General features: G+C 41.7%; 1 protein-coding gene across 1 annotated transcript; it reads left to right on the top strand.

The window, feature by feature from the left end:
• The first annotated feature begins 7,168 nt into the window (after window positions 1-7,168).
• On the top strand, window positions 7,169-157,725 carry FAT4 (FAT atypical cadherin 4). The gene is given in 19 exon segments (XM_030020759.1): window positions 7,169-7,344; window positions 7,555-9,154; window positions 9,156-12,992; window positions 85,392-85,523; window positions 89,605-89,866; window positions 92,429-92,779; window positions 97,059-97,981; window positions 98,735-98,909; window positions 116,058-116,238; window positions 120,560-120,810; window positions 123,664-128,013; window positions 134,965-135,069; window positions 136,815-137,122; window positions 140,912-140,997; window positions 142,432-142,611; window positions 143,491-143,615; window positions 144,751-144,968; window positions 149,715-149,976; window positions 154,270-157,725. Coding segments are annotated over 19 exon segments (15,405 nt in total). The 3' UTR covers window positions 156,153-157,725.
• The last annotated feature ends 91,720 nt before the right edge of the window (window positions 157,726-249,445 follow it).

Below are 249,445 nucleotides of genomic sequence, written 5' to 3'. Positions count from 1 at the left end.
CCTTAGTAGGAGGCAAGGGCACAGCTACAGCAAGGGAAGGAAGAAATAGCTGATTTCTGCCAGCTGTTTCTGTAACCAGTGAAAAGTGGGCGTGCATGTTGAAAATAAGAACGCTGCCCGTGTCTGCAGATAGGATTTCCCATATCGTATCCATTTCCAGAAAGACTTTCTGCATTGAGGTCACAGCTCTGAGCCCCATGACAGTGTTTATCAAAAGGTCCTGGGCAGAGCTGATTATGATGATGCGAGTCCCAGGGAGCCAACTCTCCCTCTCTTTTTCAGAAATAGTAGCAATCGTGTAACTTCACATTTGCAGATTTTTAAAAGACGTCTTTCAGCTGATGACACGTGGACCTCGGGGTATCTATGAGCGACTCCTGAAAGTCCCTGTGAAAGGCAATTGTGGAAAAGCAACCGTCTTGTCAGGAGGCTTAAATTATCTGCAGTTATACCACTGCCTTGCTTCCTTGGCTACAGGCCGGCTTGAATTATTTCTAACTCGCCTGTCACTGTACAGTTGGCCACCTGTACTCAGACCTCTGTTTTTATGCAGAATTATAATGAAAAGGTTGGGTTGAATACCTATTGATTTAAATTGACATTCTTCTGCCTCGATGACTGCTAAACTGCATCCTGAGAAAAATATTAAAATAATATTTCATTCCTATAACATTGAAAGAGAAAGCAATGGAGCAAAGGTGTTTTCCACTGTATCAGCCCCTAACTGAAATACAAAGTAGTGTTACAAATTTGCATGCAGTTAGTAAAAGAAACCAATGGAGAAAAAGCTTGGTAAAAGAACCAGAGAGGATTAAATTTACCCATTCATCAAACAGGCGCTGCACCCTCTTAAGAAAGAAATGTCTCGGATGAGGCAGAGGAGTAAGACAGGTAAATCCATTTTCAGGTAAAAAGCTAGGAAAATATTCTAGGAAATAAAGAAACTGAATGAGAAGCTGGTAAGAAAAGTGAGAAATCCTTATCTTTGCAACTGTATATTTAACAGAATACAATTAAAACCCACCTTTGCCATCAAGTTTTGTAGGGGGAAAGTCACAATTTTATTATAAGACCTAGAATTGCTGATTACTGTGCTAGTCTAGGGCCTGAAATAACACTTCTGGGGGGAAAGCAGATTCCAAAATGTGCCTGTGATAAACCAGCCTGAAGCCTGATCTCTTGGGCTGCTTTGAGGATGTTCACAATTCTCAAGCAATTTGGTTATCGTAGCACCGCCAATAAAGTTTGGCCAGAACATAGAGTTGTCACCTCTGAGGGGTTGTATAGGATAATAAACCAAGCTGGCTTGGACTGGCATCGAGATCTGGAATATAGGCTTTAACAACAAATAAAGAATTATGAAATGTTGCTGTATGCCAGTAATGAAAAGACTGGTCCTGTGGTAAAAGCTCCTGGAAAAAAATCACACTAGACCACTGATGAGGAAAACATTTGTTTTCTTCAAACACACAAAAAGAGAGAAATAGAACAAAAAGCGATATTTACTGTACAAGTCAAGAACTGTAGCTCTCGTCTTGGCTGCTGTAAAATGATACAGCTTTACAAAACACGTGAAACCCCAGTGAGCTACATAATGGGAAACCTACCCCGTTCTGCCTGAAATCATTCACTCCCCAAAACTGACAACTAAAACCAAAGTTAATTCCCCTAAATAAAAGGAGCATAGACAATTGACCTCAAGCATGGACTCTACAAATGCAACCTAAATCCTAACCTCAGTATCAAGTGCTCATTTAGACACCTATATCGTATTTTGAGATCATAAAATTAGGCTTGTTGACTTTCTACTTTAAGACTATAAGGCAGCACGGCTTGAAGAAATGACTGATATATGTTGATATAAGTATGTGCTTTAGATTTTGACTGAGGTATAACTCTGCCAGGAAAACAAATATTTTCGTTAACTGCTTTCCATGGTCTGAAAGATCTCCTCCATTCTTGGCAGCTGCTGTGGACTTACTGTATAATTTGTCTCTTTTCCTGGTATGTGATGGCTGGGTACAATAATGTCAGCAAAGCAGCTATTCTGGATTCTGTGCATTTAAAAAAAAAAAAAAAAAAAAAGGGGGGGGGGGGGGGAGAGAAAAACATTAGAATAATTCTTGGCTTCCAGGACCTGGAATGCTCATTTTAAACAAATCCTTGAATATATCTATGAAATACTAAAAGACAGTCAAATATTAATACTATACATTTACACAGGCTGGAGAGGACAAACTGGTTAGTCTGTTGTCTATTATACAATCGCATAAGGCTCCTGTGGTGTGCAAGCACAGAATTAAAGCAATGAATGCCAAGCTGGTTTGTAACATATTTAAAAACAGGATTTATCTTGGAAACAAACAAACAAAAATCTAACAGAATCAAGTTTGATACCGGTTTTGTAAGTAGTGATACTAGGGTTCTTTCAAGTATTTAACTTAATCCCATACGAATCCTGATAAAATATCCCTGCTCAGAGAGCAGTCTGTGTTCAATACACTAACATAGGGGACTGATAGACCTAAAAAAATGCGTTAATGAGTTATCCTCATTCTGTTACGGTGTTTTTAATGGCTCTGCCAGGAACCACATGGTCTTGGTCAAATACCATTCCAGATCTTTATCAATGGTCTAGAAGGAAATCAAATGAATTCTGATATAAACGTCAGCCGACAGCAAAATGTGTGGTGTAGCAAAATGATAAAGTCAGTTATTCAGAGCAACTTGGAATGAAAACATAAAAATGAGTGGTAATGTCCCCAGACAAGCTGCATTATTGGTTATCTTTACCTACCGGGAAGCTGAGCTCAGACCAAAATGCATTTTAATACAGCATAAAGTTGAACAAGGAGCGTATCTCACACCGAGAGGGTAGCTGTTGGTATATCGCTGGGACACACTACGATTTTAAAAAGGTATCTGCCTAATTTCCTGACTACAAAGCTCCCCAGCCCAGTGCTGATGAGAAATAAATGGATTCGATTGCTCCATGTAGGAGTACAGGAATATCTTCCCGGAGCCGTGTGGTGACATTTCCTTTATATATCCTTTCACCCTAGTGAAACTAGAAACTACTTCCTAGGAAGACCTAGGCGGTCTTCTGAACGGCTTCCCGCTCCACCACGTGCCCTTGCAGCAATGCCATTAGGCAGGTGAAATGATCAAGTCCATCCTAAAAGGACTCTGACGTCTCCTACCATAAATGAAGCCGGGGTCTGTAGGTGATCGTAGAATCGTAGAACCATTTAGGTTGGAAAAAACCTTTAAGATCCTCGAGTCCAACCGTAGACCGAAATGATGTAAGTGTGGGCAAGTTTCCAGCTGCCTGCAAGGAATAATGAAAATGCCCGATGCCAAGTCCCGCATTACTCGGGAGTGTGGTGCATCAAACAGGGCTTTTGTGGTCCTGCCTTCAGCTCATCAAATACAAAACACAGAAACTTACCCGCCAGATCTGCTGAACTTGTAACCGGTTCCTATTCTGGCTGCAGAATAAAATTCTCTGCCTGTCTTAATATCTGATTATAAGCCTGAGACCTCTGAGGACTGTGTGAGATAACAGGTACGCATCCAATTTTCATTTAGCTTACACAGGAGGAAAATGTATTTAAAAACTAACTTTCTTCCCTATAATGCTTTTCATTTCATTCAACAGCCTTCCCCTTGCTTCTCTGCTTTCCGTGCCTTCCAGCACAACATTTCAGCAGCGTCATTGGCCACTTTAGGCAAAACAGCGATGGAAACACGTTACACATGACAGCCAAATGTGTCGATCTGTTGACACTGGACGCTATGAGGTCGCTATTAAGACTTTGCAGTGGAGTATGAGCTGGACGGTGTTGGGATTAGATTGCTTTTTCTGTATCTGGAGGTGAAAGCCTGATGAAGTGTTGGGCTGCGTTATCAACAGAGCTGTAGGCAAGACGAAAAGTGCAAAATGACCTTTTCTTCGCTTTATTTCCATTCTTATGAGTGACGGAACACTTCCTAGCGCAGCCTTAACTGTGTCTAAATTTATGTGTGTTAATCTAAAAGGGGTCAAAACTCTACCCACGCTTATGCTGATGTACCACCAGAGCAATTCCACTGACACAAGCAGAGCTACTCCGGATTTCGGCTAACGCGATGTGAAATGGAAGTTGGCTTAGGATGTCTCTCTGTCATGGTTTACCCACAGGCTCTAAGAATTGCAGAGAGGAAACGGATCCACATGTAAAGTTCCCAGTGGGCTTCAGGGAAGAACTTGGGGAGTTTCCCTGAGTTTTAAGACCTCTCTCTTCCCCCCCCCCCCCCTTCTCTCTCTTCCTTACCCTTATGCTAGGCAAAAAAGCTTTCTTAAAGTACCCAGAACTTTAGCTTTTTTGAAGCAACTCGGGTAGCACTTCCACTGGTGGTGGTCATGGTTTCCACAAGCTTTAGTTCTTTAGCAGCTTTCCTATGCCAACAAAATAGGTTTGTTTTAGTTTCAGTCTGAATTCAGAGAGACAAACTCTGCTGGGGGGGATGAATGATTTCGCTCCTGCTTCCGAACCCAGCAAGTTCCTCGTGACTACTCTTTCCCAAGGGAAGACGGGGAGTCCTCGCAGCCGGCACTGTTCTCATCTGAGCTGCTCAGCAAGACCTGGACTCAGGGGAGCCGCTGGCCGTGATCCTGTGGCTGGCAAACAAGCTTTCCTTATTACCTTTTGGTTTTTTTTTTTTTTTTCTTCTGTCCCAGCCTGTCTTTTTACCACTGATAGGTAGAAATAACGCAGGGTGTGTGACAGTCACATCCAAATCAGAGTACAAAAGGCTTAAGCAAATTCGGTCTCTGAAACAACCTGCTGATATTTACAGTCATGGCATTAGATCAGCGACATAATTCCAAATATTAAATTACAAGGCCTGTGAACCAACACATAGATATTGTTTGATTTATTGTCATACGTGTGTTGAAAATTTTACAATGTATCATTTGTGTTGATATAACGCAAGGGGCACGTATCATAATTCTGGTATCTGATACTGACAGGCATTATTTACGAGTGTCTGTTGTCTAGATATTCTCCTGTTTTCTAGATATTCTCTTTTCCAGAATTTTATGCAATTTGCTTACCTCAGATGTACAGCATTTATACGAAAATTCAACATTGGCCTTTTATTTGAATTTGCGCACTTTTGTAGCAGCATTTTTAGTTTTGACGTTTGAGAGAAGAGCCCAGAGGAAAGTGCAAACTGTGGGCACAGAAAAGCTCGAACAACTTTAGAACAAGATTGTGTCCGTTCCACACATAAAATACTTGGTTAACGATTCATTCTGACCTATTCATTAGTGAATGCCCCAAAGTCCGTCTGGGGGTGTCAGAATGCCCACCGTGTTTTGCAGTGCTGCATTTTTTACTTGGAGCTCAAATTTAGCTGACAGATATGAAAAATCCCATGTAGCGAGAAAAAACTCTAGTGATTATGCCACGGTGAATGCTTGAAGAGTTATTCCAGCTAAGGCTGATGTTAGCTTATGTTGGCAATCCTCCCCCCCTACCCTGTATAATCTTTTTTCTCTGCGAATACAGTATTACTGTTGTTTTCTGCTGATTCTAAGCACCTCATCTGAACCGGGGGCTTTTTCATAACACGAATAAAGAAGCCGCCTAGATACGCAGGGCTGCCTTTCGAGAAGACCCGGTGAATTGCTCACTGCAGGCAAGGGTCGCTGCACGCCTGTAGATGGAGTTAAATATCAAAGAACTGGTGCAGACCTTAACAGCGTTATGCGATGCAGGCAGACGGGACCGATGATCCCTCCTTTGCTCTCGCGTCGGTTTACTGTCCAGCTCCTCGCAAGAGGGAAAGCGGTGTTTCCACTAAGAATAGTTTGTAGATAAACTGGCTATCGTCTCCAACTGAATCAACTAGTGCAGTTAGAAAAAGCCGAGCACTCCCAGGCACAAAAGTCCTTCCCCAAGTCGGTAGAAGATACCAAAAAGCGCAAAACTAAATACAGGCTGAGGACGGCCGCGTCCGAGAGGAAAGGTCCCCCGCAAATAACAGCGCTGGCACGGGGTGGCCGTGCGGGGAGAAGCGCTGGGCGCCGGCATTCCCAACCGCGCCGGCCCTCCCGGCTGGCCGCGGTGCCCACGGGCTCGGGGCTGGCCGTGGGCCTGAGGCTCCGTCGCCTAAAGGGAACAGGGATTTGCAGGAGTTAATGCCCTGAAGTATCTCTTTGGGATGGACCACAAACCATCCAGGGATGGGAACTGCCGCTTCTTCCTTACTAACCGCTTCCAGTCAAGGCTCCTGCTAGAGTTTATTTTTTTTTCTCCCTTTTTTCAGCATATCCAGGGATTTTTTTTCTCCCTTTTTTTCATCATATCCAGGGATTTTTTTTCTCCCTTTTTTCATCACATCCAGGGGAACAGGGGGGAACAAACCGCCTTTGACACCTCACCCTCCCGGTTCTTCCGACTCCATGGTACTCACACACTCCCCTCGTTTCTTTTCACCTCGCTTCTCTCTTTTCCTACTTTTCCCCGTTGGAAAACCCGCTGCCAGGTTCATTGAGGATAAATCAACTCCGTATTTGCGGATTGGTTTACACGGCCACTCCGGATTTACCTCGTCAGCTTAATTGCTGCCTACAGCTCCCTCGACCGCCCCGTTTACAGCCCTGCTCGCATTTAAAGGTTAACAAACTCAAAAGGAACACTTTTGCCACCCACTCCACCAGCGGCTTCGGGGGGGCGGGTATGTGGACCGAGAATCCCCGTCCCCCCCCAGCCCCGGCTGCCGGGGCAGCAGAGGGCGCTGCCGGCCCACGCGTGGAGAACGGCGGCGTGGGGCCGGAGGCGGGGGGGGCGGGGGGGGAACCGGACCCCCGGGGCTGCCCACCACCGCGCTCGCCGCCTGACGTTACACGCCGCTTGGAAGTTTTTGGCCGGGCAGCGAGGGGAGCAGCCCTCTCGTTCGCGAGAGCCGACGTCTTTCGGCGGGGAGCCACGCCGATATCTCCCCCCCCCCCCCCCAACCCGTCACCCCACGCCGCGCAGGGGCCGGTGCGGCCCCCCCCCCCCCCCCCCCCAGGTGCGCGGAGCGGTGGGCGGGGCGGTGGGCGGGGCGGCGGTGGGCGGGGCGGCCAATGGGAGGCCGTGGGGGGAGCCGGCCCCGGGCGTCAAGAGGGAAGGGATCAATGAGCGCCGGGCAAAGTTGGGGCCGGGCGGCGGCGGCGGCGGCGGCGGCAGCGGCAGCGAGCGCCGCGGTCGGTGGATTACAAACCCGGCGGCGCCCCGTCATCGCCGGTGAGCGGCCGGGCATGGTGGCGGGGCGGCGGCCGCTGAGGAGCGGCGGAGCGCGGGAGCCCCAACGGTAACGACGGCGGCTGTTGAGGGGCGATGCGGCGCGGCGGCCCCGGCCGCCCCCCAGCCCCGGAGCGGCGGCGGAGGCGGCGGCGGGAGGAGCGGCGGAGGCGGCAGCGGCAGAGCGTCCCGTGAGCGCGGCGCGCCGGCGGGTCCGCTCCCGTCCGTGGCGGGGCAGGGCGAGCGGGGAGCCTCCGAGGGGGAGGAGAGAGGGAGGCTAAGCGGGAGCGGTCGGGGCGGCTGCGGGGGGTGGTGGACCCCCGGGGGGAGCCGCTGAGAGCGGCGGCGGCGCCGGGCTCCCGCCTCGGGGCGCTGCCCCCCCCCCCCCCCGGTCCCCTTCCCCTTTTTTCCCCGGGCCGCCATGGGCCGCCCCCCCCGCCGTCCGCGGGGCCCCGCCGCCGCCGCCGCTGCTGCTGCTGCTGCTGCTGCCCGTGCTGCTGCCGCTGGGCGCCGCCGCGGAGCCCCGGCAGGTCTTCCAGGTGCTGGAGGAGCAGCCGGCCGGCACCTGGGTGGGCACGATCGCCACCCGGCCCGGCTTCAGCTACCGCCTGAGCGAGCAGCACGCCCTCTTCTCCATCAACGCAAGCTCGGGCGCCCTGCACACCCGGGCCACCATCGACCGCGAGAGCCTGGCCAGCGACGTGGTGGACCTGGTGGTGCTCTCCAGCCAGCCCACCTACCCCAGCGAGGTGCGGGTCCTGGTGCTGGACCTCAACGACAACGCGCCCGTCTTCCCCGACCCCTCCATCGTGGTGACTTTCAAGGAGGACACGGGCAGCGGGCGCCAGCTCATCCTGGACACGGCCACCGACGCCGACAGCGGCACGAACGGCGTCGACCACGGCTCCTATCGCATCGTGGCCGGCAACGAGGAGGGGCGCTTCCGCCTCAACATCACCCTCAACCCCAGCGGCGAAGGAGCTTTCTTGCACCTGGTTTCCCGGGGCGGGCTGGACCGGGAGGCCACCCCCGCCTACCGGCTCTTGGTGCAAGTGGAGGACAAGGGCGAGCCCCGTCGGCGGGGGTACCTTCAGGTCAATGTCACCGTCCAGGACATCAACGACAACCCGCCCGTCTTCAGCCAGACTCTTTACCAGGCGCGAGTGCCGGAGGACGCGCCCGTCGGGGCCAGCGTTCTCCAGGTGGCTGCGGCTGACGCCGACGAAGGCACCAACGCTGACATCCGCTACCGCCTGGAAGGAGGCGACGGTGGCGGCGGCGGCGGGGACGGGGCCGGCAGCCTCCCGTTCGAGGTGGACCCCGAGAGCGGGGTGATCCGCATCCGGGAGCGCTTGGACTACGAGACGCGACAGCAGTACTCGCTGACGGTGCAGGCCGTGGACCGAGGGGTGCCGGCGCTGAGCGGCCGGGCCGAGGCCCTCATCCGCCTGCTCGACGTCAACGACAACGAGCCCCGGGTGAAGTTCCGCTATTTCCCGGCCACCTCCCGCTTCGCCTCCGTGGACGAGAACGCGGCCCCCGGCACGGTGGTGGCCCTGCTGACGGTGAGCGATGCCGACTCCCCCGCGGCCAACGGGAACATCTCTGTGTCGATCCTGGCGGGAAACGAGCAGCGGCACTTTGAGGTGCACAGCAGCAAGGTACCCAACCTCAGCCTTATAAAGGTGGCGGCCGCCTTGGACCGGGAGCGCATCCCGGCCTATAACCTTACGGTGGCGGTGGCCGATAACTACGGGGCCCCGCCGCCGCCCCCGGGCTCCCCCACTTCTGCTCTTTCCCCCGATGGGGCGGTGGCGGCTCCTGTCAGCCGCTCCTCGGTAGCTAGCCTGGTGATCTTCGTGAACGACATTAACGACCACCCCCCCCGTCTTCGGGCAGTCGGTCTACAGGGTGAACATCAGCGAGGAGGTGCCCCTGGGCAGCTACGTGCGGGGCCTGAGTGCCACGGACCGTGACTCGGGCCTCAACGCCAACCTCAAATACAGCATCGTCTCGGGCAACGAGCTCGGCTGGTTTCGCATCAGCGAGCACAGCGGGCTGGTCACCACGGCCGGCCCCGAGGGCGGCACCGCCGGCCCCGCCGCGGGCACGTCCGTCTCCAGCGGGCTGGACCGGGAGACCGCTTCTCAGGTGGTGCTCAACATCAGTGCCCGTGACCAAGGGGTGCAGCCCAAGTTCTCCTACGCGCAGCTGGTGGTGACCATCCTGGATGTCAACGACAACAGACCTCGCTTCAGTCAACCCGAGGGCTACCAGGTGTCCCTGGCGGAGAACTCCCCGTCAGGAACTGAGCTGCTGGTCCTGAGCGCCACGGATGGGGACCTGGGGGACAACGGGACTGTCCGCTTCTCCCTGCAGGAAGCCGAGCCGGCGCTGGCAGCGGTTGGCCCCTCCTCGGTGACCCCTCGCCGGATCTTTCGCTTGGATCCCGTGTCGGGCAAGCTCAGCACCGTCTCGCAGCTGGACCGGGAGGAGCAGGCTCACTTCTCCCTGCAGGTCCTGGCCACTGATTTAGGCTCTCCTCCCCTCTCTTCGATAGCCCGAGTTAACGTCAGTCTCCTGGATGTGAATGACAATAGCCCCGTGTTTTACCCTGTTCAGTATTTCGCCCATATCCAAGAGAATGAGCCAGCCGGAACCTATGTGACCACGGTGTCTGCCACGGACCCTGATCTGGGACCCAACGGGACGGTCAAGTACAGCATCTCGGCTGGAGACACCTCCAGGTTTCAGGTCCACGGCCAGACGGGGGTCATCACAACAAAGATAGCCCTCGACAGGGAGGAGAAAACTGCTTACCAGTTGCAGATCGTGGCCACCGACGGTGGCCACCTTCAGTCGCAGAACCAAGCCATTGTCACCATCACCGTCTTGGACACCCAGGACAATCCACCTGTTTTCAGCCAGGGCACGTACAGTTTTGTTGTCTTTGAAAACGTTGCCCTGGGTTACCACGTAGGCACTGTTTTTGCTTCCACCATGGACCTCAACACCAACATCAGTTACCTTATTACGACAGGTGACCAAAGGGGCGTGTTTGCCATCAACAGAGTGACGGGGCAGATCACCACAGCCAGTGTTATTGACAGGGAGGAGCAAGCGTTTTACCAGCTGAAGGTGGTTGCTAGCGGTGGGGCGATAACTGGAGATGCTATGGTCAATATAACTGTCAAAGATTTAAATGACAATTCCCCACACTTTATTCACGCGGTGGAAAGTGTAAATGTGGTTGAAAACTGGAAAGCTGGGCATACCATATTCCAGGCCAAAGCTCTTGATCCCGACGAAGGTGTTAACGGCGTGGTCCTTTACAGCCTTAAGCAAAACCCAAAGGGCCTGTTTTCAATCGGTGAGCAAACAGGTGCCATAAGCTTAATAGGGCCACTTGACATAAATGCTGGGTCTTATCAGGTTGAAATCCTGGCCTCGGATATGGGGGTGCCGCAGCTGTCCTCTAACTTTATCCTCACCGTCTCCGTCCACGACGTAAACGATAACCCGCCTGTGTTCGACCAGCTTTCCTATGAAATTACTATTTTGGAGTCAGAGCCTGTGAATTCCAGGTTCTTTAAGGTGCAGGCTTCCGACAAAGACTCGGGAGTGAACGGTGAAATAGCTTATAGCATAATTGAAGGAAATACTGGGGATGCCTTTGGCATATTCCCAGATGGCCAGCTCTATATCAAAAGCGAACTGGACCGTGAACTTCAGGAAAGATATGTTTTACTGGTTGTTGCCTCTGATAGAGCAGTAGAACCGCTCAACGCTACCGTGAACGTTACTGTAATTCTGGAGGATGTAAATGATAATAGGCCCCTGTTCAACAGTACCAACTATGTATTTTATTTTGAAGAGGAGCAGAGGGGTGGATCGTATGTGGGTAAAATAAATGCCGTAGATAAAGACTTTGGGCCAAATGGTGAAGTCAGGTATTCATTTGAGCATATGCAGCCAGATTTTGAGCTGAACACGGTAACGGGGGAAATAAGAAGCACTCATCAGTTTGACAGAGAAGCTCTTATGAGACAAAGGGGAGCTGCGGTATTTAGTCTCACGGTCATAGCAACAGATCAGGGGTTGCCAAAGCCTCTAAAGGATCAGGCAACTGTACAAATCTACATGAAAGACATCAATGATAATGCCCCCAAATTTTTGAAAGATCTCTACCAAGCTACTATATCGGAACTGGCAGCGAATCTGACGCAGGTTCTGAGGGTTTCCGCCTCAGATGTTGACGAAGGGGTTAATGGGTTGATTCACTACTCTGTAATCAAGGGAAATGAAGAAAAACAGTTTGCAATAGATAGTAGCACAGGCCAAGTAACCTTAGTAGGCAAACTAGATCACGAAGCTACTGCGTCGTATTCGCTCGTCATCCAAGCGGTAGACGCTGGAGCGGTTTCCCTAAGCTCAACTTGCATGTTGAGCATTGATGTATTGGATGAAAACGACAACAGTCCTTCCTTCCCTAAATCGACCTTGTTAGTGGATGTCTTGGAGAACATGAGAGTCGGTGAACTTGTGTCATCTGTCACTGCCACCGATTCCGATTCAGGTGACAATGCTGACCTCCACTATAGCATTACGGGGACAAACAATCACGGGACCTTTAGCATCAGTCCCAACACCGGCAGTATTTTTCTTGCAAAGAAACTGGACTTTGAGACGCAATCTCTGTATAAGCTAAACATAACAGCAAAAGACCAAGGAAGGCCACCACGGTCATCGACGATGTCAGTGGTCATACATGTTAGGGATTTCAATGACAACCCTCCTAATTTTCCTCCGGGGGACATCTTTAAATCTATTGTTGAGAACGTTCCTGTTGGTAGCCCTGTCATTTCTGTGACCGCTCATGATCCGGATGCGGATATTAATGGGCAGCTAACGTACGCAATCATTCAACAGATGCCAAGGGGTAATCATTTCCGTATAGATGAAGTGAGAGGGACGATATTTACCAATGCTGAAATAGATCGCGAGTTTGCTAACCTCTTTGAGTTAACAGTCAAAGCCACCGATCAGGCTGTTCCTGTGGAGTCCAGGCGATTTGCTTTGAAGAATGTGACCATTTTGGTGACGGATCAAAATGACAATGTTCCCGTGTTCATATCGCAAAATGCTCTCGCGGCCGACCCCTCGGTTGTGATCGGTTCGATCCTCACGACAATTATTGCTGCAGATCCTGACGAGGGCGCCAACGGAGAAGTGGAATATGAAATAGTCAACGGAGATACCGAAACCTTTATTGTGGATCGCTATAGCGGAGATTTAAGGGTAGCGTCAGCTTTGGTGCCTTCTCAGCTCATATACAATCTCATAGTTTCTGCCACGGATCTTGGCCCTGAAAGGAGAAAATCCACCACCGAGATGACTATAATTCTGCAAGGGCTTGACGGGCCTGTTTTCACTCAGCCGAAATACATAACCATCTTAAAAGAAGGCGAGCCTATTGGGACAAATGTGATATCTATCGAAGCGGCGAGTCCGCGGGGCTCCGAAGCTCAGGTGGAATATTACATCGTGTCCGTCCGGTGCGAAGATAAGAGTCTCGGGCGCCTCTTCACCATCGGGCGCCATACTGGTGTCATCCAGACCGCTGCCATTTTGGACAGGGAGCAAGGAGCGCGTCTCTACTTGGTGGATGTTTATGCCATTGAAAAGTCGTCTGTTTTGCCCCGCACGCAACGAGCAGAGGTAAAGCTTTTATTCAGTAATTATTTACCTGTTTGCTTTCTGAATGAGCCGTTTTGTGTATTTGTTGTTAGCTGTTTTACAGATGGTAGTGCACAGCAGAAGACCCGAAAGCTACGTCTGCTAATCGATTCGTTAGCGAAAGACAACCTTTCCATTAGTATACCTCAACCTGTTTTCCTCAAAGCAGCCTCCCTAGAAATTTGAGAGGGGCTCGGGCATAGCGCTTGAATTTGGCTACTGTAGGCACAATGTTGGTCAAATAAACTTTAGGTACTAAATGCTTTAGGTGCTAGAAGCTTTAATCGCGGGCATTTTGGAGTTTCGCGTGCCTTCTCATTTTAGCAATTGTTAATTATTTTAAGTCTTTCTATTCCTATGTGAATTACAGCTGAACTTCTCTCGCTACAGTCATCACGTCAGTATTTGGCTGAGAAGTGGCCAGCAGAGGATTGCTCCCTGAACAGCTCATCTAGTGTCTCAAGTCCTGGATGTGCTTGGCATCCCTGCCTGGTTAAGTCCCTCAGATAGGTCTCCTCATGCATCTCCAATTTAGGTTACTTCTTTACCCTCACTGATGAGTATGCCAATGGTCTTGTTTCTGTTCTGGGATGTGGCAGACGGTAAAAGTGGAACGTTTTAGCTGGCAACTCTCCTTATCGCAAAGCTGTTTGGCTTGACTGAAGGGTCTTTAAACGTTCTCTGCGTGACTAGCTTGAGGACCGAAGGGTGGAAAGCAGGTTTGAGACATCACCTGTACAGATGTTTTCTTTGCTCTGTCTGGAGCTGCCTTCTGCACTTCGCTATCGGCCAGTTAACTTGCAGTCCCTGGCAGTTTGGGGAGTGGGTCAACCAGCAGAGGATGCTGGCTGGTAGCGTGTAGCGGTTCAACCATTTCCCTCGCCAGCTGAACATGTTACCTCAATATCGCACAGCCCTATGCATCCAGGCGTTGCCCCCAGCTATACTTCCTCCCGGGAGTTATGTCTTAGTTTTGAGCCACCAAGGATACTGTGGTGGTTTGGGTTTTTTCTTTTTGGTTTCAGCAGATGTGGTATTTCTAGTTCTTACTCGGCAGCTGTAGCTGTTTCTCTTCATGGCTGCTTTTTTGTTTTTTTTTTTTTTACTGTAGTTTAAGTCTGATCTGTATAGGTGTATAACCTCGCTCTCCTGTACTGGCAGTGACTGATGCTTTACAAAGTAATTGTTAGGCAGGGAGTTTGAGCACTGTTCAAACTCAGAGATTTCTTAGCACGGACGAGAGAGCTCATCTTAGTGTGTGTGCTAGGTGCTGTTGATTATCATGTTTTGAAGAGCAGTAGTGTATTGCAAAAATGACCTGTTCTAGTAGTGCTGCTGGTTCAAATAATTCATGCTATTTTTATGAGAAGATTCCTGTTATACAGGTCTTTGTACCCCTGCTAGTAATTTGTAAAAGCCTAAACCTTTATCCTTTTTTTTCTTTTATTATTATTACATCATATTTTGTCTTGACAGACAGTTGTTTTGAGGGTTAAGCCTTTGTCAGTGGGTATTTGGATCACAAGCCTTCAACTTTGACTCTGCCTGCGTGACCAAAGAGTTTCTTGACTGGAGAAGGACTCATGAGAGACCCTATGGCTGCAATAGACTCACATGTTGTGAAAGTATTTAATAAGAATATTTGGTGAGCAGGGAAGAGAACAACCATTGAAACTTTAAACAAATTTTACATTGTTGAATACAAACCACTCCTGAAATCAGAAACAAATGTTTTATTCTGTAAAGAGCATTGAAAGCAATAGTTGGGAGCTAGGATTTCATATTACTGGTTGTATCTTTATAGCTTCTAAAATGCTTCTTCTCCCAAACGTAATTAGCTTACTGTGCTTCTCTAGAAATATATTCAAAATTATAATCAGCTATCAACTTTAAAAAACATAACCATATGCAGTCTTTCTCCTGACTGATTGAATTTCTCTGGAATGGCTTTTGCTGTCCCAGGCTTGAACAAGAACCACTACAGTGACATTCTTTGTGCAAGCTGACTGTCAGTGGGTGCTGAATAAGCAGCGCAGCTTTTTTCCATGTTGCTTTTGGATGGCAACTTTTGGGGGTTTTGGTCTGATGTATTCAGTGCACATATTTTGGTCTTAGAGTTTGCTGCCTATCTTCTCTCATAAAAAAACAGCCAATACCCAAGTGCGTGAACATTACGTCTTACCTTTGGAAACTCACCTTAAAGCGCACTCATGCTAAAGTCTTTGTGCATCACAGGTGTAATTTGGAAGGTTTAATGTTTATTCCAGTCCCGGTTTTTAAGATGATGGCTTGAGTGGTGGTATAACCAGGACACTGATCAGGGATGATGAATGTGCGTGAACCTGTGGAATATCTAAAGCCACAAAACTTAAGTGTTCTTTTGCCCATGATGTCTTCAACTTTTTTTGGTATATACATGTCAAGATGAAGACTGACTGATTTTAGATTCCCCCTTGAGAATTAAGTTGTAAAGCATTGATGCAGGCATGCAGACAGAGCCTAACAGGTCTGGTACCACTACACCTGACAGCTTTCTGAACAGATATACGTTTTGTTTGGGTTTGTGGTTAGGTTTGAGGTTTTTTTGTTGTTTGGGGTTTTTTTTTGTGTGTGAGGAAAAAGCTTGAGTATTGTGTATTTTCTTTCTTCCTTCTCTTCTGAAGAGTATGTTGGGTTTTGTTTCTGAATATGGTTAAAGAAAAGGGTAAAACAGTAATAGGATATGCTTAACAACTTCTGCATTCTTCACTGCCTGCTATGCCTTCTGCCCTGATGCCAGACATCATCTTAATTGCGCTGTGGCATTCGAGTGAACCGCTGAGCGCTCAGAGCCACTCAGTGTTAAACTTGCTGGCTGAGATTGATGAAGAGAGCAGCAGTAGCAAGAAAGTTAATAGATCTTTTGCCTAATGTAGACTTTAGGAATGGTTTTGGGTGACAGATACCTGGTGTGAAATAGAGATATTTACGGCTTCGAAACAGTGACTAGGCTTTGTCTAGCCAGCAGGCAGTATAAAAGAAAAGCAGGCTTGCGTGAAACCACTTACTCTAGAAGTGAATCAATCCTTGTCCTTGAGAAATGGTGTGATACTTTTTTTTTCCTCAATTCTGTCACTACACTTTTTTTTTTTTTTTTTTTTTTTTAAATAATATAAATTCTATTGAAAAGATCTACCTGGTGCTCCAACTGAAAAAGACTCTTTCCAGTCTTTCTCATTCATCCCTGGGGTTTGCCCTATAGGATCAGACTATAGATCCACTGATTGTGTAGGTACTGGAGTTGTATGCTAGCCCTTTCTGACGAGAGGGTCCGAGGGAAGAGCTCTGCAACGGCAGGACTGTGGTGAATCCCCTTCTGAACCCAAAGCAGCTGACGTGCCTTCAAACTGAAGGGTTACGTTATCTTTTTGGTAAAGCAACAGCAAAGAGTTTAGAAAACAAAGAACGGTTTATTTACAGTTTGTGAATTATTTGGGTTTTAGCACTAGGTTTCATATTTGTGTATGTTTCTGTGCTTGTTATTGATACATGAAGAGAAAAAGGAGGGAGGGGGGTTAGAAAAAGTGCAAGCTGTGAGGTTAAAGCTTTATGCTCAAAGTACCAAATACCTTGAGATTTGCAAAGAAAACCCAAGTGCTTGTTCCATTATATTTTACAGCTAAGGGGTGTAATTTTGGATAGTTATTACTGAATTTCAAAGGTTTTTTTATTATTTTGGACTTTTAGCCTATTTCTGTGTAATCTACGGTGACAAACCAGATGATCTGACATTGTGTGAACGTGTTCTGTGATCAGTCTTAGTTTTTCCCCTCTTGTATTAATCATTAGGTGTTGCACTGTTCTTCTCAGATAAGAAAAAAATAATGTAGGTGTCCTGAAGGGAGCCCTTCTGTTTGCCATTTTATGCCTTTTTATGTGTTTCTGCTGAAGGAAAAAAAACTCGGCAATTGCTTAGCTCCTTTCTCTTGGCTCTCCAGCATAAATTCTCTTTTAACCTCTTCAGGCAGGGCTGGGGGTTTCACCATCATTATTTTATATTTAATATAGAATGACTAATGCATATTGGCATGACTTGAAAACCATGTGACTTTATTGAATCCTGCCTCCCAAAGCAATGATCGTCTGCTCTGGGATATTTTGGGTGGTCATATGTTGTACCTCGTTTCTCGGCTGGCAGTAATAATAGGAACCCAGGGACAATACCTCATCTTCTGTGCTGTGTTACTAGGGATTAAACGGAATTAGACAGGATCGCTAGTTTGCATGTTTAACCCTTCAGTGGACGGCTTCCTTGAAAGGAGTAGTGGGTTTGCTAGGGACTAGTGGTGCTAACGTATATATCATGTATGACAAATGAGAGGGTAACAGTTTGGGAGGTGAACTACTTGTTCAGTTAAACATCTTTCATGTACTTTAAATAGTTTCCAAGGAAGGGAGACAAGGGTACAAATAAGGGAAGTGTATAAACTTCAAATGAGAGATTTAGCAATAGTACTGAGTTGAAAATGGAAATACTTGGAGAGGCAGAGCAATGATCCTAGTAGCACTTTTTACCTGTGAATGTTAACATGCTCTCAAAAGAGGAGTGATTGTCTTCATTTTCAGCCAGGGAAACATCAGGCACTGACTTTTTCTTTTGCATTTGTACATTCGTAGCTGCTTCTTGTGCTACGTTTCATGACTGGTACTGTTGGGAAGCTTGGACTTCCAAGCTGAGGAAGGCTTTTATCTCCCAAATCCATAGCCTAGGAAAAAAGCATTCTTTCTTTAATCAGGCAAGATATGGGGATTTTAGACACTGCTTACTGCTGGCATCGTAAAGATCTGGAAATTAATGAAGACAGGCGGAATGAATGGCGCTCTCCTCCTGGAAAGAAAATCACAGTACATTTCACCATGACTCAGTGTGAACTGCAGCCATGGCCGTAAAACCGCGCTCGCATGATGTAACTAGTTTATGTGGAGCTTTTTGACTCAGCCCAGCCTAGGTCCTGTGGCTTAGCTACCTCTGTGTCACTCCTGCACCCCGCGGGTCCTCGCTGGACCTAGTTTTGAGACGGAGGTACTCAAAAACCGTCGTCTCCGTTGCGCGTATCTGGCGCAGAGCTCCAGAAACCCGGACTAAGAAAGGGAAGATGCCGCTAAGCAGGAATGACAGAATACGTTGCAGGAAAGGCTGCCCGAGGCATAGGAGCACGATGCGTCCCGTGTGTTGTTTGGGCTGGGTACCGCTTCGGGGATGTGGGGCGAGACCGAACATCCCTTTGAGAGAGGGAAAGGGGTGGATTGGTGGGGCAGAACGTTGAAGGTGTTACTTTTCTAACCAAGCTGGCTAGCGGTGGAGGGCTTTAAATTTAGTAAGAGAATTTGAAACCTGCTTCAGAGAAGTCTTATCTGACGTGTCTTTTATTTACTAGTACAAACAAGAACAATGGGGTAGTCCTTGTATTCATACTATTTATAAGTCATTTTATTCTTTAATGATACATGGCACGTTAATTGTAGCTTGACAAAGGAAACTACTTATGAAACGTTTGAGTAAACAATGAAAATCTGCTGCCTTGTCCCAGCTCCAAAGCCAGGTTTTTTTCTTCCTAGTGCTGATATTGCTGATTCTGAGAAACATGTAATTATTTAAGTTATTGCTGTCATTTGCACTGATCTGAAAAGGGATCTCTAAGCTCTCCTTGAACTAGAGTGGGAGACAAATGTGCCTTATGTTGAAAACTGTTCCAAACCAATTTCTGGGTTTCAGTTCAAAGTTGTCCCTTTTTTCATCCTCTCTAATTTCTCTAATGATTCGGCCTTGCTACATTTTCTTAATATCTAGAATTTCTCATTTCTTTGCTATGTTAGCAGCCTCTGGGCATTTTTGCATGTGAGGTCACTTCATAATTTTTATGTTAAAAATCACTAGACTTTAAAAACAACATTCTTTATTATGGAAAATATTATTTTTCATGCGTCTCTAATGCAAACACTAGAAATAATAGCCAAAAACCAGAGCAAAATTTTCATGTGCTTATTTTTGCTAAGTGTTAAATTCTTCATACAAATCTCTAAATGATTCTTGGGTTCTATTGATGTTAATAAGCGAGTCCTTTTCCATGTAAAATGATACCCCCCTAGAGCTGCTGGAGTGCAGGTTTCTTTCCGTGTGTTAGTGTTAGGTGAAGCAATTGGTGGCTGTTCAATCAGGAGAACTGCAGAAGTTGCTCACCGAAGCCTGCCTGCCCTCTTGGTGTCTCCAGCTCTCACCACTAGCTTTACTGGGGTAAGACTACGTTGTCGTTGGGTCCTGAAATCTTTGCTACCGCCTTTTCCCGTTTCCTGTGCATATCTTGAACCTTGAGACTGCATCTCGTCAGAGGATGTTCATACCCTTTTGACTGACAGAAGGAGGCTCCAGACGTTTCCGTGGTCTCTTCAGAGGCTGGATTTTGTTGAACCACTGCTCCAAGGGCCACTTCCCACCCCTCCAGTAACAAGGTGCCCGTTTAATTTATATCAAAGCAACCCCTTAGCATGACATAGTTCTACTGGTATAGTTTGTTTTAAGTGTGTCTAGACTAGGGAGGAGCGTTACCGTTAAGTCAGTTTGGTTTCTTACCCGTGTGATTGTGTCTGTGCAAAACCTCTCTGTAGACAAGCCCTAATACTCTTGGGCTCTAATTAGGAAAGAAATTTATGGTGACTAAAATTGAAGTAAAATAAAGAGTTTTCCTAACATAGTCTCGTAGTCAGGAAAAGTGATGCCAGATCAGTATGGTACATCAGTACCATACTGATTTGTTTCAGTAAATTTATAGCCTTACTTCGCTTTGCCAAGAATAATACCAGATATGTTAGAGAAACTGTGTCTTTGTCTTACTGTGATGTTTCTCTCTATTCTAATAAATCTTTTTTTTAATTAGACCCTTAGTCTAGACTGCCACCCAGGTTTGCGTTTGTAGTGATCTATTTTTGTTTACTTCCTCAGAGCAATAACATACCAAAAGGACAGTAGAACAGATGGAAACCGATAGCTATGATTGCACTGTAAAAATACACGTAGTCACATTAGTTAATGCAAAAGAATTTCAAAGAGCCTATTATGAAATGGTAATTTATGTGCCAACAGCTATGCAAAAAGTAATGAAAACAAGTGCTTGCCTTAGCATTTTGTATTCTGCAGTCTTCGCGCATACGCACTGTTAATAGGCTGTTGCTTTTATTGACATAGTGATCTTCAAATAGCGTGTAAGGGTTCTACTATATTGAACACAACCATCCAGACATCCAGCTCGACGGACAGAAAGGCTTGCTCCTGGTGAAAACATTGAGCAGCCTCTGAGGCTCAGACAGATGGAAGGAGCTCTGGGGGCTCCTTCTTTTGGAGAAGAGCATCTCCTCGCAGTGCATCACCTTCTCCCTCTCTCTACCCTGTGGCCTGGAGGTGGCATCCCCTGGGCAAGTTTGGGTTCCCTGCGGTGGCCATGTGAGGGAAGCTAACTCCTAAGAGCCCCATGAAGTTGATCTGGATCCTCTAATAGAGCTGAAACGCAAAGAAAGGATTTTTCTCGCAGATCTTTAAGTGAAACAAAGGGGAATAGCTTTGAGATCTGCCATATGACCAGTGAAGTATCATCCGCATTAACACAAAACCGTAACTTTCTTGATTTCACATATCCGCTTTTTCCAGCCTCGTGGCTAGCTATGCTCTTCTAAATACGTGTGTACGTGCACGTGTCAAAGTAATTCTCTCGTCAGCCACTCAGTTGGATGCGCTTGGAAAACAACCAAACTGGGTCAAGCAATGCCGTAGTTTTCTCTGTAGGATCTGCCTGTACCGTTTTCAGTTCTCATCGGGTACCTATCCGGACTGCTTCCAAGCAGGAGGCAAGCCCCAACTTGCCATGTCAAGCAAAGAAGCGTGTAAAAGGCGAGGGAAGCGTGGCAGCGTGACCTTTGAGTCAGTTTTTAGGAGATTCAGAAGGGAAATGAGAAGGACGCACTCGTTTCTTCCATCGTACCTGTGGTACAAGACGGGTGATGAAGGTTCAGAGCGAAGTCGTCGTGCGTTGTGTTTGGTGTGGCACGTGCGTGCCTGCGTCTCGCTGCAGTGTATCCCCTGTAACCTGAACTCTGACTTTTTTTTTTTTTTTTTAATAAATATAAGGGCGTAAGAGAACGCTAAACCTGCTGTTTCAAGGATTGACGTTGGTAGGTGTCTTCTGGGCCTCTGCGGCGGCACGGCAAGAGGTCAAGTGCTCATCCCTCCCCTCGGAGCTGGGATTTTGTACCGGAGCCGTACCGCAGTGCCCAGCCTGCCGTGCCCGCCGTCTGCGTGGAGGGCCCGTCACCTACTACTTATTTAATTCTGTATGAATGGCACTGATAGAACTGATGAGCTGGAGACTCTGTGTCTTACAAGTTCCTTTTGACTCGTTTCCAGGCCCTTAGTTGGGTATATCTTTTATGGGACAGCTTATTGGTACAGAGCATAACGGTCACGGTTGCTGGTGGGAGCAAAGAGCGGATTTACGAGCTGTGCTACGAGACTGACCGCTTTTGGAGGTCTCCATCGTAGCTTCGCGATTCATTCCTGCCCTCTCCGCTGGAGAGCGGAGCTGGACCAGCGCTGTGGTACCCGTGTGCGGGTCCTGCCTTTGGGATCAGGGTCTGCGATCCTGCCCGTGCCTTTCTGCCAGGCGTCAGATGCGGAGCTGCTCTGGGCTTGATTCATAGCTCTGCTCTGCTATTGCTGCGAGTTTAACACCTACTATGAAGTGAAGAATGAACAAAAGACAACTTTCCACCCAGTGAGTTAGGCTAGTGAGCGTTAGTTTTGATTATAAAATAATTTAAGTGTTTTTCTTAAGGATTCCTTCGGCGGTACATTCAATTTTAATGCTTTTGAAGCCTTTTCAAGATGTGTTTTTGTCTAGAATATGGATGAGTAAAATATTAACTTACAATTTTAAGCAAGCGCTTCGTATCTAGTCCCCTTTGGGTTTTTAGGCAAAAGTTTCGGTTTTGGTAGCTGCAGCGTTTCTTGAAATATGATCCAGCAAAAGACTATTATTTCTAAGAATGCGATGTTTCACCTACCCAAATCTGTAGTCTTCTTTTTAAGCTATGTTCAGAATTTATATCCTGCTTGGACCAAACTGATGTAAATAGCATCCAACACCAGATAATGCTGAAATAAATTCAGCAAAAGCGATTGGCTATCAAAACAAGATTTTGATGTGTAGCATCCTGAAGCAGCTGGGGAAAGGAAAAAAAAAACAAGTTCACATCATGGGGCATATTTGTATATTAAGATAGAAAAAGCACTACTTAAGACTTTAAGCTAGAGGTGTGGGTTTGCCACAGGCTCTGTGTATGGGGAAATATGTGATTATGTTTCCCTTGCAGTGTACTAGGAGATAAATTGTTCCTTGGAGAGCTGGAGAGAAAACTGAGTTGAGGGCTTTTCATGTCAACTCCTTTTTGGATCATTTTTGATAAATTAAGAGAATTCTGCTGAAATACTTCAGAGGAATAAATAAGATGCCTGAGCTATGGTACACATCTGTAGTATATGTGCTTAAAGCTTGTATTTTCCATAGGGGTTTTCTTCTATCATATTACACTTCAGGTTTCCTGGTGCTTTTCCCCATTCCACATTCTTTATTCTTTTCAATACAGCAAATCTTTTTAATCCATCAAAATGTCATGCTGTCTAAAATATGAAGACATGTTGCAATTACAAGGCTGTTTAGAAACAGAAGGCGAACTCAGTAGTTTATTGCACTCTTATTCTTTCGAGACCTGCGTTTTTGTTTGTGTGTATTTAAATGACTTTTTTTCTGAGCACGATTCTATTCCCTTTGAAAGTTGCCTAATAAAGTTTTTATGCCTGTGTGCTTTGAGAAAAGAACTTGGGCCTTTATGATTTCAGTGAACAAATTAATGAAAATCCAGCTTTTAACCCCAGTAGGGACATGTCAGATTGTCTGGAAACTAATTTATGGCGGTGGTGATCTTGCATGAGGTAGAGGTTTTCTTTCCACTGTTTTCTCTCTCTAACAGCGCTCTGAACTCCTGCGCTTCTAACTTTCAAGGCGTCGGCTTGTTTTATTTTATTTTTACGTATGAATTTCTTAACTCGAAATAATTCCTATGCTCAGCACTGAAAGCTGCATGGGTTTTTATGATCTGTTTATTTCTCCGTGCCACCTTATCAAGTGGGGTTGCAGTTACTCAGAATAAGGTGAAGTGATCGTGTCGAGAGCGTAATTAATGAAACGTAAGCACTGATACCTTATTAGTTCAAGTCCTGCAGTCGACAGACTGGGAACGCCGCTTGACCCGCACGCTGGTGGAAAGGGGAGGAAGTGGGAGTGGACTTTTTCTTGCAGGGCAGGATGATATTGGGTAGAAGCAAGCGGTGTACATGCCTGCCAAAATACTTGGATCAGACTAAAGGAACACAGATGGCTGAGGCTGATAAAGGTGTCTCTTATTGTTTTGTTTTGTTTTGTATTTTTTTCTGCTCAGTACTGTTTTGAGTTTGTGTGTGAGAGAGGGGTAAGAGGGGAGGAAGACAACTACATGAATATGTTTATTTTAATACATTTTACAGTGTAGGAAAGGAGTTGTGTAAATTCAATACTCCTGCTCGGTAGGACGCCAAAGGCTGGAGCGAAGCCCCCCTTTTAGGTTTCTGTAACAAATGAACAATAATGTGTCCTCAGGGATTTATGTCATGCTGCCCGACCTTCGGTTCTTATCTGCTAATAGAAAAATCCCGATGCATTGCTGGAAGTAGCTCCTAAAAATTGGACGGAGAAGCCTTAAAAGCACGTGGCCACCTCTGCTCATAACCGACCTCAACGCGAGCTCTCCTCTTACACGGCCCCTTCGTGTCTCCTTGTTCCTCAGGTCGTTCATTACCATGCTTATCTGTTTATTACCATGCTTTATGTGATGTGTGTGTATATAAATATGTATATATGTGTGTATACACACATATGTATAAATAAAGTAATGTTTTGTCCTCTGAGGAGGTAGTGCCTAAGTCTGTCTGCGGTTTGTTTGGCAGAAGAGGAAGCCAAGCCACCGCAGGACAGGGATGTGTAAGGGAAGATCAAGTCCCACAGACTCTTAATCTGAGCAAAGTCCAGGTCTTAGCATTTGTTATTTATTGTTGTAGAAATTAACTGGTCGCCGCTATCTAAAAATGGTATGTCTGAACTTTAACGTTGCTTGCAGAAATAAATCGTCATCACCAGACCTAGCGGTTGTTCCAAGTCTGTCGGATCTGTTACACCCATGAGCAACGCCATCCATCAGGGCAGGGCCGAGGAGAAGGGAGTAGAAGCAAGACCTTTTTTTTCCTCCATCTATTTAAAGCAAAGTCTTAAGCAGGCAATTTAATTAGAAGGCCTTAAGAAAGATTCTTGTTTTGTAAATGATGGCAGTAATGTTCTCCTGCTCGTGACAGCTGGAAATCCGCAGGATGTTCTTGCTGGTGAGCATGAAAGAAAAACGGTACTTGAGACTTCATGCTAGGGCAGATAAATTTCGTTTTGAATATCTTTTTCAATTTGCAGTCATTAAATTGAGATATTGCAGTTATTTTTCACAAAAATGAATATATTAAAAATCTGGTTGCAAAGCTGTATTCCTAATGGTATACTGTATATAACTAAGACCAAACTTCATCCAACAGTGCTATTTTGGTCTATTGTCTTCTAAATGCTCTCGCTCTCCTTCCTTGATCACCCCATATGTATATGTTTTTAAAACAGACACCAAAATACTTTTTTTTTTTTTTTTTTTTTTTTTGGTGCAGCAAAGCTGCACGAAACTGATGGAGGGAGACTGTTTCATTCTGAGATGCGGTGCTATAAAAATGAATGTGTGCTTTTGATGCCTGGAGGTCTTCCATGTGCAAACAGTCTTTTCTATAAATACACCATAATATTATGATTATTAATTGTGGCTACTACTATACAAATAGAAAAATAAATGCAGCCCAGCTACGTTCCCTCTGAAAAAAAAAAAAAAAAAAAAAAAAAAGCCCTTTGTGTGAGCAGGAAAATGCTACTTTTTTTTCCATGAAAATGTATCATTGTTATTACAGCTTTGGCTCTTTAAAGGACATACGAGCAGGAGAATCTGGAATTTATAAAAGAAATTATTACTAACAGTGGACTGGCTTTTCTTTGAGTTATGCTAATTTTCCATCACTGTAACTATATTCTATTTAATTAAATTACTTTTCATTTACATTGGTATAACCAAGCAGAAAATGAGGCCCCGAGTAAATAAGAAAGACCTTCTATTTGTGTAAATTAAAATCTATATTGAAAGTGACACAGGGTAAACACTGAACATCTAACAAAAAACTTGCCTTTGTCAAGGAAATAAGGAAATCAAGACATTCTGCAGTCTATAATTAGGCACTTTACATGGATGTAGCTCCGTAAAAAGGAATATAAGACAATGGTATTAGCACAGTACTCCAACGAAAAGAACTAGGGATAAATTACAGTGCAAAGTGGGCTACAGGACAACTTAATGAAGAACAGTTTTGTAGGAGCCTCCATTGAGAAGTCAATTAAACTCTAGAAATTCATGTGTAAACATAAGCACTGCTCACTGTTCCTATAATTTAAAAATAAAGGGGAGCTTTATCTGGTATTAGAGTGCTTTCTGTTGTGGCGTAGTTTTAAAAAGACAAAAATTAGCTGCTTTATCCGACCTAAGTCAAGGGGTAGGTACTTTATGTTTACATAGGCTGGTAAAAAGAACGGAGAAGCCATCTAAAGTAGTTCGGTCGGGGCATGTAAACAGCCTAAATGTTGTACACATACCACATCTATTCCAGCTACTAATAGCTGCTGCATTTAGGAAAAGCAAAGAACAGGAGTTAAAAAAAAAAAGAAAAAAAAAAAAAAAAGGCAGTGCTAAGAAGGGTTGTGTTGACATGCCAACCTACATAATCTTACAGGTTTTATCTTAATGAAAATATTATTTGAAGTCCTATTTCTTGGGAATAAGAATGGTTCTTTATGGGGGGAAGACGCAGGCTTAGGAAATGCAGTTGTTGAGAAATTGAGTGTGTGCGCGCATAAAAATCCTGTTGTCTTCACTCCTCTGGTTAGTTCCTTGGAGACCAGAAGGACTACCAGTGTAAGGCTAACAGAATTTGACCTTCTGATAGCACCGAGACTTCTTGTAGGCCATGTCCCAACTTACAGGAAAATAAAATATTTCCTATGTGAAATAAAATGGGCTGCTCACGAAAATGGGAAATCCTCGAGGAACGTTTAAGTGTGTGCTGTGGGGAAGGACTTCACCAAAGGCAGTTTGAATGGAGCTATTTTCCTCTTTTACTGCTGTCCGGACCAGCAGTCCTTTCAGTTGAAGCGGTGGTGAGTTTTGGAGTCACCTGCAAGCTCGCATCCCCTGCAAGTTTTCTCTCTCATTATTTGCTTAACGTGGGGACTATAACGTTATGCTGGAGGTATTTCTTCATTTGGCTCTCCAGATGCATCTAGTGCTTACGGTTGAATTCAGAGCATGTAGCTTTAGCTTTGTAAGACTAATAAGCCACTTATTGAGGCTTCCAGTATCTCCTCAGGGAAAGACAATAGATCCTCCAGAGACTGTCCTTCAGAGGCAATCAAGAAGGGGAACATGCCCATGTATCGTGGGGCGGGAGACTCGCCCTCCCAAAGTGTCCACACCGGGACCTGCATGCCTTGCTTAAAGTTAGCCACCGTATTTGAGATTTGGCTAAATTTGGGTAGTGAATCCCACAGGAGATGCAGGTTTCTGTGTATATCAGGAATAGCGACCAGCAAATGCTTATAGCGTGCTTGAGAGCAGGTTGATGCTAACAGGTCTGCCTTCCTGCGGCCCCCAAGTTCACCTGCAGATGGAAGGGTATGCAATAGACTGCGTGTTCATTTGTTCATAAACGTTTAACCAAGTTTACGTGGCAATCTTCTCTTTAGAAAAAATTCGGTTTGTTAGGCTTTTAAATTTTCAGTCAAGAAAGTTGTATTGAAAAGAGAGACTTGCTTTTAGTAAGCTGAAAGGTACTATCTTTCACCACCACTCCAAAATATATTAAAATATGATTAGAACAGATACCTAGCTGCCTGTGTATTTCTTCATTAACAAACCCAGAAGTCTGGTGTTTAGATTAAAAGATTCTCAAACAGAAACTGTGCATTAGATTTCCTTTGCGACTCCCACAGACATTGATTAATTGGGACAGTCAGCATGGCTTGCTTTTAGAAAGAAAAAGCTTAATGATTAACTACGTTCTTTTTCTGTCCCCCCCACCGAGCATATAAAATGCTTATAAAAGAATGTAGAAATGAGACAGTTGGAGTTGTTGTTGTGCACAATAGAAACACAGCCAAATATTTCTCAATATACTATATATAGCCAGAAACATTAATTTCCATGTGATAGCTGTCAAGATCTGAATATAATAATGTATGCCCCAAGTCCTTCGGTGTTTTTTGGCGAGAAAAGCTGTCATTTCCCCTGGGTTGTAGATAAAGTAACACCTATATTGAATGATTTACCAACACTTGTATTTATTTGCGTTGCAACACTGGAATTGAAAACCGGGGGTTTGGTAAGTTGTTACCAGTTCTAAGCCAAATGACATTGCTCTGGCTTGACGTTTCCAAATGCCTAGTGCAAAGTAGCGAGACTGGAGATGTGCCCTCTGTGAACGTGTGAATTTTTTCATTGGTGTCATCTAGGGAAGTGAGAAATTTGTTCTAGAAATAAGGGAATGGTAAGGCACCCTGTCTAATGCAGTTGGCAATGGCTGTCATGCTCTACTTTTAATTCCATGTTGTTGGTGACTGCCAGCAATGCTTGCAGCATGCTAAAACATGTAATTAAGCATCTCTTGAATGAAGCCTACATAACATTCAATATTTCTTTTACCTGGCTCAAATTCAACTCTGTTGAAATTATGTTTTCATACTAGAGTAACGTATAAAATTCGGGCATATGCTTTTTTGCAAAACATGTTCTTGAGATTTGTTCTATCGAACTATTTATCTTCTTATTTCTCTCTCTAAACCGGGATTTTAGTTTTATCTAAAGGGATAGTGGGATGACAGCTGAGCTTCTGTTGTGCTTTAGGAAATTATTTGCTTTTACATTATACAAATCTTCCAAATTATTTAAGAATGCTTTCTCTGCATATGGGAGCCTGCAAAGTAGAGGTGCACTCAGGAGGGAACAGGACAGTAAGAGGGTCGATCGATCTTGTATGAATTGGATTCAACAGGAACAGCCCAATGTATGTAGTAAATGCAAAGCTTTTGGAGATACCGTGATTTGTGGGGCACCACAGTTTTTGCTCCTGTTCAGTGCCATTAGTTGCATTTCTCTGTTCTTAACGTCTCTCAAGACTCTTGGTTTACTTTCTGGAAACTTTGATCTTTTGGGGAAGAGTTTTCCTTGTATTAGCTGATAGCGCTTTGTAAATTGCTGTGATCCCCCCACCCCATGTAAAGAAGAATAGTAGGATATAGCTATACAATTCACCACAACTTTTAAAATACAAAAGTTTATGCAACGTTTTGGTGCTCTTGAATCCATTTAACAGATGTTATGTATAGACTGATGTGAAAGTTACGGCAGGGTAGTTTCAATGTGGTGACTTTAATTTATATGTTTTGAAAGAGACACCCTTTGTAAAACTACTTTATAAATATGGCATTGTGGGTTTACACAGTCAATGCCTGACAGTAGCTTCTAGCTCAGTGTTCTCATCTGAGTCCCCTAAAAGTTGTTTTCCCTCTAAGTTATTAAACTCAACTGATGCTAGTTTCGTATGTGCCAGCTTGCGTGCACCTAAGCATTTGAAATTTAGTTTTATCTTGACAGATGCTGGAATTAGGTCTCTTACAGCACGTGAAGAGTGTTGTCAGAAAAATTTACAACTTCAAGCCCAAGCCTAATGTATACTTTTGAGGGAGTGTTTGTGTTACAGGCTGATAGGTTTTGTCTGGCTCCCCTGGCTTTCTAAAACACTGATGGGATGACGGCACGGTGGTGTGATGGTCTGGTGGTCTCTCATCTCCAGGATTTACTTTCTTTTGAGGAACGTAAATTCTGCTCCAGCCTGGTTTGTATTAATTTGGATTGTGACAGTGGCTTTATTTTCTGAAAGTGGCCTGCATTGGACATTAGTATCAAAGCTCTCAATACGTTTGGAGCATCCGGGCATCTTCCAGGACTTGGTTCCTTTCTTGTGTGCCTGTTTTGGGTGAGAAGGGGTACCTCTGTAAGGTTGGACTTTGCTCTCAATGGGAAAGGCCACCATACTGTATCCTTGCCATAGCTGGAGCCACAGAATAACCCCATTTTCTTTGGAATCTTCTCTGTACTGAGCCTTCATCTATTTTTTTTTAGTTTTCTATAAAATTCTGTTATCATGTTTAAAACCGTAACTTTTGTGTTTAATAGCTATTATTTTGAAGCCAGAAATGTTGTAGTAGTCAGGTTGTAACTACCTGCAACGAGTCTGCCAAAAAATGAGAAAGTTATCTAAGGATTTAGTTAGCAGCGCAACCGCTCCCTCATTTCAAATGCAGACCTGCCTGGGTGGATAACGGGATCCAGGAATGAGTGGAACGAAGGAATGCAGCTGGGTCCCAGGGCTCCAGGAGAAGTCAAGGTCGTCCACAGCCAGGGCGTCAGCGGTCACCGAGGATGAGCACTTGGCCGATCGCAAAGTGATTTTTCCCCAGGCGCAGAGGGCTCCTGGCGATTGAGTGCCCTGGCCGGGGAGGTGGATAAAAACCCATGTCCCTCTTGTAGAGTACAGAGAGCCTCTGCGTGCGTGCGCGATGATGCTACGGAGTGAAGGAGCCTTGCCCCGAGGGCTCCCACCATTGCCTGCCTCTCGCTCTCCATTTTGTGAAGTACTTACTAGGGCGGTGGCCGAAAGTGAAATTATTGCAAGGTAATTCCTGATGTAAGAACTCAGGCCTTGACGAGAGAGGATCACTTAAAACCAGTAAGGTAATGTACCTTTACTTTAGAAGGCAGGTGCTGTTTTTTCCTTGCTATTGGACTCTGATTGTCATTGACGGCACCTGTGGGTACTTTACTCTTCTGTTAATTTCCAAATGTTAATTATATATGTGTGTGTGTGTTTATTTTAGTGTGTAGTCATTCACATGTGTTGATGATATTTAACACTTCTTCCTGCTCTGTTACTGGCAGCAGTATTTGATTTGTTTCTGTGATTAATTCTTATCCCTTTGAAATCCACGGAGCCTTTAAAAAAGAAGAAAGAAATCTTAACAATAATAGTAGCATTCAAGCTCCTTTATCTTCATTTTGTTCCAGTGCAGTGGTGGATATTCCAAATTCTCCATGGTAATAGAGAAGTATTTCAGAAGCAAATATCTTGCCAGATCTTTGCATTTTCATTACAATTATTGCTAAGGAGAAAGAGTACTTTATCAGCCATAGGCTTTGTAGCACTAGAACATGGATGTTTAAAGCTGATGCAAATGAGCGTTCTCTTTTCATTGTGAGTTTACTGCTGAAGTAGTGCGATTTTTTTTTTTTTAAGAACCAAAGATCTTTTCTTAGAAAAACTTCACTGGCATCTCCTTGGTAAGCAAGCGGTGCAATGCATCCCTGTGGTTTCTTACAGGCAGAACAGAAAGATCTCCTTTACTCGGCCTATTTTGTTACTCGCGGATTATACGCATTAGCTGTTATCCCATTATATGGTACATTCATAACTGTTCTGTTCAAGGTCTTAAGTAACCAGGTTGGGACTGTGTATAGTCCCACTGACATGAAAAGAGCACAGACAAAAAAGACCTGAGTATTTGGCTACTGCGAAGACAAGTAATTAAGCAAAGATTTTTATTTATTTGAATCAGTTCAACATTTCTTTCTTGTGTGTTTACCTGCCCGACTGCTAGTCTCGGGCAGACATCTCCCCTCTTTGGTTTCACGTATCACATCTGGCCTCAGCCGCAAACGGGGAAATAATTTGTTGCTCTTGAGGGTTCTGCCTGATCTTACAGTGGTGCAAATGAGGGTTTGTTCCTACGCTGTAAATCTTACAAAAACAGGGGTTGGAAGCCGCGGAGCTTCTCTGTGTTAATCAAAGACACGGTCAAGTTGCAGTAACAAGTACGTTTCTTTTCCTACAATAACATTGTATTTTTATTTTGTTTCATTCTCCTCATGTAATCCCAAAGCTGAGGTCCTACTTTGGACTGAATGTAGAATTAGCACTTGCAGCATTAAACCGTTTTAATATCCGTTTATTCTCCTTTGAGAATTTATGGGACAAACACTCTACACTTTGAAAAGAAATAATTGTGGATTTTTTAATCTAAGCTTTCTTAGATGAAAAATAGTTCTTACTGAGTAAAGGGTAGGAATGAATGCAGCACTGTCCTTGACCGGACTAATTACCGAATACTTCAAATTAAGGATATTCATCACATAAACCCACAAAAGAAGTGATCTAATAAAAAATAGTATTTAAAGAGCTTTCATCTCCAGTGAGATTACTTGCATGAGTCAGTTGAAAAACATTCACCTTTGTTCACTGACATTTAAGAAATTAAGTAGCTTGGAGCTACTCGTTATGTTGTAGTTACTTAATACTTAACTACCGATTGATGCATCTATAGTACGGAGGATTAATTCTGGAGAAATTACGTATGATAGCTAATTTGATATTTAAGACTTCCTTAATTGCTAAGCAAAATGATTATTAACAGTGAAACTTAAAAAAATTAGTTATTATAATAATAATAATTAGCACAGTAAAACCATCTCCATTCCCTTTGTGAGTATGGTATAATATCTTATTAAAAATTTATGCTTCTACCAAGTTTTGCCTGCAAGGCAATGGAGGTTTGTGAGACTTGAGCAGACATTGGGTCCAGCCACTCAGTTATGGGTGGGACAAGTATAATAAAGCAAGGCACAGCGCATGGAATTGTCTGCATTTGGATTAATTTAAGTGCTATTTTTTTATTAGACTGCTGTCTTCCCCAGGGTTTGATGTGCATTCGTAGCAGCATAAGAATATGCATGTTGGTGGGAAGAAGAAAATAATAAACTATTTCATGCAATTGTGAGAGTTGAGCCTAGATGAGAACACTGCAGTCAGGTCTGTCATGTATGTGTGCCCCTATATCGGCTAAATAAATGGAATAATACGTAAGTAAAGGAAAAGGAATTGTTTCTCTCCTTACAGGCTTCATGCTGATGGATTATTTTTTGAGATATCCTTTTTATGTAGATAAAGATTTCAATCCAAGTGGTAGTATCAACTGCGGAAGATCTTAGGCGTAGCAGCACGTATTCTGTAGAGGACAGCCAAGAAATGGATGTAATCATCCTATCATCACCTCTGAGAGATCTGTATGGCTCTGCTGCTGGAGCTTACGTCGCTACTGCGCTCCTGAAGAGGATGACATACCTTCTTATGGGTAACAGACCGGTAACTCTTGAAGGTATCGCTCTCTATTCGTTATAAAAGTTATCCTGATAGCTTTCTGTCATAGCCCAGGAAAATGAACAAAGAAGCAGAAAAAGGCTACGGTAGGGAAGGATAAACTTCTGGTTAAGGTCTGAGATACTGGGCATCAGTCCCAACCCGGACGCTAAGGAGATTACTCAGTCTGTGCCACGACAGCTCACCCGAGACGTGTCGGAAATATTAGTCACCTGTTAGTTTAGATTAATGAACTTTACCAATTCGTATTTGGCAGGTTTGGATAGGCGTCACTGATTTTTTTTCCCTGTAGTTTGAGAGGTAAGTCACACAGCAGCACACCCCATGGGGCAGGTATCTATACCAGTACTTGAAATCTCTGCATCTGCCCTGTTAGCTGGGGCCTGGTCACTAAAGGTGAGGGAGCCCCAGTGTTGCCCATGGTCGTGTCTAAAGGCAGTTTTGTCCCCCTCTGACCCTTAAATTGCTTTTCCCTGGTCATCCTTAATGCTTGAGCATATCCCTCTTATTTTCACAAATCCTGCCTTGCAGGTTCCCCACATCCCTTTATTCACAGGTTCTCTTGGCAGTAGAAAAATTAACAGTTCTCATTAATTTCAATTTTTAATTTTGATTGATTCCAATTTTAACTGAGGGGCGTATTGGTACTAAAGGATCCCTACAGATCAGAGTTCTATCAGTTATATATTGTGCTACATTGCTGCTTGGTATAGTTAAAGAGCTCACATCACTAGAATATAATCTCATTACTGAAAAGGAAAGCATTGGTGTGGTCAATCTGTTTGTGCCACGCTACTTTTGAAGCATAATGAAGACCTCCGAATGAACAAACTAAATTGTTACTACCTTCTAGATCTTCTTATTCAGTCCTGAAAGCTTCCTGCTTGGCACTAATGCATATTGTTAACTTTTAAAACTGTTAAATCCTTATTATAGGATACTGTGCTATTATTAAAGAGTGTTTATAACAAGTAGTTCCTACAGCCAAAAGATTATAAACTGGTATAAAAGACACAACAAACAAAAGCAAAAGTCAGTAACATGGATCAATGAGAAGATGTAATGCCAGGGCTCTGTAACGCCTGGAGCTTAGGCACCTTTTGAGAAGAAATCTTTGAGAAAGATGTAGTCCTATGGTAGTGTTCACAGATTTTTTTTTTTTTTGGTAGATTTTTCCAGCAGGAGCGAGGATTTCTTTAGCCAAAAGCAAAATGGTATCTGTCAGATGATTTTTCTGAAGGGGGATGTTTAGTTAGAGCAGGACACGCTATTTGTGGGTCCACAGCAGATAGGCTTAAGTCCTGAGTTAAGACTGGGTAGAATTAAGTCCGAAATGGTGTGAAACAACAGAGAAAAGTATGAAAGTATATGTAGGTATATTCCTGCAATGCTGAATGCAACTAGATAGGTAACAGTGAAGTTAGTTCTTACGGTGAAGGCACGTAACTGCATCAGCTTCTGCATAGCGAGAGCATCAGTCTGGTGGGATCTTAGCATGTGCTTATCAACAGGAGCTGCCCATCTTCTCTTGTTTTCTGCACTACCTGAATTCAAGTGTGCAAACAGCTATCTCCTCTAGCGATACACCATTATTTTGTTATGCAGAGTTTTTTTCCTAAGGTAGAAAAGTTTGTTTGCTTCAGTAAAAAAACCCAACAAAACCCAAACCGCCAAAAAACCAGCCGAGAACCAATGGTAAAAATATTTCACTAGAAACATTTAGAAAGACTTGACTAAACAAAAGGGAAGGAAGATGCAGTAGTTAAGATTCAAAAGGATGGTGCCCTTGAGAAGAATCCTTGCTATATGAACTGAGAGAACTGACCAGAGCTGCAGGGTGTTGTATTGGGAGGAACACCCGAGTTTTAGGCATGGAGCATCTGGTATAACTCTGGAGACAAAATTGAACTGGAGATGATGCCTGCCTGATAGGAGTGGTGGTGCCTCAGGGGAATGAATATATTCAATGAGCTGTGATTCGGATAACCTTGGGATTAAGGACAAAAGTTGTCATGTGGATGTAACTTATTTTCAGTGATTGTCAATGTGTACCTGTGCCCCGGAACTGCTGAGACGGATAAACAGCATTTCTTAATGAAACTTGTTAGATTTTTGTCCTCATCCCCATGTTTCATTACTTGTGGGGGTTAACTTCCAATTGATATTTCATATATTTCATTTCAAGTTCATCATAAACTGTCACAAATAAAAGCAAGTGCTTGGTTGTCCTCACAGTATAATGTTTTAGTGGTTTGGAGGTTTTTGTCTTACATGAGCCGTATCTTCCTGTTTTCAGAGACATAGTTCAGCTGTGTTCTTGTGAGCTGCATGGGATTGCTCATTTCTGAGAGACAATCAAGTTTTTCTTATTTAACTTGCTGTTGACAAGTGGGGTTTTTAAGTAATGCTCTTAGAAGGTCATTTGACTTTTGAGGGTTATTCACTTTGTTAGCCCAAACACTAAAACCTTGTGTCCTTGGGTTCTGATTAGTGACACTTTAATAAAGTCATTTGAAGTTCAGTAGACTGAATTTTCCACCTTTTCTAATGTTTCTATGGTCACAGGGAAGCGACCTGTATTCAATCTTTTAAATGCAAATCTTTTAAAAGTTACTGTGCAATTTTGTGTACCAGGCTTCTTCATGGGTTACAAAAAGTGCCTTTTTTTAAACAGCTACAGCAGTGTCTTTTCTCTTTCTTTTCTGTTTTCCTCCTCTCTTTCTTTCTAGTGATGTGACAGCAATTGACTAAACTTGGGTCTTTTGGGATAACAAAGGATTGAGAATAATCTTAGAGGTTTTTATTGCTGCACTTTTTTTTTTTTTTTTTGGCTGGGCCAGGGCATACAAAGGCCTTTCCACTTGATTAGATAATAAGGCTAACGTGGGCTTTGAGTGAAAAATATCTTTGCATTCTGCTCTTCTTTTTCCTCCAACCACAAAAAAAAAAAAAAAAGAGGGGGGTGGGGAAAGAGAAAACTATGCCTAATCAGCCACAATTAAATCTTTCATGGTGAACTCACTTTGGAGGAATTAATGCATTTTGTATTGCCTAACAACTCAAGTGAACATTAACAACACGTGAGAACTGAGGGGAAGAAAAATTATGGCCGTCTTTTTTTTTTTTTTTTTTTTTTTTGGTTCTCAAGGAACAGGGAAGGGCAGGTCATTGACTTGATTTTCATGGGAAGATTGACTCTGGAGCGCTCGCATCTCTAGGAGCGGAGTGAGGGGGTATTGACAGCTGGGGTTTGGGGAGGGGAGCGTGCGGGAGCAGTGATTGCGCTATGGCTTGTTGGGGAAAAACAAGGGAAGATGGAAAACAAAGCCCAGAGAGGGAACAGTAGCTGCAGTGTCCCAGGGCTGAGGGGCTGTTTCCCCTCGGTGGTGGGTACGGGCTGCGCTTGGACTCGAGCGGTTGCGGTAGAGAAATATTAGTATAATGAAAGGGGCTGCCCTTAAGTGAGAAATAGTTTGCTCTTAATGAAGCTGAAGAAGTTGTACCGTGCTCCTCCGTGCGTTCTGTGAAAGGGTACAGAAGATGCTCATTCAGTCCTTTCATCCTCTTTGCTGCTGAAGAACAGCTCGTGCAAAAAAAAAATTTGGGAATCCAGGTGTGTTTTCCCAAGATTTCCTAATAAGTACTACAGGCTAAGAACAATAACTAAAGGTGGTTTTAATTATTATTTTAAAGATTTCTTTCTTCTGACACCTGTTTTGTCTGAACTCTGTGATGAAAAATAGTCTGGACACTGAGGTGTGCTCTTCACCCCTTCACCTCCATGGGTCCTGGACTTTGGCTGACATGGGCATCCAGACAGACCCTTACGCACGCCTGGGAACGCAGATATTCATAGTCTTCTCCCCGCTTCTCCAAGGAAAACGGGCACGTCCCAGACCTTTGCCTCCTTCCCCCTCCACTCATGCGTGCTCATTCCCAAAACGGTCACAGCCCTATTCACTCGCCCGCAAGACCTCAAATCATCATTTGTCTCCTTTTACCCGATTAATCTCTTGTCTTTCTCATCCCTCCCTCTGCCATCGTTGCCCACTCTCACTGGATGCCAGCAGCTCTACCCCCGGCCAAGTTTCCTTCTAATGCGGTGATTTTTCCAACTTCTTCCCCAGGAGGGTTTTGGTCCGTTTTGAGCATCACATGCAGGATACGAGATTGTTATTCAAAGTAAATAAATTTTTCCTTTAAGAAGCCCACACTTAAAATGAAGTTGCAGTATGTGAAAGCCTAATCTCGTGAGCTATCAAAATAACTTAAACCAAAGAAAAATGCAAATTGTATGTGGTTTTGTGGGTAAAGGAAACATGGCAAGAGACAAACCAAACGTGTTTGGCCCTTAAATGCTGCCTGGGTAGGCTCTTGCCAGTCTTTAAGGCTTTTACTTTGGCGTCCAGGCTCTCATTTGGGCTCCGAAAGATGGATACCCCCCATCACAGCCAAGCAAACCCCTCTCCTTGCTCAGGGTCCCGCGCCTGGTTGTGTAGCCCAGTCCTGAAGGTTTCACCACTGCGTATGAAAAAATCACCGCCCAAAAGCTCAGAACCCTTTTTTTCTTTTTTTTTTTTTTTTTTTGAGTTCTTAACCAGGTTTTGGCAACAAAAGCCTTGTCTGCTACATCAGAAGTTTCTTCAGTTCATTCAACTAATTCAGGTCGTTTAGAACTGGGAAACTGATTGGAAGCTGGACAAAATCAAGAAAGCATACTTTCCTTATCCAAAAATAATGACGAAACTGTGAGAGAATGAGATCTACTAATTGTGGGCTTCTGGAGGGCAGGTTGACAAGAAATGATGGCTGGGTTTTTCCTTCCAGTCTCTGAGGCCGGAGGAAAGGTAACGAGGTAGCTAGCTCACTGTGGTCTGTTATAAGCTTTTGCCTGACTAGCAAACAAGTAACTGGATTTTTTTTTATATTTCTCTGTATTTATCAGACCCTTTCTTAGCGTGCATTGCAGGATTACCACAGTTTTCAGTGGCTGTGACTTCACAGGTGACAAAACAGTTAAGTACATCGTAGTAGTCTCGTAGCCAAATTTTCATTAATTCTTTTGAATTGCCCATAGTGGGCTTGTGAATATATATCAAGATATGCAAACATTGAAAGCTATTTGTTTTATTTAGGTGTATATGTGATGTTCCTCTGGGATGTGCTACCTCATTTTTCTCTCATTGCAATACTTATTACTATTTTGGGGTTTTTAATTGGTTTTTTTTCATGAGTTGCTTAGCTGGTCTTGTGCAAGTACTTTTTTTTTTTTTTTTCCCCAAATTTTTTTAAAACTCTTCTGAAATTCATCAGCTGAATTTTCCTTTTTAGAAAGCCAGAGTTATTGTTCACGCATGTAGCTCTTAAACAATTTACACAGTTGCTCTGAATTTGAACTGGTCTCTGCAATGGCATATAAAAGCTATCCAAAGCAAAGGCCGCAGTTTTTGATGCTGACTGAAAGCAAAGCGACCCACGCTCCCCAGCATCCAAAAAAACCCTGGGGTTAGTGCTGCACAAAGATCACTATAGGAAGTGGCTGAGTTGTTTTTTTGTTGTTTTTTTTTTTTTTTTTTACTGCTGGCTTTTATCTGAATCCCCGCTTTGCTCGAGCTTTAGAAGTCAAATGAGCAGAAGAAATGCAGTAGATGATTTGAGATGTGTGTGGGAAGAATGGAAGCTGAAAGATTGGCTTTCTGAAGGCTTCGCTCAGTTCCTGCCTTCCCAAAGAGACCGCGGGGAGGTTATTCTTCCTGACTGCATCTCTGCAGCAAAATAATTGCCTTGAGGATGGCGCTGTGGAAAAACACTTCTTTCAGATTATCTTTGTTTTAATGGAGGTTTAAAAAAAAAAAAAAGTAGAGGTGGGGAATTGTTTTGGATAAATTGAAGTGCTTTATGGATAATTTAATAATCGTGAATGGCATCATTAAAATGAAACAAAAATGTGGATTCCTAAATACGATGGCTTTAACTACCCCGCTGTATTTCACAAAGCGAGAGTTGTGAGTGCTGGAACATAGCTGTGCTTTGCGAGCTCCTCAGTCCAGATGGAAATGGAAGTCTCTTTATGTTTTTTTTTATGTGTGTGTGGGTGAAATGGTGCAAATGCTGGAGGAAGATCAGGTATTAGGAGGTCTCGGTGCACTGGAAGCTCAAGGCAACCTTGTGGGCACCACAGAAATGGGACTCGAACACGGACTCTAGCAGCAAGTGACTTCTGCCTGCCTGAGATACCTCTTACTGGGTATCTTCCAGTGGTCTGCTTGAAGACCTGGGAGCAAGCCCAGGTTCCGCAGAGGCATCTTGCGCTCTCCCTAGCACCCACCAGACCAAATGCTGTCCTCAGTTTAGACCTACGGTGCCTTAGTCGATTAGTCCTGGGAAGCACTTCCAACTGTAATTGGTCTGATCTGTAATCTTATCACCTCGCCCGGCAGATTATCCATTTTTAGCTGATTTGTGGGCCAGCAACCTGCACGACCCAGCAAGCCGATGCTGTCAGGTCACTCCTTCTGCTTGCAGGATTTCTATAGCTGCTGCTTTCCTTTCCGGCAGCTCAGTGCCCCTCTAAACGAGGGAAAAGAATTGACTGAAAAAGGAACATCAGGTCAGGAGAAGAAGTCATTTGAGTGTTCAGAGAAAGCTACGTGTTGTTGCTACTCATTCAAGCAAAAAAAAAAAAAAAAAAAGAATCCACTTTCATTGAATTTGGAGCTAGTGTATTGAGATGTCAAATCACGGTGCTACATGTTGTAGATAAACAAATGCAATGTAGCAACATTGCATTAAATACAGCAATATCTGTAAAGAACTGAAGGCACAAAAGAAGAAAAATTCATTCTTGCTCATTAGTATTTCTCCAGGCAACTGCCATTTTAATTCCGAAGCTGTTTCATAGCATTATGGCTGTTGTCTAATGTATTTCTTAAGTTGTAGCCCTTTTGTCTGAAGTTAAATGAAAAATTTCAGATCCGACCCATTGTGCATATTTAATGAAATTATTTCAACAGGAGAGAAGGGTGGAAAGTCATTCCTAGACATGTGTCTTTATTTGTCAGGACATCCATGACTTCCAATTACTTGCCACACCTTCATTTCTGCCCCAGTACAAAAAGGGAGAGCAAAAGCATTTTCCTTGCCAGCCCCCAGGCTGTAGAGCTTAATCCTGGCCTTTCTGCACCCCACGCTTTCTGACTCTTTGGAAAGCCTGGGGTTTTTGTATTTGTACCCCTTTCTAACCTCTCGAGCACTGAAAGGGTGGGATCTCTTGATTTATCACTTCCATTGTTTGTATTAATCTAAGCCTCGAGTAGATCTATTCTTCGTCTTCAGCTTTTATTACTGATAGTTTTCCCAAGTTGCTTGGCACTTTTTTTAGTGGTTATGTGGTTGGATATTGCAGAAATGTAACATGGTGTATTTCTAATTTTTCTGAAGTTAGTAAAAATCCCATTGCTGTCGGTTGCAGTAGGATTTTGTGATCTCAAAGAGCAAGCTGATTCTCCATGTAGTTTCTCAACTTTTTCTCTGTGCATCATTAGAATAAAGGCACATATTTCTACTTGCACTTTGGGATAGACAATTTAGATGATGTAGTTCTTCTAAGTTAGACAGCTTTTATTTAAAATGCACGTAACTGATTAAGTGGCTTGGCAGCCAGTCAGAATGATTGCTTAAGTACCGCAACTTCACAGTAACTTTAAAATGGAAAACCAGCCAGTAATTTAGTGATATCATTGAGAAACATAACATTCTTTCAAAGCAAGCAAAGACTTTATACACAAGGGATAGACATCATCCCTGCTTTTGGCCATTGCTGTCTCATACATTCCTATACACTGCTTTGCTTCACGTTAAGCAAAAATGAATGTTGAGTATTTTCTTTAATCTAGTGCAAACTTTCCATTTGCAAAAGCCGTACAAGACATTAGAGCGCATCCACCCTAGAATTAAAAACTCTTGCTTTTGCTGTGTTAATTGGATTAAGTTCTTACTGTTATCTCTTCAAGAAGAAGAGACAAGCTCTCTCTGGCAATGCTAGCATGGGACGGCTTGTTTATATGGAGCGGCTGTGCTTTGTTGTAATCATTAGAAAGCTAACTAGCAATGCTGGCATGCCGGTGGTGATATATCTTTCCACCTACAGAAAACGGTGCCGATTATGATCCAGAAATCCCCACCATTCACAAGACAAGACAAGCAGTAGCATGGGAAGATACAGGCACAGAGAAGTGAGCCTCCTGAGTCTCACTCCAATGCTGTATCGCTTGCCATTTCTGCTAACTTTTTTACTGAAGGCGCTGTGCAGACCGGTGGAGCGTGGTCCGGTAGGGACCGGAGAATTTCTGTTCTAGTTGCAAAAGCCACCTCGTAGTTCTGCAGTGTTGCTCTAATTGCCTACTGTTCATCTTCAGGACTAAAATGAATCACTGTCAGGCTTGCACATAATTCCATGTTTGGTCCTAACGCAGTGGTTGCAGAGCTTGCCTATAAACCACACGCACATTTATATCATGGGAAATGTATTTTCTTAAAAACGGAGAAGGGGAAGCTAACAAACCACGGCTTGCTCCAATTTTCTTCGCAGAAAGGCTGAGTTAGTTGTGTAAATCATCTCTTGGAAGCTACTGTCTGGAGGCACCCGTCAGCCTACAACAGTCAGAAGCGTCGTATGCTTTGGAGGGGACGGCTGCTGTGCCACAGCGCTTGGGGTGGCTGGCCTGGTTGTGCTTTGGGAACGACAGCCTGCTGCGGCTTTCCTTACGAATCAAAGCGGCTTTTAGGCACAGTTCTCGGGTCTCGTTATTCCCGCGAAGGTAAACCCGTCTAAAATTGGCCCGGGCGAGCAGGCAGGAGTCAGGCTGCTTTGTCAAAGGGCTGCCTGCGTCGCAGCTGCATCCTGTGATTGACGCGGTCGCATCCGGAGAGGAGCAGTCCTGCTGTTCGGATCATCTTCTGTTTTCTGTCTGCGGCGTGTCTCATGCGCTCTCCTCGGCGGGTGCCGCCGAGCCCGAGTTGATAAAAGGCCTCCGTGTCACCGTGTCCGTCTTTGAATTATTCGGGAGACGGGGCGGCAGCTGCGGCGGTGCGCCGGTGGTCGTCTTTCTGTGCCGTCTCCTCGCCCGTACAGCGGTACGCGTCCCTAACTCGCGTCTCCACCGGCCGCTTTGTCTAGCAATGACTGGAAATACCAATTATTGGATAATTCGCCTTCGCTTGACAGGCGAGACTTGTGGTGTTGCGTATAGCAATGCCACAGCTTTAGGGAAGGGAATGCCAATAGGTAGATAATCCATTTTAATGTGATTTCATATCACACTTGCTTTCGGATCAGGGCTTGCTTTCTCTGCGTGGCTTACAGCTCCGTCCTTGCGCAGGGCAAGGGCTTTTTGGGGAGCCCGGAGGCAGGGGATGGTGGCTATAGCGGCGGGGAGGCTTGCTGCATCCCCCGGAGCGGTACCCACCCCAGGAGGACCACTGTGCCCACGCTGAGGGCGGAGAGGAGCAACCGGTTTGGAGGAGCAAGGGGTTTGGAAAATCCCACCCAGGAGTTCCAGTAAGTCAAGCAGCTCTTCGTGGTCCCGTGGGCAGGAGCCAGCCTGAAGGCATGAGCGAGCCTGGTGTTAAACAAGCTGCCCAGAGTGTAATCCAACCCTCAAGCTTTACCGAATGCCACTCGGTGTGGTTGTGGTCTGTGTGATGTGATGTGCGCTTCCTTAAATTACATGTAGCAAGGGTATTAAGATAACATTATTTTTTTTTCCCCGTAAATGAAGGTGTTTCCTGAGACAGTGCCAAAAAAATTCCCGTTTGTTTGATAGGAAATGTTTGTGGTGTTAAGAGAAATTACAGCTTTAAGCATTCAATGCTTGTTGAGAACAGTTTGCTTTTGAGAAGATTTCTTAGCAGTATAAACTGTTAAGACACGCGAACGCTCTCAGTAATGACAAATTAAGAAAAATGCCCAAACCGCGTAACTAGAAGACAATTTAGGCAGGAATCTGTTTCTTAAGCCCAGCTCTTCCAGCTAATGATTTGCCTGTAGTTCAGGGATATCAGGCAACCGCTACCAGGTGGCAACATCCTGAGAGCTAAAAAGCTCTAAGGAAGGCTTTTTCCATAGCATGGCAGATTGTATCTGCAGACCGCATTGCTAATGTATCAGTGTTGAACTGAGCCATGGGGTAATTTGTCCAGAAGAAAAATCTACCGTGTAACTGAGACAGAAATGGGGAAAAAAGCTAGTTTAACAAATGACTTTTCATCCTCCATCTCACAGGTCAAAAGTACTAACAGAATAATTGACTAAGTATGGACCAAAAAGATCTTTTATAGTCACTTATATTGCAGAAAAAACCATGTGATCATACAGTCTTTTTATTAAGTTGCTTTTTTAATATATAAAAAAACAACCAAACTTCCTTTCAGTTCTGAGCAGCACTGCAGCACTACTGTCATTCTTTCCATTAGCAAAATGAAATCTTTAGACCCTTCCCCCAGCTAATGTTATTCCTCACATGGCGACATTCAAAAACCCATTGACAAGCTGCAAATGATGTGTGAAGCAAACTCCAGGATTAAGTTTATAACCTTTCCCCAGGGGGAAAGAATTTGGAGGCAGGAATGAACTCGGGATAGTAAAACAAAAGGGCACAACTGAGATGGATCAGGAAAACTCATATTCATATTTAGCTAAATGAAAAATACCAGCCAGTCCGAGTTTATGTGGTATCCCAGGGGTTTTCCGCACAGGTATGTAGGACATTATTTTATAGCTCCCTCTCACAGGTTTTACTGCTCTCGCTAATGAGAAACTACTTCTCTCTCTCTCTTCAGCTTTGCAGCTGGGATTTGAAAGCGCGATAAATAAAATATAAACGGTAGAAGACGGAGGGCTTATGTCCCGTGGATATGTTTGCATCTTGGGTTTCGAAAGGCATGTACCTTCCTCCTGGGGGGTTGTCATTTACTACTGGGTTTGTTGTTGGATGGGTGTGAATAGGCTTTGGGGGCCTTTAGACACCGTTAAATAGCAGACGTTAATGAAGTGATGGAGCTAGGGACCTCCTTCCCCGCAGTAATCAAAGAAACAGCTAGTTCCTTCACATATCTATAAGATTATTTCCTTTCATCTGCCAGTATTAGTTTCTTTTGAAGTCATTTAATCTTTGCTCCATATAAATTGAGAAAAGTTATTTTAAGCAGCTCAATGGGCAAAAGGGAGTCTTGTGACCGAGTGCTCACAAAAAGAGGGCTGACCACAGGAATTAACCCCTGTCACCCTGGCATCTGGCGCTCACCGAGGATGCCTCTAGTTAGTTGGCTCCTGCTGTCAGCTGGATGCCAGGGTGAGCTGTGCCCAGACAGAAATGTGGCTTTACTGGAAACAGATAACTGAGGAGAACCACAACATAAAGTAGTTTAAGGCTTTCTAATTCTGCTACTTCTTAAAAAGAAAAAAAAAAAAACCCAAACCCCAAAAAACCCAAACCAACAAAAACCCCAACTTGGGTTATAAATTCAATAACAGGTATAAATTTGGCCTTGGGTAATTCCTAGGAAAGCTGATAGATACTCTGAAGTAAAATGAGCCTGGTGGGGTTAAAATGGAGTTCAGCCATGCCCATAAAATGAGCAGGGCACTTCAGGGCCTTTAAAGGTCATCTAGTCCAAACCCCTGCAATGAGCAGGGACATCTTCATCTACATCAGGTTGCTCAAAGCCCCGTCCAACCTGACGTTGAATGTTTCCAGGGACGGGGCATCTTCCACCTCTCTGGGCAACCTGCGCCAGTGTTTCACCACCCTTGTAAAAAAATTTCTTCCTTATAGCTAGTCTAATTCTACTTTCCTTTAGTCAAAAACCATCACCCCTTATCCCATCGCAACAGGTCCTGCTGAAAAGTCTGTCCCCTTCTTTCTCACAAGCCCCCTTTAAGTACTGAAAGGCTGCAATAAGGCACGGCGATCTGACCAGAGCTGGCTTCCCAGCGCTCTTCTGTGCACATACGTTACTCAACAAAGTTTGACACTCGGTGCTTTTGGCTTGTTTTTGTTTCCTGACAGCATACTTATGAAAATGAAAAATCACGACGACTTGCTAACGGTTGCCAAAAATGCAGAGAACTCCTATATAAAGCTGAGCTCCATCAGCAGGACAATACAACAGGACAAATTCTTCTTGCCAAATTAAGATGTATGCTTGGAATGAGAGGTCAGGGCCCTGCGTCGTTACTCCGTCTAATGCTGCATTATAACCAATACGATAAATTATTGTCCCTTCATGGTTAGCTGTGGAGCGGCAGTGCTCTCCCTTCTAGATTTCAGAGCCATGGATTGTGTTTTGTGTGTCTTCATTTTCAAGGAAAATACCACTTTTTTTTTCTCTTTGGGCCACTGCATGCTTTTGGCACTTCTGCACCTTCTGCATGGGGCACTTTTTTTAAGGAGGGACCATAGTTTGCAAAGACCAGAAACATGCCGTTTCAGGAATTCAAGGCAGAAAATATTTGGCAAGGTTTTTTGTTAGCTATCCTTTGGAAATATGCGAGTTCAAAAGTAAATATTAACAAATAAATTCAGGATGAGGGGAAAAAATGTTTTAGTAATAACCAGTCTTTTGCATATAAGAACGAAGCAGGTTTGCTGTGGGCTGTGCAAGGTGGAGCGTGTGGGTCCTGCCTGCCCCTTGCCTCCGGAGGGTCCTGCTCTCCCTTCTGGCCTGCCACCTCAGAGAAACGTGGGGCCGAGTGTTTCTGTGACTCACAGAGGTGTTACGGTGTGAAGGCTTGGCATGACGTCTTACAATCTTTCCCTTAACTAGGCTTGTGTAAACAGTTTTACTTGCTGCGTTTCAGAGAAAGGAGCTTATATTTGAGTATCTGCTCTCATGAGTGTTACATCCTGAAAAGAAACTGAGTTATTGCAGAGCCTGATGGGGTCTTCCTCCCCAAAGAATTGAAGTATCACCAGTTTTGATTCCTGAAGTGCTCCTTAAAAAAGTTGAGACGTACATGTGCAATCTTTGGACACTTTATTATATATGAAAATATGCTTATCGTAGAATGGTTTGGGTTGGAAGGGACCTTAAAGACCACCTAGTTCCAACCCCTCTGCCGTGGGCAGGGACCCCTTCCACTAGACCAGGTTGCTCAAAGCCCCGTCCAACCTGGGCTTGAACGCTTCCAGGAAGGGGGCATCCACAACCTCTCTGTTTGTTTTTTTTTTTATTCCTTTTAAAAAAAAAACCCCTGTGGGTCACCATGCTTTGTAAGCACTCTTCACGGCTGAGATTTATTTTGTTAAATATTAAAACATCTTCAGCAGTTGTAGGTAATTCAGCATCTGTCTTTCTCGGTTCTTGACCCCAGTGTGCCGTGGCCGACCCCTGGCCCTGGGCATCAGAGGGCGGTGGTCTCCAGTGACCCGATGCCTGGCTGGTATCTCCAAGTGATAACCTGAAGGTGAAAGGCTGTGGGCTCCTCCCCAGCTGCCTGCTCTGTCTGGTCCTCTGGCAGGGAAGCTTCTGTGGGGAAAAAGTGGTGGCAACAGGTGACATTTTCCAGAGCTAAAATAAAACTGGGGGGAGGGAAATTACCCCGAAGTGGGAATACAGCTGAAGACTGTGGTTTTGTTTAGCAGTCTGGAGCAGCCCAGTCCTACACCCCAAATATTTTTCCTGTAGTCAGTATCAAGCCCTGAATGCGATGTTTTGACCGTGTTTACCAAACACTACGGTCAAAAGGTCTTGCTCCCGTTGCATAACATAATTTTTGTTTGTACATATTGTGTTGGAAGGTTGCGTGTCATCCTGTGGCTTTGAGCTGTGATATCCATCGAGTGCTTCCCTATTATTACTTAAACCCTTACACCAGAAAACATGCACGTTCCTTGGGACGTTTCGTTCAGGTTTCGGTGTTGTCACACCTGTTGCTATTGTCTAAGCCAGAAGATGGAGATGATGGTAAAAGCAGATGGAAGCCGTGGCCATCCGGAGACGTGGCAGCGGCCAGCTGTGAGATTCCCTCAAGCTTGGCCGAGAAGCTCATGCTGGATGTCTGGCCTTCTTGTTTTCAAACAGGCTTTGTTTTTCCTTGCTGTTTTTTTGTAGTGCTGTTTTATAGTAGAAATAAAAGAGCAGATTCCTGTTCTCCGTCAGGAGAAAGGAAGGGAAGAGGAGACCCCTGTGCAGATCTTCTTTGGAGGTTATCTCAGATGGTTTTCAGATGATCGTAGAAGGGGAGCGTGCCAAAAAGTTGAATCATTGCTACAGTGTCATACCAGAGGCCTGAGTTTTCCAGAATACTTTTGTGTTGCACATAATGCCCACATCTTGAATGCTGAGCTCTGAAATGTTTCCTCGGTGATCCTGTGGTGCTTTGATGAGAAAAAGTCTTTTTGAATTACAGGGATTGGTTAGCTGTCTTTTAGAAAAATAAATTCCAAGTGGTCTTTGTTAACCACTGAATGATAGGTTATTGTGGCATAAAATAGAAGTTCACTTAGACTGCACATTTTTTGTTCTGAAATCGGCAGGAGGAGGAAATGCTGATATGGGTGTATACATGGGAGGAAGATTTATCAAAGAAGCATACATTCACACACCCTCTCTTTTTTAAAGTTATGGTCAGTAAATGATAGGCTTCCTTCCCTTGTTTTTGAATGCCAAATAGATTTCTAACAAAATTATTTATATACACATTCCTTTTAAAAATATAAAGCATCACCAGGTCAGTGCAAGGCCTCAGCGTCCAGTTTAAAGTGGGAGATAGGAAACTTCAGGCACAACCTCCAGCCGTTCCTGTCAGCACAATTTCTCTCCAGGAAGGGAAGGTGGATAATGTGAATTTAACATTTTATTACCGATAGGTTGCGTATCAGTCTCTTGCTGCTTATTTTAATGTGTATCGATTGCAACAGACGCTCCTTGCGACTGGCCGCCTTAAATCTTACTGCAGTAACTTTGAGCGTCTTTATGGCTTTTTCGCTGCTTCTCTGTTGAATAAGGCTCATGGTGTTAATGGCAGTGGAGTTGGGTGTGTATGAGCGCGGCGGCGAGGTCGGTGCTGGCGGGGGTACCCGCTGCCTCGCAGCATCAACGCGTCTTCTCCTGCCTTCTCCATCATCACAGCACCTTAGAGTTACTTTTTTAAAAACATACAAGCAAACACAGAAAAAGGAAAATTATCTAACCTGCAGTCCTAAAACACTAGATACCGAGGGAAGTATTTTCCCCAGGCCAAGCAAAAATATACGAATGGAAGGTTTGTTCTTCATTGCTAGACCTACTAGACGTCGTCTATTTATATTGCTGAACTGGCTGAGACAGTCAGGATGTAAGTTTCAAAGCAAATGAATGTGAATGTGTGCTTGCATAGCCTTCCTTCTTCAGGGACATTCTTCCTGTTTCCTTTTCAGTGTTTCTCCTAAAATTAGTTTCTTTCTGACAATAAACACAATTGGGTACTCTTATATAAAATATCATGAGTAAAGGGGAAGAATGTTACTGGTTTTAATAGTCTCGCTGTGGGTCTGAGTGGTGCTGGTAGCGATTAATTAGTACCACTTGTTGTTTCACTTGGTGGTGTTCAAGCCGTAGAAACCAAGGGCATGCTTAACCATAAATGACCAAACCATCTCCTGAAAGGCTTTGTTTGTAACTGGGTTGAATGATCCGTAATTCTGCAAAAATGTTTCTTTCTTTAGACTTTGTTACCAATCTTTACATTTCAATGGACAACTGTAATTGCTTTTATGGTTACCATTCGTCCAAAGATTTAAAACCTCTTCTTCCCTCCCTTCTGCCCCTAACATGCGCTGGCCCTGCAGGGAAGGCATCCTCGCCAAAGGCAGAAAGCCGGGCTCCCCGTGACCGCCGTGTTAGAAACGTACGCGCCCGCAGCAGCCGGCGGAGGACGAGCAGTGGGTGTTTGCAAGTGCCGGTCCCTCGTACGTCCTCCGACCGGCTCTGCCTTCTCGCTCGCAGGGGACGCCTCAAGCCCTGGGGCATGTCACCCACGCGGCTGGGCCAGAAGGACTTTGGGGTCCCGGGGTGGCTTAGACTCCCACTTGGATCTGTCGTTTTAGAAATCACTTCATTTAAAATCCTTCACGCTTGCAGACTTCACTACTCTGTTTTAAATTCTCTTCCTTTTTAAAAAAGAAAAGGGCAGAAAAATGAGTGAACTAGAACAAAGCAATTGGCAGAAAACCCAGTGATCTTGAGGATCGATCAAGCTGTATTTTGCTGTACTGCAGCAGGAGCAGCAGAGGGAGCACAAGTTAACACATAATTCCTTTACTAAGAGCTGTACTGTCATTGCGGATGATATTTTGCTCCATGGGTGAAGATCAAGAATGAAAAAAAAAACAACAAACCAGCCTAGTGAGTTTGCCATAGGACAGGAGGATAATGTCCTCTGTATTAAACGTGGAGGGGTAGCAGATGAAAATGTATCCTATTACGGCTTCTGTTTTAAATTTTAGGTTGTGGTCTCCATGCAGCTCCAGGTTGCATGATGTCAGTACGATTTCATGCCAGGGTGCAACCGAGGGAAGATTGATGCTGTGCGGTTTTGGGGGGCTGTGGTGCCGTCCTGCCTCACGGTGTTCTCCTAATAGACCTGAAGCAGCAGATTAATAATTGTAGGTATCGAAAGGGAAAATGATGACAGCAAACTGGCCAAGTTATCTTTGGTGGGTGAGGTCAGAGCCCTGAGCTGGTCAGGCTCTTACAGCACACAGCAGCCTGACCTGACCTCCAGGCAGTATTTAAAGCAGAGCTTCGTTTTCCTTGAGTTTACAATCACGTACAAAAAAAAAATCTTTTCCTTGAAGTCCATTGTGTCCTTTCAGACCTGGGCAGCGTGCGCTCTCTTCATCCAGCAGCCCTTGCTGCCCACCCCACCAGGGCAGGTACGTGGGCTTTCGGCGCGGATTGCCATCACTAGATCTTGTTTGTCACTGTTGTCTTAACCCTTAGGCCTGCAATTTTGTCAGCTGTTTTTCCCATAACCAAAACTTTGGACAGGACTGAATTTCCTCCTGCCAGTCCCCGAAGCAAAGTCCTGAATAGGGTCAAAGAGGAGAGATACGCTGGGGTTTTTTTCCCCCCTCTGGGAGTTTTGATAAACAAAATGCAAGCTTTAAGCTTTTCCTTCGGGTTAGAGATTTTCAATAGCAAATCTTTGCTTTGTTGAATTATTCAGCAGAAGTAAAGGTTATTGAAACGTGCACAGATAGATGGCTGGAGACCTAGAGCGATAACTTTAAAAAGCCCTGGCAGCACTGGGGGCAGGAACCGTTTTTGGTCTCAGACAATAGAAAGAGTAGAAATTTCTTTGTGCAGAAAAAAATAAACTGCTGGTGTACTTTCACAAATTCACCCTTTCCACCTTGCTGTTTTATTCAGCGGTCTACTTTGTTTCCGAGGCCACCGCTGACTGTACACCAGAGATAGGCATGGACGGCTAAGAAATGAAAGGTTATCTGAGCAGGTCAGGCAGCGAGTTCATTGTTTTCCAGGAACACTTGTTCAACACGCAATTGTGTAATGCTCAGAGCTACCGCACAGAAGTTGGATGCGCAGATGGTAGCCTTTATTATTCATTACTTATGAAATTAATTACCAACTCCATAGATTTTTAATGTAATTTGCTTGATAGCTACTTTTAAATACCTTCTGGAAGTGGCTATTTATTCTCCTAAGTATTGATTTTCATGTTTTGGAGAAGCTTCCCTGGTGTATCTCATTCATAGTTCTCCCTTGAATCTCCAAAAGGATCAGCTGGACTCCGAGCACGTAAGCAGCGCTTCCCAGACTTCTGTAGGGTTTTCTCTGTGTCAGAGCACTGGTGTGCTGCCGCCCAGGAGCCCGTCTCCCATGGCCGTGAAGAGGGGATTAGTTGATGAATAGCTTCAGGCTTCAAGACCAAAGAGACCACCGTGACGCCCAGCCTGATCCCTGGCTTTCACAGGCCACAGAGCTCCTCCGCTTATTAAAACGCGTCTCAAAGATATCTAATCTTTCTCTAACCTTTAAAAAGGTGATGCAACTCCAGCACAAGTAGGAAAAACTTGCCTGTTTTTACTCATTCTAGTGGTGGTTGGTTTTCTTACGGGCAGTCTCATAATAGATTAGAACAAGGTGAGATGCAGTTACTGGCTCATTTGCATGAAGAATCTGCTTATAAAAACGTTTAAGGTCTAATGCAAGACCTCGGGCATTATGTATCTGATACAAAACACGGTTGCCTGTTGTAGTCTATCTTTTTAAATGGCTCCCTTTCCTTTTCCAGAAGTAGGGAACTAGAGATCAGAAGCCACAAGCAGGTGTCACCATGGCCGTCCCTGTTACCAATGATGGATAGAAAGGTGACTTTATCCAGTGTTGGTACTTTACCCATCTAATACTCTTAAATGCAATAGCTTTAAGGAAAACCTCCAGATGCTGATATTGGAGAGGTAGATTTTTTTTTTTTCTCCTTTATAATGGTGTTGGCTATATTTCTGCCACGAATATGAGTATCATTTATCACATGCCTTGATTTAGCTTCAGCCAGCTGTTTTTTATTGAAGAGCTGATCTTGTTTCACCAGCAGGAGAGCTCAGAAGCGATAGAAGTAGCACCCAAAGTGCAAAATACAGAGTCTAGTATCATCTGTAAACTTCCAGCACTGGCTGTTTTCGCTTCTAGCCTTTCCTGTTTGTTTAATATAAATGTTGGAGATTGAGCTGTGGCATTTTTGTGCGAGTGAGCTGTGAAGGTAGTTCTCTTCATGTGTGCCTCTGTCTTACCAATATCCTGTGTGGGGAGAGAAAAATGTACATTTGCAACGGAAAACCAAAATCATTGTAATTTGTGACTAAGTTATTTTTTGAGGTAGACAGCGCAAAAAGCAATATATGAGCATATCCGCCTGTGCAGATGTAAAAAAATTCAGAGCTTTGGGACTGGATTTACACAGCCGCTTTTGCAATTGAAAGCCCTCTCTGCAAATAATGAGGCAAAGGCAATCGGGTTTGTCACTTCTCATTTCTTTCCATTCTTCTTCTTCTCCCCTGAGGAGCAGGGTTTGGCCTCCAGAGCTCTGCTTATGGGCAGTGTTTAGTGATGTCCCTCCGGTGCTGCTTCACTGGTGTTAAGTGTTGGTAGGTTTGTCTCTCTCAAGCCCCTGGATGCAGGTAGTTAGCTATTGCAAGAAAGAGCAAAGAACTGAACAGTCGCACACCTGGTAGATCCATTTTTTCATTTTCTTAGAACCAGAGAGTAGTTTGCTTTATCCTAATCCAGTATTCAGTTAGCAAATTCTGTCGAGGCATTGATCCTGTTTCCGAAATCATATTGCTGGCTCTTGAGGGACAGGCCATCAAGATGAGTGTAGGACTACTTGGTCTGTCAGAGCGGTACTTGAAACAGCACATACCCTGTCGGTTTAAAGAGAAAAGTGATATAAGGAGCTAGCAACTTGTTTCGTCTCCAGAAGAGATGGAAGGAGGTGGTTTGCTACACAACTGATGGCGCTGCACAGTAGAGCTCCCCGCCAAAAAAGCATTGTGTGTGCTAAAAGTCAACATGGGTTCAAGGGGATATTGGACAATATATAGAAACCACATCCTGCTCGAGAAGTCCTTGAACAGAGAAAATGGCTGGAAGCTGGGGAAGTGTGGGGGGAATTATTCTTACATGCGTCCCTGAGCTTTTTTTATCTCCGTGGTTTTAGACTTGCCTTTTCAGCCCCAAATCACGGGGGGAAAAAAGCAAACAAACCCAAAACCCAGCAATAAAATACATTATACTTAAGAATATTTTCTATACATGCTTTTCATAAATCACATCTTTCACAAATAATAACTGTATGAAATTGAAGTTGGGGTCTTGCTTACAGCGGTGTTGAAGGCCTGAGCAGGTGAACCTTTGGTTGGACCCAATATGATCATTCTCATGCCGTTACATAGCAGTACAGGCAATTAAAAGATAAGGCTGAAGGAGAGGTACAACCTGACAAGACCTTTAAATCAACCACATTACTTTGAGAGCATCTAGAGACTAAACAAAAGGCCAGAGAGCTTCTGATCATCATAGCTATTTAAGATAAGAACGATGTCAGTGCTCTGCAAAGAGGATGTTCAAATAATTGGTTTTGGACTGTTTATGTTCAAACAGAAATTATTTGCACGCCTGTTAGTGGAGAAAGATCGTTTCTGTGCCCATCATCTAAACGACAGCAGACAAGAGAAGGGAAGACTGAGAGGAGATGTGCCAGCCCTCAGAAACACGGGTGGTTCCTGCAGCTCCATCTCTTTATTGGACAACAAAAAAAGCTATTTTTGGCTTGCTGCATCGAGGGAGGGATTGCTTAGTCACTTGGACAACTTTTTAATAGCAAAGTTAGTAATGCCTTGTAAGGGCACGTCCAGGGAGTTTGTAAAATAGTTTTTAGTATATATTTCTTAGAGTGGTTACAGAAGTGCCTGTCTGGGATACCACAGGTACAGTTGATCCTCTCTTTGGGCATGGGGATGAACCAACTAGTTGCTTTCCAGATTTTTCCAGCCTTATTTTTTTGTTTTTGTAATGCAGGACAGAAGAACTTGGCATTGTTTTTAGGACTGCTAATCCTAGCAGGGTTGAATAACTCAGACGTACCCAAATTTTAGGCCAAGCCGAAATATAGTACAATTAATAAATAGCAATTCAAGCTGCATGCCCCAAAACAAACAAATGTATTCTGAGCTGGAAAATGAATTAAGGCACTTATGAATAAATTGCTGTCAATGCTAGAAATTTTTTGTACGCTGGCTTACCTTTCTACTAAAAATCGTTAGTCCTATAAACGTTCTAGGTTGGTTTAAACAAAAAACGGTTACAATATTTTTTATTTTTTTCCCTTTTCCTCTTCTCTAGTTGATTTGACAAGAAGCAATGGCTCGCTTCCAGCCATTTATCTTTCTCTAGCAAATACCTACCTGAGATGTTGTGGTGGTCTGTTAAGGCACATGCTTTCTCTGCAGCCCGGGGCATTGCATTGTTCTGGCGAGAACAAGGACTGCCAAAACCAATACTGAGCTGAGATTTCAGATTCATTTTTTATCCACTGTTGCCTTCTTGATGTGCATCCCTTTTTCAGTTAAGAGGATGTGTTTCACAGTGTCAGGAAGGGCAGTGTTTTTCCGGCCCCTGTGTTCATTTCTGAATCTTTTTTGGTCATAATTTCTGTTAATAATGAAAGCTTCACGCAAATATGTATTTTGGTTTTACTTTACAATTCTTCGGCTGCTGCGTAGTGCGTATGGAAAAAGCGTTTTGCCATTTGCAGCATTGTGTGGGGGTACAACAGAAATGCATCATTTCAAAAACATGGGCAGAAGCCAGATAACTGGCTGCCTTTATCAGGGCATCTTTGTAAATGTAAAAAAACACCAAGGGTTGCTAAAATATTCATGTACCAATGTAACTCTACGGAGGAGGAGACGTCACCCGAATAGGTCAAAGTGGGGATAAATAAATAAATAATGCACATTCAGAAGCTGTTGCCGTTAAGTAAAGGTTGAGTGAGCCACAGGTTTTATTCAGCTAATGTGAAGTTTCTTATAAAATCTGTGAAGTCTAAGGTGGGAGATCTTTGATCTTTTGCTCTCCCAGTTTGGTCAATATCGTATAAGGGCATTATACCAATGTGTGGATTACAACTTTAACTCCATAGTGTCAATATTTGCTTTTAAAGCACATAGGTTTTGAAAATAAATGTAGGTATGTATACAGACTTTATGTAAAGACAGCAAATAGATTTAAACCCCACAAAGAAACAAAAAGCAAAAAACCTGAGATGGTATTTATTTATTCTTTTTTAATTGTATTTTAGTCTCTGTTTCTTTGATTAGAAGTGGAAGAGGCTATCTTCTACCATGTACTCTGTCACCTAAAACAGTGTTAATAGGTCCAATCTTGAGTAAAGTATTAATTTGGAAGATTTGTATTTTTGTGACTGTTTTGTCATGGATGTAACTGAAGCTTGAAATCCTAAAGTCCTTTACAGGTCGTATGCCAAAATAGATGAATACTGTTCTCTGAACTTTACAGATGATAATCTGTCTACCAGGGACAGATTTCATTAGGAAAGTGATGAGGGTAATTAGAATGAAGGACAGACTTACAGAAATGGGAGACTTTTTTTACTAAGAGCCCTATAAAAAAAATTTCCTTCTGTAAACACAGCTGCCACATGAAATGTTATTTTAAAATATATTGTAAGTGTCATATAAATGTCTAATTGACAGCTGAGATATTGCAGAATGTAATCTGTGTGTGTAGGTCAGGAATAGAAAGTGATAATTCAGTGACAAGATTGTTTTTGACACAGTAGTCGCAAATTCAAACTTGATGTATGCTTCTCGTGTACAGATTTAGATAATATGTGCCTTATCTTATGGTACTTAAATCTCCCAGGACAGTCATCCTCCCTGTAACACTGTTTTCAGCTTCATCAAGAGCCTGTTCAAAAGAGTTGATTAGTTGTTTGTGGAGGGGAGCGGAGCAGTGTTATTTCCCTGCATTTTCATGGCCAGGACTGGCACAGAAGCCTTCAGTTGGCCATGTATAGATGGCAGCATTTACCTACTGTACTTTCTTCTTAAATGACTTCAGGTGATGGGGATGATTAGTTCTCAGTGCTGGAATAAATAATCTTTCAAAAAACCCAATAAGGATCAAAGCTAATTTTGTCCCAACAACTGAAATAAATGGGGTAGGTGAGCGGGTGAAAGAACGTGTATGCACTGCTGACACTGTCTTTCTGGCAAACATAAAGATGCCAATCCTGCTATGGGGGTGGTAGTTTCTCTACAAGGAAAAACTTAAAAGCATTGTCTGCCTTTGAGGGTTTGGCTATTGGGGCTAAAAAAGGGCAGCACTGGGTCTTGGTGGGTCCTGATGAGAAGTGCTGCCTTGGGACCTTGTCTCTTGGCCATCGTGCCCGCAGCAGTGGCTTGCCTTTCCCAGAAACAGCATTGCTGTTGGTTTGGGTCTCATCTGTGTGTCTGTTGGTTTTCACTGTGAAAAATCTATATGAATGCTTTCCAAACTGTTTTCACCTATTTGAGGTTTGACTCTTTTAATAAATGGCTTACTTCTTGTTTTTCAAGTTTAACTTGAGTAACAAATGTGAGTAATACAGAAATTCTTAGAGATCTCTCTGTAGGATTTTTCTTATTTATTTAAAAACATTTTAAGTAATTGCATACAGAAGGATTAGACACCCCCCCCCAAAAAAAAAAAAAAAAAAATCTTGCCATGAAGTCCAGCTTTTGGACAAGTAAGATACAGTTTTTGGCAAGTAAACACCGTATAGCACAGAATTTGAATGGCCGGCAAGCACCGCACAAGGCAGCCCTCTTCATTGTGCAGCACGGGGAAGACATTTGAAGAAAAATTTTCAAACCACGTTGCTATTTGCTTTTGACCTAGTTTATCGCTCAACTCTGTAACGCGCTTAGGATCTGTTAAACTACTATTATTATTCCTCCCGTTACCTTGCACTAAGCAATCCATTGCAGGCAGCTCACGAGCAGGAGCTCATGTGCTTCCTTCTGAGCAGGTGACTGGCTGGTAGGTGTGTGATGCTGTGAGAAACACTTAGGTCAAATGATGAAGCAACATTCAGTGTGTGCTAGCGAGGACCACAATTCAGTATTCTACCTTGTTCCGTAACCTCAGATTATGAACGTACAGTCCAGACTGCCTCTGCCCCAAGGAGTTTGCAGTATAAATAAAATCATTAGAGCAGAGTGCACTGGGGAAGGCGAAAAGGAAATACCTAAGATTGAAAAAAAAAAATCTTCAAATTATTATTGTTGACTCATATTTCTGGCTATTATATTAAATATAAAATGAGATGAGAACAAAAACAATACCTGGAAACCCCATGGTGTCCAAAAGTAGGAGGAATCTCACTGTACGGGGTTTTAGTATTATAAGATTTTTATAAGAGTCCATGACTTTGCAAGTTCTGTTGCCATAAGGATTGGCAGTGAAGCATAGTAAAGTAATAAAAGGGCAAGGCGTGGAGCCAAATACTTCTGTTTGTAATTGTGGTGGTGATGTGCAGAGCAGCAGGAAGAGCAAATCAAATGCAGATGGTTTTTGTATGAAGTCTTGACTTTTATTGGTGATAGTGCTCAAGGTGGTGTTGACACTGAAATATCTCTGAATAAAGGCAGTGTTTAAAAGGAATGCAGGCAAGTATCCTGCATGTCACAGATGTTGCCATGCTGCAGTCTGAAGCTTCATTTTGGTTGCCCTCTCAGTTTTCTCGCTGAGGTCTCTACCACATTGGTCTTGCCAACTGCTCGTAGTAAATGCACAACCAAACTGTTTCCTGAACTGTTACGGCATCACAGGAGAGAGGGTTGGGAGGAACCTATGTGTTTTCCAGCACAGAGGTGGGACCCGGTGTGCTTTCGTTATTCCTGGCTTCTCCTGCTCCTTCCCTGACTCTCCTCCCTTCCAGCACTGCAGCATTTCCTCCTGTTGCTGACCTAAGTTGCTTTTATTACTGTTTAAGTCCTCTGGTTTTCAGACATGCAGAACAATTTATTCTCTTGCTCTTCATGCATTAAGGCTATTTCCATATAATTTCTCCCAGTCTTCTTTTTCTAGACTGAATCTCAGCTCTTTCAATATCATTCAGTTAGTGGGTCATGTTTAATGACTATGGTCATCGTTGCTCCTCTTTTCTGAGCTCTTTCCTTTGGATCCACACTATTGCTGGGCTTCTCTACTGCAATTTGATCCAAGTGCTATAGCTAAGGTGAGCCTGTCAGTAGCAGAACAGAAGGATTATTTCTCATGCCATAAGCATGGCACTCCTGGTTTTATGCCCTAGCATGTTGTTTGCCTTTCCTGCAGCTGGGGCACATTATTGGCTTGTGTTCACATGGGAAGACCCCCGTAGAAGTGTGCGATATCTGTGGGTTTTCCCCTATACGCACAGTCTGTTGCTCCACCGCTGCAGGAAATTAGGTCTGTTTTACACAGTTAGCTTTCTGCTGGTTTTTATCTCCTTGTTGTCTTCTACGTGCCTATGAACCCTTTCTTTGGTTGTCTAGGTGGCATCTCTCTCCTTTTGCGTTTCTCTAGAAAAAAATCTATGTAAAATCTCCTGCCAATGGCTTGGGAATGAGCAGGTAATCTTTCCTCCTTCCCTCCCTCACTTCTCTTTCAGGAGTGATCCATCATGACAAGGAAACAATGCTGGGACATAACTACTCTCCAGAAGGGACATAATAAACAGCTCATACCTCCCATGTCAGAGGCGTGTGTTGGAAGGTCACTTGTAAAACATCAGAATATATTGACTACACATAGCTGTCATGCTGCGTTGCCCACAGCATTGCCTGCTTGCTCAGGAAGGATATTGAAGCATGCACAGAAGAGCAATAAAAATTATGAGAAGATTGCAGGTAGAGAATAAGGCCAATGAAGAAAGCCTAAGGGAGCTAGTTAATTTTTCAATGGTTCGAAGACAGATGCCTTGGCCAGTATTTAATCTGCCTACTTAGATACAGAGAGAGACGTATATATTAACGGTAGTGGAATAAAAGTAGCGAGGTTAGGAAGGGACAGTGACCTGAGACAACAGAAGGAAATAGGTAGATTTTTGGAAGACTGTACCTTCTGTGGCACCACCACTGCCCCTAGTAGCTAGAAGAGGAGGGGATGAATTGTGGGTGAAGTTGGGAGTGATAACTCGGGTGATCTTTTCTTCTCCTTTCCCTAAGGAAGCAGCAGACGCTGCAAATCCCACATTCCCGTGTGCAAGTAGGTGAATACTCTGCCAAGGAAAGCAGTATTAGACTCTTCCCACATAAGTCAGATTTAATTAATACTGTTACATTAATACACCCATAGTCATGTTAACTCAGCCCATTTATAACTGTGCAGCTGCATTTTAAGCGAGCTACAAACAATGGAAGACTTCTCACAGCATTTTCCAAAAAATGGGGTATATTAGCAAGTCTAAGTTGCGCCACAAAGGTGCGTACCACCACTGCTTCAGCAGGACGAGAACACAGACAGTACAAATTGCACGTCTAGCAAAATATTTGGACCTCCTCCACTTGGTTCACATGTGCTTGGCAGAGCCGACACTAAAACTGAGATAAAAGCTCTTGTTTGCCAGCCCTGAAATAATCTCAGTAGTGGGCACCCAGTGGGAAAGCAGCCATTCCCGCAGGATACTGCTCTGTGTGGAGCCGGCAACAGGGAATAAACAGGCGGTCTCTATTAAATACTGAATATATTTTACCTTCTGTTTGAAATCATCTTTCTGAGACTTTATGTAGGCTTTGAGGATATTCAGTAGCTTTTGGCTTTGAGGTATGCTACACTTCAAACTCCCACTGAAATTACTCTGTTATCCATCCCTCCTACTGAGATCCCCCTGCAGCTGGTCAAGCTTTGCTCTGAACTAAGTCTTAATTTGATACCTTCAGAAACCTTCTTCTTAAAATATCAGGGAGGGTTAATGCTGACAGTTCTTTTTGGTTTCAGATGTGGTACTTTGCTTTTCCTGACCATAAACTTTTTGTTTTGAGGAGACTTTTTACTAAAGTGTATTTAACAGGACATTTTTATTAAATTCTTTGTTTGTAAAACACCACTGCTAGCCAATGAATACTTATGATGAAGCTCTCCAGTGGAGATTTTTCTTTTGCTAATACATTCCTGGAAGGTGGCTCTTCCAGTTTCACACAAACCTTTTTGTACTTGAAAACATAAAGCCCAGTCCTACTACACACACCTTTTTTAAACTGAACTTTTGTCAGGTGGGTCGTTAGCTTAGTCCCATCAGCGGGTTCATATCCACTATGTGAACTTAATGTATTTCTTTTGCTTGGCTTGAAGACATTGTGAGATGATCTCTGGTCATGTTGGTAAGGTTATTACTGACAGTGCTGAGCAGGTGCATGCAAGCACATGTGAAACCTTAAGAGCAGATGCCATAATTACAGAATTCCAGATGTACTAATTTATTCTTGTTTTTAAGATGTGCATTGATAAATCATTAGGAATTAAATTTACCTCTTTTAGTTTGTTTTTAAACTGTACCCTATAAGTGCAGGTGTATTTTCCAATAGGGTCTGCTGAGAGGATGGCTCACTCTACAGCACTGCCCTGAATCCATTGGACTTTAAGGCTCTATCTGGTAGCAAATGCAGTAACAACCTGCTTTTTTCTCTCATGCATCCGCTCTGTAAAAGTTATCTAGGTTACTGGAGCATTTGGCCCTTGGCGAGCGTTACCTGGCCTTATGCCAAATGAGGCACACAACTTCTGTTGCTGTGGTGCATAAGTTGTACAAATACGAAGAGTTTTATGCTTACAGGAAAAAACATGTCAATTGAAATTCTTAGTCACCTTTTCTTAGTCACATTTTGGAGAAACAAGATGGTATCGCAGCCATTGTACAGAGTTACACAATTCGAAGAGGCATGTGGTAAGAGTAAAATAAATCTTTTTAGTTGGCCTTATTTTGTTACATGGTTGCTGTTTTCTGTTTTGTAGCAGATGACTAACATAATGGACCACTTTCTGGCATAGTTATTGAAGTCAATAGGATTTACACCAGCAGGAATTTTGATGTAATTTAATTATGATTTCAATACCAGGAAATAAGCTCAAGTTTGGAAGAAAAAAAATTAAAGTGCTGCTCTGTTTCTGTGTAGTCTGATGATATTATTTGTCAAACTGATTATCGGATTTGTGGTGTTAATAGAATTACTCTTAATAAGATGTACACATAAATGTACCAAAAAATCAGAGGAGCTGAGCTGTCTTTGTACATAAATTAGCAAATCTGATAAGCTACTATGATATAAAGTAAGCGTGGTACAGAAAGCTTATTAGGAAGTACCAGTGTGGTCAATGACTACAGTATAAAAATTAGTGTAGAATTTGATATGCTTTCTGTGATGATTTTATTAGTTCGGCAACATATTTGTAATGTTGTAGCTGTGTGTTAAGTTAAAGAGCTATGTGTATTGGAAATCGGTTTGCAGCACACTTCCTAAATCTGCCAAGTATGAAGTTATTAGAACAACACTATATACTAAGCCCAAGAACTAAAAGTTTAAAGTTCATCAAGCTCTTACTGAAATACAGTGGATAAATATGACTTTGAAGCTACTTGCATATTCTTAATGACCTTTTATGCAAAGCGAGTGATGATAATATGCTTCATAAGCTGGTTTCTAATGCTGTTCTGACATCCGCAGTGTTTTACCAGGGACTGCTAGAGACTTTTGTCTAACATTAATAGATAGATACAGGATGTCTTCATATGTGTCAAACTACCTTAGGTAATTATCTGTCAGTAGAAAATCGATTTAGCATTCCTATTTGCATTTCTGCTGTTCATTAAGTACGTGTTCATCAGCCTGAAAAACAAGAAGTGAGAAGGAGTTGTGGCAGCAGATACAGATTTACCAGAGGTGCCAACAGGGCTTTCACGCCCTAGGCGTGTAGCTCCTGTCTCCTGCGTGTGGGGACGTCCAGGCTGCCCGAGACCCCGAAACGCTGCCCGAAGGGATGTCGGAGCAGGTGGGCTCCTCCGGCGAGTTCGATGGTCACCTCTGCTTGGTTGCACCCCACCGTGTGCCCCGGCGTGCCATGGCTGTGGGTTTGCAAAGTCCCACTGGGAAGCTTATTCTGCTTTGTAAGGTTTTTCTTTGTGAGGTTTTTTTCCATTGGCTTGTTTTTTTCTAACGGCTAAGATGGGAAAAGTTTTAAAACCGACACAGGGTATAATTATCATAGGCCTCAATTGTGGCTCTGCCGCTACTCTACATGAAAGGTATTGCTGTCTGAAGCCTGCAGATGGTGGGGGAAATGAAAGGAGTTTGCTTTGCCTGGTTCCCTCCAGCTCTGGGTCAGACTTATTTTGCAGCTGAGCCTCTGTGGGCAGGATGGAGTTGGGAGGGGAGAAGCAGCCCTGGGGCTCAGCCACCGGCACGAGGAGGCGGTTTGGAGCTGCTCTCACATCCAAGCGTGATGTCGGTGTCAAGCCCAGAGAAATACAAGGATTCCCTGCGCTTTTGTGGCCCCTGACACCAGGGTGACAGAGCAGGATCAGAAACGCAATGTCTTGTGCCATACGCTGGTCAGAGCACTCACAGAGGTGGGGTGGCATCACCTCAGTACATACAGAAAAGCTTTTTTGGAAACCTCCTGCCTGCTGTGATCTGAAATTATTGCACAAAATCAGCAAGACTAATACCACCCTTAGTTACAAAGAAGGGCAGGTGGAATAACATTGGCTAAAAGTAACTGGACAAAATTAATACTGAAAAAATCTTAACCTGCTTCTCACCCATCTTTAACAATGTTCAAAGAAACGATTTTAGACAGGAAGAAAGTTAATTTCACTAGGTATTCAACTACTAAGCATAAATACAGACAGTCATCGTTTGTTCTGAATTCATACAAACTATTGTAATCATTAGTAATCTTAATGCTTGGCAAAGCATGTACTCCCCCTTAATTTTACAATGCCTACTGAAACAAGTGAGTAGACAGTAAGTTGCTTAAAGTATAACCTATTAAAGAAAAGCACATTACAAGTATTTGTTGGTTTTAATTCAATGCGTGAAAGCAAACTGTTTATAAACATTTTTTCTTGTTTGCCTTTATATGTCATCCTCCATATAGCTCTAGTAGTTTAAGTTGCTGTATACTTTTTGTTGCCCGTAAGTGTGACCATTTTGGTGATGACTAGCTAGCAAAGTAGATTTTCTCGGCCTCTTTTCCACATTTATCCAGCAGTAATTTAACAGACTTTGAGACTGACTATGAATTAGTAAATCAGTTTTATTTTTTGTTTAGTTGCATTTATATGTTGTTTGCACAAAATCCGGTTCTTTGGGTATTTGTTGTTTGGGGGGGGAGGTTCCCAGTTGCATCACTAGGCATCTGTTGATTCTCCAGGATTTGGTCTTCATTAGAGAGATGCAAGGCAAATTTTCCTTGAAATGGAGAGAGTGGAAGAGGCAGTGTTTAGCCATACTCTGCATAGTGTTTATGACCTCATTTAACTGACTATGACCAGATGTGTTTCTACATGACTTCGTCTCCAGGTCCTGCATTTATTTTTCTTTCGAAGTTAGCTACAGCAGCTAAATTCTCTCTAATAACGTTAGGTGCAAGTATGCCAGTTAGAGGGGTATTACGCAGCTTTTCATTTGTAAGAATATTTGGTTCTCAGGGAACAAATTGGAGGAGAAAGTTAGTTTCCTTCCCTGGGGGAAAAAAATGCAGAAAGATCTGTATTTCTCAACTTGTGAAGCATACAAGATTGTCTATTTAGTAAATATCTCTCAAGGATTAAGGTGTTCTCTAAGGTTCTGGTCTGGATTGAACTTCTTGCAGTCTAACGCCTGTTTTCTTCTGAAGGTCATCTTTTTTAATAGGCAGGAAAGCACTCCTCCAAGGCTAAAAAGAGTTTTCTCACATGAAAGACCTTGACTAAACTTACAGCTTCCCCTCTGGCGTTTGGTGTTTTACTGTTCTGATTCCAGCCCTGAATCTCTAGGGTGCTATGGGCTCTGGAAAGGCAGCTGTTAAATATGGGAGCTGAGCAAGGCAGGCCGCTGAGGAGCACGGACTCAAACGAGAAAGCTTGGCTACATTCACCACAGGGTGTGGGAAGCTGGCACATCCTATTAAATATCAACTTATCCTGCATGTTGAAAATGAGGAGATAGCCGTCATTGGAGATGGGAGAGGTGGTAAAACATTTCCATTTTGCTGGTAATGTAAAAAGAAGGATAATTAGAATCATAGAATCACAGGATGGTTTGGGTTGGAAGGCACCTTAAAGACCATCTAGTTCCAACCCCCCCTGCAACGAGCAGGGACACCTTCCACTAGACCAGGTTGCTCAAAGCCCCGTCCAGCCTGGCCTTAAACACTTCCAGGGATGGGGCATCCACAACCTCTCTGGGCAACAAATTAATTAATTAATAGGCAAGATTTAATTCCCAGGGAATTCAAACTCCCACTGGCTGAAGGAGATGCTGCATTATGTCAGTGGTCTAAGTGTAAAGTAGATAAATGTTGGTACGTGTCATGGTAGCTGGTTCTTCTTGGTTCCATTCACTTTGTCATTTTCACTGTATAAAATGGGTTAGAAAGTGTACTGCACTGACCATTTGTGCTATTGCAGCTGGATTGGTGCCCCAGAATATTAGCAAGTTGCACCTCCTTTTTAGTAGTGGAGGAGACTGGCAGAGCAGTAACTTGTCATGAAAACTTTCTGTTCGTGCTGAAGTATGTCTGTTTGTCAGTCTTGCTTTCAAAAATAAATGCCAGAGAAGAGTATCAAACGATTTCAACAGAATGTAAATGAATAAGTTCAAATATGGCATGACCAGGCTGTTTTTCTGGTTCTGAAATTTCTAGATCATCAATATAAGTAGTGGCACAGAAAATTAAGGCAAAGCAACATCAGAGTCGAGCCTTCGTTTTTGACCAGTGTGTTGTGTAGGCAGCAGCACGTCTCAAGTTTTATCTGAGGATGCTTGCCGATGCTTCAGTAGACTAAAGATGCAGGGATTCAGGGGGGTACATTGCTGCGAGCCAAGTGCTGGAAAAATGAATTGTTAATGTCCCAGCTGTCTCCTGCCTACTTCATACCTCCTGAGCTTCACGTCAGCCTTTCCCAGCAGAGAGACACGATGGGAGGGAAGGGGATTGTTCCAGTTGCAGTCAACTCAGGCGAACTTGTGAGTTGTGTAGGCTAATGGATACTTTGTATTTGCTCGGAGGTTCAAAGTTAAATTGACCTCCAGAGGCATTCCCAATTTCTGCAAGCCACGTGGTGGAGACCTTGGGACTGATGGACAAAAGGGCTGTAACAGAGCTGAGCTTTATAGGAAACAAGGCTGTGTGACTTAACTGTAACTTTTCAAATTAGCAGAATCTTTCCTTACTATGAGAACTTTTTTTCCATGGATTCATTGTTTTGAAATGAATAGCCATGACTGTTTTCTAGCAAATACAAAGTTTTGGCTGAATGAAGTTATCCAGCTTCTCAGCCTTGTCTTGACTCTCTGCTGAATGTGAGCACCGAGTTGTGCGCTTGCTTGCCTGGTAGCAGCTTGGACCCCGATTTGGATGTTCAGTAGTTTTCTGTGCATGTTTCTGTAGGCTGTTATTAACAAGTTCGGAGTTTTTCTGTGGCCTTAAGAACATGGGTTAGCAAAGAAGATTAAAATGGTGGTGGATTCCATTGCTCAATGAAGTCCCCTCTATTGCATTAAAGGGGTAACGGACTGTAAAATATAAATACCACAGCTAGAAGAAAGGAATAGATTTCCTATAGCATTTATTAACGTGTGGCAGACTGTAGGTTCTGGCGGTCTAGACGGGAGAACTGTAATGTTTCTTCTGGCCTTTCTCATTAATTTTGACAGATTTGAGGGGTTTGCATTTCTGCACAAAGAGGTTTCGATTAACCCTTTTAGCTTTCCTGTATCATAGGCTCATTTTAATTTGTTCAGCAGTGTTTACCAAGTACATTAGTCTGTGCAACACGTGGAAAGAAAGGCATTAACCTTGCTGGGGTCTTTCAGGATTTTTGGGGGGGGGTAACTGAAAACAGAATGGGAATGCAGTCATCAATTAGCATTGCTATAAATATTTCCCCTTCATTTCTTTTTACTGTTGTAATTTTAACGTGAATTACTGTAATCATAACCTGTAACGTTCTCCCTGAAGCATAGTGCAAATACTTACGGCATTTACATACCACCTCATGTTGGAGAATTACCATGGCCTGGTTGGAGTGCATATGTGAATTACTGGGCTTCAAGAAGTAAGAAAGCTGTTGTGTGTTGTTTGGCGATGCCTATGTAAGAAATATGTTTGAAAAAATGCACAGGCAATAGTTATCAGGAAGGTGTTTTGAATATACCAGCAATCTATAATTCATCATTTTAAGAAATACGTTCTTTTGAGACAAAATATAACATGTCAGCAAATGGCACACAGCTGGGTGTGTGTCACTGATTCATAAAGCATAAAGGAAAGGTAAAGATGCCTTTAAAAAGACATTTAAATACTGTCTTGAAAACTATGTGAATAAGCAGATGGAAACCACAAAGCAAGGTAATGTATCTGAAGTTATGAGGAATTTATATTATCCTTAATATTTGTAAGTCACAATGGTAACATAAATCCATTTTTAATGTTAAATGCGCACACTCAGCAGATACTTGAAAACAACCTTCAATATTTGTTTCTGTTGCAGAAAATAGTTTCCTGACCATTTTTAATTTCTGCATCATTAAGTCTCATTTTAATGAGTTTCTGGTCATTTGCACAGTTAGCCCATCCCATAGCTAATAATGAGAGGGCTGAGGACCAGGCTACATATGAAATATTTACTGTATTTATTCCAGTTTCAAAGCTTTCCATTCTCTGTCTGTTTCATGATCAACTCACATTTATTGCTTGCTACCAAATGTAACAGATGAGTATATTTCTGCAGTACTATAGAAAGAGAGCAGCACTTCTTAACTTCATTGTCAGTAGCTATCAGAAATCCCCTGGCGAAAGTTATTTTAAATTAAGTTGACCTGGAAGATGAAGACATTATGGGTTATGAATAAAACTGTAATGCAAGGTATAGTGTAGATGAGGGACAGGTTTTTACCAGCTTGTCAGGTGCTTAACTTTTGCCACACTGTATTTGCCAGAGGCATTTACAACTTAGGACTTCCGTTGTGTCCATTAGGTGTGAGCAAACTCACCTACCTCTCCTGAGCATCAAAACTGACCCTATCTCAAAGAGAAATGTTGGTGACTCAATCAAACAGGAAAATGTCTGGTTTCTGAGGTACAGCAAACAAAATTCCTTTGAAAGCTTGGCGAGTGGTGGTGAGTTAATGAGAGTGGTCGTACTTGCAAAACTCTCCTTGAGTATCTAAAATGAGATGCAGCTTGGTTTTAAAAAGCCAAACTGAAAGAAACTGCTGTTAAGTTTAATTTGCCTTGTTCTGCACTAACTTCAACCAAATACCAACCACCCGTCCATCTAAAATTGCTCACAAGACTTGCAGTCTGAAAATGCACAGGTGCTCATAAAAGTGTAGTTTGTTAAAAGCTGATGCCAGTTTTCCCTGATCATCAGTTTTGTTCTTCATCACACTTACACACATAAGTCTTGTAACAATTTGCTATCCATTTATTCAGCTATTAAAGAAAAATGAGACTTTTATAGTATGTGGTATTAGCACATTATAAAATAATTGCTAGTTACATCTGAATTTATTATGCCATAATTTGACATAAAAATGAAACGCATTTTAATTCAATGTCAAGTTGAACATGCTATTGTCCTTTAGGCTTTGAATTTGATTGAAATTTATCTGTGAAGGAGGCAAATCCAACACTGGCTATGTAACTCTTAGCATTTCATATGGCATCTTGCTAGGCAGGAGCAGTCCTTTTACTTCTATTCTGCTGTATTCAAGGCTCTTAGTATTATTGATTTCTCTGTAATTCAGGATTTATGGTTTTAAATGCCAGTTAAATATCCAAGAATAAATGAAAGGCAACAGATGCGCTACTTTTTCTTTACTCTTTGAGGAGCTTAATAATTTCATACAAATGTTTCAGGCTTTAATTCATCTGGTTTTGGCACCTTGGCTTGCAATATAGAGCATATAGAGCAGTGGTGGTAAGTCACGAAATGGTGAATTCACAAGGAATTTTCAGAAATGCTAACGATCTCCCCCACTTCTTTTTTGTTCCATAACACAGTGGTAACAGGTAGCAGTAATGGTATCTATGTTTAATCATTGCTACAAAGCAGAATGATTCAGATCTGTTCAGATCCAGATGGAGGTACAGGTTTAAATTGTTGTGTGTTATTTGGTTTGTGGTGATATCAGTTAAGATGCTGGATATTGTTCAGGAAAGCACAAGTAAGTTTGCTAGTGGATTAACTGAGCCAGTTCTCAGTGAGTTTTTACTTTGACTTGCCTCTTCAAAGGGCACTTGTCCACATAAGAACTGAGTAAATTGTGGAAAAACACTGCAAAACATTTAATATATTCTAAACTTGTGCATGCCTGTATGATATGTATTTACTTTAAAAAGGGCATAAAAGTGTAATAGTATACACAAACTGGGATTTTTTTGTTCTATGAATAGAAAAGCTTGACAAACTTCTATCCGCTCAGTTTTATATATATTTGGGGAATGGGGGGAACTGTAGCTAGATTATTTCACTGGTATGGTCATCACTGTAGCAATAAACTTTGACCCCGTGGTAGCACATTGCCATGGTAGTTTTATAAATCTAAAGTTACTGTATGATTAATTTCTCATCTTTCTGCTGCTTGCAAACTGTGGATTTTCAAATTGCGGTATGTCATTTTTAGACCACGTACCTTAAGATTCCAAAATGAGGATACTGTTTATCTTACTGTCATGGTTTCAGCCCAGCCGGTAACAAAGCACCACGCAGCTGCTTGCTTGCTCCCCCCCACACCACTCCGGCCACGGTGGGATGAGGAGAAAGTATAAAGAAAAGCTCCTGGGTCGAGATAAGGACAGGGAGGGATCACTCCCCACTTACGGTCACGGGCAAAAGGCAGGCTCAACTTGGGGAAGAAACAAAATCAATTGAATTTCCTACCAATCAAATCAAAACAAGGATATTAGGAAGCTAAGCCAAACCTGAGAACAGCTTCCCCCCGGCCCTCCCTCCATCCCGCCTCAGCCCCGCTCCCTCCTCGCCCCGGCGGCACAGGGGACGGGGCTGGGGTCGGTTCCTCACACCTTGTCTCTGCCGCTCCGTCCTCCTCAGGGGGAGGGCTCCTCCCTCGGCCCCTGCTCCGCCGTGGGGTCCCTCCCACGGGAGACAGCCCTTCACGAACTTCTCCAACGGGGGTCCTTTCCGTAGGCTTCAGCTCTTCCCGAACTTCCCTGGCGTGAGTCCTTTCCGCGGGCCGATCTTCAGTCACAGACCGCTCCAGCGCGGGCTTTGCCACGGAGTCGCCGCCATCTTGGGGGGCCTCCGCTCCCCCGCTCCCCTCCACGGGCTGCAGGGGCATCCACCTCCTCCCCTGCCTCCCTCACTGACCTCGGTGCCTGCAGAGGGGTTCCTCTCACGTTCCAATCCCCTCTCCACGGCAGGTTTCGCTTCTTAAATCTGTTCTCCCAGGGGCACTACCACCATCGCTGACGGGCTCGGCCTTGGCCAGCGGCGGGTCCGACTTGGAGCCAGGGAAGCTTCTGGCAGCTTCTCACAGGAGACACCCCTGCAGCCTCCTGCCCCGCTACTAAAAAAAAACGTGTCACGCAAACCCGTAACACTTACCATCCCATGAAGTATTTTTTGTATTAATAGCGGCTTCTGCTTTTCTGTGGTATCAGAGATTTCTTGCGAGAGGTTTCCTTCCTCCCTTTGTCGTTACTGTCCGTACAGCTTTTGGATAATGTCACATTCTGACTGTGAAAATGAGGAATGGTGAGGGCTCAGGCTGGCAGCCAGATCTGCCATAAACTGCGCTATACCGATCATATCACCTTATTTCCCTGTCCCTTATTTTTTTCTCCAAATACTACAGTACTGTGTATTTCCCCAAATACACAAATACAGCAATCGTGTTGCTACTACAAAGATGCCTTTCTTTAATCATGTTTGAGAAGTCTGCTGGAAGTTTGTAGTAGGCAGCTATTGATAAATGCAAAAGCCGATGTTATTAATTTCTCACAAATGCTAATAGTGCTTTTCAAACTGTATGTTTCTAGATAGGTATTTACATTTTCGGTTGTAGAATATTTTTAAACAGAGCATCCACGCCTCTACATCCTACGCAATTACTTGTAGTATGAGAAACAAATCCCTGTGAAGCACGCTATGAAGTCTTTGAGGCATAACGTTTTCCCAGTTGCCCCTATCACCAACTGTTCATTATGAAATTACCTTGGTAATTATGTTGTTGTCACCATTAACACTATGAGCTAGCGGAGACTTCTGAGTCGTTGCCACTGTTTTAATTATTCAGAACTCTTTGGCTGCCTTGTTTTCCTTCTTTCCACTGCTTGATGACTTTCTCAGAAAGCTTTCAGGATTATTACATTCTTACCTAGAAAATAATTTCTTACATAGAAGCTTTGCTCTGGCATTCTCTGCATTATGCCGAGGAAAAAAAATAAGTTGTGTCATACTCTGTGGAAGGATCAAACCGGGCTGAGATTTAGGAGTTTTAGGTGGTGGTGGGGGAAACAGTACAAAAAGGGGGGAAAAATGCAGCATTATTTTCTAGACCTCTCCATGATGCCCAGCTTTGTGGCTGTAATTTTCTTACTAAGAGTCAATATATTATTTTATTTGGTTTAATGTATTAATTTTTGCTTACCCTCTGTTTCTGTTCTCCTACCTGTTAATATAATGTAATCATTTCACTGTAAATCATTCCAATTTGTCCTCAAAGTACTTTTTTCTTGATTGTAAAACTATTGAAATGCTTTGATTGTGAACATACAATCAATGATCACCCTCTAATCCGTTCCACGTGGATAGTGGGCCAGTTTGTACATCCAGTACATAGAACTTCTTGATTCAGTTAAAACCAACAAGACTGATGCTGTTGCAGTTTAACCTACAAGATCACTTAGAAAAACTGTACATTTCTTAAAAATTGCATGCCACAGCATAAACACCCTATTGAAGACGTGACGTATATTATCACCTATGAGGAATGGAGAAACAAAACAAAGGATAAACGCAAAGACATTGAGCTTAGGTTCAATCTTCCAAAGAAAGAATTACAACTTTTAGTCGTGTATTTAAGGGTGCTTAAACTCTGTGAAGAATTTCTGAATCTTATGGTTACATTTGAACATTCATTCTGATTTTTTTTTTTTCTTATGTTTCTCAGAAGGAAACTGGTGATTCTCAGCACTGCTAAAATTCTTCCCATACGTTTTTAAGAATACAGAGGCTTGTAGTAATGACCAGTGGTGGTGAACGTTCAAAGGATCAAAGATTTGGCATGATCACGATAATAACTGAAAAACCCAAGAGCTATAATGCAAAGGATAGCTGAGTCGCTTTAGTCAGGACATCAGACAGGGACCTGAGCAAGAAAAGTCTCTTTGGTTTCACTGGTGCTGGAAATACCATGAGAACCATTCTCTTGTGGTATTTCTGCTTCCTGCCACACTAAAATTAAAATATGCAGGAATGCCAGTATATTTCTTTCTTCTTTTTTTTTCCCCCCTTTAAAGTTTACTAAGATTATCAAAATTCAAAGTTAGTTTTGACTTGATTGAAGGGAGGCTTTGCTTTGGTCATTCTTTGTCTGGACTAGTCCAACTCGCCTTCCTGACAGCTGTGTTTGTACTATAATTGTCAACTGCTGACTTGGTAATCACGGCTTGCTTAGGACTATCCACAATAAAACCACATTCTTCCAATGTCCTTTGGGAGCAGGTGGCTGTGAAGTGTCCCCAGGTCAGTCATGGAGTGACCCATAGGAGGGCTGCAGGACAGCGCGTATCATCAGGTGTTAACCTCTGTCCTCTCCTCCCAGGCAGCCTAGAAATGTACTACACTAAAGCTAGAAAAAAAGAAAAGCGTATCTGTCAACGCTTTGAGGGAGGACTTAAACACAGAAACTGTTAAGTAAGTTCACTCTGCTCATGTGGTGTATATACATATGTCTACAGTCTCTCTTTGCTCTTCCCTTAAGGTGTCATATTTGAACACGTTGAAGTCGATGAGAGATTGGCTGCAGTACATAGTCATTGGTGTTGGGGGAGAGAGCTGTAATATAGCACTTGGATATTGATATACGATTTGGACTATTAAAAGTTCTCGTTATTGACTGTAGTGGCCAGAGTGTGTAACTTCATAGGTTGATGTAGGTCCTGCATATAAGGAAAGATGTAGGAGATCTTTAGGAACCAATAAAAGTCAAATCTCTGAATTTATGCTCAAATAAAACACTTCATATTCTTTATTAAGGAGGATGACTGTAAGAATCCCACATAAGCACACTGCTCCTGCTATTCCTGTGAATGCCTGTCTTCTTTCACTTTATTTTTCTTCAGTGCACAAGGTCATATATATATTTACAGAAGTGCTGAAACGATAAATTTGAAAGGTACCTTTTAATTAGTCTTTAATGCTTGTTTTTCTAAATTCTTCTATGTCAAATCCAAAGTCCAACGGCTGAGTAAGAAAATTCAAAAGATAAGTGTGGGAAACTAAAATTGTTGTTGGCTGACATGAAAAATTTTATAAACTGAGTCTCAGCCACCTTCAACATTCCCAGGCCAAAAAAATGTGTTATTCAGCTATTCAGAACATTTCTGGAGATCAAAGTCTGTAGTTACATGTAAATTTGAATCTCAGTTAGGTAAAGGTCCGATGTAGTTGTCTTTATTCAGCTTGAGGAAGGGTCTTACTGCAAAACCTCATTGCTAGAAACAGCAATTTTTTAAGGAGAGATAATGTAGACCAGTTGAGTGTTGTTGGGCAGAAAAATGAAGTTTGGAGGCATGTGGGACTTTCTTTTTTGTCCAAGTATATGAGTGGGTCTAATATGCACTGCAGCAGTCTGCTGTTAGCAAGAACTTTCTCGATAATTGTAGTAGAGGTGGTATAGTTATGATTGACCAAAAAGGTAACTGGGGTTAGATTTGCATGAATATACAGCTGCCTAAACAAAGATTCTGATATATGGGAGAAAAGTGGGTAAAGGAGGGCCGGTGTGCCCAGAAAATTGAAGTTCTTGGCTGTTTTGCTCAATTTTGGTGAGGTCAGCAGGTAAAGCAGCATAGCCGTATATTTTGAAGATGCAGATTTGGAAAAAAAAGGGAAACAGAAGGATCTGCTTCTCCAAAGATAGGTTCCCCAGCCCTGCAGGGTTAACCTTTTTCATCATCTGCAAGACCCTTGATGAGCCTGGAAGGCCTTTGTGGTGGGAGCCAAGGAATGGCAGTGGAGTCCAAGGGCTTACCTTCGCGAGTGCTCATCCCACTGATGTGCATTTTCTTGTCCTTTTCCCAAGCTGACAGTACTCATGGAGCTGTTGTTTCCTCCAGGAAGAGGAGAGGGGCCTTTCCAGCCAGTTCTCAGCTGGCTGACCCCTCGGTGGAGCAATGCTCCTGCTGCCTTTGGTGACTCGGGGGACATAGCTCAATCATGCTGCGCCACTGGACCCCAGTTGAATGCACGTGTTCCCATTTCGGAAGAGCCGAACAGCTCTGGTTGACTTGCTGTCATAGCCATTGTAAAGCTCCCCATCGTGGACACTTGGGGGTTGTTGTCTGGGTCCCACAGATAAAATCCCCCGCATGTTTCTAAATGTCCCCTAATCTGATTAGGCTGAAGCCTCATCTCTCTCCTTGGCAAATTTCCTTGAGACCAAGGATGAAGCTGGATGAATCTAAGTTGAATCTGTTTTAGCCTTCCCAGGACTAGTGTTTGCCCCCAAATTGTTCCAGAGAACGTACAATATTTTGTAAGTCCCATGTGACCTATGTTTGTTTGAGCAGACCTGCAGCGGCTTTTGCAGCCATGCAGAAGAGAGGAAAGGCAGGGTGTACGAATCTGCAGCGTATAGCCAGGCGGTGCAGATTCGCTGGCATTAAGCAAACTCACCTTAACAAACCTCTTCGTGATCCTCTGAGTACCCAGAAACTTGCCCTGCTGGCAGAGGAGACCACCACCATAGCCTTGATGGTCAGCTGGGTCTGCTGAGGGCAGCCACAATGAGAAGGTCCATCTGTGCCCACATAAAAAAGCCTTTCTGGCCGCAAGTGGCCCGTGGCCACGGGGAGGGAACCCCCCCGCTACGCTGCAGGAGCAGATGCGAAGCTGCTGTAGAAGGCTGCAGTCTGCAAACGAGGAATAAGGTGAGGAGGGCATTTCCCTGGAATTTGTGGGAGGATATGAAAATATTTGGAGTTTCTAGCCCCACAGTTCCTTGCTAGCAGCCTGTTGATGCTGTGGGGGAAAAGCTTTCAGGCATTTCTAGAAAATGACCCTGTTCTTCTAAATGTGAAACTAGAAAGTAACACTTTGGCCTTGTGTGTTTTATTTGCTAAAATCTGTTTAGACTCATACAGGATTTCTTCTCAGAGAGGTGCCACTATAAAACCCTTCTAACACTGCAAAACATCAGCCGGCATTCAGTCCTATATTTTTATTTCCCTTCCACTCACAGAAAAAACCCTGTGGTTTCTTAAGCGAGTACAGCAATGCTTTTTCTACCACAGCTCTGGGTGAAGAGCTTTTCTTCTGCTGTTTGGGCAGCCTTCAGTGATGGAGTCGATTTATCCTTTTGTCCTGATGATTGAACATGTCTTAAATGTCACACCTGTAAGTTTAATTAGGTGATTTATTTAATTTAGAGGTGTGACATTCCCATCCTTGAACTACTAATGCTTACTTTTTCTGTCTTTATCCTTTTTTTTTCTGGCAGGGACAGAAATGTTCTTACCAATTCAATCTATTTCTTATTACATGGCAGTAGACCTCATTTAATTAAATGCAAAGTTATAAACTAAATGGTTCCCAAATGTATAATGTTTTCAGTATTTAACAAAAAAAAAACCAAAAAACAACCCCGAACCAAAAAGAAAAACCTCACTAGCAAGTGTTTGCCAAGTGTTTGTATTGCTTTGGCAGGTATTTGGAATAGGCTTTGTAACTAGAGGTACTGCTAGATACAGAAGAATTAATGTCTTTATGAGAAAATCACCTCTTTTATCTGGGGAAATGACATAGGACCACGTGTGTGTGCATGTCCCAGCGTCCATGGGTAGGCAGTGAAAAGATGGGTGGAGGATTTTTTCTGGTGCCCACAGTGGGCAAGCAGTGCTGCTGACTCAGCGCTCGAGGGACGGATGGAGCCGCTCTGCTCTCCCTGCCCTCCTCGCCATGCACAGTGCCCTGACGGCAGCTCAAGAAGCAATTGCACCTCTTAACATGTGATGTAGTAAACTGGTCTTTCTGGTACATGTAGCGGTCTCTGAGGTGCGTACCCCCATGGTGGTCCCCAGGTCCCCAGTGCATTTTCACATTGAGATTACAAGTTGGGCCATGTACGTACTCAAGGTCTCCTGGACTAACTGAATGCAGTAGTGCCTGGGCTATAACTTGTGCTGCAAACCTCTCCAAGATGTTGTTCCAGCACAGACTGAAAAACTGATGCTCTCCAGTTGTGGGAAGGAGTAACGATTCATGTCAGCTTCTCCAGGGAAGGCATGCTCGTGCTCGGCTGTGCTGTTGGGACTGGCTCGGCGGGCGAGGAGACATGCAACAGCTCTGTCATGTCCCTCGCCTTGTGCCTGCTCCGAGCAGGTAGGCTGGCATGGCAACCTGGCCTTTGTTATATATGTGTGTATACATACACACGTGCATTTAGAACTGCTTATGGTCCTTAGTGCCAGCCCAGCTATGTGTTGGTTCCACTGGGTTGCCATTTCTGGGCAGACCTGGGAGAGGTCCTAGTGTGTTAGTTGGTCCTATTGAAATGGAGCTCAAAATAACTTATTTGAACAATCAATCTCTTTTTAAAACTGTATGAATATTGACTGAGCTACACATGTTACTCATTTACCAGTACTGACAAAATAACCTGTATTTCATTATGGTTTTGGTGGTGATGGGGGGAAAAAACATGACTGCTTGTGGCATTTCTTATCATTTTTATTCCTTCTACCACTTTGATGTTTCTCTCTCATTTATTGTGAAGTTGGACTATTTCGGGTTTCCATGTATATGACTATGTATGTTTTGATGTGTGTTTTAAAATCAGCGTGCTGTTGCTTTCTTAAATTAGCCAAGGTTTGAGTAGTGCATTCCTTAACCCAGTCTTAATTCCCCCTGTTGCATGTGAGACCGTGCCTGTTTTTAGAGAGCAGTAAATGATGTAGCACTTAAACAATTACTTAAAAATACTGTTTTCAGGAAAAGTGGGAATGGCAACGTGGCTTGCTTTGCCTTTAGAAAAACATTTTTTTTCTGTTCTGGCTTTTCAAACAACAGAGCCAGCCCCCAATGCCCCGCTCATCGTTATTGCACCCCATCTTCAGTGAGCCTTTGCAAGTGTTTCGGGGCCGGGAGCGGAGGTACCGACGTCCTGTCCTGGCTAGTGGCCTTCTGCTAGGTCGGCAGAAGCAGCCACCTTTGCCGTCAGTCGTGGTTGCGTGCATGTAACTCACCCGAGCAATAAGTAATTGGTAATTGAAGCATAGCCTGAATCGTTTGCTTTACTTGCATTTGAATATCCGACCCTTCTTTTCCCCGTGCCGTGGGGTGCGTAACACAACATCGTGACAAATCTTTGCCTGGAGTGACCTGCCAGCGTATCGGAACATGGGAATGGCCTGGCTGAAGTGGAGGGAGTCAGTCTGGGCAGCCCAGAGAGCATCTTTGCTTCTGACTTTGGACCAGGGAGCCGCTGAGGTGGGGGGGTGAGGGGCAAGCGCCCGGGTCCAGCGCTTATTTCATTAATGGCTGTGTCAGGATACCGCTTGTGTCCCCTTCTGTGATGTATGGTATGCATGCGAAGAGTTAAGTGCTGCAAATAACAGTTTCTGAAGTTAATTTCTGTGCGCTGCTCTGGTGTTTATTCATCTGTTTCTATGAGCATGTAGAGGGACGCCATTTATCAGCCACATGTGTTTACTCAGAGGCTCATGATGCCGTTTCCCGTGTTGCTGGTTTTAATGAATATTCTGCCCAGGTACTGATGAACCCCTAGCACGAATGCATAAATCATACTGCAAGTCTGCTAAAAGTGGTATTTGCAGCTCTCTCACAAGAACGAGCCGTTTCTTTTCAGTGGCGGTATCATCTGGACTTTGCCGGAAAGTTAGATGTAACCACAGTAGGTAACGCGTTTCCAGACAATGCCTTATTGTCTGCACAGGCGAGCACAGGCTGGACGCAGAGACCTTGCATACCTACTTAGAATCAAGATTAAATTACCAACCTTTTTGGCATTTTTATGTAAAATGTTCTTTATTATGGTCTTCTCATAGCTAAAGCATGAGTCACTTGCAAGCCATAATAGATTTTGGCTAGGCTGCATGATGAAGTGTTCTGGATGCAGTGAAACATTTAATCAAGACTCCAGGCAGTGCAACTCCCAGTGGTCACCTTAACAAAAAAAAAAAAAAAAAACAGGAAAAAAAAAAAAAAGGGAGAGAAAGAAGAAACAAATTATGGCACCTTTTCTTTGCAGCGCTAAGATAAGTATTTGTTAGAGACAACACAATAAAGTGACATCTTTTTAATTTTAAATAACAATGAAAGCAGATTTACACCTGATTTAGACTTGATATAAGGAAAAAAATTTTACCATGAGGGTGATGAAACACTGGCACAGGTTGCCCAGAGAGGTGGTAGATGCCCCATCCCTGGCAGTGTTCAAGGTCAGGTTGGACGGGGCTCTGAGCAACCTGATCTAGTCGAAAATGTCCCTGCTCATTCCAGGAGAGGTTGGACTAGATGACCTTTAAAGGTCCCTTCCAACCCAAACTATTCTATGGTTCTATGATTTTTCTGATAGTGTCAGTTAAATCACTGAGTTTTTGAAAGCACTCTGATCTCTCAGCATTTTTTAGAAAATATCGATGCTTTATAAAAGTGACTTGGTTGCAAAACATCAAATAACCTTACTAAACAGTCCTTTACAGTATGATTTTAATTCCAGGAAAGTTACGCAGGGTTAAAATACTGGAATTAGAGCCCACGGATCAAAATTACCTGGGAAATTCCAGCATTACATATAATTCTTATTAATCATGTTTCCACGCATGTTTGTTTAATGGGGAAACCAAAACATGTTGACAAAATGCATTGAGCCCTAAGTTTCCAAACAATTTCAAGGCTGGTAATCAGTAGTAACTCCTGATTTTGTGAGGGAAGAGGAAATATTGCTATAATCCCTATTCTCGATGAGCTCAAACTGTTGGCTTTTGCTGGGTTGATATTTGATCTGCGTTGGAGTGAATGGAGTGGGCAGTTGCGTAGCCCAGGACAGCTTTCACATTCTGTCTTTCATTGAGGTACTCTTGAGCTCAGACATCGAAATTAAGTCTTGTGCCCTGGTCTCCTTCTGCGGAGAGATCCTAAGTGTTTAAGGTCTAATTGTATGGCTGACACATCCATTTATTACCTAAACGCTTGTCACCGTCACCTAAAATTAAGGACTTTGCTTGAAATGTGCTAGAGGGAGTTTGGATTATATTCACTGCACTGACTTTTTTCAAAGATGTTACCCCAAAACTCAAAGATCAAGTGACTACTGCTGCCCCTAGACATTCAAACTTGTCTTTTTTTTTCCAAACACTGCTTTTTTAGAGGGGTTTTTGTTTCACATTTTCTCCCCAGCTGCAATCTTCCCACTGTTAATAGTGGGATTCTTAACAACTTTGTATTTCTATTTAACAGGTTTGCTGGCCTGCAGCACAATAGACTAATACGATTTTTATTGTACTAGCATGCACTGGGATTGTTTGCCTCCTGGAAAATGGGATATTCAGATGCCTCATTCAGCCTCTGTCTAAGCAAAAACTGTGGCCTTGTCCCAAGACATTTTCTTTATAAATGGTCTTTCCATCTTGTTATGGAAATTGTAAATATGCATGGCCTGTAGTTCAGGTTTTCCACCTTCCTGAGCTCTGCTATTATTGGTTATTCAAGTAATTTTAAAACCTAAGTGTTTATTTTTCACCCCCACACTTACTGTTTCCCCGTATTTTAGTTAGAGCAAGGTGGGAAACTGGTTCAGGATGGCCTATGGGTTTTTATCACTATGAGAAACATTATTTTAGAGATTTTCTAGGAATATCAAGATTTTTTAATTTTTTTTTTTTAAAAAGGATTTTTCTTCTTTTCTTTCTGGAAATGCATTTTTGCTTGCTTGTACTCTGATACTTAATCTTTCTGTTCCCTTGCCTTCACAGTTCAGAGGAAGCACGCACACACCAGTCCTGCAAACACTTAGTATAACCAATAACTTCACTGATGTGAGTAGCCAATATGATTACTCACATCAATAAAAAAGGAAACTACACATACGTGTGTGTTTCTCAGGATGAGTGAAGCATTGTTTGCTGGATGAACAAAAAGGCCAAATTGATGGAGGCAGGAGTAAAATGGCTAGTGTTGGCCAGGTTCTTCAGTAAGTTACATGGATGTGATAAATTAATAGTTGACTCTTTCTCTTCTATCATCATGAATGATATTATTTAGAATATTTACCAAGGGATGGGGAATAGAATCCTTTCACTTTTATTCTGTTAAAATTGATAACATACTGCCACGGTCTCCAGCAAAGAAGAATAAGCTCCTTTATTTTTTTAATACGAAGGATCATATAATGGCTTAAGCATAAACAAAAGTCTTCAGGGCGATGTGTGCCAATGGTGCCTGTAGATTATTAGATGGTATCTCTTGAGAGAGCAGTGAACATCACGGCAGCAAGCAAAGGGAAGAAGAATGACTCAACAATGTATAAATTGAAAGAAAAGCTGTTGCCTTTCCAACTCTGTTTGATCTTTAATCAAATAGCTGTAGCGTTTGAAGAAGTATCGAACGCGTGAGACATCTGGGAGTTCCTTTCTTCTTAGATCGTGTTCTATCTATAGATCTCTGTTCGAGCGTGTAACATGGATAGGGTGGCTGCAGGCAAGAATTACTGCACGCGTTTTGGGACTCCTGGTGAAACTTGCTGTTGCCACAAGAGCTCATTCATGTGGCATCTTTTTTTCTCCCAATTTTCATTCAATAGATGGAAGAACTTTAGAAAAGTTTTCTGTCTATGAACCCTCATCACCTTGAAATAAAAGAAAAATAAATGTTAATAAGTGTAGTAAAACAGAGGCATAGGTTCTGGCCAAATGAGCCCACTGGTTTATAGAAGGTGTTACGATCGGATAGAATTTGGCACGTTGCCTTCCAGTTACCTTTACATACCTTTGTAGCTCATAAACCCAGTAAGTTTGGTCACTAAAATAATTTCTTGTTCCAGAATAAAACTCTCATGTTAAGCTTTTTATGTTGAGCATGGAATTCGTCTAGCCTGTTCGGCAATAATTGTCTGGGGTACTAGTATTTTTGAAGTGCATTCAGTCTTTTGCTCTAAGAAATGAAACTTCGTCTTTTAGCGACTGTTTCTTAATTCAACAAATTATTTTGAATAAGTATAAGAATAGATTATTCAAATGCAAACTCATATTCATTTTGGTTAACCAAAAAACCAATCTTTTTTTTTCCTTGGTTTCCATCACAAATGAGTTTCTCCTTGCCCTCCTCCCCCTGCCCCCGAATAAATTGTTTTCAGAACCGTGTACAAAGTATGAAGCTATTGAAGACTTCGCACTGCAGCATCACTCTTTGTAAAAAGTTTCTTTCACATAGACGCCTCATAAATGCCATCAGTTAATTCAAAGAGGGTATGTTCTACTTCCTTCGAAGTAAAGACAACATTTTGAAACAACAGTGAGTTTCCCAGTGACTTCTTGTGTTCAGGTTCATGCCCTAAATGCTTAAATAGATACTGTATGCTTTACAAAGTGAGGTCCTGGTATGATTCCTTATATCTGTTAAGACGTGAGGTTTGTCTGAATGGAGAAAAGAATTCTTATTTTTCTTAGATCTACTTTTAAAGTAAATTGAGGCAAAACGGTTCGAGGTGAGTGCTGCCCTGACTCAATCTGTTCTGAATTTGTTTGTGGAGAAAAAACACAACAGACTAATTTGAGCGGCAAATAATAATCTTAACAAGATCAAGGTAATTAATACTTCCTCTGCTTTGAAAATGTCCGTGACAGCAGGCTGCAGCAATCAAATTGTCACAGATGAGGATGAGTTGACCATCTGTAATAATGGCAGGGGCATGGCATTATTGTGAGAATGTTACTAAGCCTGCAGAATGAGAAATTTGATTCAGACATGGGGAAATTTGTGGTATTGTTTGACTCACTACTTTTGCTAATTCTGTGGTTTGTTGTATCTTTGTATTTTTGCATCTTCGTTTCATGTAGGTTGAATGGAACATAAAAAAAAAAAACCACAAACAAACAAATAAAAAAACCCAACCAAAAAAACCACCCAAAGATCGTTTGCATCGAAATTGTTATGTAAAATTATTGTGTTTATTTTACAAGGCATAGAAAATAAGCAACACGTATTTTTCTGCAGAATAAACTGTGAGGGAAAGCTTCAATTTTCAGTCTTTTTTCTAGATGCATTAAATGTGTGCGGGAAAAACATTATACTGGAATTTGAACAAAAGTAGAGTAATTTTGTAGAGATTTACACACACATTCACATGGATAGAACAAAGCTTTCTGATTTTTTCATTTCCCCTTGAATAAATAAAGCAAGGCAATATTTTGAATATATTTATCAGTTTTCCATCACAGTCTTAACAGATTTAGAAGTGTCTGTGACTATTTATGTTCCCATGGCTTCTGCAGAAATTCAAAGCTGTTCAGAAGAGCAAGCCCACATCAGTGCCTGGACAACCGGAGAGAGCAATTTAGAGAATTAAAAGGCGCAAACGTGTGGGCAAACACACTTCACTACCTTTGCTGCTGCTGTATTTTATTATATTTGAGTCCTGTGAGTGACGGTAAGAAGTTTTGGGTCCTATATTAAAGGTACAGTTGATACAAATGGGAGTCGAGGATTTGTCAGATGGAAAGTTGCGAAAGTTTTGGGTTGGAGACTGGCCATAGTGCAGTACTTTGAGCGGTCCAAGGAGTGCTCTCAGGTGACTGGTTCGTGTCTCTGGCTTGCATCCTAGAGTCACGTTGGCTGACGGGTTCGACGTCAGGCAAGAATATTCCCAATGTTGGATAGATTTGGAGAAGGGGGTGGTGGTTATCACTTTCCATGTAGCCTGGGCATGTTGCTTCCCACAGTCCTACAGATGTTGTCACCTAATGGTTCCTTCCTGTTCCACGGACCAAGGTTCAGACAAATCCCTTGCACTCCCTTTTTTAATTGCTGTGGCATATTTCAGGTTTTGAGGCCTTTGGTTTCCTGGATATTTATTCTTGTACTCGCTGTTGTCGCTGGTGGGTGTTTTGCCATTGGTGCAAGCTGAGAGCACGGCAAGCCTTCTGTAGACCCTTTTGAACATGATGCCCATGGTACCGACGGCCGGTAATACTGCCATGACCACCTTGTCTTGCCTTCATTAAGTCTGAGGCAAAACTGCACATAATTATTAATTGGTAGCATATGATATTAAACAAACTCTGTATTTCAAGAATCCGAGTGACACACATTGATATCCTTATGCAAATATAATGTGGGATTAGAAAGATATAGGCAGTTGGGTGGGAAGAGATTTAGTTCAGATGTTTGATTAAAGCTTTGTGGATTTTTTTCTTTTTCCTCCCCAGTAAAGCTGTGATAAGACATGCTGAAATCTTCCAGTGCCCTGGGGCAATGAAAGACTTTGTGGTTGTGGCTGTCCTATGAGCTTCTGCTTGGGGTCGGAACTTCTGAAATAATTTCAAAGTAAAATTAATTTCTGAACTCCTGAATAGAAGACTGGACGTGCAATTTACACCTGAACTCGTTCAGGATGTATACTTTCTTAAATGAGGCCTTTGGCATAAAACTTCACAGGCTCTCTTGTTTTGGGGCAAATGTGCAGATTTTTCTCAAGTCTTTCTCAGAGATGTATTACTTGAGTGAAATTTCTGCAAATGCGCACAGATCCCAGGATCTTATTCCTTAGGTTTGCAGTACTGTGTGTACGCTGAAGTAATAAATAAATTATAGCAGAAGTAAAAAAATAGCTCGACACAGGGATGCTAATTAGACTTAGCCAACAGTGAATTATGAAGCAATATGCATTATCTAAGCCCTGTGGATAAATAGTAAATCATGTGTAAATGATCTTTAAAAATATTATGGTATCTTTCTAAAAATTTCTCTTTCTTATTGGAGAATTTCTTATTTTTCCACCACCTAAAGCATGTCTTCAGTATAAAAAACAGTGTCTTTGTTTACTTGTGAGCTGATTTTTCAAGATAAAATTACTTCATCTATTATTCTTCTCATTTTTTTCCAGTTCTCCGGAATCTGACTTTATAATTAATTTATTTTTCTCACAAACCTTAGCCATCTGTATTCTTGGATTCTGACTATTTTACATTATGCAAGCTGTAGGCAATGCACAGGTCCTAACCCAAAACCCCACAAGTTGTCATATATTTTTCATACGATTTTTACAAAGGGCAATCTCTCATCACGAAAAAGGGTTCTGGTGGTGAAATGTCACCTGCAGGTGAAACATTAGCTGTGCGTGACATATATGGTATGAATAAATAAATTGCAGAGCTGTGCAGCTGCTTTACCTTGAAACCATATCTGGGGAAATGCTATACTTTGAGCAGAAGAGCGTAAGTTTGCTGTGCTGGTGCAGGGGGCTGGACCTGCTTGGCAGGGATAGCTGGCAAAATCCTTTGTCTGTCATTTCTACTGCATCTCTCCCATTTCTGTGATTAATTGTCGCCCAGATGCAGCAGTCACCCTGAAAACCAACATGGGCTGTTTTATTCTCTGAAAGTTTGTGCCTGGTTGGTTAGTTGTCGAATCATTGCTTGTGATGCTCTGGTCAGCGCTTCTTGTGCTTCTGTTGTCAGGGATTTAAATTTCATGATAAAACCTCCTGGTTTAATCTGTCTCAGGCTATGAAGTGTTTTATGTACCATTTGTGAATGGTCAAAGGAATTAAATATGGTATAAATAAATAATGGCCTTCTCTAAAAGGCCATGTAGGGCCTATAGGACCAGTGTTTTGTCTGCACTTCCAGCACATATATCTATAATATTAATGTGGTATTTCCTGGTTTTAAAGACACTTCAGTTCTCTCTGATGCTGCAGAAAAGTTCTGGCAGGCTGACAGTAACAGTAAGCTACTGTGGGCATAAATACCAAACACAAACTGGGGGGAAAAAAAAAAAAAAAATTAAAAGAAAAAAGCTGACTTACTTGAGGTGAGTGAGGATGGCTTAGATCCCCAGGTGGAAGGGGTCTCCCTGTATGGCATATATACTGACCAAAGACCAATGTAGCCATAATGCTCACAATGGTCTAGATCTCCCCACCTTCTGAAGAAATCCTGTTGAAGGAAAAATGCTTATCAGGGAAGCAGCTGAGCTCCTTGCAGCCTTCTCTGCATTAGAAATGTCCTCTGCGGCAGAAGAGACGGTGTGTTGGGATCTAATATACTCTCAGACTATTTACATGTCTACAGCAATTTATATTTTCAGGGTCTTTGATGAAGGACAGTAGCACAACACACCAAATCTGTTCCATCATGAAGTCTAGCACTGGTGGAAATGTTAGGTTTTCTGAAACAGTTGCCTTTGGGAGGACAGAAGGATGGAGCATCCTTCAGGATGTGGTCTCAGGAAGCCCACAGAGGACCGATGACCCTAGGGTACAGCCACTGAGAGCTCGGGGAAAGATGCAGCAAGCGAGCCCCGGTGACTCAGTTGTTCTGCGGGGACTGCCAAGCCTCTGTCACTAAAGTGCTTAGCTTTGGGATCGTCCTGGTGATCAAGGCAGAATGGCTTGGCAATTGGTGGTCTGTATGAAAACAGAATGAAAAAAGAAAATATTATGGCAGATGACTAGAAACAGTAGAAATCATAGACTTGAGATCACTAGAAATGTCTGCGTTGGTTATATCCAGAGCAGCCTAACCCATGTATTTTCAACTAAGTGCGGGGAGATCCCTTGTGGATAGTGGCATGGCAGGTACTGTAGTATAAATAATATTTTGTCTGTCAATCTAGGTATCTTCCTTAAGTCATCCATACCTTTGCCTCCCTTCCTGTGCAACAACCCTATCTACCTTTCTCTATTTCTTGAGCAATAAAGACAGACTTCCTTCAGCTACTCAGTTTTCTCGTTAGTGAGTCTTCAGAGTTTGGTGGCCGTTTAATATTTTGGGTTCAAAACAAGCCTTTTTTTCCATTATAAATGTAAAACAGCTGTGTTTTCTCTTTCTTTCTTTCTTTTTTGGAATATTACACGCCGTACCCGGCAACAAGGGAAAACGGAGCTCTGCAGCTTTTTGAATTAACATCAGCAGGGCAGCAATCTTGCTTATGAAAAACTAGGAATAAAGAACACACAACCTTTCAGGAACTATCATTACTACTTGGAAGAGCATACAAATACCGCATGTGAAAAGAACATTTGTTTAGGTGTGCATAGGCAAGGAGAGTAGATGCTAGTGGGTGCTTCTAAAGTAACATTTATGTTTGCAATTAGAGGAGAGCTTTGAGACAGAGAAAAACAGATTTATTTTTTTTTAAATATAAAGTGCAAGGGTGTTTTTTCCTCCCTCAGAACGGAGAGTTGCCAATATATAAACATTTCAGAGAGAATTTTACACCACCTCATCTTTATGTCAGGCAGCATTTAATGGTTGAATGATCTCCTGCCCCGGGACTTGGCAGCTATCCTCCAGGGGCCGACTTTGAGGATTACAGTGACAGTCTATCAGTGGATCTTTTCCAATATAAACTGGGCTAGGACCATTTAAAATCAGTTGCTATCAACAAGTCAAATTAACTTTATTTATGTTAGAGGCTTTCCTATGAGTATTTTATAACAATGTGGAATTTTAATATCCGGAGGGGCTTTTCCTGCTGTTGGTGTGATTTGGGAATGTTCTAATTCATGTGATTAAGAACAATTTACCTGATTTCTCTCAAAATTATGTGATTTGTAACATTCAGGTCCAATCAGCGTCTAACTCACAGTGCTCACACCACTTTTCCTTATTGCTGCTTTTTACAGGTGGAAATAACACTTCAGGATATCAATGACAACCCACCAATATTCCCCACAGATATGCTTGATCTGACTGTAGAAGAGAATATAGGAGATGGATCGAAAATATTACAGCTGACAGCCATGGATGCTGATGAGGTAGGGGCATGGTTTCGTATTTGAATATCTGTACTGAAAATGCTGTTCTGGAAATACGTGTTTTTATCTGTTCCCTTCATAAGACCTTGGCCTTGGGAGTCATTGCGGTCATGCTTTAAACTGCATTTGGCCCATTCACAAAACTGTGTTCAGTATCATGGAGTCACAAAGAGGCAAACATACGAGCAAGTGAGGCAAATACTCTATTACTTGAAGGCTGCTCACTGGATTGTATATAATGAGTTAATGTTTTCCTGACGTCTCTTAATGAGCGGTTCCACTAATGGCAAAATAAGCCCCACATTTTGGTTTTAGAGGGTCTTGTTATTATCAGTCTTATCATACACCATACCTGATGACTTGGTGAAGGTGCTGGACTGCCCAGCTTGTGATAAAGATTTATTGACATTCAGTTTAAGACCACAGCTTGAGATTTAAACTAACTTTGAAGCAGAGATGTTGTAGTTGAGCCCAATTTCAAGGTGTGCAGTAAAATTAATATGAGACAAGCCTTGGAGAACAAGAAAACTTTTGATAATGCCTGCTTGCCCTTTGACTAGAACTACTTAATATCAGTATTATCCTTTCCGAAAGATGGTTTTATTTCACCAAAAAGAGGGGAAAAGAAATAATGCTAAAATATGTGTTCTGTATGTGAACCTGTTTGCAAAACGGTTTTGCCTGCTTAGATTCATTACTGTGAGGATGCTGCAACTAGGGAGCTGTTAAGAAACTAGCAAAAGCCTTTGAGCAACTGATGTTAAGCAGTTGGCGAGTCGGCTTAGTGAGGGGTATTGCAGTCTTATTGTATGTGTCAGGCAAATATATCCACATATAATTTGACTTATTCATTTCTTTTGGAAGTAAGTTGTGAGAATGTTAACCATATTGTTTCATTCACCTGAACTGATTCTTTCCACTGGGGAAAGGCCTAAAAAGTCAATATGAGCGTGCAAAGAAGTTTGTGTTGTCATTAAAATATAGGGTTACACTTGACAACAACGAGCAATTCTTGCATTCAAATAATAAGGTAACTCAACCTCCTCAAGAGAATTTTCTTTCTGGCCTTTTTTGTGTTGGCTTGGTTAGTCATCCTGTGATTGTTAATTGATGTACTTAATCTTACTACTGCGGAGGGAACGACTGGAACACCCCCAGGAATGGTACGAATGTGATTATGAACTTTTTGTTCTTCCTTTTATTTTCTGGTAGCAGCCTGACATACAGACAAAAAATAGGATTTTGGAAAGGTGCATATCTGTAATAAAAATTCCAGCTGTTTCCTTCAGATTAGGAAGAAGTAAATATTGAACTACCACTCTCTGCAGTGATATGGCAAAGAGGTATCTAAGATTTTAGCTATACATTGTGCTCCAGCCTCTTTTTGACCATTCCTAAACTACACCCAGTATGTTATCCATTCTGAAGCACTCCATCCAGTGGGAATTGATTTGTTACCTCAGACAGAAATCAGTCAATCTTTTTATAAAAGGGGATGATTTCAGTTTCCCTACCAGAACATTTGTAACTCAAACCCTTTACAAAGAGTCCAAGGTTTTTTTAGCAATGTGCCGTTTCAGGTCGAGATACTTACCTTCTCCCCCACCCACCCACTCCCTTTGAAGGTGAGGGCACAGTGAATGCTCCTTGTTTTTTATATAATATTCCTGCAACATTACACTTTTCTGGCTTCTTTCTTTGCACATGCAACCCATATAGGCAGCTCAGTAAAATGGCATGCTGCCTTTGCTACCTGCACAGATGCTTTCAGAATCAAAGTTTTAGCTTCAAAAGGGTAAGGGACAGAACCCTTAAAACCCATGTCTGAGTGGTGTACAAGAACGCCTCTTACAAATATTTTAAAATGGTAGTAGGAAGGCAGCAAATTTCAAACCCTTGTCTGTTATAATGAGGACATTGTAGACATCTGAGAGAAGATGTGAAGACATTCTCTAGGTGCTAAGTGGTGCAAAAGAAAAGGCTTTGACAATTACAACAGCTTCTAGCACTTTGCAACTTTTTAAATTCAGTTGTCGATGGGAAATTTCTGTAGAGGTTTTTAAGAGGTTTTACATATCTGTATTTTGGTTTCCTTCTCACCTAACTCACATAAAGTTTGATTAAATCAGTATCACACATACCTGCAGTTTTAGCTGTGCTCGGTTAGGAGGAGGCTGGCTAGTCAAACAAGCGGTGAAGAATGTGGTCACCTCTGAAATCGTAAACTCTCATCAGATGTTTTTGCAAAGCCGCACAATTGGAGGAAGGCATGTGACGTTCCCCAGGTACACCTGAGCACACAGATGCTATGTACGCTGAAGCACTGCATGCAGCTCTTCAGGGCTGGGCACATGTAAAATCTTGTTTTCTTTCTAAATTTCATTTTATCAGTTAGCTCAGTCTGACTCTTTGAAACAACACCCCAGAGAAAAAGTTTGGCATGAGGCACTCGTAAGGTCAGGTAACAAACGCTTGTCTCTCATCTCACAAATACGAGTGGATGTTTATTTCTGTTAATTTGCTTTTTTAGGCAAGAGTGTTTGAAACAGCTGTAGAATTTCTTTCTCCCTGATCTCTTTGATCTGTTGTTCACCGCAGAAGTGCCAGTCGCGTGCCAGTGGCAGGTTTCAGCTGTGAAAGCTAAGCTCTGGCTTGGCACCAGGGGAGGGCATGGTAAATATCTGCTTGCCCAGCAAAACGCATTGCCAGGCATAGTCAGCACGTGGGGTATAGGTACAGGTATCTGATGCTGGAGGTTACCAAACCTTCAGTGCCCTTAAACCTGTCTTGGAAAAAGAAGGACGTGACCGCAGGATCTTAGATCTCTTTCTGTTTTCCCTTAAAGACAAATGTCAGTCTGCTAAGAAGCAAAATTTAGAGCTGAGTACTGGCTTTTGGGGAAAATGTCACCCAAGGTGGTGCTGAATGCTCTAGCCAGCCGCTTATATCCCCTGGACCACCCTCTGGCTGCAGCATCACACGGCACAACCCATCCCCAGGAGGTCGATGAAAAAAGAGCTCAGGTAGCATCCCTTTTTCTGGGAAACCTCAGTACTCCTCAGAGCTAGGACCTATAAGGCGGATCAATTTTCTTGTTAATAATCAATGATACAGATGGGATGCAAGTGACTTTTCTTAGTGTTTGTGACAGGGCAGGGCTGAGGCAAAATGCACTGTGTCAATATCTTGTGAATGGAAGTTTCCATTTTTTTTCCCTAAGTTTTAATTTCAACCTTTAAGGGGAAGAAAAAAAAAAAAAGAAGCAATAATTTTTTTCTATGTAACATTACTTTTCCTTAGTTTTCCTTTTAACCAAAATGCTTAAAGACCATATGAATAATTTTTTTCCAAGGACGAATGAGTTTGTTTGACCCAAAAGCAAATGCGTTTGATTTCCAGCACAACCCAAGAGATCAGAACTGTGATTTTAATGACACATGATTTGTCACTTCAGGGCTGTTTATTTACAGGGGTAAATGTATTTCCATGCTGAAACTGGCCTTTGAGAGGCAAGCACGGTTCCCTTGAGTTTCCCCTGACTGGGAGCTGCAGCTCTTGCCGTGCGTGCTGGCTGGTGGAGCGGCCGCGTGGCTGCCCCTGGTCGTCCCTCCTTGCATCCTTCCCTCTCCTCCTCCCTCCATCCCACCTCCAGAGAGCGAGAAAGGCAGAGATGATCCCACTGGCAGGAATTTAATTTAACCTTTGAACATAAAACGAGAAGAATAAACACTGATCCCTGTTAAGAGGGAAGATGTTAACACTGCTCAGTGATGCTGGCTTGAAATTAAAACCGGTATCAGAGCTTTATGGTATTGACTGGATGTGATCCTTTTATGAACAGCGGAGCAAAAAGTATCTGGGTAATCTCGTCATTTCACGACTCATAAATAAAAACTGTGTGCGTATGCATCTTTACTGGGGGACTGAAGCAGGGACTGGGCAGGAAGGCTGTTTATTAAAGGAAACTGGTCTGAAAAATATTCGCCAAGTGCAGTTACTGGAACAATTCTTGTCTTACTGAAAATTATGATGTGGTTTTCCTGGCAAATAACTTGATTTGACCACTTCTGTTTTTACTTAGGGAGCCAATGCCCTCGTCACATACACTATTATCAGCGGTGCAGATGATAGCTTCCACATTGACCCTGAGTCAGGAGACCTGATAGCCACCAAGCGCCTGGACCGGGAGCGCCGCTCCAAGTATTCCTTGCTGGTTCGTGCTGATGACGGCCTGCAGTCCTCAGACATGAGAATAAACATCACGGTTAGCGATGTTAATGACCATATCCCCAAATTCTCCAAGCCAGTGTATTCCTTCGACGTCCCAGAAGATGCCACTCCAGGTAAATGGGAAATGGCCCTAAAATTGACTGATTTTTTTTTCTTTTTGTCAATCCACAGGGACTTGAGGGGCGGGGGGGTGGATAGCAGACCTGTCTGACTTGGTCAGGAGACAGAAGATGCTGAAGGCGTCTATCAGATGGGGTGGAGAAATAGAGGCAATCACATCATGCTGAAAGTCTGCTTGCTAGGAAACCTGTATCACTAGTGAGGTCAAATTTCTTTTCAATGGGAAGTAGAGAAATGGTTGCCACTTAGATAAATCCTAGATGCAGAACAGGAATTATGCCTGTATCCCAATGAAAGGCTCTGAGTGCGACTACTTAAAAAACAGCAAACAAAACAGTAGTAGGAGGAACAACTTACAGGATACAAACAGTATAACCTATCATGAAGATGTAATGGTGATGCTAGTATTGATTTAGTGAGCCGTCTTCAGTGAATGTGACTTACAGTACTCAATTCATCAAGTGTAGAAGCACAAAATGGGTGACAATTGAGCAGCCAGTAATACAACAATTCCTTAATAATATTCCCTGCATGCACTCAGTTACTAACCCTAACATCATATTTCCTTGATCTTGTCTTTGACTTCTGTTTTTGACAAGGTTTTTGTAGAAAATCTAACCTTTAGATAGTTAATTCTTGTTCCTAAATATGATCACCAACCTCTTAAGTTGTTGTTTTCTTCTTTTAAAGCTTGTTTCATATGCAAGAGTGTTTTGACATTTAAAAGTCATGTCATAAGCTAAAGAATATTTAGACCAAAAAAAAGTTTTCAAAAACTGTGCTATATTATGTGTCTCCAGATGAGAAATGAATATTACTTGCAATAAAAAGTTTCCTGTATTTTATACAGACTGCTAGTATAAAAGCAGTATCTGCCAGTATTAGTAACTTAAGCATCTTAGAAGCTTGTTCTAAAACATGAATAAACAAAAGAGATGCAAATGACATGGTGATAGCTTTCAAGCTTTTATTAGGGCTTTGACTTATAAACATGGGAGGCTCAGGTTGGCACAACCAAGATTACCCCCATGCCTCCAACGTTTGCACTCTGTCCCACAGTCAGAGTCCCAAAATTCAGTGGTGATTTGAATTAAAGGATTATAGTGCAATCGGCTGTGCCTCAGGAATCTGATCTGGAAGTAACTGAGGAATCTATGTAGCATGGGGCGGTTTGGTTGCCAATCCCCAGCTATGCTCTTATCTCTTGTCACTCAGAGTCCTGAGGCTCAGTCTGTTTTAGCAGGAATAACCCTGGAAATAGGGAGCGTAATTCCCTCCACATTAAAATGAGGCTTCTCTCTTCAATCATTGATGGGGTGTACATTTGTGCCCTATACCCAGCTCAGCAGTGATGGATCCCAAAGGAAGAAACAGGCTGATTTTGTACTTGAAATGCTGCAGCTTCTCCTATTCTGCTCTCCAGCAGTCCCGGAGCAGCTGGCAGGCTCATCCAGGGGTGAAGCACTGCGAGGTTTCCCCTTCGGGGCTCTGCTTTCTATCCCAGAGAGTAATCCCCATTCCCCTTGCAGTCTGGCAGCTGAGATTGGGAATTGTACCTTCCCTGGGCCTCAGCGAGGCTCTCTGCTGAGCTTCCCTGAGCCTCCCGTGCCGCAAACTTGCCGGAGGGCTGATAATCCCCTCCAGCTTCGGGACAGCCCTCTTCACCAATTAACGCACCATCAGAAACTTTAAAGCCTGAGGTAATCAAATGGATGTAAATGATACCAGCATATTCAGCTGGATTAAGGGAAGTTGTAGCTTCCTATTCTTCATTCTGATGATAAGCAGTTTTCATTGTCACGTTGCTCGAAAATAGTTAACTGTGCTGCAACGCATGGAATTCATCTGGCTCCATGGAAAAGAAATTAGGTGATTTATTTTCTTGGAAATGAGCTGATCTTAATTATAATTAGTGTTCGAAATACTAAAATGTGACACTTAATTTCCAAACTTTAGTAAGATAGGTCAGTCGTGCGAACACAGCTATGCAGAAATGAAAACAATGGCACAAATTCACAAGGAGTTGAATTTCAGAAAACAGTGAAGAGTGGACCCCTATAAGGTTTCTAGTTTTCTAACCGCAGTTACCCTGCGAAGGCACTTTTTCAAAAAGTAGAGCTGGGATATCTGGTACGTACTGACATTTCAGTTTTGGCATTTAGATAGAAATATCTAGAAGGTTGCAGAACTCGTACTTGTCTGCGGAGAGGAGAGAGTCCTTTGAGTCATAGAAAGAAAATACCTAACAGGAGAAAAGGTATTTTTGCCCCAGTTGATATCTAATCTGGACATGTTCCCGTTTAAAGATAAAACCAAATATTCCTGGCCATTTCTTGGGGTTTTTTAGTAGCCCTTTAAAATAAACATACTGAATACTGTTCCTTTTAGCTTTGAAAAGCCTTTCCTAGTAGTTAGTCATATAATATTGAGGCTTGAATTTCTACCGGAGGATACCTTTTATTCTACAGAGCTGCTTGATGATGAGCTGGCTCTGACCACACCAGTGAGCTGCCTTTTGCAAGTGACTGATTTTGCTGTCCTGTCGTGCTGTGCAGGTTCCTTAGTGGCAGCCATTCTAGCCACTGATGACGACTCCGGTATCAACGGGGAAATCACATACACCGTAAGTGAAGATGATGAAGAGGGTATCTTCTTCCTGAACCCCGTTACGGGAGTCTTCAACCTGACACGCGCGCTGGACTACGAAGCCCAGCAGTATTACATTCTTACCGTCCGCGCGGAAGATGGCGGAGGCCAATTTACCACCATCAGAGTGTACTTCAATATATTGGACATCAACGATAACCCGCCAGTGTTCAGCACGACCTCATACAGCACGTCTTTGATGGAGAACCTGTCTCCAGGATCCGCTATTCTCAACTTCAGCGTCACTGATGCGGATGATGGTAGGCATTTCCTCCTATCCTGTACCTCTGCCGATAAGTACGTATTTCGCCTTAGCAATATATTAGAAGACCTAGCAGAAAGGGCAAATTAGGGCTATCTCTAGGATGCCATCATATGCTTAAATTCACTGCATGCTGTGTAAATAGAAGTTATTTTTCACATATTTCACATTAGGTTTAAGTGAGTGGTTTCTTCCTTATTTTTATTTGTGATAAATTAAAAATACAGTCAAATACTGCTTTTAACTGCTGTTGCAGAAATGAGTTGCAGAGCTGTATTTTACCTAGAGCACGTTACAGCAGTTGAACACTATGATTTCTCCCCTGGTGCTTAGGTTGCACATTTAAATTAGACCTAAGTGTTCTTTCAGATTGTTTTTTTCATAAAGTTTATAATGTATTCTAAATAAGGTTCTGGCAATATGAGACATCATCTGCAATCAAATGTACTGTAACTTCTAAGTGGATCCTGAAGAGAATTGTGATCTATAGGGTATTGATAGTGGAGGTTAAAAAACTGATTAAAAGAGATCATGGGAAAATTTCTCATTAAAATAAGCTTTAATCTTGGGATTATTTATGGCATCTAGAAGGTGTTAATATATTGGAGTGTAAAAGATGCAATCTTTATAGCTTGCTTAACCATTTTGCCATACAGTTTATGTCCAAGCAAGAATAATTGTAGAATATGGCCATAAAATACATAAAAATCATTGCATAGCATATTGCATTTTCTTAAGTGTCCACAGACATTTGTCAGTGTGACTTGATACAAAATGATTCCTAACACTCATAGTGACTTTACAGGTGAGGGTTATTTTTGTGACATGTTAAGCAACCTTGTCTCCTCTCAACTTGGCACTGGCTCAGCAAAGCCTGTAGAAATGTCTTACGCTGAAATGTGTGCTTCAAGCGCAAAGCACCTACATGCTTCGAGGAATCCCAGTTTATGCATGTAAAATGACTGAGCTGATGAAGATTATTCAGTAAAACAGTTTTTCCTCAGGAAATGCTGAGCTGTTGAACTCAAACATTTTTGTGGGAACATAAATTTTGTGTTGATGGATAGAACTTTCCATGGTACAAATTGTGCAACTGGTTTTGAGATCAAACTGAGAAAGTGAGCGAGAAGAGATTCCATAAGATAAGCCAACAAGTCAGAAATTATAACTTGATGATATTGGCTATTCTTGCATGAATATCTCTTTCACCGCTCTTGTTAAAGCTTTTATTTTATGTAAACTAACCATAAGTTGGAGGATGAACTTGTGCTTGCATCATGCATATCCAGGGAAGGGGTTATTCCCTCAGACCGGTAGATAAATGGGTTTCTGTCTAATCTATCTCCTCTTATTTTCCTGTTAGGAGTACAATGCTTGGTTTCAAATCTTTTTGGAAGTTAATTTCACTTAACCATTATGGGTCTGTTTTCCTTTTCTCTCGCACCTCATTCGTTAATTTCCATCTGCGCGCAGTGGACATGAACTATGTCATAGCACTGATGTATCATTTTGCATTCATCATGCACTCAATTATGAAGGAAGCAACTGAGTATTTGAGGAGCAATGCAATGAGAAGTCAGATATCTTGCCTTTTATATTTTCTGGCACACTTACTTTTCTAACAGGCTGGATTTAAAATTAATAGGGCAGAAATTTCATTCCAAGAGCATGCCAGGTTGAGTTCTCCCATAGGACTGTAACTTCAGCAAATTTTATGATATATTGGTGTTTCTGTTTCAAGCCCAAACTTGTTATCCTGTGTCATCTTATATTTATCTAGAGTACAGAAATAGCTAGTACTATACTTCTCTGCATGTGGCTCACAGATAACGCACTCAATGCACAGAAATGTAATTTCGTTGATTATGTATGTTATATGATCCCATAGTTTGAAGGAGCTCTGAAAAGACATTGTTTTATAATGAGGTATGCCTGTTCTTTTAGGATAAACACTGATAAAAGGCAAAACCATGGTGATAGTGAGACTGCTCCCATTTTCATTTTCTTGTTCCACACACTCCTTGGGAAACAGTAGCTGTTTATCTCAGCTTGGACAGTTTCTTATACAGATGCATAGTAAATATCAGCTACTGCTCTTAGTTAGAGCAATAAAGAACTCAGTTTTCTTAAACACATTCATTCTGAGATTCAGATTTTAATTTTTTCCACATCAAATTAACAGGAAAAATCTCAGGGCAAAGCACACACTTGTCTATTTGTTAAAAAGCATAGCAAGATATTCCTCCAGGCAAAAAACCGGTGGGATTTCCCAGTTAGACCCTGCAGGTATTTACAGAATGGTGGGAGGGGAGTAGGATTTTTTTTTTTTTACCTCATTAGTAAATAAATAAAAATAGAAACAAGACCCTTAAAAGAGCATCATCCCGAAATTGGTGGCTCCATGTCTGAGCTCTCACTCAGAGTTTTATCAGATTAACCCTCAGATTAAATAAACCCAAAGCTCAGCAAAGAGGATGCCCCTACATTCTCTCCAAAAAGTCCAGCTCCAAACCTGGGGAGAGGGGATGGACGAGGCGCACAATGCCAGCCTGGCATGCTGTGTTTAAAAAGGAATAGCTCATTAAGTGGCAGTCCTGGCTCCACTGGTATTTAGGCAACTCTCTGCTTCACACTTTAATCTATTAGCAGCATTGACACCTATGAGAATACAGGACAAGGAATGAAAAGGTACATGGAGGTGAGATAAAGAAGAATAAGCAGTAAATTTTATAGGAACAAACACCACCATATAAAACACTGGGGGAGGGGGGGGAATTAAAGAATTTTCTTCTGTAAGATCTAATTCCTACCCATCTCCAAAGTCAATTGACAAAAATCTTGAATTGCCAGAAAGTACTTTACTGAAATCAGAAGACTTTCATCCATATAATTAGTCATTTGAAAATGCAACTGAACAAAAAACAGACTAGCATTAAACTTTCACGGTGCTTCACTGTGATCAAAGTAATGTAAAAACACTAATATCTGGCATATAAATGTATTAATTTCTTTAATTGCATTAAAATATTTTGTCTTTCATGTTTGATTCTATTTATTTTATAATTCAGTTCCTACAAGAGAAGAGGAGAGAGGGAAAGATGCCAATTAGAGTAGCCACTGGGGGAAAGACAAGTAAGACTAGACTTGCCAAGTCTGAGTGTAATCAACAGCAGAGATTAATAAATCTAATGCAGGAATAATTTTATTATCAAAGCAATTCAGTCAGAGGGAAAAGAGCTTCTGAGTAAAAATGACAAAACGCACAGTGAAGTAATCAGCTACTTAAGCAGACAGCTTGGTTTCTTTGCATGAAAAAGCAAGTTTGAGGGGTAAATTAGTAGCAAAAGGTCTGTTAATCTACTAATCCTAAATCACAGTCTTTATGACCCAAAACAAGAAAAGAGGATTTTCGAAATTAATTAAAGTAGGAGTAAGATATATATAGAGAGAGATACTTATAGATATGTATATAAGAGAAGATTCATTTCAATTAGGTGTCCTCAAAAATTAGTTGCTTAGAGTGAACTCTAGAGTTGAAGCAGTAACATAAATTTGTTTCCTGTATGGCGTATTTAAGGTCATTTCACAGCCTTGTCAAGATTCAGAATGCATTTCCCTTACCAGAATTATAAATCTCTCCCTTGACCATAATTGCTAGTTATGTTTCGATCATAAGATGACGGCTGTTCATCTGATATTTTGGAATACAATGCCGTATATGGGAAGCATACCTCTCCCCAGTATTCACTCTTGGCTCGCTCCAGCTAGGCTTGGGAGTTTCTGGTTGTGGCTTTTTTTAATTGGGGGGAAGGATTCATCAAATAATTACATTAGTAATAATGTTGCTTAGTTGAACTGGGGAGAATGGAGGGAAACAGCTGTTCAGTTAGCAGCAGAACTATTGAGTCTTGGTTTCTGGAGGAAAAGCCTTCGAAACCTTTATCCCTAACCATTGTAGATGGGGAAAAATTACCCATGTTGCCGCTGTGCAGCTCCTGCTGAATGAAATGCAGAGATGAGCTCTGCCAGCCGTTCCCTCTGCGGCTGCTCCAATTAACATCCTTCCTTCTCTCTCTTCAACTCTTGTCAGAAAATAATTATTTCAAAGGCTTCTGTTCCACTGTGAAGCTTGGCTGAAATTAGCTGATGGATTCAAAAATGGTGATGAGGAGGGTAAACAGGCAGCATGATCATACAGAAATGAGGCCAGAAACATTTATATCTAGGTCAGTGGGATGAAGTCACGTTCTCTACCTTTCTTCTCCCCACCCCACCAGGCTCCAACTCGCAGCTCTCCTTCAGCATCGCATCTGGGGACAGCGCGGGGCACTTTGGCATCGACAACAGCGGGGTGCTGAGCATCAGGCAGCCTTTGGACCGGGAAAGCCAATCTTTCTACAGCCTCGTCGTGCAAGTCCACGACATGGCCCCTCTCCCAGCCTCCAGGTATACAAGCACAGCCCAAGTTTCAATTATTCTGCTGGATGTGAACGACAGTCCTCCAAGTTTTATCTCCCCGAAGCTGACCTACGTCCCAGAAAACACACCGATAGATACGATTGTGTTCAAAGCGCAGGCGACCGATCCCGACAGTGGTCCCAACAGCTACATCGAATACAGTCTGCTCCGGCCTCTGGGAAACAAATTCAGCATTGGCACTATTGATGGTGAAGTGAGGCTCACCGGGGAGCTCGACAGAGAAGCCATGTCCAACTACACCTTGACTGTGGTAGCCACGGACAAGGGCCAGCCGTCCCTTTCTTCATCTACGGATGTGGTGGTTATAGTCCTGGACATTAATGACAATAACCCGCTTTTTGCCCAAAAGCTTTATAAAGTAGAGGTGGGGGAAAATACTTTGACAGGGACGGATTTAATCCAGGTGTTTGCTACGGATGGAGATGAAGGTACAAACGGGCAGGTCCGCTATGCCATCGTGAGCGGAGATGCCAATAATGAGTTTCGGATCGATTCTGTGACGGGGGTGATAACAGTTGCCAAGCCTTTGGACAGAGAGAAAAAGCCCTCCTATACACTGACTGTTCAGTCGGCCGACCGCGGGAGCAGCCCAAGGACCGATACCACAACAGTCAGTATTATTCTGAAGGATGTCAATGATTATATTCCCACATTTGAACTTTCTCCATACTCTGTGAATGTCCCTGAGAACTTAGAGACGCTCCCAAAAGTTGTTCTTCAGGTGAGTACATTCAGCAAATAAATACGTATCTCCTACAATTATTAGCATGCCTCAATATATGGTATTAATGTATAGTGTCTTTTCTCCAAAATTAAAAAGATGCAAGACAATTGAAAAATTGCCCCTTGGCTTTAATCTAACATGCAGTGGTTGTTGGCTTGTTTTCCTTTTTGTTTGTTTGGGTGGGAGGATTTTTTGCTTGTTTTTTACCAAAAGTTTACATTCTGCTTTGGAGTTTTGTTTGTGTTTTCCCTATCTATCTTCCTGCCTACACTGGGACTTTAACAGTTTGCTCTATCTCTCATCTCAATCTCAACTTTCATATCACAAATCTCTCAATCTTATCATTACCTACATGGGATGAGGCTCTGTGCCTAACACTGAAAGAGCACTAAATGGATTCAGCCAGCAGGACATGCAATGCCTGCTTTGATACAGAGCTCAGCCTATACGAGATCATCTGTGGTTTTCACTGAGCCCCAGCATAGTCTTCACTGTATTTATGCTTGAGAAAAATAAGTAATCAACTATTTAATATTTTCAAATTATGCTTTTAAAACCATCACCACTGTGTTAAGTCATTTTTACAAATACAGCTAATTTACAGTAGCCCTTAAAGCATTTGGATTAATTCATTCTGTAAATTTAGATTATTGTCATAGAGAATATTTCCTCCACCCCAAAACAATTTTATAGACCCTGTACGCATCAGTTCTTGATATATCTTCCCACTTGTTTGCATTGCTTTTTTAGGTTGTAGCAAGGGACGATGATCAAGGCCTAAACAGCAAGCTTACTTATGTGCTGGTGGCTGGAAATGAAGAAGGAGCCTTTACTCTCTCGGCCAGTGGAGAGCTGCGCTTGGTGCAGAGCCTGGACCGGGAGGCAAAGGAGCAGTACGTACTACTGATCACAGCTGCTGATTCAGGTAAAGCAAACGGGCAGTCTCTTCTGGTGAAATCTCATTATCTCTTGAAAACATTGCATTCTGGATAGAAAAGAAATATTTTCATGATGGTCTGAAACTTTAGTGGGTGGAGATTGGTACCCAAGGTTCAGTTTAGATCTCTGTGCGTGGACCTGGGCTTACCTGTTGTCGAAGGGAGTTCAGTTTCTGGAAGTCAGGATTTTTTTTGTCCTCATGTCTAGTTGTCTGATATTAGTAGGACTCACTACAGATTTAGGTAGGTTGATTTTTGCCCTGCAGTAGTGAGTGGTCCTACCTAGATCATAAGAGCCTCATGCATGGCAATAAAAAACCAATATAAATGGTAATAAAACCCAATATAATGTTGTCATCAGAAATGTGCAGCCAGGTCAAATCAATGGCCAGAAATCAGCTATGGACTGCTCAATTAATCCTACTGAAATCTTACCCCTGAAAAGTAAAGAAAATTTACATTTCAACATTTTAATTTTCTGCTTTGCTCAGCATCCAGTCATATGTATGCTCCAGAATCCCAAATGTATTCCAAGTTCCCTCAGTTTAAAGCAGGATGTGAATTCTTGTTATGAAGATTAATTACACTTTCACTTCAGGTGTCTGAGCACAAAAGTATGGTTTCAGATTTTGGTATGAATATTAGTAACAAAGACATCCTGCATCGTATTCTGGACTGATCTGCGGTCCCCCCCGGTCTGATGGATTTAATTTACTGCAGAACTTGTTCTTACTTTCTAATAATAAAAATAGAAGCAAACCCAACTTGTTGACATGTGGGTATGATTTTGTTTTCTGCCATATTGTGTTCAGTATCTTGTGTCAGTGACAATATCTATGGCTTATATTTTCCTATTGCAGCAGTGCTCAGGTATTTCACAGTCTGAGCACAGCTGAGGCTGAGAAACACAATTTTAGGACTTGACGTATTATTTGTCTTGTACTTTGGCTAGAGATACCGTATGCTTTGTATTTTTCCCACTGGCTTTCCGTTACTCTGTAGCCGCAAAGCGCTCACTTGTGAGTTGAACTTGCTTGGGCTCGAACGTCCTTATGTTCCTTCAGAAGCTGAGGCTGGATATGTGAGGGAAAGCAGATCCTTGATGTCTGTTTACTCTCCCAGTCCAAGTTGGCAGGAGTCAATTAGGCCTGTACAAAACTTACTAGGTCTACATACAAAATACCCAAAGGCTGAACTGATAAGGGGTGTCACACAGCCAACAATTATTGTCCTTCTTGGAAAAAGGAGAGGAGCAAGAAGTCAGCTGTACCCCACGCCTAGCACCATGTGTCAGCCAAAAGTCTGACAAGAGCACAATCTTCTCCTAGACTTGGGTTCCTAAAAAATATGAAATCCAGGAGATTTACCCAACCATACCAAATGAAAATATTTATTTGTGTTGGGAGATGTTAGAGTTTCAGATAATCCGGGGGAGACTTTAATACATGAAGTTTGTATGGGGCCTTTGCTGTAAGTGGCTGACAAGAACAGCAGTATGTTTTATTAGTTACTGTGTTTAAACATGTAGGTATTATGCTGATTAAACACTGTTTGAAGCTGTTTCGTTTTTTAATTTGCTATGTTCTTGTAAAGCTAACTCACAAGTTATTATTCTCTTCTATCAGTGTTAAAAGGTACTAACAAAAGTGTTCAGAAGCAGATGTTCAGTAGTAACTTTAAGCTAAATTTATCTGTTCTGCTGTGTTTAAGTTTACAATCTGACTAATCCACGGTTAGTGTGATTTGGTATAGTTTTCAACCAGCCTGGTGAATAATGTTAGATAACATCTTCTGATTAGACTGAAGACTTGCTCTAAATTAATGTCGTCAAAGAATACATTTAAAACTATGTTAGTCATGATTTATCCAAACTAAAACATCATAGGAAAGTATCCAGCTTCAGCAGAAGTCAATGCCAGAACTTCCCTTGATTTCATGGAAGCGAGATGTGGACCGTAGTCATAATTGATACTTTAAGTACTTTAAATATATTACATACTTAAGAAATTCTAGGGGATCCCTGTTATGCTTGAATTAGTCATAGTAAGTTCAAGCAGTCTAGATGGTAAAGAACACTCTGGCATATAATTCATTGGAGACATCTTAAAAAGCCATGTTTGTCATAATAATGTGGAACAAATGGACCAAGTTACGGACTCTGGCATTTCTGTCGAGCTGCATCTCAAATTTTATATTGCTATAAATTACATTATCTTACATAGAATGCACATGTACTTCTGTAGACATTTGGCAGATAAGTTAGAATAATATGTGAGCAAGCCTTTCTAAAAGAGTTGCAATTTACCAGAAGAAGAATGTATTTTTAAATAACAAAACATTTTTTAAAATATACAAAACGTTACAAAAGCTATCAGTAAGGGTGTGTGATGGATATCCAGGTGGTAACACGCTGACCTTTGCTAGTAAGTGCCCGCTTCATTAAATTGGGTAGTTCTGGCTGTACTAGCAGAAAGATGGCAATGACACAATCTTGAAATGGGTAATAAAAGTGTTTTGAATATTATGTTCTTGGGGAGCTGCTAAATGTTTATAAAAGAAACTCTCACAGGCATGTCCAGCTCTTTGCCTAATGTAACTATTTCTTTAGAGTGTCTTTGTTTGTATTTGTTTGATAATGCTTAGAAAGAATGATTTCGCATACAGACAATTCAACCAGAAACACACATGCAAAACAGGTAGTGCTCGTCTGTAGGAAAGCAGTGCCTGCCAAAATGTTGAAGAAAGCAGACTTGCCTGAAATTATCCACATCCGTATTATCTTTGAAAATAAATCAGGGGGAAGGTATTATACTTTGCACTTTGAATTTGGCTTTTATTAGCTGCAATAAACAGTCTTTTGGATTGTCTTTAGCAGCCCAAGCAACAGTCTTGCCATATATGGTGCATCTATTTAGGGTTTTTTTACAGATAAAAATCATGGTAGACATCCAGATGCCGTTAACGCTGGAAATGTCTGGGTAGCACATCAAGGGCAAAATTCTGTCTGTCCAGCCCACTCCCCATTTTTCTTAGGATCTGCATCTCAATTTCTATAGGCTACACTGACTGGTTTAAAACATTAAAAGACGATATCCTGCTCCTATAGAAGTCTATGCCAACTCTTCCCTTTCTTTCAAGGGAGCAGACACAACACATGCTTAGAAGCACCTTTAGACATGAGAACTGATGGATTCCCAGCTTGGTTTTGGTTGTCTTCCTGATCTCCCTATACATAATCGAGGATTTCTTACTTTTCTTATGTTTATCATCACTTCATCAACTGGTGACGGTGGTTCTTACAGTGTTACCCTAGCCTGTGTATGAGGAAGTTGATGGAAGAAGAAGGATTTTTAATTTTTCATTAGTTTTATCTAAAGGTGTCAGTCCAATGTACTTGAAAACAATCCGTGGCCTCAGAAGGTGCAGCCGCTTTGGTGATGGCTGTTGTTTCATCCTCAGCACCTTACGGGTTTTATAGCACGTATTGCCAGCACGTACACTGAGTCTGTTTGCAGCAGGTGAAGGATTAGGATGTTGCAAAGCAGCAGCCCGCATACGTGAAGCCTTGAGGCGGTAGGGCTGCATGGGGTGCTGGCTCAGAAATCTCTGTGCTTCGTCACGCCGTGCAGGCATGCTCTTCCAGACCCCAGATTTCAGTCCTTGGCACATGAGAAGAGTTGTTGAGTTATTAAGAGTTGAGCTGCTCATAAGCATGCTGGGCAGGTCAGACGGGGACCGCTGGTGGGACCACATGCACCAGTGACGGAAATTCGGGCAGTTGTTGAAAAAATGCTTTCCCAAGCAAGAGCTCCCCTCAGGCCCAGAGAAGTCAGTCATGATATATGCATCGTCCTGGCTCTGGCCCAACTATTCCTTGGCCTTGCCTGCTAATCCTCCTCAGGGTAGATCTTGGGTCAGCAGAGAGTCTTCCCTCCGCTCTGGGGTAGGGAAAAGACTGATAAAACGTTTTCTGGCACTTGGCTCAGTGATTTCTGGCCATGCAGCCTGCTTCATGCCCAGTTTCCACAAGACAGTCTGCACAAAGGTTCTTGATTACAACTTTGTTTTATCATCACTCTTCCCTCACTTCTGCACTTCCACCCTGCTCTAACTACTGCTGGGTCTCAGATACTAGACTGCTGCTCTAGGCAGTGGGGATTTACGAAGACATGCAAAGCGTCCGTCACGAGGAACATGCAGCATCTTCCAGGGCTGTACACCTGTGGCTTTGGTCGAGAAATAAAACGTAATTCAACCCCAAAGTTCAGCCATCTCAATTTAGAGCCCCTCTTGCAGCGCAAGCTGTAAGACCAGAGTGCATGAATTATAAATATAATGACAGGCAAAATGATGGACTGTGGAATAACATGATAGCGTTTAGATTGCAGATGCTCCCCAAAAATGTCTGCTAGCATAAACGCCAAGAAACCTACATGCAACTATTTGAATGTGACTTTATGGGTCTATTTCTACCACGTAAATCATTTGTTTTGCTTCACCATACCCTTCTTCATGGCAAAATGGTTGGGAAAAGACACTTTCTGAATTTTTTTTTCACCTCATCTGGTGGGGACGCAGCGTTGGGTAAACATTCACTTCTGGCACCGTGACAAGAACTGGTGCAGCGGCTTTTATCATCCCTGTCTTTAACTCTTTGAGCAATTTTCTGGAGCAAATGTTAGCATTCCAACAGTCCTCCTCCTTTTATTTATTGGTTGCAGGGATGTCAAATAGCACATCTGGAAACCTGCTAGCTGCCCAGGACTACTGTTTAAATAAACTGCACCCCCCATCTCTTGATTTGGTTGGTCAGAATGGCATATTGCCACACTAAAACCAAAATCAAAATGTGATGTTTCTAATTAGAAGCTGTGTTTGTGTGGGGTTTTTTAATTTTTTTTTTTAAATAATCTATTTACTGATTTAGATAAATAGTTTTGAAAGAAATGAATCAGTGGACTGATTATTATATTTAGTTAGCTGTTCTTTGTATACATCCCTGGCCTGTATGAAAAACGGCCATATGTTTTTTCTTTAGAAGATGTTGGCCCCCGACTTATGCGTTCTTTCCTTCAAGAATGCAGGAGGGCAACCAAGCAGAGAGGTTATATCCTCCTCAGGAATTCTCTTTCGAGACAGGCTTTTGGTTCCCTTCAATCCTAAAATCAAATGAAATCTGACAGTGTAGTTGTATTGGTTTTTAACACATTTTAACATATTTCCCGGTTTGCGGTGACAAGTAAAGGATGGCTGTATTTTCTAGTAACGGCAAGAAAGAGTCTTGAGGGTTAACACTGTGTGAGATTTGTTTGACTGGGCTTAGACATTTATACCTATGCTGTTTTCTTAGCATACACTGTATTTCTACTTAACAGGCAGTCTACAGTGTGAAAAGATGTTGCCTGAAGAGAATGAGTTGTATTTTTAAAACAAATTCAGCTATTTTAAATCTTGTTGCTGTCAAAACAAACGAGCAACTCACAAGTTTCAGTTAGAAATGTCCCATTTTCCATGCTTTCTGTGCTATGTCTAAATATACACATCGCTTCAGGCTTCGGTGAGCTAAATGAAGCTGACGTATGCTTACCTTGGTGCTTAGCAGTTTACATAATGATTGCTCTCTTCTATGGTCTTCTTTTATGCCACAGCTGTTTCAAAATGAATATTGGTTTCTACCCCAGCTCCATTTATTTCCTTGCCCTTATGGAAGCTCTTCCTCATGTCAATGCTGTCTACTTAAGTCTAGTTTTACTGATTTACTATTTTACTAGTTTTATTATCTTTGCTCTTTTAATACTGGTACTAGAACTATCATTTTAGTAGTTTTGCATGATTTTTAAATTTGTTTCTAAATTACACAGTGGAGAACTGAAATGGCGACAGACTCATCAGTGAGTTCATAGTGTTCATTTTGTCCTACCGTCATCTAAAATCAGGAGAGAAGAGAATTGAGAGTGGCTTTTTGTAGTTGTGGGAAGCTAATAGCAGGATCTTACCCTTCCACAGAGCCTAGAAACTGTTAGCACTTTTTAATTTTTCCCTAGAAGATGAAAGCTCAAAAAGCTATTTAGGAAGCAGGTTTACGGCAAAGTCAATCCGATGTCCCCTAGAGAGTAATTGTCAAGGAAGAGAGCGTATTGATGTCTATACAATGTGACACGTTTACACCCCAAAGGAGATGAGGGCTTTAGCCCATCCCTTCAGAGGACCGCCCCGCAAGATGCACAATCCAGCCCCAGAATACTATTTGAGGGATTTAGTCTTCTATTTGGAGTTAAACCTTCATTATTAGATCACTATTTTCAAAATAGTTCAGCGAGAGCCTCTGGGCTAAATCCAAGCGTCTGTGTTCTCTGGGGTGCAGTTACGGGAGAGACGTATATTCAGGTTGGCAAAGGGCTCAGGCTGGCCAGTGCAAGCTGAAATATCTGTGGAAAAAATGAAAGTTTTTCATTCAGGTTAAAATCATGGACAGAACTTCAGTTTTGAAAGCAGCTCAGTGGTGATGGTGGATTTTATTTGCACAAGGCAAGGGGTTAGAAATCCATGTTAAAGATGTTTGTTCTCTATAGTTCAGACGTACTTGTGGACTTTTAGAAAAGTCCTCAATTTAAGTGCATACCTCTCCATTCAAACATTTCTTGTGTGTGTAATTCCCTCTCTGCTCTCTGTTGGGATCATGGAGAATCCAGCGAGTAATTGACAGACTTATTTAGGATGGGATAAACTGCTTCTAGCTGAATTTTGTTGGGTGAGCTGTTCTCCATTTCACTGCATTCAACAAAAGAAAAAGAAGGGAAATCATTCTAAATAATGTAAGATCTTCTAATTTGCTCTTATTAATATATATATAAAATCGACCAATTACTAAACTATAGCCTTTATAAGTATTATTCCTTAGAAACAGGTCTTCAGGGATTTTGCATTGACAGAGACAGAGGCAAGAAGGTTCAGAAATCGGGGCGTTGGAAGAGAGCCAGGTATGGCAGAACTGACGTGGGAGGGGGCATCAAGCACGGTGTGTGCATGTTTGTGCTTTGCAATATAAAAACCTGCAGTCTATCTGCACAAAAATATAGTAATGTTACTCAGGTCCAAGTGGAGTTGAGGAGAACTCCATAGTTTCTACCTCAGGAGGATGCAAATCCCATGATTGTTTTGTTGTTTGGGTGGGTTTTTTTTCAAATAGACAAAGAGAATCCTGATGAGAATAATGTACTTCTCGTCTAGAGTCTAGGAAAGCATAAGATAAGATGTAGTAACACAGCCAAAAGTATCTCTCTACAGACATTCTTGGAATCATAGTTGAAAATATCGAGTTTTATTAGATAACTAAATCTTTTTCCTCTTTGCATCCCTCATAAGTAAAAGAAATCCAGACTGTTGGTAGAAACATCATTATTTATTAAGAATTTTTGGTTAGTTATAAATGTTGATGCGAATTGTTGTTCTTTCTTTCAAGGAACATAATTTTATGCCACCTAAAAAGACTGAGTGTAGATGATGGCCTTTCTTACTCTATCAGGTTACCTTATCACTAATGAGGTAAACAGGAATATCCAGTAATTCAGTGTTGTTTCTCATCATCCAGAGTTTCTTACAACAACCTTGTAAAAATAACAAAGGAAAAAAAGAGAAATAAAGAGCTACAACTACCAGCTTTGCCAGGGGTGCGTGTGCCATGAACTGTCAAAGCAGACTTCTGCTCTTTCTTAAAGGGTTAATCTAATAAAAAGCAATTAGCGCCATCTTCAATGCAGGATTACAGATTCATCTGATTAAAATTTGAAATATTCTCAGTCATAAATGCTAAAAGTGTTGATCTATGGTAAGCTGAGATCAACTGTACTATGTACTGTACTGTATGGAAGGCATAGTTCAAAGAAGTTCTTACCACTCTTTCAAGTAGCTTATCTGCTTGGTAGGGATATTTTTTTCTCCTTTATTTCCATCCACGTTGGGATGGAAATTTCCAGCGCATAGTTGGGGAAAAGTACTTTCTTGCTTTGGTTGAAATGCCATTGTTTTCTCAAGTCGTGTGATTATATCTTGCGTTAATTTCTTGAATGTCACCCCCATGTTCACAAAAGACTCATGGGCACTTACAGTAATACGTAGCAAATATGAATGGGATGCAGTCACTTTAGGGGCCTGCTCAAATTAGTGTGAAGTTCATTAAATGAGCCAGTTATTGTCCTGATCCTCAGTCTCATCTCACATGCATGGTCTTAAGATCTACTGCTCCTCTCAGCCCTACCACTGCTGAAGTACAGCTTTATTGAATGTATATTGGCCAGTCAGTTAGGCACTGGTACCTGTAAAGAGTTTACTGAGAAAATATAGAGAAGGAGTGATGAAAAAGTGAGAACTGAACATATGAAATATGCCAGAGCAATTCAATTTTCATTGAATTTTGCCATGGTACAGAAAAACATTGTGCAGTATTGATCCAAGTGAATGCAAACGTGACTGTCAGATCTTTAAGCTGTCTTCACTGTTGTCCTGGCTGCTTTTTTTTTTTTTTTTTTTTTTTTGCTTTACTATTATTTCTTAACTTCTTGGTGCCAGTTTGAGGTGAAAAAAAGTGTGTATATCACTTTGAAAAAGTTTCAGGTAGATTTATTTAAACTGGAAAACAAGCTAGAATATAATGCTTAATATGTGGAATTTAGTAGATGATTGAAAATTTCAGGAAAGAAAGAATTGTCAGTTTGTAACTTTTCAGGCTGTTACACTTTCTCTCTTATCTCTTCATTCATCCATCTTGCTATGATTAGTTTGGAAGTTTTAAATGAAAATTAATTTAAAATTATTGTCCTTCTGCTTACATCACTTTTAAATGAAATTCTACTTCAAATATGTTAATAAGTTTGCTGAATGTAATCTGTTTTGCAGAAGAATAAGATAACTAGAGTAGTTATTATGGTATGCAATTTCTCAGCCTTTGAGAAATAACTTAAGATTTTTCTAGTCATGGTGATCTTAAACCATTTTTTAAATTAAACGTTACACCTTATAAATTGAAAGCCTGCTAGCTCATTCTTCAAATACAAAGCTACAATTTCAGGAAGTCTTAATTGCAAGGATAAAACAAGTAAGACAATGCACATATGGCCTGAACACTTATCCTGCTGGTTAATCTTCACTATTTATACAGGGTGTTTTTAAAGCATAATTCAAAATCATGCATTACAGGAATTTCGCTGTGGGATATTCAGGAGTCACAAGCAGTCAAAAATTGCCTTAGTCAGCAGTCCCTGCAGGAGCCAGCTTCTCTATTTTTTCTGTTTACAGCAATAACTTATAACAAGGAGAAGTAATTTGGTGGTTTTAAGAAAATATTTTTTTAAATGTCTCTGCCTTTCTTTTAAGCTGCAGTTCCACTTTCTTTAAATCTTTTCTTTGGTCACCGGAGGCCTTGGCGGTGCACATGGTCATGCCTACCCTCCTAGAACCACCTGCGGTGCAGGCACAGGGAGATGCACCCTTTCAACCAGTCATTTGCCAGGTTTTGTTATGAGCATTATATTCAGCTGTGAAAAATCGTCCTTAAAGATTCATTTTTTGAAACGTATTTGGAAGAAGGCAACTTCTTGCTCTGGAAATAAATGCAGTTCTGGCTAAGAACCTGCAATATCTGCATGTGCCTCTTCTGAGCACCATCTCCAATGACCTGTACCTTTGATGTTAATAGCTTACAAGTGTATATCAAGGGGTTTATGGCACATGGGATTAATGCTTGTGCCTTTCGGGCAAGGAGAACGAAACCTGACAGCCACGAGTCGCTAACTGGTGTCTGCTTATGTCAGCAACCCTGTATCAGCTTACGCTGTGGGCGGTGGAGCAGGACGCTTTCAGCCTTTCCTTCGTACGTTTTGAAATTTGCTGAACAAAAGCAGCAATGGGGAAACTGGAGGAATGTATTATCTACCATTTTTTCAGATGTGTAAGCGATAAGTTTATCATGTGCGTGTGTATGTGTAGAATGAGATTGTTACCTGGAACACCTTGAAGTTGTGCTAAATAAATACTATACTTTTGCTTTATTGCATGTGGTTTTTTCTCGGTCTGTATCTGTGTTCCAGTAGGTCCAGCTCTGTAATAGTGCAACAGCTTTTTTTTCCTCTCAGAGTAAACAGCTGCAGGTAACTTGTTCTGATGAGCAGATCAGAGGAAAAGAACAGTGATAAGGAAATGTATATACACCAGAGGGCTTAAAACAGTCTCTGTATGTGCATACAAGTCCCACCCTTTCAACAGGATATTAAATTATTGCAATGCAATGTTGCCCTTGTTGTGAAACTGCAGAGATTAGTGAATTCAAAGGATGCAGTCAGTCAGGAATTTTGATGGGAAACTATTCAAATTTAAAAATCATGTGGATAAAACCAGATGAGAGATCCTGTCTTGCATTACTATTTGGGACAAGGATTTCTTTCGCATTGTCAAAACACGTGTGAGTATGTGTGTTCATGCACGTGCATCAGCCTAAGTGTGGCTGGGCGTGTCATTGCTTGAACAAGGTTGGACTTTTGTCTAGTGAATTTTTTTTACTTTCCATGGCTTATGTTCCCAAATTTAGGTCTGTTTGCTCCCAGCTTCTTTAGGCTGGTAGATGAGGGAGGATATTGAGGTTTCTATTATCTGATGCAGTACAGAAAAATCTTCTTTTTTCTTGTCAGATAATCCTTGCACAAGTACAGATCTATCCCAACAGTTCCCTTGTTTTCTGAAGTACAAGTTCTGTTAAATCAGCTTTGGGAACAACTACTACTTCCTACCTAACTATGAGAAAAACTCAAGATTTGACACACTCAGAAGTTTGTAAAATCTGGGTTCCTGTATGGTCTCATTCACCAGTCACCCGCTGAGCTTAATGAGAGCAGGGCTAGCTTCTAAGCTTTTTATTAATTCTGTGTATTAACTACTTATTTCAGCTTTTGTCTCAAAATATACTAAGTTCACCAGTTTTTTAAGACTTAGTATGGAAGCCTGTAGTGAAAAATTGAGTAAGAGGAAAACAAAACACAATCAACATATCCAACCAGGATGAATATTTTTGATGCAGTCTTGTAAAAAGAACTACTTATTTTTCTCATTTTGCATACACACTTTCTTTTGTGTTCCTGGTAAATAACTTAATTTAAGGTCATCCACGTTTCAAGTCAAGCTTCGCGTGCACTAGAAATCCAAAGCGTAATGTAAGCTAGTTGCATTTTAACTTATTCTAGCTCCATATTTATTTTAAAACTCACCAGTTGTGTGAGGCTCAGCACACTCTGTCTGCATTTAAATGCATTTAGAAGGATTGGATGCTTTATTGTGAGAAAGGCCTTGTTTACTTGAGTGAAAAAGTTAATGCTCTGTAATAACACATACAACTTCTAGTCCTGGGACTCATTCACTGAGTGTTTGACTGGAGAAGTGAAATCCGCTTTGTTGCAAAGCAACACATTTCAGTGAAGCAAAAATTCCATTTCTGTTAAATCGCTTTCCAATTTTCAGGATAATGATGTGTTTAATTTACCACAAAACATGGTAAACTGCCTGCAGTATGAGTTTTGATTAGTCATTTAGATTCATTTTATTTAAGTTTAATCCCTTTTTTTCATTTTAGTGAAATGTATCTGTAGGTTTTTTTGCTTAAGTTTATTGTTAGTTTTCTAGCACTTAATTTTGGCATTTTAATGCTGGCAAAAACTTTGACTTCCTGGTTTCTGAAAGGAATGATACTTTTACTATCTGCTGTGCTAACCATGGCACAGACAGGACCCAGAAGCCATTAAAGCTTCAAACAATATGTGGATAACATGCTGAACACATTCTCCTATTTCTAATTTTTACTGTGAGCCATACGGTACCACACAGCCGAGATAATTTCCAATAGCATCATCTTTTCCTGAGCTTTCTTGACAAACATAAATGGCTTTGCAAGTTTCCTTCAATTGTTTTCTTTTACTACTCCAGTCCACTAAGTACTCTGATCATTCCCCACTAGTCCTCATGTCCAGCTATGGTGTGGAGAGCTGAACATACACTGGAACAGATGGTGCCACGTGTTTGGGGATTACAGGGAGCCGACACAGCTTACCTTACCCGTTCCCCAGGACAAGGGTGGATGAAGATAGCAGGTGGCATTCCCTTCTTCTAAGGCTGCATGGGTAGGCCAAGGCGAAAGTGAAAGCGGTCTTTAGGTTCATCCCTTGTGGACGACTTCGTGGCTCGTAAGCATTAGCGCAAATTAGGGGAATGAGTGACTTATGATAAGTTAACTCAGAAACGCATATTTTCCTCTCTTTGCTGGTTATCCTGCATTTGTGAAATAGAAATCGTCAGGTTAAATAATATTTCTCCCCACTGCCGCCTTCCTGCATTTAGTTTCCTTCCTTCTACTTGCATTGCTGCACGTAGCCAGTATTTTTCATCCCTCTTCTCCTGGATGGGGGGAAGAAAAAGTTGAGAGGGCTCATTATAACTTCTAAGCTGACACGTTTCCAATATCATCATATTTTTGTGGCGATCAACCGCAAACAAGCGTTGGTAAATGGGGCGGAAGACCAGCTTGTAGGTCTTTGCCAGTCCCGCCTTGCTGGGAGAAGAGGGGTCCTGCCCTCGTGCTGCCGCCTGCCCACCCCACCGTCCCCCATGGCTGTTTCTTCATGTCACCTCCCCAAATGTCCCATGCAGAGAGGGGAGCCACAGCCCAGCACTGGCCAAGCCCGAGGTGGCCTCTTATAACCTCCCCTTGTAAATCGTCCTTCATCGCGGGCCTCCTAGGAGCAGGCTCCCAAGGTCTGCTCCTTCTCTTCGTCCCCAGACACATGTTTACTTGCAGATGTAAGCAAAAAGCTTAAATTTTTGGAAGAACATCCGTGGGAAGCAATTTTCTTCCTGAACTCAGCGTTACTATTTTGACACTATCCCAGGTTAATCTTTATTTCAACAATGATGTGTGGACGTTTGTGGGACTGTCTGCTTAATGTATATGTACAGCTGTCACCTAGAAAATAAACTGTTCGGTTCATAGAAACAGACCACAGCACATAGAGATGGGAAATTCAAAATAATAATAGTAATATATTAACATCATCATCTTTTAAAGATTTGATATTCACTGAACAGTCAATCTCATCTCTACCATTTAGTTCGCATAGTTAGCTTTATGTTCTCCAGTTATTAATCATTTGATGGGACTTTCATTCCTCCGCCTTTCTAGAAAACTTTTTTTCAACATGGATATCCTAAGCCTCCGTGAGACATGGTATTCTGGGATTTGAAAAAAAACCTAGTAGTAGTACAGCGCTAGAGAAATGCTCTAAATAAGAGATGTCTGACAAAGAAATAGTTGCTGCTTCTGCTGAAAAATTGTTCAGACTATTACGAAAAATTCGTAGAAATTTTAGTGCAAGTTCACTAAGGGAAAAGTGTACATTCCTTTGTGGCTCTAGACCTCAGGGGTGTTCGTAGCAGTACTCAGAGGGTCGTGTGGCTGTGTACAGCAATTTTATATAGGTTGTAACATGTCTGGTTTATTAAAAACAGTTTGGGGACATCTTGAGTGTTTGGCTAATATTACAGAATTTACACAAAATTTACTACATGTATTTATGCAAAATATTAAGTGCAGTTTGAAGAAAAAAAGGAATGATGCTCTAGCATAATAAGAATAATTGACTTGGGGAAGATTTGCTATCGAAGCAAAACTTAAGAAATCTGGGAACTCAGCCTGACCATGGAAACTACTTCTCTCACCACAACTATGACATGTACATTTTATGAAACCTACTTATTACCAGGGGCCAAATTCTGTGGTCCTTATGCAAGCACAACTTTCACTGAAAGTTCACTGAGGACGGTAGAATTTGGCCCCAAGCTATTTCTTTTCCACAGAAAATTACTTCATTTGTAATTTCCTCTTCTTATATTTCTCAGTAACTGCAGAAATGTGAGCTAGTCATTTAATTTCAAGTGAATAAAAGCTTTGAGGACTCTCTGTGAAATTGCAACTTTATCTTTCAGTGTAATAGAATAAAGGAGTGTATTTGTGGACGTGATGTTTTACTTAGAGGAAAAAAACCTATTTGGATAACTACATAGACAGGAAACCAATGTAAATATGTGAGTTTTTCCATCTAAGTAAAATGAGAAAGATTTTGGGTTTTGAACTGAAGAGCAGTGACTTGGGATGTTACAAACAGCTGAATTAATATTGGACTTCTGGGACATTTCTGCGAGCACAACGCAGCCACAAGCTAGCGCTGAATGAGGTCTGGGTTACTTACATTACCCCAGTTAATTTTATTAGTATGGTGCTCAACCTTGGCTGGTATATTCACTTCTCTGAGGCTAATATAAATATGTCCATACTGCTCTGTACAGTGCCTTGTAGACGCAACCAGTGGGGAAGTGGAATGGGAGAATAACGGCACCGAATATATAAGAGGCTGAGGGGAGGGCTGGGATTTGACTCTTGGAGCGTGCGTTTGGTACCCTGCAAATTCAGATTCCTCAGAGAGGAAAATGGGACCAGTCAAATGGCTGAGTCAAAAGCTGCTGCTATCGGTGTAATCCTGAGCAGGAGAATATGCATAGCCCATAAGCAGCTACTACATCTAGCATCCCTTTTGGTCATTTCCATTACGTGACCAAAGATGTAATAGCCATGCAGGAGAAACAAACAACCCATTGCAGCGTTTTGCTGTTAGCGTATGTCCACGCGGTACTTTTCCGGCAGCCGTGAACGCGTCCTTCCCATTCTCCTCTCTTCGCCAGTCCTGTGAGCGTAGCTGGCGCGGCACCGAGCCCGAGCTCAGTGCTCCCAGCCGGGAGCGGGCCGGCCTGCAGAGCTGCGCTGGAGCGAATTCCATCACCCCAGCTTTGGTTTACCTCTAAAGGCGCTGCCGCTGCAGTTCGTTTCTGTGAATAAACTGACAGCGTGAATTTTCCGCCCTCGGCTCTTTGTGTTAGCAAATACATTTAAAACAATGAGTTTCAGGTTTTAGCTGTGAGTTAGCTTTCTTTTCCAGACTGAATTGCGTTACTACTGATGCTCTTTGAATGTGACTTACCCAAGATTAATTTCTGAATTATGTATAAATTGTTTAATCACCTGTGAAACTTCACACCTTTCAACTTTTCTTTTCATTAGCTGCGAGATGAATGTCAATTAAATGTGTTTGGAAGGCCAGAGCTTGATGGCACATGCAGCAAACACTGCCGATGACTCTGTTTCATTTAATGCAGTAATAATAAACACTCCACAGGCAATATTTCAGCAATCAAGAATGCTTTTGCAGTCTTTTCTATCTATATGTGTTTGGCTAAATGACAAAATCGGGGCGGGAAGGTGCAGGGAAAGGGTAAAAAATGAGTCAGACTTATTGCCTTAATGTAACCTTCCTGACTGAAAGTTTATTAATTGGCAAAATGAATTACCTCAGACTAGAGCAGAGAAAGGCCTCCATTGTGCGCGGCCGTGGCGTGAAACCTATATTCTTTGGCTTGCACGTTCTTTCCTCGGCGTTGTGACCCGTCCCGTCCGATCAGCAGGCTTCAAAGTCAGCCTGCCGAGATTTATAGCACCTTTCAATTGGAAGCTCTTTCGTTCAGTCCGTTTGTGCGTTAAGCCGGGTTACTCTGAAGTATTTCATGGTGAAAAATCTCCTTCCTGTGCAGAAGTTGCTCCCAGCTTCTTCCCGCGATGTAGCATGGTACTTCTTCAACCTGCAAGGGTTAACATGTGGGAAAATGGGTCATTATTTCTTCTTTTATACAAGAGCTTGGTGTCTGGAGCCCTTGCCAGGACCACGTGAGACCCGAGAGCAGAGCCTGCTTCCTTCCCAGCCTTAAAGTTGAGGTCCAGCAATAACCTCACGTAGCAGCGACCTAATCATCTACTGGGTTGGAAGGACTAGGGCGGTCACGCGGGGGCTGCCTGTGTTTCATCAAATGACAGCTCCATGTAATATGCTTACCTTGCGGCAAGGACTTGAAACAGCCTGTGGCCCAAAGCATTTCATTATCGTCGCTTTTTTCCCAGTCCAGCAAATGTTCAATTGTTCTATCTGTTCGAGATTGAAGGGGAAGGTGACGCAACCTTGGGTAAAACAGGCATGGTCATCATCTGTCTTTTGAGTAAAAGAGGCCATAACTCCTGGGTTTTATGCTCCACTATCACTCTCTCCTCCTCCTTTTTGTTATGTATTCAAAGAAGGTAATGATTCCTTTTTTTTTCAGGGACCCTCAGTGAAGAATTTGGTTAGCAGGAGATGTCTTGCTGATTCTTGGCTGAAAATAAGTGTGATAGACTGGCAAAACTAACATGAACTTGTAAAACTCTTAATTGTCTTTTTTTAGATTTGACAAAGGAAAAGCTTAAGAGAAAAAATACTGAGAGATTGCACATGAATAAACATGCTATTTCTCACTCATTTCTGCTCATTGGAGTTAAGTGTTCGAATAACAAGGAGGATGAAAGCCGTAGGTTAAATAAGTTCAGTCCAATTTCCCGTAAGCCAATATCCCATCCGAGTGAGCATTATTTGCTGCTATAGATGGTTGCTTCTACGGAGGAATTGAGTCTGAACAGGGCTGGAGACTGTGCAACCTTCCCACCCGCTCAGAGAAGGTCTCCCCAGGTCAGGGGTGCAACCGGCAGTGGAAAAGCCACGCGGAAAGCTGGGGTTTGCCACTGTTTCCACTCTATTTGTTCTGCGGATAAATAAATTGAGGGCTGGAGTCTTCACGGCTGTCAGTGTGCCACCTTTGAACGTCTTCTCTTAGAGAAATAGGAAAGTCAACCACATGTTCAAATTGGTCCTAATTGTTACAGGAAGGCTTCTGAGTGGTTCCAAGACCATCTTTTTCCACTGAGCTTGTATTACAAAATATTTCTGGAATTAGACGGAGCAAGAAAAATAACAACTACTTTTTTTTTTTTTCTTCTTTCACAACTTGTATCTTATGTCAAGATGCCTTTGAAAGAAATCTGACCCTGTCCTGTACGTTGAATTGGCTTTCTTGCTCTGTGACCTGTGACATGCTCAAGCGCTAGGCTTTAAATCCGGGATGGCAGACCTCGGATTAGCGTGGTGGTACTTGTAACCTCTAGCATTTTGTATCCTGCTTTCCCGCAGGAACTCCTGCCCTCACTGGCACTGGAACCATTGCTGTCACGGTGGATGATGTCAATGACAATGTCCCCACATTCGCCTTTAACATGTATTCTGCCACTGTTCCAGAGGATGCTCCTACGGGGACAGATATTTTGCTCGTAAACTCCTCAGATGCTGATGCTTTCACAAATGCTGTTATTAGGTAGGTCGTTTACTGTTGCTATATGTAATACTGCCTCGTACCTTGCCTGAAGATTTTTTTTCCCCAGTGTCCATCACCAACATGCCATAAAGCTGTAAGACACAAAAGGACAGCTGTATATGTGTAGCTAAATTATTTTGGCAAATCTGGCTTTTTTTGTTGTTGTTGTTGTTCATAGGCTTTTAGAATTATATTAAGGACAAATAGAGTTGCACTGTTATTTTAGGTTTTTACTAAGTGAACAGCAAACAGGTTTAACTTGCACCTGAATGTTAATAGGCTAGATTTGTATTTCTCAATAAGTGTAGAGGTAAGTGAATTAAAAAAATAGAAAACCAAAGAAATACTGAAACTCCAAATAATATCATAACTGGATTAAGCACTTCAGCTTGCAGTCTTTATATATAAATGCTCTGCATAAAGGAATACAATAGAGGCTATGAATGATCATCATTAGTGACTGCCATGAGCTTGTGTAGCCTTTGGAAAGGCTTTTGCCCTCTCTTTAGCGTAGCTTTTAGAGTTGAGGCCTTGTAATGAAGGATATCGTTAATAGACATAATACAAATCTTTTAAAACGTATTCCTGAAGAAGCTAGAAACCATTGTTCTTGGAGGCTGACAGACTTCTTAAATATTAATTGAAGGAGGTTTCAGGAGGGTATTGGTGGGGAAGAGGAAGATGTACTTTTCAAACATCATTAACAAATTTGCTACAAAAGCTGACTTTGGGGCAGAGTTAAATAATTTTTTTTTTTTTTTCACTTATGTTCAAATGAAACCACTCACCCTAAAAAAAGTACAGAATGTATTTTGCAGCTTTAGTAATCTTTAAGCTTTAATTTTTAAGCTAGGCAAATCTAGAAATCAGTGTCACATTTTGCATAAAAATGTCCAAACTGGTGGATAGTGTTGATTTTGTGATAGCATACGTATGTTTGGGGAAGGCTTCAGTATCTCACTTTGAACCTTAAATGGCTTTTCAAACCTAACTGTAGTTTAGAAGACTGCTTATGCAGACTTGGATGCATTTATAATAAACTGGCCGAGCAGGTACAACATCACCCAAGACGCTAATACACGTTACACTGCAGACCACTGAACGGTCAACAGAAACCACTACCTGCCTTGCTGCTGTGTTCACGTCTTTTCATATAGTAAGCAATTTTCACTGAAAGCCAACATGTTCCTTGGGTAAATTTATCATTAGTTAATGTCTTCAGTTTAGAATGAAAATTACAGAAGGTGAGGCATAAAGTTTATCCCATTCAGAAAACCAGTAAAAAGTTTGTATTTGGCATTTTTGCTCTAAGTGCCAGACAGTTTGCAGAGCTCAGTTGATGCAACCTAAGTGGGCACTGGGCTGAACACTGGCCATTCCCAGTTTCACAGACAAGAGTAATGAAGATGCTGAGTGACATGACAAGCTGAAGATTATCCACTGAGGACTGATGTATTGTGAATGGAATACGAAGCAGATTCGTGTTAGTTATTGATCGGAAGGACATGTAGGTAATCTCATCACATTTAACTGTCATGAGTGCAAACACCTGTATCTCTGTTTCCAAACTTACAAAACAGGATATGAAAGTAGCTTCTTTATTTACTTTTGTTAGTTCACCTCAGTTCATTTTTCAAAGTCCATAAGAATATCACTGTGATTGTCACTTTTTTAAAAAAAGGAAGTAAAATAAAACAGAACTATGTTATGGCAAAGCAAGTGTGTATAAAATACTGTCATATTTTCTTTCCAACTAGCTACAAGCCAGAAATAGAAACTTGATGTTTTGGCATTTTAAATATTTGAAAAGCATCCAAAATTACCATTTATTAAATTGTGAAACAGCAAAGCTTTTAATTCTATTCACTCTTACTCTAAGAAACTATTTCTGGCAAGCACCTTTAGAAAAAAGAATTCCATACAAAGCATGAATGATTGTAATGATTGCATCCCGTAATCAGAAATTATCAGGGTGCTCTCATATTTCTTTAGTGTGGTTGAATTGCTTTAATATCTTTGCCATTAGTCTTTGTCATTCACTCAGTAACTCACAGGAGAATAGTTGATAAAAATATTTTTTTCCTTTGTAAGTAGCTATTTAAAATTTGTTTTCAGGTTTTGTTTTACACTTTTTAGACTCAGGAACATACTTTGTTTTTCTTGGACAGAATTTGTCCAGATTCAGCATGTAGAGTAATGCAAATCTTAAAATATGCCTGGTATTACAAAACTGGCAAAAGCCAGAGGGACCAGAATACGTAAGGTCTTCTTGTCAGAGGTGCTGAGCACTCAGAAGTCTTTTTCAGTCCTGTTAGAGCCTGTTTCAAAATCAAATCTTTGGTTTCCAAAGATGGTACATAAAATCCTCTGCTAAAATTTTCATACTAAGTAAAAGAATGGACTGTTATGCAAGAAGTAGGTAATCTTCTGCAAAACTGTTACATGTCCATACAGGCCAACTCTTTTTCTCTTATTTCTGGTGATAACCTGTGAAGTCATTAAGGGAGGATGATGAGGTTGTTAACAGCAATGCACACTTGAGCAGTCTTGTTAAAGATATTATAGATAAGAGGGGTCAGCACAGGCTAGTCAAAAGGCCAGATTTTAAGCACTTCAGCCAAATTCCTTTTATGCCAGTTGTCACTATTAAAGTTTCAGGGTTTGGTGGGTTTTGGGGTTTTTTTGGTTGGGATTTTTTTGGCTTGGGTTTGGAATTTTTTTGTAACTGCTGAGACACACTTACATTGTCCAGTTGGTTTGCATGCGGTTGTACTGGGATATAACTCAGAATATCCTACGGCAAATGTAATTTGTCTTCTTTTTTTTTTTGAAGTTTTCATATCATCTTTCCAATGCTAAAGCTTGAGCCGTTCTATGTATGTGGAAATACAGAAGAGAAAGTCTCTATCTTCTGCAACACCTCACACAGGGTTAAAACATTGCAAATCACAGATGAAATTTGCCCATGCTGCTGGTATTTAGGGAGATTTAAGTGGTGCTTTAGGCTTTGTGCACATTCTTTCCACCCTAGATGCACAGTGCTATGGCTGGAGAATAATTACATATGGCCATCATATTATATCATAATTAAGCAATTAAAGTATGCTCATGGCATTCTGTAGAGATTAATGACTGAACAGGAGAAGTTGCCACAGCTTATTACACAGGCTGGCTATCAATCCTCTAGGTAAAGCTTCTGGCCTGTGTTATTATTTCTGTCATAACCTATTCTGAATTTAAAAAGGTGAAGATAGGAATATTATTCTCTTTCATAAAAGCTATTTTCTTCTGAATCCTTTATAGAATTGTATACCTCAAAAAAGCTGCTGCTGTGCTGTACCGGGCTTCTCTGAAGAAGCAATGCTAATCACAGCTGTGTTGGTTTTTGTCAGGGTTATAATACTGAATATGGGAATTGTTCATTTTAGCCAGTTTTTGTTTCCTTTGTTTTGTAGAAAACCAATTATCTGAATTAATAAAAAACATAATATTAACCAATTACCTTTAAAAATACGGCCCAGTGCTCCACATGTCTTTGAGATTCATTATGTACAAACAGAAGCTGATTAAGCATTCAAAGAAAAAGGACAAATTCACTGTGCTAGTAAGCCAGAGGTAGCCCATATGACGCACTGCAGTAAGCACACAGTCAGTTCTTATCAAATTACATTTTCGCACACACACACAGATGTGTGCACGTACATATACACCAATCAAGGGTCAAATTCTGGTCCCAATTAGTCTCTATTAACGTAGCTCTGTGGTTACTCATTTGCTATGAATTACTGTGAGTTAACAGTGAAATTTTGAATAGCAAAACAGCTCAGTATCAGGAAACAATATGAATTATAAATCCTCATATTATTTTTTAAAATTGTCATCCTTTTATTTCAGAAAATAGTATTTTTTCTAATTATATTCTGCGGATTCAGTTAAGAGGTATGTCAGCCTTTTGGAATAATGCTTAACACATTTGCCCAGGGAAATCAGTACTAGAGGATGCCTCCAGCAGGCAATTTTGAGAGTATGTCTGACTGTATCTCCAAATGTACAAATGCTCGTTCTGCTCCTCACTTATTAGAAATCTATCTGTGTTAAGTAACTACGCTTGGAAATCCCCAATCCTGTCATTTACGACAGGTCTTAAAATACGGAAAAGAAAAGAAGCAAAGACAGATGGACAGTCAGAAGAAAATGCGTGTGTTGATACCCATCAGCATGGTGGTCTGAACAATATGGAAAATTGTTATTATCTTAAGGCAGCAGGCTGCCTTATGAAACACTAATTGAATTTTTCTTCCTTGGTTTTTCTTTGAAACAGTTATAGGCTTACCGGTGGCAATTCACAATTCACAATCAACCCATCAACAGGACAAATCATCACCAGTGCTCTCCTCGATCGAGAGGCAAGGGAGAACTACACTTTGGTGGTGGTGGCGAGTGACGGGGGCTTCCCCAGGGCTCTCTCCAGTTCCACCAGCGTGCTCGTCTCCGTCGCCGATGTGAATGACAACCCACCCAAATTTCAACACCATCCCTACGTCACCCACGTCCCATCGCCTACCACTTCAGGTAACCTGATCAGTGGCAGTGCCTGGGATACTTCAGACTGCATAAACATCTTAATGAAATGCAAAGCTGTGCCACAAGAAATGTTTCTGAGATGTTCCTCTGCAGCTGTTGTCCAGGTTTTGTTATCTTCATGTTGCATAGGAATGAAGAATGGCAAGGCTCAATATGTCACCTGCAATTTAGCAATTTTTTTTAGTTTGTTCCTTCCATCCAAATTCAATTATTTTCCTGCAGCTATGTAAAGAAGACATAGTGTAAATGAGCACCCACTCAAACAAATGATTAAATCATTTTGCTGGGGTTAGGAAGGCAATGGCCTCTTTTTTCCTCTGCAAGTCTCCTCCTGCATGTAGATGTTCTTTTTCCACCCTGAGCAATTCTTAAAGAGGATTTTGTCAATCTCTTCCAAAAAGGCCATATCTATATCAGATGTTAATTATGTTGCCTTTCCTTGAGCCAAGTGTTGAAGTAAAATAAAATAAAAGCAAAGCCAAGCAACAACCTTCCTTTTGTGGAACCTACACCCAAATTAAAGTGACTTTACTCAATGCAGGAATTAATTTCTGATTCAGTTTATGTTTAAACAAGCCTGATAAATAAATACATTAGAAATGGGTAAGTCCAAAATACTGATACTTTCTATTTGCAGAATTGGCATTGCAAGGGGAAAGAAAGTAGAATATGTGTATTTGCATGAGGGCGGAGAGAATTTGCTGAAAGATTCTGCTATTTTGAGATTTTTTTCCAAGATTTAAAATGGACTAATACTGCAACCTCCGTTAGCTCAAAACAATAAAAGGATTTTATAATATGCTCACTGTATTACCACAGATTCACCAAACTGCAGTCACAGTGGTTGGCTGTGGAAGTCGGCGACACTGTGTTTTCACGTGAATATGCAGACATGGATATGTGATGCCTACAGAGAGGATTCCAAGACAAATGGTTTACAAAACAAATTTTCTTTTAAAACAACAAAAAGAAGGGCTTTTTTCCATGTCTTGGGTTTTCTTTCTAAATTTTAAACAATTGCAAATACTTCTCCTTTTTATGGAAGAATGAATTTGTTTACATTTCTTCCCTGTTTTCAGAACAGCATTATGAAATTATTTTATTATTGCATTGTATCTTTGTGTATTCTGACTAGGGCACAGTGCCTTTGTGTGGTTTTTGGGGGGAGGTCTTTAAATGTGTTTGATGAGGAGTACACATAGGTTTAACTGATGTTTTCTGGCAATATCTTTTTGGATGCTTTTTGTATGAAACCCATTATAACTAGAAACATATAGAAAGCCTAAGCTATGTTTACTCTGGTTTTAACTTAGCAAAAACCCAGGGATGCATGCACTTTTTTATTTGCAACTTCCTCAGTTGATAGTTCACTTTCATTTAAAGGGAAATGTTAATATCTTTTCACATTATTTTGAAAGACTGTTGACAGTGATGTTACTAGCAGGCATGGTGTCCATTAAAAAAAACCCCACCAAACAAACAACTTTATTGCAGTCCAATGTAGCGTCTACAATAGCTTTTCCAAAAAAAAACCCCAAACCCTCATAACTTGATCAAGACTTGTGCCTTTATTCCAATCACAGAATATCTAGTGCACGTTTTGAAAGAAAAAGCTTGATTTCCTTATTATTTTTTAGTCAAGTTTAAAAGAGGGAACTAGTAATAATAATAATTAATAATATAATTTGCTTAAATGAAGCAAAAATCTTAATGTTTTCCTGTCCCATTTCTCACAAGGGTTCGAATACTGATCTTGTCTAAATATTCCTCCCCCTGGAGTACAAATCATTGCACATGACAAATAGTGACATGAAGTATAGTTTTAAGGGGACGCTGTCAAAGTCATTCCTGCCTGTAAATGATTTTGCCTTAAGAGGTTGAAAACAACATGATTTTTATACAGGAATGGGTATTTTCTAAATTTCAGTACCAGTAAAACATCAACAGTGTTCTGCAAATGGGTTGGACAGTGTCAGATTTGAAAGATGTGCCGTGCATTAGATCTGTAAATTCCAGCGCAAAAGAACACCCTGGATTCTCCTTGCAGATAGGCAAATGTAAAGGTTAATGCAAATGGTGCCCGAATAGTCGAGCTCATTGTGAAGCATGAATTCGAAAGACCTGAAATGTAGTATATTCATGTTACTGCACTGGTGTGCGATAGTTTTGTATTTCTATATGATTTTACCCCTAACTCAGAGGACCAGCGTGCTTTTAGAAATGCAGTCCTGTTAGTTACTGTCCTCAGAATACTCTTACAATGTCAGAAGCAAGAGGCTATTGGGGAAAAAGGAGCAGCATCTGGGGAATAGGAAAAAAAGGGGCTGCAAAGGAAAGTGGGTGTGTAGGGTAAATGTCCATGGGTGCTGCTTGTTCACTTACGTAAGCTTAATAGTCATTGAATTCCAGGGGGTTTTTTACCTGGATAAATAAACTATGAGTAATTAAAAAAAATCAAAATAACATTCCATCTTATTAGATTTATGGCTTTCATAATGTGAATGTTCTAGAAGTGGGATGCTAGGCTTCCAAAAAGTTGCAGGTCCATTTTCCAGTGCAGATGTATGTGCAGCCACTGACATCTGTACATGCATTTCTCTGAATGCAGTGACCTACTTCTCAAACCCACATTTTTTGGCTGCGTGCATGTCTTGCGGGTTCACAAATTCACCTACCCCTTGCTGAACTTAATCATCTTGTGACAAAACCAGTTCATTTTCAGAGCAGTGTAAGGAAGAGCATACTGCTCCAGGACATGCTTCCGAGTGAAAAGCTGGCATCACGTTTCCTGCAATCAGTGCATTCATTAAAGAACTGCCCTTACTTTGTGCTCCGTTTCAGGCTCATTTGTGTTTGCTGTGACCGTCACCGATGCGGATGCCGGCTCCAACGCTGAGCTCCATTATTCCCTCATGGGGAAAAACTCCGAGAAATTCCACATCGATCCAGCAAGGGGGGCAATCCTGGCTGCGAACCCGCTGGCGGGAGAGTCCGAAGTCACCATTTCTGTTCACGTGAGGGACGGTGGCCGGTACCCCAAGACAGACTCTACAACCGTCACTGTGAGGTTTGTGAACAGAGCAGAATTTCCTCACGTTCAGGCGGATCAGGAGACCTTCACGTTTCCTGAAAACCAAGCAGTCGGTACACTTGTCACCACCGTCTCCGGCTCTTCAGCCAGAGGAGGCTCCTTGTCTTACTACATCGCCAGTGGTAACCTGGGCAGCACCTTCCTGGTCGACCAGGTGACAGGACAGCTTTCTGTCGGGCAGGCTTTAGATTTTGAAGCCATACAGAAATACGTGGTTTGGATCGAGGCCAGAGATACGGGCTTTCCTCCCTTTTCTTCATATAAGAAACTGGAAGTAACAGTGATAGACGTCAATGATAACGCACCGGAGTTTGAGCAAGATCCCTTCATTGCAGAAATAGTGGAAAACCTGTCCCCACGGAAGATACTAACGGTGGCTGCTGTTGACAGGGACAGTGGTCTAAATGGACAGCTAAATTACGAAATAATTGAGGGCAATACAGAAAATAGTTTCAGTATCAATCAAGCCACTGGTGAGATCAGAAGTGTCAGGCCCTTGGACAGGGAAAAATTGTCTCAATACACACTAACTATAAAAGCTTCAGATAAAGGCACCCCGCTCCAGAGCACAACCGTCAAAGTTATCATTAATATTTTAGATGAAAATGACAATGCTCCGAGGTTTTCCCAGATATTCAGTGCTTCTGTGCCTGAAAATGCACCTCTGGGTTTTACGGTAACCCGAGTCACGACGTCAGATGAAGACATTGGGGTGAATGCAGTCAGCAGGTATACCATAAGGGATACGAGTCTCCCATTTACCATAAATCCCAGCACCGGGGACATCACCATCAGCAGACCACTAAACAGGGAGGACACAGACCGCTACAGAATCAGGGTCTCTGCACATGACTCTGGGTGGACGGTGAGCACAGATGTCACCATATTTGTCACAGATGTCAACGACAATGCCCCACGATTTACAAAACCATCCTATTACCTGGAGTGTCCGGAGCTTCCCGGGATTGGGTTGAAGGTCACCCAGGTTTCAGCCACCGATCCTGATGAAGGGTCGAACGGCCAAGTCTTCTACTTCATAAAATCCCAGTCTGAGTTCTTCCGAATTAATGCAACCACGGGGGAAATTTTCAACAAGCAGTATTTAAGGTACCAAAACTCCAGCGGTTCAAGCAATGTCAATATTAACAGGCACAGCTTCATCGTTACTTCTTCAGACCGAGGCAGTCCTCCATTAATGAGTGAGACGACTGTCACCATTAACATAGTAGACAGCAACGACAACGCGCCGCTGTTCCTCGCTCGTAAATATTTTACTCCTGTTACTAAGAACGTGAAGGTTGGCACAAACTTAATTAAAGTTACTGCAGTGGATGACAAAGACTTTGGCTTGAATTCTGAAGTGGAGTACTTTATGTCTGATGAAAGCAAAACTAATAAATTCAGACTGGACAGGAGTACAGGCTGGATTTCTGTGTCATCTTCACTAATGGCTGATTTGAACAAAAAGTTTCTGTTCAAAGTGAAAGCAAAGGATAAAGGTAATCCTCCACTCTCATCCGAGGTAGCAGTTGAAATAGTAGTAACAGAGGAAAATTACCATACGCCCGAGTTTTCTCAAAGCCGTATGAGTGTTACTATCCCGGAGAGCCACTCTGTTGGAACAGTGGTCAGGACGGTTTCAGCCCGAGACAGAGATGCCGCTATGAACGGATTAATCAGATATAATATTTCCTCTGGAAATGAGGCTGGCATCTTTGCTATTAATACAACTACTGGTACACTGACGCTAGCAAAACCACTTGATTTTGAGTTACGCCAAAAGCATGAGCTAGTTGTTACTGCCACAGATGGAGGATGGGTGTCCAGAACAGGCTACTGCAGTGTCACTGTTAATGTCATTGATGTGAATGATAATTCTCCAGCATTCAGCCCTGAGGACTACTTTCCCAATGTGTTAGAAAATGCCCCCAGTGGGACAACTGTTATTCGTTTAAATGCCACTGATGCTGACTCTGGACCTAACGCTGTGATTGCATATGCTATTCAGTCCTCAGATAGTGACCTCTTTGTCATTGACCCCAATACAGGAACGATCACCACCCAGGGATTTTTAGATTATGAAACAAAGCAAAGTTACCATTTAACGGTAAAGGCTTTTAACGTTCCAGATGAAGAGAGGTGCAGCTTTGCTAGTGTCAACATCCAATTAGAAGGGACAAATGAATATGTGCCCCGTTTTGTGTCCAAGCTTTATTATTTTGAGGTTTCTGAGGCAGCGTCCAAAGGTACTGTTGTAGGTGAAGTTTTTGCAAGTGATCGTGATATGGGAACTGATGGAGAAGTCCACTACCTTATCTTTGGCAACAGCAGAAAGAAAGGCTTCCAGATAGATGAAAAAAGTGGCCAAATCTATGTTTCAGGACCTCTCGACAGAGAAAAAGAAGAACGAATCTCTTTGAAAGTCCTCGCAAAAAATTTGGGGAGCATTCGTGGTGCAGATATAGATGAAGTAACTGTTAATATCACTATACTGGATGCCAATGATCCTCCCGTTTTTACCTTAGGAACCTACAATATACAAATCAGCGAAGGTGTTCCTCCAGGCACCCATGTCACGTTTGTGAGTGCCTTTGATTCAGATTCCGTCCCTAGCTGGAGCAGGTTTTCCTATTTCATTGGGTCCGGCAACGACAACAGCGCCTTTTCCATCAACCCACAGACAGGACAAGTGACGGTCACTGCAGAGCTGGATCGAGAAACGTTGCCTGTGTACAACCTGTCTGTGCTGGCCATCGATTCGGGAACGCCGTCTGCTACGGGAAGTGCCTCTTTATTGGTAACTTTGGAAGATATCAATGACAATGGCCCCACCTTGTCCACCAGCCAAGGAGAAGTCATGGAAAATAACCGTGCGGGAACTCTTGTGATGACGCTTCAATCGTCAGATCCTGATCTCCCTCCGAACCAAGGTCCCTTTACGTATTACTTGCTCAGCACTGGCCCCGCAACCAGCTACTTCAGCCTTAGCACCGCTGGCGTGCTGACAACCACGAGAGAGATTGACAGGGAACAAATCAGTGATTTCTACCTGTCGGTGATTACGAGAGACTCTGGCGTTCCCCAGATGTCTTCCACAGGAACTGTGCAGATCAAGGTAATAGACCAAAACGACAACCCGTCTCAGCCCAGAACGGTAGAAATCTTTGTTCACTATTACGGAAACCTCTTCCCAGGTGGAATTTTGGGCAACGTAAAGCCACAGGATCCAGATGTGCTAGACAGCTTCCAGTGCTCCCTCACCTCAGGAGTCACCAGCCTCTTCAGCATTCCCGGGGGTACCTGCGAGCTGCACTCGCAGGCGAGGTCCACGGACGGCACGTTTGACCTGGCCGTCCTCAGCAACGACGGGTTGCACGGTGCCGTCACCAGCAGCGTCCGGATTTTCTTCGCGGGCTTCGGCAACGCCACCATTGACAACAGCATCCTCCTCCGCCTGAGCGCCCACAGCGTGCGGGATTTCCTGACGAATCACTACCTCCACTTCTTACGCATCGCCAGCTCCCAGCTGACGGGGCTGGGCACCGCCGTCCAGCTCTACGGGCTGTACGAGGAGAGCAACCACACCTTCCTGATGGCGGCCGTCAAACGCGGCAACAACCAGTACGTGAATCCCAGCGGCGTGGCCACCTTCTTCGAGAGCATCAAAGACGTCCTCTTCCGCCAGAGCGGGGTGCGGATCGAGGCTGTGGACCACGACTGGTGCCTGCAGAGCCCCTGCCAGAACGGAGGGAGCTGCCTGAGGAGGTTGGCGGTGAGCCCGGCTCTGAAGAGTCACGAGAGCGTCCCCGTCATCATCGTGGCCAATGAGCCTCTCCGGCCCTTCGTGTGCAGGTGCATGCCTGGGTACGATGGGAGTCTGTGCGAGACGGACATCGACGAATGCCTCCCTTCCCCCTGCCACAACGACGGGACGTGCCACAACTTGGTGGGGGGCTTCTCGTGCAGTTGCCTGGAGGGCTTCACTGGCATGGCCTGCGAGAGGGACGTCAACGAGTGCCTTTCCAACCCATGCAAAAACGGTGCCGCCTGCCAGAACTTCCCGGGAAGCTTCAACTGCGTTTGTAAAACTGGGTATACAGGTACGTTTTTACTTCTCTGTATCTTACAGTCCAGAAGAGATGGGGAAGAGGGTGGAAACGTGCCTTTTTAGCACAAGGTTGTCTGAATATGCGCATCCCCGATAGGTGAGGAGGTCATGCAAAGTGAGGTATTTGTAGTTATGAAACCTCAGAAGACCAGGTGCCCACAGTATTATTTTATTTTAGCTCTGTCCTCAGGCAAATCTCACTTACCTGATTTGCATTAGAACAGAAAGATTTTTACAAGAGCTATTTTAATTTATTAAATGTGTAGAAACCATTTCCAATGTTTAAGTATGATTTTTCTGTTCTTGTTATTGTTAGGCATACTGTGGTAGCATTTCAAGTATGCTAGGAGTGTGCCAAGCAAGAAAATCGCCCTCTGCCCCAAATTGCTTACAGTCATACAAGGCAGAAAACAGATGAGAGATATGGGGAAAAAACAGAATTCAGGCAAAATGATCAAGCATGCCTCTTCTGTATTTTGTCCCTTTGTCATTTATTTTTTTTCATTAACAACAGAAATGTCTGCAGCATTCCTACCTCTCCTGAGTATTTTTCTCTAATATTTATTACACATTCAAACATAGCAGCATTTTATCCCTAGAAAAGCAGACTGATGTTTGCTTCTGTCATGAGTATGATATTTAAGGAAGGTTCTGAACAATTTTAACCATTGCTTATGGCCACTTTTTACAGACATCATAAAAAAATCTAAACAGAGAAGATAAGGTAAGGCTTTCATTACCTTTTCTAAGGAGTATTTCTGTATCACTGATGCCCCAAGGCAGCCCAGGTCGGCACAGCCATGCTCATTATGGTGTGGGTATTCGGGCTTGCCACCACTGCCACCAAAATTCATTTGTAACCAGTGGAGTGATCAGGGGGTTATTGTTCTTTGGGTTTTTTTTCTTAAACCAGGTTAGTACAGGAGATGTGATACACTTTATTACAAAGGAGAAGGTTAATTAATTTCAAAATAAAGGTATAACTACTTCATTTAAAGCACAGCTACAGCAGTGGATACATATTTGGTGTGAAAGGTCTGTTGATATAAAGGACACTGATGTGATCTTTTTTGTGAACCTCACAAATGTACTACTGAGCCTCAGGTCAGGAGCAATTATTGTTAATTGACAAGCAGTTCTAATTAAGTTACCAGTCCAGGATTTTATTTCATGTTGTATTCGTGCATCAAATTATTTTGCCAGGAGCATGGCAAAATAATTCTAGGGCACCTATCCCCTGTAACAACTCTTTAGGTCATTAGCACCAGAGATTACATGGGCATATGTTTGCTGTTGCAATGAAGCAAAACACTTCATTAATTCTAGCAGCATACTATAGTGTATGCCTCTAGCCTATAATTTGAAACATTAAAGAAACGTCCAGCTAATTTTTTCTGGTATTAAAGCTCATATCTTAATGTTCAACCCTTGTGTCAGCTAAAAATAAAGCTCTACATGTGACAAGCTTGAAAAAAGAAGAACGTTTTAACTAAGAAAACGTGATGAGAGACTCTTACAGTTTGAAGTGTTGGATTTCTTTCACGCCATGAATTAAATGTGGCATCTGATATGAGCTTTCTTAAACTCCTTGTCAACACAAATAACTTCAAAACCAACTACCACTGGGGCAGACGTTTCTATTTGGGAGTCAGATCTTTTTAAATCGGTTGGCCATTGCAGAATCAAGAATTATTTAAGTGTCTGGAGATTAATTGATCAAGACAGAAAACAAATGGCATCAAAGTATGTTATTAAAAACCAAAATGTCTTCAGAGTTGAATATCAGCGGAGCTTCTTAGATAAGACTACAATTAATATTCAGTATATTTAGACATTTTATGTCTGCAAAAGCATATTTGAAATTCTGCAAATTTAATATTCAATAGGTTCTGCAAACAAATGTCAGAATACAGATTGTTTGAGAATGCTTGACATAGAGACTATTATGTCGATATTATACTGCCAACAGAAAGAGAACACAGCTGCTTGGGCATTTAATCCTGATCCATATATGATTAAGGATAGCCATAGTGAATGTAAAAATAAAGCCTGAAACTGTTTCTTTATGAATATAAACCTTGAGTGCCTCAGCAAAAAAAAAAAAGAGACATCCAAAATAGTGGATTTCTAATTCAGTTTACCATATACATAGCTTTGCTGCTTCTCTTGGAATGAAAATACAGTCTCATAATTGAATTTGCATGCTCGGTAAAAGAATAATATTTACACGGTACTGCATACAAGTTGAAATTAGTATTTTCTGAGGCAGACTCTCTGTTCACCGTAAATTAGAGTACATGAGCTGTAGACCTTTATAATGGCCTACCTGAAAATTGAGAGTCTTACTTTTCCTTGATTTATTATGTTTTGTCAGCTGCATTTCACTTCATCATACTGCAAAGGTAATGTAGTTCTTTTCACTGAATAGGATTATAAAGACTGATTACCTCAGAGCAACATCATTAGGGTTTTAAACAATCTGTTATAATTACATCTCTTAATGATGATCAGGTTTTGTTTTTAAAATAATCACTTTCTTGAGGGAATATACTTTGTGATTTACAGTAGTTGTCTGCCCTTCCTTTGAACCCTTCATTTCCTGTTTTCCAGGTCTCATTAAGATGAAGGAATGTAGGTTTGTGAAATTGTTTCAAATGTAAGATTAAAATATTAGAACAACCACTTTAAAAGATGGACACAGAGAACCATGAAAACTAAAACTCTCAAATCAGCTGAAATCTAACCCAAGAGCATTCAGCTGGTATCTGTTCCTGATACATTTTTCAATTAAAAAAAAAAATTCTCAGAAAGTTAGATTTTTGCATAAGCCCCTACATGTGATATCATCAGCTTGAGGTGATGAATGATAAATGCTGAATGCTGACTGTTATCAATTTTCCAGCATTACCCGAATTTTTCATGGTCTTCAGAAAAGGATCTTTTTGACACAAAAATGAATACCCTGAATCCTTCAATATTTCAGCTGAGAAGAGAGCTATAATCTCAACTAACTGCAGTGTTCACCTGAACTGGAGTGTAACTGGGGTGGCTCTGGTTTGGAGTCTCCCTGGTTCCCAAAACATTGGTTGAGGCATTTCCTTCCCCTCGCTGGATTTGATACCCTGAAACACTAATCAAACATATATGATTAGCCTAATTCTTTATGCTATCCAAATAAAATTATTCCCCAACTGAGAAGTGCATAGTAGTCCGGATGTGTGAAAATGCTTCTTGAAAATTGACTTGCTTAAGCTATGAAAACACAAACATCTCCTAATTTTTCAAGGCACATTACTTGGGGTAAAGGTCTATCAGAACATTACTCTTAAATTCATGTAAAACTTAAATCAGCAGACTGTTGTGGAAAATGACCTCTGAAACCCAAAACTACCCTAGTTTTGTGAGGTTAAGGTCATTGGCAATATCCTTCTGGAAAGCAGTAAAACTGAGCACTTGTGTTCAGGTGAGGATGCTTTTATGCATAGTGGCAAACAGTTTCTTATCCTCTTCAATCCAGTAAGGTTCCTTGAATGATTTGCTTTATCTGTGCAAGAGAGAATTTCAAACTAGCTAGTACTTGTGTAAATTCTCTACTTAGGAAAAACAGTTCTCTCTAAAAATCCTTTTTTTTTTTTTTCTTCTGTCCACAAAAAATACTATCTAAATATAAGCATAATATTTTAAGCAGAATGGCAAAAACAATGGGTTTGCAAGCTATGTTTTCTTTTTCCAAATCTAAATCTTTAATACACACCTTATTGTGCCTGTAGCCCATGGAAGCGGTAGGCCATCAGGGTAGACTTGAACAAATATACTCTTACTAAGGTACTGGAAAGCTAGCATTAGCATACTGCAAGGGAGATAACTGAAAATGGTAGGACAACCTGCTGCCATCTTGGATGGCTCTACTTGCTAGAAGAATAAGGTGTTAAAAAAAGTCAAAGTTCAGTAGAAGCTGCAGGACCGAGTACAGTGTAACTGGTATCACAGCCACTTATCTGGAGGAATCCCCATGGTGAAGAACAAACAAGAGAAAAACCCTGCTGGGAATGGGGGTTGCGGTCAGTTCATCACCCGTTGTCTCTGCCGCTCCTTCCTCCTCAGGGGCAGGACTTCTCACACTCTTCCCCTGCTCCAGCGTGGGGTCCCTCCCATGGGAGACAGTCCTCCATGAACTGCTCCAGCATGGGTCCCTCCCACGGGCTGCAGTCCTTCAGGCACAGACCGCTCCAGCGTGGATCCCCCACGGGGTCACAAGTCCTGCCAGAAAACCTGCTCCAGCCTGGGCTCCTCTCTCCACGGGTACGCAGGTCTTGCCAGGAGCCTGCTCCAGCGTGGGCTTCCCATGGGGTCACAGTCTCCTTCGGGCATCCACCTGCTCCGGCGTGGGGTCCTCCCTGGGCTGCAGGGGGACAGCCTGCCTCACCATGGTCTTCCCCACGGGCTGCAGGGGAATCTCTGCTCCGGCGCCTGGAGCATCTCCTCCCCTCCTTCTGCACTGACCTGGGGGTCTGCATAGGTGGTTTCTCTCACATGTTCTCCTCCTGTCTTTGGCTGCAGTTGCGCAGGTTTTCTTTCCCTTTCTTAAATGTGTTTTCCCAGAGGCGCTACCACCATCGCTGATGGGCTTGGCCTTGGCCAGCGGTGGGTCCGTCTTAGAGCCGGCTGGCATTGGCTCTATCAGACATAGGGGAAGCTTCTAGCAGCTTCTCACAGAAGCCACTCCTTTAACCCCTGTGCTACCAAAACCTTGCCACGCAAACCCAATACACACGCATTTAGAGGAAAAATAAGCTTCATAGGCATCTTTTCTTGGATCGTTATTCCAAATGTAAATAGATACATTTTTCCCAGGTCTTTAGCACTTCAGTGAATGGCAAAGAATAGCCAAAATTTCTTCTTCCTTTTAAATACATACTAGTTTTAATAGCTCTGATGAATTGTTAAATCAGAGTATTCATCTTCTCCTGTGTCAAAACAGTTGGAATAAATGCAAACATACTTTTATTCGTTTCATGAATTATTCAAACATTTGTTAATTATGAAGAAGATGTTGTTATTCGCTAGTTAAAATATGTGCAGCTAAAATAAACATCCATATTCTGATGCTGACTCAGCAAATATGCCAGCTTTAATGTTAGCTGAGAAAAAAAAAAGAGTATTTAGACTGAATTGCAAAAAACTGAGTAAGCCTTATTAGCTACACTTGATTTTTGTGAAAACTGAGAAACATCATTGAGCTATTTTAAGCATCTCTGCCTCACTCTTGCTACGTGTTCTTCTCGGTAAGTCAAAGATCTGTACTATGTACCATAATTTTAAAATAAAGAAAATAGCAAAATCTAACATAAAAAGTTAGCTCATCCTTCAGTCATGCCCATTAGAGAATAAAATATAAATAAATACCCCCAAAGCATAATTAGATTCAGACACTGGAAATGTTTCCTGGATTTATGGTGAATCTACAAGTTACATATTAACCACAGGAATCCTCCAGTGCTCCATTTCCATCCTGCTTGCAGTCACACGTGGAAGGCTGCTGCTCACACGGAAGAACTGCCTGCAAACTTCTTTAGGTTAAACAGAAAAGTAGAGGGGAAAAATAAGAGGTTTACTTAATTAGGTGACTGAAGTTGTGAAATTCTGAAAAAGCTAGCAGAGTTAATACGGCACAGTCCTGATTTTCTACAGTTTTAGGGACCAGCAATTCCTAAGGACTGCATATTGTGCGTTGCTGTCATGTGAGATGTAAGAATTATAAGATAAATGTGGCATATAAGAATGGATACCCTCTACGCAAGCTCATGTTGAATTTTTAACTTAAACGTATATTATATGATCGAGCAATAAAGTAATTCATTATCAGAGCAATAAGAAGCATTAAGGCAGTCTTAGCCTTTGCTATGTGTATATATCCTGGCCTAGATGAAGTTCAAGGAGAGGTCTGGAAGAGCGTGGCTGATTTTGCCGGGTTTCGTGGAGAAGCACAAGGGACAAACATGACAATTCTTTCAAGATTTTGCTGAGCAGGCAGCGAAGGCTGGCACTGCTGGCAGAAGGAAGGCAGGTACCAAGAGCCGTGTATAGTGGAAGTGTTGCGAAACTGATAAAAGCTAAGCAATGAAAAACTTAGACGTGAAGACCAATACTTCTGTAGTTAATGTTTCCATACAAAGAATATTTTAGTTTTGTACAAAGAACTCCCTTGTCAGTATTTGGCATCTGTTAAAATCTTCACTTTTTCTCTTGGTTCCCTTCCTTGTTGAAATGAATTATGTGATTTCAGTTTATTCTCTGGTGAATAATATTTGCCCCATGTGACAATGTCTGCTTAGAAAAGGACTGTATCCAGGGTAACTTGTTTTAGCTCTGGAGGACTGTGGTCCCTCTGAGTCAGGAAGGAGGTTGTAATTGATGAGGAAAAATCAGAAAAATCATATAATGTACAATAGTAGGCCTGTGTTCAGCATTCTGTGCTCATGCAGCGTCCAGCAAGGGCTGTCTGTGTCTCCTTCACACTAATGAGTACATTGCATTCAATGCGGGGGGAAATGTTTTTTTTTTTTTCTTTCTTTAATTCAGCATCTCCTTTCATTTCATGATTTCTCTTTTGCAGACACCAGTTAATTAAAAAAAATTTAAAAATGAAAACAAAACAAATCCACCAATACTACCTATATGAGATAATGACAATGAGACACTTGAAAAGTAAAGTCAATTTCTCTGAGTTGCGTGTCATGGCTGCGTCAGGGCTGGGAGCAGCCCAGCATTGTGTCTGTCTTTCCTCCTCTCTCCATCCCACAGCTGCAACTGGTCCCTGACCCCCTCCCTCCTGGCTATGCGTTCAGCATTGGTTCATAAGCTCGTTACCTAAATACCAGCCTGACTTTCCTCTTGACCTGAATACTCTGACCTGGAAATTGCTTTTATTTCCTAATTGCAGGGAAAACGTGTGACTCCACTGTCAATTACTGCGAGTGCAACCCCTGTTTCAATGGTGGATCCTGCCAAAGCGGGGTGGAGGGGTACTACTGCCACTGCCCCTTCGGTGAGTACGCTTCTCCTCCTCTCCGCTTGATCTTCCCTTTCCCTATTAATAATTCTCAAATCGCTATTTATTTTTACCGGCATAAAACCGAGGGGTGTGTATATGGATCCCGCTTCATGGGCAGGTGTTGGTCATCTCCTGGCCCCATCTCCTTTTTGTTTTTCCCCAGCTGCAAGAGGGAGAAGCTGCTATTTCTGCCAGCGTGGCAGGAGATGGAAGCCCGTGACAGTGTGGGGGGGACACTGTGGCTGCTGGGGGGGACACAGCGAGGGCTCAGAGCAGTGCTTGCTCTGCCGCCTTTTAGGAGAGAGAGCTGAAGAGTAAGACCTCTGTAAATAACATCAGTATCTTTGCGTCCTATGCACTTGCTAAGTGCAAGGAAGTCATCATAATGTCATAATATCATCACTTTGGGATGCTATTGAGTGGAGAGGGCTTGGTTTTCTTTTGAGAAATTTGCGTAACTTGTCAAAATATCTGTAAAGCAAGAATTGGAGAGCGCCCGCATTTTTCTGCAAGTGAGGAGCACAACATTAATATTGGCACTTTTATATTTAGTAGATTTGATTAAAAGAACCTGACCGAATCAAAACAGCTTTGTTAGCCCCCACCAGTACTTGCCCATTCAATTTATTGTATGTTAATAAAGTTCTGAGTTCCAAAACCAGAGTACTATTCCAAGAATCAGAGAAGTGTATAGTACTGCCAAAAAAGTTTAATAATTATTAGAATTTAATTATCCCAAATTTCATTTGTGGAATGAACACAATAAAGACAGAAAACAACACAGATATTTTAAGGTATCATGATATAATTGCAGCAAGATTCGTTCTGAAAGCAGATTAATCCAGAATTGTCATTGTTTATATAGAAAAGCATGAAAGTAAATGCAACAGATTAACCAAAAACTAGATAAACCTGAGAAATCATCTACAATGTTTTAAGGCTGCTGAAAACCCTCACACAAAAGTATGGTTCTCAGTACACATTTCTAACTACCTCTGAATATGGTTTTCTACTATCATGTGGAATAACTTCTTTATTCTGTTTTATTTCCTTTGTTTTATGTTTCCTCAGAGTTTATTCGTTTCCTATATAGTCATAGTCCCTTGTAAATGTAACTAATATTCATAAATTAAGTAAGTTTTTTCTCGTTGTTGCTGCAGTAAAAAAAAAAAAACAACAAGGGAAATTACATTACAGAGATCTGAAAAGAAATATATAGAATGCACAAAAATATTCAGATCAATAAAAATACAAGAAGGCATAATGTTTTGATCACACATAGGCTTATATTGTATGTATAAAAAATGAACCACCGATTGAGAAACAGTCCAGATAACAGCTATAAAGAGAAAAGTAAGCTCAAGTTACAAATTTATTTCCTTAACTGGATTAACAAATGCCTGATGATAATTAACAACCATATCTGACATAGCTGTCAAACTCACTTTTTTTTTGTTTTCTAAAGAAACCGTAGAGCTCAATGAAATGTACTTTGTTTTTCAATAGATGTAACTATCTTTTGTAACTCAATATTTAAGTTAAATATATATACTTCACCACCCACCTATGCGTAATAGGATTCTTCTGTTCAAGTTGCATATTTTTAATCATACATTAGACATTTCTTAAAGAGCCTGTGTATCATAGCCATGTCTAGAGCACATCAATACTTTGTTTCTGGGAGAATGCACAGTGAGGAAAAAACTACCTGATACCAGATTTTACTTTTCATTTTGCAGGTGTTTTTGGGAATCATTGTGAACTGAACAGTTATGGATTTGAAGAGTTGTCGTATATGGAGTTTCCCAGTATGGATCCAAACAATAATTACATCTATATAAAGTTTGCCACTATAAAAAGTAACGCCTTAATGTTGTATAACTACGATAACCAAACCGGAGAGCGGGCAGAATTTCTGGCCCTGGAAATAGCAGAAGAGAGGCTAAGATTCTCCTACAATCTTGGCAGTGGCACATACAAGCTTACCACAACTAAGAAGGTGTCTGATGGACAATTTCACACAGTTATTGCCCGGAGGGCTGGAATGGTAAGAAATGCTAAAATGAGAATTTAAGACAAGTTCAGCCAAGTCACTTTGGCTTCCACGTGAACTCAGAGGAACATAAAATTAGTAACGTTGCATTTGCTAGCCGAACCTCCAACTTTGGAAAAAAACCTCCCTCGTTTCTGTCTTACTCCAAGACCTATAATGGTTTGTTTAGTATGATGATGATAAAGAATAATTAAAAAAACATGTGCAATGCCCTGTACTCTTAATGTGAAAAATGAGAACCAGGAATAATTAATGAAATAAATTACTACACATGAGGCTAATTAACTGACGCAGATTACAGGGATTATTATTAGGGAAGGCTAATTAACCATAGTAACTACAAAAAGCCTCAAAATAATTTTTCTCAACATTTGGAAAATAGAAGCAGACAAACTTAAAATTCCAGGCATCCCTGACCTCTTTGAGCTAGTTTGGAGATTTTACCCATTTCATCAGACTGGAAGCCTGTTTTGCCTCTGTAGCATACATGTAAAAAGTTCAAAGGTGCTACATTGAGAGGGTTTTTTGGGGGGAACGAGGGAAGTTACTTTTCTTTTTGTCCCCCAGAAAGCATCTGAGGGGAGGAATTCTGCCAAAAACTAGACTGGGACAACTGATCACCATATGCCTGATACTCTGACCCCTCTCCTGCCTGCATTTTTTTTCCAGTAAATGTTTTGTATTCCTCTTCTCTCATTTTTTAATAATATTTCCAAAGCAGAACATAAACCAAATGCTCTTTGAGTTCAAGCCAAGCTTTTTGACTCCACAATGTGTGAGCTAGAAATGAAACCAAATCTATTTGCCATCCATAATCAGTAACTATTGCCCAACAGCTCTCTTCTCAGGCAGAAATGGCCAGCATACGTGAAATCCCATATTCTTCCCATGTTTGAAATTAAAGTCATATAAGAATAATATATGGTTGGGGGTCCACATTTTGTTTTATATATTTCAAGCCAGAAGTGATGTAAGGAATAAAAGAATAAACTGTTCTACCCAGTGTGGCTCCCCCTGAGTCCTTGTAGAGCTTTCCCATCACAAACTGCTGCAGAAGGCAGTGGTGCTGAGATACAGCCCTTTTCTATTTTTAAGCTGCTCTGTTCGGAGCGCCCTGCTGAAGAGCTTCAGGTCCGGGGTGAGAGGTCCATAGGCACGAGTGTCCCGAGGGCAGCACAGGGATGTATTGCCTTATGGTCTGGGGTTCTTTGTAGGACCAGGGCTCTCTCCTGACCTTCCTAAATGGTGGGTTTTATTTGTCTCTTAGAAAGTCTTGAGTCTGAAACTGCATTTCAGTTGCATAGTGCAAGATCTGATTTCTCCATTTATTGAAGGGGGTATGGTTTAGTCTTCAGCTGGATTTGCAAATCCAATTTGTGTGTGTTTGTAGGAGTTATATATCCAAATAAGATGAAGATAATTGTGATTTGAGTAATGACTTCGTTTTAATGTGCCTTAATATCAGATAGTTAATAATATGTATCACAGCTTCCAAACGGTAAAGCCCAAAGGTGCACCTAAATCTTGAAAGGCACCAGGTTCCCATTTTAGCAACAAAGTTAGTGTGATATTTCTATCAATAAGATTCAAATGGCTAAGTATAGGAGCACACGCTAAAAATCTCAACAACCGGAAAAAAATAGAGCAGGAAAATGTTTTACTTGTAGATATGCCAGAGGGCTAGACTATAGAAGAAGAGATAACATAAAAAGGACTATTTACAGAAAATTTCAGTTATGAGTGCTTCAGGCTGAAAGCAAACATTTAAGACAACCTATACATTTGTGTGATTATTTTTTTTTTTAATGTTTAAACCTTCTCAGTAATGTCAGCTGTTTACAAACACAGTATGTGAAAAGAATCGCCTTTGTCTTAGATATTTCTGCTGCAGAAAAAATGTCTCCCAGGTGTCCAAAACTGTATAAAATAGCCCTCCTTCAGGATTCCAAATCTGTCATTTCCTACAGCACAGTGGGATTTTATCGGAAACTGGTAAAATCATTAAGTTGTCAGTCCTGAGCTATTGCAGAGTGGCAGGATAGAAAGTCTCATAATGCGGCAAGGTAACCGTAGAGTAATGCTTAAGTAACAAGCAGGAACATTTGACTAACATTAGAAAATAAATTGTATGAACTCTGGTCCAAGTAAAATATATTCTCAAGTATCTAGCCCTTCAGCTGGGGTTGTAACTTGGCTTTCACAGCGCATAGCGATGTAAGTTAGGGAGATTACACTGATTGAGCTAAGAACAAAAAACTCATTTCATTTTTTGTTGTTCATATGCTGAAGGAAAATATGTATGCGTGTGATGGCATATAGACCAGCCAGCTTATTATTCTTTCTATGAATTGTTTCATTTATACAGGGCTATAATCTGCTTTGGAACTGCAGACTGACCTTTCTTGGGAGAAGCAGTTTGCTTATTATGTATGGAAAGAAATTCAAGATAAGCTTTCATTAAAAATAGCAAGTTGAACAATTTAGGCGTACTGTAGGGCATGATTTAGGGCTAAGAGCTGTGAATGTATTTGGTCAATATAATGCGTCAGCTCACAGTATGTGTTTGGAAATACCATGGACAATCTATGGGGATTTCAACAGGACGTTGTTAGTGAACTTAGTTGCAGGCAGGAAGAAAAGCCATTGCAGAGTAATGATGTACTGATAGCTATTGCTGTTTGCTCAGCTCCTGTAGAGTAATCTAAATCAAAATATAAACCAAGGCCTTTTTAAAAGTGATGTTTGATTTAAATTTGCTGTAAACCTGTACCACACATCTAGTTGAAACATGAGAAGCTGATATGTACAATTTGGAGATTATGTTTATTTTTCTGAAAATTTGTTTTAAGGAATAACTAACCTTCAGGAGGTTTTTTTGCAGCGCATCTGTTATTAATAAATTGCTGTGGGGAAAATTCTTTGCTAAATATGGAATAAAATAAAAACTCCTTTTTAAATCAGCAGGAATTATTTCATGATTTTAGTGAAAGCTTTGGTTAGACTTTTAGAAATTCCAAATAGAAGTGCCATGATTCACTTTAGCGTAAACGACGGAGATGGGCAGTGAGGCAACCCCGTTGTCTGGGGCTCGAGGGCTTGGAGATAATAATAAAGAGGAAGACTGCTCTAAGTGCTGGTGATGCCTGGTACTTCTCTGAATGTCAGCTTGGTCCCAGTGCAGGTATCCACACATTTCACCGTTATGAACGTGGGGCAAACGTCCCTAACGACATATCAGCCTAAGGGTTAACTTAATCAGGTCCACTTGGTTAATCTTTTAAGTATTATTGAGTGGTTGGTTGTTATTTTTAACTAGTAATGTCAGTGTTTGTACACCCAGCTTTTGTAACGTGTTTTTTATCACGTTCAAGCAATATGTTTAATGTCACGGTCAAGCCCCTGAAGGAATGCCCTTTGTGTTTGGAGGGAGCAGCTCTCCGTTCAGATCAAGAGTAGGATACGCTATGAGCCAAAATGACTGCAGTTTCAAGGAGTAAAGCAAACAAACATGAAAGAAACCCTACCCATATCTGAAAACTTTGTGTTTAACTGATTCTCTGTATGAAGCAGTCAGTTAGCTCACTCTTGGTATTCACTGTGTTGATGCAGAACGTAGTTGATCAGTGGCTCTGAAGCACCCTGCGATCCCGAGTGACACAGTAATATACAAGTGTTCCATTCTAGCCAAGTCCTTGATATAACATATTTAATCATAAATATTTAATGTGGTTAGGGACTACAACCTTGTAATATTCAGCATATTCGTGTGCATGGCTTTTGCAGGCAGCATCACTGACGGTGGATTCCTGCTCTGAGGATCAGGAGCCAGGCTACTGCACTGTTAGCAATGTGGCTGTTTCTACTGACTGGTAAATAATTCTTCATTTTGTGGGGTTTTTTTTGGAGTAAAATGAAAAGTAAAATGAAAAAGAAATCACCCTCTAAAGCCAGAGAAATTTGGAGTAATGATTACATGCCCTCAGCCCAGCCTCAAGCAAGGGATAGATACCTCAGCTGCACTCCTTCAGAGGCATGCAAAGGCAAGGCTCCCAAGCAACATTTTCTCCCATCTTTGCAGAAGCAAATTAAATTTTCTACATGTACTGATACTTGCTAACTCAGGCTACTTTTCTGTATGGAGTTTATTCATGACAAGGAGTTTATTCACAAATCCCCAATTTTTGACTCTGTCTGTGTCCCCAGGCTCTGGTGGCACACAAGAAATATATGGCCATGGGTAGTCTACACTGTGGTCTAAATGGGGGTAAGACTTATTGCCTCATGCTATGAGATTTCACATCATGATCTAGAAAGAGTTAACAAATTAGGGTATCAGATGCTCAATTACTGACAACTTGTAAATCTTAGTTGACAGTAAAACACAAATGTATTTGTTATAATCAGCTGGCTCTTAAATATACAGCACTACTCTTTGACAGTTTGAAGTTCTACAATATTTAGTGCTACAAATCTTTAGCAAAGCCTCCTCCACTTTTACATTTTGAATCGTATCTATCTTGCCAAAACCAGGCTCAGGCTTAAAATGCTATTACTCTAGTAGCACCTATATTTCACTCCAGTGTTCAGTTTCGGGCTTTGATTTGGGGTCTTTTATTTATTTATTTATTTAAGCTGCACCTCTCATTTCTTATAAAGGTGTAAGAAATAATATCACCTGATTACTGCTTTCTTTAAAAAAAAATGTTAGGAGTAATTACTTTGATGTTGTTTTCAGTAATTTCCAGATGTCATCTTCTACAGTTTTCATTTCTTAAATATTGGCCCATACAGAGAACAAACCTTATTTCTTCTGTTTACCGTAACTAACTCAGAAGCCTTTCTGTCACATCTTTAGATCCTCTTTGGAGATAACAATAACTTCAATTGCAATCGCTTTGGCTAATTTCGTACAATAATCACAATCATATTTCCTGTCACACGTGGTTTCCCCCATAGCAAAGGTGTTATAACTTTTTAAAATAATGAATCCATCTTACAGCTATTTAAATATAATCTACAATTTAAACGATAATTGAGTAAAAAACATTATGATTTCAAGCACGCTGCTCAGTCAAGTGAATAGAAGTTTTGACATGCAATAACTGAGTGTGAATTTAGAGTCATACCCATTATAACTGTTAGTTCAAGCACTACTGACCTCTCTGTCTCCCCTTCTAAATGTAAAATACGCATTTTGGGAGAGGAATTTTTAGCCGCAGACTAGCTGATGGTTACAGTTGTTGTGTTGTCATTGCTATCTTAATGTCTGATACTGATAAATTATTTTTCTGACTCTTTTATAGGACTCTCGATGTACAACCAAATCGAGTTACTGTTGGTGGCATCAGGTCTGTAGAGCCCATCCTTCAAAGGAGAGGACAGGTGGAAAGCCATGATTTTGTGGGCTGTATAATGGAGTTTGCAGTCAACGGACGTCCCCTGGAGCCCAGCCAGGCTTTGGCAGCTCAAGGAATCTTAGATCAGTATGTCTGCTATATATGGTATCGAATGGACTGCGTTTACAATAAAGGAAGCCATCAGGAAAGTCAGACGCTATTCCATTCAGACACCGTCAGCTATTTCTTGTAAAAAAATGACTGTAGAATTTATTGTAAAGTGTGAAAAATGTAGGAAGAAAGTGAATTTGGATGAAAAGTTCACAAAAGATTACAGAAGCTTCAAAAAAGCAACATCATTAGATTTCTATTGCCAATTATTTTTAATGTTGCTTTGCAGGCTGAAATAAAGTAGCCCTGTTATTGGGTTTCTTTATAAATTTTGCCTGGGTTTGACTGTACTCATACTATTTGCTAACCCTCTACTTCTTATTTCTTTTTAATCCACAATGTCTGTTCTATCACTTTGCCTCTCAAGTATCACTGAATTTCCCTCATATCCTCCAAGTGATCTTTCAGAGATTATGAACTATCTGATTCTGTTGGTTTTTCCATCTCAGTGTTTGAAGTCACAGTTGTACCAGTAATGTCAGTCTTTTGTCCAAATTTGCTAGCTCACCCTTCCTCTTTCAACCCCCAAGTTTGCCATGTTCATTGTGAGATGAAGTCTCTGGAGTTCTGCAGCATAAAAAGCACCTATAAGAGTTTCTTCTTCTCTTGCGTAACAGATGATAGGAGTTTCACTGTCTCTGAATTCGCTTCTTTTCATAAGACTGTTATAACTTGACGCTGAAAATTGGGATCTGTTTAGAAACACAAGCTGTCTACGGGGAAGAGCCTCTCCATTTTTGCATCCCTAGGGGGGAAGAAAGGGAGTATCATTCAAACACAGGATGCTTCCCAGCACGTTTGCTCCACTTATTTGTGCACACATTCTTCAGCATCTACTTTTCTGCTTTATTTCAGGTGTCCCAGACTAGAAGGCGCTTGCACGACCAGCCCCTGCCAACATGGTGGCACCTGTGTTGATCACTGGTCGTGGCAGCAGTGTCACTGCAAAGAAGGACTGACGGGAAAGCACTGCGAAAAATGTACGGAGGGGGTTTTACTGTCTTTCTCTTTAATATACATCTAACTATGGTTTAACCAAATGCTACTAAGAGTTTCTTTTCAGGGGCATGGGATAATGAATTTTATAAAATAATGAAAACAAGCAGCATGCTCGCCTCTTAAATAATTTTGAAGGAAAAGTCCACAATGGACTACTGTCCTTTCATGAGCTAAAAATAGTAGCAAGTTACATATATTATGTTTTCTGGTCTGTATATCACATTTCAGGTAACTTGCACTCATTTAAAACTACTGCTTCCCAATACGGTATAATCAGTAACTAAAATAAAGCTACCCCGTAGGAGGGATTTGTCTGCTATGGGGAGGTAAGAGGGCAAGGGAAAACCCTTCCCTTCATGTAAACATTGTGTGTATGTGCTTATGGCTTCTCTCAACTCTAGGTCTTTTTATCAAATGACCGTCAGATTATATGCAAGAAAATATGCTAAATGTAAATGAAAGCAAGCCATTTACACTCTGGGATTATTAACTCGCATACGGATAGCTCTGTAAATCAGTACGGGATTGTCTAGGAGAGCAACGTGATTTATTTCCATGTAGTTGTAGTATAGCGACTGGGCTTTGTTTTCTTACATGTCCTATTATTGTTTAGCTGATTTATATGCTTTTATTGCGCCGGTTTACAAAAGAATTTAGCCATAATTTTAACAGCATTTGGTAGTCAATGCTCTGCCATTTTTTATTCTTTTTTTTATGCCATAACAAATAGAAAGTCATTATCTCTGCCCTGAAGAGCTTAGAGTTCAATATATCATGAAGCCCTGCTTGCAGTAATGGAAACAGTAACATCCCTGGGAAGGAATTACAGTTCTGAGAGCCAAATTTTTTTCCCTACTCCCTCACTTGTTCCCTAGTGAGTTTTAATTTACTATTGACTGATAGCAGCAGTAAATTACTAGCACACTCCCACTCTCAAACACACATTCTGGTTGAAGCCAAAGAATAGAGGGGCTGAAATTGCCATCCACTCCTGCTCTCCCCTCTGACCTGCTCTGAACTTCATCTCTGCTCTGAAGGAAAATGGTCATTATTAGGCAGATGATCGCAATAGCTGTAACGAGCTGCGTACTCAGTATTTCTCTGTCCTTGCCCCAGATATTACTGCCGACACTGCCTTATCGCTAGAAGGCAAAGGACGACTTGACTACCACATGAGCCCAAACAAGAAGCGAGAATACATGATGAGACACGGCACTCGAGGCACCAGCCCAGGACCCCCGAACGCAGACCGCTTGGAAGTGAAGTTCAGGACAAGAAGCGAGAACGGCGTTTTAGTTCACGTCCAGGAAAGCAGCAACTTCACTACCGTGAAGGTAAGATTACAGCTAATGCAGAGTTTGATTTGATTGGACTGCCTCATGCATAGTGATCAAAATCACATTTTTCCATTACTCTTGCTGTTTCCTTTATAAAATATTAGGTCTTTAACTGAGGCTAGGCACTGCTCCAGTATCATTCATCTTCTCAACAATTCCCTTGCAATTTGCCAAGGTATCAGAAGATCTTGATGGTTTTGTATCTAATCAGTTTTGTCTAGACTCCAAATAGTGACTGTTTTAAGGCAGCAAGAGCAGTACTCATTGCCATATTTGTTATCATCATTAAGTTACACTCTACAGAACAAATTGTTTCGTTATTGGCCTTTTATCTTCTAATTTTTTGGGCCTTGAACCCAGACCCTCCTTAAGCTAGCAAACAATTGCCAAAAAGTTTTCATTAATTCCTACTAGCGTGGCTCATGCTTATCAAACTAGGAAGTGAGGGATAACTTGAATTCATGAGGTTACCCATAGACCAATGTCAATATCAAATTATTTTGAGATACGTAGCTGAATTAATGCTTCAAATGCCACACAGTTTTGTTTTCTTCCCAAAGAGTTTATTGCTGCCGAAGTTACCTGTCTCAAGAGAAAGCGATGGTTCAATTCCTGGCTATGACTCAGTCCATTTACTCATAACTCTAAATGAGTACAGCAGTGATGTTGGCAAGCCCCTTTATTGGGTTGGTGTGAGCTCCAAGTTTCCTTGACTGCTGTAAGGCTTTCCAAGTTTTTTCCCTGACTTTTAAAGAAACTCATACAGAAATTCACACTTTCTAAGCTTCAGCCCAATGGATATTCTCCACCTGCCTGATCAGAGATACAGACCTTTCCTGACACACCGGCTGCATTTAAGAAGCAAGTCTGCATTACTTCCCTGGCATATGCTTTTACCACATCATTTGATAGGAAGTTTCTGCCTCAAGTCATATTAGCAGATAAGATCTCATAATTTTGAGTTCTGGAGAGAAAAAAACAAATACTACCTTTTTCTCCCTAGTAGAATTTGCTAGGTCAGCTCTATAGGCATTATTAAAAAAAAAGAAAAAGAGAGTTGCCTTTCCCGGCTGAAAGCACTAGTGGTGTGTTTATGCAAACACTCTTATTATTGTTAATATTGGTGAAGTTATACAAGCAAGCAGAGGGTGTCAAGTCCCAGACCCAGCTGTGCAAGAGCAAAGAGCAGAGATTTGCCTAGTAACAGATGCAGAAGTTTGAGGAAGGAGAGGTAACATCACTGTGCCGATTGTTGCCGAAAAGTTCCCAGATGATGCTAGTTAATAAAACTGTAGTAATTTAGCTGTAGTTAGTACAACATGGCTTCTGCACCGACGCTCATACCCAGAGTAGGTATCACGACGAGCACTTCCCTCGGCACTGGCCCAAGATGTCAGTGTAGCCAACCCACGCGTAGGTCTCCATAGCATCTCAGTCTACTTCCAGTGCAGAAGATGAGCTTTAGGGACTTCTGTTTGCAACTCTTGTCAGTCTTCGAAACAGACCATTTTATAATTTGATTTTGGGGTCTTTTAATATGCTTGTTATCCAAAACGTAAGCATTCAGAGAAAACCTGCCATGTATTTTTAATATTAAACTGTGCTAGGGAAAAGCTACAAGTCCTGTGGCTGCTTCCATGCCTCTGCATTTTCCTCTTGTAGTTAACTGGTTTTGGCGTAGCTGGGATGGGGTAAAATTAAAGAAATGGTAATAAATCAGACCCACTGAGATTGCGAGCAGCTGATTCACTAAATGATGGATGTAAACTCCCCCCAAAGAACCCAAGAGAGGTCTTTATGATAGAAAGGGATCCTTAATCCGGGAAAGATACAAAACCTAGCAGATTAAATTAAACAGTGGTCAAATTCAGATGGAAAATGCCCCCCCCTCCCCCAACCCACACAAAGGAAAGAGGGTAGGGGATTCCTTATTACTAAAGCTCTTTGTCACAACTTATTGTCCTACAAATAATACACATTGCAACTAATTCAGTTAGAAGTAATGGGATAAATACAGCAGGTTAAAGATGAAATTGCCTGCCTTGTTTTAGCTGGAAATCTCATCTGAAATCAGATTAAATTAACATAACTGTAGCTCTAAGATCTATGAATCGTACGGGTAGAGAATGTGGATGACATGTTACCTATATGAGCTAACATATCCGTTTGTTAGGGTGCTGAGGCACTGGGACAGGTTGCCCAGAGAGGTTGTGGATGCCCCATCCCTGGAAGTGTTCAAGGCCAGGTTGGATGGGGCTTTGAGCAACCCGGTCTAGTGGAAGATGTCCCTGCCCATGGCAGGGGGGCAGGGTAGACTAGATATCTTTAAAGGTCCCTTCCAACCCAAACCATTCTGTGATTCTATGCACATACCGAGTTGCAGGAATAAATCAGAACATAGCTCTTTTAAATGATGTCTCATCCAGTGGGCTATAAATCTGTAAAGGCTGGTGCTCAGATTTAAGACAAATAAGCAATTTGTTTGGTAAAGGAGACTCGGAATGTTGGTAAAGTTGAATCATCCTAGTAGTTAGGAATATGTTTGCTTTAGTGGTTCATTCTTTTCATTATATTCTACTTGTCAGTTGCTCTGCCACTTGAATAAAACCCAGAAATGGGTGTTACTCAATATTGTCAGCATCAGCATTTGTTTCAAATTTGGAAATATGTTATGCTTCAAGGAACCGAGAAGAACATTCCTTATTTTTTCCTGGTTGAAGAAGTCATGGACCGGTCTTGTCTCTGGAAATTTTACTTTCCAAATGCCACTAGTATATTATTTATGAGTCTGTTAGCATTAGTCACATGTAATTTTAAAGACACAGAAATAGAGCTAGAGAGTCATAATTCAGTATGAAAAATATCAGTTGTTGACAGGTAAATAGTTCTACAATTCTTCTCTAATGTGGAATTAAAAGTTACAATTCTGTGCTTAGTCTTCCCATAAGCTTAGACGATATTGTCTGATATGGTATATTTCTTTTCGTTTACGTCAAGACCAAAATACAAGGCAGTATTTTCATGGAGCATAAAAGACAAAATAAGACTAACAAACCAATTGCAGGTTACAGACATAAATATATGTATATATTCATCCCGGTTAATCTTTTTATAAATACTTTTGATTGTGGCAAATGGTGTTTAATATGTTATAATAGTCTGTGTGACTGCATTTCCAAATGTGGGATTTTCTTTGGACTGTGTGATAGTTTAGATGTATGCCACCTGTGTTTGCCAGTAACAAAAGCATCCCGTCTCTGAGGGGCAGCTTTATCAAAGAGTCCCTCAAACAATACATTTTCAAATAGTCCAAATTACTGCATTTATAAATGAAGTGTCTGCACATATTAACCATTGTATTTCTTGATCCAAATGGAATACGTGCTAGATACATTTAGCTCAGGCTGCTGCCAAGACATGAGCGTGGTCTTGCAGCCATATTAAAGCTGATCTGTATGAACAAAGTCCTCAGCTTGCATCACTGAAGAAGTAAATCCAGAGCATTTAACAGTTTCTGGAAACGAGAGCAGCATTTTTGTAGCCGGTGTGTCACCTCACAGTTCTTCCCAGGTGAACGTTACTTTTCCTGGAACAAAGCATGCGAGGCTTAGAGAGCTTTCAACAAACCTGGGGCTTCGACCTTTCCTGGATGATGCGTGTGCACGTTCTGCACGCTCGTGTTACAGATCACGGACTGACCGAGCTACAGCAAGGAACACGGGAGGAGAAATAGTCATCTTCTTTAACATGTATGACCTAAACATGCAGAGTATGGAAGGAAGCTTGCAACAAGTTGCAGAGCCACCCTGTATGAGCTGTACACAACTCTGTACGCCCTGAGGAGGTCAGCTGACGTACCCAACTTTCATGCAATATTTGAGAAGCTGGCAAGTTTGGATAATGTTTTTTTTTTTAAATTCCTATAGCTTAAATGCAGAATTTGCACTGATCTCATTTTGGGATCATTTAATATTGAGCTAAGAAGAGGTTTGAAATCCTGCATCTCATGATTCAGTAGAATTGTGAGGCGTCATTCCTAGAGGAAAAGCCAAAAAAATTTTCATGGAATTTAATAGTACCTTTTTTTCCTAACAGCTCACAAGTTAAAAAGTAGTTTGCTCGAGTAAGCACCATTTGAAAATTCACACTAAATAATACATTTTGCAACTCTTCAGCAAGGTTTCTAACATACAACTATTTCTCTGCAAAATGCAAATTAGCAGAAAAAACAGATATGAAATGGGGATCTTGCTCAAGTCCTGCCATGCCATATATACTCCTACTGTGTCATAATGAAAACTAGATGCAAGGGTTTTTTTGGGCAAGGACAACATTTGTTTACTCTGGAAAGCATTTTCCACACTTGCATTGAAGAAGGAGGAAGAATTATTCTTTTATTGGTTAAAATGTTTTGTCATGTGCATGCCCTATTGCTGGCCTCACAATAGGTTTTCCTCTTATGTGATTAGGTGAGGAATGAGTGGATGGCAGCTCGAAAAAAAAAAGTTTTCTACAGATGCAATGATGTATTTAATTGCAGCCAAATTTTTAGTACTAAATAACTAATGCATTTTTAGTACAAACCAATTATTTGGGGAAAAATACACCCAGGCTTCCTATTACAACCGAAGCCACGTGTTACTGTAGCTGTGCTGAATAGGCATTACAGTGGTTATATGTGTGTATAGGAGTGGTTATGTGTATATCATTTTAAAATTATGCATTTTGTATTCTTCTGATCAGATAAAAGGTGGGAAAGTGCATTACATATCCGATGCTGGAATTGCTGGGAAAGTGGAAAGAAATATCCCAGAAGTGTACACTGCGGATGGTCAGTGGCATTCAGTACTCATTGAGAAGAACGGGTCTGCTACTATCCTGTCGGTCGACAAGGCTCATAGCCGAGACATTCTCCATGCCACGCAAGACTTTGGTGGACTAAATGTTCTTACAATTTCTTTGGGTGGCATCCCATCAAGCCAACCTTTCAAGAGCACAGTTGCAGGTAATTTTTATGAATTTTTTTTTCATATATGGTGCACATAAGCACATTTGAACAGACAAAGGGTCTCTGTTTGCTTAAAGGTTGCAGAAAGTACTGTAATTCTTTATCAGTAATTAGTATACTTCCATCCTTTGCCAGAAAAACTGCAATTTGAATGAGTAAGGATTGCAAACTTTGTTCCTTCAATACACGTTGCAGGCTGCTTGTTTCCAAAAGCAGGCACTCCATCTGCAGGGCTTTTTGGAGGCGGGGGGTGGGGTTTGCTTGCTTGTCTGTAAATCCGTTGTTATGATTTTGTTATGCTAATGGAGAAGAAAGGGTCTATTCTTTACCTGGGTCAGAATCTGGAAAATCAAGGCAAATCTTTTACTTGGGCAAAAATGCTAAATGAGAACTTTTTCTCTGTAGGGGTTCGGTAAGTACTGCAGGATTTAGCCTCTTATTAATATGATTAAAATATTTTCTGAAACTCCAACTTCCTCCTGCTTTATCCTGCTGTCAAATGAAGAATAGGATTTATTCTGAGCAACAGAAACCGAGGACAATAAGGAACCACCCTCTGACCGACATCTAGCTGTTAAGAAGTAAATCAGTCTCCCTTAAGAGTTAAAGCAACTGTTTTAGACCCTGGCAAAAGAAGTAGATAACGTATATTTCATATCATTCCCCCAGCAATAAGTAAAGATGGAAGTGATTTTCAGCTACAAACTGTGAGATACTCCAGACAATGCAGGCATTAGTTTCACAGAGTTTTTATATTGAAAAATCTTCCTGACTTCAAGAATTGTGACCAGCTAAAGGATCGTTGAGCGGAGCAAATTCACACTTCACATCTGTGTATTGTGAATTTGTATGAAATGTGGTATGAAATCATATGGATGCTGTGCTAACCTTTACCCTTTTTACATGTATGTTTTATGAGCAACGTATGCATGAAAAAGTCAGAGGCTTTTAGGAAAGCTGGAACAAAGAAAATTGAGGACACTAACTTCTCACCACTGCCTGATGCTGTGGCAGACAAATTAGGAATGTCTGGCTTCCATTAGGAATACACAATCCAAAATCTCTTATTCATATGATTTTATTTTATTTTAATATTGGATTACATTGTGTACAACATACCAAGGATTTACAAGGGGGAGGTATAAAACTCTGCATGAACTCAGAGTCAAAAATATCTGCAGTACTGTTAAAGGCAGACAAAAACATACATGGGTGACAGTTCCAGGGTTGTGAAGCTGGTATATCCAATAAAGTTTTCAAAGCTGGGTAGACCTGACAAAATCCCAATTGCTGTTTATCCCGTCACTGCTGCAAGGGACCACCAAGCATGTGGCAAGGTAATCGTCCATTTTGCTTGGGCTCCCACCTGAACCTAAATCCTCAATTTCTTCTTCATTTGAGAATGTAAAAACAAGAGAAGGTGAAAATATAAGTAATGCTGAAAGAAAACACATCTCTTTCAGAATGGAAAAAATACAGAAATAGCATGCTTGCAAAACTTAGAAGGCTCTTTCATCTCCCTTTACACGACGACTTGCATCTCTCAGTGAAACATATTTGATGTTGATACCCACTCGTATTTCATTTCTGACATCAGAGGGTGTTCAGATTTTAAAACAACATACTTTGAAGTTTATAAATCTGTGATATCACCTCATACAACTTGAGTATATTTGCTATTTCCTGACAGAGTAAATATTCATAACGTTTATCTCTGCGCTACCCGTTTTTACAGAGATTTCCACAGTTATTCACAAAGTTACCATTCATAGTGGCTGTTTTTCCATTCCAGCAATATGTTTGCAGAAATGAACCTTTCTCTGACACTACTAATGCGTGGAAAATTTGCTCCTGTTTATTGTTTCACCCAAGTGTGATGCTTCAGAACTGAGTAGTTGCACTTTCCTTCTCCTTGTTGATTATTTTTATTGATAACAGCTGATAAACTTGGTCTTGAATAGTGTCCTCCTATAAACCTCGCACTACACACAGCATCCCAAGGAGAACCCATCACAAGTTAAGGAGAAATAAATATGTTTCCTACAGCAACCACGCGTGTGGACACTGAAAGCATAATTTACAAACACATCTCTGCATACCATTTTGTCACAGCTCCAAGTAGAGGTCAGCATAAAGTTGCACTATCCTAAAACCCTTGCAGAAAGGATTAAGTCTGGGTAACACGAAGAATTATTAGGCTGGCAAAGGGCTGGATTCTCCTGCGACCTCACACATAACCACCGCACAAAGGCCGGGGATAATCCCATCTCCCTGGGCTCTCTCAGCACTCAAACTCGGCATCACCACTGACAGAGTAGCACTACAACCAAGCTGTGGGAAATTTAGGAAAAGGTCGCTCAAAATTCAGAGACGTGAAAGTATGGCCATGACTTTAGGAGACACTAAGACAGGAGGCTTAGCTGAAGCACGATAGGCAACTTCAGCTCAGAATACGGGAAATGGGAAAACACAGAAGCAAAGGGGAATGGAAGCTAATGTTTTCTGCTAGCAGAGCCAAGACAGCTGCGCACAGGTTTCTCTGTGTGGATGATAAGAAGTTTTAGAAATATGGGAAAATTAGGAAACAAAAACATTTAAGTATCTTGAATGAAGTCATTAGAAGAAATTTGTTCAAATTCATTTTAAAGACATTAAATACTATTAGAATAGATTTTTCCCTATGGTAACCATTTGAATTCTTGGCTTATTTACTGAACAATGGAGCCTTTCATTTGGTTTCAGTGAAATGGGTCTTTAAATTGAAAATTGAGTCAGTTATATTTTTAGAAAATATAGTATATATTTTTAGAAAATATAATGTTTCTGCAAAATCCAACCATTTGCTCATTGCTTAGTATTTTAGAAAAATAATTTTGCTTCAAGGGGAAACTACATTATAATAAAGATCTGAGAATATAACCCTCAGACTTCCTGCGATGAGCCTATCTGTAAGATAAGCACGCTACAATCACAAAAGTATCCATGTGCATTGCAAACCTCAGATCTAATCTGCTCAGTGAGCAGCAGCATTGAGTCTATGTGTGAGCAATCTGGTTTTACCCAAAATGCATTTTTTTCATTTCATTTTATATTATGTTTTTTCCAAGATTTGAGTTTTATTCCCAGACTCCAAGCTTGAGGTAGGTACTTCCTAATTGGACAGTAGTTCCTGCTCCTGCGCAGCCTATATAATTCTTAAAAGCCAGATCAACATTTCAAATTGTATTTAGGCTTCTGCTTCCAATTGCCTGTTTTTTCAGATTTAATGAAAGCAACGGGAGTGCAAAATGTCTTAAGGCCTTCTAGAAAACATGATATGTTAATTTCAGCATCTTAATTGCAGGTTTTGGTACATTTTACTTACTCACCTAAGAATATTATCATTGCTTTGAAATCTTAGTGTTGAAGTTAAAAACCATGGTTTCTTTCTGAATTCTTATTTGGCAGACTTAAGAGAATCAAATACTTTTTGCAAGATATCTTGGTATCATTTACGTAAGTGCCATGCATAGATCTTCAGAGAAATTACTTAATTACTTCCTTATCTTTAATCTCCATTTCTATGCACAGTTTAGATGTGAAAATCATTAGTTTTAAAAGGCGCGTGTATATAATTTATGTCAGAAGCTCCAGGCATGACCAGCCTTTACTTAATCTTGTTCTGCTTAAAAGCAGATTTCAGTTCCTAGCTAATAAGAACCCCCCAAAATTATCAAAAGTTTATGAACAAAATAGTCATTACAACCTAAGAGGAAATATTTTACAGAAGCAACAAAACATTCCTTACACCTGAGTCTGGAGGATTCAGTACAGATTGTTAGGTACTGAAACATCTGTGAGTGGGCCATCCTTCTAGGGAAATAAGTGAAGTTACTCAGATAGTGCACCGTTATGTGGTTAATATTGCAGGTATTTTTACATTAATCACAACGCAAGGTAAAAATGTGGGGAAGCAACCGTAAGCTCAGTACACGTAAAATTCAGTCATGAAAATATGGAGGCTTCACGTGCATAACCAACAGCGTGATTTACCCCGCACGCTGCTTAAAACCACATCACGAAATAAGGCTGTCGCCTCCGTTGTAGCATCGGGTTTTCCATTTTGTTGCTTCTGTGTTTGTGTTTCCCCTTCCACTTCAGGGGGCGAGAGGCACGCCACAGATCTTGTCATCTGCTGATCCAAAAGGTTGCCCCTTTAGCGTGATGTTGATGCTCAGAGTGTCTTTGGCCTCTGTTGACAGCGCAGACTCAGTCTTCAGGTCCCGACGTGACTGTTGCTTTTCCTCCTAGGCTTCGATGGCTGCATTTCCTACATCAAGTACGGCGGGGAGAGCCTTCCCTTCGCTGGCAAGCACAGCCTCGCCACTCTCTCCAAAACAGACCCCTCGGTGAAGATCGGCTGCCGCGGCCCCAACGTCTGCGCCAGCAGTCCCTGCTGGGGTGAGCTGATGTGCATCAACCAGTGGTACGCCTACCAGTGCGTCCCACCGGGCGCCTGTGCCTCCAGCCCCTGCCAAAACGGGGGCAGCTGCGAGCCCGGGGCGCACGCCGGCTTCACCTGCAGCTGCCCCGAGGCGTACGCGGGACGGACGTGCGAGGCGGTGGTGGCGTGCCTGGGGGTCTCGTGCGCCCCAGGCCACGAGTGTAGAGCGGGGATCAACGGTGGCCACGTCTGCCTCCCGGCCCTGCACCCCGCCGAGCTGTCCCTGCCCCTCTGGGCTGTGCCGGCTATCGTGGGCAGCTGCGCGACGGTCCTGGCGCTGCTGGTCCTCAGCCTCATCCTCTGCAACCAGTGCCGAGGAAAGAAGTCGAAAGTCCCGAAAGAGGAGAAGAAAACGAAGGAGAAGAAGAAAAAAGGGAGCGAGAACGTGGCGTTTGATGACCCTGACAACATCCCGCCCTATGGCGACGACATGACCGTCAGGAAGCAGCCCGAAGGGAACCCGAAACCCGATATCATCGAAAGAGAAAACCCGTATCTCATCTACGACGAAACCGACATCCCGCACGCCCCCGAGACGATCCCCAGCGCCCCGCTGGCTTCCCCCGAGCCCGAGATCGAGCACTATGACATCGACAACGCCAGCAGCATCGCCCCCTCGGACGCCGACATCATCCAACACTACAAGCAGTTCCGGAGCCACACGCCCAAGTTCTCCATCCAGAGGCACAGCCCACTGGGCTTCGCGCGGCAGTCCCCCATGCCCCTGGGAGCCAGCAGCTTGACCTACCAGCCCGCCTACGGGCAGGGCTTGAGGACAACGTCTTTAAGCCACTCGGCATGCCCTACTCCCAACCCGCTGTCTCGGCACAGCCCTGCGCCCTTCTCCAAATCGTCGACTTTCTACAGGCACAGTCCGGCGAGAGAGCTGCACCTCGCCATAAGGGAAGGGAGCCCGCTGGAGATGCACAACGATGTCTGCCAGCCCGGCATTTTTAACTATGCCACTCGGCTGGGGAGGAGAAGTAAGAGTCCGCAGACCATGGCGAGCCACGGTTCCCGACCGGGAAGCCGCCTGAAGCAGCCCATCGGGCAGATCCCTCTGGAGACTGCTCCTCCGGTGGGGCTGTCCATCGAAGAGGTGGAGAGACTGAACACCCCTCGCCCCAGAAACCCCAGCATCTGCAGCGCAGACCACGGCCGGTCCTCTTCTGAGGAGGACTGCAGACGGCCGCTGTCCCGGACGAGGAACCCGGCCGATGGTATTCCCGCGCCCGAGTCCTCTTCCGACAGCGACTCCCACGAGTCCTTCACCTGCTCGGAGATGGAGTACGACAGGGATAAGCCCATAGCGTACACCTCCAGGATGCCCAAGTTATCCCAGGTCAATGAGTCCGATGCGGATGACGAGGACAACTACGGCGCCAGGCTGAAGCCCCGGCGGTACCCTGGCCGCCGAGGCGAGGGGGGGCCGGTGGGGGCACAGGCGACCGCCGCCAGCGCCGGGGAGAGCTCCCTGCCCGTGAAGCTGGGGCAGCAAGCGGGAAGCTTCAACTGGGACAACCTCTTGAACTGGGGCCCGGGCTTTGGGCATTATGTGGATGTTTTCAAAGATTTGGCATCACTTCCTGAAAAAACAGCAGCAGCAGCAGCAGCAGCAGCGAGCGAAGACGGCAAAGGTGGTACAACGAAGCCTGTTTCCAAGGACGGGGAAGCAGAGCAGTATGTATAGGCTTTGTCTCCCGGTATTGCCGCAGCGCAAAGCCACGGGGACCGGTCAAACCATTATATGGTTGTAGAAAAGCAAAGGTCAGCATTTGAACCCCAGGCCAGTTTGGTTGGAGGAGACTTTAAAAATAATAACCATTATGCTGCTGAAAGAGACTTAAAACATTTTTAATTTAATTATGCTTGGATGAATTTATTTCTCCTGCATGCGTTGTATTTGAAAACAAGATATTCGGCATGCAGCCTTTGAAAAGGGTTTCCTATTTACCATTGTTTGGTTTGTGAGTCTTAAATTAATAATGCTTTGTTCTGAAAATGAACTAATTTTTTTTAATTGTGAAGGATGTGCATATTGTCTCCAGCTACTAACATGTTTTACGATGCAAGAGTATTGAGGATTTAATTTTCCTTGAGAAGCGCATGGAAGAAGGATGGTGAATGAAGGAATTACAGTAGTAAGGTGTCTCAGAAAACGTAGTTACCATATCCTGCAGTTGCTCACATGTAACTTTATGGATGAAATCAGCTTGAATAATTGCTGGCAACAGTGCTGTAAGTCTTATTCCATACAAGAGGTGCTAGAAGCAGCTCAAGCCAGTCAGCACTTTAGGAGTTTTTTTTTTTCTTTTCAGCTTGTTTATTTGTTTGTTTGCGGTTTTTTTCCCCTTTTTTTGTTTTGTTTTGGTTTTTTTTGACAAAGTTGTGTGAGAGCTTCTGAATCTCTATGAAATATTTGGGGATGCTTAACCCTGGTCCCTGCCCGCCCCCCGTCAGTGCTTCCAATGGGAGGGGAGCGACTGGCGTTCGTCAGCCCAGCCCAGCCCAGCCATGTAGCCTGGCTCCCAGCAGCACGATCAACAGGAGCGAGGGACAAACCCCTCGATTTCCACATCTCTTGGCCTCTCATCTCGGCTGTGCTGCTGCTGCAGTCCGTGCTTCTCCCCGGATTTCATTTTCCCGTCTGTACTATGGAAAGGTAGGAAAAACACTTACTCACCTACCTCACAGGGGTGTTGTGAGGACTAATTAGTTAACTCGTCTGAAGTGCTTAGACATTATAAAGCACTATAATAAGTATTATCATAATTATTATTAAAGCACTGCCTAGCCTTTGTGACCTTGGAGTGGCATTTTCTGCATTATATGATTTTCTATGATGGAAACTTTGAAGAATTATTTATTGTATAGAAAATTACTGCACTCTAGCATTTTGGAGCGGATATGAGGGAAAACTACTTGTAGATTCATTAATGTAGCTTACTGTTTGTCCCAGATTCCCTAAAGTTTTAGGTAAAGTAGAACGTCACGGAGTCCTTACATCTTCATGCAGATCTGATGAACCTATTGTACTGTGTAAAAACTTCAAATTTTTTTTTTTTTACCTAAGCTGTGTTTTTATATCAATATTTTCCTATGCTGAATAGTTTTCTTACTTTCAGGGAAGGTAAGAAAAATACTTTTTTTACATTTGTTACTTATGTAACATCCATATTTTTCACATTTTGATAAAATTGTAACATACTGTATGCTTTCTACCTGTAAATGCCAATAATAGAATTAAAATATTTATTTAAAATCTTTAGAGTGTGTTATTGGAAACCTTTCATCTTTTCTCTTTCTCTTAACTTCCACTTCTTGATCTTCACTTCTACCAGCTTTTTATTCGGAAAATGGGCTTTAAAAAGACGCAAGGTGATGATGTAAAATGGCGCATTCGGAGTTCATTCACAGTGAAGGCAGCACTATTATCACTGTGGAAATTAAATTAATCTCTCTGCAGAGGGGCAGCACAAGCCCAGTACACTTCTTGAGGTCCCACTGAGTCCAGTGTGGTTGTCCCTTACAAAGGGATGAATTTCACCAAAGGTGGGAGAAGCATTCAGCATATCCCTCTTGTATTTCATGAGTGACCTTGATATGATCGAAAACCAGCAGGTTTCACCTATGTCAGGAAGATGCAGGAGAGATGGTGTTGTGATGTTGTGGAGCCTAAGATAACGTCAAAAAGTACCAAATCTACTTTCAGATTTCTAATAACATACTAAAACAGTATTTTAGTCCGTAGGGGTTTATTAGTAGCAACTGGTTTTATGTTTGTTAACCAAGACTTCCACCTCCGCTCAAAGCTGAAGCCTTCCAGTACATGGATAGTTAGGAGTGTGAGAACAAGAGCTTTCTGTAATAAAGCAGCAGTTGAACAATAAATAACTGCATTCTTGTATATTTATAAGAGAGTAAATCAAACTTAGACAACTTGCTGGAGAATGCAAAGAGTGAAAAAGTTAAGACTGCAGGCGAGAGGTGAGTTCTGAGGTTACACTTTGAATTGGTGGTATTTTGTTTAAAGAACTTAGAAAAAGAATAACAGTTCGGGGGTTTTTATCTGTCACTCATTTGTTTTAGAGTTTTTTGGTCAGCTTGTCTCAGAACTGGCAATGAGGAACCTACTCTTTTTGGGTAAAAATGCTGCCAACTTCATCTCACCCCACAATAGTGAAAAGATAATGGGCCAAAGTAGCCCACATTTGTATATAAGTAGTTTCATCTGAAATAACAAGAGATTCACAAATGATTTTGGAGTTTGAGAAGCTGTTGTAATTAAACATCTGTTAAAAAGCTGTATGTTTAGTTTGAATATTATCCTTTAATACAAACTGTACCACATCCAAGCAGTGATTTTAATAACACATGAAAACTTTAACAAATGAAATCTTTTAAATGTAACACCAAACATATTGAGAACTGCATTATGCCAGTTAAGCATTCTGAGATTATCAAACAGTTTTGTTAGACGAAAATAATATGCAATGTGGACTTACACAAAATTTATGGCATAACTTTAATGCAGTTTACAGTTTACCGAATTGTAGTGCATTCCTCTAAATTTTGACGCTTTCTATGATAGGCAAAAGTATATTTTACTGATTTCCTTGTTTCCCTGTTTCTGAAAAGCAGAGAGATGGTTTTGACACTTAAACATATGATCCGTTTCTGCCTTTTTTTTTAATTCTTTCATGATGAAGATCAGAAAAGGGCTCCAAGTGAATCATGTGAAACAATCATCCAAAGTTATTAGAGTCGTGAGGAGCGAGCTGCATAATTCCCCTGGTTCATCATCGGAACTGCACAGTCCTGTTTCAAGATCTGGGACTTATAATAAGTCACAACTATGTGGAAAGGAAAACAGTCTGCGCTGCTCACTTCAGCGTACAGGAGCCTCCAAATATATCTCATGCCAGCAATTGGACTTAGGCTACAGCTGAACTGTCATTGCCGTCTCAGATGGGGATGTTTTCTCCTCATGACTAATCAGCTGAAAATGGACAGGGATGTGGCAGATTTACTCGGTGTTCTCTTGTATACCTATGAAAAGGAAAACGTAATGGAGTTTTGAAATCCTGTAATTTCTGGTAGGGGGATAAATTATTAAAAGAAGTGAAATCTAGAATTGTGATTCAAGACCTTCCAATATTTTTCATCAAAGTTATATAATTTAAAACCCACAAAATTAATAGAAAGACACACTGCATTAAAAGGTAACGTATTGTCCCACGTTCTGGTGAAAACGTCCCCCATTGACAAGCAGACTGTGAGTCTACACCACAGACCACAACCTGTGTCAAAGAGTATCGGTTAGCAGTGCAAAATCCATCTGGAGCCGTGTTACTCCAGGCTGGAAATGAGAAGGCTTGGGGTGGGAAGGGGGTGCGGGATCTCACTGATGCCTTCAAAAACAGAAGATGGAGCCAGACACTCCTCAGATGCGCACAGCAAAAGGAATAGAGCCGCCAGCGGTCGTAAGGTAAATTCCCGTTGGATGTGATGGAAATTATTCTGGTAATGGGAGCGGTTAGGTGCTGGAAGAGATTGTACAGTGGTGGTGTGGCATCCCCGTCCCTGGAAACATTCAAAAATTGCTTGGACAACATATGTTGAACCTCATCTAACTTCATAGCTGGCCTTGCTTGGAGCGGGGCATTGGACCACATGACCTCCAGTGGTCTCTCCCAACCTGAACAATCCTGTGATTCCAGGTATGTCCAGCACCCTCCATTTCCCCTTCCTGTTAGAGAAAGAAATGGGTGAGACGTGCTGGCCTGCGGCACCTCTCCTCTAGCACCGATACGTTTGAAGATCTTTATTTCTGAGTCACAAATGAGGAGTGCAAAGAGCACCTTGAGCTGATACCAGCAAATTAATTCACTACGGCAGTTTACTGTATTTCATTTTTTTGTTCTGTGTAACATTGATCATATTTAATTTTTGCCAGCCAACTCCTACAGGTGATAATCTGAAGTGCCGCTGACATGATGTATTTTGTGCTTTTACTGATCACCTCCTGCGCCACTCTGAGAGTACTGTCTTTTTTATTGTATTGTAGGTTATATTTATGAAGCATAAAATTCAAATGATAATATTATCTTTCAGTGTAAGTATTTAATTTAAAAACATTGCCATGGAAAAGGCACTTTCTTAACAGACATCTGTAAGAGACTCTTAATTAATGTTTTCTGTTGTGGAGCTTTTGAAATTTGGGAAGGAGAATGAGGAGGAAAAAGATTAAGAAAAAAGGTTGCTATTTTTTGAAGTAGGACTGAGGGAAGAAGAAAGTGAAAAGGTTGATCTCTCTGCTTTCTCATGCTAGTGTTTTACTGTTCACCCTTTTATCCTCTTCCATGTCCATCTACCTATTCATTCAACAATCTTTCCTCTGCTCTGTGAAGTCCGTGCTTTGTTCATCCCAATGTGCTCACTTTGGCTTTCTATAAATAGCACTTAATGAGGATGACTGACAGCATGTGTTCAGGTTGTCAGTGAGCATCACAGCCTGTCTTTTTTGAACATTTGGATATTTGCACTCAGTTGGCCTTTCCTATATTTTGTACGAGCCTCACCTTTCATTCAGCCACACCTTACAAGAGCTTTTTCCAGCAAACAAATCCAGTTGGATTCTTAGTCCTTTTTACAGCCTTTTCTTTTTTTTCCAGTGGCTTCCAGGTTTCATCATCCTTCTGTGCTGACATGATCAGCAGCAGATAGAGTGTTTCTAAGTTGGATTTTGCATTTAAAAGTACCTTTATCTCTGGCCTTCACAAAGTAACTTCTCAACAGAATCACTCTTCAATTTTATGGCCACGTGTATTTCATTTAGGAGCATGTACGAAAAATAAATAAAAAATAGCGTTGTAATAGTAGCAGGCAAATTTCTCAACAACTTCTAAACGTAAGGGGAAGAGGCTACAAAAGCAGTGCCAGAAAGTTTGGCAACACGCTAAAACAAAACCGCAGGGCATTTCAGTTGATTGCATTCTCCATTGGGAAGAAAATACTGACAAGCGTTGTCTACCGCTAACGATGAAAACTGCTTGACATTTAACCAGCTAAGGATGAGACTCCCTCAGCAGAGACTGGGTAGAAGCCATCTAGTGCACGGTACCTATCAGACCTGGCCATCTTGCAGGCCTCAGCCGGGATCCGCTTCTGACAGCACCCAAGGCCAGAAGCTTTTACGGCGTGCTTTGAGTTTTTCAAGAGCCTTAGCTGAGGGCAAGTTCGAAAGTAATACTATCTTTTGCCTCAGACCAAAGTGAAGGGCTGGTTTCCAGGAGCCCCTCTGAAGTAATTCCACATGAATGACCAAAATCAGTTCCTCTAATTTGCCATTTGCTGGTGGGGAAGAAAAAGGCTCTCAATTTGTGGTTCCAAGGAAGTATTTTGTTTTGCGGGAAGGATGCAATTTTCGGAAGTTTCCACCAACTTGGCTCGAGCTCCTCAAGCCCTTTTTCAGCTGAGAAGTCACGAAGGGCTGCTTATGGGAAGACCCTGCACGGTGCCTTACGCCAGTCAAACGGTGGCATGCTCTGCCTGTTCTTTGTGGTTGTTATGGATCATACTGTGGCTGCCTGCAGCTCTACATCATCCCGTATCTTCTCTGCTTTCAGTGTGGGGCAAAACGAGGATCCACAAGGATCCCCTTACAACTGGAAAGCACAACTAGCAATAGATGGAGAATGAGTAGAAATGGCTCCTCCTAACCACCGGTAAACAGGAATGCTGAAGTAAATGCACTTAACTTTAAATCCTTTTAGAGGGAGTATTTTCAGAGACTTATCAAACAGTGTCAGCTAGAAAAAAATGAAGATGAAAGCCCCACCTCTGAAAATTTGTTTCAGTCAGGACAAATCAACAGCATACCAATTAAAAGCCGGAATCATTACAGTCTTTCTGGACTTCTGCCTGAGCCCCAAGGTTATGATGTGTGGTATTTCAGATAACTCATATGTTGTGTCAACTACTGTGTTAAAATTGTCAAGAGAAGAAAGTGACATAGCTTGGGGTGGAAATCATAAAGCAGTAGCCACTGAAGATCAGAAACTTCAGCGTGAAAAGATGTGCCAGACTGAAAAGCCAGGAGTAAAAGAGGAGATCGAGGGAGCAGCAGCAGAACACAGAAGGCCGTGATGGAATGAAAATTTTGTGTATTTTTCCCAGGGACCTCCACCCCCACCCTCATTGCCACAGTCAGCATACGCAAGGGAACAGTTCAGGTGTGTGTGATCAGCAACTATTGTGTAGCCTGAAAAAAGCATATGTCAACAGAAACTCTGTTTACAAGGGAGGATGTTTTTATGCACACATGCGTAAGTTGATGCGTACACATAGCAACATATGATTGTAGACATTCATGAACATGCTTTCCATATGGCAATTAATACCTTGCAAATTCCCTGGCAAGACTCCATGATTGGAAAACAGATTAGCAACCTCTCTCTCCCCAGTAATAAAAAACCAAGCCACTGTTCCATATAATTCCGTGCATTCTCTTAAAATACTGTGACTCTTTGTGCAGCCCGTCAGACAAGGAGTGGGGAAAATAAACAGGTCCCTGTCTTCCTGTTTGTTGGTTTATTTCCCCTGAGTCTTTTAAAAGCCAGAGTCTGATTTAGTAATTAGTGTTTGTTCTTGCATATCTTGTGCAATTAGCTAAAACAGCAAATTAGGGAATAAGAAATAAACATTAATATAAAAACCAAACATTAATATAAAACAACATATACCGGATGAGAAATGAATATTGTTGAGTCATGCAAAAAGCATACTTTCATGTAATGATCTAGAATACTTCCAAATATGCATTGTAATTTCCTTTAAAATACAACTCCCTCTTAATAATGTAAGTCTTTATTAAAACAGTTTGTTAAACCTTGCCAAAGACACTGTGTGACAACATCGTTTTATAAGAATTCCTTGTAGTTTGTAGAAAGCTAAGTGAGAACTGGAATGGTTTCTCTCTCTTGAAACAACTGCTGGTAAGCGTATTAAAAAGCAAAAGGAACAATTTTTTACAATTTTTTTTACACCTGTAGAATTCATTGCAATCATCAAAACAGGCTGGACTTTGTAGAGCTGCATAACACCGTGTGGCAGAGAATACCATTTTTGTAATGATGCAGAGATAAGGCTGATGACACCTCCCCGCTTTGTAGAAGGAGGTTACAATTGACAAGACACGTTATTAAGAAGAAAGTTACTACACCATAGTGCCAGAGGCACTAGTTTTGAGTTGCCAGAGACACTAGTGCCAGGACACTAGTTTTGAGAAAGAGCGGTGAGTTCTGATACAGACAACCTGCCGTCAGCCTCAGAACACTTGGACCAGGCTTGGGTCCCAAACGCAGCCTTTGCTTGTGCTATTGCCAGGACAGCATTCGTAACTGCCTGTGAATTTCTGCCTAAATATTTATTGGAAAGCGAGAAAATGCTTTTGCAATGGGACATTGATTGGCATTTCAGTCTGAACCCGTTACTGTCACCAAGAAAAAGGACAGGCAAAAGCTTGTCATCTTCTCAGCGTGCCTGTCACCTTTCTGGTTGTCCATGTTCTCCTTCAAAAGCTTTTTGGCTGAACAGGGAAGCAAATAATACTCTGGGAGGGCAGGAAAGAATCACGTTCTCTAATGATGGCTGCAGAAGCGATGACAATCAATAGCAAGTATTCCTTTTCTTTAGGAAACTCAACTTGAATATCTTCTGAAGGAAGTGAAGGAGGCTATAAGGACAGCCGAAGATGGTTCTTGGCTGTCACATGCCTCTGTGCCAGAACTGCACAACCTCAGAACGTGTTCCCCTTCCCAGAGCCAAGACCATGTCAGGACACATAACCATTCCTCCAGCTGTATACTAATTTTCCAGTGTGGGGGCTGGAAATGGGTCACCGTGCCTGCTGGTTAGGTATTGACCCGTCTGATGCATCACACAAGCAGAGGAGTGCCCTGACAGCCTAGGTACCGCCTCAGAGATACCATTGTATGCTTTCATCCAACTGCTGTTCTGGTTTTGAATTAGAGCGTATATAGGCAACACAGACTGGAAACTAGATTTTGGTTGAGATTTAATCAAAGCTGAAAGCACTTAAAGGTAACGGCATGTAAGAATGCAATCCTTTAAAAGCCAAAAATTAATGTATCTAACCTCCAGGAGCACCCCAATGTTTCAGCAATTGTATTATGAAATTGCATAAAACTCTGGCTTCCCAGAAATGCCACAGGAAAGCCAAATAACCAGATTATTTTATCCATATCAAATATACTTCTATGAAAATTACCCACGGAATCTGCAGTACACTGGCTGCACAGACAGCACCACCCAATCACTCAAAGCACAGCAAGTAGAAAACAGATCCTGGTGGAACAAATAGGTCCCAGAGGGTGACAATTGTTCCTTACTTCTCCTGAAGGAGATCATTCCTGGTAAGTGCCAGTGATGCTCAAAACTTGTAGCCTCAGTTTTATTAGGAAATTACTTTTCAGCTAGGACAAATCATGCACTGTGGGTGTCATTTGGGGCTTTACTAACCCTGTTATGTTTATGGGTTTGAACCATTTTTTTTTTTTTCCCAAGGTAGTTTGCAGCTCGAGTCATGTGAAAGAGGTAAGAAATATTCTCATTACTTCAACATAACGGATTTTTGTGATTGAAGTTTTTAATTGCAGTAAGGAGTAGTTTATTACGAGGAAGATTAAATTACCTGCACTTCTGCTTCTTTTCCTGGTGTTAGCAGAGATTCTGTTGTTGTTTGCTGTTCTGTACCCCATTTGGTTTTCTTAATATTCATTTTGTTCACCTGTTCTTAGCATTAAAACCTATAGCAGTTTGTTAATTAAGCTAACGCTGCGGATAGCTACGCCTGGGAAACTTTTCAATACTGCTCAGCAGTTTGCGGTGAAGGGGGCCCTTTTTCACTGACTTGAGTACACTTACTGAATAATTGCATCTGACAGGGTTCTGAAGCTTTGACAAAATTTCCTTTGCCTTCTGATTTTGGTTGCTTCTGTTTTGACTTTAAGATGTCCCTGGATGTTTGTCACGGGAAATGAACTTGGCTGTTTGTTTTGTTTTAAGTGACATTCAATACTCTGAAGAAAGAAGTGGAGTATGACAAGTCTGTAGTTGTGTCAATTTTTCTTTTTCCATCCATGAAATAGCTAGACATGTAGATATCTAACTGTTCTGCTCGTGCAGTACACTATGTCCTGGATTTTTAATAGGACTTCTCTGTAGCTAGTTTAGGAGTCTAGGATTGCGGGGTTTTTTACACTTAGAAATGAACTTTATGACTTTTGTAGAGCACTGAGGGTTTTTAATCTGGCAAATGTCAGTGACAAGAGAAAAGCTGTGGTGTAACAACTAGGAGAACCTTTTCCAATTTGTCTCAACAGAATTTCTCTGCCCTTTGGCAGGAGACACTGTCACTCCGTGAAAAACAAAGCTGCACAGAGTCTATATTGCCTGAAAAACAAAGGTAATAAGGAAAATTGTAGAGTTCATGCACCACAAGCAACAGGTTATGAAGTTCAAATCTGCCCTTACTAAAAGTTTTTAATAAGATCAAATAGTGCAGATTCCTGGGTTTAACTGCCTCATACTGTTTTTTGCTCTGAAGGGTTAGTAGTCCTGGTGCAAAACTGGTCCCTCTGCACTCAAAACAAGGGCACTTTGCTGGTTTATAGCAGCTGAAGAGCTGACTCTTCGTGGTCAGCTGAGAAAAACAGCACAGGTCCCCAGACATCTGTGAGTCGATTTCGGTCCCCTCAGCGACATGCGTGTGGAATTCTGAATTGGCCAGGCTGGGTGAAGCGCATTAGCCAAATTAGCTGTCCCTCCTATACGTATGTACGGGCTGGCTTCCTACCGACGCACTGAGATACCAGCTGCGCAGAGTGTTGACTCAAATGTGTAAACTTCCCATGTTAGCAATTATCATGGCACAGTTTACACACAGCAGGCATTTCCCTGCTAATTAACCAGCGCCGTTATCAACACGCGCCTGTTCACCTTTGGCCCCGGTTATTAGAGCATCGCTGTGTTAAGCATTATTTGTGCCCTTCCAGACACTGACAGCGTGTGCGGATCTCGGTGGTTACGGGCTGCTGTATTGCAGAATTAACACAGTAAGGGTTCGCTTGTACTTTTAAAGGAGTGAGTCAGAAAAGGCTTAATCTGGCAACAGGTGGGCTCGCAAGTAAGCAGAGAAACAGCACGCCAGGGGAAATCTGCATTTCAAACCCGTGTACTGACACCCGTGGTAATTGCTGGTTTGAACAAGATGCTCCAGCTCCTTAAAAAGGCAGCTGACTTACTCACAAACATTAATGGTCCGCAAATGCTATCGTTTTTCACTGAGTGGCAAGGGGGTTATATGGATGAAGAACTTGGGTTTTTTCTACACTGCTGCATGTCTGTTGACTACCATGGCATGACAGTATCCCTGAGGGGATAAAAAACAGGTTTGAAGCAAACAAAGAACTTCTTTTGCTACATACAGATTTTGCTTCTCTAATAATAATTATTTATTAGACTTCTTCTACAGCTTTGACTTAAAAATATAATATGCAAGACGTGAAGGGATGAGGCAAATGGTGTCTTAAGCAAACAGAGCCTCAGCTCTGGATCCGCCGACTGGCTCGTGTGATATTTGCTGTCTGATAACACTTCCATAGCTCCACTGAATTGCCTCCTTAATTGCGTAAGTATAAGGAAGAGATTAATCCTCTCCCCCCAGCCCTGCTCTGTATTTTGTACACCTACAGCTGTAGGACATCTGCTAAGACAGAAGATTCTACATAAATAAGACGTTAATGTAAAAAATGTTATTTACATTACCTAAAATGAGCACTGTTAGGGAAACGTCCAAGAGGCTGTGTATCTTTCCTGTGATGGCTGGATGGAGGTTCCTAAACAAAAAGCAGCAGGCAACCTAATGTTTTCAAGGGGTCCTTTACATTTTTGTAAACTCTAAGAGTTCTGTGGAAAAAAAATCTTTTCAGGTTCTTTGTCCACAGTCCTTTATGGTCTTAATTGCTCTACTGTACTTTCCTTTCTTCTTGTTCTTTCCCCTGCTTATTGAAGCTTAAAGAATGATTGGGAGGGTCACACGCAACTTCCAGATGACCTTCCATACCAGACAAAACCCACACGGAGGAGAGAAATCCTCATCCACCTTTGAAAAGCACCAGGGTTCAGCTTCCAGTGTGAGCTTTTTCTTTGGCTTTTCTTTCTTCTAGACCCAATTTGATGCCAAAATAGTCAACCATCACACAGATCTGGGTTTTGTTTAATCTTTTTACTTGATCCCAAGTAGAGCCTTGATGTGATCGGCACTGTGCCGTACCTCCAGGGATTTGGGCCACACAACCCCATTTTCAGAAGACGCAGGTTACCCGAACAACTATTTTAACAAGGTTATGCAGATCCCACTGCCAGCGAAAGGATCGCAGCCAATTTCCCAGCTATGGGATCATTAAAGGCAACAGCTTCTGAGTTTTCACAGCCAGCACTGAGTTGTGAGGGTGTGAAAGGCAAGCAGCTCTCTATTGCCACAGCTGCAGCTGCACCGAAGAGGCGGCTGTACCGCTCTTTTGCTGCAGAAAACCATACCAAAGTGACCTCGGTTTTTGGGGTCCCTTTTTCTTGATTCTACCGATCTCACATCTAGACACGGGCGGCACGCAAGGAGCTGCCTATTGATTACAAACCCTTTTGTTACAGAGAAAACAGTCTCTTAATTTTGCCAGACTTCAGCGCCGATACGGCAAGCGCAGTCAGCACGGAAAAACATGCCGTGTCAGCGGTATAATATGAACAAATAAAACCATCAAATTATTTGTGGTTGGATGTTTGTTTCATGACTCTTTTGTCACTCAGCCGCCCTTCTCTTCATCATGTTTTTTTCTTTCCTGCTAAACCGCTTTGACACATTTTCCATTCTATACGTCACCAAAGATTGCTGCCCTGGGAGCAGCTGTGGTAGGATGCATTCCTTCCTCTTTATCCCCGATTTCTAACATTTATAGCGAGGGAACGGCCCTTCAGAGTGTGACCAGGTGCTCCTGGGGCTCAGGGATCACCTCGCTGCTCCCTGGCGTCTCTTCTGCTGGGGATGTAAACTAGTGCTCCGTACCTACTTGCTCACCACAGAATTAAAGCAAAATAAAAAGATCAGCACAAGCGAAGTTGTGGGGTCTCCACAACTGGTGGGGTAAGATGTGAGGGTCTGGGGAGACCATGCTATGTTGCGAGGATGTTCTGTTGCTCGTATAAAGTCTGATCAGTTCCAAATTATGTTAATCCCAAATGTTTAGATCTTTAAACTTCCATGAGGTATTCAGGTGGTTTAGGTTATTCTTGACAGCTTGAGTCCAGCCACCAGTTATCGAGAGCCTCTGTGATGCTTTTCAGCCAATGCGGGACTTTTTTATGTTCGCAGCCCGCTTTACACGACCACATCTCTGGTTCCCAGCTGGCTTCCCAGAAGCTGATCAAGCAGAAGAGAACCAAACCTTGCTTATTGTATGACCCTGGGCGTCCAGTGCAGCTCGCAGGCTGGAACTGGCAGGGCTCCTCAGGACCGTCAGTGCCCAGATCAGGACTGCCTAGAGCCGTATCCAACCTCAAAGCAGCGTAAGGGGTACCAGCTTGGTGAAAAGAGGCAGACTTTATTAGCGTGAGAGTCACAGCACAGCAGGGACTTTGCTGCTGGATGTAACCCGAGTGACTGGAGTGGAACAAGAAGAGAAATAAAGGAGAGGTGAGGCTGCTGTACGGTAAGGCAGTAAAACTACCTGACGGTCACGGATGTGCGCACACGGACTCCGCGGGGATCTCGTTTGGTACAAGATCCCGACACGATGGTCTTGCTTGGAATGTTTCCTGCTGTCGGTTTGGCTCCCGGGCTAAGAGCTGCTGCAGGCTACTTCCCTCCTGCCTTGGCAATGGGCTAAGGGCATTGCTTTTACAGGCTCATTCAGCCCCCCAATAAAGAGCGAGCCTTCCAGGTAAGTGGCAGAAAGCTCGTGAGCTCTAAAAGCGGTTTCTCAGCAGCTTTGGATCCGATAGCAGATGACCCACGCTTTGGACAGGTTTGTCTTTAAAATGCTATAAACAGCACATTAATTTCTCAGCAGTGTTTTAGAGTCATTAACTGTTTTACTATTTGTCATTTACTCACTGTGCACAGTTACGAGATATCTACTATCCTGAGATCTAAGCGCACAGCATTAAATTGTGTCACTTTAGAAGGACCTCCAGCATGGGCCTCCTTTCCTTGCAATGTGTTACAGCAAACAAACTGCTTGTCTTCAGATGCTTTAAGGAACGTGCGTTTATGGTAGTTGCTGATCCTACTTTTAATGTTTCCACCAGGCCTGTGCTGAAAGACACACCATGTTTAGCAAATGTGTCTTTTGGACTCTCAGTCTTGCAGAACGGGCTAATAAATTGCTTTGTGCACTGCTTTTCATTTGGTGCTATTTCTCCAGCAGCTGTTACAAAAAGAGCTCTGTCAACCTGCACTCCAGGTTTGTGTGCATAAGAAAACATGCATGTGCAAAATGGACAGAGGAGAACCTTTTTTTTTTTTAAAAAAGAAAATGAGGTCCCATTGCTTTTTACCTTAATGACATTCTGATTTTTCCACAAACCAGTCTTTTCAGTCCCAGCTATATCTAGGTCTACCTCTCTGGGATGTGGGGCAGTGCCTGGGGGTCAGGCAGCATGCAGCTCTTTGCAGCGTGCTGCAGCTCTAACCCACATCGCACACGCAGGCTCCTGGGCACAGAAATCAGAGGTGCGTGCACAGGACGGTGTTTTATACCAGAATTTAGGTGCTGAGAGGCCCTCCTTAGGATAAAAGTATCTACAAAAGTTCATAGGCTGAAATGGAAACACATGAGAAGTGATGCTGGGTAAAGTGGTAGGATGCAGCTCAAAACATCAAAACTTTCCTTCAAGTTACACAAAAATACTGCAGTAGTCTTCATTAATACATCTAATGAGTTAGCCTTTCCCTGAGCCAGTGGGATTTGGGGTCAAGAATGAAGAACAAAGAGAAAAATATACATAAGCTATGTTTTACACCATAATGCGCTGGTCACCCACTAACCAAAAATGCTGAAATAGCTAAGTAAATGAATTCGTCTGATGCAGAACCGCATGAAAGTCTGTCTTAAGGAGCTCCCCACTGCAGACTTGCCACTCTCTGTTTTTTTCCCTAAGGACAGCAGCTGTGGTTTATCCTCTCCTCCCCTCCTTTCCCCACTTAAAAAGTGCTACGTTCTCACCGAAATCTCCATTCCCAAAGCAAAGAGAATCGTTAGTTACTGACACTTAAAAACTACCAAATCTTCCTCGGCTGAACCTCATCTCAATAACGTATCAGGAGGATGTAGCACCCTGTGCCAGAGCAAGTCTCACCTTAAAGAATTCGGCCTATAGGACCCTATTGAGACACCCTTCTGGTTCCTCCTTGAATAAAGGATTATCCTCCAAACTCTGTGCTCCAAATCCCGGATATAAGCAGTGATATGTGGGCAGCACTTAGACCCATTTCCTAGTTCCACAGTCTGCAAAGAACTGGGGCAATTGATCTACATTTTGTTGTTCGGTCCTTCCTGGCTTTGGATGACTTTTTCCACTTGTTTATACTGTACTTCTTTTAGCAGTTTATGTGATCTGTATAGGGCTGATCAATTATAGCTAGAAGCTGTAAATCTAGGAAAAACTCCAGAGAAAATGTAGCACTTAGCAAAGTGCTGATGGAGGCACACCCAAACAGAAATTTAACCCTCTCTCATCCGTAGAAGAGCCTCGGCATTGCTTGACTGGGCAATGAGAAAAAGTTGTGTTGTGAAGAGGCTGCGTTTCTCTTTGTGACCATTCCCCACTCCCCTGCCTTGCTAATTAAAGGCAGATTTATTTGGCTTCATTGATGCTAACAGGGGTTAGAGCTGCATGGGGGTATGTGAATTTCGTGAGAGCTTTGTCACTTCTAAAGGACTGATAGCACAAGTGGGGCTTTGCCCACTTGTGTTGAGGCACCTAAGGCTTTGGGAAGAAATCTCCTATGTGCTTTGGGAATAATACCAGTCATAATAACATCCATTCAGCATTTCATGCCGCAGAGTACAATTATATGCTTCTCTGGTGCGCAGGTTCAATGCCGTTAATCACAAAATGTTCCACATTGTCCGTGTTTTTGATGGTTTTAGCTGTTACATTCGGCTAATGAAACCTCTGCCTTGCTTGGAGGGATTGTTCTTTAAATAGCAGATAGAAAGGGACCATCAAAAAAGCAGGTTTGATTGCATGCTCTGCCGTGCAGAAAGAAAAAGAGCCCGTGCTGGCCTCTTCCATCGCAGCCTGGTGTGAGCAGCCGTGATGAACCCCGGCTCCCGAGCAAGCCCAGGACCTACCTGCTCTCAAAACACTGATTTCAGCCTATCAATTTTGCGCTTGTTAAAGCCAGTCTCAGGTCTCCAATTTACTCCGATGATACATCAGAGCCCACGACTATAAGGAGGTAATGACTGCTGTTTTTCGGGCTGCCAAAGCAGTCCCACATTAGCCCTGTGCCCTGCCCGCGTGGCCCCTATATAGCGTTACGTAAAGCAGGGCCCTTCCGTGTCTTACCAGTTACATAGTTCCTTGCATAAACTTTTTCTATAAAATCAAAAATTTAGGCCAGCTTCTAGTGATTCCAAAATATGGAGTTATCAAGACCTAATTACTTTTTGTTTGCTTTCATAATAACAGGAAGCATAACAGAGTGGTGTCAAAGTGGCTTATGTCTATAATTGCTGTTGGAAGAGTCTGCTGATATTTATATTGTGAATGAGTTCACTGAAATAAAGATAGACTTCTTATGGGAGCAAACATTCAACCTTAACAATAGCAAAAAATAGCAAAATTCTTCTTCTTGCTATCTGCACGTCGTCTTTACAAGAGCACTCTTCTTTGTGTTGCTGGGTGGTTCTTTTTTTGGAGGGGAAGGGTTGTTTTTAATACACAATGATAAGAAGACCCTGAAAAAATAAATAAGCTTGCTGGGATGGGGCGGGGGGCGGGACTGCCCCCATTAAAGCATTGTGTTTCCAAAGCTTTACTCTTTCAACAGCCTGGCTTTGGAGTCATGACTCTGTATGTTTATTATTGTATTATCATTGTATATATTGACAGTCTGACCAGTAACACTCCACTAGCAGCATTCCACAAAATGCTGGTGAGAGAAAACAGTAATGAACCATGCAAAACATTACATGCTGAAGCTATTTTTGTCTGTCAAGGAACTAGCAAACTGCTGTGAATTTGTTCATATGGTCTCTTTCTTTCCCTTTTTTCCCCTTCTGTTTTGTGACTTTTTCCTCTCCTGCCCCCTTATTTTTTTTTACCCGTGTGGCATCTGTTGGCATCACACCAGGCCACAGAATATTTGGTTGCATTTTTCAGGAGGGAGGGAGATAATCAAGCTAAAACCTCATCCCAAATTCACCAACAGGCTTGATAACGGTCTGAGCCGGTGGCAGGGATGGGAACAGAAACTTGAGAACAATTGCTTTCAAATTCCCGGTACTAAATTATAGTCAGGCCACCTCTGAGACTGCATAAATTAGCTGCCCCAATTTAATCATCTACAATAGCTTCAACACAATTTCTGTATGGCCTCTCAGCCTTCAGAAAGGTGAGGCAAAACACCCAGCTGGAAGCCTTTCCTCCTCCTCTACCTCCCTACCACTCCTTCCGCAGCCCTTTTTTTTTTTATTTTTTTTTTTTTGCATCCTTTTGTTTTCCTTTTTGACTAACTACAGTCAGATTCTGGGCTGGTCAGAGCACCAAGTCAGTCAAAGTGCCTTGCATTTCTATAGTCTTGAAATGCAAACAAGGGTGAAAAAATCCTTTTCAGAGAGACAAATTGGTATTAGCACTGAGTGAAGGGAACAATCTAGCACCTATCCAGCCATCAGTGCTTTGCAAAACGTGTTTGCAGGTTTTCTTCTGAGGTTGAGCTATGTGAATGGCGTGAGGTGGTGTTGACTTCTCGGTGTCCCCCAGCTGATAGCACTGATTGCTAGGTGTCCCCCAGCTGATAGCACTGATTGCTAGGTGTCCCCTACCTGATAGCATCTGGGAATTTGGGCAGGGGCGATGGGGCTGGAGCTGCAAAGCCACGCTGGTACTCTCGGGGCAAAGAGCGGCAGTCCTGGTTTGTGAAATCCACCTCGAGCTTGTAGCCTCATAAGGAAAAATATGCCTTACTAGAAGGCGGTAATTGGCAGAAAATAAGGGAGAGGGGAGAACTCGGCTCGAGTCGCCGTTCTCGTTAGTTTTAAATTAGTGGAACTCCATTGGCTTCACGGGAGTTATTTCTGATTTACACGGAAATCGGAATCAGATGCCAAACGTATTGAAAGCCTTTGTGTTTACAGTTGTGGGACGGTCCTGCGAATATAGCCCGGATAACGCTGTATTGTGCCGGACTGCCAAGAGGCCAGCGCCCGGCAGCGCGTCATCCAGCGCCCGGGTACCCTACCCGCAAAAGAGAAGCAAAGCACAGCAACGTTTCGTCACCAGCATCACGTCATGCGAAACTCCACTGGCGTGCTGGGTATCGCCATCACGCGTGTAATGCCTTTTTCGCAGAGGTAAGGAAAATCCATTAGCAGAATTAATCTCTGCTTCAAAAGGTGACCTCTCCACAAGGAAAAATGGTCTTTCAGTTAAATACAGTTTGCTGATAAATAGTTTATGATGGTGCTGAAGGCTGGCATTCCCGTGATTATTTATACTGTGTTATAGCGTATCTGCTATGGACAAACTGCACTGCCGGTCCTTCAAGCCTTATTTCTCAAAACGAAATGTTCACTCAGCAGCCAAGCTTGTTTTCGTAATTAATAACATTTAAAGTGACAGAGGCTTAGTCTCTCCCTACAACGTTTCTTTCAATACTATTTACACTGCAGAGATTCATTGACTTCTTTCAGTCAGTACCAGTTAAACATAACCTAACATTACTGAGGTCTGCTGTTCCTTGATTTTTTTTTTCTAATACTTCAGTTACACGGATTGCATTTTAATCGGATAGGAAATCAGCAGTCTGGAGGAGGCAGAAGAACTGAAACCTGAGAAAGTCAGTGTGTTACAGCAAGCCAGGCACACTCTGCGTGCTCCGTGGTGGCTCCGAAATCTATCTGCTCTCTGCTGACAGCCGAATTTTCATAGTGTGGGCTTTGCTTAGGTTTACGTCTGCACTGTTGTAGTTTTAAGTAGCTTGGGCTGCGCTATCTCAGACATACGCTGAGGTAACCAGGAGCAGAATCTGATTTGCAAATTAAACTTAACAGCAAAACCAAAATAATGACTCCATAGTGGAGTCATTAAGGTCATTCAAAAGCCTTTACTATGCTATGGGTAAAATTTGAGCTGTTCTGCTTCTAGGCTCATTCAATCTCGTCAGAAGAAACAAGACAATTTGAAGGAAATAAGAAGTGATATATTTTTTAAAACCAGAATACCAGAAGTTATTATTTTATTTCAAAAATCTGCTTTTACTAAATAGGTGAACATATTATAGAAACAAATAACTGTACATTTACCTGTCTGTATATACATTCTGTACAGGCATGGGCTTGCTTCTTGACCGTTTGCAGTATTTAAAGTTCTGGCAAGACAGCATTACTGAAATACAAGAGGAAAAAGCTGTGTTTCAGTAAGGCCCAAAGCTGTTGGGCCTTTCCAAGCAGAATAAGGTCTTAAAAGTACCAGAAATCCTTCATGAAAGCATGCTCCCAAACTTACCTTTTAAGGAAGTTTACGATGATTCAGATAAGACTGGAAAGAATTTCCCAACTTTCAAGCGCTAACCCATTTCTATAAACAAACTTAACACCTAAACTTTTGATAAATTACTCCAGGGTTTACCCACTGCACGCTGCAATACGTCCAGATGCGGTGCCGATGTATTCTGCAGTTAGGGTCTGGTAAAGGCAGCGTGGGGAAATTAAGATGTGCTGCAGCGATTTCATGACCTGAACCATAGTTACTCATTTCGGTGTATCCCGTTGTATTTCTACCACAGTCTCTAACCACACGGCTGCGATTCAGCTGGGAAAATAGAGGGCTTGTTTGCAGTGACATTTTGGGTAGCCTTAAAGCTGTCTTCCCCCAGCTTCAGCTGCATGAGCTCATTCACAGCCCGCCTCGGCATTTGCGATACAGCTGTTCACCGTATGCATCCTGACCCTCGAGCGGATCCCCTGTTTCACTCAGTCCTGCTTCTCTTTCTAGGCTTGTCTTCGTCGATCAAAATTAGAGACGTGAAACATGATATCATGACGTTATAACCTAAGAAGAATGAAAAAAGCAGGAAATCAGAGCTAGGGTTTGGTCTGATTGTTCCTGGCGGAGGGGCTCTGTTTTTGGGATGGACTGGGACACTAGCACCTTACGTCTTCGATATTGCTACCTTTCCAGGCTTGGGCAGAAATCTGCTCGGACTTAAGGTTTTTTTAGTGAGCTGAAGAGCGTGAGGTTGATGATGATCTTAAAACTGATGCTTGATTTCAGTTCGGGCTGAGAGTCTTTACCGACTAATTTGGGAAGGGAGGGAGGGAAGGTTGTAATTAATGGGGTCTGAAGGCATGAGGGCCACGCTTACAAGGCACGATCATAAATCGAGCCCTAGCTTTGCAGTGCCATCCCTGCACCCCGGGCAGGTGAGTGGGTACTCGACTGACTCCAGCTCCAAAGGCAAAAGCACTGAGTGACATCTTTGCCTGGCTGGCGGGTTCAAATGGTTGTATTCTGCAATGCCTCCAGGATTACATCCTCCTGCACAGGGCAGCTTAGGCGCTTTCCCAAGCTCGTCTGGCAAGCTTGGGACCGTACTCAAACTACATCTGTTAAAGGATGGTGCGTACGTATGAGGAGGAAACCTTTCAACCCTGTGGAAAGTCCGTGTTTTGGAGTACCTGTTCTGCAATAGGAGCAAAGAGGTTGTGTAACGTGGTGTTTGGTGGCCATTGCACAAATATTAAAGTGGGTTTGCTAGAAAAGTGATTTGCTAGGAAGGTGGAAGGAATTCCTGCCAGTAGCACCAAATACACTTTCAGCTGGGGACTCTTTCTGAGGGGAGAAAAGTCCTGAGTGAAGATTTCGGGGGTTTTTCAAAGGATGGCCCAACCCATTAACATCCATTCAGCTACTGATGCTTTGATCTTCTGCAGGAGCTCTAAAACAAGCAGGCAAGGAGGGAGAAAGGAGGAGAGAAGAAGAGACAAAAACTGTCAAGGGTCCAAATGCTCCTAACGCTTATGCAATGTGTATGGTGCTAATTGCCTTTCTTGCTTCCAAGCCAGCTCATCATCTTCTTCATTTGAGGTTTTCCACAGATCAGTGTAAAACAATTTTCTGTAATTCCCAAGCCTAACAAAAATAATCCTTTATTGTTTAGCACTTAATTGCAGGTCACCAATTCTAAACAGAAAAAAATGACTGTAACCTATAGGGGTAAACAGAAGCACAACCTACATCAAATCTAGTAAGAGTCACTGAAGTACATAGGTTGATCTAGGAACAGGTTTTTCTGGTAATTAAAAGTGAGTTTGGCAATCCTTGGATGAAAGTCTCTGTGCTTGTCAACTTCAAAATGGGCTGAGATCACACTGAAGATTACTTACTGCTAAGTAAATTCTGATTAGCTGTGTCTTTCTGCCCTGGAAGACAAGGCACTGTGGCAATACAGACAAAAAGAAAGATGCTTCCCTCGTGGGAGGTACTGAATAAGTAACTAATTCATAATATAAAAATATAGTAATAAAATTTTGAGATTCAATGCCTGATTCCAGAAACTGAGTTGCTGCTGGATGTGGCAAATTCTTTCCGGCTGTGACTCTAGCAAGCCTATTGATTTTGGCAAAGCCAGTCTAGTTTATGCTACGTGTGTGTATAACTATATGGGGCTTCCTGAAGCTATAGGTGGGCTATCACAAGGCTGATATACTCTTACCCTTTTTTGAGCATGTCCAGCTCCATTTTAAAAGCAGCTTGGGTTTTTACCACTGCTGTTTCTTTACGGCGAGCAAACTTAATGTGAAAATTGCTGGAAGACATTAAATATGGACCTCCACACTACCACTCCAACAGACACTTTGGTAACAGCACGGCCATGCTCTGATATTGCTTAAATGTTACTTGTTCTTTTTTGTACTCTGATCTAATTCTTGTTTCCCCCTAATGGTCAAATAACATTGGTCTAATTAAAATCAGGCAAATATTTTGTGTCATGTGTAATAGGTAATATAAAGTACATATGTAATGATTTAACTGAACATCTAAGCTTTGGATAAAGAAAAGTTTTCATCTGGCGTTAACTTCCCAGTAGACGGAGACCAATGACTGTTGCCAGTCCTGTCGCAGCTCTCTGGTAGATGCTGCTTGGGTAGCACTGGCCTTTCTATAGGGATTATTCAAGCACAGCAAACTCAAGATTTTTCTTCTTCTTTTTTTGGTAGCTTTCATTTGCATGGGAAAATTATCCTCAATGATAACAGAAGATAGAACCATCATTTTTGTGATACGTCTCTGAGAGTGCCCCAATCTAATCTCCATTTGGTTATGGTAGTTGGATTAGTATGAAACATTAGCAAATTGGGTCTCTGGCCTCACAAAACCAAACACAAATATTTAACCTGGCAAAGGATTTTTCAGCAACAATCCCTCAAAAGTCTAAGAGAAAGTAGGCCTTGAAATACTTTTCAACTGATAAAATACTCATGTGCCAGGCTTCAGCCACTGTTCAAGAATAGCAGAAAGGAATTCTCTCCAGCCAGGGATATCTATTCAGAAACAGAGATATAAGTGTTTTAGTCCCTTCTAAATGTCGAGAAAGAGCCCACCTAAGTTCCTACTTTTTCTCTTCAGAATTTGAGAGGTGAAAATTAAACGCAGGTAACTTTCTATAGCTGTGTCCAGTGTACCCAAATTTTAAAGCAGTGCAGTGAGAGGAGACGGCTAAGTCAGTCGATGGCCATCCAATGGAGGAACAGGTAAAAGGGAGAGCTATTTTACTGCTGAAAGAATGGTACTAATATTTTTATTCCCTCCAAGGCTTATGACTCTGTAAATTGCAGCATAAAACTATAAATCCCTTCCCCTTTTTTTCCAAATTTATATATCAATGGTGTTTTTCCTATTCTGTTTTTAAATAGCTGTTTGCTGCTATTTCTATTTTTTGTGGCTTATTAAACAGCATCATCTACAAAACACAATGACAGCACTTAAAAACTTAGAAAATACTCACACACAAAGAGCAACTTATATGTATTGGCAGGTTATAACAAATATGTGAAATTCATTCTCAGAAGTTATTACTGGTATAAAGGATCTGACAGGAATTGAGAAAGTTTAGGCATTTATGTAAACTCACGTCTGCATTATGCAGGATTAAAAAGTAGTGTAGAATTAAAAAGAGAAAAAAAATGGAAATCCTCATGCTTTGTGGCGTAAGCCAACCATTAATTCATAGTGCTTTCCCTGGGGACCTTTTTTTTGGCTTGTATTCTCTTTTTGAGACCTTTCCCACTGTTATCGGAGAGAAAGGATAAAGTGGATCACTACTCTGACACAGTATGGAAATTTCTATGCTTATATTTAAGATGTTTCTCCCACTCTCCACTCTCCTGACTTGGATGAGAGTGGGAGAGCCTGCACCAGGAATCAGCACTAGCAAAAGTTCCCAGAGTCCAGTCCCATTCACTGCAATTCCTAAGGCATTGGGTTTTATATTAGGAATTGAAAAACACTAGTTTAATGTTAGGGGGAGGAATTATTTCCTTAGATTCTTTTTTTTAGGGGAGTGTCTTTTAAAAATTTTGACAGCTAAGCAGTTTAAAAAAAATCACTCCTGTGAAATAAAACCTTTAACTTTCCGTAATTGGAATAATTTGCATAGACAGTATTTGGCAGCTCCAAAGAGAATGAATTATGATTTTCTTTGATTGCATGTTTTCTTCTCCCATAAAACTGTGTTCTGCACATGGACTCTATTCTCAGACATCTCCCAGTCCTGCTTTGCTGGCCCCTCAACAAGAAGCCCTCCGACACCTCTGGCAGAGCGAGGACAGCCTCTCTGCCGTCCTCGCTCCAGCCAACCCTCGCCACGAGAAGGGCATGAAGTCAGGAACATCTATAACTCGGTCCCCTCGGATTCGGGTACACCTTCGCTTCCAGCAGCTCTGGCTACAACTAGTGCCACGGGCTGAAGCAGACCCCTCGAGGCAATACTGATTTTCACGAATGAGTCTCCTCCTCTCAAGTTCATCGTCCACGCGCCCTGGAGCACTTGTACCGGCACAGCGAAGGAGACAGCTGGGTGCAAACAAGTGGCAGGGACTTTGCTGTGAACTGCATGAGCCCTCCGATACCTTCAGGCTAAACACATACCAAGGCAGCAGAGAAATATAGTTACCAAGAGCCCAGTTCTGTAAAGGCAAACATCTCTTTTTATTAAAAACTATGGACTTTTAACCCACCCTGAACAGAGTTTTGAAAGTTTCATTTGACTTGCAGGGACCGTAAATTGCGTGGTCTTGTATTTAGCCAAGGTTCCAGTCCTTAATTCCCTATATACCTGAAATCATGCTCACAAGCATGACCAGTCACTCTAGTCCTAATAAGACACGCTGACTTTTTCTTAGGGCCGGTCAGGAATCACTGTTTCAGCACACCTCTGCCTATCTCCTCAGCCTGTTCCTCCCACCCATCCACCCCCACATGGTTGCTAATTGCACCTTCATTGAATTTTGGGTTTGTTACCTGGACTAATTGCACCGTCATTGAACTGGAGCAAGAAGCTGAGTGGCCAAGCCACTCAGTAGCGAGCGCATTTTCCCAGGAGGAGGGAATCAGTGAATCCAAGGCCTGCTCCAATGAATTTTGTGTACTTAAAAAAAAAAAAAAAATAAAAAAAATCACCAGAGTAAGGGTTCAAAACCTAGATCTCCCCTCCAGGCATGACACCTGCTTTATAGAGCTGCACTCCATCCTCTGGTTGCATAATTAATTCCATGTAAAGTGGAAGGGCCTTTTTCTATCCTAAATTCCAACGGCTCAGCGTGAAAGCACTGCTGTCAGATAAGCTCATGGTACGAAGCTTAGAGGGCTTTGGGAAGAGTATTGCGACGCGCGGTTTGCGGTGGCCGGTGACGTACACGTTCAGCTGACTCCTGAAAATCTGTCATCGATTGCACCGTCGCTGCTGACTGTGAAGGACCAGGTTTGAAGGGCTGGGTGGGCACTTCCAGTCCCATGTTACCAAAATCAGGGCGTCTAGGGAAGAAGAAGGGTAATTTTATCTAGGTGTTTCATGTGCTAGATGAGAGCTTCTCGGTTAATGGGGGAAAGGGAAAGTGGGCACGGCTACCTTATATTTCTGAAAGGAAAAATACCCACCTTGGCTTTGTTCACCTCTCAAAGAGCCAGCCCAAGCCTATGAATTGTAACAGGACGGAAATATCTTTGCACCTTAATGAATAAAGGATTTCCAGTCCTGGACAGATGTCAGGATGCTCAAGTGTTGGTATGTGACATGGCCAAATTTAAAAGCGGTTAGGTGTAGACAGACGTGAATCCTTCTGCTGACACTTTGAGCCGGCTGGACCCCTGCCACCTCCTGCCCAGACGGTGTGGTGTTATGTCAGTGCCACGGCGTGCCCGAGCTGATGTCAGAGAAGGGGACGTGTTATCCCAGGCACCGAACTCACGTCTGGCTCTTCACATCGGAACTGGCCACGTAGGAGCCGGTTTGGAGCTCGGGCAAAGCAAGGTTGGGCTTGCGTGCATGAAGGCAGCATCTCTCAGCATGGGGGGGGCTCTCCCTATACCCTGGACGGGCATAACTTGGTGCCGGGGAGCTCCTGGGGGTCCCGAGGGAGGTGTAGCTTTAGCCGATGAGCTGATCACCACTCACAAGACTCTGCAAGGGTCTGCGTACGGTGAGGAGATACTCACCTGCCAAAGGAATACAGTTGTGCAAGCGCCAGGCAGGGATTTCTGAGCACAGGGTTCCGGGGTTGGCAGCAATGAGGTACCTCGCTTCTCGTGCAGGACTTTTTCAAAACATCTACAAAAGAGAGATCAGAGCAAGGTAGATGCTACATGCAGTTGAAGACAGTTTTGTCATTTTGTGGCCTCGCTGCTAAGGAGAGCGGCATAAACACTGAAAGGGACGCGCTTCCAGTTTCTGTCTTCCCTTTTAGCGCTGTCTGGGTATGCATGGCTTCTCTAAGGAACTGGTGGGTCAAATTCCTTTACAAGCAGGATCTGGCAGGGGCAGGGTTAAAAAACGAGCCCTTCCCAGGGAAACTGGCTTTGGAACAATTGTCTGTTGCGGGGAGAGGAGCCACCTGCAGCCCATCAGCATGGGAGGTGTTGATAAAGACCAGTGGCTCTTCCCAGCAGTGGGAGAAAGTCACACCTCTGCAGAGTTTATAAAACTGAGCCAGGAGGACCTTGGAAGGAGGATGCTCATGCTTTTGTAAGGAATGAAGCATTTATTATTACTACTACTACTACTTCTTTTGCTTTTCTTCACGTTAGGAATTTTCTTGAACTCCAGCATTCTTTTCTCCTCATTTCTTTCCCCTTTCAGAATTCCTTTTTGTTTCTTGTAGCAGATTAATAGAAAAGGATTTTTACGTCTGTAATTTGGACAAGGGGATATTTGAAAGGGAGCATAACTCTGTAGGCTTGCGTGGTGGTTGACTTAAGCTGAGCTTGTTTTTTAATCTTAGTTGCTAAGGTCGGTGTGTCTTTATCGGTCCAAACAAAAGAGCTGGTAAGGCACTGCACTTAAATCACTAGGATAGTAGTTTACAAGCATACATCTTGCTGTGTGTTTCCTTCTGACAGGTGTAAATATCAGATAACCTACTTCTTCAAATTCAACTAAGCTTTTAAAAATCATGCAGATTTTATGTCTGACTCTGCATATTGCAGTTCATCTCATTTTATATCTTTAGACTAAATCTAGTGACTGGCTTGGATTAGAATGAAGCATTGCAATTCTCTGGAAATTTAGCTGTCAGTCAGAGTTGTAGATGGGGGCCACACCTGTCTAACCTTCCTGTAGTAACTGATTTTAGCAGCTGAACTGTTCCTGTCTGATCCCAGCCCCGTTTCTCCCTGCGGAGGGGGAGGAGGGCCGTGTATATGTGACCTGTGGGCAGTTTCTCTTGTGTTCCTGCCAATCTCACGGAGTGAGTTAGATGCATCAGACGCTTCAAAGCCAGCACCTTGAAGCATGTCTGAGTAATAAGGTTGTGGAGGCAGAAAAGTGCAAGGCTTGCTTTGACTGCTGTTGTAACAGTAGTACAGGCTATATCTAATCTGCTGGTAAGGGCTATTGTAGTTGCCAGCACTGTTATTCCCTAGCTGGGAGAGGGCTAAACCATCCAAATGCTGTTTGGGTAGACAAAGTAGTAAAATACTAAACCCACGAACACATTTGGCTGCCTTTCCTATTGCAAATAGCGTTGCCAGTCTAAGATAGAGGACTTCTCTGGAGGAAGGAAACTAAACGTTTACTGATGTTGATTAGTTTCTGAAAAGATTTAGGAAATCTGTTTATACGTGGGCTGGCGGTGATATCATTTTGTCTGATGTCTGGAAAGAATTAAGACTTCTTTAATTTGCTTATTCAGACATTAAGGTCTGAGAGGTGAACAGAGAAGGCACCACATTGCCTCATCACATCAGTCAGAAAATTCACAAAAAAAGCACAAGGCCACATAGTCTAGCTTCAGCAAGAACAGCTGACTTTGAAAGAGGGCAAAACCTTATTTGTGGCTCTCTTTTCAGGCCGGAGCCTTTGAGCAAACTTGTGTAACGTGCCTGCTGGGCAAAGCAAGGGAGCAGAAAGCTGTGCTCTGCAGTGCCTGGCGTGCTGCTGTCTGTCTGCCTGCCTGCCTCCCGCTCCTAATCCGCCAGGCTGCTGGGGAAGGGGTTTTTAAAACCAGTCCTTTTACCGCAGGACGGCTGTTCTTCCCCAGGAGGCAGCGGCCGAGCTGGCAGAGCAGCTTGCTCGGGAGCAGGAGGGTCCCCAGGGCGAGCGAGGTGTGTGCCTCCTGCCCAGACCTCCCTCGAGCGCTGCGGAAATAATAATACCGTTTCTTTGAGTAGGTATCAAAATCTGGGGAGAGTCTTAAGGTTCGTATTTAGAAAGAGCGTGAGCCGAAGCGTGCGTTTTACCCAACGTGGGAAGGGCTGCAGGAGGTAAGGCTGAGCTCAAGGGGAGGTTTTGATTAGCTCGGTACCAGGTCAGAGCGTGGGATCCCTTGCTTTCCTGAGCTGAGAGCCAGACGTACCGCTCAATGCTACGGGGCACAGGACTGTGCTGGGAGGTGGTGGTCACAGCGTGGGTGAGAGGAGATCCAGGGAGGAACGAGAATTTATGGATATGGTAGGCTGCAAAATGGAGTCTGATGGTGAGATTTTAAAATTGACTTGCGACAGTAATTTAGTATTTATAGATGCTGGGGGCAATTAGATGGCTCTGGTTTGCTCAGAAGGTAGAGTTGCTGTTTCAACATTCAAAGTATCAAACCAGTATGGAATCCTAGCCAATACTGATGTAATAAATCACTGATCAACAGAAACTGGAGAAGTTCAAGAAAGTGTTTAAGAGCGTCAAGTACCATCTCCTTTGAACGCAAATGGATGTTGTCCCAAACAACCTGCAGAAGGCTAGGCTAGGTTGTGATTAAAACTCAAGATGCTTTTCCTACAAACCTAATCCCAAAGAATATCGTTTCTGCCGTGGTGTAGGAGGGAAAACATTTTTCCCACATGGTTGAGGTCAGAAACTGATTGTTATTCTGTAAAGTAGAATCTACTTTGGTTTTCTGAGTCTTACTTCAGGTTTGCTTGGTGTCTGTTTGTATTATACAGGTTATCTTTCAAAACCACAGCATGAAAGCTGGGGTGGAAATGCAAATCGCTGTTCTGGGGACCCCTAACAATCTAAACCACACTCTACCTCCCGTGCCTGTCTGTAATATCTCCTTTAGTACATGATCGTGTAATTCTCTTTCATGTAGCAAGCTGTTCAGCAGCTCTCCTTTATGAATTTCAGGTAAGCAATAGTGTGCAGAGAGCATAATAACCTATCAGATATGGAAAATGCAGTGTCAGTATTTGGGAAATTTGACACATACGGATTGGATTTGGAGGGGAAAAAAGGTGATCGAAGGAAGCCTAGGGCCTGAATGCTTTTAAAATGCTGGCTCAATGTCTGCTGCACTTTTAATTAAATCCTGATCCCTTCTAGCCTTATGCATATGGTTAAGTGTCACTGAAGCCAAAGGGGTTTAAGAGGACTGTTCAGCACATGACTTCTAGCATTGCTCAAATTGCATGTTATTCGTAAAGATCTGAAGAATTAGAAATTTCAATAGTTTAATTGTTTTATAGGGTTCTTCAGTGTCATGATGAAGTTTATATCCTGGGGGTGGGGGGCAAACACCTTATTCAAATTGATGCCTTCCATCTCCAGTGGAGTGTAGATATCGGAGGGAGTAAACAAAGAATGAGAAAGTTTCTCTATTTTTTTTTTTTTGTTGTTGTTACAGAATCAATAATGTACTGAGCACTTAAAGCAAAAGTTCAATGCTAGCTTGCAGATAGTAAACAACCAACAAATGGAAACCAGTGACACCACAACATCATTGATATTTTAGAAGTCCGCATTAGTAATTGTGAGATTGATATGACATTGAAACTAATAAATGATTTATGTATAGTAATGACCTTTAAGACTATAATTACTGTAGAGTATAGTTTAGCCTGTATTTTGCTTCTCTCCCTCATTTACTGCTTTTGCATCCATTATTTGGCCTGTTTGTTGGAAATTATTTGTGTGGTTTTAAGTCCGATACATGTGTTTTTAATGTATTGGGAAGATAAAACACTATCTTTTGTCAATCAAGTTAGTGGCTGTGGCCAAATCACAACTTTGCAGAACAAAAATTAGGCCCCTGTTATTCTGGGTATACGGAATCCTTTTGTTGTTATTACTTTATGTCCAGGTTTGAGTTAGTATAAGGACACCTACTTTTTCTTCCTTCCAACCTCCTCCTCCCTGGGGGACAGCATGGCTCTTGTTGGTTTTCATCTTCCTGGGGCCTGAGACAGGCTTGAAAGAACGCAAAGAAAGAAAGATTCAGGGATCAAAAAGAAAAAGGTCATTATACAAATGAAGAAGCCTTCTGCTCTTCTTGAACAGAGAGAGCATTCTGAAGACAATACCATTTTTTCTGAATTCTACCTGGTATTTTACCGAGCACATTTGCACACTATATGCTCCTGCTCAAACATTGTTGCAAATATTTAAACTGTTTGTGCAATAAATGCACAACAAAATCACAGCTAATTTGAAGGAAATATGCTTGACTGACTTGAAGTGCAATAACATCTTCCAGTGGTTCCCGTGCAAGCAAGATTTCTGTATCTTTCTACTTTGATTCTGCATGTGGTTTTGCTTTGTATGTGTTCGGTTATTTGGATCAAACACTCCTATGCATTGATAGGAAAACACTAAAGTCTCAGCATCGGTGGTATGCAGGGCAAAAATCCCAGGGCTCTGGGATTTGGACATTATCAGTTCTCATTGGGAAGTTAGGGAAGCATGGACAATTCCCATCCTTCCGTCCAGCCTCCTTCAATACTGCCCACTTTTTCTCTCTTGAATGCTATTTATTCAGGCCATAGGTATTCTTGCTCGCAGTATGAGCTGGTCAGCACTTCCAAGGTCTCTGTAATATAAATAATATTCATGCCTGTCCCAAAGCCCTGTAGACTTCACTGGATACCTATACAATGGCAAAGTTTGTTGCTCTAATAACAGGCTAGTGGTTGCTTACCTCATGAAGGAACATGTTCATCGTGATCTGTAAATTTAAAATATTTTACCAGGCAAGTCTTTCAAGACTGATTTTTTTTTTCTTTTTCTTTTTTTTCCCTTAAAATGGTGTATTGGGAAAACAATGTTTTATAACCCTAGTGCATAATTTCCAAAACAGTATATTCATAGGACAAATGCCAATAAGCTAGAATGTTACACAAACAAGAATGCTATAAATTATGCGTGGACTCTCTACATAAAAACTTCAGTTTGAGAATTTACACAATAATTCATTTTTAAGTATTTTACAGCGTATTGAGTAGAAAAGAGGAAGGTAACAGAGTTAAACCATTTCTTTTGTAACTCAGAAGTTTAGAAAGGAGGATTTATCGGATGGTCAGTCAAATCTTGCATAGTCATGAACAATGAACCCTAAAGTTATGACAGCTGTAGTTATTTGACAGAAAAGACCATTGAGCTACCATAAGCCAGTAACATTAATTGCCTAGCTGTCGCTGTAAACAGATGTTTATGCGTTAAACTCCAGCGACTAGAGGAAGTAATTTTGTAGGGTATGGGGTATTTCTTGCTTAATATTAGTAGTGTTATATATGTAAATTAGAAGGGAAGAAATCTTATTCGCCTTTCTGATAATGACACTTGCACAACTAACTTCAGATCTCTGCTATTAATGCTTCTCAAGTCTGGTAAAGTTGGAGACAAGGAACTGGGATGTGAAGACTGTCCCCCTTGCTGCCTGCCTTGCTCCTGTCAGTCAGAGCTCCTCCGCCCATCATGTAATGTCTCTGACAAAGCCTCTTTCATCACGGTGGGCATCTTGACAGTTTTAACAGATTTTTTCCATTGCATCAGCTAAAGTGAAAATTTTAACACAATTTATAAGCTGTTTCTTCATTTTAAACAAAAATCTGAAGGGGTTAAAGCCACGTGGGCAGAAGGCCATGGGCTGAAGTTTAGAATCTGAGTTTTCCTGATAAATGAAGAATGTTTCTTGATTTCAGTTCTGTTAGTGCTTAATATGTCATTCTACAGAAAATATATTGTATTACAGCTGAAATATAAACCCACGTTTATATACAAAGTTGAGATGCTAATTGTTTATCCTCTGTTGTTTTCTCTCCCCTGACATAGCAGGTTTAAGCAGGTTATGATAAAACAAGTAGAGTTGTGATCTACTTAAACCTGCTATGTCAGGGGAGAGAAAAGAACAAAGTTTCTTACTGCAATACTTTAATTTATGATGAAAACTTCAAAACTTGTGATGATCTGACAAGTTACAGAACTCCTTTTTCTTCAACCGAGTGGCCGTAACAACCCAATAAATGTGAATCTAAATGCTTCAGTCAGATATGCTGCTTGAATATTTTCAGAGGGAAATGCCATCTTCCTTCCCTCTTTTACAATACAGTCTTTCTCTATTCCCTCTGTCTTTGTTTAACCTGAAAAAAAAAAAAAAAATCTTGAGAGACTTAATATTCTAACATTTCCCAGCACTCATGGTGTTAAGTGGTCTGAAATACTGCCTCCATCTTAAAACCCACAAAAACTGTCTTTAGCACCTGGCACTCCTAAAGAAGTGGTATATTCTTGGACACTGCTCCTATTCAACACAGTTTTCACAGATTCGACAAGAAATGTAGAAATGTATTTTTAAGAGAACTCTCTACACTGAGGCCAAATCTAGCCTATATTTTAACAAAAACTTTTCTGGAATCTCCCTTCTTATATGGAAACAGGTGGTTGGTGATTTCCCCAGCTGTATAGTTTCTAGCCTGATTTTAGGCTTCCATTGTCTTCATGGGTGACCAGCTTACACATTCAATTGCATTCAATAATTTCTGGGTTTGTAACTTGAAAAAATTGTGCCTCAGGGCAACATCCCAATTCAGTTTGTTTCTCTGGAGATAACGCTGTGACGCTTGTGAACGGCATTACAAACAAATTAAGGTTAAATGAATTCTAATATTCATAAGCGTTTCTTTCATTTTGCTCTTTAAAAGCGAAAGTCTGTTCATTCTTTTGTTCCTTCTGTCACCTTTGTTAGAATTAAATGCACAAATATAGTAGCATCAGTGAATCTGCACCTGTATAAAGCTCACATTCTGTGCAACAGGATAGGGGTTTTTTTGTGTCTATGTATATATAAAAATTTATATAGGTAGTGAAAGTGAAATTAACAAATTGTTTTGGACATGTGACTGACTAAAATTTGTTGTTTGCATGTTTACACACATCCATTTTGATCCTGCAAGTGTTTAGGTTTATGTATGACAAGCTGACTGGAAAACTCATGAGATCTGTGAGCTGACTCCTGTTGAAGGCATGTGTAGGAAGGAAAGGCCAATTGAACTCAAAGATACATTTTTTGTAAAGTTAGACAGAATTGATGGTCTAGTGATCCCTCATCACATTTTTCTTCCAAAATGAATCCTGGTTTTGGCCACTCTTTCGTAGCATGCCATCTTGATTTAATGTACAAAGTGCTTGAGCTGTTGGATACGACCATAAAGCTTTTTACCTTCGTTTCAGGTTTTAAATTTTATCTCAGTAATAAGCACCTACATTTCATTACAAGTGAACGGGACTGTCTGACTATAAATCATTGCAATTGGTTTTGCTTCCTTAGTAGATGAGTAGACTTCAGTTTCTTCCACGTAGCTCAAGATAGGACAAGAGAGAAAACAGTTTACTTGAGTCTCAGATATAAATACAAAGTCATCCTCTTCAGGATAAGCTTTAGTCAGGGTTAATCCAAATTTAAATCCAAGTCTGGCTTTGGCCAGCACTTCAGTGTGGTTTTAAGTATAGCAGTCATAAATAAAATTCCATAAGAACAAATCACATTGAGTGACATCTCTCATAGTTTGTTCCCTGGAGTTCATTGTCCCGGCTCTGATGAAGTATAACCTCTTCTAACAGACTAATATGTTTCTTTTAAAGTGGTAAGCATACCTAGGTACAGCTGTATTTAATTAGATCCCTGTTGGCACATGTTTCTGTGCAATGTCTGAACCCCGGCTGGGGTGAAACCTTACAGTATTGGAAGCCTCGATGGAGCTCTGTCCAAAGAGGTCCTCTATGAGGTATGAGGACATCTATGTTTGATTTACCATATTTCTGGATTTTCTTTTTCTTCTGAGCTATGTGTTCTTTGTCCAAGATTTTTCAGTGTTTTACAGCTGTGTCAGTCAGTCTAATAAAAAGATATTGCATCTTCTTACTAATGATTCCTCTCCTCTTGCCCTTAGACTGTTACAGCTGCAACAATACTGCTGCTATTAAAAATCTTTGCATTAATCTCTGTCGTTGTTGTTACTAGTTTTTCTATGAAAGGAGTTAGAGTTTACTCTGGTAAATATCTTCTTCTTCAGGAAAGTAGTAATTCTGTGGATACGGAGTAACTTAATTGTTATCATTTTATGCAGATTTAACACTTGTTTTTAACTTTTTTAGGAAAGGCTAATGAATTTCATACTAATTTATGCAAGCAGAAGTCACTCTTCTTTTAGAAATGTTAATGAAAAAACTCTAGTATAGATGCAGTTTTAATTATTTACTGATCTTTGCATTTTAAGATCCTATAAACCTGATAAATACAGCACAATACTACCTTATCATCTTATACCAAAAAACCATTCACCCTTGATTTTGAAAAAGGGATTCTTTTGTCCACAATAAAAAAAGTATCAGTTCAGTGGATATTAATAAGCTCGCAGTTTGGTTTTCCTCGACGAGTATTAGTTGCTGTTGAAATGGCCCTCACAATAAAATCTTACCCCAAAATTACCACATTTTTATAATGTTAGTGCTTATGCTAAGCAAGCAAAGACTGGCAGATAAATCTCTCTGCTCTGCTACTTAGAAGTTGAACTAAGGAGGCCAGCTGAAAGTGCCAGACTTTTGGCTGCGGCTTCTCTGAGTCTATTAGAGAGTCGCCTGCAGAGTGAAGGTCCTGTTAAATCCCAGAATACCCAACTCTGGTACTTTATCCTCATTGCCTCCACGTCACTATTAATATTTTAGCTCCTTGTTGGCATGTAGGTTTTATTTGCAGAACTTTTTCTCCTTTTAAGGTAGTTTTGGTTGTTTTTTTTTGTCTGCTCTTATTTTGTTTGCATTTTTTATTTAAAGACTCTAAATCAAATGTGTTAAATGCTGGAATGTCTAAAGGGAACAATAAAAGTACATGTGTATGTATATTCTTCTTCTTCCTCCTTCTCCATCAAATATCTACATAATTGTAGCTTAGCAAACTGTTAATTTCTTAATATTGCTGTTATGCAATTCAAGTGAACTTGATCAGAATATTCAAGGAATTAAACCTGTGCAGTGTTTATATGTTTGGAGGTTTCTGATTCCAAAGCAAAACCTCACCTTAAATAAACAACTTCAAAGTCAAAGGTCTTCCATGGATATTGATCAAAGATAGTGTTTCTTTGACTTGACTGCATTCTTGGTTTTTTTTCAGCAGTGCACATACAGGAGGAAAGAATGCATAAAGTTAAAGAAAAAAACTAAAACCCTGTCTAATTGAAATTCAGCACCCTCCCAAGATTCTTAATATCTGTTGGATGGACTGTAATTGTGGAGCGCTTTAGCAATCAGACAACTCCAAACAAAATATGCTGGGTTAAACAGCAATATTAACAAATTAACAGAATATTTGCATGTGCTTTCATTACTGTGATTAGGCATTCCTGCATGAAGCTTAACAATTTGACTTATCCTTTCAGCTTCCTCCTCCTGTTTTGTCTTTTGAACCTTACTGAGCATTTATCTCCTTCAGAAAGAAACTCCGTTTGTTTTCTCCCTTCCTATTGGCTATGTACTGTGAAATCAAATTCTACTGAGTTAACGTCAGAGGTCCAGGCAAAAGAAGTGAGATGGTCAGAAACTGTTTAAAACAAATTGTAAATTTTAAACTCTACAAAGTTAAAGCTTGTAAGAGACTTTACTACAATATTAAACAAGTGCAACAGATACTCTCTCTGCTCCAGATATCCTAAAGCTCATCCTAAAAGGATCTGAAGCAGCACCTTTGTCATTGAAAGTCAGAGCTCAGGTTTTCAAAATGTGCCCTGTTGAGCACAGGGGGCACTAGCAGAGCTCCACATGTTGGTGTGTTTTGGGGCAAGAGGGGGCAGTTTGAAGTTAATCCCTGCTTTCGTCAGCAGCTCTGCTCCCCCCCTGCTCTGGGTGGCTAAACTCGAAGGGGTTTTTTTCCCTGACCTCGTGGTGGGATGGCTCAGCATGCTGAAATGATTTTCTGCTGCTACAATGACATGAAAAAATTGGAGGAATCCAAGCACAAGAGCTGACATCTAGTATACTGAGTGTATAACACCACTATGACAAACAAACTTTGGGTAACGCAAGGTTTCAAAGTACTTTCAAGTACATCAGAGATTTGCCTGAATTCTTTTATGTACACAGAAGGTATCATAAACAGACTTTCTGTTTGGCTATGATTTCAGAGTAGCAAGATTTACACTTTGATGTATTCAATGTTAGAGATTATAGCTCTCCTGCTAGAAAGACGTCTATTACACTCTTGGATTGTCAGCAGAGAGCAGGTTAGATGGTAGGCTTTTTTCTTGCACAGAAGGAGGAACAGCAAGAAACTGCAAGATGGTCCGTCCTTATCACAGTCTGCAGTGAGGAAAGAATAGATCAGTGTGTCAGGCTATTACTTAGCTGTGGTGTGACTGATGATTGAGGGCTGTTGCTTTTTGTAAGGCTGTGAAGGCTTCCATGTCTGCACAAATAACACAGCAAAATGCAAGTCAGTTGACTGGAGTGATGGGTATTAAAAAGAATCTCAAAATGATTAGCTTGTTTAATAGAAAAAATATTAAATATGATTATTACTTTTCCTTCAGGTTTTCAAGACCATGCTAGCGGAGTCTATCAGCCACTAATGTCATACAAACCGTAGTCACAGAGTAATCATACACAGAAGTGATCTTTAGTCAACCAGGCTGAACTATAATTCAGTAGGGAGGCAAGCTTTGAACTTTTGGTATTCCATATGAACCTCCCATAATACATGTTTTTTAGTAGCTTGCTCTTATTTTATTTCAAGCTTTCTCTTTGTAGTTTCCTCCCTCTCCCTTCCTGGTGTCCTCATCAAAACCGGTCATTTAGATACTATATTTTTACCTGCATTATTTGGACCTGTGGAAAAATATGACTAAATAGAGCTTAGGTCTCATCTTTAAAAATACACTATGAGTTCAACATAATACTTTGTTTTCTCCTCGTACTTGATCAGGCTTTAGTTATACTTTAGACACCTACGTTATTTATGCCTTAATAGTGTGACTCCATTTTGGTGAGAAACACCCTGTGACCACTGCAATTTTGTCCACTGCTCAATCTGGCCACCGTTTGTGATCCTTTCCAACGAGTTCCTTGTCCGTTTCCCTCAGAAAGAGAGAGACCATGCCTTCCTACCCACGTAGCATGACCGGTGGCAGCACTCAGACGTGCAGTGCTTTGAGCACATGGGAGGCACAGCAACGGGAACCTGGATATCTCATCGCTGCTTCGGTTCACAGCCTGTAGTTACAGACACTCACTGTAATCTCCCGTGGTGATAAGCAGGGTTATCTCCGCTGACGGCATTCAACAAAACGTCGCTTTCCTTCCTGTTGCTCCTGCCGGCTCAAAGAAGGAAAGAGGTGTCCAGGAGAAGCAGCACTGAAGGATGCCTGTGGAGACAGGCAGAGGAAAGTCTCATACAAGAACCGTACGTTTCCACTCTTGCTTGCTGCTCCCTAACTAGTCTCCAACAAAACATCTTGTGAGGGGGGTGTTTCTTTGCGCGAGTTAAGGCCGTGTCCGCGCTAACTGGTAGGACCGTGCCCGTTTCCTCAGACATCCGAGCAGGGGATGTATGTGGTCCGCCTCACATTTAGTGTGGGCTTGGTTCACTGCAAAGGGCTGCATCAGATCCATTTGGACAAAGTCCTGTGTTTCCTGGCATTTGCACACAGCCTCAGAGACGGTTTCACCCCAGCAGATCGTGCAATGCTCTGGCTTTTGTCCTTGCCCTTCAGGAAGATGAAGTGCTGGATTAAATTCCCATGTTGCTCATGCAACATGTTGCTTTCTCCTCAACTACTCTTTCTCGTGCGGGTTGCTTTACTCATTTCGTGTGGGTGCTGAACGTTGATGAAGGACTAGTACCCCTATCACTCAGACTATTAATCCTGGGATGACTAAGGGGGCAGCACCTGGCTGATCATGTTATTTAACTGGTCTCCCAGCCACCCAAAACTGTCCCCTAGTGTAATTAATTTGTTAAAAAGAAGATACAGAGTTGATTTGAAGATCCTGAGCAAACTTCTAAACGTGGCATTACAGCAAATGCATACATTGCAAGACTAACAGCATTCAGCTGCAACCTTTATGAATCTGTTTAATTAGCATCATTGGGAAAAAATGCTATAAATTCACTGTGGAGGGGTGCATCTATACATATGTTATCACAAGTATTTTCTTTTTTAGCAGGGAAAAATTAAACTCAGACTGTTATGAACAACCTAATTTGTCTGGGCATGTGATATTCATGAGGAACAGATAAAAGAAAAGATTTAATAGTTGCAGTCCTTGGCAGTATATTTTGTTCCAGTAACCACACAGAATTTAAGCTGTTTGTGTTAAACTTGAACAAAGCTAAACAGAAGAAAAGAGAGATCATGCTGATTTTCACAGCCAGTCAGAACAATCTTTTTGGAAACTTACAAAAGGATGACATATTCCCTTCCTCAGAAAACTTTCTTTAGGACGAGTAAGCTCCCATTTGTACGGTTCCTCTGAGGTCGTTCAGAACAAGAGGGTATCTTTCTTGATCAGTCGAGTGGTTGCCAGGTACTGAATGCCAGATACTCTATAGCAAAGAGGAGGAGGATGATTATTATTATTATTATTTATTATTATTATTGTTGTTGTTGTTAGAGTTATTTAGAAGAAATAGTGCAATCTCAGACATGATTCCAACCGTGAACATACAAACTGGCACTCTGGTACCTCCTACAACCTGAGTTTCCTACAAGTTGCTTTATAAACATTTTTCTACCATCTTTTGTGCGAGTATTAGATGAATTCCAAAAGTCAATCTTCCTGGTGCATCAATCATGTTACATCTTTTGCCAAGTTTTTTAATCAGACTGAGCACAAGTTACCTGCTAGTGAAGCAGAGAGAATAATAATAATTTGTGAAGGTATTGGCACCACTAGACCGTAACTTAGAGGGTGTGTTAAGGCTTACGGACGTACCAGAGTATAGAGGAAGAAAATGTGAGAGCAATATTCTGGACAATCAGAAGAGAAAGAATAGTTGAGCAGGAAGTTCATGCTGTCTTCAAACACCTTTACTTTGATAGCTGAATGTGGCCAACCACACAGGAAGGAATAGTCTGAGCAGCTCTTTTTCTCCCTTGCTTTGCCTGACTTCCTTGGCTCTGCTTTATGTGTAACAAAATTAACATTTTGTGCAGAAAGGATTGGAGGAGAGGTTTTACGGTAACCCTATGATCAACCTGCCATGTAAACGGGGGATAAAGAGCCAATTCGGTCTCGATCTTTCCTGTGCTTCCTATTGGCAACCTACCTATTCTTCCTTGTCAGAGCTGAAAAAGCCATGAACCGTGGCAGAGATCCAGGTGAAGGATTTCCAGCAAAGAAAAAGAAATTAGCGGACAAATAAAATATTCCGTCAAGTGTTGGTAAAGAAATATTTTGAGAGTTTGCTAAACTTCTCCTCAGCTCCCATGCATTATTAAAGTCACTTGAAATTAATAACTTTTCAGTACTGGCTGGCAGCTGAAGAGCTTCTATAAAGATGAATTAACTAAGAAATGAGGGAAAAGCTCGCATCAGAACATAATGGCATTATAATTTGCACAAGAACATTAGTCAGAGAGGAAATTATTACTAAATGCTACAAAAGAGTCCTATAACAAAGGAATCTTATGGGAGGAAATGTTCAGAGTTTTTTATGGTCTGTTCTCTGTTTCGGTGCCTGATGTAACAACTAGCTCTAATGTGCACAGTCAAGGTCATTCAGTGGAACTTGAGCCAGCAGCCATTTGTTCCAACAGTCCCTCTATTTCTTCTCAGGTCTTACTGAATTCCTGAAAGATTTTCTTCCCATTGTTTAACAGAGGCTGTGTGAGGTCTAGGAGTTGTCTCCTATTCTTTTCTTTTTATTGCCTTCTTTAGAATTTCTCATTCTCTGTTTCCATTACCCCTACACATTTCATTTTCTCCCACAGATGCTATATGTGAATTCTCCGTGTCCCAAGAGGATAGAAGCTGTAGATATAGGTGCAAAAATTTTGTCTTTATTTTCTCTGTTTTATGCATCTTCAAGACGTAGCGCTTCTGTTTTAATTTCTCTAGTGTGCTCCAAAATCAGAATAACTTTTTCTAGCTGGGAAATTTTCCCGAGCCGAGAAAGCTGGCTAGAAGTTGTGATGTATTTTGCCTCCTACTTGTGTGTCTCCACACTTGTGAGGTCGTATAGTGCTTTGTGAGTTGTAATATTTGGAGTGTAGTTTAGGACGATTCAGCATTATCGCCTTCGTTAGAAAGGCTGAACCTTCGGGCTGCATTGTCTCATGTAAAACATGAATCCTTGAGCTTTATATACATGAATTTTATAAAAATTCCTCTTAGTCGTGTTGCTGCTGCTTATTGGAGGCATCGGAACACACCAGTATGTCATCTTGGAAACCTGCCACGGATCCTAAAACCAGACCAGCAGTTGTAAATTTAGTCTAGAGTTGGGCTCTTCTTTTGGCAGGATGAAGGGAGTGAGAACAGACTCGCGCACGGCAGCCAGTCCCGTCCTAGGGAAGTCGGGAACGCGGCTCTTGGCTGCATGGCTGGTGAGGCGACAGCAGCGAGCGCTTCCCAGCCACGGCGATCAGGATCTGCAAAGGGTTACTGCAGGCAGTTAGTCTGAATTCACACCCCCCCGGTGTCTGCCTATGTAGGTGTACGCTAATTTAACGAAGCAATATTTCTAAGTGGTTCAAGATATTTGGATCAAATGAGTTAATCCAAATTCTTTCAGAGAACGGATTGCACTAGAATAACTCTGTTCGCTCAGCAAAATATCTACTTTCATTACTAGTTGCTATGGTTATATATTGCCAGTGTTTTCCTGGTAATTTCCTGATTATAATATAGCTCTGTTTGAGCTAAATTAAAATGTGATATTTTCAATGTGGAGTTGGAGTCTTAGCTAGAAAAATGATTAAAACTTTTCAGATTTAATCAGATCAGTCCGATCCTTAATCCAGAATTTAAAAACAGATAATCCTCTGTTTCATTTTCACTTTCCGTCAGAAATGGCTGTGTAACTAAGGGATCTTTGAAGCCCCTGATGTTGCAAGCAACTACACATGGAAAATAGGTGGTTTATAAAATGTCTCTCTCCCACCTCCAAAAAATTAACTACACCTGTTCTTATTCAGGAAAGTAAGTGCCATTAAATCATGAAATTGCTTATGATAAAACCAAAGAAAGTGTGAGTGAAAATGTAAACACAATGAAGACTTGGTGGTGCCAAAATTAAAGCTTATATTACACCAGCTGATAGCTAGCTGGAAGTCAGAAATATGATACAGTAAAATAAACAGTTTGAGATTAATCTTCAGCTATCTGGCAGAGCATGAATTAAAGCAAATTTCAAATAATGTCAACATCAGTTTAATTCTCCTTCCCTTACACCCTCTTCCATTCCCCAGTCTTATACACATGTTTTTAGCTGAATCACAAGGTAGGGGATGGACTTTCAGCTGCTAGCCGGTGGACCCACTTTCACATGCCCAGACGTCTGGGAGCACGGTATTTTAACAGGAAATTCCCCAGGTCATCTGGAAAAGGAGCGGGACTCTCCGTCATTTGCCAGCCACGCTGCTTTCAGAATCGATCACTGCGAGACCTTGAAGTCGTTCGGGTTTGTTATTTATCTCAGTTTGTAGAAAAAAGCCGTCTGATGTTTGAAATTCAGGTTTGTCTTAAGGGTCTCATTGCTCTATATCGCCTACAAGAAAACTTTTTGGTTTTGTTGCAAAGAGCTGCATGCCAAGCAAAATTGAGTAGTGTTTGGATTTAATATTGGAGCAAGGGCAGATCATACAGAAAATAAAAAACACTCCCCTGTTGTGCAAGATATACTTATATGGCTCTGTTCACTTGAAAATCTGTTCTCGTTGATCTTAGTCTGACTCTCTGCAGGGTTTCCTTGGTCAAGGAGGCTAAAATTGATTCAAGGCCCAAAGCTCTTCAGCTCTGTGTTGACAAAACCTAGAATCCAACGTCCTTGTGTCAACACGCTCTGACTTTCTTGGATCTTCAAACCACATTTTGCTGTATGACCAAAAATGGAAGGTGGATCACAATGAGAAACATATGGCTGGGAATGGAATTTCAAACTGGAGGAGAAGAAAGGAGGAGGAGAAGGACAGAGATTGAGAGGAAAAGAGCAGAGGAAAGTAGAAAATGAAAAGAGAAATTAAATTTAGGCTCCTCTATTAGGAAGAAGAAAAACAACACTCTCAACTCTTCTGGTGACCTTACATGGGAACCTCATAGAGCTTTGTTTTTATGACTTCTCCCTCCTGCATTTATTTCCTTTCACTGTTATTTCTATAATGTGCTAGATATTAGATTTGGGGATAAGCTGGAGAGCTACAAATTTTGAATTATTTACCTGCTTTCCAGGGTATTCCAAAAGGGTGTGCAATATGTTTGAGTATAAAGACAGGAGGAGCTTTTTAAATTAAGAACTTTGGCTATGACTCTGTAGTTCAAGGCTATTCACAGAAATGTCTGAAACAAAAACCCATCCAATTAGTTCGTAATTAGAGCTGACTGAAGGGCAACAACAGTTCTGCTATGTGGCAACTTGTGAGGTCCAGAAATTTGGTTTTGCTCAAACATGGCTTTATCTACTGGGAATTTAAAAATGTCCACTTTTCATTCTGACATGGAACAAAGTTTGGGGCTTTTTGTTTGTTTTTGCAAAATACCGATGTATTTTTACAGGGAAGGGGAACGGACTTTCGGCGAGCTGTGCTTCATAAGGCTTCGTTCCAAGAAAGGACAGTGCATGGGCAGTATTCCTTACAGCACCTGCCTATACGGGCAAGGTGCCCCCGGCTGTCCCTGAAGACAATGTTGGCCCTAGCTGGTGGCTTCAGAGGGGTTCCTCAAATGGCTCCCACCAACCCCACTACCTTTTGGCCTTGGCGAAGCTCCGCAGTGTGACCGAGAAGTCCTGCCAAACAGACACGAGATGCCGAACGCAGCCAAGCATAAGTCAGGTTGGGGAAGGAGAAAAACGCGTTGGCTGCAAGCCACCCACCCTGCAAGGACCGTATGGTCTGCTGATCACCCTCGGGAGCTGGGAAACCAGCCGGCGATGAAATGACTGTGGCCGGGGGCAAAGGTAGGGTGGCTGCAGGGAACCAAATGATGCTCTTTGTGGTCACGCCAGTGAATTCCCACATGGTCCTCGTGGCTGCAGGCTGCCTGGTGCCGGCTCCCGGGAGGCTGAGAGCAGGCTGGCGTTGCAGTGACATCGGAGACGCAACAGGGTGGGGGGTAAAGGGACTTTTCTTAGAGGCGGTCCCGGAGGAGCTGCCTGGCTTCTGTAGATACAGGTTTCAGCTGGGGCTGCCGCTGCTGTCTGGGGACACCTCTTGGGCAGGGGCACTGATTTAAAACATTGCTCTGCGTTTCTGGCCAGGTTGTAGGAGAGTCGTGTCTTCCAGCATCTAAACCAGCACAAAGTGCCCGGTATTTAGACAGATAAATTTATCCTGTGCTATCCATTGTCTTTAGAGTTATAGATGCTGGCTATTCCGAGCTAAGAAAGATCTCTTTGTGTCATACATAGCTGCTCTTATCGTGTGTTAAGTAGTCGTCTTATAAGGACCACTGAAACCAGGACTTTCCTGGCTGGATTGAGGCATTGTGTTTCTTGCTGTAGCTTTCCAAACTGTGTCATACAAAGAAAAAGGGAAAAACAATACCAAATAAGAGATGCACATGATTCATACCAAGTTCCCTGTTTCTAAAAATGATGATGCAGTGGAGATGCTACAATTATGCTGTTTCAGACCTAGTAACACTTGATAGCCAAAATCATGTCCCTTATTTTGGCAACATTCCCTGTGAACCTCACAGGAACAACGGCTCAGACGTAACATTTTAAACACAGTGGCTGCTGCTGGACCCTGCTTCTAAATTCACTATACGCCGACCCTGCTTTCATCTAAATCGTTAACAAAGTTCCCATTGATTGCACTGAGTGGTAATGATTGAGCTGATTATAAGTGATTCTTGGTACGTCAGCTGAGATTTTAGGGGTAGAACAGAAAATCAGGTTACTACTGACAGGTGCTTCTTTACACGATCTTGACAGTGTAAAAAGATTTTCATACGGATAAAGAGCGTGGTTAAACACTGAGGTAAGCGTCAATCTGTGCTAAGATTTCTAATAGGGAACCAGATTATGTCTTTAATGAGTAGCCATGCTAGACGCAATAAACACACTTCAGATTTTGGTTTATAAAACTAACTGGATATGACATTGGCCAATGTTATGTGAATGTTAACTGTTTTATACAAATGGATATCTTGGAGCATTCTGAATTTGTTTGCTTTTCAAAAAAAAAACCCTCATCTGTTTTGGACAGCCTATTAAATACTACACAGTACAGACTGCTTTAAAAATAGCATAAGCTAAACATTGATGGTTTTTAATAAACCAGACTTAAACACTGAGTAAGTTTAATAAAGCGGATACTTAAGACAGGCATAATGAAAGGTGAAGGTCTGTTTTCTTTTTATTCCATTTCTTAACCTCTACTCTTCAATCCTATGTTTGGTTTGGGGTTTAGAATAAATTATTCTCTTAAATGAAGTAATAAGAGAACTAGAGTGAGGAGCCAACCTGTGCAAAGAAATTTATTGCAGAGAAACTAGCAGGCGGGGAGAAAAAAGTTCCTATATTAACTACAAAACAGTAAGTGCTAAGACTTTAATAACTTTATTGCAATGAAAATGTTTTTCAGAGTCAAAACAGATTAGTGGCAAGAAAAAATATTTAGTTCTTCTACTGGAAGCCAAATGGTGAAAATTTCAGTTAATCTAAATAGATTTATGACTCTCATCATAGTCTGTTCCCTCTGATGATTTGGCACCTTTTTTCTGTAACCAAACACCTTGAGACTGTACGCAGACCAGAGAGAAACGTGATCGCGCATGCCCTGCTGCCCTTTCGTAGCCTCATGTCTCCCATCTCCCTCTGGTTTCTTACCAGCTCAGGTCGGTGCGACTGCGATGCACTTGCACGTTTCTAAGCGCTAGTTTGGAGGAGTAAGTCACTGCCTCTTCTTCCCAACTTCTACAATCTGAGGAGATATTTGACTTCAAATTTTATGATGCATTGCCCCATTTTGCATTAGTAATTTTTGCAGCTGCTCCTCATTTTTTTGCCAGCACCAGCAGGCCTCAGTAAATGCAGAGAATTTCCCCCAAATTTTCTGTCCGTATTGAAAACAGCCTCACGCTCTGAAGATTTCAAGCAGAATTGTTTCTGGCAAAAAAAGCAGTTTCAACGTAAAGTGAAGTAGAAAGGAATAATTTTCAGTTTTCATTTTACTGATTCCTGAAAGAAATACAGAGAGAGACATACACGTATGAAAACTAGTTTAAACTTATTTGTATGTGAACAGTGGCAAGAAGGGTTTATTACTTACACAGCAATATCAAGGTATTGTGTAAAGAAGCTTTTCTTTGGAGAAAAGGTATTGCAAAGTCATGAAGGCTGTAAACAATTTAAATTTGGCAAGTGTAGGAAAAGGAGAAGGTTTTTTATTTTGTGTACTTGTATACAGATGAGCACCCCCTATGTTTATTTATGACCTCTATCAATTTTATCTGGAGGGACCTCTATGTCAGAGTCTTACAAGTTATAATTTGCAACTATTAGGTGATAGCACTGTCGTAACATACTACTTTAACAGTATACTTCTTGTAACTATTTTATTTGTTTCTCCAATTCGCTTTATAGCTAAGGATAAAAATGAAAGTTTTCCTAATGATGACATTCAAATTAGGACCACTGGCATTAATGGAAGGAGTTGATTACAGTGGACTTAGGTGACTGTGAGCTGGTGACTGGAAAAGATGCTTAAGACATATGTGGGTTTTGTTTTATTGAAGAGAAATTTTAGAATTTGAGTTTCTTTTCCAAGTTTCAGAATGTTGTGTTGCTAAAACAGAGGGATGTCAGTGTAGGTAAGAAAGAGAGTAACTCTGCTGACAAAGGTGTTAGTGAGATTAATTAACAAAGTTACCCAACGCCATTTTCTACTCAACACATTATTTAGGGATTCTCTTGAACTTTCTCCTAATTAGTCTGTTTCTCAGATAAAACATTCCTGATGAAAACAAATCAGCAAATTCTCTAAGCTTTATGTGATGTTCACTAAATAGGTTCTCCTTTATGTGAGTTTAAAAGTTAGAGATACAAAAAAAAAGATCCATACATCTTTGTTGGTAAAGCAGTCCATATGTCATGAGATTTTCAGTTGCTTTTGTTTTCCTGCAGGTAACTGCAGGAAAACTTCCCTCTTAGCTATGCTACACAAGCTTAGGATTCAGTGGCTGATGATCTGAGAATAAAGCTAAATCAAGCTTTTGAAAAAATATAGGCAACAATTTGAAAAGCGTTCGCTTTTAGTTACAGTGATGTCAGTACTATCTTTGACTGAAAGTTGCATTCTTTTTTCCTCTGTGTGTGGAAAATCATTTTCCTATGCTCCTACTGTTAACAATGTGCTCCAACTCTCTCGATATTTTAAGTAGGAACATGTGTTGTACGAGAGACCGCATTGACTTTCCTGAGACATTTCACCTGTTCACTGTGTTATTCTGAATTCATGAAAATGATTTACAGTTGTCGTTTTCATGAAGCAGAAAGAGAACCTCATTTTAAGAACGATAAATGTGCCTGTCAGGCTGACGCAGATCGGAGAAGGGATGGCTTTCCCCTTGACAGGCGAGGTGAGCACGGACGGACCGTTCCCAGAAAGCGCGGCCCTGCTCTGAGCTGTGAACCAGAAACCAGCTTGCTTTCTCTTTAGTGTCATACGGACAAGAGAAAGAAAAAACTTTCATCTTTTTCCAGCCACGATGTTGATGGGTAACTCTGGGAAATTCTGGTTACAGGGCAGCAGTGGTTTGGGGAGTTTTGTTTTGTTTTTTTATTAGTTCACTGCAACAACAATCTTAATGCATTAGGGAGTGGGCCTTGTTGAAGAGGGGGGCTTTTTTGGAACTGTGAAAATGTGAAAGTCCTGTATAATATCACTGTATTGGTTCAGACACCGCTTCTGACAAGACTAACTGTGATAGCATGCAGAGATGAATTTCAAGTGACTGTTTATACAAGATAATCTCGTCGCAGAACATCAGAAGAATGTGACCCCCTCCCCAGCCATGCGCGCCTTCCCAGCCTCGTCCCAGTGGGAGCTCACGTATAATTTCATGTAAGCCTCGCTCTCTGTCGGGTGGATCAGTTATTTCTGCCACTTCAGCTCCAGCTCCTGAATTTGTCATGTGGCACGTTAAATAACTCCTCCCCTGATCCCAAAGTGGTTAACTGTTGAGAAGACTCAGTAGAAGAACCGTAGATACTCTGAGAAACCAAATACCATCCATTTAATTGGGTTCCCAACTTCTCTGCACATATGGAAAAGCTAAGATGCTTTTGACTGTGTACCCACTGCGTTTTTAACTCCTTGCTTGCTCTACCTGTGCTGCTCTCCCGTGTCCTCCTTGTGGACCATGTGAGATGCCATGTCCAGAGCGGTATCACACCATATCCCTGCACAAACCTGGCCGATGACTTCTCCTACTCTCACATGGGTGCCACGTTCAGCACTCATAGCCAAGGCCCCTTCCACCTTGGCAGTAGCTCTTTCAGACCCCTACTTTGCAATTTCACGGTCTGCGTGTCCACATTTGTCCCTGCGAGGACCATGACTGTACGCAGTGGGCATCTCCAGGAGGAGCTGCCGTAGGGGAGCTGACACCTGAGCGTGTCACAGGCATGCTGACCCCCGTGCCTGGGTTAGGGATGCCTGCACAGAGACTCTGTGGATGGCTCTTCATGGTAGTCCTGGCAGCAAGGATGTTGTGAGCTGGGTTGGAGGGGATGCAGCATATGCAACAGAGGGTCTGAGGATCTGAGGATGTTCAACTATTCCCCCTCCAGGCTGGTATAGGCAGGATATAAATATCTGCTGTGTCTTCATGTTATGGAAATGGGGGATTGCAATGGCAGCCTTGGGCAGATGAATTATAACTGAAGTCATACAACTGGATTTTCTGGATTATTTTTTTATAAATACCTTTTATGTAAGTTTATTCTAGCTGGAAATAGTACAGAAATACTGTCACACTGATTCTTCTGTGGTGGTGCATATAACAACTTACGCATATCATGCCACGTAAATTGTACATCAGTTGTGTGAGGGATCCCGATCCTTCAGTTGTTGAAGAGGACACAATTGGGTCGATCTAATTTAGATATTTTGAATCTTTCTCTTGTGATGTTTTTTACACAGTCAAGACTGAGAAGCTGAGTTATTTTCTTCCTAGTAGTATGACAAGCCTACAGTTTGCAGTAAAACTTCTGGTTTTGTTTTGTTTTGTTTTGTTTTGTTTTTTTTAACAAAAAATGTGTCTTAATATTTAATGCCTTTGTGAAGAACGTGGCCATCCAGCGAAGTATGGAAGGAGATACTGCAAATTCGGACTATTCATACCACTCACCAAATACCTTACACTTTTTGAAGGACTGCTCTGAGCTGCTCTAAGAGCTCCTGGGAAGGAAACACCATGGCTGTTCACTGCAGCCGCACATTTCCTTGACTGTGACACTGGGACGCTTTACTCGTACAGCTGGGCTGTAGCTGGGGAGGTGGTGGAGCGCACAGCTGTGCTGACTCAACACCGGCGCAGGAGCCCAGCTGTGACGGTCACACTTTGTTCGCAGTTTCCTCCCTGCTGCCGGGGGGGTGGACTTGTCACCTGGCAGGGTGGCGCGGACGCCTTTCCCTCCCCGAAGCGCCCGTCCTGGGCAGGGGCGTCCGAAAGCCTCCAGGAAATCTCAGGATTTCCCACCCGTTCATGCGGGAGGGTGGCAGAGTCCTGTAACGGAGTGGACTGGCTCCTGAGACGGGGGATTTGTGTCGCCCACGTAACGATGCTCGGAGAGGCTGGAGGCAGCTCCAAAGAAGGTTGCGCGCAGTTGTTAACTTGGGGCCCGAAAGCAGTAACATCACGTAGGCGCTACGTTGGGCTCAGGTCGGGAAGCCCACGAGCAAGCACAGCCGTACCTTTTCTAGCTCACGCCTTTGGTTCTGCGGCAACGCGTTGCGCACAGTATGCGTACTGTTTGGTAGCTCTATATGTTTTATACGCCAGCATTGGTACACTTGGCTCCTTGGCTCCTTTAGTTTTTTTCTCTGTCCACCTCTTTCCTTCAATCCCGTGTTTTCTTTTCTCTCTTTTTTTTTTTTTTTTCGAGGCTAGGTTTGTGGTGGGCATAATGGAATGAGTTAAAAGGTGCCAAATTAAATTAGTTCACAAATTTGGAAGAAAGCCAGTCAGGAAATAGCAACTGCTTTTATAAGAAAGCATGAGAGAGGGAGGGAGGGAGAGAGAGAGTGAAGCAGAGGATCTGTCTGCCTGTGTGCATGTGCAAATGGAAAACCTGTGCACAAAACCAAAGTCAAACGATTATAAATGTTTTGGATCGATGCAACACATTCATGAGTGATTTCTGATAATTCTTCCTGGAAAAATCCCTTGTTTGTTCGTAGAAGCAGCCAGATGTACAGCACTCATTGGGAACAGGATTAATTTCTGTGTTGGTATTTTGTATGTTTAAAGGTTATGTTGCTATGCTGATCAGTGAACGAGCTACCATCTATACCTTATTAGCTTGATGTAAGAGTTCACGGTAGAAAATAAGTGCAATGTATTCAGCCCACTAACTACATAGTAATGGTCTACGTTGCTTTAGTTCCCCTCTGAGCTTAGTAATGCAGCAGCCATGAGGAAATCTTTCCAGCTACAGCTTGCCTTTACTTTACAAGTTGATCTCATTTCATTTGCTCATGTGACTTCCAGCACAGTTAAATCTGCGGAGGCTTCCTCTCACTTCATTTCATCCTGAACTTAAAATAGTCAAAAACCTTTTATATGGCTTGCAACAGAAAACAGCCATGGTGGCTTTCAACCAATTACATCATGATTATGCGGTAATCTGTGTTTTCTCTGTGTTCAAAAATGTATTTTTTGCCACAAGTGCCTGTTATAGTAGATTTACGGAAGAAAAAGGGGCACACTTTCTGCTTTGTAAACTGAATGTTTTATTATATTAGGGGCTTGCCAAAGTTCTTCTAATATATTTTGTGTCAGACTGTTGTGGGAAACAATACAAAATGGAATACATTTCTTACTTTCTCATGATTACTAATCTCTGAAGAAAAGTACAGACTATACTCCACCAGCTTATTCTTCGTGCAACACTAAACATCTATATAAGATTATAACTCTTGGGTAAATTTACTGTAATACTTTAATTCTCCATTATCAACAGCGCACAATGTATTGAGATATTGAAATTGTGGTTATTAAATGTGTTTTGAATCATTTGCATGTATGTACCTCTACTGAAGGTCTTCAGAATTTTTACAATGGCTACCTTGCACATTTATTTATTCTACATTTATAAAATATATAACGTATGCTACATAATATATGTTAGATATATTACACCTCTTACATCAGTATAAAGTAAAGTATAAAGCTAGAAACTAGAAGAAACTAAGTAAATCACTTGCCAAAGCCAGAGAACAACTGTGCGGCAATGTTAACGATGCAACATTAACAATAAAAGTCAGGAACTGTGATTCTTGGACCTTTATTCTAACCATTAAGCAGTAGTTTTCAATTCTACATTGGCCTTTTGTAAAGGCTTGTTGATTTGGAGAGGAAATGCATAAGGAAACTGCATTTAGGAAGTCGTCTTCAGCTTCCCAAATCTGAAGTACTTTGACTGAAAGTACCATATGACCACAGCTCCTTTGGAGAGTTGATAGCATGATAAAGGCAAGTAAATGACTAGGTGGGAAAAGCCAGTATGTCTTTGGTACGGTAATAAATGGTAGCCAGAACAGTACTTATCTTGCTGCTCTCTCCTTCCCATGCTCTTTTCCAGCTTTTAGCATCCTAATGTCATTGGTCACTGACCATAAGAAAAAAAAGAGAAGGTTACTTTCTTTATGTGAAACTGTAAATACTCGCTAAGGCTGAGACGAAGGGAAAAGGATAATCAGCTGTTCAGACTTTGCTCGCCTTTGCTCACAGTGTAATGGATGAAGTGACAAATTTCAGGTATATTTGCAGTTAATCTCATAACTGAAAGTAGGGATGGGTGAAGGTCGCTCAGTCCCAGAAACTGATTTCTAGACTGGCTGAGCACTAAAGTGCAGATTGCTGAAAAGCCTCTATTGCTCTGAAAATAAAGAGGACCCTCAACAAAATATTGGCACTAGAGGAGCACTTGTTCTATTAAGAGGAAAGATCAGAGCATCTTTCAAAAGAGAAGTACTTCTGGAGTTCAGTATGGGACCTGACACCCTTGGATTCGCTTCAGATCTTGGCTTTCTGTGCATGTCTCTCCTCTTCTTCCTTCTCAGTCACTTTTATTTTTCATATGTGAAGATCACTAATAGAACAAAATGCTTAATAATTTTGTAACTCTAACTAAGCCTCTCACCTAGCACTTATTTACAAAGGTTGCAGCTAAAATCCTTTCATGAATTACTCCAGAGCTCATAGCTCCTGTACCTAGACAGGAAAGATCCATAAACCAGACTGTGTAAAGATACCAAACGAGACATCTTTCCTGTGTTGGCAAACTGAGACTCTTCATCTACTTGGCTTTGGAACATCATTTACCTGTTTCACACAGCTGAATGACCAAATTCTGGGCACTTTGAGATGCTTTTCTCTTAACAGCACCTTCCCTCACTGAGATCAAAATGATAAAAGTAATTCATCTGTCTTACAGGGCACTGATAAGGGGTTTGTTTAGCCACAGCTAAAGTAACTTTTTGTGAACAGCATCTTGTGTTCCAGGTTTCCTTTTCGCCACGGTACCGTTGTATCTATTTAGATGTACTCATCCAGAGGTGCTGGCTGTTTTGCAGTCTATGTCACCAATCTTACAAATGTTTCTAAAGCAACCAAGAGATGTATCAGAGCATCTTGCTTCATGTAGATCCCTTGGAGATGTCCTAGTGGTGAATAAAAATCAGATAAAAATATGGTATATCGTGCGTAGTGCGTTTCTGACAGGAAAATGGGCCCCTCAGTTTTTGAGGCTGGGAGATAGATTGCATGTCATTTAAATGAATACTTTGCCTCGTTACTTAAGTAGACAACCTTGGGAGAACCTCATATTCTGAGCTTTATTTCAAGTTCAAGTTAATTACTCATATGATTATTTTTCTTTCCTAGGTACCACCTTTCTCCATTCCATAGTCTGACAATAAGTAATATATCTAACATACCTGTACTTTCGGACCAAGGAAAACACACTCAGCAGTGAACTTATTTTGTGTATGGCAATCGAAGTTCAATAAATATAAAGAATTAATCTGTTTTTCATTTATACAAGCACAAAAATATATTTAAGAAAATTTAGTTTCCTTTTATATTTTACACTCCTTCAACTCCAACTTGGCTTTAGTGACTTTTTTTTCCAACTTAAAACCTTGTTTGCCAAGATTCAAACTGAGTGAATTTTTATTGCACAGTTATAAACCATTGAGGGGGGAGAATTATATAATGGAAAAAAGTTGAAATAGCCTTAACTCTAAAAGTGCAAATAGCATACAGCACCCATAAGACAGAAAAAAAGGTCACCACTAATATTTTCATCGACACACTCCTATAATGCTTTAAAATGCACCCAGGGTGCATTTTGCAGGTGGAATCAATGACCATAATTAAGGAATAATGACCAATGGGGAGGGCAGTTCCTGACAGCTAATGACTAGTTGGGGTAAAAGGTATGGGGAAACCACCAGCCCTGATTTTCACAGGTCATTAACTGCCAGGAAATGCCAAACTCGAAGGTCATCATTACAAATGCAAGCTGTGAAAATCCAAAGATGTAAATAAAACTAATTAATATTTTTATATATTGAAAATGTAGCTATGGAACTGTTCATTGCATCTGATGTATGTTTCTATTTATGGGACAGGCCTTCTCCTTGTCGGCTGCAGATGGCTCAGCCACGGGACCCAAGTGAAAGGGATGTTAGCTGCCCCATCCCATGGAGTTCACAGCACGGGGAAAGCCTGATGGGTGAGCTTGAGACTTTGCTCATGGTCATCATGAAAGAAGATATGCATCAGGTAAAGACATTAAGCACAGGAAAATAAGTATGCTACATTTATTATTAGGCTCAGCATTAATTATGAGCAGAGAGATCATGTTAAAATATCTAGTCTAAAGGTCAATTTGAACTCTCAAAGTCAAGCTCAAGTCTTATTTATTAGCACCCCGTTTATGCTTTCCTGCAAGTAAGAATATTCTACCGATTCCCCATCTGACCCTCCTTTCACCAAACTTACCGGGTGCAGGTCATGGCTGCAAGCAGAATGAGGGCATTTTGGAGAAAAGAAAGGGGAATAGTGGGGTCCTGAGGATGTTCAGGGTGTGGTGCTTCGACTCTGGTGGCCAGATGAGCATCCTGATGCTCCTAGCTGTACGAGAGGAGGAAGAGGGGGCAGAAATACCCAGGGAGCTGTCAGCTTTATAATAACTACCCAGGAAAAGCCGAAAAATCTTTGGTCTCTGTTAACAATGGTTTGGATATGCTTACAAATTTTTCTTTTTGAGCCTGACAGCCGCCAAGACCTTCACCAGTTGTTACTTTGTGTACTGGGATGCAGGTCTCAGTGATTATTTATCCCAGCAGAACATAGCCTCCAGTATTCTTCAGCATAACCTGTATGGTCAAATCTTTGGCGACTTCAATGATTTAAACTGAAATACCATCTGGCAGCAATATAAAGTCCAGCGCAGTCACTGGGTCTGGTGAGAGGTGAAACGGAAGAGTAGGAAAGGATTGGTAAAAAGATATGACTGGGAAAAAACAAAAAAGTTCTGTATGAGCAATAGTATCAGGGTACTGCTATTGTCAAAATACTGTCAGGGTCAGTCTAAAAAATTCTATGGTATGTCTTCTTGGTTCCCTCTTATGGTTAAGTTTTATGAGGGTACTGTTGATGAAAGAAAACACCTCGCTTTGAGGAAAAGAACCAGGGTTCTCCTATCCTAGGAAACTATTTTCCTTTGGTGGAAGATGACCATTGCCATTTACAAATGCGTAATAATGAAGGGGAACAAATAACATCCATTATAATTCTCTTGAACCAACAATCAGAGTCTGTTTAAAAGTCAAGTGTCTAGCAGTACATGAATTAACTTGACAGAATTAGGAAAATACTATGGAAACTGGAAAATGTACTACATAAAGCTGACTCTGTTTTCTCAATTCATACTCCAGTGCATTTGTATAATTTTTATACATAAATGAAGCATTGTGTAATCTGTGTAAATCATTTATAAGTACTGGGAGCTGTAGTATCTAGAGCATGAAGTGTATGGAGCCAGAGAAAAAGCTCTGAAGAAACAGTAATGTTAATGTGATGACTGAGAAGTAACCACATAACTGTCTGTAAAATAGAAAGATGTTAACTGTTACACAAGAGGCATAATTGTTACAGTACAGCTTTTTCACAGCTTTTGAGGACAGTATAAATATCTTCATGATTTTGTGTAAATTTGTGCCTCAATCTATGCACCAATTTGAGAGCAAAAAAATTTTGACTTTTATTTTAACATCTATTTTTCTATTATTGATTTTCCTACTATGACTCTATGAATGGGACAGCAGAATGTTCCCATCTCGTATAGTTTCATGTGATTTTTATTAACGTTTGATCTTTAATTTGGTGAAACTCCATTTGTAATAAGTCCGTCCCCTGAACATTATTTAAATTAATTTCTTCAGGTTTCACAGACATACTGTTTTAAATGTGAGTTTCTTAATGCTTGCTGTGTTCTGAGAGACGGTGATCAGGACAATAGGAGCCTTAGGTCTATTCCTTAAATGAAGAAGTCCTGTAGAGGCTTCAGCTGTAGACCATGTTCAGAAAGCAAATATCCAAAGGCTCCATGCTCAACAGCTGGGAAAAAAACTCATGGCAAACTCTTTCAAGATACAATACGCAAAACCTTTTCCTTATTCAACGAAAATCTCCTAATTTTAAACAATGGAATCTTTACCTGCCTGCCATTGTCCAGTAATTCTGAATAACTGTTATTTCTTACAAAACTGATTTTTTGCCAGGACACTCAAATACTATGAAAGTAAAAATTCTAAATATAGACACAACAATCTTTCATAACAACAGGATGGATCCTCTCTAAGTTTCAAGATGAGAATATCCAGAAGCATAAAAATAAGTTGATATTCAGTAAATCAAACCAGTTTTGCATGTTGCAGAAAGAGTGAGACTTAGAGAGTTTGAAAAAACAGAAGAATGAAATAGCTTTAAAAGGAGATGGGAGGGGCTCAAGAGAAGAAGAAGAGATGGTTAGGGGAGAAATTGATAAAATTTTTATTAGAAGCCAACCAGAATGGAGAAGGACTAATCAGTTCATAAGGTTTACTAACTAAATAACCTGTTTGAGGGCTTTCAGATGGTCCCACATAATTCTACGTTTCTTTCTTTTTCCTTGGATAACTGCAGTCCACTCTTCATGGACTGCAATTCCTTGTGTCTGACATCCACCGTAGGAGCAGTGGTCCAGATCTCCAGCTCAAAACAACAGAATAAGTTTGCATGGGTAGCTAAATGGGGACACCAGAACTGAATTTCCTTTTAGTGAGCTGACTTGTGAATTTTGTTCTGGCAACATTATGGTGCTTAATCTCTAGTAAGGGTCACCAAAGGGTTCCCTGTTGGATTTCAAGAACAAGCTCATTCAAAAACCTTGTCTTCCTGGATATCTTCATAGTACATGCAAAGACCAACCACTTTCCCCAGCTTTTGGCAAAGTATGTGGTAGCTCTATTCATGTCCAGGCCAGGGATATTTGAAACTCAGTTGTTAACAGCCTAATAAAAAGCTTTCTCTTGAAAAATATGGAATATTGATCCAAATTGTAATCCATATTTGTCCATTAAGCATGATTCCAAGATCATCATTTCAGTGCTCTGTCATGACTGTAAAAAGCTGCCTCACTGTGATGAAACTCTTGCTTTTCTAGGGTGTAGATATGAACCTGGCTTTCTCACTTGCTCCTTTTTAAGAGCATAAGGAACAAGGAAACTAATTTCACTGACTGATTTAGAGCTATGTTTTCCACAGTAGATGGCTGCTGAAAAAGCAACAGCCCACCCATTTGCTCACACAGGTGTCAAATTAATGAAAGAGATGTATTTTTCTTTTTTCCCCTGACATAAGGCTTCACAATCTCCGTCTCCAAGAACTAGATGGGTCAAACCCCCTTCTTCTAGTTAAGCTTTTTGGTTGGAAATGGGATTACCGTAGGACAGTGTGGTCCTACAGCAAGTAGGCAAAAACTTCAAAGGCAAACTTCTCATTAGAGGTTTGGCAAGTAAAACACGAGAAGCCTCTGCCAAGTGTCCTATGTCCAACAGTGCCTAGCATCCTACGCAGAATGAAGTCTAGTGAAATTTTTGATACCTTAATGAGCTAAAGAGGCCATAAAAAAGTAGTGTTTATAACATGTACATTGTGCCAGAGACCAAAATGAATCCACTTGTTCTCTCCCTGCGTGAAGGAAAAAGAGGGAGTTCATGGCCGAGAAATAAAAGAAATTACCTCAGGCTTACATGATATTTTTTTTTGTTTGAAACTTTTTTTATATGCCTTATCAATTAATTACCATAAAGTAATGTTTATCGTTGTTGCATTTCAGTGGCAGCTCTGGCTCCTTATGATTTCTTTCCAAAGTAAATGTTTGAGCCTTTTCAACTGAAATGACAGAATATACCATTTCCATTAAAAAACAAAGTCGTAAAAGTCATGTAAACAGCTTTTACAGACTCCATAGTCACCTATCAATGTTTCTGTAAGCGGACCAAAGGACACAAAGCTCTGCCAGAGCCAAAAAATTTAGCTGGTGATTTTGGCTGGCGACTGGCACCGCGGTCCGATGTGCGTGGGCAGGCGCCCGCTGCTGTCAACAGGGTGCCGGTGGCCGGGCAACCGGGGTCCCAGCTCCCCCCTCCGCTCCCAAAGCCGGCGGGGAGGTCCCCTGCACCAGTACCGGCATGCGGTGGTCCTCACCTGCAGCTCCTGCCCATGCAACGAGTCCGGGTCTGCTTCCAGCCTCAGCCGAAGGTGATGGGAATGGGTTTTGTGAACTTTGGAGGGCGGCGAGATACTCGACGTGAAAATTTTCATTAATACGCTGAAAGGCCCGTGGAGGAAACACGCGTTCTCTCTGTGCGGTGAGGTAGCCTGTTACCCAGGGAATTTCCTTTTTTGCTTTCTTTTTTTAACAGTATTTTAAATATATTTTTGTATATTTTATTTTTTATTTTATATAAATTTTTATATTTATTTACACCTATTTCTGTTATGTAACATCACATGCAAAAAACCCTAGGAAACACAAATGTTATTCTTCAACAGCAATATATTCGTGGGAATATAGCCTGTATATGTGATTTAATATGTATACATATATATTTGTTATACCATCTGACCGCTGTTTAGCTGTCGTTCATAATGTCAGCAACATGCTGACTATGTCTTGAGCTTCAGCCTACTGAGCCTCTAAAGCAGATCACTAAAAGCCACATGCTTACACAATGGAGGAAGTTGCTATGCTATCTTGGAGTTTTCATTATGAGAGAGCATAAATTCTAAAACTCGAGAATGTCTTTTTGATTTACTGGGCTAAGACTAAGATATTCACAATGGTTTTAAAGCTTTCTGTGGGAGGGTCTAATGACTATGTATAAAAGCCTAATTCAAGCAAATCACCTTTACTGCTGTTAACTCACGTAGGTCCAGAAGGTAACATGAAGCTTTCAAAACCAGGTGGTGGTTTAAATCAATATCCTTCTACCAGATCTCTTTTTTGCATCGAGGAACTCTGACAGAAGGGCACAGTGGACACTTGTGCCTCAGAAGTCACCTCAAAGTGAATCTCAAATTAGCTGGTAAAATCTCTGGGATAGATTTCCTCTGCTTAGGGTTGATTTGCTGGGATCGAAGTGTGTCTCGAAACATGCTGTATAAGCTGTGCTCCAGTGGGAAATACAAATATATACTTTCTTAAAATGCATTCGTGGTATTTTGAAGTAAATTTGTAAGGACGTGTTAAATGGACTCGCCAACTGTGTCCCATCTCTCCTTCCCCTTCCTTTCCCCTTAATGCAATGCTAAAAGTCTGAAACCCTGCGCTTGCCACCTCCTTTAGGGGGATTAATTACCCCACTGCAAGGGAAGTTGGAAAAAAAATACAGTAATATAAGCATAATCTTTTGTTGCTGTTTTGTGCTCTTTGTGTTACTTACATTGCAAAACTGGCTTTATGCTGCTTGTATGCAAGCTCTTTCCCCACTGAAATAATATTTATTCTGACTTCACCAGCTTAATTTAGTTGATTGCTACAGGCCTTTGCCTAGTTTTTCCTCTTCCATTCATCCCTAGTGCCCAACCAATAGCTTTAGGAAAAAAGCTCCATTACTTTTCTTGCCCTTTTTGTTAAAAACTTCTGCTGGAATGAGTGCCGCTGCTAAGAAATGTATCATGGGCATTTATCTGTATAGCCACTCACAAATGTTTATTATTATATCAGAAAGTTATCAGGGCAACTACTAAGCAGCGTTGCCCTTTTGAGTCCAAAAATTCATTCACTGACATAAGACGCATCATTGCTGCCTCAGATGTCACTCTCCCTGCTGAAGATTCCTGCCACAAAGGGCTGTGCTTGGGATTTGCTCTGAGGAGTCACCAGTGCCATGCAGGCAACCGTTTGCACAGGGCATGTGAATCACAAGAGGACAAAACTCTGGTGGTCTGAGCCTGTTTAAAGCCTTAGGTCAGAGTTTCCATCTATAAACATTGTCTTGTATGTTTATGTTTTTATACAGCTTGATTTATTGGAGGTGAAAAACACTGTATACTAACTTTTTTAAGCTCACTGATTAATTATTGTTGATAGTAGAATATGCTCATCAGCAATAACTCAGATGATCAGTGCATAACACCATACCATTAAGTTCATCTGCCTGATGAGCCCTTTGGTTAAATGTCAGAGAAGTGGCTGTGGATTTTCTTACCTTTTGAAAAAAATCAATTTCATAAAAATAATAAAGTTGCTGGTTTAAAATACACGTCTCCAGAACAGATGAAATGTCTCTGTTGAATTTCTGTCTGGGTGCAATCACAGACCTCTCGTACACTCAATGGGTGTTTGTTCATAGATTTTTCAATGTGAAAAGAACTTTATATTGGGAGCTGGGAATCATTCCTGGGGCTTTACTCTAGATGCACAGACATACTTCATATTTAGGGTAAGACATTTAAACTTCGTGCTGTAGTTACAATGGCAGTAAAATAATACTTTGCTTCTGCTTGTAAAGCACAATAAAAGCTCCATGTTTGTTTTAAAGTGAAATATATTAATATATAGCAAGATAGTTTTCATACATGTACACTTAAAGCATACCTCTGTGTAGAAGGCAGTTCATAGGTATGCTACTGCAAAAACTATTGAGTGAGCTGTATGATTTGGTCCCTGCTGAGTGCTTTATTCCCAAAACAAAGGGGGTTTGCACAGCTGCTGGTCAGACACAGAAGGTATTTGTGCAGATCTGCCTTATGATCGCTGTAGCCCTCGTGTCCTTCGGTCTCTCCTGCCCCAGGGTGAGAAAACGAGTTTGTGTGGCACTGCGTGATCTTCTTGCAAGGCTGAATTTTTCAGTAGCAGCCCTTTAGGAAAGGGAGTACGTCTTCCACTAAAAGCACAATTTTTCTTTTTTCTTTTTCTTTTTTTAACCAAAGTTTAGTAATTTTTTGTGTGTGTTCTTGTCTTATCATTGCTCGCTACTGGAGCAGCACAAGGAAGACCTGTAGCCTTTCTGAGAGGTTTCTCTTTAATTTCCGTATCTATGGCATCAACTGTTCATATTTTGAAAATTATTCAACGTGTACCAAAATAACTTTTTTTAAGTCCAACTGTCCTTTTTTCTCAGAAGCCAGATCCACTTCCTTCAAATGCAGAACTTCCTAACCTTGTAGCTAATTTGAACTGTGGAGCATAGAGTACCATTTTTGCTGTTCAGTCCTACACGGTTCAAGCTAAGCTCAAATGACATAAATGTAACGAAGTGATAATACAGGGATGAAAAAGATTTCTCTGGGTGTATCTAGCAACCCAGTGTTAGCTAGTAAAAGTAAAATCAGCACAAAATGTTGCTTTGAAATCCAAAATCAGTAATTGTTTTTTAATTGTTAACCTCCTATTTTGAAAAAAAAAAAAAATTAACCATGTTGTTCCTTTTTTTCTTTTTAATCCATTTGTATGCAGAAGTATGTGTTAGTTATTTTATGATGTGTGATCTGATCACAGGTACAAACAGTTTACGGCACTGCAGTCATACGTAGGAACAAAAAGCAAAGAGCCCCTCTGACTTTTACTGTTAACACTATTCGGAAGAAATTTAGTTCCTGGACCTGAAGTAGCAAGCAGGCATGAAATGCGATATTGTTTAACGGTGAATTTCAAAGCTTTCACAGGGGGAATCCAAGAGAAAAATGACCTCTGAGCAGCCAGAAATCACTGGCTGCCAACTGCTGACATCTGTACTTCTGGTGATGCTCTGAAATTCCTGACATATGAGGTTGAGCAAACAGAGTAAATTAATAAACCAAACATAATAACTCTGGATTTCAGCTCAGTTTCTTCATATTAAAAATAGCAAGCAGAAAGCTTCAGCATGGCAACTGTTTTTGAAGAGAACATGTTTTGCTTTGATATTACTCCAATCCTGGTTCAGCTCTGTGTTTGAATTGGTTAATACCTCCAGATTCAACCTTTCATGCCATGGCGAGGAAGCGTTCCCTCGCTGACCTGATCTCGCATTCTTTCAGTGTGAGATTTTCTCAGTCTCGAGATATTCTTCACTAACAACCCAGAAGTTCGGGGCCCGAGTCAAAACTTTCAGCACGGTCAGTCCAGCTCCAAGTGTTATAGCTCAATTTCTTTTGTTCATAAGTTTCTTACCGATACTCAAATAGCTACGGGGAAACCTAGTATATAACCATCATTTTCCACTTTCTGCTACAAAGTTTTTATCTTTCTGCATTTGTTTTTATGGTAGGATAGTTTCTGGTTTGAATTTTATCTAGCATAAAAACTGCCTAAAGGAGCAGACCTAGATACTAGTCTATTATTCCTTTCAGATTTTGGCTGAAACTGAAACATGGAGGAAAACCAATTGTCCTCCTTTTTCCTGTTCTAAAAGATAAGTGTGACATGAAGCACATGCCTCTCTTAAATGCTCTCGCATGTGCCTAGCATTTCAGGTCAATAAACCCAGCTCTGGAACATGACTGAGGCAAGCATTACGGATTAAGGATTTGTCATGAGGGCCAGATTCCAGGCAGAGGTTTCTTTGTTCCTCCAGAAGGGTTTATTCATACACATTACTCCTCTTTTTATGTCTCTGCTTTTCTGTGCTTAGCCACTAGATACTAACAGGATGCAGCCGTGCTTCCCCACTGCCCCCATGCCTTCCCCACGCGCTTCATCCCTTGCAATGCAAATGTTCGAAGGATGTAGATATGGACGTCCACATCAAGTCTCCCTTGGCAGACCGGAGGACGTTGTTGCTTCTGTGTTTCCAGGACTTCCAGCAGCCCGGAACTTGCAGCTTCTTTGTTGTCTTTTACACACACGTTGACCTCAACAGGCATCTGAGCTTTTGAACACTTTAGAGCTGTAGCGCCTAGAAGCATTTCCCATGAGCAGCCAACGTTCTTGGCGACATTGCTTTGGGCCATTCCTCAGCTTGGGCCCAATGCCAACCGTCTCTGTGACACCGCGTAGCCTCTCATGATGGGCTGAGTGACGAAACGGCTCGTGTGCTACCAAACTCACGGGCTGTTAGCGGACAGCAGCAAAGGGGTGGTACCCAATGCAGCCCACTTAGAAGAAATAATTTAAAAAAAAAAAAAAAAAAAAAAAAGGTAGGGAACTCCACATTACTGTTCCAGTTAGCTGCTATGTCACATCCTGAGAGAAAGCTGTGCTTGCGCTGAAATAGCCCTTCCATACTTTAGCCATTCTCTTCACATTTTAAATTTCTGTTGGTTTGCTGTGCCTCAGTGGAAACCTCTGTCTTCTAGGAGAGGCTGAGTAAGAGCATGTATTTGTTGTGAACTCTTTGAAAGCAGCCCATTCTCATGTGAAGTGAATTATATTATTTAAGCAGAATCTGTCTGGATACTATTTGTATTTTTCATTTGTTACCTGCCTAAGGATATTAGGAATAGGTGCACCAGGCATTCATATATTCAATTAACAGTCAATCAATTAACAGTTGATCCCATCTTTTCAAGAGAAGATCCACACAAAGTAGCCCATGATTTCAGCCAGCTAAAGCAAATTAACTTACTGTCAGGCAGCTGAGACTTTTTACGTGGCTTTTAAATTACATCCACTTTCTGCCGCTTCATTTTCAAGCACTCCATTCTCTTTTTCTTCTGCTGGTGTGATTTTTGTCCCTGGAAGTGAGATGGCAACGGCTGCACGAGCCCTGTTCAAGGAGCAGAGAGCGCCAGGGCAGGAGAGCCGGGACTGCTCGGCTGAAAACAGGCTTAATTTTGCCTTCCAGGGCCTCCACTCCTGGGGATTTTCTGTTACTAAATAATGCTCTTAATGAGATTTAAGTCTCCCATAAAAATAATTAAATTAACTCTGTCGAAAGACTGTTTTCCTTTCTGACAGTAAGATGGGAGATTAATGATCAATTGATTGCCTGTTCCTTTCTCTCACCCCTTTAAAAAAATATATTATAAATATAGATTTAAAAGGATATGAGAGAGGTGAGAAATGAAAATTATGGAAAGACTGGGGCCTTGTAACAACTCTGAAGAGTCTCGAGCACAGCCTGTGGCTCACCATAGGAAAAGCTGAGTGGCCAGCATTGGCAGTCAGAGCCGATTGCCTTACACGCCTCCCTATGGTTTGGCTTAACTCTTCTTCCGCCCATATTTTTGCCTTTCCTCAGCCTCGACAGCTACATCATTTTTACTTGTCCACTAGTGACATCTCAGTCAAAAGGTTTCTCCTTGATTTCAGCCCCCTGAACTGCTGGGAGGTGGTTGAGGATTAGTGTGCCGGAGGCAGGGACTTGTACAGCCTTCTCCGAAGCAGAGAGTTTGGAGAGTAAATAACCCCGGGTGAACCAGTCCTAGAGGGACTGAAAGGGAGAAATCTCCTCACACAAGGACAAGGAAATTAAATAAAGTAATCTGAAAGAAAGTGTCTGGCTTAAGGCTTGGGTGCCAGCTTAACACCCAGGCAATGAAATAAGTTTTCTAGCTACAGGGCAGATGTGTGCCCCCACGTAAAGCGTGACCAGAATGCTGAACTTGTTGTCCTAGGAGAAACAGCCCAGTAGCAGAAAGAACAGAGTAGTCCAGTAGATATATGCCATCAGTGTTGGCTGCTGAGAGCGGTTTCATTTTATATCAACGGGACCAAACAGTGGAAGTTGCGAATGGGTACCCTGGGAAATAAACGAAGCCTGCACATTTAGAATAGGTCAGAAAAACTGTCTTGGGGCAAAATTCCACATTTACTTTAAAAACTCCTGTTACGGGCAGCGTTAGAGCTGACCTGGAGATGAGACTCTGTATCTATCCATTGCTCTGACTTGGCTCCTTATTGAGGGTTCTGAGCGGCTCTTTCTTCCGCTGCACTGCTCTGCTGTGAGCAAAGTAGGACTCGATACCATGATCAGTGGGAAAGGGAAAATGTGCTTCACTGATACGCTCTTCTCCATGCACTTACTGTTTGGTGAGTGGGTTAAGTATTTGCAGAGGTGGGGGGGAAGTCATAGTAACAGGCAATCAGTAAATAACGGTGGGCAAGCATCCTCCCCACTTGCCTTATTCCAATGATGAGCCTAGGGTCACTAAAACAGAGAAAAAAAGAATTAAGAAATACTGAAGAACTGTTAATTTGTGATATAGCTTTTCTAATTATCTGGAAAGACAGCAGGGTACGTGGCAGAAGTTTTGCTTCCTGAGTAGGGAGGGGTGTTAGGAGAGAGAGGAAGCAACTCAGACCAGAAAATTTATCTCCTGGCCCCAGGCTCTATAAAACTGCAGACCTAGCTCCACAAAAGGCAGGGGGCATCTCCAGCAGGGTTTTGGTAGGGCTTAGCTGCCAAACCTGAAATTCCAGCCTTCGAAATGCAGACTTGACTGCTTAACAGTCCTATAAACCTCTGCAGTCTAGATGTGCTTTGGTTTTAGAAGCTCAAGTTCTGATTTCGCCTTGCAAGTATTTGATACTTGTGTTCCTTAAATCATCCTGCTTGATTAAGTGTGCAAATATATACATGTGCATCTACCATATTAGACTTCACGTGAAATATAGCAACGCTCATTGCTTTTTTCAAAAAACATATCCCCAAAAGAGGTGGAAGTGGTACCCTGCTAATACCTTCTACCCCATGGTGGAAGGTTCCCTGTTCCTACAGCGTAGCTCTGAGGTTCACTGTAGGAAGTTGTGCTTTAAGAAGGCTCTTGCAAGTAGCGAGCAGCTGGGCAGAGGTTCACGTTAGAGCGTGCACAGCAGGTAGAATCGAGACACCAAAGGAAGCTTTTCTCCTCTCTGATTTTTGAATGCTACATGGGACCAGAAGTAAATGACCCAAGAAAAAGAGCCTGCTGTGGAATAGTGAGGCAATGGAAAGCCCCACCAGAGCAGAAGGAGGATGAGCTAAAAGGATTCAGCTGGGCTCCACTGTATACTAGCAACTACAGCTACCAACAGAATGACGACAAACAACTTCCTAATGATACCATCTTCTGGAACACCTGGATTAGAGCTAGGCATTTCATGTTCCACATTTAGTGGATAACAGGAGCAAACTAAGCTTACAATAAGGATTGAAGCTGAGGACAAGTTTCTCTATCATCTCAGGTACTGTCCTAATATTGAAGCAAAACTTCTATTCTCTCTTACTGAATCATGCTTTTAATGAAAGAGAGGTTATTATTTTAACTTCAGGACCTAAGAACGTCTTTCTGTATGCCTACTAGAATAAGTAGAAGGAAATATGGTCCCTGTTCTCTGCTTTGCTATGATTTCTGGTAGAGAGTTTCTGGTCTATAAATTAAAAAATATGTAGTTTGGAGTAAGGAGGTCATCCACATGCCTACATTAGAAACCAAGAAAAATTAAGAGCTCCAGAGATAACAGAGACCACCACCTTAGGTATGAAGCAAAAGCTGTTCATGTGTTCTCTTAATCTCTTGTAATGTTTAGCAGAACAAGCTTGTGTTATCAGTGGTCCTATCACAGCTGAAGGCATTGTTTCTTTCTTCTGTGTTCTAAGATGTACAGGTCCTCAAGATGCAGAATTTAAATCTCACTCGTATCCTCAGTATTTCATGTTGAAAAGCGTTAGGCACTTGCCTGTTCTGTTGCTCTAGCACGCTATATTGAGGTAGCACCTTTTAGATCATCTGGTTTTAAGGATCACAACCCGAGGCAAGTTGCTCACAGAGTGTATATATATGCTTATAGCATATAGGAGGCCTGGATGCTTAAGTGAAGGCTATGAATCTTTACGTGGTGGCCAGACAGCTGTAAGTTTAGTGCAGTGACAGTTGTGACAGCCAAAATTACTCTGTACGCCTAGATCCTGATTCTGCAACGCCTGCCCTCTCTGCTTAGCTAGAAACCTTTTCCTCCATGGGGACAACATGATGAATTGTATGGCTTTAAACTGGTAAGAAACATTAAAGAATAGGAGTCCTTTTTTGCCTGTAAAAAATATATATATATATTTGGCCCTGAGGTTTCTTATATGTTTACTTTGGCCCTAACGTAAAGGAGGCAAATGAAATTCATTTCTGAGAGGAAATAATGTTACTTCTGCTTAGAAGCAAGGAAGTTACATATACTCCAAGAAGCTTTCTAGACCTAATTATCTCCGCAATAATAACTACAGTCCTAATGGACAGGTCTTGCTTCTGGTCATTTAGGAGAAACCTTTAATAACACTGTTCTTTGAAGAATCTTCTGTATAATTTTATTATCACAGTTGGGATTGCCTACTGATTATTTTTAGCTGTCCTTTGAAGAGCTCCTATCTCTCTTCCATGTCATTTCCTAGGGCTAGGGAATTGCCTCATAGAATGAACACACGAGTTCTGACACTAGTTTAATAAATGATTACAGATGCTGCAGGTACTTTTGCCAGCTGTTCTCTACAGGTATCTCTGGAAAAAAAAATTCAGGGCTAATTCTGATTTTCCTTGTACCAATCATCTAGTGACATAAGTCCATAAAAACCAGTTAATTCATTTCACTGGTAGAGTCCAGAATAAAAACAGTAGTTTAATGCTTGCTTTTAATATTTCTGATAGGAAAGGCATGTTCTTGAATGAAATACAAAATGACTGATTAATGGAGTTACTGACTAGAAATGCCTGGGTATGTTATTCTTAAAAGTAACTTGCAAATTTAATGTTCAAAAACTGAAGATAAATTTCATTTAGCCAATTGATACCTCTAGAATTTCTCTGTGAAGAAAGCAAGACAGCAAGTATGGTATATTTAATAGCCCCTCTGTTATTGCTGGCATTTTCAGATAGCTATTTCCTAGAAAGTTCACGTCCTCTTCCTGGTAACGTCTGGTTTGCCCCAAGGTATTGGCTCCTTCGGTTATTAACATATAAGGTCTGATTTCTAATTGCGGGCATGCCAGAACACAGTGTTTGCCTGGGCAGGTGGTTAGTTCTGCGTATAACCAGCCCTTTGCATGTGTCGGTTAGCCTCTGAGATGGCAGTAATGGCAAAGGCACAGAAATAACTTTGTGTGTACACCTCTGAAAACCATACCAGGACTCTGAAGAATGAACAATGGTATTTAGCCAGGGTTTTCTTGTACCTGCCTGGAACTGGCTGAGCGAGCAGAAGTTCTGAGTGGCACCTCGCTTCCCACATAAGTCAGCCTTGGGTATAAGACCTGGGAATAAGGCATGTCATTTTGCTTTTTAGCAGTCTACTGAGCTTCAAATAAACGCAGAGAAATGAATCGCATATAAATCATTTGGATATATGTAAATATTAAGGTTTCAGCTCCTTGAGTTCTTGTATTGGTTTTCTTACTCTCATTCTATATTTTGAAATACACACTTAAACCATACACCTTTCTAATTAATCTGGGCCAGCGACGGCAAACTGCTGGCTGGCATGCCAGCGTTAGCACACAGCGCTGTTGTACAACAGCGGACACCGTCCCCTCCGGTCCCCACCGCTCTTCCTCCACCTCGTCCTGGCCCTGCAGCTGGGGACGATGAGCTGCCCCAAGGTCAGCTTCTTGGTATGAAACACGCAGGCACGCAATGACTGGCAGGAGCTCTGTTTCTGGTCGTACAGGTAAAATCCATCGGAGGAAGCTCTGTTAGCTGGAATCCTTCGAGAGGTGAGCCCCGCCGTTCGTTGTCTCTCATTGTAGCAGTTAACATATACTTATGCATATACTTTAGCTTAGAAGGACTTCCCAGAACAGCCTCCTTCCCAAGTGAATATTTCTATAGATGATGCACACTTGTCATGGTATTTTCTGTTTATCTATAGCTGAAAAGAGGGTGTATTAAATTACTTGGTAGCAGCTAGGCTAGATGGTTCCATTTTGTCTTTATTAAATCACATGCCGAGGAAAGTTTAAACCATTTGAGCAAAACAGTGAATCAAAGTTCAGAGCTGTTGCAAACTCCACCGATTTCAGCTGAGTTATATCACTTTCACCAGGGTTGAATTATTTGTGAAAGCAAACCCTTCAAGGCTATTATTGTGGTAAAAGGAATGGAATCCCACATTATTTTATATATGATATTGTATCTGGTTTTTTCTACTTCGAGTCCTGTTCTTTACAAAAGTCTTCAGTTTAATTGGCTTCAAAGAAGAATTTGCCCACATTTAAGTTATCAAAACTTTAAGCAGAGCAGATAGGAGTAAAGCCAATTATTTATACTTTATTTTTAGTGGACCAAAATGATGAGAATATAAAAGGCAAAAAGATTAACCCAAACTCTGTAACATCTTGAGGTCTCAAAAAACAAGATTAAGACTTTGAAAAGCATCCAAGTAATAAATCCACAGAACCAAAACACAGAATTTTAATAAGTTTATTACAAAGAAACACAAAAGCTGATGAGCACAGATGCTAAGCTAAGTTGAAAAAACTTGAGCAGCCTTTCGTGTTTGTGGACTTTTAAAAATAAAGTGGTCAGACGTAATAAGCTGATGATGCATTTTGATTCTCTGATGCCAAAACATGGTGAGGTGCTGGGGGAAGAGTAAGAGAGGGGTGGGAAGAAAAATGCTCCCAGCCTCCTGCCTGTTATCCGCAAGCAATACGCAAAGCCGATGATTTTTCCCCTCTTTGGATAAAGCAAACACTGAGACTATGGAGACATAAATCTGTCTGACCTGAGTGTCCAGAATGAAGTTGCAGAGGACCCAGGCTCAAAGGGCTACCGGGCAAGACTGTGATGATCGGCCCTGCCGCCCCAGAGGGGCCAAGCCCCAGGTCCCTCCGTGAAGCTGGGGCAGATCCCCACGTGTGGGAGATGTCCGTGGGGCAGGGGATGGAGCAGAGGTCCTGGAGACATACCCCACCTGTGAGGGGCTGTACCCTCGCTGGCCCCGCTCACGCTGCCGATGGAGAGCGTCCCTCTCGGCGAAGTGTAACTATTTGTTTTCAGACACAAATCTACTCATAAATGTAAACATCCTGAACTTTATTAAGATCTTTTTCAGCAGATCTGTTCCTGCTTTTTGTTCAAAATCATAGCTGCTGGCTTTTTGGGGAAGGGGGTGTAACTTTTATTCCTCTATAGCCTTGCAGATTTTGCTGAAAAACAGAGGAGATGATTCTAATTCTTCTGAATGCCAATAGAGCCATTTACAAACGTTGAATAAGCTATTCTTTTGCAAATCCACTGGAGGCTTAATTCAGTCTGATGCGCTCACCAGGGAAAATAAATTCAGCTTTACTCTGAAATTTCTGGTTGCATCTCAGGACTGACAGAAAGTAATGCTCTAGAAATCAGCAATTTTGACGTGGTAATGAATGGCAGATAGGAATAGTTTTGAGCATAGTGCTTACTCCCAAGGCACCACATTTGCAGTCGCTTTTCAGAGTAGAATCATGTTTTACATACTTTCTTTATTTTATCAGGCCTGGATGTGGTGGATCTTTTGTTTTCCTGTTTTTCCTCAAACCACAGATCTCTGCACTCATTTCATGCAATGAAACAAAAGGAATCAGACCCCTTTCCATCTCTTTCTTGCAGCCTTTTGTTGTACTTCTTGCTGCCTCCAAGAATCTGGCCATGAGACTCAAAGGTAGACAAAGGAGCTGTGACTTCTTTCCTGTGGTTGCAACCAACGAATGACAAAGGATATTTCTTTTTATCTTTTTTCCTACTTCATACTTCTTCTCCCATTTCTTCCTTTGTCATCTTCACATTTATTTTGGGAACTCGATGGAAGAGTTTAGAAATGAGGGACCTATTCAGACCCAAGTGATACATCACTGAATGTGGCATCACATTTTCCTGTAAATTTATATTTAGCCTCTGTACTTGAATATCCCACTTAAGTTATATGGGTAGCACAAACTGACAAAGGTGTTAACTGATTGATTGGCACAGCAGAGTAACTTCTATTTCATCCACGTCCTCCACCAGCTCTACATTTTCCATGCAGCTGGGCTGCCAATTCTCACACCTAATGGGTGAGTCCTTCTATTTTGTCTTGCTTGAGCAAAATTCCATCGGTGTTTCCAAACAGATGCTTGCACCCAGGCATTTCCTAGCTCACTGGGCGAGGTACTGGAAGGTGAAGGAGATCCCGCGCGGCACAGCCTCGCTTGCCAGTTATTCTTGGAGGTGCTTCTCGCAGCCTTTCCAGGCAGTCCCGGTGCTCCTTGACTGTCATAGCCTTCTGACTGCTCTGTTTCATCTCCATTTAGTTCCTACAGTTCTTCTTATAGCAACAGCAATGGCAAAGAAACATAGATTCCCTCTTCTGACGTGTCTCCAGCCTTACTGGGATCTCCCGCGTGGGTTATTTCCAGGCACTGCTGCCAGCACAGTGTTTTGGATAATGTTTTCATGATCAAAATTATTCCATGCAAATCCTGGAGGCATGTGGTATTACCTGCACCTGAGGTGCCTTAGAGCTGGCAGATGAAAATATAAATCCAATACTATGATGGAGCTGAGGAAAAGAATGGGTCCGAAGGAAGAGGAGGATATTCTGTCTGCTCTGGTTCATTTTTGCAGTGCTAAGTGGTATGGTCTGGAGTAGGCATGGCTCTTCACTGATCGTCTATGGGTACAGCATATGGTTGCAGATTATTAAGTTGGAATCTCTGGGACCGGTGGTTGTGAAATTAATTTTCCATCCCAGCAGCTCAGCCATTCTGGGGACATGCCTGTGTATCCCATCACAGCTTTATGCTGCAGCCACAGCAGGGAAGGCACGCTCCCGGATCGTCGCTGCGCCATCCACTCAGCTTTTGCTCCTTGGTTTGGGGAGAGGAGAAAGGGCTGAGCAGTCAGAGAAAGGATGCGATGGGCCAGAGCACTTGTAATTTTCTCTGCCCCAGTCAGACAGAGAAATCTGAGATACAAAACTGTAGGGTGCAAAGACTTAAAAAAAAGAGTTTGGCAAAGCCTGGAAAAGACAGAGGAGCCAATACATGACTGCACTAGGCTGTAGCCTTAAGTGGTTTTCAAGTATTGATGGAATTAAGCGGAGAAAACATGCTTCCAGATTTTTTTATAGTATCTGAGAAGCACAGAGTAAGAATTCTGCTTCTTTTATCCCCAGTTTTGGTCTTTTGTCCTGTGCACTGAAGTAACTTTTACCTAAAATTACCAGCCCTGCACACGGTCTTTTCCAAGCACGAACTCCTGTAGAGACTGTAACATTGTACGATTTATACATGCAAAAATCATTTCTAAAATGGATTTTCCAGGTGCAAATTCAATCATCTGTTTAGCCAGGTGTGAGAATCTATCAGCTGTGCACGCAGGTGTCAATGCTTGAAAAATGATCCGGTTTACTCCTCCGTAAAGGGTTTGCACAGGGGCCTGTGTCGCTTAAGTCTGTCTTAGGCTGCATTTTGAGGATTTAAGTGGAATTTGAACGGCGCTTTCTGTGCTGAAGGCCCTCTGCATAGGGCAAATGCATCACAAAGTGTATGCACAGATGGGCAAATTTGGCGGCCTGTGAGTGAGGCTGGGCTGGAGGCCCAAATCGATAATCTTGCCCCAGATGTGTCTCCTCCTAAAATGTGTCTAGCTCTTGTCAGGCTCATTAGAGAGGGGTGGTTTTGGCTGGTTTGCCTTTTTTTGAGTGAAAACATAGCATTTCTCAGTGTATTATCAATGTTCCCAAACTCAAATATTTAATAACCTCAGCTATCTAATACCTGACTTGGCTTCGCATTAGAAACAATTGCTTGCAAAGTGTTTATCTATTGAGTGAGAATGATTAAAAGAAAATATAAAGTTCTTCATATACTATTTTTGGGCAACAAAATGACTTTGCTGCTATTTTAAATATTTCAGTGTAATTTATATTAGCTATAATACCATCAATAAGGCTGCTTGAAAATTAAGTGTCATTCTTGGCTTGAGACACTGGGTGTGTTATGGGACTGAATGCCATGTGCCAGAAAAAAAATTAAAACCAAAACCGTGGTCAAGTAGCTAAATTTATGGAGAGAGCAAGCAACATGGGCCTGAACAACACAGCGACTTTGGACAAACAGCAATGCCTCCACCTGGGGAAACCTTAGAGTCCCCCTCAACCCTAATAGTTGCTAAGCCGTGGTGGGGAGAACAGCAGCAAGCGGACAAAGCTGTAGCTGGTGGGGATGCTGTCATCCTCCAGCTAGGCAAAGCAGGGGGTGCTGGAAAGCTCTGGGGAGCGGGTGGGAATTTGCTAGTATTTATGTCCCCAAGTGTCGAAATACAGCGATCGTTGCCCCTCTAAGGGGAGGCTAAAATGCCCAGCTCAGTCCTTGACCGATTTCTTCTCTCTTTCGAAGTCGAGAGACTTCGAAAGTCTCTCTTTACCCAGGTAGTTCTTGCCTCCACTTCTTCCAGTGCAAGCCAGTTTTTCTCCAACGTGGAGGACATTAGTACGCCGTGCCAGACGAGGCCCCTCTAAGGCATTAATGCTTCCTTATCTCTGCTGGAAATCCCTCCCCTGTTACATCCCAGGAGAACGTTTTGCCTTTTTCACAGCTGCATCACACTGATGGTTTCACGATCCTCCTGCGCTCTGCTAAGACGATGTGAATATTGTGGGATTTGGCAGCGCTTCCTGGCTTCTGGGTCCAAGCGCAGGTTCTGGAAACATCCCAGCTCTGTGCTGGGATGGGATCTGGATGTGCACTTGAGGCCTTTTCCTCCTACCTGTCCATACCATAGTTTCCATGGAACTAAATGCAGAAATGCTGGCCAAAAGAGAGCCTCAGTACAGTACATTTTGGCCAGGTCTCCTGTCTAGATAATCAGTGAACAGGATCTTGGAAAACACTGCTGCTTATATCAGTTATTTAGATGCAGCCATATATACCATATCTTTTTTTTTTTTTTTTTTTTTTTTTTTAATTTTTCCTCAGGTATTTAGAACAGACTCCATTCTTCTCAGTTGATCCTATTTGACATCTCCTTTTTTCTCTCACTACACCTGCATGACATAAGAATATTTTGTCATTTGCTGCTCTGTAGAAAAAGCAAATCCTATCTTTTCCCTCCATTTAATCTATTTATCTCCTGGGCATCTCCTACTCTGATGATTGACCTTCTCTTCTCTGAGACTTCCTGAAGAACCATCTGCTAAAATTATTCTTCATACATTCATGTAACCAGTTTGCTCCACATTTTGAATAACTCTACCAGCTCTTTCTTCACACGTTATCAAATTTCAGCTACTTCTGTTGCTTAGTATGCAATCTAGACTGATGTTGTATAGCTGACTGCCTTCCTTGTGCAGTACAGTAACCTCTTCGTAATCCTCTGCAGGTGACCGTCTGCTTGAAATGATTTCTAAATCTAGTCCATCCACTGATTCCCCTCTCTTTTGAGAGCATCAACAGAAAATCTTACTGCTTTTGTAGTATCTGCAAAAACAGAGGTGAGGGGGACACTAGGAACTACAGCGGCGCTGCTAAAATGTTCATGTTCTCAGTGAGCAAATTGATCTGCTCTTTGAGCTGATCCATTTACACACTTAAAGTGTCAAGCCTAAATTAAGGTAGAAATCCTTTGAGGGAGAGATGTATTGCATAATATTTGGAAGTGGGATGTGTTTGGTTTCCAAAGGATCATTCTAACAAGCATACCTAATCACTTATAAATGTCTACTGCTAATGACAGTTGTTTTCTTGCAGACCTGTCCCATCAAGCCATAATTCTGTTTTTTTCAAACAATCTGAGAAACAATCTGGTTTTGTATCCTTGCAGTTGTGTGTATTTTTGCTGAGTTGGTGAACCTCTTTAACTTTCTAGTATGCACAAAAGACCCGTGACACTGAGATTTATGGCATAAGCCAATAAAAAAATACCTCTGGTGGAATGCAAAATATTCAGAGGGGTTAGAAAAATAATAGCCTCTATCCTATATGTGGCAAACTGGTATTAATAAGTTAAAATTCCCTCAAAGAAAGCTTTAATTTAAAAAGTAGTATTGCATTTTACCTTCAGAAACAGTCTGAGAAATATTTTTCTCCTGTGTTCACATATTTGCTATCATAAAGACTTGTGAAAGACTGCACGAGAATTTCCAGGACTCTTCAGACATGTGGAAATAAGACAGCATGTAAAATCTCATACAAAACCTCTGGACTCACGGCATCACCAACCCACTCAGACACTCAAGAGTAATATAAGATCTGAGCTGTGCTGTCATGACATCACAGAGTTTTTCCATTAACTTGAACCCCTCAAGACATTTTACTTCTCTAAAACTTTCTCTAGTGTGAGTGAACGCACAGATTACCAATACCCTGCAAAAGGTCTTGTATCCAAACTCCCATTAAAGTCAATGGGAGTCCTGTGGCTAACCTGTCCATATAATGCACTTAAAGTCTGGGGCTGGATGGCTAACTGCTTGATATTTTACGTGTAGGTCTTTTAAGAGCATTTTTTAATACAAAGCAACAATATTTTGCTGGGAACATAAGAACTTCAACATACTAGGCTTTTTCTCTCTCTTTCAATGATCCCGCCTGGATCAAGCAGGCAACGCTAGAGGGGTCTCAAGCTCACACTGCTTGAAGGACTTAATTGCCCTAGGGGACAGAAAACAGAATCCAGCTACAAAGTTTTGGTCTCCGTCCCAGATACTTAGTCTATTAAATGAGTCAGGAGGTTACGACTGAAAAGAAATAAGCCCCACAGCAGAAGTGTATTTTGCAGTCTGCTCTCTTTGGAAAGGTGCTGACGCAGAGTCGGACTGCCAGTGTCAGGAGGTGTACTGGTTGCTATTGAACCAGATGGGTAGGGGCAGGGGGGAAAGGTGGGGGAAAACAGGCATTTGCAGGCTCATCGAAGAGGGCAAAAGTCGTGCTTTTCTACACCTTTTGATACTTATTTCCCCTTCCCCCCCCCCCCCCAACGTTAGCGCACAGTTTCAGCAAGACGTGACTTGAGGCACTAACGCTTTCCTAATGACACAGGCTATTGAGTTTCTGTGTGACGTGGCTGAGGAGCGTGGGAGGTCTAGTAGCTGGGAGCAGAGGTCTAGGAGCCACTCAGTCACTTTGTCACTTAGGACGAGTTACTTGACCTTTCTGCAAGGGCTTGAGCCATGTCAGATAAAGGAAGTGGCTTGACACCAGAATTTCATGCAATACCAGAAACCTAACCTGAAATAAACTTCCTTTAGTTCACTGAAGAGGTCATCTGTATAATCTTGAAATGTCACCCACATCAGCTGGCTGAAAAACTGAAAAAAATCATCAGTCCACCTTCCAAAGTCCATCCGACCTCTACATTTGCATAGAAAATTAAGTGTTTATAAGACACAAGCAGTGTTTATGGGCATAGAGTAGGTAACTGAATTGTGACTCAGCATTTGTAATTGCTATAATTTGGTAATTAAAATCTGGTGACCTATAACCATGTAAAACTAAAATTAGATGCTGTTTCTGAAAGCACAGGCCCCTGTAGGTTTTTCAGATTAAATCGAATAGTTTGTGAAGCTGGAAAAAGTACATAATTAAGGAGCCTCCTCCTTCCAGTTCACTCCATCATTATTAGGCTGCATCAGCAGATAGTAAAACTACTGTGAAACAAAGTATTGGAGCATTTGAATAATTAATAGGCATAAAAATGTTGCAGTTCTTGTTTCTCTTTGCTTGCTTAGGTAGTAGAGAAAATTATACAATCCTCAAATATCATTGCTGCTTGCAGTGCTTTCCCTCTGGTCTGACTGAAAGGGTGGGTATTTACACACTGGAGCTTGTAGCTGAAACTGCTCACAGGAATGAAACAAATTGTTTGAGGCCACTGAGTAGGTGAAAATAACTCTTGTAATTTCATGGACATCTTTGTGAAAAAGGAAAGGGTATTAGGGTTTTTCACCTTGAATTACCAAGTGTTAATTTATGGGGGGGGGGAAGACAAATAAAAAGGATTAAAGAATTTCCAAAGAGAAAAGGTAACTTCATTGAATCTTTGGACTGAGGAAATAAAGTCTATTTCCTGAGGTCTATACTAGATACACTGCTCACTTTAAAAGTAATTTTCTCTTATTATTCACACAAAATGCATGCTTGGTGTTCACTGAGAGGAGCACAGTCAAATGGTTGAGTTGATTAATGTACTTGCTGCACCCAAATCCCTTAAAATCAAAACCCCTTACACTCAAATAAGTATAAAGAGCATACTATTTCAGTGTTTGAAACTGGTTCCATATGAATATGCTCGTATGCCAACCTTACACAGTTAAGGCCGATTTTAAACATGCAGTGCTTCTCTATTGGGGTTGCAACTGGAGCAGAGGAGATCATGCTAAAATACCTATGTTGCTATAGTGCAAATAAAAGCACTACATGTATGTGTTTTTAAAAACCACATGAAAAGGGAAAGCCAAAAGTTTTGTTTACATTTTTAATTAATGCAAAAAAAAAAAAAAAAAGGTGTTTTTTTTCCCCCAGGTATTTACTTTAGGTCTTATTTGCTTATGTCAGCAAAGTGTCCTCCTTGTGTTTCATTCCAGTAAATGCACTGTAGTCATGCTTTGCAGTTGTTCTGTGTAGAGCTGGCTTGACCTGTTTGATCACAGAATCTGTTCTCCTGATTCCTGCAAAAGCTTTTGCAGCTCTGCTCCACCTGTTGTCTGCTGCCCCTGGTTTGGTGACTACACTTAGTAAAACCAAAAGTTAATAACGGGGCCATCTAATCAGCACTGTGAGTTAAAGAACATGAGATGTTCATGCAACTTTGCTTTAAACATATGGCACTTTCCATGCGCTTGAATAGTCAGGAATTACTGTGCAGCTGAAGAACAGAGGTACTGTATACCTTGCAGTTACATAAAGCACCGCCTGTTTTATTTTTTAGTAATGATCCCCATGCTTCTTTTTTAGGTTCAAACTCTTTGTAAAGATTGGAAAATTGTGTAGGTGATGTTTTCAAATTGCCTGAAGGCCCATAAAGAAGAAGTGCCTGGGGTATTTCTGCTCACAGCACATAGGTCACTAGAGGAGGCGTGTGTTGGGGAGTCAATGGTTTTCATACCCAAATATTTGTTCCTTAGGCCAAGAAGAGATCACAAGATCAGCTAGTACAGACTTGTAAAACACACCATTACGCGTCTGTCAAGTATTCTGTGTCAAGACCAAAGGCTTCAGTTAGTCTGTATATTAGTGTCAAAAGCATAAAACATGACTCCGCAGGCAAAGACCCCACTGGGAGGATGACTGGATGGCTAGATGGATCCCCTGGAGGGTTTCCTCCCACTCTCATGCTGTAGAGAAAGCTGAAACCCAGAAATGTCTCCCCACCGCTGGCTGGTGGGAAAATTTCTTCTGTCCTCAAGTAGGTAGAGCCCTGAGAATGATGTACTAAATGTTCAGCAAAGCGAGGGGATTTCTCTGTGCTGTCAGAGAGCCCTGTCCCCTGGGCTCAGCACCTTGTCTCCTGCTGCAGTCAGTCTTTGATGCTGGGGAAGGAAGAAGAAAGCAGACTTCTCCCTCAAGAAAAATAATTCTGCTCGACCTCAGTAGAGAGCCTTCATGAACAGGATTCAATTACGGTTGTTGTACAAATGTGTAGCTGCTAAATGTGATAGCGCATTGCAAGCTAAGATATTTTTCAGAGGGGAAGTGAACAAAGGTGATAAATGGAAGGGTTTTGTCCTGGTCTTAACACATACATAGGCTGAAGAAATTCTCCCAAAAACTGATCAAAGCTTACTTTAGCAGGTTATCTGATCTTATGTCAAAGCTCACCCATCTCCTCAGTAAGCGATTCTAATGTTTAACCTTCACAGCTTTGAAGGTGTCTATTTCAAGGTTGCACCAGTCTAACTTTAGCTCCCAGCCTTTGTAGGGCTTTAATAGAGAAGTCTTAACAGCCTTCACCACCAAACCTTCACCACCAAACCTCTTGTCCATGCACATTACATTGTCAAGGCACTTCTTGCCTGCCTTTGATTGCTTAGAGTAAGCTGGGCTCCTTTGGCTTCACGTCAAAAAAACTCTGTTCCAGTTCTGAAATCTCTCAATTCTCACTGGTCCTGGCTACAACTTCCTGATGTGCAACACTAAACCTGAACACGACATTTTGCAAGATGCCCTATCGCTGACATTCTCATTATTATGCCTTTTTAAAATATATTTAAAGAAAAGAAGCCACATTTGCTGCAGCTTTGGACAAGGAGCTCATGTGGAGGTAATTATCCACGATGACCTGTAAATCCTCTTCTGAGTCATAGCTTCCCAAGACAGTCCACCATTCCATAAGTACGATCTGTCTCCCCATTTCCCAAGAGTATTACATTGCATTCAGTTGATTCAATAGGTTGTGTTTTTTAATATGTGGTCACATAACCCAGTGAGCTAAACTGTTCCAAGTGGTAATCTGTACTCTTCTCTTGCTACCCCACTAATCTTTTTATCAGTTGCAAGTTTTACCAGGAATCGCTTTAGAACACTGTTCATGTCCTTGTATAAAATTTCTGAATAACAGACATCAATGATTAGGTTCTGACAAGCCCCTAAAAGAAATTAGTGTCTTTATGTTGTGGTATCTTCTGACGGGTACATCTCCCTACCAATGACATTCAAGGTACATTAAGGACCCAAGTTTCCACAGGAAGACCATGGGTGAAACAGGGGCGAGTCTTTCGGTTAGGAGCCTGTGGTTAACAGGAGGGAGGGGAAGAAAACTCTATTTGTGTATATTCATATTCATGCGCCGCCTTTGGGTGAAGTTCCTTTTGCCTATTGATGACTCAAAACTGAATCAAAGGTAGGAAAAGTGGATGTGCTAGGAGCATTAGTCATTTTGTCTTTTCTATGTGTATGGAGAGGAATTGTCCTTTAGACTTCTAGTTTACCACTACCTTAAGCAGCCCTCTGTGTGAATGCCGAGCAGTGGTGCAGCTGACTGTATAGGTATGCTTCCCTACCTCTTCAAGTGGATGACCATCAGGATAATGTAACTTTCTGCCTTGCGTACTCAATCAAGGGCTTGCGAGTGTACAAAACTGTTTCAAACATAGCAAAACAAATTTAGTTTATCAGCTCCTGTAGTCAAAGTCTGGAGTTCTGCTTTACAGGTGGTTTTCAGTTTTCCTCTCAAAAACCTGTGACGAGTTTACTTTCTGTAGCCTTCTGCAATAGAAAGAATGAGAGGAATTTGAAGTTATTTTAATCCTTTCCTTACTCAGGTAATGGAATGTAAAGTATGGGGAAAAAAAAAAAATCTGCTTCCCAGAATACTGAATAAGATTTCTAGGAACGGATTAAACAGAAGAGTTAAATATTTTGTAGCCTTTAACTTAATCAGTTGCAATTGGGTCACTGTGATAATATGCACCAAGATCTGAGTATCCGCAGAGTTCAAGGTCAAAACGTCACATATCGCCTCATTGCTTACTTCCTTTCCTCATTGCGGCCTCGTGAAAATTAAAATGACTTTTGTACTGATTGTTTCAGTACAATCAGTTGCTGTGATTTGCCCAGGGGTGCTTGCCTTCCTTTTGCTGCCTGGTGCTGTGCGTGGTGTATTGATTGATGGAGCCTGTGTGGTCAAAAAAGCAACAGCGAGGGCTCAGGAGGCTCTGCGGGCAGGTGAGAAACCAGCTGGGGCAGGACCCCCTGGTCATTTGGAAAAGGAAGGGTGCAGGGCATCATCTGGGGTGACTGTCTTCCCATCGGCTCCGACCCCGGGACCCCAGCACTGCCCTGGCACCGATGGGAATCCCAGCCCAGGATTAGCAGCGCGGCTGGAACCCAGAGGGTGCATTGGGACAGCAGGGGAAAACGCACCTCCCTGCAAGAGAAAGCAGGAATAGTGTTTCTACTTGCAGCATTAAATTTGACACTTGGAAGATTCAGTGCTGTTAGCTGACAGAAAATAGTAGATGCTGGAAAATACTTCTGCAGCCAGACGAAGTGTCTAAATGCATGTTTGTCTCCAAACTGGTGATGAATGTAGTTTAAATGAAGGAAACTTTTGGGACTGTAACCTTTTTTAGCTTACTGTAAAATGTCCAGTTTGCTGGGCTTTCTAATGGCTTTAATACATTTTGACTATTAAAATTGTAATTTACGTGAAGAGTATGATGTTGTTTCTGGTCTACTGGGCTTACTTTTTGTTCCATGGACATTATAAATAACAATTCAAAAAAAGGCTTTTTTCTTCAGCATTCTTAGAAATGGAAGTAGAACTTATCAGCGATTCTAATACGACTAATTGTCTGTTTCATGTGTTTTCAGTAAACCACGCAAATATCACACATCAGTTGAAATTAGCTCCTTAAAAACACAGTGTATGCAGTGAAATTTGTTGGATGCGATAGCTTAATAGTGAAGAGACATGTAGGAAAAACCCATTGAAAATAGTTTGGTATCCAAGCAGAACTGATGACTAACAGCTGTCAGGTGACGATTTGGCAAAGGATTAATTTTCTGCCTTCGTTATCTCATTCCAAAAGCTCCTTCCCAGGTTCAAGCACTTCCCAGAGACTCAGGGAAGGAGGCACAGAAGGGCATATGATGAGGGAAAAAAAAGGAAAAGGGCAAAAATAGAAGAGTCAAATATTGTATCTGTGGTCCTTAGGTGAGTCATATGTCAAGCCAGATACTACACAAAAGTTTTCCACCCCAGTCCAGTGCCTCAGTCAGCCAGGCAAAGCTGCCTACTGCCCACCACTTCTAGGAAGAGGTTTGCTTTCATTTCTCCCCGTGAGGTAGGTACTGAGGCTGCAATAACGAAAGGATTACATGGGTATGTGATTGGGTATTGGAAAAGGGTCTTTGCAACCAAGCAGAGAAGGAGGTACTTAATTTGTTTAAAAACAAAAGCTCATATTCTGAGGGAATCTACAGCACAATCTGTGTGAAGCCCTAATTCCCCAAATCCATCTGTGCTTCCACCAGTATAGAGAATTACTGACCCTAGCAATGCCCCAGATGGCAGATAAGGATGCAGAAAAGGATTGCTTATTTTATTAACTCTAGCTACCTGGGGGGAGGGGCTAAGCCCACCATTTCAGATTGAGGACACGGAGAATATACTATGCCAATTAAATCCAATTAAAATATCTTTCATGAGAAATCACGACAGAATGATACTTCTAATATCTTTTTCTCTTGATGTGGCTGGTGTGGAGAAAGCTTGTGTATAAAGCTGAAGGAATGAGTCCTGCCTCACAAATGGAAGAAAATGAATTAACAAATTTTGTAGCTGGGCGGGCGGGGAAGGCTGTTTCTTTCATGATGTTTGTCTGGGAGCTAAGGGTTTCCGTGAAGTCTAATTCTCAGAGTCTAATTTAAACGCCTAGTCTTTCTGCATAGTTTTTTGGAGAGACAAAGACTGCTGCATATGGACTTGGAGTCCTCTGAGGAGGACTTTTTGATTGAATAGGGAACATCAGTTGCCAGTAAGGGTTCACATGAGATATGAAAAGCTAGAGAGTGTGAACATTCTGCAAGGTCTTTCAAGGTCTTCCACTCCATTTTTAGAAAAAGGAGCTAGAAGTCATGTACACCTGAGATTAAGGGTCTCGTTTACTACAACAAACACAAAGCTTATTTCGTCTGCCAGCATTATATGGAATAACATATTTGCATAGTGTAATGAAACACTATGGTACATCTAGAAAGTAATCTTTCCACATATGAATCTGCTTTCTTATGCTTTTAACCATTTTATTTTCCAGTAATCAGAAAACTGTATGAATCACTGATGTGAATTTCACAGTTTTGCCATTGACAAGACAGATACAAAGCTGTTTCATCAGACTAAAAATGATTTTCTGCTCACTGACAATGTGTTTGGAAAATAATGTAAAGCAAATGCTTTCTTCTATTTTTTTTTTTTTTTAATTGTTTTGGTGGTAGAAGGGAAAAAAATTTGTATGATGTGGGTCATAATTTGTGATCTTCATGAAAGTGAGTTTTGAGTAAGAAGACGACGCAAACACACCATGTCTTCTAAAGTCAATAAAGAGACACAAAGACTAGAAATTTTAAAATTTTAAAAAGAAAGGAAAACGAAAAGGAAGGCTATAGGATAAAATCTGTTGTGAAGCTGTACTTCCCGTTTGATAGCCTCTGAATTGAGCCCATGGTATTTTGAAAATATAGTTTAAAATGAGCCAGGCTATGTTTAGTTTACGGCATACATCAACACATAAAAAGGCACTTAAAAAAACTACTGGGAGTGAACAGGGGAGTACTTGTTTATCCATCAGACAAAACCAAAGCATGGTAGAAATGTTAGCAATAAAGTAATTAAAATACCTGTCATTTTATGAGGGGGAATGTCAGTGATGGGATGAAGAATTGCAATGAGACTGAATCTCATTGCTGCTAGTTTTGTAAAATAACATATGTAATCTTCATCTTACTGTGATTTTGCCTAATATACTTGCTCTAGAACCATGTGCTTTAGGGATGAGTGACATCTGGTAGAAACCAGCACCCTGTATTAAGATTGATTTTGACCAGTCAAAACAAGGCAGATTGGACAATGTAAATCTCTTTAATGATTACAAGTTCAGCTGATGCAGGATGGATGCCAAATGTTAGTATTATGCTCAATGAATACTTCAGTGTAGTATTTGCCTGATGGATCCCACAAAAAAAAGACATATGAAGCAAACAAAACTGATGCACTTTGGCCTCCCTTTCTTCTCACAGAAAACGGTTACTTTTGCTGGAAAGGTTTTATCTTAGTTTACTCTCTCAGCAGAAAACAGGCTTTTCTAGCTGAAGCTTTCCTTGCTTATTGAAAACAACTGTGCCGAGTTTAAGCAGAAAGTCAGAGTTTAACTCCCTCATGCTGTTTCATACCTCTTTGTCTGCAGTCATAGCTGTATGATCAACAGCATTTCAAGTTGGGCTTGACAGCTCCCAAAAGAGCAGACACAATGGAAATCATAGAATATCTTTTGAGACCCCTGTTGAGAGGGAACTGATTGGAAAGTTAGAGACCTGCACATGTTTTTTGTGTGTGCATTGTTTTCATATATGGAGCATGGAGGAGAAGGAGGCTGTAAGGTTTCCACAAGCGAGGAGATGCCGTTCGTGCAGGCATCACAGCAGAACTTTTGGTAGGACCCCTTGAGACTGGTAAATGCATCCAGAGCGCTGCGCATGCAGAAATGTCCCTAGGCTGGGAGGGATTCAGTGGTTTGAGGAAAAAAATATTTTGAATGAAACAATGAGTAAATTTTAGGCACCTAAAAGGTATTTAAACCTTGCTCGCATAATGCAGTGTGTTCTCTTTCATTGGTGATAACAGGAAAAGTTATAAGACTCACGTCATAAATGCCATATACCAGGAGAACATGGCATATAGCAAGTCGAAGGAAGTATTACTGGGAATAGTAGGATGAAACTGAGGAACAGGGTATGTAGGCTAACTGAAAGAAAAAATAATAAATCTGTTTTGTTAAGTGAATAGTCTGCTGAGGAATATAGTGGAAGTTTTATCCCTTGAGTCACTAGAGCTATATAAAGCTCTTGAATGTGTCTATGGGGAAACATCACCATGCTGCCACGAAAGTGACTTGCCAGTAATTTTCTGGTTGTAGTCTTTCTTCAGGTCAGGAAGACTGGTTCAGGTCTAAAATTGGAAACATTGTTTCATCCTTTTTTTTTTTTTTTCTTCCCCCCCCCTTGCATATTTAGCTTCATTTTGATAATAGGCTCTGAAGTAGCTGATGATATGACGGGGGCTGTTTTGGGGAGAGCTCGCACCCAGAACAACGCGCAGAGCCCTGCACAGCTTGTGGCCGTTGGGAGATGGTGCGCAGGTTTGGCTGGTTGCATGAGATCTGTCACCTTGCTTAATGAAACGATGGGACTTCAGTTCTCCCACAAGAAAACCATGCCATGACCTGGTCTAGACAATGTGCTGTCTCTGGGATTACCAGAAAATATGTTTTAAAAGTGATTTCCTTCTTTTGCTGAGTGATGGGGGGAGAGGGGCCAGGCCCTTCTGGGGAGAGAAAGGGAGGGAGAGCTCTCCTGCCAGGATGGCCACCAGGCACAGGGACGGGTCAGCGGCTGCTCTTGTGTCGTGGTAGTGCTTCCAGCCATGCCCATAAACCCCATCCCTGGACCGTTGTACTTCTGACCCAAATAACCCTTAAACCCAACTCAGCAATGTCAAGGAGTCAAACGGCACAAACGGTGTAATAGCCTACTGGTTGGTCAAAAGCAGCATCGGGTTTGGTCCTGAACTATTCATTAAGGCAACTTTGGGATTGCATTCAAAAACTTTGTAAGAAAACATTTACTGTTAGGACGTAAAGGGGCTGGGCATGTATCTTTCTGGGCAAAGAAATCGGGAAGAAAACAAGCAATGGTGGGTCCCAGGGATCAGTGTTTAAACAACCTGAAGAAATTTGAGCAATTCATTCTGAGAGACACCAAATGCAAAGTGAAGGTAGAATTAATGATGAGTATGCAACTCGTAAACAATCCTTGAAGGAAAAGAACACACAGGGAAAATATTTGCTTATATGAGCATATTTGATGATTTGATATTTCATCTCCTGACCACTACTGAAAACTGAGTTGTCAGCACTGACTGTTAAAGATTGTTCCTGGGTGCTAATGAGCAGATCAGAGCCAAACTTTTTATACACCAGTTTAGGAATGTATTTTCCCACATGAATTATTTTATGTTTGTCTAAAATGATTCATTTTTTTTTAAAAAAAAGTAGCACAGTTCCTTCCAAAATCCGCATGAGAGTGCAGAACAAGGCATGATATAGATTATCAAAGGTTTCTGAAATCAGATATCCTCCTTAGCCATGGGTCCAAGAAACCTTGTAACCTTATGAAATCATAAACCAGGATGACAAATGTATTATTTAGCAGTTGTTAGTGGTTCTATTTCTCCCCAAAATAGGAGGACATATAGCTCTTTTTAGTTGTTGTTTTACTATTATTATTTTTATTATTAGCCTTACCTAAAACAATATCTTCATTCTTATCCTGTACACCAATGTCTAATGCAGATGAATGAGGTAAACAAACATGTCAATCTTTTCATTCTGAATTCATGACTTCTCTATTTAATTGTGCATTCTTTATTGTTGAACGATACCTCAGGAAAGCTTCGAATAGAGGAAAAGGTCTTTCCAAGTAGTTTATTTTCACTGGTATTTGGTCATTACTGAAATCACCCATTAGGAGTTACTCAGGAATTGTTTTCTTGCCTTGGGAGGAAAGGGAGGGATAAAATGATCTGTGGCCCTCTGAATCCATCTTGTTGTTCTGCAGCGTATGCAGAGAGATTGCAGGTAGAAGGGATCGTGCGGGGTATGAAGAATATGGGAACATTACAAATGGCACTATTGCTGCTCCCCAGAAGTTAAACAAAGGAGAGCCATCTCCCTGAAAACCTGCAGTCGCCTAAAGAGGAACAAAGACAAAGGGTGTAATTGCACAACTGAGCTATGCTGATAAAGCTACCTTTCAAAAACAGGCCTGCATATTTTTTTTCTCCACCAGTGAAATCTCTGGAAAGCCCTAAATAATTGACTGTTCAGGAGCCAGCAACTGAAATAGAAGTTGGAAGTGCTGTTTGCACAGGTGGCTAGCCTACTGGGAGACTAAATGCTTACCCTCTCGCCCATATCAATTATTCTGAGACTCTGTCTGTTTAATGTCTGCCAGTTTTGATGATAACAAAATCCTTTTAGAAAACTGCTGATGCAACATTTATCATGCTATCTTTATGGGATTGAATTTTTCTTTTTTTCTCTTGTTTTCCTTTTTGCAAGGATATAGTGAGCAAAGGTACTGGAGGAGCTGCCAGAACAGTAAAGTAACAAGCCAATTAAACAACTACCCGAAATTTCCAAGAGTCTAAAAGTAAACAAGCTGAGAGACCCTGTGGGAATCTAGATTGGTTTACTTTAAAAGTGTGCTATGGGCTTCTGTACAAACAATGAAATTCAACCATTCATCCTTGCAGTTGCCAAGGGACTTACCTGTCTTTTGAAAAAGCCTGACTTATATGAAACTTTGCTGCCTGGTCCAGACACTGCAGCAAGCCTCCTACCACACACAAAGATTTGCTTAAAACGAAAGCTGCAACTTTTATTAGCTCGTCCCTGTGCAATGCAGTGACCAGGATAAATCCTGTGAGATTTCCCCAAATAAGCAGATGCTGAGACCAGAGCAGTCCTTAAAAGGAGGCAATGCCTCATCTTTTCACAGAGATCCATCCAAGCTACAAGTGGAAAGTCCCCTTTGGAGCAGATTGAGACTTTTGGTGGCATCGCACATCTTCTGCACTGTGTGGTTCTCTTCAAGCCTTGACTTACTAAGTCAAATGTTTGTGAGAAAAGCAGATCTACTTCAGAAAGAAAAAACAAAATGCAACAGTAAATTGCTAGCTTTCTTATCTAAGGAGGAAAGCCAGAAAAAAAAAAAAAGCCCAAACTGTAATTTGTGACCTCAGTGCCAAAAATGTACAGATTTTTGGTCCTGATTCCTGATTGCAAAACACTTGGATTGCCAATTCTGTGCAATTCAGAGCAGCAACAGGGAATCGAGCAAATGCCACCCACCAAGTGTTTGGACTCAGCAGCAGCTCTGTTCCTCTTGTTACCTCAGTTAACCTAGACCTGCTCCCTACCCAAACTGTTTTTTTAACCTAAAGAATAATAACGATCCAGTGCCGCCAATTTGTCATGTGGGAAAAGTTATTCAGTCCCTTTTAAAGAGCTCATGGGCCAAAGCATAGGAGAAAGTGTGAAAGCTAGCAGTGAGAAACAGAAAAGGCCCAGTGAAGGAGAAACGGTGGCAGAAAACTACTATAAAAGTCTATGAACATCTCAAAGGAGAAACCTAAGTTGCCATTTTAAGGTGTGCAAGTCTCACCAGTCTTCGTAGCCCTGCTATATGAGGGTATTTTTGGAACATGGGGTGGGGATTAACATTGCCTGCCTCTGGATGCACCTCTGGCATTGAGTCATGGGTGAGGCACCTCAGAATTAGGGCTGCCCCAGGAGACAGCGTTGGTTATCAGGGCTCCTTTACACTGAAGCTTGTGCTGTTGTCATTGCAGTGCACTGGTTTCTCTTGCTCGTTACCCTGATCCCAATGCCCGTTTGCTTGGCTATGCAGAGTTGGAACTACTCTGTTATGGGATGGAGAAAATATATGAGCAGAGGGAATAGGTGGAAAGCATGGGTGAGGGGCAGAGAAGCCCTGCATAATGAAAAAAAGACTCAAAAATGGTTTGAGGGTGGTTACTTTCCTTATACAATGAAGCTGAAGCCGTGATGCTAGAAGTTTCTGAGGCTGTTGATGTGAACCCAGCATATAAAGATGACTAGAAATGCAGAGAATAATTCTTTACTTTTATTAACCCAAAGCCATATTATTCAAATACAGTCAAAGTGGAAAAACCTGGAGACTGTGGTAAGCCAGTTAATGTACCGACAGATTTTCTTCCCTGTTAATGGGAAACTTAGAAGAGATTACCCTCTACAAATACATAGCACTTAGGAGTTCACAGTAATTTCATGGAGAGTTATTCTTTCCTCTTTGTTCAGATTCAATGTCAATGAGAATTTGATGAGAATGTTGCAAGATATGGAGTACTAGCAACATCATAAAATTAGCAGTCACATACTAATGGCTAAAGAGGGGAACCCCGCCCCTGTTGATGCTAATTCTGCATCATGCCCAAGTATGTGGTCTTTGCTTTTAGACAGAAAGTATAAAGGACCTCAAATGGTAACGTTTTCCCTATAATATTTTATTTTCAAGCCAACTCCATTTTCACAAGGACCCATCCTTAACAGCTGTCATCAGGCTCATGCAAGGTAGGACTGAGGGCCCGCCTACCTCAGCGACTAATCTTTTTCTTTTGGACAGGGCTGAGTGTGTGGTTTCCAGGTCAGACAAAGTGTATCCCCCAAGGAGAATGATTCGTCTTATGGATTTTCGGTACTTTCGTATTGTCTAGCGGTGTCTGGAAGCTAATGTCAGTACTGTGCCTAGTTATCATCAATCCACAAATTACATTTTTTAAAGGCCAAAATGTCCTCTTGGAGAGCATTGTTTGGTTCAAATTTCTGAAGCAAACATTCTCCCTCCTCTGTGATTGTCTGGGCAGCGATGACTTTTCTCTGTGTAGAGCACATTTTAAAGTTCACCCTGTAATCAAATGAAATGAGAATAATGTCCTCCAACATTTCTCTGGGCTAGTGGGTTTTATGCAATCAGCAGCGACTCAGTGGCAACTGGTCATTTCTTATCGCTATCATCCAATTGCTCTGCAAAAGAAAAGAACGTTCAGCAAATAGGCAAAATGACCAAGAGCTGAAAGAGGAGCACCCGTTTTCCTTTCAAAATTCACTCTCTTGGTAGGTTAATGGGGTAAGCTGGCATTATCAATGCCTTTGAGATATTTTATGGAGAAAATTGACCCTGCTATCTCAGAGGCCTGAGACAAAAAGTCAAAAGGAGAATCTTATTTCCAGTTATGCTTGTGGACACAGATGCTTAAATGTGAACTGGAAGAAACATGCATGGCCACAGACAATCTAAGATAATGTTGTAAAATAACAATTAATTTTTTGATGTCAAAACTGGATATATACATAGACATTGCCAGTACCTGTTGTGTGCTTGATGTGTGTGATCCTGGAGAATGAAACAGAGAAAGAACAGAGTCCTCCATGTGTTTCTAAGTTTATAAACATGCATATACAGTACAAAATACTGAAAAAAAAATTCGTTGCATGTAGACATGTTATATACGGTATGTCAGCATTTGTAACAGATGGATTGCGATAATGGTGTCTGCATGACAAATTGCAGGGTCGTTTGATAAACTGAGCCCTCCTGTGTTAAAGGGCACACTCACTTTTGACCTCTTCACCTACAAAATGTTTTTCTGCTAGGACACTTCCTGGGGCACTCAGACCAATGAGTCTCTGTCTAACAACAGCTGCCTTTGAAAAATAACCAAAACATATGTATTGCCCCTTCTCACACAAGGTCTTTATTTAAGATAAATATATTGCTTCAAATTGGAGTCTGTTGCAATAGTTGGCGCTGGGTTTATTACAGGTTTCAGATCCAACAAGCCATTGCTTTCAGTGCTGGGAATTTGTTGTATCTTGATCTGGTTCTCATCCACATAGTTTGGGTCTCTCTATGATCTTCCTTGCAATCTCAATTGTCATTCTACAGGTTTGTACAGCGGTGCTCCTAATTACTGGGGTAATATCTGGAAAGGAGGAGGTGTTTATGTCAGCTGTACATGTTTTTCTGAAGTCTGTTCGTACGGTTTTGTGGTACAGGACTTCACAAAAGAGGCATGGAGAACAAGAGCCTATAAAACATATTTTGAGTTCTCTAAAGAACATCCAAAATATGGCTTCTGTAAAATAAGTGAGATATACAGAACACAGAGCAATCTCATTTGGTATCCAGTTTTACTGGCAGTTGTTTAGGTCGGCTTGTACTATTTCCCTGTGGATGTCTACTCCTTAGAGTAACTTCATTGTTTCTGCCAATAAGTCTTTCTAGGCTTTTCTGACAGTCTACGGTGTGTAAAGTACCCACTTAGAGCAATACAGTTTTGATGTTATGCTCGCTAGAATAAAAAGTGAAACAGAAGCTTTCACTGGAAAGCTTTTAGAAAATCTAGGTATTGAAAAGTATGGGGTTCAGATGGGCACAGTAAAAATTCTGATTTACCCATGAGTTCCACAGGCTCACAAAATGCACTGCAAGGAATACAAAGCCTTGAGCTGTTTTGTGTTTTCATTGATCATATCCTTACAGTCTCCCACATTACTTCCTATTGTCAGAGTTACGCATCTCCGATGCTGTAATAATTAACTGTTCTAATGGCAAGGATAAATGGATGGGAGGTAGGGTATTTGTTCTTGCCAAAACTGTCTGGTCGTCATTATCTTATTTGTTTCTTAATTAGATTTGATGAACTGTAGAAGTTGTGTTTGAAGTTTCACCTCTGAAAGGAGTATCAGGAAACCGTCTTCTCTGTTAGTCTTGCAAAAATAAGCACTTGTCATGTTTGGCTTTGTTGGGTTTTTTTGGGTTGTTTTTTTTTTTTAATACTATTGAGGTCTGACTATTCTTTTCTTATATTTCTTCCAGTTTGAGTCGTGTATTACACATTCTCTAAATAGTGAATTACTGGGGTCTGATCTTCTATGGGTTAAAGCATAACGCGTTTACATTCAGCTTTTAAATCTTGGTATCAAAGACAGTTTTAACTTGCAATATGCTTTAATGTAAAAGGTGTCAGACTGGAATGGATAACCAGTGCTCCATCCACCTTTCCACATTTTTTAACGGTAAGAAGTGAACTCCTTTCATGTCTCCTCACACAGCTTGGTGTCAGCTCTTTAAAAGCCTGTCACAAAGATGAAGGTTTGATTTTGTAATTCACAGAAGTACCTTTTTTAATGAAATTGCCCAACATGCCCTGTACAGAAGCAGCAGTTATAGAGACTAGTAAGGAAATGTCAGTGGAATTCTTTATAATTGTGACTAAAATCCAAGGCCAGTCATAGTGCCTCTGAAAATAAATATTGTGCTACACTTTATAATGTCCTTTATAATTTAGGCATTCTTCATCTAGCACAGATTCTGCTAGGCCTATTGGAAACTACCTTGGACAGGCAGGAGAACCCAAAAAGCCTTTCCTGCAGCCTGAATCGCCACTCTTCCACAATTAAACTGTATGGAGAGGCATTTTCTCTTACTGGTGTGTACATCCAGCATAGCCGAGGCCCTTCCCGCTGTTCTCTAGCCCCTGCAAAGCTGCAAAGGCTTCATGGGGCAACAAATCTTTGAAGGTCTTTTCTTGTATAGCACATTGACTCTGCCTAACTGAGGTTGCTTGTAGCGTCAGGGAAGTAACTATGGACTGATTTTCAAAATGAGATATGTCATGGCAGTTGTGAAATGTTATCTTTCATCCTGACAGAAATACACAAACAGTGACTGTCATTTTTCTTCAGCATCCATTATGTGCTTGGTTAACCTTGTTTTCACAGACATGGAGAAAATTAAGCAGCTGCCTACTCATTTATGCATCCCCTAATTGCACATGCAGCTGAAGTAGCTGTCACCCAAATTTCAAAAACTGGGTTCCTAGCGCATTTCTAGAAGTATTTCTAATGAGCAGTTCTAATGCTGATCACATAACTAGCATGAAGACAGAAGTGTGGCCACGACACTTGTGCAAACACATTTGGCTTGGCTGCTTTTTAATTAGTGACTGAAAGCACGGCTTGCCAAATTCTGGGGTCTGCCTGTGAAGAGGCAGTTTTATTAAGGTCGATATCCAGTCGTGTGTGCTGCTAAGCCCTCGCTGCTTCTTGATTACCTACTGAAAGCTTGCAAGTCTGCAAGTTTTCTCCGTCCACATCTAGTTGAACATAAATGTCTTGTCAGGCAGCTGAGGAAAATGAAAGCAGCGTGAGGAAGGCACCGTGACAGAGTTTCTCATCTCTGCCGTCCTTCCGTGAAAATGGTACCTTTCAACTTGGCGGGAGTCACAGCCAGTCTTCCGCAATGTTATGTCAGCTAAAGCCCTTTTGACATTTCAACAAATAAAAATGATTTAGTGCTATTTCCTTACACGTTATTGGAGCTTAGAACATCAACCATACACTGTATAGAGCTTGTTTTCTAATGTACACAAAACACAGAAAACAACTGGAATTGTACATAAAATTAAGCCTATAGGGTAAACTTGTTTCTACACGCACATGTGCTATTTATAGCTTCTAAATTAATTTTCTGGTAGAAAGTTTAAGCAAAGCATGCACAACATCCCCAAGTTGCTTACACTACAGCACTGTCTTTAGAAAAGAATTTGAGAAAGAAAAGGGGTCTGCACTTCAACTTTTATTCTTTAAGAATGTCATAGCCAGTTGAAGAATAAGCAGTGAAATGAAAAGACATTGAATCAGACATTTTCTGAAGCCTTACTTTTTACAGTTCTTTTGACATGTCTTCTTGAGAGACTTTGAAGGACTTTGGAGTTGTCACGGTGATTTGTGGACGCCAAAAAAGTCAGAAAACCTTAGGGATAAAATCTTAGAACAAATGTTTTTATTTCTGCACTGGGGTATGGTCGATGCAGAATAATTAATGTTTGCGAGGCTCCTGAAGAACAAAGTATGCATTATGGGTCATACTCATGGAGTAGCTTTCTGTTACTGTGTTTCACAGTGTCTATGAATAACTCACCCAGCTGAAACGATAAAGCGAACTAGACTGCTGGGAAACACAGTGTAGCCAGGCTGTTGATACAAGCAATTAGTGAAGAAAACTATGTAAAATAAATTTTTGCCCTGAACTGAAGGAAATTGTACAAGAATTTGAGTCTGGAAACATCTGAATATGTCTTCATTTATTGCTTTTCTTGCAGGCCTGGGGGCAGGAATACCAAACACAATGGGAGAAGTTCTGAAGTTTCTGTAACTAAAAGCTTCCAAAAAGTGCATTGGAAACCAAACTAAATGCAATAGCTTCAGAGAAACAAGAGTTGGCAGCATCTAAGAGACCAAATGTCTCTTAGAAGATATTTTGCAAGCGTCTAGAATAGTTGGTCAGATAAAGAAGTTCAGGGGAATAGAAATGCATCCTCAGGAGAACTTGCAAAAGTATGGAAAATTTAAGGAGTGGCCTGTTAGGTAAAAACTGTTGAGGGCTAAATTGCTAAAGATGATGGCTGATGTTTAGTTTGCAAAACTAGACAGATTGAAGGAAGCAGTAAGCAATTGGGAAGGGTTGAAAAAAGAAGAACTGTTAAGTCGCTGCTCAAAAACCACTGGGACCAGAACTCCCAGCCTGGCAGCTTCCAGCTCGAATTTTCAGCTTGTTGGCCTTTTCTTTTTGCAACGTTTCTGTTACTGTGATTTATAAATAGAAACCAGCCAGACCCAAAGTGTTCTGAACAAAGGTTTCATAATCTTGACACTTTGTCTTTATGTTTCTTTTACAGAGGGAGGGACTAGTAGAAGAGACTTTTTTAAAAAGTGAAGTGTATTTTGAATTCTATTTTCTAGCCTGTCTTCATTCCCTCTTTGGCCAAGGAAGAGTCCTTTCTTGATCAACTAATGTGTCACAAAAAAGCTCAAATCCAGAAAAACTTAGGATTGCTATGGAGAGAGTAAAGTCAATGCATTTCAGAGCTAAACTTGTTACACCCAGGCTACAATACGCTTTTTGTTCTGTCAGCACCAACTACGTCATACGCGATGGCTCCGCTTGCCTTAGAAAAGACTGCAAACCCAGCAGGAGCGCACCAGACGTAGCGCTGATCTAGCACCTGCAAAACAGTGCCGCGCTGAGAGATCTGCTTTTGCGGGTCTGTGCACGGGATGGCTTTGTTTTACCATCTGTCTCCTTGCAGCATCGCTGGCGTGCGATGCACAAAGCTCTGGCACCTCTCAGAGAGCGAAGGCGAAGGTGGTGCGGGAATTGAGAAATGAAGGGGAAATGGAACCTCAAAAGCCATATGAGCTTGGCATAATTTTGAAAGCCTTGGTGTTGAGCAGCCACACTAGCTATAGGGCCTTGCCTTCTTAAGTTTACCAGGAATTTATAACAGAAAAAGAAACAAATTACTATAGGAGACACTTTGTCAGAAAGACTCCATCCTTTTATGAAAAATGGTTTTGTATGAGCATAATCTATTAAACTGCCCATAATCTGACCACTGTGACCTTAGAATAAAACATTTTCCCTTTTCTCCCCCTTGTAAACACATTTTTGAGCTTTTTTTTTTTGTGTGTGTGTGTGTGTCCCTTTAAGGGACAAATGAGTTCATGAACTTCATTGCTAAACAAGATTGCT

The sequence above is a fragment of the Aquila chrysaetos genome, chromosome 1, assembly GCF_900496995.4.
Source record: "Aquila chrysaetos chrysaetos chromosome 1, bAquChr1.4, whole genome shotgun sequence".
Taxonomy (NCBI): Eukaryota; Metazoa; Chordata; class Aves; order Accipitriformes; family Accipitridae; genus Aquila; species Aquila chrysaetos.
The sequence above is the reverse complement of the archived record's forward strand: the minus strand, read 5'-3'. Positions and strand labels throughout refer to the sequence as shown.